The 243793-nt window shown below is 53.3% G+C and overlaps 1 protein-coding gene across 1 annotated transcript; it reads left to right on the forward strand.

Moving 5' to 3' along the window:
• Positions 1 to 120482: 120482 nt before the first annotated feature.
• KLHL29 (kelch like family member 29) lies at positions 120483 to 236138 on the forward strand (the record flags this gene model as incomplete). The annotated part of the gene is made up of 12 exons (XM_084234489.1): positions 120483 to 120842; positions 180071 to 180212; positions 182867 to 183379; positions 217540 to 217678; positions 225971 to 226173; positions 227422 to 227681; positions 228729 to 228927; positions 229055 to 229237; positions 229418 to 229598; positions 234101 to 234294; positions 235252 to 235396; positions 235955 to 236138. Exons 1-12 carry the CDS (start codon positions 120558 to 120560, stop codon positions 236136 to 236138), a joined length of 2628 nt encoding a protein of 875 aa, XP_084090615.1. The 5' UTR covers positions 120483 to 120557.
• Between the last annotated feature and the right edge of the window lie 7655 nt (positions 236139 to 243793).

A 243793-nucleotide genomic window follows, 5' to 3' on the forward strand; every position in this document is an offset into this window, starting at 1 on the left:
GGAGGACTATTAGTGGGTGATTGCCGAAATCAGGGCCAGAGTGGTGGCACCTAGGACTGAGGTGGTGGTGTGGATGGAGAGCAGTGAGTTTGAGGTATCTTAATAGGTTGACTTGACATCTGGATGTGGGGAAGTAAGGAAGAGAGGGTGTCTCAGCATGACACCTAGATCTCAGGTGTGGAACTGCTTAGACTGTTGTGTTTTGGTGACACCAGGAGCACTAGAAGGGGGAGGTATGTTTGGGGAAAGTGATTTATGTTTAGGACCAGCATGAGGGCGTCTGAAACATGGCAGTGGTAGGTAGGCAGTTAGAGGAGACTGAGGTCAGAGACGGACATTTTGAGGAACCACCCAAATTGAATCACCCAAAAAGAATCTCAGAGGTCAGGGACAAACTGTTAGGCCAGCCAGCAGGACCCAGTCCTTTTGGGGCCTCTTGGCTACTCCGGCTACCACCTGGCTTCTAGAGACGGTGCTTTCCCAGGGACAGAGATTTCCTGTATATCCGCCACCATGTGCTGACTGAGTCAGCGCTGGAGGTAACAGAAGAGGCATAAACACAGAAACCACACATCCGCACAGGTTGGTCTGTTAACTATCCCTTGCCTTCAGGCTCATACTTCCCACCCGTCAGAATAGTCTCTGAGCACCATATGGAACCAGAGTCTCTTCTCAGCCCCCCTCCTCTGTCCTGAGCCTTCCCTTCTTCCCCGTCATTTCTGAATGATGCACCTTAAAATGCATTGTCTGATCATTTTGTTATGTAAGTCAAGAAGAACATTAAATTTGTGTCAGCTCAGATCATTTATGTAACCATGCATTCCATAAATATTTATTAGACCCCTTCTCATGTGCCAGGCACAGTAGCATGAATAAAAGTAGTGACAAAAGCAAGATCATATCCCCTCCTAGGAAACTTCCAGTCTAGGGCAGGAGGCAAAATACAGAAGAGCTGGAATTATTGCGTTGATGTGACAAATGCTGAACTAGAAGGATGTCCAGTCTCGCTGGTGGCCAGGTGAGGCCGGGGCCTATTCAGTGGCTGGAGGGAAGGACTGGGTGAGTGGCATGTGTGGCAGGTGCCAAGGGGCGGCACCATGAGGGCAATTGGACAGAAGACACAGATGGGGAAGAGGAGGTGTTTGGGGAGTGTGAAATATAGTAAGTCCTGAATGTCATCCATGGGTCAATGGAAACTGTGACCAAAAGTGAAATGACATATAATGAACCCAGGTCCTCACATAACATCATTCCCTTCAACATCAGCTAGAATGGCTTTTTTTCTCATCAACATGATAACAGAAAAAAAAATCATTTGAGAACTTGCTGTAGTTTCCTTGGTTGGAGTCTACTGTATGTGTGCTGGAAAGGAGAGAGAGAGAGAAAGAGATTGGGGTGTATGGCCCAGGCAGTGGAGTCATGCAGGGAGGGGGGCTGTGGCATCTAAGCTGCCAAGGTGGGCAGCGTTGAGGTAAGCAGGGCCTGGAGAGGAGGTGGTTAGGACAGCCGAATTCCTTCCTGTCATGTGTGCCGGTGTGTTTTCTCAACCTCATCCAGTCCTGCTGTCAGGAGATGAAATGAGACAAAAATATCCTTATTCTCCTTGCACTGGGAGAGGAAAGCCTGGCCTGGAGTCTCAACAGGTAGGGCCGACTCTGCCTCCTCTCCTTCCCAGACGTGGAAACGGCAGCTCTCAAATGTCAGCCACAATGAGTGGTTTGTTCGGAGGGCGTCTGTGGGCTCTTTTGGCAGAACTGAGGTGAGTTTCTATCTGAGACTCAGGTCCTGATCAGGTCCGGAGGGGAAGGCTTGACTCGGGTTGGTGCAGGTGTCCCCCCTCTGCTTCTGACTGACTATCTGCACGCCACCTTTAATGCTGCAAACCACTGCTTGTCACTTTGCCAAATTCCTGTGCTCTTCCTTAAGCATGATTCATGCACTGGATGAATGTGGAGGCCCAGTCCAATAACCAGTAACTTCCTGAAGGAGCCAAAATTTAAATCATGGATGTGTCCCAACTCACTGGAGTGCTTTAGCTCCCTTTGGGCCTGTCTTACTTCCAGGCTCCCTGGAAGAAGTCTTCCTGGAGAAGTCACGGGACTCTGACCTGAGGCTGCTGGGACTGACTCAAGGGATGGGGGCTGTGAAATCAGCCAGTACCCAGAGGGTGCCTGGATCTGCCTGCAGATTGTCGATAGTTGAGGAAATTTCAGAACCTGCTCTGAATTCAGAACCTGCTCTGAATTCAGGTGCCAAGCTGGGCTTCCTCCCGGGTCAGGGCCTCGTCAGCCCCTCATTGAGTACGCAGCCTAGTGGGTTGTAGGTGCTGGGGGCAGAGGTGGGCGAGGAGAGCAGTGGAGAAGCGCGTCAGATAAGGCCAGGGGTGAGCATTGCCGACTTCTAGGCGGCCGTGCTGACGCTTGGCTGGTGTGTATAGATGGTCCCGCGTGGCCCTCCAAGGCTAGGGAGAGGCTGCAGGACCTGACAGTCACCATCCTGAGGGAAAGAGGAGACCCCTTGAGCTGGGGATGGAGCTCTGAGAATCAGAGGGGCTGGAGACCAAAGTATCTGGTCTTCTGAGCACCAGGGCCTGGGTGAGTTTCTTTTGGCGGCTAATCCTCCGGCACATGCCAGGTCGCTTCTGCTCAGGGGTCAAAGGCAGCACTGCACACAGCTCCTCTGTCAGGTCTGATGAGGCTGACTGGGGGGTCCATGTGATGGGACCCTCTCCTCCTGGATGAGACTCTTGGCTCCAGCACTTTCCTAAGTGGGAAGATGGCGGGTGTGGGGTCCAGAGGGGAAGGCTTGACTCGGGTTGGTGCAGGTGTCCCCCCTCTGCTTCTGACTGACTATCTGCACGCCACCTTTAATGCTGCAAACCACTGCTTGTCACTTTGCCAAATTCCTGTGCTCTTCCTTAAGCATGATTCATGCACTGGATGTTTTTGACATTTGAAGATGGTTCCTTGGGCAATTCTCTTGTTTGCCTTCAAGAAAATGCCTGCAGTTCTCTATTTCATTTGGGAAAAGGCGAGACCCAGGATGCTTGTAATGAGCTCGTCAGACTATAAGGTGCTGGGCCTGGTGAACTTGTGGGTGTGGCTGATCTATAAGGCTGTTGCTATTGAACTGACCGGGGCAAGTCCTCTGCCCCCGGGTGATGGATCATTTGTAAGTAAAGATAATTCATCTGCAGGATCACATTGGCACGGAGTTGGACACACGAGGCTATCTCCATATGGAGCCAACCGTGGGGCCAGCTCCTGGATCAGAGAAGGTCGTGGGTGTCACCAGACCTACGGTTTCTGTCCTGGCAATGCCCACAGACTGCGGGATCCTCTTTCTGGGAAAGGAGCGGTCACTCCAGAAGAGGTCATCACAGTGTTGGCCTTTCCACTCTGCTAAGCTAGGACTGCCACTACCTGGGAGCGGTTAGTTCCCATTTCATGTAATTATTCACTCATTAAGACTCACCCCCTTCCACCCACCTGCCACCACCAGATCTACCCTCTCCGATGCCAAACTGAGAAAACACCCCTGGGGGAGGGAGAAGAAAGAACCTGACCCCCCACCTGGAAGGAAGCCATTGTCCAGGCGCGGACAACCACAGGTTCACAGCCATGTACGGCTCTTGTCCCCCAAATATTTCTTGATTTTTCCCCTTGGCTCCCTATTGAGACTGTCCATGCTCCCCAGCAGAACCAGTGCTTCGAACTCAGCATTCAAGACCCTCAGTTTGTCCCTCGACACCCTCCTTCCCCTTGGATGGTTCCTCCCCCTTCCCTGTTGGGTCAAGGCGAGGACCGGGTGCCCTGCTCTGGGGTACGATGACATCAGGCCAAGAGATTGAACCGGGGCCTCCTTCGGTAAACAGCCAGGTAATTTCAGCTCACAAATGGTCTGAGAAGAGGCTGCGGCTCTCCCAGATGTCTGCGAACACCACGCCTGCGCCCCCAGCCTCCCAGTCGTGGTGTTCCTCAGATGGAGGCCTCTCCATTAAAGCCCTGGAAAACAGGACTCTTGAAGATAGGATAAAGGATTAGGGATAATTTCATTTCAGAAGAAAGAGGCTGAGGAGGGACTTAATTGTCTTTGAAGGATGCTCCCGAGGAGCGCGGAGATGAGTTGTTCTCCATCTCACCGAGAGGGAGAAGACAAAGTGGATCTCAAAGGAGCAGGCAAAGTTTCCAGTTAGCCCCCTGCCTGGAGGGGTGGGGGAGGCGGAGCAGGCGGGCAATGGTGCTGGAAGGTTTTGCTGGCACAGGTACTTGTCCAGGGGATGCTGGGGGAGAAGGAGACATCTCAGCCCTCTCTTTGAAAGAAAATGTGAAAAGTAAGGAGTTAACAGAGACTGTAAGGCCTCGCCTCGGGGTGGGGAGATCTCCAAGGGCGGGGGAAGCCAGGATGGAGAACCCTGGAAAGGTGAGATGGTGAGTGGACAGCAATGTGAATAAGGGTGAGAAGTGGGGGGGATATGCTGACTGGGTCCTGCAGACCGGGGAGCTGAAGCAGAGATCCTGGAGCAGAAGCGGGAGGGGCGGTGGGGTGGAGAGGGCGGCTTTCACCTTTACTCATGGGCAGCTGGGGACCCTCTGGTGATGCGCCGGGGAGGGAGGGACCCAGCATGGCTCCTGGATCTGGTTTATACCCCTGAACAGTGGACAGGATCGTGCAGCCCCAAACTGTAGTATGCAGTTCCCTCTGCCTAATGCAGACTTGTCTGCAGCACAGGAGTAAAATATGGACACTGTGTAGTAAGTGTCTTCATTAAACTAAATGCCTTCCATTTCAAGAGCTATCCCTTATTCTCAGATTCTGTTTCATCAGTCAAGATTCTAATTTATAAGCAACAGAAACCCCTTTCTGGCTAATTGAAGCAGAAAAAGAATTTACTGCAAGGATATTAGGCAGTGCAGAGACTCCAGGAGGGCGGAGAACTAGGATCAGAGCCCCCGCGGTCAGGACTGGCTTCAGGTGGTTCCAAGCACAGACCCCCAAGGACCCCCACTGCCACCTGCTGGGGCAGATTCTAGCTTGTGGCACTCACACCTCCAGCACCACAACCGCCCCATCCCCACCCCCACTTCCTGGCACCACTGGCTCCTGATTGAAGTTTGCAAACTCGATAAAGTGTGCAAGCTTATCATTTGCACATGTAGAGCAAGGGAGCTAACCTAAGTGTTTGCCATTTTCAGCTTCTGCAATCAACTGTCAGTTTGGTCTTCTTGGGAAGGACATTCCAGACACAGGGTGGGGGCTCAGAGCAAGGGCCCAACAGAGTGACCAGAGCTCCTTCTGTGTCTCTCTCCTCCTTGGGTGTGTGTACACATCTGGGGGGCCTGTGCCTATTAAAAAATGTTATTTCTTTTGTGAAGTGAAGATGATTTGTTTGTTTGATGCTTAAGATATTCTGTTTAGTTGGAAAAATATGAAGTTGACAACCTACTATTTGTCCCCAAATGTTTTGGAAGTTTACTAGTCCATGAAACCCAAAAGACTGGGAACCACAGGTGGAGATTATGCCTCAGGGCGCCAGACAGCCTGGATCCAAATCCCAGGGCTGCTGCTTACTAGCCGAGAAGGCTGCGAGAGTGACGTAAGCTTCCTAAGGCCCCAGCTTCTTACATGTACAATAAAGATAATCATCCTCACTTCTCAGGGTTATGACGAGCAGGAAAACATGGATGCAGTGCTGTCAGGAGCCATGGGGAGCAGGCAATCCTGTTGGGCTGAGGGATTGATATGACCTGCCCAGCTTTCTTGAGGCAGATCCAGAATAATCCAGGGCACCTGAGAATCTGTTCTGTGCCCGCCAGAAGCTCTCCGTCACTGTAATGGGTACCTGGGGACATGCTGAGCCCCTGGTAGACTCGTTTATTTCTTCTCTGCTAACGCCTGTAGGGTGGAAGGGAGCCATGTGGCCCAACACTGATGGAGCCCAGGTTCAGAGCCGTAATCCCACAGAGCCCCTCTCTGGAAATACTGAGAGCAGGCCAAGCCCCTCCCTGCAGGGGTGAGGTGGAGGAGGGTGCTGGTAACTTGGGGCCGTGATCTGATGGGCATTTTCCTGGCTTTGTCTTTCTTCTCACCCTTGTCGGGATGGACAGGGCAGGAGTGCGGTCCTCTCCAGCTCTGCCCTCCGTTTCCTTATTTGGCAAAAACCAAGAGTCTACAAAGTCACCTGGCCCGTGGTGGTGGCAGAGCCCAGATCAAACCCAAGCTCCGTCCACTCTAGTACAAGAGAGGCTACGTGGAGTGAAATCTGGACGGGGATGCTCTGTCCTCTTCTGCCTGTGAGCCTCACACGCCCTGTCCCTTGCCGTGCTCCCCACTGACCGTCAAGAGCACCCACTTTCTGTGCCTTTATTGAAACTCTTCCTGGAGGAGCTGCCATTTGAGCCCTTGTGGCCTCGTGGGAGTCTCAGGACATTGCCCCAATACACACAGTGACCCTCCTGGCCACGTTCACTTCCCCCCTCCCCAGGGCTCCACCTTTGTTCTTCTCACACTGCATGCCCTCTTGAGTCATGTTCTGTGCTCCCCAAAGCAGTGACTCTCAGATCCACACTTTCAGGCCCCACTGATGACCACAGAGCCATAAAAACAACTCGCTCAGGACCAGATACTCTCGGGTTCCCAGAAGGCACCTCATTTCAGCATTTCCAAATGTGACCCCACCCTCTCTTCCCAACCACCCCGGGTCTCTCCCTCCCTCATCTTCCCGATGTCCACCTGGTACGAGCTGGATGGGAGCAGACCATAGGGACATGTCCCAAGGCTGGCACTCCCCCCACTGAGTCTGGGGGCAGGTTCCTCCCCCTCCTGGCCTTTCCAGGCGGTCTGTGGACTGTAGAGGGACTGAGCAGGAGGCTCCGAGGGCCGGCGGACCGAGGGCTTTGGTTTGGAAATGTTAGACTTCAGCATGATTTAGTGCCCTGGCATTTCTGAGCTGGTTTACAGTAATCAGGCATTTGTTAATGTTCACTCTCTCCTCCATGGACTGTTGCTGACACAGGAACTTTCTCTGTTGATTAGATTTCAGCCTGTGCTAAACGGTAACCAGTGGGGGTCCGTGGAGGCTGGGCCCCAGCCGCTGTGGCCACACAGGGACCGTGGACGCTGCTCTGTCCTCTCCTGCTTTGTTAGCAACTTAACCCAGAGTCTCAGCTGTTTCAGCTGTGAGAGAGGGCTGAGCATCCTCCGCCTTCGGGTTATCATGAGGATTAAGAGAGAGAACGTGAAGCCCTCTGCCTGACTCATAGTATGCACTTATAAATCTTTATTCCCTTGTAATTGTCCCTCAGTGCCCATGTGAAGTCTGGCTGTTCCTGAAGGTGCCGGGTGATGCTCTTTAGTGAAAAGGAACAGGTGTGGAATGAATGGGCTTTCTTTTCTCCTAACAAGGTTGAAAGGCCCCATGCCTCTGCCTCCTGCCTGGTCGCGCTCCCCAGAGGTTTATTTTAGTCTAGAGTTGTAGTCTACAAATCCTCGTCATTGTCCTACTGATGAATTAAATTGGGTGGAGCCAGAAACTAGGCTTCTGCATTCCCAAGCAGCCCGTTTTCTTCACCCAAAAAGAAGAGCTCCATGAAGCCAACGCTGTGACTGGAAATTTGGAACCCAAGATTCTGGCGCCAGCTGGGAGCCACCGTGCATGATCCCTCCTGCCATGTTTGCCACGTCTGCATTCTGTGAGGGCGACGGCAGCTCGCTGGGGTGAGGAGCCCTGTCTTCCAGGGGTATTTCCTGAGCCTGTGGGTGCCGGTGGAGTCGGCTTGGCCACACTTTCCCGGGGGGCCCGGGGGGGCCTGTGGCTGGAAGCTGGGCGCTCGTCTGCCTGTGTGGCAGTGTCCACACGCCCCAGGCCCCGCCCTGCCCTTGTCTCCCTGGCTGGACTCGGGCCAAGGAGCCAGCCTTGGTGACCGTGTCCCTGGACACTCCGTTGCTGGGACTTTTCAGCACAGGGCAATGACTTAGCTCCTTTTAGTCACTCCGGACTGGACATTTTGGGTTATTTTCAAGACGTCTTCTCAAATGCATTCTAAAAATATGGCTGCGTTCTCTTCTGAATAGATTTTTAATTGTCCTTTCCCTGAAAAATGTTGAGCAAAATTACGCTTCAGGATACCGGTGGCTGGCTGGCCGCCCCAGGGACTCAGGGACAGCGGGCAGCCTTGGTGGCCTGACCTCGACCCAGCACTGGGACTGCCCACCGGATGACTCTGCAGAGCCCTCCAGCTCTGCCCCCACCCTCCTGTCCGGTCCTGCCCATGGACCCTCGCAGACCGCCCAGTTTCCCCACTTACCTTGCTGCCCCCAATCTGGTCATGTTACTGCTGCCTCTTGCCCCCTGGCGAGAGGCTCACTTAAGGGAGAGAGAATCCCACAGGAGCGCAACTGGCCGGCTCCAGGGGCCAGGCCGCGCTGTTGGCATCCTCTCCACCCGCAGGGACCCTCGCTCATCTGCAGCTTGAGGTGCTGCCCACAAAGGGCGTGCTGCTCTCGCCCCCTCTCTTTCTGTGTCTTCTTTTTCTTCTTGCTACCAGCTGAGGCAGAATGTGTATTTTCTGGTAAGAATTCCAAAGAGAGAGAGTCCAGTGGCTTAGTCAATTCCCTCTGCCCCCGCAGGGCACTCTGCATCACCAGAGAGGGCCTGCCAGTTGTGCATGGACTGCCTTTGGGGGTAGGTCCCATGCCTACTAGCTGTGCCACCCCCTCTTCCAGGAAGGGCCCTGCTCAGCAGGGACTCTGGGCAGGAGAGTGTCTTGCAGGAGGAGCTTGGGTGGCAGGTATGGAACTCCTCCACCCATCACCCACCTAAATCCTAGCCGCCTTTGCATCCTAAGCAAGAAACTGGGGATTTCCCCCTTCTGGGGTCACTGACAGGGACCAGGCAGAGGCAGGGCCAGCCCCACCCATTAACACGTCTCATTAACACGTCCTCACTCTGTTGAGTCCTCCCAGCAATCTTCTAGGGAGCAGGCGCCGCCGCCGTACTCCCTCGCTACAGACGGGGACCGAGGCTCAGAAGGTCTGACAACTCCTCCATGGAATGGCCGCGCTCCAGCCACCGTCACTCCTAGAGCTCTGTCTGCGCCGTCTGTGTCGGGACCCGCCGCCCTTGTTTTCTGTCACACGCCGCAGTTGTTGGCTCTGCCTGTGGGTCTCTGGGTGGCCTGCACGTGGTGATGCTGTCCACTGCCAAGTGGGCGTCTGCTCCGCCCTATCAGCCAGTCCGGCCAGCGCCGGGAGGGCCAGATAGGCCTGATGGGCGCCCTCAGGGAGGGAAGGCTTTCCCCTACAGGGTACGTCCACCTGTCCTGAAGGTCAGCAAGAAAGTTTTAGAGATGTGTGTCTCTGCGTGTTTGCATCTCTGTGTGTGTTTATATGTGTGTGAGTCTCTGTCTCTGTGCATTTGTGTCTGTGTCTCTCTGTATGTTTGTGTCTCTGTGCATTTGTGTTTGTGTAGGTCTCTGTGTGTGTCTCTGTATCTCTGTTTGTGTCTCTGTGCATTTGTGTGTTGGTGTGTGTCTCTGTATATCTCTGTGTCTCCTCTGTGTCTTTGTGGCTGTGTGTGTGTGTCCTTGTGTGTGCGTGTTTGCAGGCGTGTGTCTCTCAGACGGGCAGGGCCCTGCCTTGAGCTCCTGACAGGTGACGCTGGTCTCCCTCTAGGCGGCCTCTCAACTCCCTTTGGTGCCAAGCCTGTGAGGGAGCCAGTCCCTCGCCCACACCTTTGTCGGTAAAATGCCAACAAGCCATTTATGTCCCTGTTTCTTAGAAAATGAAAAGCTGGAAGCTATTCAACAAAAGCAGCCTATGAATGGATTTTACAGCTTTGGGGGGCGGTGGGGGCTGTCTCCCTGCCAGAACCCAGGCCACTCCCTCACCAGCCCGGGTCCTATGGCAGTGAGCTCAGACCTTGAGGGCCTGTTGCCATGGCTGGTGCCTGGCTGTGCCCACCGGGGGGGGGGGGGGGGGGGGGGGGGGGGGGGGGAGACCGGCTTAGGGAAGGCTGCCCCGGGGATGGTGAGTGCTGCCTTGGCCCTCCCAGGATGTGTGCGCGGCCCAGGCTGAACAGGCTGGAGCAGGCGCAGGTGGGAAGGCGCCCTGGTGGCTTGGCTGGGTCAGGGCTCGGCTCTGGGAGGTGACACTGGCACTCCCTTCTAATGCCGTCACCCTAGTGTGGGCTCCCAAGCTAGTGGCTTCAGCGAGTGCCCCACGGGTCCCTGGAAATGCTGCTTGCATCACGGGGAGCAGTTTTTGCCACCAGCTTGTTACTTCTTTCTTCACTGGAATGTGAAGCCTGTGCGGTTCTCCGCAACTGCCCGCTGGAGCTCAGTGGGCCTTTCGGTTTCCTGCCTCCATCGGTGGTTTTTCTAAGCAAGGAGATGCCCCCACAAGCTCACCTCACCAGACGACCCCTGGGGGCCAGCCTTTCATGCCAGGTCCCTTGTCTCCACATAGGGGCTCCGACCGCAGGCAGGGGCTCCGTGCTCTGTGGGGCTCACAGCTCTGTGAGAACTTCTCAGGTGGCTGCCAAGCTGATGCTTTTTGCTCCGAAGTTCCCAGAGGGTCTCTGTGTTTCCAGGGTGCTTTATTCCCCTGTGGTGCACAGGTCTGTTGCTGGTTGGGGGAGGGGGGGTCAGTCAGGAGAAGCTTAGCCAGGGAGATGGGGGACTCATGGGAACTTCCCCTAGTTCCTCACTAGCCAAGGCCGTTGAGTGTCTTGCCCTCCTGGGCCTCAGCTGTGCTCAGGGACTCCCCCAGTTCCTAGCCAGGAAACCCCTGTGGGGCTGCGTGCCCGCACGACCCAGTCGGCAGCACAATGCATACAAGACAGCAGTACTTATCCTGAAGGCTAACCAGAGCAGGTGTCCTCCAAGGGCACCCCCAAAATGCACCCTCAGATCCTCTTTGGAGCCTCTTACCTCCTGGAAGATTCCAGTCCACACCTCTCCTCTTGCCTTTGCTGAGGCACCCTCCTCCCTCACTCACCTCCCTCCTGGCCCCTCACCCTCCACCCCTACAGGACCCCACATACAGTCCCCTCCACTCACAGCCCCTGCAGGAGAATCCAAGTCACTCCAGCTGCTTTTCTCATAAAGAAAGCCCCGTGACCCCTCCTCCGACAGACAGACAGACAGAGGGCGCTGGGACTTGTCAAAGCGGTAGCGACGTCTGCTTCAAATTGCCTGTTTAAAGACCAGTGAGTGATCCTTTACATAGTTTCTCATAAAATGGCACCGTGGGACCTCGGAGCGTGTGGGGGCATGTGTGTGCACACCCACGTGTGTGCGCTCCTGTGGGTGTGCAGGGCTGATGGCGAGCACACGCCTGCTCGCTCTCATGGCCCTTCGCCAGGGTTCACTTTGACCGACTGCTGTGCACTTTACATAAAGTGGCAAAGACAAACCATAAAGGACATTTAGCGGAGCCATCCCAAGCTGCTGAGGGGCCTGAGGGTGAGAATTCTGCAATTTTGCCTCAAAGTCAATTTTTTCCCCAGATCCATACATCCTGATCACCTGATCCAAGATCTTACAGAGGTCATTTAAATATCTTTAGTACATTAAGTGAGAGGGGGAAGAGAAAGAAATTTGGGAGTAGTGGTGGCATAAAGAAAATATAGAGATGATTCAATTGGCTGGGCTTTTCATTGATTGAGAAAAACAAATTACCAGCAATATGTTATTTTGAAGATCTTACAAATCTCTAAATCCTGCTTTATCTTATCATCTAGATGTAACATTTGAACATTACAAAAATATGCCTTTGATTTTTCTTATGCTTAAAATACAAGAAATCTAAAGATCAGGTTGCAGAACAGTTTTTATCTATTTTTGAAGCTGATGCACATAATTAAGTTTCAATTATGTTTTAAATATATGTTGGGCCCAGAATCAAAATGTCATTTTTTATTTGTCAACAAATCAGTCTTTCCTTGCACAACTAATTTAAAGAAAATGAAATGTTGTGTATAACTTACTAAATGGAAAAATGTCAAAATGTGTCCTTATATGTAATGAATGCTATTAAAAATTGTCTTTTAATGCTCATTTAATATAATCTTTGAATAATATACTCATATAAAATATTTAACTAAAAATCCTTTTTCCCGTTAGCACGCACAAATGATGGAATGATTTTTTTTAATTGTAGGGGGCTTGTGAAATTATAAATTACTGTGAATGGAGTCCATTAGTAACAGGCAGGATTGGAAGTGCTGATCTAGAGACACAAAACCCAGAACTCGCAGTGGAGCAGAAGTGAGGAGAGAAGAAGAGGGGTGGTGAGGACAGGGAAGGACCAGCCACACTTAGGGCACAGTGCCCAGCTTCTTCCTGGGCAGATACCGTATCCATCTCTCACCCCAGAGCCTGTCCCCACAGCAAATGTTAAAAACTAACCCAGAGTTAGGGCCTCCCTGGCAGCGCAGGCGGTTGAGTGCAGCGCTGTGAAGCGGTCCGCACTCTGCAGTGCCGGTTCGATCCCCGCCGGCCTCAGAGAAACCCACATTGCAAGCAGACCTCTCCTGTCTCTCCTGCTGCTCCTCTCAGCAGTGTATTTCATCAGTCTGCCTGTTCTGTTTCCTGCTCTGTCTCTGGTGAATCCTGCCACCCTCCACCTGGCCTGTACCCCGGCTCATGTATAAATAAAATAAATCTTTAAAAAAAAAAAAACTGGGCCTCCCCATTGGTGCAGCAGTTGAGCGCTGGGTTCCGAAGCTGCCCGCAGCCTCTGCACCAGTTTGATCACCGGGCGAGGGTCCCACATGGCGCGCAGACCTCTCCTGCCGCCCGCTGCTCCCCTCAGCAGTGTATTTTGTCAGTCTGCCTGTTCTGTTTTCCACTCTGTTCCCGCGCTTCTGACTGTACCTCGTGCTTGTATAAATAAACAAATAAATCTTTAAAAAAATTTAAAAATAAAATAAAATAAAAAACTAACCAGAGTTAGTTAGTGTTGCCTTTTCCTCTTGCTTCCTCAAAATAAGTCTCAATTAAACATGTATCCTTCAAAGATGGAAACCCCAGGCAATACCCCTTTTCTATAGCCACCAGTGACTTTTGTGTCTCCCCAAAAGGCAGCCCCAAAAAATGCGTCCTTCAGCTAATCCCCAGATAAGCTGCTTTGCTAGCCTGCCTTAGATTAGCCTGGGTGGGTAGGACATAGGCATCGTCATTTCTGAGAACTGGCTGTCATGTGACTTAGCAGGACCACAGCAAAGTGGCAGGACTGTGAGAGCCGGGAGGGCCACAGGGCGCTGTCATGTAGGCCAGTCCTCTCTCTGACTGGAGCACACTTCAAGGCCCCAAAGGGGAAAAGGCCTCCCGCAGCCTGGGAGTGGCCCAAAGGCCCCTGCATTCCTGCAGGGAATCTTCCAGAGTGGTCTAGTCCAAGAGTATGTGCCCTTCAGAAGGATGATGGTGCCCTACCCATGCCCTCGGAGCACACAGTGGCAGCCCTGTCAGGGGAGAGGTTCTCCAGGGAGGGACACCTCGGGCTCTTGGAGACGCCAGACTAGGGAGGAGGCAGCGTTCAGGGCAGAGGATTTGCTTTATCAAGAGCAGAGACCATCTCCCTGCGGTGAGGTGGTAGGTGTTTTGCAACCTATCCTGCGGGAACATTTATTTGTATCTATTCCAGTTGGTTGAGCTGCCACAGCCCATCCTCAGATGTATCAATCCAGAGTACCATTATTTATAGAATCATTGACTCACAAGCTCCCCCAGGGCTCCCCTGTCAAGTGGCTTCCTGGCCACTGCCAGGGCAGAAGCACTGCCCCTCATTCTGAGGTGCCCACAGGCGCAGCCTGACTGCGGGAAGCCCCTTGCTCCTGTTGCCATTTGTCTCCAGTTCCAGTTCTTGCTGCCCCTTGGGGTCCCCAGAGCACACCTGGTCCGCTTGCCACAGACTCGCCTCTCAGACATGTGCAGACGGGACCGTCCCTCCCGTGATGGTGAATAAATGCCCCGACAGCAATAATGTCTCCCCTGCTCTGCACACAGGCGTCTCCCATTCTCTTAGCATCTCATCACGCATCTCTAAATGGGCTGCCGCTTGTCCGCACACCACGGAAGCCTGGTCCGAGCACCAAGGGCAGCATGGAGCCTGGCCAGGACAGCCAGGGCAGGGCTGCCAGTGTGCTGCGCCAAGATCTGACAAGCTGGGCCCAGCACAGCTGCCCACTCTTCCAGAAGCTTCTGTGTTCTGCAAGGATGATATAGACTGGTGTGATGTGTGAGGTGTGCAGAGGGGTGTTGGGCTGCAGCCTCTGAAAGGACCACACAAGTCGCTCAGAAAGAACACTTCTTTCCAAGGCCAGAAAACGTATGGCCAGTGCAGGCTGAGGTGGACACGAGACATCAAGTGAGTTATTTGATGGTCCCTGGGGTTCTCAGTCTGGTGTGTCCACAGCCAGGTATGAGGCACCTCTGAAGGTCCCTGCTCCCTTTCCCAAACTCAAGGACCTACCTGGAGATCGGGGTCCCCTGAAATTTCATAAGAAGGCACCAGCTAATTACACAACAGGGTAATTGTGCAAGAAAAACCTCTTGTAAGAAGTCCTGTTAAGCATCCCTGGTTGGTTGAGTGTTTACACAACGTTCCATCTTTACCCCAAAATGGAGCTGAATGTCACAATATGGCATCCTCACAGGCTGTGGGGAGTCTGCCGACCATCACTCAGTGACTTCTTTTTTAAAAAAAAAAAATTATTTATTTATGCATACAAGAGCTGGGGTACAGGCCAGAGATGCGGGGGGTGAGAGGATTCACCAGAGACAGAGTGGGGAACAGAACAGGCAGATTGACCGAATCTGAGGGGAGCAGCGGGCGAGTCAGGAGAGGTCTGCTGCGCCATGTGGGTAGCTCCCTGGCAGGCTGGGGATTGAACTCATGTGTAGAGGCTGTGGACAGCTTCACAGAGCTGCACTCAACCCCTTGCACTACCAGGGAGGCCCCCAACTGACTTCTTGAACCCGAGTTTCCAGGGAGTCTGTCACAGTGGCGAGCAATGCTCTGAAGAACGTATCCCAACATCACTGAAAACATGATCTTGGTGGAAATTACATTTTTAAAAATTCCAGGCTTTACCAGCAACCCTGCATGTGCGTGAGGCGGGAAGGGGTGGTGTCGTGTGTCCACGCGTGTTTATTCGTTTGTAACCTCCCATGGCGTGTTCCCTCATCCTGATGAAATTGCAACCTTTCAGCACCTACGGACAGTCCTGGCTGACGGCTCCGAGGGAGAGATGGCTCACGCCGTCAGGCATTTTGGTGTCACACTCAATTGGCTAAACATAGTCATTTGGGGCACTATTATTGACTAATTTGGGTAATTCACCTACTGGGGAATATTTAAAGGTAAAAATGTAAAATCCTGTCGGTTCATGAGCAAGGTCCTTGATGTCAGTTTTGTGACATATTTTTAAACACTGGAAGCCGTTCTGAAGGAATATGCTGGCATGTTAAGTAAAGCCAGGCTGGGGGCCCATCAGCTGTCTGTCTGCCCATCTTCCTGTGCTCGCAGAAGTTTCTATCAGGGTAGCTATTTTATACCTGGGCGGCTCCAGCTTAATGGAGAATGCCATTAACAAGTGTGCCAGAGTGTGTCCCCATCTGGAGCCTTGATTAGCCATCAGCATGCTTGCGAGCGCATATCTTGATTGGTGTTGAAATGTGTCACACCCTGACGGCGCGTGCCAGGCTGTCACCGCTGATGGATTAATGACAGAGCACCTGCCGCAGGGCCTCGCCCCACCTCCCCGGAGCAGCCAGCAGAGGGGCGGGGGCTAAGAAGGCCAAGGTGGGCAGCTCCTAGGTGTCTGCATGAGCAGAAGCAGAGGGGAGCAGGGCCCCCCGGGACACGTTGCTGTGTTTCTCTGTCCTGTGAATGTGAGGTTTGGGGGCTTGAGGCCCCCTGCTCCCCTTGAGTGTTTCAAGGTGTTAGGGTCCAGTGTGGGCATGGGATTTTACTACTGTTACCCAACTTCCACCCTCCTCCTGCGCATTCTGTGACCCCGTTAACCGGTCTTATGTGCTGGCGGCGTGCATGCCTCATCTGTGTCCAGCCTGCGTGTGCTAACCCCACCAGGTGCATCTGGGTTAAAATTACCTTGGGGGCAGGAATTGCTGCTTCTCCTCTGCCCACCCCCCACCCCTCACTCATGCTATGGGCTGTTACCTGGGCTGAGTCGTCTAGATGCTCGGTGTTAGTGGGAGAAATGAGTCAGACAGTCGGGACAGCCGCATTGTCAGGAAGACGCGTCTCTGGTGCCCAAACTAGGGCTAACTGGTGCTCAGCACACCTTGAGGATTCCCAAGATGCCAGGCATGGTCTGCGGGCTTTGGCTGCCCCAGCAGAGCCTCCACCACTTCTTTGGTATTTGCTTTTCAAGCCCCAGCCTTTCCTTTTAAGGCTTCTCTCCAGTCAACGCAAGGAAAGTTCTATGCTCCCTCCCCTCAGCCCAGACTCTCTTCCCCATTCTAGTGTTCACTCCATGTCACCTCCGTAGGGCAAGGGTCTCCTCTCTGAGCCTCAGTTTCCCCATGTGCACATCCCCCTGAGCACCAGATCAATTCTTTGAGTTATGGTTGTGAACCCTCTCCACTCCTCCACTCACCAACACAAGCCTGTTCTCAGATACATGCATGTATACAGGCACACACATGTGCACACACACCAGCACATATTAAGCTGGGTTCTGCTCCCACACTGTCAGCCATAACTTGGGGCGTCCTCCTCATGTGAGTCCTTTTGTGCATCCCAGGGGTCCATGGCTGCTGGCATTGGGGCGTAGGTACCACACATTCCTGTGAGAGGCACCCACACGCAGGGGCATGTGCTTCTCACCATGGAAACAGCATCCGGCCCTGGGGGTGGAGGGTGCTCCAGCTGTGGGGTCTCACTTAAACGGAACTTAACTGCCTCACCAGGAGTTTAAAGAATAGAACAAGGGGCCTCCAACACCACTTTCTAACAACTGCCACTCATATTATTCAAGTCCCCCTGATGATTTCCAGTGGCATGTTGTAGTTTTTTTCATCCTGGTACTGTAATGGGCAGCAGTGCTCCTGGGTAGGGATTAATGAACCCCATTTGATAGAAGAGAAAACCGATCCCAGGTCAAGATGGGACTGGCATTCCATCCCTTGCCTTGTGACCCCAAAACCCCCTCCTTCCACCTATTCAGTGGTTCTCAAATGTTACCTGAATGAAGTCACCCAGAAGGCTTGTGAGACCTGGTCTGCTGGGTCCCACCTCCAGTGTTCCTGAATCAGCAGGGCTGGGCAGGGCCTGAGATTCTGCATTTCTAACAAACTGCCTGGTGCTGCCCATCCTGCTGGACGCCACACTTTAAGAACCACTCACTACACTGGTTTCTACAGCTTCCCCGTGTAGACCTGGCTCTGTGTGCTGATTTCCCTGCTCATTCGGAAAGCATTCCCCTGTTTTGACTTCACGGACCACACTTTCTATGACTTCATGGCTCAGTGCATGTTCTCTAAAGCAAATCTATTGAATGTTTGATTCCCTGGAATTCACAAACCGTGCCTTCAGCTCAGAGCCGGGGGCCACAGTGATTGCCCTCCCTGGAAGGGCTCTCTGTGTTCCCCAGCTAGTCCAAAGGTGATGGCACCTCGGATCATCACATCAGTGTCCAGTGCCAGTTATCTAAATACAGCCCATTCTTCATTCAGCTCTCACCTCCCCTAGGAAGCCCACCCTGCCTGCAGTAGCCTCGAGAGATATCTTCCTTGTTGAGTACCAGAGAGCTGGGTTACTGTGGTTGATGGTCTAGGTTAGAACCTGGAAGTAAATTTTGCCTTTTCTAGAGGAAGAGCCTCCCAGCTTGAAGCCACAGGCCTTCAGCCTTGCAAGGTCCCTGGATGGGTACAGCCCTCTCATTTTATAGATGGTGAGGCCCAGAGACAAAGAGTGGCCTCCAGGGGCACACAGACCACTGTCCCTATAAACTCTTATTAAATTAATACATGATAAAAATAGATTTGTTTATAGACCTTGCAGATGATTTATATTTATTGCATAAAATGATGTTCTAGCTAACCCTACACTACAAGCACGCGGACTTGAGAGAGACCAAGAACAGCTGCTGTCCCCACTCCCAGCCACAAAGCTCTGCCAAGTGTCCTCGAGCACCCTTGGGGCTAGTCACTGGAGGAAGTGGATCCTGTCCCAAGCCTTTGCCCAGTGCCCACTGGAGCCAGGCACCCGCGCCTCCTCTGTCCAGGACTGGAGCTGAGTTTCCAGGTCTCTGGCGTTTACAGATGGACCCGGTGTCTAAATGTGTGTGACCTGTGTGCAGGGCTTGGGGTGATTTCAGCCATGGAGTGAATAATGTGGAAGGAAGCCACAGCTGGTCTTTCTCTGTGGGAAGGAAATATGCCTGGAGGCTTCTGTTTTTATTATCTAACAAGTGTATTTTCTCTGAAGCAGGCTTAAAATGGGACGAGAATAATTATTCCCCACAGCCCCATCACTGCATTCTCCTATCAGGGGACTGCGTGGGGCGCTGGTGGCCCTGCTCCCTCAGCCCCTCAACCGCGGTGGCATCTGTGAATGTGCTTGGCAGGCTGTCTTCATTTCAAACGTAGCCTTTTTAAAATCAGAAAATATGAACCAAAAAAATGAATGAAAAGTCCTCATAATGCCATCCACCACGAATATTACCAGAATATAGAAATGTAGGCATCAATTCTAGATCATCTTTTATTTAAGGTCCGTATGCATACATGTGAACATACTCTCTAGTGTTATAGATTGTTATGGGTTTGTTGTGTTTTGTTTTTTACCATAAATGAAATCACACTCACACATATGGTAACCTGCTGTTTTTCACTTAGACTGTCTTGGGCACCCTTCCAGGTCGATGCTTGAAGATCTAACTCATCTTTGTTAAATAGCATTCAATAATTAATAATGCCAAAGCATTGATTTACACAATTCCCTTCATTGGCTGTTTAATGTTTTCCAACTTTGCCCTACGCACCACATACATCTCTGACCACTTCAGTTACCTCCCGTTAGTTCCTGTGTATTTTTTTTTTAATGTTGAAACTTACTCATTCGTTTGCGCACCTGCCATTTGCCAGTCGTTTTGCCCCACGCTGGAGCTGCAACCATGCACGAGACCACAGATCCCTGCTGGAGCTTCTAGAAAGGGGACATGCTTCGCAAACCAGAAACAAGTCAGATTTTAAAATTTTAAATCATTGCAGATTGTGATAAGTGCTATTCAGTAATCCACAGAGTGATGTGTTACCATGGTTAAGGGAGTTGCTAAGGAAGCTTCTGGGACTGGGAGGTCAGGGGAAACCTCTCTGAGCGGGTATGTTTGAGGTGACACTCACCATAGAAGCTAGGGCTGAACCAGGGGACCTGGGCCCGAGTCTGCCAGGGCTGGCGTGGCTGAGGAGTGGGAAGGAGAAACCAGAGGTTTGGGGTTGTGAGCAACTAGTATAAGATGGAGAAGTTGGGGGGACCGGGTCACCTGGGACCCCATAAACAGCAGCCAGTATGTATATTTCATTCTGGGAACCATGTGACATAGCAGAGTAGGTTGGGATGAGACTTATTTTGGAATTGGAACCCACCGGCCATGGTGATGGGCTCTGGGTGGAAGAACCAGGAAAAGGAGGAATCAAAGGAGACTTCTGGGGTCATCCAGGAGGAACCCAGTGCTGTCTCCTTGCTTATTTCCAGAGTGGGTACCCTAAATCATCTACATCATGGCAAGGAAGAGCCTCCAACCTTCTGTCCAGCTTCCTCAGGTCTGCTAGAACTTTCCTGCAAGGTCTCTCCAGCCTCGGGAGGATGGGCCACTATGACCAGCCTGGGTCTCCACCAGCAGAAGATTATTGTGGCAAGAAAATTCTCCAAAACCATGGACTGAAATCCCTTTACAGCTACCAGGGCACCAAATTATAGGAGCCGGAGACCTGTTAGAATGATCTGTTGTTCTTAGACTTTGCTGCACCACTGTCCCCTGGAGGGCGTTTGGTTTGGGTAGGGAGTGGGGTGTTGACTGCATGTCGCCCTGCAGTGCTGTGCGGGTATCCTGGCCTCTGTGGGATATGGGACTGGGAGTAAACTGTACCCCATGCAGTAGCTGCGAAGTGAAGGTCGGATACAGCATAGGTAAGCAGATTGCCAGTCAGATTTTACAAAGCAATAGTGGTGTCTTTTAAAATGGTGAAAAATGCAACTATTACATTTCCTCCCTCTTCAGGGTGTGTGTGTTAGGGGGAGAGTATGAAGAGTCCTTTAAAAAAGCCAGGCCCGCGGGTCATGGCCCAACGCCAAGACTGCTTTGATAAAACACAGAACCATGCTTTTGTTCTCTCAGCGGGAGAGAAAGGGCTCGTCCACCCCACCCGTCCCACTGCAGCCAAGAATGCACCCCTAATTAAAACTTTAGGTAGTCAATAAATTACAGTTCCAGAGGGCACTGAAGTTCTCCTGATTTCATGCTTGGGCCTTTTCAACAGGAAGGAAGAAACAGAGAGATTGAGATTCCTCCCCTCAGGCTATTTCTGGTGAACCAGTTACTGAGGTTTTATACACATTTTCACAAAAGGACAAATATTTGGGTCAGATGAAGTGGCTTTGCAGGGGGCTGGGGTTTGACATGCTGTAAATAGTTGTCCACAATGAGGCTTGGCAGTCTGCACAGGGCCATTACGGTGATTAATTCCTCGTGCCCCCAGGGCCTTGGTGGTGGGTCGCCTGGACCCACACAAACGCCCATCGTCATGTGGTCCGGGAAGCCTGGGCCTGGCCAGGCCTAGGGTGGGGTGGGCAGTGGGAACGCCTGCCTGAGGGGGGACATGGGAAGCGGGAGAGGGTCTGGGCTGGGGCTGACTGAGACCAACGGTGTTGTCAAAGAGAAGACCCAGCCCTGCTGTCACCGAGCTGGTGGATGCATCAGCACTCATGCCATGTCCGGGGGATGGTGTGCGGCAGAAATTGGATTGGTGGAGGGATGGGGGTGTGATTGTCATTGGGGAAAGCACTATAAGTGGCAGCATCTGAGGGCGGCCATCAGCAGGAGGCATGTGAGCAGCCAGGTGGAAAGGTGAGGTGATTCTGGATAGTGTGAGCCTCGTGACCAAAGGCATTGAGACGTGAAAATGGGGGGTGAGCATGGAGGGCGCAACATGGGGTGTTGGGAGATGAGCTGGGGAGGCAGACGGGTCAGATTTTGAATGCTGCAAAGGTGTGTCCTTCAGACTCCAGGAGCCCCTGCAGGGGGCTGTGCTTATGAGCCATGACATCACTTGAGAAAGATGGCGCTGTCAAGTAGAGGTTGAGAAGCCTGGAACCAGGAGAGGTGGAGGCCTTGGGCGCCACAGCATTGAGGTGGGTGTAATAACCCCGAACGGGGCAGTCCTGGTGGCCGTAGCAAAGACCAGCCGGGCTCCGGCATCAGTCTGGGAGACATGGTGAAGGGGATGGCAAACTCAGCGCCCAAGTTTGGGGAATGAGATGCTATTGCACGTAAATCAATTTTCTACTCTACTAAGTTTATTCATTTAAGTGCTCGAACTTAAATGAACTATTTTTGGATAGAAAGCTTTCTAAATAGTGACTACGGAACATCACCCTCTGCCTTGAACGGAACATAAGGCAACCACAGTTTGATGGCTCCATGGCTGTCCTCATTGTCACATGCACCAAGGCCTGTTGGGGGGTTGGGGACCCTGTGCCCCAGCACTGAATGGCCCCAGGCTATTGTACTTTGCTAGTTCTGGGTCTTAAAAGGGGAAAAAGCTATTGCTTCCTTCCCTGCTCTTTCCTTCTTCGCTTCCAGCTGCCATTTCTCAGTGGTAGAGCTTTTAGGACCCTCATTCTGCTATTTCTAATCTGCCCCAAGCTTTTCAAACCTAGTGCAACTCTTCTTAAAATAAAGTATATAGCTATTGTGATGGCTGTTTCCCTCATTAACTGGCAGGTTCCTTCCAGTTACTTCCACTTTTACAGCTTTATTGCAGATGCCTGAGCTCCGGGTACGTGGGGATGTTTTCGTATTCCTCTGGTATAACCGCCCGTGCCTAGCCCTGCGCCGAGCGAGTTGTCCATGCTCAGTAAACACCTGCGATTGAAGAGATCTGTCTTTTTTTTCCATCCACAAAGCAGGCTGCTTTAGTCCCTTAAAGCTAGTGTGACAAAGCCATATTGGAGAGCCAGTTTTTCCTCCCTTAGATGTGGAATTAATGGTTGGGCTGAGAGCAGAATAGCTCTGCCTTGCTCATTGTCTGTGGATTTAGGCGCCAAGGGCCGCTCAGGGAAAAGTGATGAGTCACAGGTGTGCATCTGTGCGGGGTTCTTGTTAACAGTACAAAGCCACAGGTGTGCATTCAGCACCTCAAAGCAGGAAGAGGATCCTTGGTGATTTTGAGGGTGTCAGGTCAAGTTAGTTATGTGTAGACCTGAAAATGCTTTGGAGAGGCAGCCAGACTTCCACGGCTGTGAAGAAAATGAAAATGATTTTTGTTCTCTGCCATTGGGGCACCATTTTAAACCCATGTCTTGCTAGGTCAACATTTTCAGGCCTGGAGCTATACATTAAAAATATGCCTTAGACTGGGGTCTGTTTCTCTGGCTAGAGGCTGGGCCTGTTTATTTCCGTGCAGTTGCTAGGAGCATTGTAGACCAGAATGAAGGGAATGGAGGATGAGCGATTTTAAGCATATTTTCCAAGAATCATGAAATTGCAAACACGGATTCTCACAGACCGCGATGTAACCGGTTTCCACTCGGTGCAGCAATAGCTCATCACAAGATGAAGACTCTGAAGATCAATCCCCCACGCTAATGTGTAGCTGGGTCGCTGGCTTGGTTAAAAGTCGTAGTTCAGCGGAATGTGTGACAAGGTGTAACAAGTAGGCCAAGTCTATGCAAACCAGCCTCTGAATCGGTTATTTGAAACAGCAGACTCGGGTAAAATCAACAGTCATCCTAATCCAGTTCATCCGGGAGCAGCGTTTCTCTCACAGACCCTCACCTAATGCCCTAAGATCGACATTGATTCTTCAGACATCATACTGGCATTGCAGTTGCCAAACAGCCCGTGTCGTCCTGGCCTTCTTTCATTTTAAAATGGTCCTTCATGATGTAGGCCCACTTTTGTATGAGTTGGGGGCAGCCCTCTTGGTAGAGTAGCAGGAAGGGCACCATCTTTTATGTGGATGCCAGGGTTTTACTTTTGCAACTCAGATAGGGAAATTGAAAACCAATCTAGACGCCAGGAATGCTCAGTCTAGGACCACTTAGTGGAAATAAATTTATTTAATAAATTGTGTTCAAGTTGATATTTACGATGCAAATTTAATACTTGAGGGTTTTTTTCTTGACTTCTTAGGTTTTTTTGTGTTTGTATCTCTCCTCTCAAACTGAAACTTTGAACCCTGTCCATGACCATACTTAACCATTTGTACATACTCTACCCATATGCATAACATAGTTTTAAACTTACAACACCAATATTATTACAAACAAAGCTACCAAGCGAAGCTTTCCTTCACATTTCTTTTTGACTTTAGAATATATCCCAACAGAGCACTATTTTGGAAAATCATTTTTTGTTTGTGATTACATTATCAAGTTGATAAATAGTTTTATTTGTTTACTATTTGTTTTGGTGGATTTACCCGTCCTTTCTTAAATTGCGTTTTGGAAAATATAAAACATTTGCATGGTTTACAGTCAATGCTCTGCAGTAAACTCCGAAGTTTTGATTCCATCTGTCTTTTCCACCCTACTCCCCTACGCAGGTAACTGTCTTACTAGTTTTTGATTTATTTTTCCAATGTATCTTTTTGTTAAAATAAGCAGATTTTGCATTCATTTTTATGTCCCCTTCTTTCTCAGATAGGAGCAACACAGTGTCTAAGCTTTTCTTCACCTTGCTTTGCCCACTTTTCAGTGTAGCCTTGAAGTCCCTCTGTACATCAGTATTGCTACCCGCAATACTTCACTCCACCACATGGCTCCACCTGAGTGGACTCAGCTGGTCCTTAACCTTTAGCGATTGGGCTGTTTCTGATCTTTCTTTTACCAAGAATGCATGCAATGAGTAATCTTGGTAACTGTTCACTTTTCTTTTTTGTGTAGAAGGACTGAGGTATAGGCCAGAGGTACAGGGAGTGAGAGGGTTCACCAGAGACAGAGGGAGCAGAAAAGGTGGATTTACTGAAATACACTGCTAAGGGGAAAAGCGTGAGAGGTCTGCTGCACCATGTGTGTCAGTTCCCTGGCTGGGGAGTGAACTCAGGCCATAGTGGTGATAGCACTGAGACTTAACCCCTAGGCCACCAGGAAGGCCCCCTATTCATTTTTCATACATGGGAAGGTGTGTCTTTAAGTGGGTCTAAGCACATGTAATGTCATTCGGTATTGCCAAATTCCCCTTTCTGGGGTTGTACCGTTTTGTAGCCCACAGTGGTATAGCAGCCTGCCTGGTCTCTAAGCTTTAACCACAACATGCTTCTCAAACTTTTGATGGTATTTCCCTTTAGTTTTTATTTATATTTATCTTATTATGAGTAAGGCTGAGCATTCTCTTCTGTGAACTATATGTATCTCTTGTCTTTTTTTTCTGTTGTGCTTGTGGACTTTTTCTTCTTGATCTTAAGAACTTTTTCTAATACTCGAGCGATTAGACCTTTATTGCTGATTTAGTTACAAATGTTTACTCTTAATTTTTTAAATCTGTCTTCACTTTACTTATATTTTGTCATGCATTTATTTTACTACTATATAGACGAATTTATCAATCTGTGTTACCTTGATTTTGAGTCATAATTAATAAGGATTTTCCTCTCCCAGATTATCAAGAAATTCACTCAAATTTTCTTCTAAGATATATATAATATTGTTGTCCACCTAGATAATCTAAATCCATTTGGCATTTATTCTGGTGAATGGTTTGTGATAATAGACTCAATCTTATGTTTTTTCAAAAGACCTGAAATTTTTGAGATTTCACCTTTGTCATTTACTGAATTTCCACATGTACTTGGATGTATTTGCCAGTTTTCTGTTCGCTAATGTGTCAGATCTGAGGTTCATGAAGCTCGCCTTGACCCTACCTCTCGCTGGAGGGACGGTGTGTCTCTATAGTTTCCTTCCCCAGGCGGAGTCAGCCTGACCCCAGAGGGTGGAACGCTTTATCACTTTGTGAACACTTTATCAGAGGGCGAACACTTTATCACTTTGTCACCAAGATCGTTATGATCAGGTCTGTAATGGACGCCACAGCAGACTCTGCAACCCAAATTGCACCAACAACTGCACTAAAGCAACTATGTTTGCAAGGAGGCTCTGGGGGCGGGCAGCCCACCTAACCTTAGGGTTTAGATGCTCCAGAAGCTCTTCCTGGCTCCTGCTGGACAATTAGATACCGTGTACCAATCTGCACTATTTTGGCTCCCTGTGGCATTGCTTTGGAAGAACATTTTAGTGACAGATCATGGTCCTACATCTTGTTCCTAACTTGACTTTGCTTTCCTGCTTTATAATCTCGTTGGAGTGTCCTGTGTGGTCAGTCCTGTGGGGAGGGACGCAGATGACTAGGACATGAACCCTGCCCTAGGGGAAAGCTGGGAAAATCAGCCCAGGCACCAGCACTCATGGGGCAGGCTCTGCAGGGAGCACGGTCATTGGGGAGTCACCATCCTGAGATTGCTCTGTCAGGAGACCGAGAGCTGTATGCAAATACACCTCAGAATTAAACTCCTTTCATCCAATGTTCCTGATCACAGACAGTGGTCCTATGTGTGCAGCTTCCTCCGGGACTCTGCTACGCTCATCATTTTCTTCCCAAAGCGATGAAACTGCCCTCTGCTCTTCCCTTGCTGTCTTGTTCTCCTGTGCTTGTGAGTGTCGGATGATAGAAAGAGCTTTGCTGAAGTCTTGCCGGGAGGTGCCTGCATTTGCTGCATTTGGTTAAGCGTGTCCTTGCAAATATATAATGTTGCCTGTCATGAATCTTCTAAACACTGATGGCCACCTTGACCCTAGGTGGCTGACCATGTTCCCTGAGCCTCACGCAGGCCGTTGTCATGTCATCATGCCTTATGCAAAGACCTGAATCCCTTATGCAAAAATCTGAAATAGAAAAGGCTCTGGAAGAAAGAAATCGTTTGATAGCACAACCTGAGCTGAACTGACATGAGGCCATTTATAATCCTTTTTTATCCCAGGAAATGTGAATATTCATACTTTTTTCTATCAAAATATTAATACGTCTAATTCTGGGATGCTGTTCCAGAGTCTCCTAGGAGCATCATGATATATGACATTTGTATTCTGAATTCCAAATCAGATCTGCTCCCAAGGACTTGGGATAAGGGATTATGGATCTGGATAAAACCAGAGGCTTGAGATGCCAGTAATTTCACTTCATGTGACTGACAAGATAACTTAAGCATAGAAGTGACCCCTACCATGAAGGGCAAAGGTCTATTGCCCAAGGCTTTGAAACTATACAAACCCAATATGTATATTAAAGTCCTCCCCATGCCTAGAAGGTCCACACAACATGCACGAAGCCCAGAAAAGGGGCCACTAAATCAGAATGTAAGTGATGTCCCACACTCCCCAAAGTTGATCAACTTTGGGTGTTCTAACACCAGTGGTTTTCTAGAATTCTAATGATAATGAGATTTTAAATGTTTTTCATATGTCAGAAACTATTCTGATTGCCTAATAGGTGTCATCTAATCAAGTCGTTTGACAATCACGAAGCAAAAAATGTCAATATCCTTTTACAGATGGGAAAATTGAGGGCCATCCAGATTACTATATCTATTACAGTGTAGATGCCAGAAAAACAGCAACACCTCTGACTATTAAACAGAGCGTAATAGAGGAGATTGGGAGTTTCCAGAGTCCTTAACAGGGCAGGATATAGGATCAGCCTCCGGAAATGATTCCCAGCACAACGCAGCAGAACTGGACTGCCAGCCTTGTCTAGACTCCAGCTTCCCCCACTTCTGGGTGGGACAGGACATGGTTCTCCCAGCACGGGCCAGGAGGCACCCTCTGCAGGGGAATCCTGGCACCACCAAGCACCCCGTGGAGATGGCTCCTGCTCCTCCACTCGGGTTGCTTTGCAGTCGCTTAGATTTCGGCAGGCAGATCTTATGTTTTCTTAATTCATATTTAATGACCTGACAGTGCTGTCTGGAGCCTGTGCTGGGAGAAAGTGTGGAGGCCACAGCTCCCCGTGTAGCCCCATCCTGCCTTCTGCTCCTCTGCAGAAAAGGAAAGGTCGTCCCACCCCAGGCCTGGGGCTTCTGTTAGCAGCTCTGATGTTGCAAGGCTCAAAAGAAAAGGGACATTCCTTCCATTTTTTCATTTGGATCCATTTTTCTTTGAAGCAAAGTTAAGTTGTCTCCCAGGCCCTCCTTGAAAGCCGAGATGTGTCTGCTCTGGTTTGCTTCCCAAAAAGCCGGTTCAACTAAATAAAAAACATTCTTCTAACAGCCTTATTGAGACATAATTCACATGTCATGGAATTCACCCATTGAAGGTGAACAGTTCATGGTTTTCATATCTTCACAGATGTGTCTGTAATCGTCACCACGGTCAATACCAGAACAGTTTCGTGGCCTCGAAATGACCCCGCGCCCCTCCAGGACCTCTTCGCTGCTCTCCCTCCCCACCCCTGGCCACACTAATCTTCGTTCTGTCTCTCTAGATTTCCTTATTCTTCAGGTATCAAATGATGGGATTATATAATGTAGGGTCTGTTGTGAATAGATCCTTTCACTTAGCATAAATTAATCACGTTTTTTAGTTTCATCTTTGAAGGCCAGTGACTGAGTTCGAATCCTGGCTCTATCAGCCAAACTGACTGTGTGTTTTTCAGCCAATGACTTAACTTCTCTGTGCCCACGTCTCCCATCTTAACATGCGGAGATTGCCGTGTTCACCCCTGGAGACTTCACTGGATTAACACAGAGAGAAGCTCCGGGTTGTGCTGGGACACTGGGCTCAGCAAACATTTATTGCAGTTTGCATGAATCTCCCCCTGCAAGCTCCCTCCTGAGTCTGGAGACTCCCACTCGCACCCTGGTCCCCAAGGCAGCCTTAGGGCCCCTCTCTGGGTTAAGGTCCTGGGAGGTTGAGGTTTACGGAAGTTAGAAATGCCATTTCCTGACCCCTGATGGAAGTAGTTGGAGGCTGCTCAGGGGGACAACATATTCCCATCAGTGTCCATGCATGTCCCCTGGGTGAGGAGCAGAGGGACTTGGGACCGGGCAGCACTTTAAAACCATTTTTCTCCTTGGGCTCCCTGAAGTCTGTGGGGAGAGCAGAAGGAATTGACATAGACCCAGAAAATCAGCCCACAGTTGGGGAGGACGTTGAGGAAAGCGTCATCTACCCAGAAATGGTTCTGGATGTCAAGAGGTGGGCCTCCACCTGATTCACTCGTGCTCTCGGCCACCCCTTTGTAGCCTCAATACTTTTACCTTCAGGCTGGGTCAGGGTGAGTGTAACCACAGCCCTTGTTGCGAGGACCTCGATCCCTTGGCTCCTACCAGCCATGCCTGCGGTCATCCATCCACGCAGCACTATCACAATGACACAGACGCGCTCAGAAAAGAGGCAGGGCGATATCAAGGAAAGCGCACCCCTCCAGCCCGGCCAGCCCCCCCACCTCCTGTGGAACATGCTTCCCCATCACAGCGGGAGAACTGTGGGAACACCCAGACTGGGCCCCCGCCCCCGGGCCAGGGCTGCCTGCCTGTGCGGCCGCTCACCCTGGAACTGTGGTTGCTTTGTATGTTTTTATGTCTTACCATGTCTGGGTTTGTCTCCCCTGAGAGACCGTAAACTTCCAAAGAACAAGACCTGTGTTGTCTCATTTTATAGGAATGTGCCTTTCGTGCAAACAAAAGACAAGTAAAATTTTTTAAATGTTTCTGACGGTTGTCTGCAGTGCTCTCTTCCTTGCTGATGTGAGGGTCCCGTGTCTCTGGAACTGTCTGGCACGCACTCCTGCCCCGCTATTCTCAGCAGGTTAACATGAGCCAACTGTGGCTTAGTCCTGGTGTCTGCATTCGAGCTGTACCCTTTGCCCCCTGAACTCCTGGCTTCTGGAAGGTGATGGTGATGCCAGCACTGAGCTGAAAGGCGGGGTGTCTCTGAGGCTGGGGATTTTGTTTGCATCGCCCATATTGAGACTTCAGAAATGCTACTGAAAACAGAAGTATGGGCTACAGCGTTTTCCTTCCTGACATATGGGAGTCTGGGAAAAGAACGCATTCTTTATTCTAGAATGCATTCAGACACTAGGAGGAGGAAGGAAGAAATGTTGGGGTAGTAACCGAGGCATTGCCCGGCCTGAGATGGGACTGTGATGAATAATAAAAGTGGCTAGTATGTACTGGACCCTGGCACGTGCCAGGCCCTGTTACACACATGGATGTGTATGCTCTCTCACTTCATCCGTCCAACCTCCCATGAAGAAGAGATGCTCATTTGCCAGTAGGGAACGGAGGACCCAGCAGAGACTTAACCCTAAAGTTCCTAACCTAGTATTGGTAGAGCCACATTCCAGCCCTCCCAGGCCAAGTCTAAAAAGGCAGGATAACAGCCATGTCAAGTCCAGATGTGGAAAATTCCATCTGATCTGAGTAAGTGCTTCAGAGTGGACAAAGCCCCCAGCCCCATTTTCTCAAGTCTCCTAAGCACCTTCGTGAATTAGGAGCATATCACAGGGGCCAAAGCCCCAGGTTGGGGGGAGGGGGTCGGTCAAGGCCTTCGGTCACCGACTGCAATCTCTTGCATTTATTATTTATTTCTTCTTTTTTAAGCATGCAAAACTAAGGCAAGGATATTCTCATTTAATCTTCACAACTGTCCCAGAAAGGTTAAGTGAGGTGCCCTGTGATTCAGTAGGGTTGGGAATAGCATCCTCACCTTCCAACATTTAGGGCATGTCGGGCGGTCTGCTCATTTTTCATGCATGGTCTAGCCCAGGACATCTGCGGATGCAAATGGCAAAAAAAAAAAAAAAAAAAATCTTTATTTTCCAGTTGAAACTTAGAGTTCTTTTTAATGTATGAATGTCAGCAACCACCAGAGTAGTATTAGCAGCACCTGTGACTTTGTCTCCAGTAGGAATCACAGATAATTTTCATCTTTGTTTCACATGTCTCAAAATATCATTTATCCTCACCCCTGCTTGAAATGATGGCAGTTTTAAACATGATGCTGGATTTTTATCGTTTAATGCATTAATAAAGACATTTACTACTAGATCGACATTTTGATTTTTAGTACTTTGATAAATATACTTTAACATAATCGGCTTCTGTTATCATCCTGTGTGTTTTCTTTTATGCATTTGGAAGCATTGTTCCAAAAAGGGGCCCATGGGCATCCTCAGGATTGAGGGGTCCGTGCTCACTGCTCATATGTATCAGCAGTTCCCAAGAAAGCACATAGGAGCATTCGCAGATGGAAAATGCGAGAGGAGGGTCTTGCGTGCACGCACACATACACACACTCACACACACACACACACACACACACACACCCTTGCTGGCAGCGTGCAGGGCCATTCCCCTGCAGCCAGAGCCCCTACCAGGTCCTGCCAGCCACGTGACGCCTTGCTGAACTCTGCTTCTCAGGGCACCCTGAGAGATGGAACCCAGCACCCCGACTCTCGACACAGACACTGCTTCCATTAAGTCAGAGAAACACAATTCATTACCAGCATGTTTTCAGTTCCAGGCAATGCCTTGAAAAGGTCAGCTTATATGAATATTTAGAAAAAGCAAGATCATAAAATAAGAGGGACTTGATATTTGGGTGTTTTGTTTTTTTTTTTCCTTTGACGAAGAAAATTCCTGCTGACTTTGACGCCTGGCAACTTGGCACTTTTTACTTGACCTGCATTTACTCTTTTAAAAGGAAGATGTTTCAGAATGGTTTTTGAGGAGTTTTATGTTGCAGGGCTTTTACAACATTGGAAACCCAGGCAGTGACCCTAAACACTGAAGCAAGGGCCCACTGGCCATCCCATGTCCATTGAGGACAGCAAAAGAGGAGACCTTGTCTGCTTTGAAGCCCCTGCCTAGTGCCTGATTGTTCCAGATTTGTTTTAGCTGAGGGCTACTGTTTTCATTTTCATTAGGGGCTTTTAACCAGTGAGTCATCTTTTTTTTTTTTTTCCTACTCGTTATGTTTTATTTATTTATTTTTTTTTATGGCTTAAACATTTTATTTTATTTTTTTTATTTTTTTTAATTTTTTTAATTAATAAATTTTATTTTTATATTCCCTATACAATTGCAATCCCCCCATTCTGACCCCAATCCCTCCCCTCCCGCCCCCCACCCCCCAAAAAGTGTCTCTGGTTCATAGTTTTTGTTGATTTTGATTTTCACTTTCTTATAGTTACTCATTTTCCTGGTCCCTTATTTAAGTTTTCTAGATTCCTGCTATGAGTGAGACCATCCGGTATTTTTCTTTTTCTTTCTGGCTTATTTCGCTGAGCATGATCCCTTCCAGCTCCATCCATGTTGCTGCAAATTGCATGTGTTTATCTTTTTTGAATGCTGAGTAATATTCCATGGTATATATGTACCACATCTTCTTGATCCAGTCATCTATTTTTGGGCATTTGGGCTGTTTCCAAAGCTTAGCTATTGTAAACAGTGCTGCTATAAACATAGGGGTGCAGGTGCTCTTTGGAATTGATGTTTCTGTGTCCTTTGGGTAAATACCTAGGAGTGGAATTGCTGGATCATATGGAAGCTTTATCTATAGTAGGTTGAGGAATCTCCACACAGCTCTCCATAGTGGTTGGACCAGTTTGCACTCCCACCAACAGTGCAGGAGAGTTCCTTTTTCTCCACAACCTCGCCAACATTTGTTGTTGCTAGTTTTTTGAGTCATCTTTTGAAAAGATTGGATGGAGTGTGTTCTTCCTTAAAGACTTCTATTGGCTCCCCTTGCTGGAGGAGAAAGCACAAAATCCTTAACCTCAAGCCCAGGCCCTTCATGCTCCGTCTGCAGCCTTCCCTATTAGCCTCATAAGTCAGTCTCTGCCCGCCCTGCAGTCCCATCCTCAGAGTGAGGGAGGCTTAGTGGATTCTCTTGTCAGATGAGCTTAGTAAAAGAGTAAGCTCATGTGTTTGTTCTTTATGTCACATAGTAATTGTTTTAAAAATAACTTTACTTTTATGCTTTGTAGGCTGGATTTTATTTAAAGCCCCAGGTTTTAAATTGGTCTATAAAATGTATAGTTGTGATGTTTTGCATAGCTATGATACACACTCTTGACAAAATCTTGGGTTTATTTTCAAAAGATGCAGATCATACAGTTTAAAGCAGTTCTTTATTCTGCTCTTTGTTTCCTTTTATAATCATGTCAAAAAATGGAATAATGATGTTCGTTTTTCATTTGTCCAGTCTCGTGACTATTGAACACCCTGCACACCATTTCACTGGGATTTTGGCTATTTCTTGATTCCTGCATTTTTTCTTCCCCCTAACCCTTTGCCCAAATCTCTTGCACAGTGAGTGAGTGTGTGTGTGTGTGTGTGTGTGTGTGTTTTAATTCCCAACAACAAATATTTCCAGGTGCCTACCCCCCACCAGACTCTGCCAAATGCAGGTATAGAGTGTGGGGTATTTAGGGGACTGTTCCCCTTGGTGCTCAGCATCCCCTGCCCTGGAGTCTTCTGCTTATGGGGCGCTGGGGGTTCGTGCTGAGTTTGACAACTTTTAGAAACCAGAGGTGGGAGCACATTTTTTATTTTGTTTTGTTTTCTCACATCTGCACCCTGTGTTCTATCAGTTTGTAGTCTCTGGAGACTAATTTACTGTGAATTAAATAAGACCACCCTTTGATGCCTCCAGAAGGCTCTCTTTTTAGGTCTGGGTAGAGTTGTTATCTTTAGTCTCTTAAACAATCAGCAAAGTCTTGTTTCACCCATAAAATTCAACCACTGATATAGCTGTGGCCTCTTGTGACTGTTTCACAATGCTCTGTAAAAAGGCTTAACTAAATATATAATTTATAAATGCTCTGTGCTGTAATTCAGAGTTACATTTCAGGTCTGAAACAATGCGTGTCAGCATTAACCTATTTGAAGTTGGAAGTGTGTGTAGCTTTGCTTGTGTGGTTGGTGGTTGGGCTGTTATTATTGTCATTGTTGTCGCTTGGTCTGTTTTTAGTGAAGATCTTTGTTGCAAACAAACAAATAAATGGAAATCCAGTTAGTGGAAGCTATTTTTGGTTATAAATTTTATTCACCTTTCTGCTCCAGAACTTTCTGAGACAGTTTGCCAGTGAGTATGACACTGGATGAAGTGTCAACAGGGGGACAGCCCCTAGATTCTAATTCTGCCTGATGTGGCAAAGCAAGATCTTTGATTTATTTGTTAATCATTCTTATACCCAAATACCCAAAATTGATCTGTTGAAACCCCAACCCACAGCAGCTCAGCATTTAGAGATAGGGCCTTTAAAGGTGTAATTACAGAGGCCATATGGATAGACTCTCGCCCAACCTGACTGGTGTCCTCATAGAAAGGAAGTTGGATGCCCACGGATGTGTGAGGACTCGGGTCCTCTGCAGACCGAGGCTCCAGAACTGTGAGCAAATACACTTCTGATGTTGATGCCCTATCCGTGCAATTTTGTTGTGGCTGCCTCAGCAAACTATTGTAATGCCATCACCAAGTCTTTTTTTTTAATAAGATTTATTTATTTTTATACAAGAACCGGGGTACAGGCCAGATGTACGGGAGGGTGAGAGGATTCACCAGAGACAGAGCAGGGAACAGAACAGACAGAATGACTGAAGTACACTGCTGAGGGGAGCAGTGGGCCAGACAGGAGAGGTCTGCTGCTCCATGTGGGTATCTCACCAGCCGGCCGGGATGGAATCGGCACTGCAGAGGCTGCGGACAGCTTCACAGCGCTGTGCTCAACCCGCTGCACCACCAGGGAGGCCCTCACCAAGCCTATTTTTAAGGATTCCTCTTCCGAGCAGGTTTCTGTGTGACGACAGGAGCCAGCACGACCTCCATTTTTGGAGATCGAGAAGCCATGGCAGAGAGGAGCCCTGGGCTAGCCAGGCACAGGGGGCCATGCAAGGGACTGACCTCAGAGGGCCCCTTCTGAGGAACCCCCTGCGGGGCCATGGGGGGCAAGACTCAGAGCAGCCAGCCCCCAGGAAGCCCAGGTGGAAGAGCACCTTCTAGAGTCCTTGGAGCAGCGACCTGGGCTTTGGTCAGGATGTACCTTCTCTTTTGCAAGGCTCTCCACCAAACATCTGAGCGCTAAAGCTGCAGCTCTAGTAAAGCCACATGACGTGCGTCTAGCACCCCAAGAGCCGGAAACACCCTCCCGCGCCAGGCCCCCGGTTTCTGGCTCTTTGCGCTTTGGTGTAAATGTTCGCGTTGCGTGTTCTGTTCCTGCCACATTTAACGCTTCAGCCTGAGTGCAATTTTAGCGCTGCTTTGGAATTTTCTACAACTTATTTATGGTTATGAAAATCCTGGCGTCTTCTCCTACCCCCCAAAAGCGGTGATTACTTCTTGACTGAAATTTTCCCAGGATGGAAGCTCAGAAGAACCTGCGGGAGTCCAGTCACCCACGGGGCCAGTGGGCGGATGCACCCAGGCTGGTTGGAAATGTGCTGACAGAGCCCAGCTGAGAAGCGCTTTGCAGAGCGGGGGAGGGAGCTGGGTCGCCCCAGGTCAAGCGCAGCATAGAAGAAGCGGGAGCAGAAGGGAGCCGGGGGCAGCCATCTGGGTCTGGGCATGAGGGCCCCCGGCTGCACAGATCCGGTGCACCCCCAGGCCCTGCCTGGCCCCAGGTGTTTGCTGAGACCTTAGGATGTTCCTGCTCTGTGCCTTCCGCATCCCAGGCCTGAGCTGGCAGAGTCCAGAGGAGGATACAGTAGGCCCTGTGCTGAGGGAAGTGCAGGACACAGAGGAAGGGTCCCTCCTGCAAGCAAAGTGACCAGGATAAGATGGCGTTTGACCAGTGGCGGCACTCAAGTTGGGCTCTGGCCCAGGAATGGCCAGGTCTCTGGGGGCCGCAGCCTCTAAGGCAGTCTTTTCTGGTGGGTTCTGGAGGCTTTGCCAGTAGGAGGGACAATCTGAGTTAATCAGTTTCCTCCTTTATCTCCCACATTCTTCTCTCTTGGCTTAGGGGTTTGGGTGTAGTTCTGAGTTCCCTCCCCACCCTGGGCCCCACTGTATAGTTGAGACTTCTTTGCACCCTTGAAACCCCCTGAGGTGGGAATGTGTCTGGAATTCCCTGTTCTCTTTCAGGACCAGCGAGAACTCCCCAGGCTCTGAAGCACCAGGAGCCAGGGCCCTAGAGTCAGACAACAGGCTCCCTCCTGGGGAAGAAAGTGAGGCTGGTGCATTAGTCACTGCCCCTGACCCTGAGTGGTCTGCATGAGGCAGCATTGCCCTTGGGAGGCTTATGTGAGTTGTTCTATCAGCAGATAGCGAAGAATTAATCATTCATTTATTTACCTTGCCCATTTATTCATTCTTTTTACATGTGTTGAATGTCTGCTTTCTGTAAATATTTTAGACTTTGAGAGCCATATTGTTTCTGTTGTAGCCACTCAACTCTTCTAGGGTGAAGCAGCCTTAGATAGTACAGAAATACATGGATGTAGCTTTGTTCCAATAAAACTTGATTGACAAAAACATTGGGCTGAATTTGGCCCATAGGCCAGAGTCTGCTGAGCCCTGGGCTGGAAACAGAGGTAAACAAATGTGGACATAGTCTTTGTCTGTATGACACTTACACTCTAGGCAAAGAAGAGAGAAATTAATCATCTAGTCACAAACATAGATTATAATTATGAACAGTGGTGCTTGAAGGAAAGATTCTCTCATAGCTCCACAGACAAGCATGCGATATGGTCTCAGGTCAAGGGAGGGTTCCCTCAAGAGTTGATGCTTGAGTTGGTTCTGAATCAGAACTAAACTGGGTGAAGAGAGAAAGGAAATAGCAAGTGGAAAGGCCCTGTGGCGTGAGTATGGAACATTCCAGAAAATGAAAGAAGGCCTGTGTGGTAGAGTGTAAAGGAGAACACGGAGAGGGCTAAGCCGAATCAGGCGGGAGGTGGTGCCGGGCCATGCACGGCCTTGGGCCATGACTCCAGTCTACCTGAGTCTCCTGGGAAAGACTTGGGGCGGGAGACACACAAGAACATATTTGCACTGTGAGGAAAGCTCTTGCTGCAACCTGAGAACAGATTGGAAAAGAACAGGTGAGGATTCAGGGGGACTGAGTAAAAGGACTGTTGCAAGACAGAAGTGTGGCCATGTAGGTAGTAGAGAGGCAATGGAGATAAGAGATATTTCGAGAGGGGGATTCAGGGGGAGGGAGAATGCCTGCAGCATGGCTCCTAGGTGCCAGGTTTGTAGGATTAGATGGTCAGTGGCGCTCACGCCACTCTCCTGAGACCAGAAGCACTGGAGAAGTCCCTGTTTCTCTGTCAATTTGGTGTGGGTCAGAGGAAGGGGCATGATGGACGGAGTTACCTCTGAGACATCACAGATGTCCACATGCGGTTGAGGTGTGTGACCCGGACCTCAGAGGAAAGGCAGGCGCTGGGGGGTATGTGGTCATCAGCATGGAGAGGTTAATTGAAGCCTTGAGCACAGATGCCATCACCTAGGGGGAGAGACTAGATTTAAAAAAAAAGAGAAGAGGGCCTAGGGAAAAATCCTCAAGGAACTTTGATATTTCAGAGCCAGAGAGAGGAAGGTGATCGCACAATTGAGAAATAACAGCAGTGGAATAGGGAAAAAGAGCAACAACAACAACAAAAAAAAGCTACCAAAACACCAGGAGGTCATTGCATGGGAGCTAAGGGAAAGAAAGTGTTTCCAGCAAGGCTGTGCTCAGCTTGGACACTGCACAGCAGGTGGCTGTTCATGCCCAGTGACCATTCTGACTGGTCAGGGCACCCACTGTCAGTGTCCTTTATTGAGTATTGTGATTATTGTCCCCTCTTTCAAGGAACAGTCATCAAACAAGTTGAAGAATGGAAACATTCCATCAATTTAGCAACATGGAGGTCATTGGTGACCATCATGGGAGAACCTGAGATGGAGCAATGGGCTGAGAAGGGAGCGGGAAGTGAGCAGGTAGACAGGAGCCCCAGGCAACTCTTGAAGGTGGTTCACTGGGGTGCAAAGGAGCTGAGTGGGAAAGGTGGAGGGGGAGCTGGAAGGAAATAGGGGAATCGAAAAACTTCTTTTAAGATGTTAAATCATGAGAGGGTCTTATTCAACAAACCTACTGTGTTTTTTCTTTACTTACCAAATTCTCTGTATCTCATTCATTTAGTTATCATTTAATCCAACTTACTTATCTCACCCCTGGGGGACATGTTGACCTGAATTCATTTTATTTCCTCCCTTCAGCAGGTGTTTACTGAGCACTTACTACTTGCCAAGTCCTGGACCAGGTTCCAGTGATACAGAAATGAATGACTTCTAGCCCATGTGTTCAAGGGGCTTATAGTTGAGTATGGCACAGTGTCCTCTAGCGGGGTGATAGTGTCCCCTTCCCTACCCTGGGGGACAATGGGCAGCGTTAGAGATTTTTTTGATTGCTACACTTTGAGGAGTGGAGGACAAAAGGACGTTTCTGGAATTTAGTAGGTGGAAGCCAGGAATGCTGCTAAATATCCTACAATGCACAGGACAGCCCACACGGGGAGAATTATTCAGTCCAAAATGCCAATAGAGTGAAAAATGCTGCAATAAATGTACGCATATGGAAACTGCAGGGTCTCAGGGGGGAGAACTTTGGCAAGCACAGTGGAGCTGGCCAAGCGGAAGATGACGGGCAGACAGGACAGGTGGAGGCAACACCTCCGGAAAGGCAGGGAGGTGGGAGCAGCAGGGCGCACACTCCGGGCCCCCTTCTTTTAACAGACAGAGTGGCAGGTGAGGGTGGAAGTTGCTGGAGCTGGGCTGGGGCCATAGATGCCATGCCAAATATTTGGGATTGTCTATTCAAGGGGAAGCCACTAAAGGAAGCCAGATTTGTGCTTTAGAAAGATCGCCTGGTGGCAGACAAGATGAAACAGTAATCACTGACATTTATTGAGAACCCACTATATGTCAGTCCCTGTCCTGAATACTTTTATCGATTGACCTCGCTCATCCCCCAACAACCCTATGGGGGAAGTGCTTTCCTTACCCCCATTATACAGTTGAGGACACTGAGGCAGAGGGTCAAGACGCTTGTAATCGGGGAGCCAGGGCTCACTGTCCAGCCTGAAATCCCCTGTGGTCCTTTCTGCTTCCCCCTTGGGGTCTGGACTCTGGCACTAGACTTGAGCATCCAAAAGGAACATTCGCATGTTTCAGCGCTTCCTGTGGCTTTGAGGAGCGTGGCCTTGAGATGGCCCATTTAATTCCTCTTGATGAGGAATTCTCATATAGCTGTTACTTTTTCACTTGAGGGAAGGGAGCTTCTGGGAAATCAAACTCGCTTTTTTGCTGCCTGAGACCTTTAAAAGGACCCCAGTAACCTCATGAAATGCTATCAGGACACATGCACCACTATCAAATGCACCCTTTCATCTTTATCTTTGCTAGGGGGGAGGTGATTTGCATGACAAATAAAGTTTAAAATAGTCTCAGGACCCAAAGCTACATCCTCAGTGGGGCCAATGCTGCTTTCCAGGGATTCAGTTTCCAGTGGTTCCAGCTCCCATCACCAGGGATGGATCAGCCCCTGGCCCAGGACTGGCAGGAAGGGCAGACAGTGAAGGTGCAGGCGGAGGGCACTCGCCCCACCAGGGAGAAGAGATTTTTGCTGCTCAGGCTGAGGCAGATTCATAGAGGCAGGACAGAGGGTGACTCCCACCTGGCCCATCTCAGCTCTGCTCCTCCCACTGGGGAGAAGCTCAGAGATGCATTTTTATAGTGAGGTAGGCTTTTAAGTAAATGTGTCTTCATTTCTTTAAGCAGTGGCAGACTTCTGGCAGGGCCTAGGAACTGCAAACTGGTCTGTGATCTGGAGGGAAGAAGCAGATGGGGCAGTGCATAGAATAACCCCAGGCGGGTTCTGCCAGGTTGGCGTGTTGCCTCTGAGCTCCCAGCCCAGTGATCTCTGCTGACAGATGCAGGGCCCAGGCCCGTGGCTGTCGCGCACCGTGCCCGTGGGAGACATTTCACTTTTCCTTTAAGGATTCTGTGGTAGGACAGAGAACTCTCTGGGCTTCGTTTTTTTTTTCCCATCTGCAAAAGGAAGGGACTCAACACCCTCTAGTGTCCCTAGTGGCCTTGGCGTGTAGATTAAATTAAGCCTTTGCCAGAACAGCATCAGTGCAGCAAATTTTAGCCTGGGAAATCAAACTTGCTTTTTACTGCCTGAGACCTTTAAAGGGATACCAGAGAAAAGATCTTCAAAAAGAAAACTTTAGCCAACTGCATAATGAAATTTTTGGCATATAGATGAAATAAACCGTTTACTTATGTTTAAATTCATCGACTTTGTTATACATCTCCAACAATATAAAATGTTCACTTTAAAAATACTACTTTTTCCATCTCTACAATCCAAGAGTCATTATTCAAACCTGCCATGTGACATTTCAACACCAGTGTGTGTATTTTTTGCCCAATGTGGCGTTTTATCCCAGAGCAACTTTCCGAGTCCTTTGAGGTTTTTCCATGATTCCGACTTCCATCCAAGTTTTCAAGAGACCGTCCTTTTGAGTCTGCAGACTACCCCTGCCTTTGGGATACCCCAAATCACAGTTCCCAATCCCTTTAAGGTGAAGCAGGTGGTGGCGTTTGCTTTGGTTTTTGTTTCATTTGCCTTATAGGTGGACATTCACCATCTCTCGCGCCAAGTGACCCTGGCTAGGTTCCATTTTAAAGTGAATTTTAGAAGTTATAGTTACAGCAACATCCACACACCAAAATTATGAAGTCATCATTCCCAAAATCATGTCTACACCCATGTTCATTAAATTCAGGGGGAGAGCATAGGGCTGTAAGGTGGGTCTTCTTGACACAGAATCTCTCGGGTAGTTTGCTAGATACGCTGAAGGCAGCACCCTGTTTGCTGAGGGGCCCTGGGAGACATGGGGGAAGATGCCCACCAAGCTGGGCAGAGGCAAGCATGTTCCATTTACCAAATTCTGCTTTAAGACCCTCCGCACGCCCATCGCCTCTCTGGCTGGCGTCCATGAAGATAGGCTGAGCACTCCTGGCCCCAGAGGACAGAGCTGGGCCTGCTGTGCCACCCCCCTACCCTTGCCTGGGGTCTGGCCACCATCTGGCCCCACTTTTCAAACACCAGAATATGCAAGTCTCTTCTGGCCACCTTTCTTCTGACCCGCCGCTGGGCTTTTGTATAGTTTAATGAGCACAGAATCATTTGGAAATATGCACTGTGCTCCACAAAAGGAAATAGTAATATAATCAGAAATGATTCTGTTCCGGCACTTCAGCACTATTGCTACTATTAATGTCCATTATCACTGTATTACCTGAAATGTGTTTAACAGTCATAGCCACTAATCAAGGTGCCCGTCCTGGAAATGTGTATTCTCTCCGTCTGGATCACACTCTGTATTGTGCTGTGACTGTTTTAATTTTTTTTTTTCAAATAATTGGAACCTGCTACTTCATACTTTGAAAAGTAATGTAGCAGGTGAAGCCCTGAGAGGTTCCAAGCCTATGCTTCCATCAGGGAAATAATGCAATTTCCCTGCAAAATGATTATAATATTATTCAGTGATTATATGGGGGTGGGGGAAAGTCTGTTTTTGTTAGACTTTTGAAAGCAGCAAAATGAATTCCATCAAAATGATCAGAGGTTATGAGTCTCCAGCACAGTCTGTTTGCTCATGTTGGGGGTACATTTCCCAAGAGTCCTCCCCAGACCAGCACCCCCAGAGCTTTTTGGGCCCCTGGAGCAGCAGGCCTTGCGTGCAGGAAGGGCATTGCCTGACCTCAGCTCTCAGTGCAGGAGAAATGGGAGTCGGTAGAAAATACTCTACCTCCTCACACTCAAATGGACACCTGAGCCATCCTCGGCCTGTCCCCAGGGGTCCCCAGCAGGATCCCGGGTACCTGGGTGGCGACCTGCTCACTTAGCGGAACCTGTGTTGACTCCTTACTTACCTGTCTCTTTCCCCACTCACCGGCCTGAGCTCTTGGGATCACTCTCCAAATAAAGCCCTTGCTTGAAGCCCTCATCCGAACGAGCCTCACTTGACACGAGAGGCCCCTGCCTCCCAACTCTCCCCTTCTCATCTGAGGGTACCTTAGGGCTCATCTGAGTCCTTCCACCCTATAGCCATTTTTGTGGGCAGTTCTCAACTACAACCAAAAATCTCCGTTTTTATGGCATCACCCCCCTGGAAGTGAAAATTCCAGATTTTTTTTTAGTGAAGAAGGTGATGGGTATAATTTATTTTTCTCACCTCTGGTCTTAATTAATATGACCCCATTCAAGTGAGACAAGATGCTTTAATCCAAGTTGTATTTAAAATACCCACCATCAATGTCCTCATTCAGAACGTGTATGTATGTGCCCTTAGATAATTCATGTATGATTTTAATAGATTTGTCAACAGAAGCCCTCCCTCATCTAAATAGGCTGCTTGCAGACAAATCACTTAATTTGCTCCTCAATGTTATTTTTCATACATGGCTGCTGCACGGCCGACAGACAGCAGATGATCCCATTATAGTCACATTTGACATGGCATGTACTGTGGGAACCAGCAAAGTCAAGGTCTCCTACTGTGTGGCAGGCAGCATGTGTGTCTCCCCTCATGCGGAAGAGTAGGGTACAGGAGGCTGGGGCATCTGAATAGGTGCTGAAACTGCAGCTCCCGGCGGTATTCAGGTGCGATGAGCTTACCTCCATTACCTGCCCCCATGGCTGCCAGGGCCCGCCCGTCCCCCAGCCTGCGAACAGTCCCCATTCCTGCTTCTGTGTGTAGGTGCCCTGTCCACCCACACCCACAGGGACAGCTGGAGTCTTGGGAGGGATTGATCCTTCAAAAGCACCCATCAATCAGTGAAAAGTGGGCGGTGATGAATAAAGACCTCAACTTCTTTACTAGTCTCTGAGCCGGGCAGCTCTAAGATGTGGTCTCTTCTGAGTGTCCCCAGCAAGAATGAGCCAGTTGCCTTCAGGGCCATCACACTGGTTACCGCACCCTTGACTGGCTTCTCCTGTCCCAGTTCACACCTCTACTCCCTCGCAGTACTCACCTGGGTCAATCACCACTGCTCCCTCCCCCACGCCCAAAAGGAAATATTTGCATCCCGTCCAAGTCAGTGTTTCAGGGTCTACTTTGGAGGGGAACCCAGACTAAGAGGCTTGCTGTTCTGGAAGCCTGTCTCCAGGTTGATCTTTCAACTGGCTCCTCCTCCAGGACCTACAGGGAGCACTGACACCAATCTTCCTGCCCTCAAAATGGGAAGGGCCTCCTCTCCTCTCACCTGCAGTCCCACTGGTGTCATTAGCTTTGCCCTCGCCACTCACAGCCTCGTGACTTCCCCTACTTCTGCCTCTGGGTATGTGGTGGGTAATGCCAGCCTCGATGGCTTCCAGCTGACCTACATCTGTCGGAGAGATGAGGTGAGGGTGCCCTGGTCACATCCTCCGTTTGGATCCACCGCCCAGCAGCACAGAGGATGGGGTAACTAGACAGCGCCAAGAATGCACCCTGTGGGGTTGAAAAAAAAAAGCACAAAGCCCCTCTTTCCAAAGACTAACGTGAGTGCTGATGGCTTCTGCGCACCATTTATGTCTGCTGGGTAATTGCAAGGCGCGTGCATTGTGTTCCAGAGGAAAAGCCTCCTGTAGATGCTGCAATCTTTGCCATGCTGGCTGGTGTCAGAAAGAACCACATCAACTTCTAAATTTTCTCAATGGAGTGAGATGTGTGCAATGTGTAATAAAATATAAACAAGCCTTTAAGAAGCATCTATGTGTTTCTCTTTATCAACCTTTAGATGCGTTAAAGCCAACTACAATTTTATATGAATTCTAGATGATATGTAGTATTTTTATTTGCTACTTCATTGCTAAATGTTTCATATAAAACTGAAGAGGAAAAAAATACACAGTCCCACATAGAAAAGAAGAAGCAGATGGCTAAATGTGACCGTGGGAGAGAAGCAGTGAATGGAGTGGGTTCAGAATGGAGCCTGCCGCCCTCCTGGGTGTGGCCCGAGATGGAGTGGGGGGGATTCCCTGAGAGTGGCTACCTGTGTTCCTTAGCCCTTGCTTCCCTGTGTTCTAAGTTGGCCATTAGTATTCAGAAGAATCTACAGGTATCTTTGTTATGGCTTTTTTTTTATCTTTTAAATGTACATATAAATGAGTATGTATTATTTATAGATGTCTTTGGATTTAGAAACATCGAGCTTGAAAAGTAATGCAGCCAGGAATATTTGATTTAATGCTTGCTGGAGAGGAGAGTGAACGGTGGACTTTGTGCAGGGCGGAAGGCTGGGTTGCCATGAGTCCTTTAACCTTTCCGGGGGAATTTCCTGGAATATTCGGTTACAGTTAAACTGTGGAAAGATGACCGGGTGAAAGAAAGGATAGCAGCATGGTTAGAAGAGTCCTCTGGGCTCTCCTGCTGATGGGCCCTGTGACCTTGAACTTGCCAGGCCTCCTCTCTTGCCTTTGGTCCTCTGCCCATATCTGCACTGGAAGCCAGGCCTCGCGGTGCTCCGTGATTTGGGGTGTTTGTATTGACTGCTCTGAGCTCTGGCCCGACTCCCGGGCTGCTGCTTCCGTTTGCAGAAGTGCCATGAGCTTGGTGAGCGATGAATGGTTCGTGTTTTTTCAGATGGTACGAGAAGCCGTGGTGCCATCAAGCCCCCTGCCCGAGCACGTTGGTAGAGATCAGGAAAACAGAATTAGCCTCTAATTCTATTTTCAGTTCCCGGGCTGCTTCTATATTGGCCAAGAAAAGCAGAGAACTTAACAGAAATTCCTGGTAATGACTGCTTTCTGCCTGGGTACAGAGAAACATGCCTGTCTGTGGTTTATTTTTAAATGGATAACTCATCATATCTGTATAAAAAGTACTGTAATCTCCAAAGGCTTTTCTTTCACAATTTTTTTTTCTCTGAGAGTATTGAAACAACCTCAGATCTGTTCAAACAAAACAGCTTTTTACTGGGTGAGGAAGCAAATGCCTCTCAGGCCCATGGGGGGCCAGGAAGGGGTTTTTAGCTGCTGGCCCTCGCAGAGGAGGGGAAGGAGGCAAGAAAAGCCACACAGCATCCACTCTCAGGCCTGGATTTTGCCAGTTGCTAGGGGGTGGATAGTGGGTGGGTGCAGGAGAGGCTATTCTTTCCTGCAGGGGGGAGCTGACCAGAGAGGGTAACTTCTAGTGCTGTTCCCAACCCTCCCCACAACACTGGAGACTTCATTATTAGGCGTGGTCAGGAGAATGGCTGCGTGGGCTGTGCGAAGGGCCTTTCTTATGTACAAACCTGTAACTCAGAACCGCTGTGGAGGCCTCGTGATAGCACCCCTGCCCTACAGATGAGAACTTGAGGTAGGGCTGGGCATGAGGAGAGGCCATGACATGATAGCAGTGACACACCCAGGTCTCCACCACAGATCACGCCCCAACTGAGCCACCCCTGAGGCCAGTGTCAGGGATGAAGATGGAAATACAAAATGAATCTGCCTGGAGTGGGTCTCCAGGATTCAGACCTGGCAAAAGGACTTCCCAGACCCCCTCAGTGTCTGTGTGAAGAGACCCCCAAACCCACTGACTCTAAAAGTCCCTCCTTGCTTTACTCTGTGAAGTGACTTTTCTTGAAGCTGTCGAGAAGGCAAAGCCCACAGGTGCAGAGGACGCAGAGAGACCTGCACTCCAGCTGCGGAGGAGCCAGATCTGCTCCTTCCAGACCCTGGCGGACAGCCCGTGGCCCAGGGAGTGGTAACACACTGGATCCAGCCAACTTGTTTGGTGGCTCCCTCTCTGTCCTCACATCTGTGAAACCACCACACACACGTGCGTGCACACACATACACTTTCAGCATTGGCCCAGATAGAGAACAGGTGTGCTTGGCTCCTGCGTGCTGAGGGTGCAGGTCAGATGGCTCCTGGGTCCATCAGGAAAGACACAGGCCTCCGAGGAGAGACTGGACCTGGGAAGGCAGAAGGAAGAGGGAAGGCCTGTTCTCTCAGGGCTCAGCTGTGGGGTCCAGTCTGTGGGGTCCAGACTTGAGGGGGCTCTTGCCTAGGTGTGACTTCCAATGTGGTCACCTCGGAGCCTGCTTGCCTGCCATATGCTGCCTCTTTCCTCACCACCCTCCCACCCCGGCCTGCCATTCTGTCTTGCTCCCCACAACCCTGGATGAGTCCTGTTTAAATGCTATATCCTGACCGCAGGGGTGTCAGAAAGAGCCAAGAGAGGAGGCAGTTTCAAGCAGGCCGCGCCCCAAGACCCACAGGGTGGCTGGAGGGTGGCCTCCTCCATCAATGCCCCCCGGGAAGACCTGGAAGTTCTGGAATAGAGTCTACAGGTGCAGTGTGCGTCTCCAGGGTGGAGAGGGGCGCCCATAGCCTCCTCGCCACCCTGCGGCATGGGCAGCTGGCCTTCCTGTCCCAGAGTGCACCCTGTGAGCACCAGCCCTGCCTCTCGCAGGCTCGCGCCACCGTCTAATGAGCGAGGGAAGATGCGGCAGCACTCCAGAGAGCCCCCAGCCCAGCGCTGCGGCGTGTCATCACGAAAAGCTTAAATTTATGGGTCTGAAGGAGAAGCAACATCTGGGAAGGAATTATTGCAATTTAAAGGAAGGATGCAGGCCTGTTTATAAGAATGAAATCTGGAAGCAGTGTCTGATCCCCCCCACTACACACACACACACACACACACACAGAGGTTTGTATTCCAGTCATGAAACTGCAGTGTGAATGTCCAGATGTTCCAAGTAAAATGGCAGAAAATGAGTTGATTGTTGTAGGCACATTCCTTCTTAGACAGCGCTATGCTGAGCACCTACTACGTGCCAGGTGCCTTACGTGTCCCCTCAGATCAGGCTGCGGCGTCTGAGGTGTCACCAGTCCCCTTCCCCATAGTCTTCAGAGAGAGAAGGCCCTGTCTGTCTTGTCCTGGTGCCGGCATCTGTTAGCTGACCAGACTGGGGGTCCCGTGGCAGACTGGGAGGTGGCGCTGAGCTAGGCGAGTCCTAGTTGACTTAATTGCTGAGGGATGTGCTGTGTGAAAAGGAGATGGTTGGAAGCAGCCAGCTGGGCCATGGGGTTGGTTCGGGCTCAGGACTGACTGGAATGAGGATTGGGCTAGCTCTTGTGCTTTTCCTCAGCCCAGGGTAGCTGACAGCAGTGTGAACACAAGACAGCTTTCTTCTCATCCATGGAGCCCAGGGCACAGGGAGGCCTGATAATTCGGGACAAAGAAACGGGATGGAGAAACAAAATCTAGAATTCCAGGTCAGAAGCTCAACTGGTTGTATGACTTTGGACTAGTGTAATTTCCATGAGCCTCAGTTTCTTCGACTATAAAATGGGAAGAATAATAATCAACGCAAACTTTTGTCAGAAAAGGTAAATGAGGAAATGTGAATGTGTTAGGCTTTGTGAACTTCGAACATGATGGAAGTTTTGTGAAGGCATCTCATGCGCAAGGAGACGTAGGAGACCTACGTCTCTTTGAAGAACACAGACCCACACGAAAACTTGCCAGGCAGAGCGTCCCAGCATCAAGAACAAGTAATGGATCTCAGCAGCCAATTCTGGCTCCGTAAAGGAAGAGGAGGAAACTTGTGCGTTGTGCTGGGAGGTCTCTCGTTACATTCTCATCTTTGCATCTTCATTCTCTCCCTCTTGAAAGCAGAGCCTTCCGGACCCTCTGCCCATGAACTGTCACTAACCTGATGGATAAACCATCTGAAAGTGTTTATTTTTGTGTTGGCAAGATGCCTGCAGGCTTTGGTGAACCCATGGTTGATATTTTTAATGAACGGTCTATTTTTCTCTCTTCTTAAAAGAATATGAATGAGAGTTCCTTTTGCTGGATCCAGTCAGAGCAAACCTCCAAGCCCATGCCAGGTGCCATGGGGTCCTCAGTCTGGGCCGACAAAAAAGCAGAGAGCTGGTTTTCTCACTAGGGTACAGTCTCTGGTGCCTTTGTTTTTCCCTCCCAAGGAAGAAAGAATCTTTGTTTCCTGGTTGGCTGAGTGTGGTGAGCGTCTCGGTGCTGGAGCCATAATTGGGTGCCCGGTCAAGACCCAGGCAGGTCCGCTCTCTGATCCTGCATCAAGCTAGAGACTCCTTAATTGGTTTCGTCTCTCTTAAGACAGTTTCCTCCCGCCCTCCACACTGTATCTTTTATAGAGAAGTAAAAAAAAAAAAAAAAATCCTAGGGTCCTTGTTTATAATTCTCTTGGCTATCAATTTAGTTCATGCCAGGTACCATGTTATTTATAGACTTAGAGTTAGGAATGACCTCGAAAATGTCTTTAAGCTTAATTTTCAAGATCTCCCAGAATTTAAGCAGCTGTTGAACCCAAGCAGCCCATTGAAGCACCTTGTTTTCGTACTGGTCTTATGCCCTGTCAAACAAGGAAAGGATGTAAGACCTGTTTTATAGGTGTTGGCTTATTTATTTCCTATGGTCTTCCTTTTGCTTTTAAATTTTGTTTTCTTTAAGATTAGAGGGTATCCTTCGAGGCTGAAGTGAATAGAAGAGAACAGGCCCATTTGCCTAGGGATATCAGAAGTCAAGTCCAGAGGCAGCACCTTCTTTTTACCTCGAGATGGAAAACCATACCTATCTCCCTGGGGTTTTTGATTCACTCTTCACTCAGCTTCATTTTCTCAGGCCAGAATCTTTGGAAACTTAAAGTCGTACAATGCGAACTGGGGGACAAAATTATTACTAGAAATTAGTTTCTAGTGATCTATTTAAAAATCAGTTTAAATGCCATGTACCTCATTAGAAGAGTTAATGCACCTCATTAAACTGTTTAGGTGCATGAATGTGGCGTATACAAAGAAAAGACAAGGAAGGGAGAGCCTCATGCACATCATGTGCCGGCTGCTGGGGGCCGTAGAGTCAAACAGTAGGATCATGTCTGTCCTCCAGGATGCTCTGGATTTGACTAGGAGTCAAGACTGGGTGGAAGACAGAAGAGCAAGAAAATAAATAAACTCATGGGGAGACAATAAAACTAATCCCAAATGTGAGCTGAGAATAGTCAGAAACCCCTCCAGGGAAGAGGTCTTGGGTGGGGGTGGGCAAAGATGCCCTGAGGTGCTGCTTGCCCAGGTCTTTGAGGGGCGAGAGCCAGGCTGAGATGGGAGCCAGGCTGCTAGGGAGAGGGTGAGTGATAATTAGGTATCAAATTTCTCTGGTATTAAAAATGGGAAAGGGAGTTTCAAAGGAACTAGGTAACTTACCTGGTGTTGCCAAACTAAGGAATAGTGTTAGAACCCTAATTCTGTCTGATGCCAGTCCTGCAGACCCTCCTGAGAATGTATCCATTAGGGTCTAGACAGGACCCTACCTGTCTACCTTGAAGAACATCTACAGAAAGGGCTATTCACAACAGCACAGGCACAGTGTGAAGACATCACACAAGATACCCCGGGGCTCCTACAGGTGTGGGGTTATTGTCTCTAAACCTAAGGAGCCCAGAGACAGAGCTGTGTGACCACCCCCCACTCCCAACCAGAACCAGACCTTCAGTGGAGGGGCACAGGCAGCACATGAAAGAAAGGAATAAACTCCCGACCCACCCCATCCCCAGTCTCCTGCTGATGTCTATGGAAGTCACAGGGTCTCGGAGCTCAAGCAATACCCTCCAGCCAGGTCAGGTGAACCTCCCAAGGCACAGAACAGGGTGGAAAGCAAGACCCACAGTGGCCACCGGGAGGTCCCCAGCACAGCCTGTGCTGCTAACATATCAGTGCTTGTGGAGATCTTATAGGCACATGCGGGAATGAAGTCCCCAAGACTTGGGTTTGTGTGTGGTTGCTTTTGTTGAGAACTTGTTTCCGTCGTCACCTCTAGAAGTGGTTTCTAGGGGCCACAAAGCTGGAAAGACAAGGCCACTGTGATCAGAGGAAATCAGAACCCGACTGTCCTGGAGGTGAGCCACCTCCCTCCCCAGGCCCCTCGGGGCTCCTGCCTGGCTGTGTCAGCATATTCATGGGGCACAACCCAGAGATCTGAGTGCCTGGGCTGAAGAGAAGGGAAGCAGCCGCCTGACACTGGCTCTGAGAGTCTGGTCCCGAGGGTGAGCGCTCCCTCGGCAGCCCCAGATCTTGGGGCTCTCGATTCGTAGCCTTTACAGCTGCCTCCAAGCCCCTCACCATCTGGATCCTCACATCTCTAGCCTAATCTCCAACTGCTGTCGCCCTTGTCAGCAGCTGGAAGCTCCTTGCTGACCCTGGACTCAACAACCATGCCCACTATGCCCACTATGCTCTTTGCTCAGCCTGGAATGTTCCTGTAACTCGCCACCTTCTTGTGTTTTCCGATGTCATCTCAGGAGGTTTCCCCTCACCACTCTCTTTAAACTGCACGATCCCCAAACTCCTCTGCTTTGTCTCTAATAAGCAGCATGGACTATCTTCTAATACATGGTAGAATTGGTTTTTATCTCTTAAGATTATTTATTCCAGGTTGTCACCCACTACAACAATATGAGCTCCCTGAGGGCAGGATTTATTTTTTTCTGTTTTGTTCAAATTCATGTATTCCCAGTGCCTGACACAGGGAAGGCACTCAATAAGGGTCTCCCTGGTGGCGCAAGAGGTTAAGATGCAACCTATGAAGCTATCCACAGCCACTACAGCACGAGTTCGATCCCCAGCCAGGGAGCTACCCACATGGTGCAGCAGACCGCTGCTGACTCGCCCGCTGCTCCCCTCAGTAGTATGTTTCAGTCAATCTGCCTGTTCCCCACTCTGTCTCTGGTGAATCCTCTCACCACCCCCACACCTCTGGTTCTTGTATGCATAAATAAATAAATAAATCTTTTTTAAAATTAAAAAAGAAGGCACTCAATAAATAGTGGATGGATGGATGGATGAATGGATGGATGGATGGATGGATGAAATTCTCCAGGATCTAAAAATGGTCTCACTGTTGAGAGACCCACATCGCTCTCTTCACCGGCATATATCTGCCAAGGATCTTTCCCAGAAACACTACATCGATCGTTTATTATCACTAGTACTGTCAATACTCAGTGGCCAAGGAGATCGATGTATCTGTGTGCCTCACACAGGCTCAGCAGAGGAAGTGTACTCACGACTTTGGCTCTGTGTCAAAATTAAATGGCGACCTTGGCTTACTTTGCTTCCCCGCAGAGGTTGTTTCTTCATCGTAAAGGGAACACTCTATCCTTGGGAAAAATAATATTTTTGCCACCTTCCGCTTTAAAATGGCTATTTGATATGACTCACGTGTGTCTCTGTCAGTGGCAGCTGAGAAAGGTTGTCTTGAGAGGTTCTGAGAAAGCCCCGTTGCCATGTGGGAGAGGAGCTCGTCTTAAGGTGGAATTCGTTTACCAGAACTTATTTACCTGTCCAAATCCTTCATATCACATTAAAGCTTTCCCCGCTATGCGGGACTCTGGAGTGCTAAGAGGAAAAAGGAAAATCAATTGATAATGATATATTCCGTTTAGAAAAATATATTGATTCTCAGGTAATGACAACCGTGCGTTTTTCAGCGGGGGCTGCCGTGCCCGTCGAGGGGGTGGCGCTCACATAGATTACGTTTGGAAGAGGGAGCGAGGAAGAGCCCTACCTCCCCATGATAGATGGCCTCTTTCCGCTAGGTATTAAATCTATATATTTTTTTAAAATTTTCTCCAGAGAACCATTCCTTGCCTCCTCAAGGTCTTCCTGCCCATTGTCTGAAAGAAGTAATGGTTTGTTTTTGTAATTCTAGAGTTCGTGTCCTTTTTTCTTTTCGACATTAGATTAAAGACTTAAATTTCTTTTTTGTCCCCATCTCTGGACTTCCATGGTCTGGCTGAGCTAGAAGGGGGTGCCACTGTGGTCTCCCTCATCCCCTGCTCGTGGCCACCGTGGGGCCTAGGGCTTTGTGTTTGAAGGGTGGTGGGGAGCTAGTGTCTGCCCCATGGTCTTCTCTGCCGCCTACCTGGCCACCCTTATCTCGGGGCTCCCTGGCACAGTTCGGGCCAGTCGTAATCAGAGATCCAAGGTGGAGACAAGCTTCCGCTCAGAGTGGGTGCCATGATGCTGCAATTTCAGAGATGTTTTTACAAAGGTGATTAACTTTTCCCTACCCCATCCTCTCCCCTCTCTTTCTAGACTGGCTGGCCTCCCGGTGATGCTGTCCCTGCGCTGAGTGTTGGTGGCCATCGAGGGCTTTGCATCCTGGGGACTAATCCTGAGCTGGCCAGAGACGGACGGTGCAAGGTAGGCCTCTGATCAGCTCACCTGGAAATAAGAGCGGCATCAGGCTGGACACAGCCAGCTCTGCTCTGCCACAGTGTTCTTCGGGGAATAAGGAAAATTCAGCTGGCCCTTCTTTGTACCCTTGACCGGTGCCCATAGCCTACCTAAGCCTCACCCTCCTCATGTTCCTATAAGCATTGCTATGACTTCTCCCAGGTTCCCCAGGTTGGACCTGGGAGCCACCAGCAACAGGGTGACCTTTATCCTCAAAAACTCTGAATGTTTTCGGGACTTTAACTTTTTAGTTAGTGGAATACTATGATTAAATGTCATTAAATTATGACTTGTTTATTGTAAAAAAAAATTTTAAATAGCAAATTAAATTATATAACCGTGAGCAGTGAGCATTTTAGTCTCCTTCCAGGTTTTTTCCTGTGCACATAGAGGTACACACACACACATACACACACACACTATGAACACATACACACACACACACACTAGGAACACACATACTGCTTGGTTATGTCTTATTCTGACTTCACAGTGTATCCAGGTATCTTTTTAGGTGAGTGAATGCACATCTGTAGCATTCTTAGAAGCTTTATGTCCTATGGTTACAATAATCTATAAAATTTACTTAACCAGTGACCTAATGAAGGACATTTAGCATATTTTTACTATTTCACTTGCACAAACAACACCAGAACAAACATTTTTGCCTATGTAGCTTTGCATAGTCGTGTGATTTTTCCCTTCAATTAAATCTATAGAGATCTGGCCTACAATTCTGACTCAGGATTCGCCAACCTAAATTATCGAGACAAAACAGCTGGGGTTGGCAGGGGGAGACGTCGCCTACCTTGTGAGAGCAGAAATTTTATGAAAAGAATCTGCAAGATTGCGCTCACGCCCACCCGGCAGGCCAGGAATGTGCCTGCAGAAGCAGGCGGGCCTGGGGCTGAGTTGTCCACCCTCACACCACGCGCTGCTGCTCAAAGGGCAGAGCCAGGCCTGGAATGAAGGTGGGTAGCTGGCATGCAGGCTAGCTGATTGTGCTCACACCCAAAATGGCCAAGCCTCAAATGTCTCTGTGGCACTTGAGCCTAGGGCACGTGGAAACAGAGTGGGGCTGAGTTAAAGATCATGGCAGGAGGGAGTAGGAGTGACAATTCTCAGGTCACTCCCACCTGAACCCCAGACCCTAAACTTTCTGATCTTTGGTCATACCTTGGGCGGGTTGTTTAATCTCTCTGAACTGCAGCGCAGGCCGCAGGAATGGGAACAGCGCAGCGCCCACTTCCACAGGGTTGCGTGGAGGAGCAAGTCACTTAGCAAAGCCCTGGCACTGGGTCCACATCAGATCCATCCTTGTCATTCCAGAGACCAAGCCCCACCTGGGCTCAGCAGGGCGGCCCTGACACAGGGCAAGGAGGGCCCTGCTCAAGGAGGTTGTTCTGCACCTCGCCTGCGCCCAGCCTTGTTCTAAATGGATTATTGTTTATTGGCAGCTTAGCCCATCTCTTGGGTCATGAATTATTTACCAGATAATGACTTCATCATTGTTAATGACAGATGCCCCAAGGACATGCTGACATGCCTTCTGAAGCCACTGTGCTAACTGGTGGGTCCCAGAAGACCCCTTGGGGCACATCACTCCTAGCGACAGGGCCGGGTGGGCCTTGGGGGTCAGCTGTAAATCCAGGCCCCTCGTGATCCAGATGAAGAGGCAGATCCCCTCCAGGACATTCTCTGCTCCCAGAACCAGCCGGTGACAGCCCCAACTGGACGCACCCAGCGTCTCTGATGGCCACTGTCCGCTGACCAGGTTTAGGTTGCTGGGTGGTTGTGAGTGGAGCAGGAGTCCAGGCCCCTTTCAGGGGTGAAGGGGTGCACAGCAAATGACATGGGGCAGGTGCTGGGAGAGTCCCCAGCAGAAGTGAGTAATAAGGGCCCACAGATCCTTGGCCATAGAACATCAGGATGTAGCCTGGCGGCCGTCTGGGACCCCGGGCAGGCAGGGTGGCTGGCCCGTGGGAACAGAAGCCCCCGCTGATGGGATGCGCCCAGCGGCCAGCGCTGTGGAGGACGCGCCTAGCGGAGGGCAGGAGGTGGGTGCAAATCTACACCTGCCTTGAAAGGTACGTGTGGTCCCGAAGGGAGTGGGGATTAAGTGTGTGACCAACTGGGGTTCTGGTCCCTAAGGATAATAATAATGAAGCTAAGTATAGGACGACATCGCCTCCACTATTCTAACAGCTGTGTTACAGTTAACTCAGCTAGGCTTTAGAACTGCCATATGAGGTGGGTGTTATTATAATCACTATTTTGCAGATGAAAAAACTGAGGCATGGGGAGGTCCGATAACGTGCTAGAAATCACATGTTACTGTAACTTCCAATAGGGACTGGGCTGGGATTTGGACCCGGCCGCCTGGCTCTCTGTGCTTTCCAACACTCCCCGCGCTGCTTGTTTCTGAACGCGCGGGTGAACGCATGCTGTGAGTGCCCTTTGAATAGGGAACACCTTTCTGAACATGGTCTGAGTGTGTCCAGCCAGCTGGAGAGTCCTATTGCCCTCATGGACCGTGGGCTGTGCTTAGGACAGGCAGAAAGGAGAGGCCTGGTCTGGGGTGCTCTGTGTCCCTGGGAGCAGAGGTCTGAAGGGTGGGCTCTGTGCCCTCACCATGCGCTGCCCTGACAGGTCTGGCTGGCCCCTGAGCACACAGGTGGTTTGGGTTAAACGAGGTGCTTCTGATTGATGCACCCACACCAGTCACTCACCCCAAAAAACGTTCGAGAGCCTTCTTCCTGCCGGACTTGGGGAGGGCCCCAATGACTGAGACAGCCCCTTGTTTTGGGGGCCCCAGCTATCTCGCAAGGCAGAGCAGACCTCCTGTGGGAGGGCTCAGTGAGAAAAGAGAAGCATAGGGCTGGGAGCACAGGGCTGGGAGCACAGCTGGGCACCGTGTGCCTGATTTCCTGGCATCAGCTCCTTTTTGGGGTTTTAATGTATTCATCTCTGCAGCACTGCTCTCCCGAGCCCAGCAAACTCACAGTGGTTGGGGCACAAGACCCCAGCACTCTGAACAGGGACAGCACCACATGTGACCCAAGAAGAGCCGACAGGTGTAGGGGGCGTGTGCAACAGTGTCCAGAAATCAGAGGAGAGAAAATTCCTATGGGTTGGTGGCCTGGAAGCGCATGGTCAGCGGATGGGTAGGGATAGGAGAGGTTCTTCCAGGAGGGGACTGAGGCTTAGCAGGTTGGGTATCCGGAGGGGGTGGGATGCAAACATACAGGGTAGATTAGGGGGAGCAGATCAGTCTGCGTGGAGCAGAAACCTGCATGTGTGCATGTGTGTGATGCATGTGCAGTACATGTGTGTGTACAACCTGCATGTGCATGTATGTGTGTTCAGGTGGAGGTCCCAGGAGGTGAGTTTGCCTAGCTGGTACGGGATCAGATTCACTTTTCCCAATTCACAAAGTCAGTAGCTGCCTCTTGGTGTGTGCCTAGTAAGATGCCAGAGCACTTTGAATGCATTTTAGAAAGCCTCGAACTGGTGCTAAATAAATAATCGCACTGTTTATTCTGGGATGGAGAGGTAGGATGCCTCCTCTCTGCGCTGATGGGAGGGCGAGGCTCGCGCTGGCTGCGGGGACTGCCACGCACACATCTGCAAGCGCTGAGCTGAGAAGGGACCTGGGCCCACCCTCTCTGTGCCTGGCTGTCATGCCGTCCTCCAGCACCTGCCTGTGTACCTGAAGAAGGGGGGCCAGGTTAATTGTCACTCCTGCGCTGTTACTAGGTTACTTTGTAAAATATGCTTTTAATGATTTTTGTTGTTGGTGCTGCCTTACGAACCAGAGGCTTTTATCTAAATGAGTTGCTACAAATCAAAAGAAGGGCCCGAGAGGGTTGCTAGGCTGCGTCTGTCTTAGCCAGGCGGCTCCAGCTCTGTGAATGAGGTTTAAATCTCCCCCATTCTTTCAGCAGCCAGCTCACTTACAAGTAAGAGTAAAATATGTATCGGCAGCTGTAATTAATGAGCCTCTGAGTGGCTGGACACGAGGACTCGCGGAGTGAGTGGAGAGCTCTCCAGGCTGCCCGGGAGCCTGTCCATTCCCTGTTCCTGCACGAGTCTGAGCGGGTGGGACCGCCTGGCCTGACCCTTGAGGCCTCTTGAGCCATGCTGGGTGGGAGGAAGGGCAACTCACACACCTTCCATTTCCTTCCCAGGTGGGGTCAGAACTCCATGGAGGCCTAGAGCTGGGTGTCTCAGTGCTGGACTTGACACGTAGTAGGTGTTCATCTGACGTTTGTAAAAGACAGAGAGGCACAAGAGTGACACTCGCCAGAGCCTTTGGCCTTCACTAGAGGAAAGGCAGGGACATGGAGGCGGGAGGGGGCTCTGGATTAGGAAGCAGGAGGTGAGGACTCTGGTTCCCGTTGGCTTTGTGGCCTCAGGCAGGACGCACGGCCTCTCTGGGCCTCCGTTTGCTCCTTAGTATCATATAGCGGCAGCAATCTCCCCCGCTGTCTACCTCTTATGGGCCCCCTGGTGACCCAGTAGAGGGATTATGTGAGGACACTTGGAAAACGAAAAGCATGAGGTCGTGAGGAGAGGGACAGTCCATTGCATGACCTTAGCTGGGGGTTCAGACAAAGTGGGGCTGGGGCGCTGGCTGCACATGGCACGAGGCTGCCAGAGTCTCTGTCTGGGGGTCAGAGCGTACATGGGAGCTTGTCCGTAAGAGACTCTTCAAGCCGCCCACGTCTGTCTGAGAGGGTAATTCCAGGAGCTTCCCGTCAGTCAGCGCCCATCACAGCAAGACCTGCCCAGCCTCACAAGCCATCTAGGTCCCCACAGCACTTGTGTTTTGCTCTCTGCTGTCTTGATATCTTCAGGCTTTTCCCAAGCCGTTCCCATGCCCTGGAGTGTTACACACACACACACACACACTCAACACACACACACACACACTGCAAATTCCAGCTTGAAGTCACCTCTTCTTTGAAGTCTGTGCTTTTGACCAAATTATTACATTTGTCTCTTGGTCCTCATTCCCTCTCGTGTGAGCTCTGGGTTGGGAATTTTGTCTCCTGTGGTTGCTACTGCATTCCCTGTGCCTGGCATGTAGTAGGTGCTCAAGAAAAATATTTGAATGAATCAGTGGCTCTGACATAAAGCTTTATATAAGTTCCTGTTGCTGAATTTACCACATGAGAATGCGCTGGTCTCCGCACTGTGCTCCAGCTGCTTGAGGACAGGGCTGTTGTCTCACTTCTGTGGACCCTGACGCTGGAACAATACACAATGGGGCGCCAAAATGTGCTTGATGGAAGGAAGGAATAGGGGAATGAATCAGTGAATGGGGAAATGAGCATTGAAACATCCTTCCCATGGCTCCAATTCTCCTGTCATGTTGAGGAGAGAGAGAGAGGACAATAAATAGGAGACAAAAGCTTAAAACTTCTTTTGAGTGCTCTGGGAATACACCAGATCGTCAAGAAGGGGCAGGGCCCATCTTAGTGTCCTCATGGTTGCTGACACATGCACATGGACGGGGCCTCAATCCCGAAAGCCTAGTTGACATTTTGTGCAAATTAGAATGAGGCGTACCTCTGCGCAGTCGCAGTGCAGAACACAGCTGGGTGTCAGCCCCACTGCCCCCCCCCCCCGGGGCCAGGTACCCTCCTGTAGGGCACATGCTCACAGCTGTTCCCAGCAGCCCCTTCACTGGGGCAGGAGCAAAGTATGGAAGGAGACGGCCACTTGGAAAATTATACTTAGCCTCAAAAATAAACTCTGAGATTTGCAGATAAGCTATTTCTAGCCCAGGTGCCAAAGGAGGTTCTTCGGCTGGAGTGAACTGTTGTGAGGCCCCCACCCGCTCCCCGGGCTAAGTGGAACTGGTGGGGTGTGTGTGTGTGTATGTCTGTGTGTGTGTCTGTGTGTGTGTCTGTGTGTGTGTGTCTCTCTGTGTGTGTGTGTCTGTGTGTGTGTGTGTACGTGCTGTCTCTGAACTCCTTTACTTGCAGAAATGGGGAAAGACCACACCCCAGCCACCTCACCTCTGGGCCGGTGATCCCAGCATATTGTTCAGCGGGGCTGGCAAAGGGGGCAGCAGACTGACCTGGGTAGACTGACCCTCTGGGGGCCACCCCTATCAGTCCCAGCCTCACCCCAGTCCCAACTCAGCACACAAATGCTGAGGACTGACCAGCCTCATTGATGGGCCTGGGAGGTGGAAGCGGGTGCCATTCCCACCTTAGGGTTCTCAGAACCCAGCACACTGACCCTGAGCCTGAGGGCGGGAGGGGTCCACAGCCCTCTGTCCTGGAGACCTGCCGGGGCGGGGCAGGGCAGGGCCCAGTCAGTGACAAGCAGGAGGCTTTCTGTTCTTCTGGTTCCCCTCACCAAGCTCCAGCGAGGACTGAAGGTGACTTAAAAGGACACACGTATAGCACAGAGTAAATCAAAGGCAGGCGAGAGAACAGATGTGGGAGCTGGAAGGGGAGCAGGGGTGCTGCTCCAGGAAGCCACCTGTAGAAAGTGCAGCCAGAGCTCCAGGTGGGGCCCACAGAGCCTGCAGGTGGGCAGTGCTTCCACCTGGGCCTCCCGTTGGAATCACCCGGGGCTCCCACTATGAGACTATTTCTTGCTTACTGCTTAAAGATGGGGGCACACCCCGCTGTTGGCCTCCTGTTCCAGGAGGAACAGGACTTTTTCTCGCTCTGGCACCTCTATCCTGAGACCTCCACTGGCCGCTCCCACTCCCCGGCTGGCCCCACTAGGCCCTAGGACCCGACTTCCATGGCCGCTGGTGGACAGATTGACAGAAAAGGAAACTATGATGGGGGAAGGAGGGGCAGGCATGCTTCACCAGACAATCAAGGGAGTTGGCCAGATGGGCTTTGTCCGAGGCAAGGAGTACAGCATTTCCGGGGGCTGGCCCCAGGGGGCTGCTCTGTTAGGGTGTTCACAGGGCTTTCATCTCAGCACAGAGCTGCGGGGCTGCGGGGTGCTGTGTCCCTGCCTTAGGGCAGGAGGCCCTGAGGAGGGCTGTCTGTCCTGACACCAAAGCCTGCTCCTGATCTCTGGGGAAGGAAATTCCATCAGTTCCCAAGGCCCCATTCCTGTGGCTCCTGCAGGCTTTTCTTTTATCTGACCTAAATCTCCTTGCTGCAATTTAAACCCATTTTCCCTTGTTTTGTTTCGAGTGGAAGAAGAGAACAGCTAGTCCCCAGCTGCCTCCTTAATATTAAGCAGAGGGACTGCAAAGGCCTTGATACCTCCTACAGCACAGAAGCATCACAGAGCCTGCCCTTGAGTCCCTCCCTTGGCTCCAGAGAGTAGCTTCCACCAGAATGCTGAGCCCTGGGCCCATCCCCGGGTCTTGGTAGGGTGGAGCCTCTCCTGTGGGCCCCACACTGGGGTGGCCCTGAGGATGGAGGTGAACAGGGCCAGATGGGGCTGTGACCACATCAGCACCCCACAGCGAAAGGTGCAAGGATGGGGTCTGTCCAGGGAGCAGGGGAGCCAACAGGAGGATTTTGGTCCACACAAAATCTTCTATGTGCCAACAGGAGGATTTTGGTCCACACCAGGTCCTACGCTTGGGTTTGAAAAACTAGTTCTCCAAATTATACTCCTCTTTACTCCAGTGCATAAGTGGGTTTTTCCAGCCTGGCTCAGCTGATGGTGAACCACGAATTCCACATCCTTGCATGCCAGCAGGCACACATGGACACCGGTGTATGTGCGCGCAGTGTACTCGCGGGGGCTTCTGTAGGCCTTTTGATCTCCTGGACAGCTAGGTTTCTGTCTTATGTTTGTGATTTTTTTTTTTACTTCTAGGAACAAATAACCCCACTTGTTTCTGCTAAACATTATCTATATTGTAAACCATTGAAGCTAGTTGCTGGAAGAGTTGGCTTCACAGTTTAAGAAAAAAAAAAAAGTGCTTAATCTGATGGAAAGCAGCAGATCGCAGCTAAGTTCTGATTTTAAAAGCTGTGACACTGAGTGTCCCTGACAGCACTCAGGCAGGGTGCAATGAAGGCAAGAGAAGAATTTTTATTTTTCCTAGGCCGGTGGAATTAAAACCTTCCTCCCCTGTAGGATAAGTGGCGAGAAACAGAATCCCTTTTTCCTAAGCGCTTATCTAAAGGTAATGCTGAGATGTGAGCTGGGTCATTTGACTTTTTTTCCCATGGTTTGGTCAAAAGTCCCGTCTATACTACTTGGCTTCAATACAAAGGAACAACAAAAAATTGCATTGATTGGATTTAAATAATGGAATTGCCATTAATATCTTCCATAAAAGATGATTGATTCTGACGTGGATTTATGGGAAGTTGGGGCTTGTAAAAGTAAACAGAGCAGCACAGGCTCAATATTAATGCTGGCTGGGCACCACCCCCCATCCCCCCCAGGGTTGGTTAAGTAGATGGGCTCCCAGTCTATAGCCCCCAAGTCAGCCGGGGGACATGGGAGACCACAGGAGTGCAGAGTAGGGAACCAGGCCACTTACTGGCTGGGCCAGTCTAGGAAGCCCTGCCCCTGCTTCGTGTTAGACCCAAGTATGGAAATTACTGCCCTTTATGATGTGAGACTGTGGGTGCTCGAGCCCCTGGGGAGACCAGCAGCTTTCACCTCTTCTTATACCTTTCACGTTTTTTCACCTTATGGAACAGAAGACCCCCGAGAGTCCAAAAATCCCCTCCCTCACCCCTTAAGAGCTGCTGCCCTTTTCTTGCTTGCTGCAAGCCCTTCTGCAGGGGGCTGGTGCAGGAGGCAGCCACAGCCTCTGTGCGGCTATTCGCGCAGCTGAGACTCGGGCATCGGGACCTTCAGAGCAGGGCCTGTGGACCCGGTGATGCACAAGTTTCTCCTGCTCGGGAAGAGGCAGAGGTGAGGCAGCGGCCTCTAGAAAAGTTGTAGCAGGGCTCTACGTGGCCTGGGGCTTTTCTTAAGAAGGGCCAGTGATTAAGGGTGCCGGGGTGCCAATCCCATCACTTCCTGATAGCTCCCATGGTGCCATGTCCCACCAGGCCGGTGCTCAACTCCGCTCCTAATCCCTTCGCTCTCAGGTAACTGCCTCTTTCATCCCTTGCCAGGTGGTTTGAAACCCTTATCACTGTCTTCCAGCCCTCTAGGTATTATTGATCTGCTGTCCCTCACTATAAACTGGCAGCGTCAGGATCTCTCCTAGGATCTGCCCGGCAGTCCCCCTGCCCCTCCCAGGAATCCTTTGGGTGCCACAGACCTCATAGCCCTCGTCATCATTCCTCTTCTTCCTAAACTCCCCGCCAGGAATGCGCACACCCCCTACCAGCCGCCTGGTTGGAAATGCGCCGTGCTCCAGCCCCACAGCCTAGACTTCCAGCTCTGTCTCCTAACCTCTCCCCCACCCACCCTTCCCTCCATGCCCACCACTCCACTTGGTTTAGTACATGCTCCCCAGACCTACCCTGAATGCCCCTCCGGCCTCCGTGCCTCATCACTCTTCACCCTCCGCCAGCTTGTCCTGCACAAGCATCCAGAGGGTCTCTCTAAGGTGCAAGTCACATCACCAGTTCCCGGTCCCTTTAGGGTGATGCCCAGACAGCTGTCTCTTGGCCCTCATCTCCTGCACAGCAGGCACCCCCATGCCCACACTCTCCCACTTTTTAGCTTTTCTATATCGTTTCCTCCCCTGGATGCCATTCCATCGCGCTGCCTGGACTTGCCAGCCTGGCCTCCTCCCAAGGCAGGGTGCCTCTTCTGTGCTCCATGCCATGTTGTCCACACACACACTGCAGGGACAGAAATGCACCTTCCAGGGCCTTCTGTATCAGACATGTGGGGCTGCCTGCCTTTCCTACCACACCGTCCAGAAACATCTGCACCCCCCCCCAGTGCCCCTACTCCTGAGGGCCAAGGTGACCCTCCCCCACCCCAGCCTCAGCTCATTGCCTAGAGGTAGGTACCTAACTTCAAGGTGTCCTTCCATCAGCTGCCCACAGCAGAGGACTGATTGCTCCTTGCTTTAAAAAATTAGCTAGTCCAGCAGGATTTCTCTCCTCTGGAAACTAAGCTAAGAAAGTTCCATGCAGGGTCCAGCACCTTAGCCAAGTGGCAATACAGATGCGAGACAAGAGTGGTTACTCTGGGGCTCCTGTGTCAGCAGGTGGCATCGCAAGGGCAGCTGATGGGAAGGAAAGGAAAAGGGCAGTGATGTCCCAAGAGGAGAACATGAGCAGGAGAGACGGAGCTCACCAGGGCTGGTCCCCAAGGCCCTCCTGTGTCCACCCACCCGCACGCTGCCCCGCACCTTGCTACACCATCCCTCCCTTTCTCCTGAGTGGAACCAACGAACACCTTACTAGAACGACCCCTGTGAGTGCCAGGCAGCCATCCCCCCAAAGTAGAGATTGTTACTGCTCTGTCTACAGGTGAGTCAACTGAGGCTCAAAAATATTAGGTAGCAGGCCTCCCTGGTGACGCAGGCGGTTGAACGCTGCACTGGGAAGCTGTCCGCAGCCGGTTCCATCCCGGCTGGCCAGCGAGGGTCCCACATGGCGCAGCAGACCTCTCCTGTCTCGCCCGCTGCTCCCCTCAGCAGTGTGTATCAGTCAAGCTGTCTGTTCTGTTCCCCACTCTGTCTCTGGTGAATCCTCTCACCCACCGCACCTCTGGCCTACATGTACCCCTGTTCTCGTATAATAAATAAAATCTTTAAAATATATATATATATATATATATATATATTAGGTAGCATGCTCAAGGTCACATGGGCAGTCAAGGTCAGCAGGTGCTCAAGGTCACTGGATGCTCAAGGTCAGCAGGCGTGAGAACCATGGAGCTGAGCTAAAGGCCAGGCTTTCTCACTCAAAGCCACCGCTCCCGCCTCGGGGCTTCCCATCTCCACGCCACATCCTGCTCCTGTCCCCTCACCTCCCTCGCGGGGCTCTAAGCTCTTTGGAGTCTGGGGCCATGTCTCATTCGCCCAAGGGCTGACTGCCCATCTTGGACTCTGGCACGACGCAGGCGCCAGGTACTTTCCACGCAGCCTGCAGAGGAAGCCAGAGTCCAAGTCCTGCCTCTCTCGGAGTCGCTTGTGTCTTCTTGGGGAATCACTTGATCTCCACGCCCCTGTGACAATTCCCATAGTCTAAGGTGCTGTGGGCACTTGGACGTGATGGTCTCTGAGGTCTTTCCTGCTCTCCACCCTCATGGCCGCGTCCTCTCTGCCTGGGCTACCTTACAGGCGCAGAGGAGCCCACACGCCCGCCAGCTGCCAGTTGTGTTCGCTGCAGCCTGCTCTCCCCAGCAGCGCTGCCCTTCCCCACTGGCGGGCGGCTGAGCACAGCTCCCCGAGGGCGCCTCGCGGGCCCGTTCATTCACAGCCTGCCGTTTAAGAGGGATTTGTGCCGGGGCCTGATGGACCACGATTTTCATGCACCCCGAACAGCAGCTTTATCTAATGAGGATGAGGGGCTTACACATACTTTCATTCTTTAAGAAAAAATCGGCTATTAATTTGTCAGAATTATTCATATTTTACTGATGATATTTTCCATGTATCTAATCAGGGAGCTCATGAATAGAAATGAAACTATTTAAATACAGGGATGGTGTACATTGTAGAGCTTGTTTTCTCAAGCTGTTTCATGATGCAGTGAATACATTTGTTTCTTATAAAAAGAGGTTTTGCCACCATCAGAAAAGTTTTTTAAATCTTTGATTAAACAGGACCCTCGTGAAATAGGCTCAGTTGATATGAGTGACGTGTGTGTTTGCACACATGTGTGTCTGTGTAGCCACTTGAAATGTGTGTGTTGTTTTCTCGTCTTCCCCTGGGGCACAGGAGGCTGTTTTCAGTGAGAAGAGTGAAAAACACATTTGGAGCACATCTTTAGGATGGATGGATGGCAAAGTGAAAGTACAAATTGAAATTGGACTGAATAATATTTGAGATAATTATTTGTACAATGTAGACTTTTAAACTGCTCAAAATTCCAGAAGCACTTACCTACATTGAAAGAGGCTTAGAATCATTAAACAAAGCCAGATATTAAATATACCACTGCTATCTCTCGAAACATTAGCAAGTAATGTAAAACACATGGCATCTACTCAATGGAAAATCTGAGAATACAAATTATAATAGTTGTCTTATAAGACCTCTGGGAAGCTTGAACTAAATTGCTTAATTCCATTAATAACAAACTATTACTCCAGCTATTAAAGTAACATAAGGTAATAGAGATCATGTCGAGAGATTGTGCTGCGGCTCTTTCTTCACCTAGCACAAATTTATTCAGGGGCATTGATAGATTTTAATTGACTATGGCAACTGAATAGCAACAAAGGAAATTGAATGTCTTTTGAAAAGCTCCACATTTTGTAGAAGCAAATAGCAACAGCAAAATGAGGGTTTGGGGGAGCTGGGAGGGGCGAGGAACGACATTGGGGAACATCTGAACCAGAAATGCTTTCCTCTGACCTCAGCGCAAAGCTCCCTGGGACCAGGCAGGCTGCAGGCCTGGCGTCTTCAGCTCACGGGTCCAAAGCGGGAGGATAGTCCAGGCTCCCATCAGGAATGTACATCCACGGGGCCAGCTTGCAAGATGCAGGACTAGAGGGGCCTTCTGCAAGCCCTGGGGAAGAGAGGGCTGGTTTCAGCCTCACGATAGGCAATGACTTGAGGACCCCCTTAGCCTGGCTCCGAATCTGTGGACCCCAGAGACACCTCCAGCTCCCACATCATCCTCAGTGGATTCGGGTGACCTGTCCCCCACTTTTCTCTTCTGCCCTTTGCTCCTCTGCCCACTACTCATGGTCCACTCGCCTTTCCACACCCTGTTGCTGTCCTGCATCTCACACAGGCCTGACTTTGTGTGAAGTTGGTGTCTGCCCCAGCAGCTTGGGGCTTAAGCAGAAATGTAGTTTCTCACAGTTCTGGAGGTTGAATCCTAGGATCGGGGCGGCAGCATAGTCAGTTTCTGGGAACGGCCTTCTTCCTGGCATGCAGACGGTCGCCTTCTTGCTACATCCTCACATGGCAGAGAGAGAGCGAACAAGAGGGGCAGTGAGAGAGAGTGTTCTCGTGTCTCTTCTGTGTCGACACAAATCCTACTGGATCAGGGCCCCACCCTTACAACCTGAGTTAACCTTAATTACTTGCATGGTTCTATCTCCAAATACCGTCATATTAGGGGGACGGAAGGCTGGGGGAAGGGTTAAGGCTTCAGCCTGAGTTTGGGGGAGACTCAGTTAAGTTCATAGCAGCTTTGAAGACCTCGTTTCGTCTCATTGAACTAATCTCTCCTTCCCCACTCACCCCCTAGCCTGCGTGCCTAAGGCTTTGGTACTGCCTAGCTCCTCTGTTTGAAGAAAATCCCATATTTAAATGAAACGACACCCAAATGGGAGAGGCTGCTGTTCTAAGTGGTGGGAGGGTGCTCCCCGCCAACCCCATAACAGGCTTGCGGGTGGGTCGGGCCCAGGCCATTACACCACCTGTCACTGCAGAGGGGGTTGGAGGCTTGGCTTCTTATGTCTGGGTTTTCCCCAGGGTTTGGGAGATGCCCTGACCATCACCTCACTTCAGCCTGTGGGGTGCACATAATCTCTTGACCCGGTGACAAGTGTAAAGTTCCATTGTGCTGCATTCTGGAATCAGGACAGCCTCTCTTCCCCTGCCTGTTGCTCCCAGCTTCTCTCTGGGACATCACAGAGGAACTTCGGGGGCTGGCCTGGCCTGCACCCCAGCCCCTGAGCCGCAGCCCTAGCTTCTGCCTGGGTGTGGCGCCCAGGAACAGGCCTGGCCGGCAGCCGTGGGCGCCTGCCTCGCTGGCGCTGGGATCGTCTAATCCCGCCGCAACTGCAGCTCACGCATGTGTTTGAAAACCTCCTTGGCAGGCAGGACCTCCTAATTTTTTCCACTTCTTGTGATTAGCGTTGCAGACTAATCCTAGCACCAGACTCAACACCAGCTGTTCTTCCCCCACTGCTTGTTTTTACTTATAAACCAAGTCCTGGAGCTGCTGCCGTATCGGCTGGCCCTGTGCCTCCCTCGGCCCAAGCCGCAGCCCAGCACCTCCGGCCTGACCTCAGGTGAGTTCCCTTTCCCCCAGCCACCTGTGTCCCGGGCGGCACTGCCTGGCCTCGAGGGCCAGTGAGGGCCACCTTGGAGCCAAAGAGGCCTTTGATTTCCCTGCTAAGACGATCTGATAGCAGCGCTTTCCAGGACCAGACTGACCCTAGAAATCTGATCTGAGACATCAGTACCACAGACAGTTTTTGACAGCATCAGATATATTCAAAATAATGCATGCAACATTTAGATATGGTTTATCGCTTGACAATAAATGCACATACATAATCCCATCTCCGAGCTTCAGAACGGGAGTGCTGCCAGGCTTTTGAACTTCCAGTTCTTGCCCGATTCTTTCCGATACCACTTAAATTCAGAAAGAGCTCCTAGGGAGGGCACCCACCTGGGCACTACTCTCCCCCACTCTTGCTGCCATCTGAAAACAAGGACCATCTCCCGTGAGTCCCCAGTTTGCAGCAGCACCACCAGCTCCCCCCCTTCAGTGGAAACCTGGCCAGGAAACCCGGCCCTCAGTGACCTCAGCCCAGCAAGAGTGGCCAGGGCTACCCTGTGGAATCCAGGGAAGGTGACAAGACTGAGCTGTGCCTGCTCTGTGAATTTCGCCGGCATGTCCCCTTCTCCCCATGACTTCCGCGGTGGGGCTCGGGGGAAGGTTATTTACAGAAGGCAGACGTAGTAGCTCAGGCTTTTGCATCCTTAGATGCCATCAATCTGCATTTCTATGAGATTTCTCACATATCTGGAAGGCCCTAGGAACAAATCAGGGAATATGGCATATGGGACATTTGCCCTCCAAACACAACAGCGTCAAGAAGAATTGTGCTTGTCAGAAATGCCATATTCCCGTCGAAAGCACGTGAAATCAGCTCTGCAAATTGGGAAGCATAAGTCACGGTTATATTTGTTCTGCTGCCTTGTAGGAACCGTGGTTCCTCTTAGGGTAGGAAGCCGAACCAAACAAGCAGGAGTCCCTCGTGGCGTGAGGTCTCATATCGTCAGAGCCTCCTCCACCGGCCCTGCTTGTCCACCTGCTATGAAATGACTCTTCTTTACGTGTCTGGAACTGGCTGATGTCATTTTTGCAGCTGCAATTTTCTTGGAAACAGGATTAAAGTAAATCGCGCCTCCTCCCTGTCGATCTCTCTGCAATTTTGCTGTCCGGTGGCCTCTGCCTGTTGGAATCTTTCTCTTTTCTTTTCATTACCGCGTCCCTCAATTGGCTCAAAATCCCGAATCAGAGGACCACATGGGGAGGTGATGGGGGTGGGGGGGTGATGGTTTCCTGGAGCAGGGCAGCCCTCAGTACCGATGTGCATGTGCCCCCCATCACCTATCCCCAAAACCTTCTAGATACACAGGCTGGGTAGGGAGTGGCGGGGGGTGGAGGGAGTAGTAGGACATCCGCTAGCCCAGGAGCAGCAGACTTCTGCATCCTTAGATGCCATCGATTTGCATTTCTGTGAGAGTTTCTCATGGACCCGGAAGGCCCTAAAATCATACCAGGGAATGTGGCATGTGGGACATCTGTCCCTACCCCCACCAAAGGGGGCAGAAATAGACCTGAACTCACTTCTGCCCAGCGGGACAGGCCAGCGGGAAAGTACTATTAGGGACTCAGGGAAGGAAAACTAAAGCTTCAGGAAGCTTTGTTGGCCAGGAAGCACCTTCCACGGGGTCCTGAAGCCATGCAGCCTGGAGAAGAGAGGAGGCTGCTCCGTGGCTGCGCATGACGAGACAGTGGGGAGCCGGGAGCACGGCTGGCCGGGAGTGGGCACCCCAGCCTGTAATCTCAGCACTGGGCTCGAGGGGATCCAGCCCTGTGGGTGCCGTTCTGAAAAAGGAGGCCTTGTTAGGTGAGGACGGATTAGAGTGTGTTCAGCAGGATGGAGACTGTGGGAGTGCAGGGTCGACTCAGGAATTCTGGCCAGAACCTGAGGATCTTGTTTCCACATGGCAGTGAAAGCCAGGCTCTGTGCTCCCAAACTCAAATACTGAGCATGATAGTTTTGTGGGTTTTTTAATATAAAAGTCATCACCTGGTAAGCAGGGAAGGGTTTCCCAGACCATCAGGAGGCCTGGGATTCGACAGCAGTAAAGCTCCTGTCTCTGAAATGCCCTTCGAGACGCCAGTGTCCCGTCTCTGCCTCGATGCCAAATGGGTTGGGGCTAGTGAGGTGTCCTGAGGGCCAGGTGGATGTGGTGAATCAGAGGAAATGCCAGGCAGGCAGGAGATGGCAGCTTAGGGTCTCACCCTGCTGTGCAAAGCAGGAGCACCCCACCTCCGGCAGGGAGGACAGCCAGCCCACTGGAAGCAGGAGGACTTGCTCCTGCTCGTGCCAACTCCCCGCCACATCACTGCACTCGAGGTGTGTCCACTAGGAAATTCAGAAAGATCAGGGACTTCCTTGCCCAGCACTGTCCACAGCCGGAACTTCCTGCAGCTGTGGAGCTATTCTGCCTGCAGTGCAGCACTTATGGCTGGGCACCTGAATTTTTTTATTTAATTGGGATTAAATTTGTTTGAATTAAAATCACCACTTTGTCTAGTAGGTACTGTATTGGGCACTGTCTAGTAGGTACTGTATTGGGTACTGCCTAGTAGGTACTGTATTGTACTGTATTGACCTTAAAAGACTCACGGCGAATCTAGGCAAGGTTGCCTGTGCCTCCAGGAGATCTTTCATTTTGTGCCTCTGCCTCAAAGTATTCACACATAGCTCTCGGAGAGAAGTTACCCCCATAATAGACTGGCTCATCATTTACAGGGGTCCCCACGATGAGCACATTTCTTTCTGAGGTCAGAAGATTTGTGTTTGGGACAGTTCACCGGGTTCCCCAGAGCCCTTTCGCTCTTGCTGCATGAAGCTCTCTCTGCTCCATCTCCCTGGGCAAGTGGTTTTGCGAATCTCGAGTATTTGCAGAAGCTTGGCATGTATACTGACGATGCACCTGGGTTTCCACTTTGATAGCTATCTGCCCAGGAATTACTCTTGCCCAGGCTGATGGGGTTTTCCATAGATGAGGAAGTGGCATGGTTAGAACTGTCCCGCTGCTCCCTTCTTGGGGTGACTGGAATGGGGAGCGAGAGGCTGGCCGCCACTACTAATCAGAAACAGGCAGGTGGGGCCAATGTGATAACATTCCACTGAAAATGCCCAGCTTCTTGGCAGGAAAACTAGCAGTGCCTACATAGATACTTCTCTCCTCGATGCAGAACTGTCAGGCCCAAGCAGTGGCTGCGTTGTGGGTGTTTGGAGACGTGCCATGCCCTGGGGTCCCTGATGAAGTCCTCAACCAGCCATCTTACTTCCCGCAGCTGAGCAAGGATGCTAAGGGGAAAGGGGACAACTGAAGCAAATCAGAACCGGAACCAGGCAGAACAGACCTTTAGCCCCTTGGTAAGAAGGTAGAGGCAGCACCTCCTCTCTCCCTACCCCGACCAGCTCCCAAGAAAGTACATCTTGAGGACCATGGGGTTGTGTGGAATAGGACTTGAGATCCACAGTCTCCCTCGTGTGATCTCTGAGCAATTAACAGAGGGGTGAGGGATCTAGCTCAGCCCTCTCACTGTATTCATGACTGTCTTTTCTGCAAGGACTGCTTAAGTTTCTAAATCTAAATCTTTAAGATTCTCTGTAGAAATAGAACCCTTGTCCACTGCTAAGAAGGGTAGGAACAGGTGAGTTAGGGGCATTTGCTCTTCCTAAGGTGGAAAGCTCAATGGTTTAAGTGCATTTGCTTTGGGGTTAGCATTGTGAAATAATATGTTTACATGAGCTCTCCTTAAACTCACATATCACATATCTAGTGGCACCTACTGTACGTCAGGTCCTGTGCTGTACTGCAGCAAGGGAACAGTAAAAAAGAGACATTTTTCTACCCTAAAAGGAAGTCTCTTCCAAGCATGGCCTGGGAGGAAGGAGCAAGATACTCAGACCTTGTTAAGTACAGGAAGGGCTAAGGTAGGTGTGGTCATATCAGACAGTGGTCTGCAGAAGGAGTCCAGGAGGGCTTCATGCAAGAGCGAGAAACTTGAAGTGGGCCTTGAAATGAGCAGCAGACTCCAAATGTCTAGAACGAGTGTAAGTGATAGGAAGTCATGAGAGGGAATTTTATTATTATAATTCCCCATTGTTTTTGACATATCTATTGGCAACCCACCTGGTATCATTTTACTAGTTCCTGTTTTGTGGTTCCAGCAATCAGGACCAATGTTAGAAATACTCCACCCTCAGGACCTGGAGATATCCCATGACCCTCTTTTGCCTTCCTCCAGGGCAGAAGGTGGAGAAACAGACCAGCCTCTGATCACGGTGACATGATATTTACTGATAGTCAATCGACCGTGATGCTGATGTCACTCAACACATTTTCTCTGATTTAAAAACGTGTTTGAAGTTGGGGAAGTTGATTTCTAGGTTTATTAAAAACTGAACTATTTTGAGTTGGGAAATATAACTATTTCCTAGAAAAGTGTTTTAAAACCTGATTACTTTGCCCAACTCTTCATCTTTTCCAGGCTATTAAAAAAAAAATCAGATTTCAAATCATGCACATGGAGCTTTTTTGAGTTCAGTTGACGAGGTTGCACTTTGACATGCTTTTCAAGATTTGAATATTTTTATAAATCATGATTATGCTACTGTTTAATGAGAACAAAAGTGGAAATAGCATCTGCTTGTCTGCCGCCGAGCGCCTCCCGGCCTGTGTGCTGTCTGGAAAGTTGTGGCCCAGTCTGGAGAGCTGATGAGCGTCTTGATTAGATGAAATTGCTTCCTGCGGTAGTTTGGGGGTGTCAGTGCCGTGATGAACTGGGTCATCTCAGGGACCCGGGACACAGGAGCTGCTGTGAGATTCAAAGTGGCTGGCAGTCAGACTTGAGTCTGAAACCCCTAACTCTTCCCAGCATGGATAAAGGGAGTGGGATAGGGGTGAGGAGTGGCCTCCCTTTCTGTCCAAGTTGGGATCTTGGAGTCCAGTCTTTGCTGCCTGGTGGCCCTCTCCAGGGTTGGAATGGGAGCTGATACAAGTTAAATTGAACCTAATGAAGAGGCACTGAAGTAACTGCTGCTTATGGAATAAGAGGTGGTACAGGCACAGGCAGTTTCACAAAGAGTGGGAAATGGAGACAGACATAAGGCTCGGAGGAAACAGCACCTCAGTGTGGGCATTGAGGGTAGATTCAATGAGACTTGATTCCATTCTCATTCAGCCCAATTGTTGATGTTCAGGTTCAAGAGCCTATGTCAGCAACAAGTTTTTAAAATGTGATGTTCTTCATTTATTTAGTTTTAGAACTCTGCATTGTTTCCTTTTTCTTTGAAAATACGGGAACTAAATGTCTATTAATTTATAAGCAGTTACAATTTTTATCTAGAAAACTCACTGATCCAGGTGTAATTTCTTACACCACCACCCAAAAGCTCTTCCCTCAACATGTATCTCATATAACTTCTACACGCTGAGATGCATAAATGGACAGTTCGAGTATTTCGCCTTGACCAATGCAGATGTCCATGTAACGCACCTTCCTATCAAGAAATGAGTCTTTTGTGCCTCCGTGCAAGGGGTTAAGTCTCAGCACTATGAAGCTATCCACAGCCACTGCAGCACGAGTTTGATTCCTGGCCAGGGAGCTACCCACATGGCACAGCAGACCTCTCCTGACTCACCGGCTGCTCCCTTCAGCAGTGTATTTTGTCAGTCTGCCTGTTCTGTTCCCCACTCTGTCTCTGATGAATCCTCTCACCCCCGCACCCCTGCACCTCTGGCCTACACCCCAGCTCTTGTATGCATAAATAAATAAGAATAAAATCTTTTTTTAAAAGAAATGAGCCTTCCCATCACTCCTGAAAATTCCTCATGTCCCTTCCCACTTCACTTGTGACTCTGGAAGCAGCCACTGAATGGCTTGTTTTTAGCATATATTTTAATTTGTGTATTATTTTAAAACATCACCTATATTTTGAAACTGGAAAGGACCCCTTCCCATAGGAAAGGTCTGCCGAAGTCGAAGCCAGGCCTTACCGGGGACATGCTTCCGAGCTGCAGCCGCCCCGGCTCAGGCAGGGAGGATGTGTGAAGTCTCATCAGCAACGCAACTCCATACCTGGAGTCATAGGCATTTGCAAGACCTGGAGAACAATAGATGCGAGAACATTCATTCTGTGCTTTTTCTGGGATAGCTTGCACGCAATTGTGCCTGCTGAGCAGGAGGACTCCAGATTAGAAGGAGAGAGAGAGAGGCCTACTCATCGGCCTGCATAATCAGCACTGAACATATTTCTGCCCCAACAAAGAACAGTGTGTTCTGAGACGCTGTTGAGCAGCTCGGAGACTTGCTGGTAGGCGGTTCTCCTGGGAAGAAGTCAGATTTTTCAGCCGCTCCCCCCACACCTACCATTTCCTTTTTTTTTTTTCGGCTCCAGACCTCCTGGCTCCTGAGGGGAGGTCACTCACAGGGAGACCTGTCAGAGAATAGAGAGAACCCTGGTTTCTGTGGCCCTTTGTCGCTGTGACCCTCCCAGAATAAAATTCCTACAGACCCGGCTTGCAGGTCTGCTAGGTTGGCTCCCCTCTGAGTTCAGCCCCTCCGGTCACTGGCCTGAGGTGGTCAGTGGGCATCCAACCACCATGCTGGCCACTTTGCTTGTCTCTTTAGATGCGGTGGGTACCTTGTTCCGTGATTCTGGTGGCCTCTTCACTTTCTTACAGAGGCTGTGCTGGGTTTCCAACAACTGCCTGTTCTGTTGCTCTTCCCACGAGTCAGCAGCGGGCTGTGCTGCTGTGGACCGTGGATACTTCCGGATATTACAGTCGGGCTTCGGGCTCGCAAGACAAAAGTGGACAAACAGGGAAACCGAGGTGTGGCCCAAGTGGCTTCCAGGCCAGGCCCCTCACTGGGGCCCTCCGTGGGGTGGGCCACTCCATTGGTCCACTGGTTTGTCACTTAAAATACTGCCAGGACACAGGACTCTTCAGGGTGTCCAAGCTTGGAAAACTGATTTTTTGATTTGTTCTTTTCTTCCCTGTGATGGCATTTTCCTCTTTAATCTTGAGAATTTAAATCGGGGGGGGGGGGCGGGGAGAAATAAATAACCTAAGAATGTGTGTGCTTTGTTTGAATGTCACAGTCATGGCCTTTGCAAAATTACCCCAAGGTGTGGGAATTAAAGATGTAAATAATTAAGGAGGCTGGGTCCACAGCGAGCCAAGGCAGATGGGGGTTGGAGGGCGCTTCCCGGAGAGGAGACAGCAGGGCACAGCCTGGACAGGGATGAGCACGTGGGGCCTGGCCTTGTTCCACCTCTGTTGTCACACTGACCATTGACAGGCCATCCCCTGCCTGGGCCCCAGTCCCTGCATCTGAGTGAGGGTTGGACTAGAAGGTGACCAGAGTCACTTCCAGCACGACCGTCTGTGGCTCATTAATTCCTTTGATACCCCTGCTCGTTTCTGCGTTTGCCGTGATCACTGCAGGTCCAACTGGCGAACATTTGGAGACAGACGAGGCATGGGGGTGAGCACCGCCTCAGCAGTGGCTTGTGGTTCGTGAAGATTCCCCAGATGTGGAAGGCAACACAGAAAGGGGCTCATGGCCCCAAAGCCCCTAACTTTGTTTGTAGGAACTGGCCCATCCACGCTCTGGCTCCAACAGAGCCCCATGAATGAAACCAGCCCCAGTGAGGAGAGAGGGCCCTGGAGGAAGAGGAGGAGGAAGGTGCAGACAGAACATCTCCAAGCACAATGTCACGGGCCTTCAGTCCTCACACACTGCCCTGCGTGTGTTGCTTTATTTGTTTAAACAAAGAGGGGTTGGTGCTGGAGGTCGCATCCATCATAAAGCCCTGCTGTGAGCCCACCTTCTTCCACCCGCCGCCTCCTGCTGCTGGGGGCCTCTCTGCAGCCCGAGTTCAGCGGACTGGGAACATCTCAGAAATGCATGCTGACCCAGCTGGCGAGGTCCCCAAGAACAGGGGTCAAGCTGTGTTCTTCTAGATGCTCCCTTAAGGCCTGGGGTCAGAGAGGGCCTCCAGAGACCCTGGGAGCCTCGCTGGGTGACAGCTCAGGTCAGTCATGGGACTTCTTGAGAACAATCCCAGGCCACGAGGGGAAGAGAATGTCATGTTCCATGTCCTCTCTGTTCAGGGTCAGACAAGTTTATAGTACATTTCAGAGTGGTTTTCATCCAAAAAGAATTTTTTAAATTAGTATTTGTTACTTAAAGTGACAAGTGTCAGTTCCCTGGAAAATTCACTCATTTGGAAAAAGTTCAAAGAGAGAGCAAGTGCTTTGAATGCCACCAGCCTGAGCTTTCCAGAACAGGAGCCTCTGAGCACTGACAGGAGCTGCTGCAGGTATAGGGGTGTCTGCTCTGTGCACCCATTCATTGCTGGGGGGCAGGGGGCCACTTCAGCCTGTGAGCTCAGGGGCAGCTCCTAGGATTTCTATCTATGTAAGCTGGAGAGGGCTGGGGCAGAGGCTTCCCTGAATGTGGACCTTGGCTTCTGTTGCAGCTGTGATGAGAGAAGGGACAGGCACTGGTTGCACCAGGAGGGGCTGGGCCATGGATTTCATCTGGTTCTAGTGCGGGGCTGGACGGGGACTCAGAATCTAGTTCTGGTCTCCCTGGGGGAGACACCCTCCGGGTCCCTCAGGCTCCAGGCCAGGCCTGCGGCCTAAACCCTGGCCAGTGGGTGAGCCCCCGGCCCCTACCCCCACCTCTCCGCCCTCCTGTCTCCCTCTGGCAGCCAACTCAAACCCCAAGGAGGGCAGGGGGTGACTTTGATCTGCTGCTTGGTCACCAAGAGGCCGCTTCAGAAGGGTTTTTGCCTTTAATCTTCCCACAGGGAACTAACGCGTGAATATCCTGCTTCCTTGTGTTAGAATGCCCGGTCTTGTGTTGTGTGGCCTTTTAGGCCACACTCAAAAATGTCTTACCCTCAGAAGTGTATTTCTTACCACCATCTTCACTTTCTGCTGGCAGAGGCCCTTGCAAGCTGAGAAACTGAGGCCCAGGCCTGAGGGAGAGCTTAGGCCAAAGCCCAAGATTCAGAGAGGACACTAGCCTGGTCCCGGCAGGTGGGCCGCTGAGTTCCCAGCACCCCAGTGACTGTTCCCCCAACACACCCCACAGGGTGTGTGCCATGGGCATGGAGACTGGATATACGGGATGAGATGTGAGGGCCACAATGGATGTCGGCTTGGCCGCTCCTTTCAGAACTGCTCTCCAGGCCATTTTCTCTCAACCCTTACGGTGGACACATCAATCTGGGTGACTCTCGAGGTGGCCAACCACCAGCTGTGGCCTTGCTAGTGGGTCAGTGCTGTCCCTCCCCTGCATCCCCAGTGGACCCCAGCCCAGGTCTGCCTTCCCAGGCCCAGGAGTCCTCCCAAAGCACTGCCTAGAACCACCTCTCACGAGACCCAGAGAGCAGACAGAAGCTCCCACAGGGCCAGCTTGGGAAGGAGCACGTTGGAGGAGGTGCAGAACCCCTTAGACGCAGACTTCTGAGTAAGCACAACATGTGGCCTGGAAGAAGGGGGGTTGCTGCAGCATTTGCTTCCCGTGTGAGGCTGCGCCGGCACAGCCAGCTGTTTGGCTCGTGCTCACTCTCCTGTGCTCATGGCCCAGCTTCTTGGTTTGGTGACCCACACCCAGGAGCACCACGCACGTCAGAACCTACAGTAAAGCTGAGAAGAAAGGCCCCAGGAGGGAGGGGCTCCCATGCAGAGCCCTGTCTGTTCTGACCCGAGGGTAACAGGAATACACAGTCCTCGCTCCCCCTGAACTGACCGGTGAGCCCCATCTGGGCAGTGTGTCCTCAACCATGGTCACAACAGCAACAGCTCGATTTGGGAGCTCTGATGTCTTGAGGGACTCATCTTCCTGATTTGGTAGAGCCTCCGGGGAAAGCTTACATATTTTTGGTCTACATTCTTAGCGTCTGGCTTCACCCACCTCTTGACTCAAGACCCAGACTGGGGAGCAGGACGGCAGTGATCGGAAGCCCTGACTCGCTCAGGCCTGGCCTTTGTAAGTCACCCAGGGGCACATTTGCTCCTGCGGTGCTGTCTGTCCATCTGCCAACCAGGACCTCGGGCCCCACTCTATAGAGTTCCCAGCAGGGCCTGGACCGAGGTCCCCATAGCCTCATGCTCACCACAGACTGGGAGGGAATGACCCGGGGGCCTGTGTGACCAGCCATCTGTTCTGGCCCCATGGCCGCATAACCAGCCATCCCAGTGACCATGTTGTTTCTCTTGCAGTGTCTGTGGGTCAGAGCTTCAGACAGGACACAGCAGGGAGCTGGTCCCCACAATGTTTTGGACCTCGGCGGGCATACACATGGGCTGGGCAATTTAATGGCAGATTGTCCATCCACAGGCATCTTCTCCTGTGGCCGGGTGGCGGGGGTGCAGGTTGCCAGTGGAATGCTGGGCGTGCACTGGAACGCCTGTGAGCATGAGCTCCCCAGGGCTTAGCTTCTCGCAGTCCATGGCCTCATCATGGGCAGATTTCGTCCATGGATGCTGGACTGGGAGTGGGTTGGGGTAGTTGAGGGAAGTCCCCAGCTAACAGGTGGAAACCACATCACCTTTGATGGCTTGCCTCAGCAGGGTCACCTGTGACTTGTGCTCCAGGTAGACCCCAAGCCCACCTGGATTCAAAGGAGGGAAATTAGTCTCTACTTCTTGATGCAGGAGGGGTGAGCTTCTAGAAGAGCATGAGATGAAAGTCACTGTCGGGCTCTCCATCTTGCAGATAAAAGCCCCAGGCCTTGACTTGGGACCTCATGAGGCTGCTCTGAGCAGATCGCTCAGACTGACGACATGTGGGACTCTCACCTGGCTTCCCATGACCCATGGACTTGCCACCAGCCAGTCAGTAAGCCTGTTCCCAGGGAGGGTGGCTTTTTGTGGGAACATTTAACATAAAGCCCAGCGAGAGGCAGCTTCTGAGTCACTGTGAAAGCACAGACTCCACCAGACTGCTGGGCTCTCTGCTGACTGTGCCACTTACAGTGTGACCTTGAGCAAGTGACTTAAGCTTTCTGTGCCTCTGTTCCTTCCTGTGTAAAACAGGGATGATAAAAACAGTACCTCCTGCATTCACCCGGGCTGCCATATCAAAACACCACGAACTGGAGGGCTTAAGCGACAGAAATTTAGTTACTCACAGCTCTGGAAGCTGGAAGCCCAAGGCAGGGGTCCCAGTGTGGTCAGGGCTGGGCGGGCTCACTTCCTGGCTTGCAGGCAGAGGCCTCCCCACTGTGTCTTATGAGCAAGAGAGACCAAGCCACGTGACGTTGCTGCTTCTCAGGGCTCCAAATTACCTGCCAGAGGTTCCACCTCCCACTACCATCACATGGGGGTTATACTTCCACCAGAAATGGGGCTGTGGGGAACCAGTTCATTCCCTGGCACTGGCCTACGGGCTTCCAGGAGGGTCTAGTGAGTACCATTTAAGACAGGCCTATACTGGTGCTTGGTAACCCCCATAAAAACAAAAGGAAAAGATCAAGTAGAGCCCAGAGCAGGAGGCGAGCGTTCAGGGGGATGGTGGCTGATGGAGTCAGCCCCCACCCCGGCATCATTTCGGCCCCTGCATTGTGAGTTCTCACGCTCGGATAAGACAGGAGTGCCGTGGGGGCTGAGCTGCCTGTCAGGTGCAGGGACTTGGTCTGGATTGTGTGGAGCTTTCACTCCCCTCGTCTTTGCTTTGTGTGTGTGGCTTTTTTAAGTTCATAACTTATTCTCCTCCATGGAATTGGGAGAGTGGGAGAAAGGAGCCGAAGATGTCTTTAATTAAATATCGTCACTCCCTCCTCCTTAAGGTCATTTACAGTCAATAAGGGGGGGGAGGAGAAATCTCTCTTTAGAAAGCCTTTCAAACGAAAAAAATAAAGAACTACCGAATGCAAAAATGTTCTTATCCAGCCCCCATCCTTCCTCTGGTTGTGATTTAATATGTGCATCGTGCTGTATAGAAATAAAAAGCAGCTTCAGAAGAAGTCTCAGCCCTAAGAATCTTATAGTATTAAAATTGGACTAATCCCACACAGGAGTAAAATACAGCAGAGCCTGAGTTTGGCCCCTGCAAACCCATGTGCTCGCGGCCCTGCGACCCGGGGGCTGCAGGGTGTCCCCCCAGAGAGGCTGCGGAAGACTCTTTTGACAGCTGGATTTTATTAACTGTTTTTTCATTACTCCTGATGGGCCTGGCAATGAACCCTTATCAGTGTATTGTGGCGAGTACAAGTCAATTAATTTCTTTTAAATAACTTCAACTGAAATCCTCTTTGATTTATATTCCAAAAATGATTTCCATTCCTTCCTTCCTTCCTGAGATTATAGTCCCGGCTGAGTTAATCACAGGGGCTGCCGCGTCACCCATACCCCGGGGAGAAAACAGGATCAAGGAGAGAAGGAAATGAGAAGAGGGTGGTGCTGGGGGGGTGCTGAAGACCCTTAATCCAGCATCAGCCCTGTGCTGGGCGGCCGGGGAATGCGGCTCAGTCTGGCCTGCAGAAAGGCTCATTTCTAGCCCTGGTGACGGGGTGAATTGAAGAGACACCCGATGCCCAGAAGATGCAAGGTCCTGACCAGGAAGTGTGGCAGCCCCAGTGGGGGTTCGTAGCCAGGAGTTGGTGTCCCAAGAGCCCTCAAAGCTCAGCCCTGGCCTTGAACCCTGAACTTTATAGGACCTTTGTACTGTCAACCTTGCCAGGCCAGGCAGGTTCACTGTTGATTCAAGAAGATGGGTAAAGGAATTTTAGAGCCCTTGATAGATTTATAGGCCTTTAATGCTGAAGCAGGGGACGAGGTACAGGCACGGCAGGCGGGGAGCCTGGCAGGCGGGGAGGATGGCAGCAACCAAGCCTCCCAGTACCCGGAGATCCTCTCTCTCTCTTCTTTCTCTCTCTGCCCTCCCACCCCAGCCCCGCTGTTCTCTGTCTCCCTCTCCCGTCTCGTTATCGCATCCCTTCTGCACTTACAGGTATCCACGCGCTCCGTGTGCACACCTCTCGGCCCTGGTGTCCGCAGTTACAGGCACGCGTGCCCTGTGCTTGTGCTCCCAGGCCTTTCTGCACCTGCGCATTATCACATGCGGGCAATGAGACCAAGGGGGAAAGCTAGACCCCTGGTGCCGGCCGTAGAGGTCAGGGAGAGGATGGCCACTCCATTTTCCCTACAACCTTCCATGAGGGACACCCCAGTGTGGTGGGGGCCTTGGCAGTGTGCTTCCCCCAGAAGCAAAGCTCCAACAGGCTTTGCTAGGGCCTGTCCATCTCCCTCATGGGGACAGGTACAGGCAGAGGTGCCCCTTCTCAAGGGTGTGCCCCCGGGGCCGTTGTCACCAGCCAGGCCTTCCAGGTGACAATGCTGGGGGGCGGGGAGGGCAGTGACACCCTCTAGCAGAGTTGGTGGCTCCTGCCCTGAGCCACCCAGCCCCGAGCAGAGCTTCATGAGCTGGTGACAGTGCTGAGAGGTTGGAGCCTCGGGGTGGGGTGCGGAGGTGGCTGGTGGCTCCTGCCCACGGGAAAAGCTGTGACTGAGTCCCAAGGCTGGGCAGGCGTGGGCTGGTGAGAGACGCCTTCTCCAGCCATCTTCGGCCCCAGCACCAGGTGGCCACGTTGGACCAGGCAGGTGCCAGGCAGCAGTAGGTCACTGCCTGAGGGAAGGAACAGCTAGTGAAGAATTCAGGGCAGCTTAAAAGTTTGGCCAAGATGAGTTTGGACTAAATTCTATGGCAAACTGTCTGCTGTGGATGCTGTGTTGGTTTGCTAGGCCTGCGGTTACAAAGTTGCACAGACTGGGGCTTAAACAAGGGCAAGTTCCTGTCTCAGTCCTGCAGTCTGGAAGTCCAAGGCGGTGACAGAGACGCGGGGTTGGTTCCTTCTGAGGCCTGGGCGGGAGGCAGTGCTCCAGGCCTCTCTCCTGAGTCTTCAGTGGTCTTTCCTCCATAACTGTGTCCAGATTCCCTCTTCTTACAGGAACACCAGCCACGTTGGGGTGGAGCACCCCAATCACTTCATTTTAACTGAATTACTTGAAAGAGCCTGTCCCCTAATACGGTTACATTTACATGCGGGGGCACTGGGAGTCAGGATTTCTGTATGTCTGGGGGTGTGGGGGGTGCAAAAGGGGTGAGCGGGAGGGGAAGCAGTGGGGGGGAAGCACACAAATTAACCCACGTAGATGCCATCTGGAGGACACGACTGACCAGTGTTTCCCAAAAAATTGATCTCAGACATGGGAACATACAGGGCATTTGAAAAACAGGATCTCCTGACCCACACCCAACCCACCAAATTAAAATCTCTAGCGATGGGGCTCGGGACTTGGCATTCGAATCAACTCCCCAGGTGATTCTGGTCACTGCTGAGGTTCTGAAGTTCTGCTGCGTATGTATTAGATGATGAGGGACGTCAGGGAGCACAGCTCCACTTTCCAGGAACCCTCTGGCCAAGGAAACAGGAGCCAGGAGACAGTGAGAGAAAACGTAATGCAGGAGATAACTGAGTGAGCCATTGGACAGCACCCGGCAAAGTGGCTGGGTGCCTTGGGGAGGAAGCCGCTCCCACCGGGTGCTGTTTCTCATCCTGCCCTGCAGAAAGGACTGAAGGGGAGGGTCAGGAGTCTGTGAGGGGAGCTGGAGATGGGAGGATCTGGTGAAACGTATCTCCCTGTTTCGGTGTCTTTGAGCCCCGAACCTCTGTTGTCTTTATCAAAAAGAAAGTTTTGGTTTTCTCTGGAATTCCTGTTTGCTGTCTAGAGATGTGGCACCACGCCTGACATATCAACACTCAGCAAAGGTCTGCAGACTTCAGGGTTGGTTTGTTCCGTGTGGCTTATCTCTGGGGCGGGAGGGGGCTGTCTGGCAGAAGATCCCACCGAGAACCACAGGACGGGCTTGGGCGCTGTCCGGGACTGCAGCCTCCTGCAGGCTGGTGTAGACGTTGTTTAAGTGACATGCGTCCCACATGTCTGTATCCGTGCATTGATCCTGGCCAGCGGGGACTTGACAGGATACCCACACGAAAGGAAATGTCAGTCCCCTGGGTGGGAATGGCAGAAGCCACTGTGAGTCCTGTGCACTTTGGAACTGTGTTCCTGCTTCCTTGCTGGCTGACCTTGGTCACCTACCCTTCTCTGTGCCTCAGTGTCCTCATCTATGCCACAGGGAGAAGAATACTGGTGGCATCGAATGTAAGCATGAAATAAGTTAATTGTGAAAAGACTTTAGAACAAGGCCTGGAATATAGGTATGCAATAAATGTTAGCAATCAATATATTTTTTCCACCTGGGTGAGTGATGTTCTGAGAATTTATTTCAAAGAAGATATCATGACTGTTCTCTGAGGACTGGGTAGTCGCTAACAAATCCATTTTCCTTATCATGATCTGTGTAGCTCAGTGATTTCTCTGCTCTCTGCTCTAAACTGAGGGAGAGAGCTTCGCCTCCAGACTGCCAGACTGAAATGAAGCGACTGTCGGAGCAGGCACAGGACAGATCTGCGCGGGTGTGTGTGCACGTGTATATGTGCATGTGTGTGCAATGTGTGTTGCATGTGTGTTGTGTGTATTGCATTGTGTGTGTGCATGGGTGTGCAGTGTGTTGCACATGTGTGCACACACGCCCCATCAGTATCTAAGGACTTGCATGTTGGTTAAATCTTCTAGCTCCTGGAGATTCCAGAACCCTCAGGTGACTTTATGGCCTCCACAGCAAGGGCTCTGCTTCCTGTGAGCTCGCATCCCTGACCACACGATTCCCTCTCCCTCTGTCCCCCTTGGCTCCACAGGGAAGTCCACCGCACTGTGGCGGGCTCCGTACTTGAGGGTGCCCAGGAGGGGAGAGGAGCACCCCTCTCAAGGTTCTCGCTATCACACTCTCCTGGAGCAAGTTCCTCCCTGTGCCTGGACTTTTAAAATGATGGTGAAATGTTAAATTCAAGGAGATGGGGGGAAGTTAGCGGCAGAACTGGCTGATTTCTGTTTGAGAATTAATTCTCTAGGCCCCTTTTTTGGCTAACGCGCACAGAAACTCAGGGGAGACGATTAGTGAAAGCAGAGCTCTCTGGCTAAAGAGAGCCCTCCTTCAGGGGCCCCTGAAAATCCCCCGGGGAATCCTGGGGTGTCGCCCAAACCACTTGGAAAGCCCTGCTGCAATCTGGGGCCCCCTCTTTGCCTTCTGTTCCTGAGTGTCCGCAGCGCCGCCCCAGCAGGTGGACAGACAGGGCTCAGGTGAGACGCGACCTCTCCTGCCAGAACTGGGCAGGCGTCCTTCGGGGAATCACCGCAGGCCTATTGGCGCAAATGCGCTGTTTGAACTTAACCTTCTGCTCTTCCCTGGTATCTGAGTCCCAGCGCTAACCGAGGCCTGTGCGGGGATGTTCAACAGCTTGACGTGTTAATCCAGACTGTCGCTCGGCCCACTCTGGTTACTAGCCGCCTCCTCCCTCCCACATCCCTCGGGGGACAGGAGGACAGTGGACAGGCATCAGGAAGTGAGAATGAGCCGCAGCATGCAGGGGCTTTAGCTGGGGAGCCTACAGGCCCCCAAAGGCTCGATCTTTGACTTTCATATCCGCCTGCAGCCACCCCAATTTTTCTATTATAATTATTATTATTTTAACACCCCAATGGCCCTATTTTTAAAATCTGCTGCGCTTGAGCAATTTTTTCTGACGTCAGCTGGCTGCTGGCAATTGCTTGAAAACAAGAATAACCAAATCTTCTAAGGAGTTATGCTGAACCTGCTTCAAACGCAATAAATCACAAAAACCATTGTTTACGATAAGTGGTATCTGATTGCTGTTAGAACCTGTGTTTATTGCTTTTGTGCATTATGGGCTCTTGTAATTTGGACAGCCAGAAATTGTATTCCTTTATGCAGCGCGTAGGAAGGGTTTGTAAGGAGGGAGGCATCTGTAATTATGCTGCCAGGGAGTGGGGTTGCGGAGCCTCTGAAGAGCATGAAATGCAATCCTCGGGTTTTCATCGGGCTTCCCACTTCCCAGTTCTGGGAACCCTCCAGGCGCCTTCAGAGACCTGAACAGTAGAGAACAGCAGGAAGGGCCTTGGAGCCGGGGCACCCCAGATCAGAGAGCCTTTAGGGGTTCTGGGAGTGGGGTGTGGGGTGGGTGGGCGGCTGCAGACCCCCAGGAAGCTGGGCAGATGGTTCTCCCTGGAAATTGCCTCTGATGCTCCTGCAGGCTTTTTCCTTCATCTCTCCCACCCTGACCAGTGCCCACCTGGGCTGACAGCAGTGGTCCGAGGAAGGCCCTGGCTTCATTCCTGGCCCCTCCGTCTGCAAAATTGGAGAAGCAGCTACGTGGCCACGGAGCCTGATCTCGATGCATTTGATGCACAGCCACAGTCGCGCTGTGAATCGCTCATGTCCCTTGATTTTTTTGAGGCACTGTCGGAAGGAGGGGCCGTGTCTGGGAAGTGGTGAGCTCTCATTCTAGAACATCTGGACTCAGGGAAGAGGGTTGAGTTTCTTTTTTTATTGAAATCAAAGGAGCTCCATCTGTCCTCACCACACTTGTGGGCTCCCCCACCTGGAGGGCTCCTTCCTGCCCTTTCACCTGGGAAGAACCCGCCGCCTTCATGTTCCTCTGCTCCCCCCAGACCCCCTCCAGCATCCCACTCTCCGTAGAATTCACCACCATCCCTCCAGTCTGCCAAGTCTAATACCTGGGGCTCTTCCTGGATACTTCTCTTACCCTCCACCCCAGGGCTAGCTCCCACACAGCAGCCACACATGAAGAACTACCAGCTAGTCAAATGCCAAGTCCTACCAAAATCACCCTCTCCCCGGGCTTTCTCCATCCAGCACTCCCCCAGCTGGGAGCAAAGGGCTCGGCTGTTCTCTGCAAGAACGCCTCTGAACTGTCTATTCAGCCCCCTCCTGAACCCCTGGCACTCTGGGACCTGGTGTTAGGGTCATTTCTTTTCTCCCCCACTTTTTTTTTCCTCCATTTGTCCCCCGCCTCCCCAGTTCCTGAGCTCACCACACAGTCTGCTGCCTGGGTTTTCATTGCTCAGACAGTTTTCTCCGCCTAGAAGAGGGGAGGGGTCCGTCTCCCTTTCTCCACCCAACTCACCCTCTTGGGAGGTGGTTCAGGCACCATCTCCTCCCGGACACCCTTTCCAGCCTGGCCTTTGGGTCTGGGGCAAGGAAGGGCCAGCTCCTCGCCCGCACTCCCTGTATTCTTCCTGTGGTGACCCTATCACAACAACGATGAGCTAGAACTGTCTGTCTTTAAAGGCAGCAATGCTGTGTGGTCTATCTCCACATCCACGTGCCCAGTGCAACGCCAGGCCCATAGACAGGACTGCTAAAGAGTGGACCTTCATCAAATTAATGCTAATGCACCAACAGCACATGCAGGCAGGGAGTTCTTTTAAGCCCCATTTTGCACAGTTGCCTGTTGGCAATTACACACAAGTGTGTGATAGAGCCAGGAACTAGACTGTTCCCCAAGAAAATCACACCTCAGCACGGGTCAGGCATCAATCAGCCTGTCTCCCCCGAGGACTGAGCACTCACTGGGGCGAGGACTCACCTGAAGAGCTCCAGCCCGAAATTCATCTGTGCACGGGGTGATCCTCAATGGTGGGGGTCTGTGGGGGAGCGGCACGGAGCCTAGTGATTGACATTGTCCCCACACGGTTGGGGGGGGCGCGGGGCTCGGCGCATGCTTTTTTGAGGAGCTGAGTGATCAATCGCCGCTCTCAGGCTTTGTGTTCTGGTGTGATTGTCCAAATGGACACAGAGCTGGATGACAGGGTGCCTGCGCCCAGCATGCTCAGGAGGGCTCCCCGAGGCTCCTCCTGGACTCAAGCTTTGGGTCACATAGAAGGCCTCCTCCTACCCTGCCCAGCCTGGTCATCAGAATAGTAGAAAAAGTGGGGAGAAAAACAAAGCCCAGGTCCCACTTCCAGAAGACCCTCACTTCTAGGGCTGGGCCCCTCCTGGACAAGGTCTGGGAGGCGCAGCTGGCCAGACACCACCCCGCGCACAGCCCAGCAGTTACGCCTCTCCCTCTCAAGGCCAGCGGTCATAGCTTCCAGATAAGCTGATTTAACAAGCCTCCTCTCAGTTACACACACACACACACGATACACACAATACACACACACGATACACACATAAGACACTGGCCAACCTCACTGCCAGCAACAAGAAGAGTCCATTCCCTTCTCTTCCTCTTCGGCGGAGGCCCCTTTGGGGAATTGCACACATAATTTGGTCTCTCATGCCATGGGGCAACGACCTAGGTTATGAGGGTGCCGTTCTCTGCATCCAGCAGGGCAGCCCATGACCATGGATGGCTTTGCCTCAACAGGGAAGTATGATCTGAGTTACAAATAACTGACATCTTGGCAGACTTTTAGGAATTCGAGCTGCTCATAAGCAAGGGCCTGGGAAGTAGACCCACAGGCCAAATAGCCAATCAGCAAATCTACCGGGACTCTGGTCCAGGCCTGGTCAGGGCCCTGGGGAGGCTGAGAGGAGACTGGTGAGCAGATGCCCTACACCCAGCTCCTGAGGGTCCAGCCTGGGGTGTGCAGCAGTGGGCTGGGGGGGCAGCTCACTTCCACATTGATGGCTCTGAGCACAGGGAGATGTGGGCTCTGGAGAAAGGGAGCAAAATGGGCTGGGGTGAGCAGGGACTGGCCTGCCCAGGCAGGGTCCAGGCTGCAGAGGCTGCCATCACCCAAAGAGGGCCAGCTGGTTCCTTGGTCACCAGCTTCTGGGGCTGAGGCCTGGGGTCTGGCGGGAGGGGCGTGCACAGCCTGGGGCCGTCTTCCCTCTCTTGTGTCCAAGGGCCAGGCCTGTGGTAGTCTTTCTCAGTCACTTCCTTCTGGGCCTGCCATCTGCTGACTTCTTTTTATTCTTTAAGCTTAGAAATATAAGCAATTGGCCAGAAAATTTTAAAAGAGCCCAGCTAATATGAAAGTTTAAATTATCCATCCTTGCAACTGCTCCAGTCTCTTCAGCGTGCAGATAAAAGTTGGGATCTAGCTGGTAGACTCCTGAGACAGTGATGGTCTTCTGGGAAGGGGTGAGCCCAAGGCTACCCCATCGGGGATCAGGGAGACATTTCCTTCCCCCAAGGGATGCTCTATGCACACTCAAGCTCTGGCACCACACTATCTACTGCCCCCCTTTCCTGACTTGAGCTGGTGCTTCTGCTATTTCCTTGGAAAAACCAACCCCAGAAATTCTGCCACAGCCCAGCTAACGCCATGTCCCTGAGAAGTCTCCATGCATTTCCTCCATCTTGGTGTGGGCTCCCCCAGACCTGCACCTCCTGCCACCTTGGTGGTGTGCTGTCTCCCACCTCTACAGGCATGGGGTCCAGGACCTCAGTCCCTCGTCTATGCAGGAAGGATTGGGGGGATTGGCCCCTACAGAATCCTCCCAGGGAGACCTTCTGACGTTCATAGACCACCTAAAACAAAAAGAAAGCCTCGGAGCTGGGTGAGCGGAGAGGGAGGACAGAGCACGCCTTGTTTGCTTGGAATCCAGAGTGGACTCACTGGTATTTCCCACCCCAGATGGAGGTCAAGGCCAGGCCACTTGTCCTGACTCCTGTCCCGCAGGGCCTAAGACCGTGAGACCCCAAAAACCCCCTGGAGGGGTAGATGCAGTGGTTGATTACACAACTATCTATCCCAAAACTTTAGGTGGAAACAAACTCCGGTCTGATAGCAGATCAAAGTTAGCCCGTGCCCTTAAGGTCCTTTTTTCCTGCCTTTCTTCTTAGGACAACACAAATCCTCATTATAGATATTTCTGTATGTTAGCAAAAGGAACTATACTCAGAGTAATGAGATCCCCGAATAAAGTTCAGTTCATTTTCATCTCTTTCCTCCCCGAATATTATTGCTGGAAATGTTACATTATCATAAACCAGAGTTCAGGCTGCATGTAGGGCTTTAACAATTGTCATTTTTCCCTGGATACAAATTCTGATTAGTGCCCACATTTTACAAAGACCCCTTTCCTCACTCTGGTGTTTCCTTTGTAAGTATTTTTCTTGGCTGGATGCACAATCTGGATGACAGGAATAGAGGGAGTTTGTGATAGAATGTTCCAGTGTCCTCTGTCCCTCTTCCCTGCCAGCCCTCCGGGGAGCCTGCATTGGTGGGTCGTGTAGTAGTTAATGTGGGAGGGGGCTGATGCAGGGGGCTCGCCCAGAGGACACTCCTTTTGACAGTTCAGCAGGACCTGGACCTGAGCCTTCCTGGCCAGGTCCTACCTGCACGAGGAAGGGAAGGGGCTTCTACCTGGCACCCTGGAGCAGGGTTTACATATTTAATGGTCCCCTCTACCGAGCCACAAGCCGCTGGCAGGACTGATGCTTAACTTTACAAGGGGCTTGTAGAGTCCAGGGCCTTTCTTGCTTTTTTGCAAGTTTGAATGGTCATCCAAGTGGAGTGGCAGGACTTTCTTCTGGCTGCCCCAAAGGAACCAAGGCCCCAGAGTACAAGAAGAGAAACCCAAGGCCCGGGCCCTAGGGCAGGGTTTGTCCTCCTCCAGCCAAGCCCTAAACCTGACCCGGTAATTCTGCTTCCTGATCCAGGGCTGGCAATCTCTACATGATGCCATCCACCTCCTCCACCCTGCAAAAGCCCAAGTGGCTTATAGATGTGAGGGCTTGTTAGGGCTGGACTCTGTCATTGCCCTGAGCACAGTCCCCAAAGGGCTGAACCCATGGGCAGGTGGCCCCTGTCTCTCTGGAGCCGAGCGTTAGGAAACCTGTGCATCTGCCACCAGAGGGATTATGGGATGGGATGGGGGAAGGGTAAATAGCTTCCAGAGCCTGAGTCCTGAGAGGGAAGGCAGAGGCTTGAAGGGTGCCAGGCATTCTGCTTCCACTGGTTCCTCTCCCAGCCCCAATTTGCAACTTGCATTTTGTTCAGTAAGCTCTGAGCTCAGAAAGCTTGCCTCCTGCATCGGGGCATGCCAGGGGCCGAGGGGCACATTCCCCAGGGAAAGCAAAGGGGTGCATAGGTATCCTCCAGGGTGAGTTTTCCAATCCCTCTTATGATTCTTCCATTTTAAAGCAAAGGACAAAAATGCTAAGCTATGGTTCTTGCCAGTGAGATAAGGAAAACCAGTGAATGCAGGAGTCTCATTAAGAAAATCCTAAAATTTTAGTCTTATCGCCACTGCAACATTATACAGTAACTATGTTAATTCTCACCTCCCTGGGCTCCCCCACCCCCAAAATCCTTTTCAGCTAAGCTGGGAGAATGGCCTTGTCGCCCGGGCTACTGCTGAAGTCCTGTCTGATTTCCCCTTGCCTGGGCGTTATGGAGCGAATCCCCAAGTTGAGTGGACAGGGCTTTGCTCCCTCACACCTCAGCTGCCTTGTGGTTATTCATCTCAACTAGCACTGGCTGAACACCTACTGTGTGCGGGAGGTAGGAACCATGGAATGTCAGCGCCCGCCTGAGCGCCTGAGCGCCTCTCTCTGCCAGAACCAATGGGCTGGGCAGGGAGCGGTGATTTATAGGCCAGGCCTGCCAGCCGACCTTGTCCCCAGCAAAGACTCATTTCAACAGGCTTCTTGTCCAAGTGATTATTTGCTGTTTGTACCACTTGGACTTGGCAATGATTCTGCAATCCCTGTTAGCAGAGTGAGCAGGGAACCTTGAAGAAAGTACTTATCTCCTGAGGAGAGGATTCGTAGAAGCTGCCCCTCTTTCGGGAGTCTGCCTCGCACCTTCAGCCGGGCTCTGATGACAGTGAACTTTCTACTCACGCTTCACTCTTCCAAATTCCTTCCCCATCTGGGCTTTATCTCCCGGCACCTTGGTGAGGCAGGTGCATTGCTCAGCGCCGTGCTGGGAGTGGCAAGCACGCCTCACCCGGTGCCCCGCTGCTCATCTGCATCTCTTTCCACACCGCCAAATCCAGAGCTGGCCGGGAGGGCAGCAGAGAGGTGGCCCAGGGTCCCGCGGGCCTGGCTGGGCTCGGAACACGCGCTTCTGCCCAGGGGTCCCAGGAAAGTCTGGAGATGCTGCTGCCCCCAGACAGGTGGGAGGCGCCGCGGGGAGACGCAGGGCGAGGCTGGCACAGGTGGGCGGCTGGCACGGGTGGGGGGCTGGCATGGGTGGGGGGCTGGCACGTGCTAGCGCTTGGTGCCAGGGTGGCCGCCGGGGCGCTGGCGTCACGTTTCGGCCACATGATCTGGGCGCAGAGCGAGTGAGGGAAACGTGGCTCGTTTGCGGTCTTGGACTCAGGAGGGCCTGTGCGCTGGTGCCCTGGTCAGGAATCCAGTCCTCTCTGTTCTCCGTGTGGCCTTTTCAGCCTTTGCAGCCCTGCTAGCTCGCGTGGCGTGCCCAAGGCCAACAAGAAACCCGTGTTTAAAAGTCAATGTTTTTGAAGGGCTTCGTAGTGGGGAAGCACATTGGTGTGAAAAGTTCCAGAAAAACAAAAGCCTCCGGTTTCCTTGCCTCTTAGCAGAAGACTCGGAAAGGCCCATTTCCAAGGAAGGTGGGAGGTGATTTATATTTGCTGGAGATCTTAATTTGAAAGTAATTTTCCTCCCTGGTATTTTTAGGGCAAACCCTCTCAGACTTTGGTCGTCTGGGTGACTTAATGATAATCTAAAACGTGCTGCCTCTCTGGCCGGTGAGAACACCCGCTACTCATGAGCAGGATCTGTTTTTAGAGCTTTCCCCGGGCCGGCAGAGCGCCCTCGGTGCAGCGGCCGCTTGGCCACGGGAGGGAGGCCCAAGGCGCCGCTTCAAGGTGCTGGCAGCTCATTTCCCGTCTAGACGTGGAGGAGGGAGGAGAAACTGGAGGAGCCGGGCCTCAAAGAGCCGGGGGCCAGGCCAGGCCTAAGAGAAAAGGCCTCCCTTTGTTCCCGTGCCCACTGCTTGTCCCTGAGCCTGGCCCCACAAGAGGGCAGAGGAGACTTCTGGGGCTCAGCCCAGAGAATTCCTTTCTTTTTTTCTCGCTTCCTCCTACGCCATGTGGCTTCAGATCGTGACATTTCTGCTCAATGCTGTCAGTGCCTTGGGGTGAGGAGAATGTCTGTGTACCCGGGTCCCTTGGCCAAGAAGAGGTGGTGCCCGGAGCCTGCTGGCATCTGCCCCTGCCCTGTCTCCCTTCCCCTCCCACATGACTGGTGCACAAGGAGCAGTCCTTTCTGGCCAGGCAGTGGGGCAGAAGCAAGCAGGAGGTGATGGGGGGCAGGCCCGGGACCCCAGTCCTTAGCTGGCATGTCTGGCCAGCCGGCAAGTCTCAGCTTCAGGCCTGCCTGCAACGGGTAGATCTGGAACCAGCTGTGGTTGCCTCATGTCTCTGACACTTAACTGAGCAAATAATCGGGAGCCTCAATCCCTGGCCCTTCCCAGAAGGGAGCCTGCGGAAGCAGGGCCCACCAGCTATTTTTAGAAAGCTATCAGGTGCGCAGGACGCTCAGTTGCCTTTTTCCACCTGTTTGGGGTCATTGTCGGGATCCTGTGTCCCTACGCCGGGCCCTGCCTATTCTGCCCTGAGCCTCCCAGCAGCCGTGGCAGCCACTCAGCTCCCTCCTGACGTCACCCTGCCACCTCGCTGGCCTTGACTGGCCATGGCAAGAGAGGCACTGAGATCCTGGGTGTGTGGTCACTTTGTGCTTGGAAACACGAGCGCTTGCCCTCCTCTGCTTTGTTGAGAGAACTGACAAGTTCAGAATGTAAAGCCCGGTCGGGAAGAATTGTGATTTAGGAGCCCACCGTGGGGGTGTTGGTTCATTGCACAGAAGGTTCCAGAGCCTGTTCTGTCAAGAAGGTACACACGGGGGCAGTCGAGCAGGGGCAGGCCATGCGCCCCTCGGAGACCATGACCAACAGATGCAAGCAGCTGTGGCGACCCAGAGGCAGTGAGCATCATGAGGAGGTGAGCACAGCCTTGGCGAACAGCAGGGCTTGGTCCCGGGTGCAGGAGGGGAGGTGTTGCCAGCAGAGGGAACCTCGTGCCAGTCACCCTGCCTGGAAGTGGGCTAGCCCTTGGCGCTATTAGGAACCTGGAGGAGACGGGGAGACTGGCACAGAGGGCTCTGTAAGGACAGAGGAAAGGAAACTTGAGGTGTCAAATGAGGTGTTTAGATGAGCTCTGATGGCGCAGAGCCACCGAGGGTGGGAGCAGGGAGAGACGGGGGAGCTTGGCAGCGTGGTGGCCTGTTCTGTGCGTGTTTGCACATTCTCCCCAGGCACGTGTGTGTTTCTCCGGGGAACTCCGGGTTCCTCCCACATCCCATAGATGCACGCAAGTGAATGTGTGGGTGGGTGTGTGTGTGTGGAGGGGGTGATGTGCCCATCAGTAGAAGGACGTCTTGTCCAGGGTGGGGTCCCACCTTATGCCGGGACAGGCTCCAATCACCCACACCCCTGTACTGCAATCATCAGGTTGGGAATGAATGAATGAATGCAAATGATGCTTAAATGTTAGACACTTTTGGCTGTCCATTGCCTTCGGAACTTAGCTCTTGTTGTAGCCTTTGCTCTTGATCGCCTCTGGTAAAATTGGTTTGGTTTGACATCCTTTTGCTTAAAGCCGATGACATTAAGTGAGGACTTACTATAACTCCATCAGCCAAGCTTGGCGAGTGCTGACCTTTGGCAGCCCCCTCCGCCACCACATCATGGGGTTTCATTGAGCCCCGGCCCGCCTTGGGCACGGACACCAAGCCCTGGCCTGACAATCTGTGTGTGCTTGGTAAATGCCAGCCCCTGTGTCGCTCTCCCAGTGCTGGCTGGCACAGCATGAGAGCCGGGACGGAAGGGGCTGCCCTTGCCTGGGTGGGCAGAGGAGTTGCTGCCAGGGAAAGCATCTGAGTGGAGCTTTCTTAACAGTGGATCAGGTGCATCTTGACTACCAGGTGAAAGCAGCAGGGTTTGTTCAATGCTTTAGTCACAAGGAGGAGGAGGCTGAAGACAACTGGTAGACCCCAGGCCTCGGCGACTCCTGAGACCTGACATCTGAGCTGGCTCCCTGCACCCAGGGCTGCTGTTCTTTCACCCCAAGTGAGCTCAGACTTTAGGAGCAGCCCAGTCTGTGCCAGTGATCTGGGTGCCCATCACCCGCATCCCTCAAGGACTGGCTTCTTGAGAATGGGCATTGGTGGTGGCGATGAATACACTGTTGCGTTTGTTGCTCTTTTGGGAAAAGAAAAACCTGGCTTCTTAGAGCTGTTGTATTTTATTTTTCTGTAAAGAGGAAATTAATTTTAGTCTTTCTTTTTGGTTTAAAATGTTGTTCTTTGCTTTTCCGCCCTACAATTTAAAAGGAAACATTTGTCTGTTGAGAAAAGAAATGATAATTATAGACTAAAAATTGTTTCTATTCTGATTTGAAAAAGTGACAATAAAAAATTCCATCGCACAGATGGGGCCTTGCTGACGGCGGAGGGTGCTGAACTGAGAGCCAGCCCCCCCCAACCCCCCCCCCCCGGTCGGTCGGGGCTCAGAGGCATTGCATGTGGACTTGGGGTCCAGTATCATTGGTCGAGGGGCTTTTTCCAAAGCTGGTCTCCGTTTCGGATGTTAGTTTGTCCACCAGGTGGGGTCTGGATGTGCTGCCTCCCTGGGGGAGGGGAGACTGCACCATCCCCCATGCTGGGTGCACGGTGTGGATGAGGATCCCTGGCATGCTCCTTGAGTTTGGACAGCCCCTGGCTTTATCCCCTCAGACTAGTTTTCCTTTTCAGCCTCACAAAATTACCATTGCTGCAAGTCCTCCGATCAATAAAGCAGGAAACTGATTAGACTGTAAAATTAAACTAATAATGTCACGCTATTAACCCTCGATCAATGGGAAAAGGGCTCAAACTGAAGGCTGTTTCCTAAATCCCCTCTACCCTCTAGATACATGTATTTACTTTTTTGTAGAACTGGGAGCTCCCTAGTTCCCCAACCCCTTGCTTTCCCACAAAGGTGGTGTGACTGGTGAGGTAGGCTGCCAGCCTGTGAGTCGGGGGAGGCCAGGTTAGGTCAGGAGGAGCCGAGTCTGTAAGGCGGCTGGAGTAGGGCAGCCTCTTGGGCCTGGGAGTAGCTCTGGAGCTGCTGCTGCATACTGGATCCCCCAGCCCTGACGAACCCCCTCAGCAGCCCCTTGTGACTACACTCTCCTTTGGGGTTCATGCCAAGCCACCCCCTAGCCAAATCTGGGATCCCCATGCTGCCTGGAGAATCCCTGTCTACAGCTCACGTGAATGTTGGGTCCACACCACCGTGCGCAGCAACGTGGGGCTTGCTGAGCGCTTTGTGTGCTGGACGCTGTGAGAGAACCATGGCCGTGGGCTTCTCATCCTCCTCCACTCCCCTCAAGCTCAGGTTCTGTGCGCAGACCTGGTGACTGGAGGCAGTGGGCAGACTCGATGCTGAGGAGCAGGCGCCTGGGTTGTTACATCCTGGTCCCTTTCTAGGGACAGTTCTGAGGAATAGAGTCTTATCTGCAAACACAGTCTCCAGCTTGGACAAGGGTCAGTTTGGGGAGTGGAGTTTTATCTACAATGAGTCTCTCCTGGGACCGAGCGTCCACCTGTAAGCTGGACTCTGGGGGTTCACGGATACAAAGCTGAGCCCCCCAACTACTAGCCTGCCAGTCAGGTCAGCCTCTTGAGCCAACCTTGGTGACCAGCAATGTAGAATGGGCCTGGTCACAATAGGCCAAAGGCCTGATGGTCACAATGATGGGACCACATCTCAGGTGTGGCCAATCCTGATCAGCCACAGCTTGTCACTGGCCAAGAGTTAAGGGTCGGTCAAGCTGGGCTCAAACGTAAGCAGCAAAACCAGTTGAACAACAGCATTTAAGTTCTTTTTTTTTTTTTTAAGATTTATTTATTTATTTTAAGATTTATTTATCTATACAAGAACTGGGGTGCAGGCCAGATGCATGGGAGGGTGAGAGGATTCACCAGAGACAGAGCAGGGAACAGAACAGGCAGACTGATGAAATCCACTGCTGAGGGGAGCAGCAGGCGAGACAGGAGAGGTCTGCTTGCCATGTGGGTTGCTCCGCGGCCAGCAGGGATCAAACCGGCACTGCAGAGGCTGCGGACAGATTCACAGTGCAGTGCTCGACCGCTTGTGCCACCAGGGAGGCCCTTCTGACTCTTCCGCATGCTCTTCATTGCAATCTCAGTCTTGCAGGGCAGGGGAAACAGAGTCCCCCAAGAGTTGCAAATGTCCCCCCATTTAAGGGAGTGACAAACTGAGGCTGTGATTGTGGAGGCACTGGTGCAGGCACCGTCACCCAGCTCTACAAACCCTGGTCCAGAGCACTTTGGTTGCCCAGATTCTCTGACGAGATGTTTGGAATCAGAAAATTGTTGTCCTTCCCTGGCCTTGCCCCTGAAGAGGGGCCAGCACGCCCTTCCCTCCGGCCCTCCCACGCCTTGTCGGCCACCGGACCTGTCAGCTCCAGCACTGTGGAACATTGCCAAGGATCAGACCCCCTCTCTAAAAGTGGTGATGGTATTTAATAACTAATTACTCTAATGATCTTGCAGAAATGCTGGAGACCTGTTTTAGGAGAGATGTCAATTAGAGCCATCTGCACGGTGAATAAAGGAGCCCTACCCCAGCTGTACTGTTGAAACATGTTAGCGTTTTCCTACCAGCGGCCATATGGTACTTAGCGAAAGTGAATTGTTCACACTGCACAACCCGCGCCTCCTGATGAATACCAGCATTTTGTTTGGGAAAATAGTTCTTCAATCGTGTGGAATATTTTTCAATGCAGTAAGTAGCAAGCTGGAAGCTGGAAAGCCCTTGAATGCAGAAAGCGTCCCATCACCTCAAGATGCTCTTCCCTCCATCCCAGTTCAGCCCTGTCCCCACCGCCACAGCCCAACCCCCCCAGCCCCCAGCATTCACATCCCACCTGTACCATCTTCAGCATCTGTTCCAGAGTCTGCTCAGGGAAACCCAGGCCACAGAGGGTTCTTGCCCCAGCCCATCTTGGCGTTTCTGTCTGTGTGGAATTGGAAGCAGCAGGGCTGAAGCTATGACTGAGAATACTGAGCTTGTCTCAAGGGCACACAATACTGGGCAGAGTCCCCCAAGAGTTGCAAAGTAGCACAGGATGTTTAATCAGGTGTGTGGCTTCAAGGAAGGGGGAACTTTCGGAGTGCAGTCTGCTCCTGTTATAAAGCTCAGAGCTCAAGTAGACACCTGGTGACTCAGAGAAACCTGCTAGAAGCCCCTCTCCTCCCTGTCACAGATGAGGCCACTAAGCTCCAGTGGCCAAAGTCATAGTCCCCTGTGGTCACTCCCTGACCTGTGCCAGATAGCTGTGGCTAGGGTTCCACTAACTGAACATAGATCTGTTTCTGAAGCAGCCATGTGCCCACATCAAATTGTGTTGTGCTGGAGGTAAGCTGGAAGTAGTAGTCTGTGGCTGCGCCCCCGCTGTCCAGCCCTGCCAGGTCCTGCTGGCCCAGGGGACTCTTCGATCCCCCTTGGGGCTCTGTGGCTATCAGGGCCACTAGGAGGAAACTGTTGATTGCATTCTGCTCAGGGACCAACAGGCTTTTGCTCGCCAGTGCTGTCTATTCTGCAACTTTCCCTAGAACCAAAGTCACTTATTAAAGCTTTAAAAAAAAAAAAAAAAAAAAAGACAAGATTGTCTGTAGTGATACAGAAGATCTACTGCAAGTCCTCACACCCGAGATGTTCTTCACAAAAGTGTGGTCCCATAAATCTCACTTATTTCCAATTCAGCAGCAGCTATGCCAAGTTACAATAATGATCTTAAGTTTGCCGAACGTGTCCTTAAAGGGAATCCTTCTGGGTGAAGATAGCAGAAATGTGCTCGCATCCGTCTCTGACCTGCAGCCAGCACCATTTGTTTTCCACCTCTCTGGCTGGGCCAGGTTCTTTCTCACCCGCCTTGACACCTGGCACCTGAGCACTCATGGACCCGTTATTCTCAGGTAGTCTGCCCAATAAAGTGACCCACGTCTAGGGCAGCCTCCATCACCCTTGACCGTGAAAGGCATCCAGAATACCCCGAATAAGTCACCACTCTTCCCATAAGACCAGCTCCAGAAGGACTTTTGTGGCCTGGAATGGCCGCCCCCCACCCCCATCCCTCTTCCCCCTCCATTTGGGCCAGGCCTGGTGGTTACCCTAAACAGTTAACCTTTCCTCATTTGGGGAGCAGGCAGAGATGGGGGGAGGCTGGGGGCAGCTTGACATATGCTGCCTGGTCTGAACATGAATGCTGTGCTCAGACACTGAATTTGATGAATTGCATTATAAAATTTAAAAACAAATTTAAAACTCTATTAACTCCCTGTAATGGCCTCCTCCTGGAGTACACAGACAGCAACGGCTCACTGGCAAGCAGAAAAAATACCCTCGTTTGCAATGTGCTTTGCCTGCAGCAGAATGGAGACAGGAGGGAGAGGGTGAGGTGGGTGGTGGGTGCCCCCACCCTCTGCACCGTGCCCTGCTGCCTGCTCCCAGCCCAGGCCAAGGGCAAGGCCCCTGCAACCAAATGCAATTTCTCCTGTGTCAAAACTTCAAGACTGCTTCCTTTAGACGTTAAGCCCTTCTTTCTGGACCAAACCATGGGAGTGAAGAGCTCACAGGAGGTGGCCGAGGCCGACAGGACCACTAGAGGCTGTGGTCGGTGGGTCGTGGCTGTCAGGGGAGGAGGTGTGTCCCTGGAGCCACCCACCCACCCTCTGCAGGGAGAGGAGGTCAGGGTGGGCCGGGAGGCTGGACATGTTCGCTACAGCCTCTGCCAACCAAGGAGATCTCGGCGGGGGGAGAGCGTGATGTTGGCCTGGCTCCAGACTACCAACTGGAGAGAGATGAAATTTTGTTGAGAAAGAAGACAGCCCCGCAGCTGTGTGCGCACGTGGGCAGAAAGGAGGCGCTCAGCTGGCAGGGAGAAACCCTGGGGCCGAGGGGAGGGCTTGCGCCACGGCTCTGCTCAAGACCCCAAGGCTGGCCTGGTTTGGAGGTGCTCACTTCGCCTGGGGGGTCCACCTCTGAGAGGAAGCTCTCAGCCCTTCTGAGCACAGAAAGTCATGAAATGTTTGAGGAGGACACGGGTGGTATAGACATGAAGCAGGCCTCGGCGTCCAAAGGCTGTGAGGAAACCATGTGTTTGTATGTGGAGGGCACGAGTGGGTGTGTGTGCGTGTGCAAATTTGTGTGTGTGGAAGTGAGCTGTGCCTGTAGCTCGGCTGCCTTGGCCCCTTGGGGTGGCAGGTTTAATGTGGGCTGTGCATCAGGGCATCTCTGTCTCTCAGGAGCACCCCTCAAATCAGCACTCCGTTCAGCAGGGCTGTGAGGCTCACTTAAAGGGCCTTGAGCTCCCCCCCCACCTTCCCAGGCTACTGTTCCTCCATTTGGGGGAAGAGGCCAGGATAGCTGGGCAGGGCTGGGCTGGGCTGTGGAGGAGACTTGGGCACGCGTGAGCCTCTCCCAAAAGTCAGGCAGCAGCCAAGGTACAAGCAGCACAGGAGGTGGACGAGGCTTCCTGCCTCATAGGGCCTCCACCCTGGGGGAGGGATGAAAGTCGGTAGACCAGGAGCTTCCAACAGCATCTGCCATGGGAGCTCTGGATGGGGTAGAGATTTTGAGGTACAGGGAAGGGAGATGATATTAGTAGAAGTTTGAGAACACCCTCCCCGGCAAGGGGGCTAACCATGTAAACAAGAATGGGGACCCTCCACAGTGGCCAGGACGTTCCTTGTGGGCATTCTGCAGCGTCCACCCCAGGCCGTCCGCCCCCAGGCCACGCCTGTCACAGGCCATGGTCCTGATCGTTGTGAGCCTGCTTTGGGGCACACTGAACAAATAAGATTGCTTTTCGAAGAAACCACTTTTATTAATTATGCCCCATGATTTTTCCCGTGACTTGTTTGAAAGCAGAGATGCACACATGCACAGCGCAGTGTTCACACAGCCACTTTGGCGAGTGTGCTCTTGCTCCTGCCGCTGTCATTAAAATTTGAACCCAGCGAGGCAGCACGAGAGTGGCAGCCCCCTCCCCGCCTTTAGAACGCCGTCCGAGCAGCTGTCCATCCCCCTCCCGCAGCCCCTCTGTGCGGCAGGCCGGCACCGCGGCTCTAGTATATTTCTTGCCACAAACATTGGTCCCCACTGCATAGTGAACAGCAGAACAGCAAGGACTTTGGAAACAGGCTGACGCAGGAGTGAATCCGGTGCGATGCTTGCTGGCACTGGGAAGTCACTTCACTTTGCACCTAATAGGGCTCACCTTGTAAGACACTCACCATCATTAGTATTTTGTTGTTAAATGAAGGCGTGAATGTCAAGCGCCTCGCCCAGTGCTGTCCCCTAATAGGATGCGTTCTGGTTCTTATTAGGGCTCCATGCCGCTGCCGGCTCTTTCTTGCCTTCTGTCGAAATTCTGTGCGTCCTTTAAAGGGTCTGGCTGCTAGCCCCAGCTGGACTGGCAGATGCCTTTGCAGCATCCTGGGATGAGAATTTGTGTTCCGACGTCCTTCCTCTTTCTGTTCTGTTCAATGTTTCCACACCTGCACTCAGCTGCCTGCCTGTGAGGGCCCGGGCAGCACCCAGCCCCAGCCTGGCTCAGAGCAGGTACTCAGTACAGCTGGCAGAATAAGTGAATTGTTGAGGGAAACTGAGGTCCCACAGCCTGTTTTGGGCCCCAGTGGTTCCCTTGCCAGATTCCATAGGTGGCTAATCAAATGCAAAATTAGAAAGAAAAAGAAAAGGGCCTTTTGTGGTAACTCAGAACAGAGGACTTCTTGGGTTTCACAGCTAGAACCCCCAACAGGCTCTTCATAAGTCCCCGGCCCTGTTGGTGTTGCAGCAATATGGACTGGTTCCAAAAGAAGCCGCTAACTTGCAGTCTGGTGGGAAGGAACTTTCTAGACCAATGGAAAGTGGTCTCTATCTTAATAGGAGTAGTGATTACACTGAAACATATTTTCATCAAAACTTCCCAAACTGTACACTTGAGTAGTATATGGAAATTATACCTATATGGAAATTATACCTCCATAAATTATTTTTTTTTAATGCAGCTTGACCAGACAGGCCAGTTGGAGGGGACCATTCTAGTCTTCATGTCTTCTCCCTCCACGTGGGCATGAGGCACTGAGAAGTGTGGCTAAAGCTAGCATGTCACAGGATTGCTCTGGGAGGAAAGGGACAGAACAGCATCTGGGTTTGTAGAATCATTAATCATTTCAACCCTGAGCTCAGCCTCTTGCGCAGGTCCCTTCCCACCTGTCCCCCAGACCTCAGCCTGTTAGCACTCACCTAGCAGTAGCTCTCAGCTTCTCAGCCTCACTCAGCAACAAACTGGAGTCCACAGAGGGGAGAAGGTGATGTTCACATAAACACCAAGGCCCCTCCAATGGATAGTTGCATGTCTGTGGTTGTCCAACAAGTGTCCGTTGTTGGATGACTGGATATCAAAACATGCAGCATACAGTCCTTGCCACATAGTGATATTTTGGTGTTGTATATGCATATGCAATGGTGGTGCTGAGGCTACACCCTCTAGGTGCGTGGCAGGCCATCTAGGTTTGTGAATTACAGTCTGTGAGGTTAGCACAACGGAAGCACCTAACAAGACATTTCACACTTGCCTGTCATTGAGTGATGCATGACTGTACATATAATGGAATATTATTCAGCCTTGAAAAAGGAAAGAATGACTGCATATACTATAATGCAAATGAAACATGAAGGCACTACCCTAAATGAAATAAACTAGACACAAAAAGAGCAATTCTGTAGGATTATATATAGATGAAGTTCCTGGAGGAGTTAAATTCACAGAGACAGAAAGTAGAAGGGGGGATATTAGGGGCTGGGGAGATGATGGAGTGGGGAGTTGGTGTTTAATGGGGACAGAGTTTCCACTGGAGAAGATGAAAAAGTGTTCTTCCTGAATGCCGGAACAGCGCCGGCACAACACCGGTTTCACTTAATTTTCTCAACTTGATTCAGGCAACATGCTCTTTAGCCTAACAGCCAGCGGGGAACTTCCCCCCATTGTTTTAGAAACTCCCAGCATCATCACTGAGGTGACAGCATCCTGGGGACCTACAGGGCCTCAAGCTGCCGAAGTCAGCACATGCTCTGTAGAAGGGGCTTGGCTGTCAAGGTTGGCCCTGGAACTGTAATGCACAGCGACTGTCAAGGCGGGCAGCTGGGGCCTCAGACAGGCACACACAGAGGTGCCAGCAGTAGCTCGCCCACCTCTACCTACCTCGGGGACCAGGTTGGATTTGTCTTTTAATGTCATAACTGCACACACGTGGCCTGGACCTCACAGCTGCACATTCGAAAGAGGAGACTTGGCACCAAGCTCTCTGCTCAGGGCCGCCTTGCTGTTCACAAACAGAACCAGAATGTCAGGTCTTGATGTCTCTCTGCATTCAGGCCTTGAGGGGAACAAACTGGGCTTCTGTGGGGACAGCCTGGGCCCTGCTGCGGGAAGAGACTGTGCTGCTTCCCCTCGGTCTGTCGGTGCACACGGATCCCCGTCGTTAATGAGGACAGTCACCGTCTAAGACAAACTTCTGGTTTCTCCTCCCACCTCATGAATAGTGGGAAACAAAACACCCCACACCCACACACCCACATACACCTACACACACACACACACACACATGCACACACACAGGTGCAGTGGAAAGGGCTGTTCTGGACCTGGCTGACACCCCTTTGTCTGTGACGTTCCTGTTCACTGGGGACACTGTGCGTGCCCAGGCTCTGCCAGCCCAGCCCAGCCCTGCCTGCCCACCGCCATCCCACAGCCTGACTGTCCGTCTCTACCTCTGCGCGTGTTGAGTCCCCTCTCGGTGGCTCCTGCCTCCCTCCCCTTGGGCGCCTGTGCCCCGCTGGATACAGGGACTTGGGGGAGAGGCCTACTGCCCCTCCACTTTGCCTTCACATCATGCCACTGTGAAGGGAAGGGCGCTGAAGAGGGAGAGCAGCTTCTCACTGGGCTGGAGCTGCAGAGCCCCGCAGAAACGTGGACTCCGTGACACTTTATATGCAACACAATGAAACACACACCGGCCCCTCCAGACGAGAGGAGGCATCCCGTTTCACCACGCACCACCAACGTGACGTCAGCTTGGAAAGCAGAGTTGTTTTAACTATAAAATATACCACGATTCATCTGTTGGCAGAATTTAGAGCCCAGAACTATGGGGACTAAAGGAGGCAGGAGGCTCCATCTGGGTGTTTGGGAACGGGTGGTCCATGGGCTCTGTGCTAAGCTTCTGGGCCTTTGGAGCTCGGCCATCTCCATGCAGCCATGTGTGGGGGGAGCTGGAGAGACAGGTCTCAGGCCAGCCCGGCATCTCCATGCCCGTTTGGGGTAGTTGAGCTGGGTTCTAATGACGCTCACTGGCTTGTTGCTTTGACATGTGGGACTTCGGAAGGCTTTGGGCTATGTCTAGCGGATGTTGGGGTTCAGGCCATAGCCTTTGTGACAGTGGGAGACACTTTTGAGACCCCTTAATGATTTCTCCAGGAGAAAGCAGCAGGAGACTCTGGTTTGCAAGGACCAGATGTGTGCTGGCGCTGAGCACACGTCACAGACCTCACCGCAGGTGGGAGCTTGGGTGTGTCATTGAGCCCCGGGAACAGGACCCCAGTTAGCATTTGGGAAAACAGAGGCCAGAAAGGAGACAGGACTGTCCCACTTCAGCACCAGGAATGCCAGGACTAGGACAGGACCCCAGCACAGGAGTCTTTGAACCCCCTAAAAGGGAGTATGATCTGGATAAGGCAGCATTCTCACCCCGCTCACCTAGCATGTGCTGAACTACAGGTTCTGAGTCAGTAGGCTGGGTGGGGCCTCGGAATCTGCATTTCCGGCCAGCTCTGCTGTGATGCCGGAGCTGCTGTCCTAGGACCATACTTTGAGAAACAAGGATGCCTGGAGTCTGTCAGCTTCACCAGCAAGGAGACCAGATGGTCTTAGTGCAAAGCTAGAATTTCTAATCCTCCATCAAATCCACTCGGCTCCATTCTTGCTCTGTTTTGTTTTCAACGAGGTATCTAAAAGCTTTGGCCTGCACACCCATCGCCCCTATCAGCTTCTGCTGCCTGATCCTGGCATGCCAGAAGCAAGAGCCATGCCTGAAATGCGCACTGGATGCTGGGAGAGGCGTGGCTGTGGCTTTGCAGGGCAAGAACCATGGAGAGGGCCACTTGGTGGACTGTGTCCCCCTGTTGGTTGTCCAGGCTGCAGCGTGACTGACTAGTGCACACTGTCTGTCCTCTACACTCATGACAATGTGACAAGGATGTCACTGATCACTTTCAGAGCAAGAGATCCTTAGCGGTGAGACTGCCAGGGCCTCTGCTCTTTCCACCAATTCTCTCTGATCGGGAAACCTCTCCTCCAGAGCCTAGACTGGGAAAAGACCAGAAGGCAACTCTGAGGGCAGCAAGACAAACAGGGATCACCCTATGTGTGCACCCAAGTCCTGTCCTTTCTCCCTCATCAGTCCCACAGACTTTGAATCAGAATTGTCCTTTTTAAAAAAAAAAAAAAAAAAGGCAAATGGATTCTAAGATTGACTACCTGGATTCAAAATTTAAAGCAAGTCTTGCAAACTCCTGTTCTGGGAAGAGTAAGGAAAGGCATTGAGAAGGTGGTGGCAGCAAGAGACGTGGCTGGGAGCGATGCGAGGCGATGCCACCGCAGAGCTCCAGCACCCTGGGCCGCCTGGAGGGGCCGCCCCGGGCCCCACGGCTCCTGTAGCAGCCCATGTCTTCGGGTGCTACTCTCCGTTCAGCACGTTGCAAAATACGTGGAGTATTTCAGGATATTTTCTCGTGCAAATAACCACGCTATTTTGTTCTTGTATAAGCTGGAACATGAAAGAAATTGATTCAGTTACCTGAAAAATAGGTCCGCGTGTAAGAAAAACGAGGCTTTCCCTAATAATCCTGCAGACTTGAATGATGCGATGCTAACCTTATTCTACCTCCTTCTGGAGCCTTCGGACATCTTTCCCCTCCTCTGTCTGTTGCTGCTCTGCCAGGCTGGCCTGACCGCCCTCCTATCAGAATTTATACGGTTTGACTAATGACCTCCTTAGCCTCCATGATGTCAAAAAATCTCCATGACATCAAAATTCGTGTTTCCAGACTCCATCTGCCCAATCCACAACCTTCGTGTCTGGTGCCCTCTCACCTCAGATTCCATGATCTTCTGATCATGTAGAACATCCTAGAACTCATTGATCAAAGCAGACAGAAACCCAACTCAAACTAATTTAAGCAGGAAAAAAAGAAAGTTCACTCTTGTCATTGGAAGTTTCCCCCCTAGCCAGACCGGGAGTGCGGGAGCCTTGAAGCTCTGGCCCTCGCCTCTGCTCTTGTCTGAACTGGCTTCATTCTCTGCTCTGCAGACACGTCCTCCCCCTGGCCAGGGGCGATGCCAGCACACTTCCAGTGTACATCTCCCGTCCTCATCATGTTTTCAAGGAAGGAGAGACCCTGGGATCTGGGTCCCTCTGTCAGATCTAGGGGTTTGGATCTGTTTGGGTCACAGATCCTGCATCAGTCATGCTGGCCAGGAGGCTAGAACACGATGATTTGCCTGCCTGGTCATGAGCTCACCCAAAATAGCTACTGGGCTCCACCTGGGAAAGGACACCCCATTATTAGAGCAAGGGAGGGTCGACAGCAGGCAGGCACCGCAGACTCCACTCCTGCATTCTGCTTGGAACCGTTTTCTCCTCCTTCACTTGACAGTAATCTTCCGCAGACCTGGCCAAGTGTCTGAGCAGATAGGGGGTTACAATAGCAGAGGCATAAATAGGTGGAGAATGGAGCCAGTGTGGGGGGCGGATGCATGGGTGGACAGTGTATGGAGGACCACAGGATGGAGGACACTGAACGAGCTAACGCTGTGGGGTGCTGTGGGGAAGGCAAGAGGAAGGAACCGGTTTCCAGAATTCTGGGGGTTCACACCTCCCCCCAGCAGAAGCGCCCCTGACTGTCAGCTGAGCTAAGACCCCCTTGAGGGTCGGCCCTGGCACACAGGGACTCCTTGAGGGCAGCCTTTTGCCAAACCCACCTCTGCTCCCGGCACGGCGGGTTCGGTGCCGAGCACCAGCGGGTGGCTGCTGGGCCTTGAGCTACCAGCAGCTCTGCTGCTCTTTGCGTCACAGGGACGAGACAGGAGCCGACCAGCCACGCAGGGTTGTCCCAGGGCTCCCAGACCTCAGCTCTCCCTGCGCTCCTGCTCTCGGTCACGGGAGGCGCACCTTCCTCACTCAAGCCCCTCGCAATTGAAAACATGTTTTCCCCAAAAGTCCAAGCCCAAACCCCCACGTAATTGGTGCTCCCGGGAGACGGCAGCTGGGCTGATGCTGCTTATGCAAGAAGACGTGTGGGTGTGGCCCCAAGTCCCGCTCCTGGGGGGCAGGAGATGTGTCTTCTGTCCAGCTCTTGTTGCTGGCAATGGCTGCGGCAGCACGGCGGCTGGAACTGTCTGGTAAACCGAAGAATGAATCCTGGGAAGTAACGAGCACTCCTGGGAGTGGCTGGGTTGGGCCGAGGGTTGTTTGCGCCTCGGTCTCCCCGGTGCCTTGGGAAGCGGCAGGAGTCGAGCCTGAGCCCCCCCCCCACCCACCCACCCACCCCGTGCGGCAGGCAGCCAGGCGGTGCAGCGCTGTTTTGTTTTCATTTCCATGCCTTTAATCTCTCCTTTAAAATCGCCTCCCAGAGTGTGGCACTCATTTTCCTTCCCCGGTACCTGAGTCCTTTCCCTCCATCTCTTCAATCGCGCTTTTTAGATGCACATGTTCACTAAGGGACGAAAATGCCCTGGGCGTCTGGAGGACCTAGTCCAGCCTCAGTGGCAGTGTGGACACCGGGTGCTCCTGCAGAGGAGGGGCCCCCGAGCTGGGATCAGCCAGCCCCTCCCGTCTACCCAACTCTTCTGTCCCCGCATGGCACGTCCCTGCTGGGGCTGCCCATCTCAGGGACTGGTTATTTAGGGGTGTGAACTGCCCTCCCCCTTTCTGGAGGTGACCTTTTCTACAAGCATGTGCTGTCCTCGGGGTGTGTCAGGCACTTAGATGAGGGCAGTCCCCAGGAAGCCAGTGTCCTGCATTTGCTCCCCAGGGTGCAGCAGGGAGGGACCGTCCCACAGGGACATTCTGTCTGGATGTCTAGAGCTTTGGCCTGGGAAGCTGCTGCTGGAAGCAGGCTCAGCACCTCACCCGGGCCATTCATGTGGATACCGAGAGTGGGGCCAGGTCTCACCAAACACACACACACACACACACACACACACAGCTCGCTTGGCCACATCCAGACCATGGGTGACCTCAGACAACTGCCCAGGCTTCTGTTTCTTCACCTATAAAATTAAGATTTCATCAGCCGGGGCAGGAAGCCTGCGGAAGCCAGCTACCCCCAGGTGGTCACGTTTAATCCAATAGAAGCTGATTTCTTCCTCAGGTCCGAGTCCATGGCCCCACCAGGACCCATGGTTCCTTCAGTAGTGTCTGACCTCACGACCTCATCTTCCTCTGGGAGAACAAGGCAATTGAGAGGGGGGCGAGGCAGCCCTGCATAGCCATCTGGGCCTGGAGGGGCCACTTGTACGCATATTTTGCACACTTTCATGAGCCCTGGTCACCCAGCCCCAACCAGAAACCAGCAGAACTGGGGGTTGCAAGCCTACTGTGATCCCCAAGTAAAAGGGGGCACAGATATGGGGAACACCAGAGGTTTCCTCCGTGGGGACAACCAGAAGAGTCCCCCGCCCCAGGCTGCCCAAGAAGGTGAAGTGGAGAATGTGATTCTTCAAGCACAGCCCGGCCGTAGACATGTTATATTGCTATTTTCCTTCTCTCTCCCCTACCCGCTACTCCCTGGAGGCTTATGCAAATGGCAGACCAAAGGAAGAAATTAAATACATGTCCCTCACCTCAGAAGCTACTGATTTCCTTGTTTCCTCACAGTGCAACATTTCATTAGACCTTCCAGATGGGGAGAGAGCGGGCAGATTAAAAGTCAGATAGCGCCTCGATGCCTGCTTCATCGGCTCCGGGAACGGCTGGAGCTCCAAAGCTATTTGGTATTTCCACTGCCGAAAGGGTTCCTCGGGAGCAGTTGTGTTTTAATAAATGGCTGCCTGAGTAATTTTCCTTGGAGGAATTGCATCATAGACGTGTCTGCTCCTGGGGGAGCGCTGGCTGTTCCCTCCCGGTTCGGTGCATTAGAAATAGGCTGCTTGGGGCCACGCGAACCCATCAGGGGTACCCACCCCTGCTCAAAAAGTCACCCCAGACCCACCCCTGCAGATTTCCCCAGGCTCTGCTGGGCTGCCCTGGACAGGGAGGCAGGGGTAGGAGTCTGGCAGTGCCAGGCAGGGGGTCCTGACCACAGTTCTGAGGGAGATGATTTGTCCTGCCAGCCTGAACTGTCCCTCCCCTGTGGCCTTGGCAAGAGGAGCCACTTTAAGACTAGAGGTGGATTCATTCCCTCATCAGGCCTTGACTGACATTGTCCCATCCAGCATGGGCGGTCCGGTGGGTGAGGCAGCATGGAGGAGACAACAGAAGTTCTCCCTCCAGGAGCTCTCTGTCTAGAGGACAGATCAGGCAGGGGACACACTGGCCCGGGATTGCAGTGTCCATTCATTGATCCATTCTTTACTGCATGCCTGCACGAGGCCAGGCTCAGGATGGACAGGTCTGCATCTGAGAACATAGTAGCTGAGAATCCACACTGCATGGGTTTGGATCCTGATTCTATTCCAATCGGGTGACTTTGGGCGAGTTGCTTGACCTCTCTGTGCCATAATGATAAATGATTGTTCTGTGGATTAAGTAAATCAATATTTATAAAGCATGACCTTTATAGAACTTATGTTCCAGTGTGGGAGAGACAGAAAAATAAGAGGAAAATATACAGTCCAGTAGAAGGGAACATGATCCAAAAATAAAGTGGGGGAGGAGGCGCTTGCCACCTTAAAATAAGATGAAATGAGTGCAAAGAGTATGTCTGAGGAGCTAGCACTTAAGTGACGTGATGGGAGTGAGAGCACAGCCATGTGGACAACTTGAGGAAGAGTGGATCAGACAGCGAAAGCAGCACGTGCAAAGGTCCTGAGGTAGGAGAGGCCCGAGGTGCTGGAAGAGCAGGGGGCCAGTGTGCTGGAGCAGAGTTGTTGAGGGGGGGTTAGAACAAGAGAGAGAGAAGGGTCACCAGGCCCTCCTGGATCTTGTGAGAGTTTGAGTAGACGAGTGAAGTGATCTGATTTGCGTTTTATCTGGTTCGCTCTGGCTGCTGCGTTGAGAATACGCTCAATGAGGCCGAGCTTTGAAGGAGGGAGGGAGATAGAAGTCTCCTGCAGAAACCTAAGTGACAGGTGGTAGAGAGGCTCAGCCAGGGTGGCCAGGATGGAGATGGGAAGTGGCTGGATTTGGAGGTAACTTATAGCTGTCAGTCCATAAGAACAGCGGGTCTGGGCCTATGAAGACGTTGTGAGCCTAAGGAATGAACCTCTATGAACTGAGTATAATAAGCAAGGACCCGCAGGGTGAAGCTGTCAGGGAGTGTAAAACCTGGTAGGGATGTGGCTTCCAGGCCAGACCAAGGGCTTTTCTCTTGGCACGGCCACCTGCAGACCTTGAGCAAGCTGCCTAATCTCTGAGCCTGTTTTCCCTTTTTGCTGTGGAGGCAATGTTAGGATGCACAGCGTTTACGTTTCATACTAGGATGCTCCATAAGTGCCCATGCGCCTCCTCCCAGCTGTCTCCTTACATTTGGGAAAGGAAGGCCCCAAACAACAGAGGACGCCCTCCCCCCACCTCCCCACCCCTGCAGTCAGGAGGCCAACCTGAGCAAAGGTTTGGGATATGGAGACTGAGGTAGGCACCACCTGCAAGCAAAAGGGGTGCCTAAGCTCTGCTTCTGACTTCACATTGAGGTTCTCCGGGCACTTCCCATAGGTGGAAGGGCCTGGCGGCGGCTGGGTGACCATGTCCTGGGCAGCCAGGGAGTGGGGCCGGGCCAGTCTTCTTGTCTGGTATGAGTAACACTGAGTTCCTACTGTGCTGGCCCCAGAAGTCCATCCCGATGGTGCCAGCAGGCATCTGACACCAGAAACCCCAGCTTCAGACAGGGACTCCCTGCCCCCCTCCCATTCTTATCACGACTTCTGCAGAATCCTTTGTTGAACCCAGACAGTGGGGGGTCAGCCATGCTCTCTGTAAATGGACTGACTGTGCCTGCAGACAGGGCTGGGCAGAGCCAGAGCAGATGGGTGTCACTCCCTCTCCCGGGGCTGCGCAGCTGAGAGCTGGCCTGCAGACAGCTCCCCAACACCCACTCACTGGCCCTGACCCTGTCATCCCCCAGTTGTCCTCAGAGTGTCCACTTCTTTGCCCTCAGTGGACCCTTGGGGAAGGAGAACTCTGTGCAGCTGGGGTCTGCAAAAATGTGACCGCGGGCGATTGATGTAAATAGAGTTTCCAACCAGACAATCAGTGGGGAGTAGCAAGGGCTGTGTGTTTGCAGAGCTTAGCATATGATCAGGCACCTGGGACCCTGCAGAGAATGGGCTAAAAGGATTGGGACAGAGAGTGACCTGGCGTCCTCAGGAAGCCTTCCTGGAGGAGGGGAGAACTGAGCTGCAAAAGGGTTGAATCCTCTATAGCAGGATATTAAAATAGACTGTTCCTGTTATCTTGGATGAGGTCCAAGAATGAGCATGCCAGTAGCCCCACCTTAGAAAGAGGTGCTAGAGAACCCCAGGCCCCCTCCTAACTTATTCCCCTGGTCTGTGGGTTAGGAACGTCCCCACAGCTCAGACCATCTTGGGGCTTCCACAAAAGCTCCCCATGCCCACAAGCAGAAGAGCCCCAAGTGCCACACAGCCCATCCCCCTTTGCAGGGTTCTAAGCCTGGATCAGGCCAGAGTTGGGGCCTTAAAGGAGAATCTGAGACCACGAATTCCAGGAAAACATTGAATCTGGCTATGGAGAAGCCAAAGTTGAGATGCTCTTAGAGACAACCTGATAGTTACCAGCTATGTGACCACAACAGTTACTACAACTTGTAAGTCGCTTAACTTCAATCTCTCCATGCTTTGGTTTAATAAAAACACCCTCCTCACTGGTCTGTGCTGAGGATGGAAGGTGCTGGTGAGGATGTCAGCCCTTAGACTCTGCCAGGCGTGTAGCAAATGCTCAGTGAATGTCAGTTCCCGGGAGTAGAGGTAGAAGCAGTATCAGTAATAATAATAGAAGTAGTACAAAAAGTGGCCAAAAGAAAAGCTGTTTGAGTCCAACAGATAGGTTTGAAGAGAAGTGTGGGAGAAAAAAGAAATCTGTTTGCTGCTGATATCCCACTGAGTTCAGCCTGTTTAACAAACCCGTTTCCTGGCTATCATTTCATAGGATCTATAATGACAAGAGAGCTGTGCCAGGCCCCAGGGGCGGCCCAGAGTGGCTACCTGCCACCCGGGCGGGCTTGGAAGGCTTCCAGGAAGAGGTGGCACAGAGTAAGGCCTCATACACAGATGCTCCATGGGGGTAAGAAAGTGAGCCGATACCCGCTGTGCTTGGAACCTCACGGGTGCCCTGTAATATGCCAAGCCCAGGGCAGGCCCTGGGACAATGATGTGAGGAGGATACAGACTTTGGCTTCAGGGAGCTGATGCCTTGTGGGATGGAAACCCAAAATCACAGAATGTCAAACAATTATGGTTGATGCTGAGCTGAGGATTACAGGATATTGGGGGTTCAGAAGGAGAGAACTCAGCCTAGACCAGGTACTCTACACACACACACACACCCCACCTCCTTGCTGGCTTCTTTCCAAAACCATTTCTCCTCTGGGCACATGATAGGGTTGCACTTGCCACCGACTCACTGTTCAACATGCCATGTGCCCTGCTTTGGCCAATGGCCTGGGAGCAGAAAGGCTGCCAGTCCCTCAGATGAAACTCTAAGAGCCAGTGTATGGCCCCCAACCCCAAGCCCTCCTCCTGCGCTGCAGTAGCCTGTGGGATCTGGGTGAGGTTCCCTCTCCCGGGCTGGGTCCTGGGGAAGGATGATCTGGAGTGGGGACCCCAGCTGACCAGCACTGAGCATGCAGCATGAATAAGACACGGTGTGTGGAAGCTGCAGAGATCTGGGGACAGTTAATCATTGTAGCATAACCTACCTGTGCAGGATAAAATGACCGTAGTTTCTTAAAAGTGACTCAGATGGGAAACTGGCCCTGATTGAATGTTCTCTGAGCCACATGGCTCTTCTTCCCAAGGATGGCAGATTGGGCACCAGCCACCTCCACCCTAGTGCTCTGTGCCTCAGTTTACCACTGTGATCACCAGGCATGCTGTGATGTGGCGGGTATGGGGCAGTCCTCAGGACCTAGGAGTTAGGGCGCATCCAGCATTGAGCAGCCTCCCTCCCTGGGAACCTGGTGGGGAGGGCCTCAGTGAAGGTCAACCCAGAGTCAGATGCAGGCCAAACCCAGGACGGGGGACCCCAGAGGGAACATGGGGATACTTGCTGCTAGTGGCCAAGGGCCCAGCAGTCCCAGGCTGCCCAACGGGGGTGGAAGTGGCAGCCTGGGAGCCAAGTATCCCTGCTCAGTTAATCTAAAAATAAACAGAAAGGCAACAAAAATCTATGTTTCAATTACTGCACACAAGCTGTTCAAACAGCCAGCCCTGCGCTGGAGATGTGAACTTGTCAACAGAGGCTGCCTCGTTTGCATGCTTGGGTGGTGATAAAACACACAACCTCGCAACAGGCTGCCCTCTGGTCTGGGAGGTTTTTTGGTTTTTTTTTGGTTTTTTTTTTAATTTAATTTAATTAAAAACATGGACACAGGATAAAGACAGAAAATGAGAAGCAAGTACATCGAGCTCCAGTGGCAGCTCCCAAAATGAAGGGGGGAGCGTGCGGGATTGCTCCAGGGTCTGAGACAAGCCTGGCCCTCGGTGGAAAGGTCAGCAGGACAGTGGCCAAAACAAGGGGTCAGTGGCCTGGACCAGGGGGCGAAAGTCTCTTCCAAGTGACCCTAAACTTCCCACCCCTCCTCTCCTGATCCAGGAAGAAGCCCCAGGGGACACTGTGGGCCTTGGGCTCCCAAAACCAAAGCAAAGGCCTTTCTAGGGTCTCACTCAGTGAAGGAGAGGTGTGGTCCAGCCTCTGGGTGAGTCCGGGCAACCTAGCATGGTAGGGACATGGGGGGCAACATGAGGGCCCCCCTTCCTTGGCCGTCACACCACCCTGGCTCAAGTGTAGTCTGTCTTCAGAAATGAATGTCACCTCAGGAAGCTGGGCTGGCCTGGGATCCAGGGTCACCCTGCCCTGCCCTGCCCATCCAGCCCGGCTGGCCTGTCCCTCCCCTACGTCCCAGCATCCTGTGGCTTCTGATTTTCTGACTGTGTGCTCGCCTCCCTCCTTCCCTGCAGGCAGCCGTGCCCTATCCTTGCCTGCTTTTGGGATCTTGCCCAAAGCCGAGCCTCCCGGGCAAGAAATGATCAGTGAATTTGATGTGATTTGACCAGGGAGGGGCAGAACAGGTATTAACCCCAAGGTCTGCCTGGGGTTGCTTGGGAGGGGAAGAGGGGTACAGAGTCCTGACTGTGGGAGCAGAGCCCCAAAAGAGCAAGTCAGCAGCTTTGTGGTTTCCCTGGGAGGGACTCCCCGGGAGGGATTCCCTGGGATAAGCAGAAGCCCCTCGGGCCGCATCACTGATGGGGAGAGCGAGCCGGCTGCTCACGCCAGTGCCGTGAAGGTCCCACAGCTCCTGCTTTGCCGACATGGCTGCTGGTTCCGCCTTCGCTCTGGATGGGGAGTTTAATGTCCCCAACCCCGGAGCAATTCTGCAGCCATCAGCCCAGATACTTCTTACTCGATGAAATAAAAGAGTACGGGAGTCTTTCCCTGGAAGATAATATCCTGTCACAAACAGTGTGATCTGCTGGCCATGTGACGGCCGTTCCCTAATGTTTCCAAATAGACTTTTGAATAGACTCTTGTCTAGAAGAAAGCAAATTGCAAGAGCATTTTTGGCAGCCAAATAGAGAGAGCACATCCATCTTTCTTCTTTGCAAGTCTGGCTGCTGGGTCTGGCTCCAGGCACCAAGTAGGATTCATTCATCAGCTTGGGTCACTGATGAACACATTTCATGCTGTGAAGGGAGAGCTGGTTGAGTTAGTCAATTCTGCAAGATTTGGAATAAGCAGGAGCACCCGCGAGAAAGGGGGGCCGCTGGGTGAGGGGAGGTACCCCAGCTCCCCATCCCTCAGTTCATGTTTGCAGGTCTGACCGTGGGGAAGGAGGCTCCAGCTTTGAGCCATTGCGTTCTCTGCAGAGCCACCAGGAGCAAGGAGTCGGCCAAGAAAAGATGGTTACTCGTAATGATAACTCGTTAATCCTCCTCTAAGCGATCGCCCCGTCCCTGCCACCGCTGCCTCATCGATCCTGATGTTTACGAGCGCCTAATTTATACACGCCTCTCTTCTCGCCTCCGTTTATGCTGATATTATGTTGCCAACTGTCATTTCCAATATCTTTTTTATTTTTCATTATCACCATCATAATGATTTACACCAATAGAAATAGCACAAATGCCTAGTCAATTAGTCCCAGGAGAAAAGTCTCTGAATCATGTGTGCCTTTCGGAAAAAAAATCACTATATCAAAACCCACAGCCAGAATGTCTCAAAGCAGAGTTGCACCTGAGAAGGGGGGAAGTGGGAGGCCTATTCTCTTAATATTGTTCATCTGAAATGGGCACTGGATACCACCTTTCTGAGGCAGGGAGATTGCTTTTTGCTCAAGAAATGGTGCCCAGAAAAGGAATCAGTGGCATTTTTCCTGAAACCTATCATCAGAAAAGCATTTTGAAACATTTGTCTTTTTAGGTCATGTATTAAGCCCTGTAATTATGGAATATGGCTTTTCCCCAAAATACTTCTGTCCCCCACGGCCATCCGAGGGCCAGGGAGCAGGGCAGGTGCGGGGTACCTGGGTCCTAGGGCCTCCTCCTGTCCAGCTGACGGCTGGGTCTCAGGCTGCGTGTCTCGGCTCCAGCCTGCACTGGCACAGCAACGCCTCCGTCTAATGAAAAATGCAGATTCTGGCTCAGTAGAGTTGGGGCTGCCCTGGGTTTCTGCATTCTAAACAAGGACCCAAGAGGTGTCAGTGGTACCAGGACCACATTTTGGGTAAGAGGACCCTCAGGCCACCCTCTTGTCCCCATACTCTCCTCTTTATTTCCCTCACTCATAAAAGCAAATGTCATCAAGTGCCTGCCTACTCCACTGGGATGTTGTGAGAGGCAAATGGTGTGTCAGCTCTCAGAGAACCCATGACGGGTCAGCCTGGGGCCCTATAAGGCCAGTGCTGTGTCACAATGACCACCTGGGGGCCTTGAGTGCAGCCCCTCACCCCAGGCCAGTCTACCTGTCACTGAGTAGGGTCTTGCATCTGCTGGGTTGTGCATCCCCCAAAGCCCTGGATGAAGTGAGATGTGGAACATATGTGCAGGTTTACCTGGCATTGGAGAATGCAGGTTCCCTGTCTTCCATTATTTTTCTGTGTCTTCTTTTTCTTTCAATTTTTTTTATTGCAGTAGCTTTTTGTTTATAACATGTTTCCAGTGTACAGCATTGTAATTCGACATCCATAAACCCTGCATCACATAGTCTAGTTTCCTTCACTCCCACACACTACACCCCCTTTATCTGGTTCACCAAACTCCCAACCTTCTCCGCTGGTGACCAGCCATTTGTTTTGTATATCCAAGAGGGTTTTTTTGTTTTGTATGTTCATTTACTTTGTTTCTTTAACTTCTACAGATGTGTGAAGTCATATGTATTTGTCTTTCTCCATCTGACTGACTTTACCTAGCATAATCCCCTCAAGACACATCCAACTGGCTGTAAATGGCAAGATTTTTGTCCTTTTTATGGCTGAGTAGTACTCCACTGGTGTGTACTTGTGTGTGTGCATGTATCATATTTTCTTTATTCATCCATTAATGGGCACTTGGGCTATTTTCGTATCTTGGCTATTGTAAATAATGCTGCAGTGCATGGGGGGCTACATATATGTTTTCATATTAGTGTTTTCATGATCTCCAGGTAAATCCTCAGAAGTGGACTAGCCGGGTGACATGGAATTTCTATTCTTAATCTGGGGGGAGGTCTCCATCCTGCTCTGTGTGGTGGTTGTAACACTTTACATCCCACCAACAGTGCACAAGGGTTCCCTTTTGGCCATATCCTCACCAACATTTGTTATTTTTTGTCTTTTTGATAACAGCCATTCTAACAGGTGGGAGGTGATACCTTGTTGTGGTTTTGATTTGCATTTCCCTCATAATAAGTGATGATGAACAGCTTTTTACGTGCCTGTTGGCCATCTGTGTGTCTTCTTTGGAAAAATGTCTATTCGGGTCTTCTGCCCATGTTTAATCTGTTGTTTGTTTTGTCGTTGAGTTGGACAAGTAAATAAGGATACCCTAAAGCCCTTTGTTATAGATACTGAGGGTGCCTGCTAGGTGACATAGAGGTCAGAGATCTCTACTCTGGGTTCAAATGTGAGTTGTTGTACCCCTGACTCCCTCCCCACACCCCACCCCCGTCCCAGCCTGGTCAGCCTGCTGGAGACTGCTTGGCTGGGTCAACCCTGGAACCTGCCAGCAGCTAAGCAACAGGGCAGGCTGAGCCTCTCCAGCTTGCCATGGGACTGGGCTCTGCTGCTGAGTGGAGCCTGAAGGTGAGAAGGCAGAGATGGCTGGCATGGGGGGGGGGGCTGGGGTGAGGGATGGGGAGCTGAGGGGGTGATATGAAAGGGTAACAGTCCCTCACGGCTGGGCAAGTTGAGATAAGAAGGGAAGGTCCTTTCAGAACAGAGGTGAAACGTGACAACCAAGACCGGGTCTTGGTATTTTAAGGAAAAAAACCAACAATGAAACCATGCTGCTGGTCACTCGGCCTACATGGGGAACGGGTAGAGCCTGGCATTAGCCTATGGACATTCCCAAGCTTCCTCGGTTTTCTGAGCTGGCCCAGAGGGTTTGAAATGGGGCCTTGGGCCCAGGCTGGCACCTCCACGTGGACCCCACTACCTGCACACCTTAGGTCCACTTGAATACCTGTGCCCTGAGGGATGCCTCACCCTGGGGGGCGGCTGTGCAGGGCCAGGACTGGGGGACACAAACTGTCAGGAGGTCTCACTTCCAGGGCTAAGCATGTGCGGGATGGACACTGGGGGGAGAAGCCTCCTTGCATTTTCACCATTGGCACCCTCTGACCTCAGCCTTTCCCTGAGCTAGAAAGCACTACTGCTTTAGTGAGTGCGTTTCCTGAGTGTGCGTGCACGCGCGCGCGCACACACACACACACACACACCCCAGGTGCCCAGCCCCTGCTCACTCAGCTACATGGAGGAAAGAGAAGGAGCAAATGCCCTGCCTTTAGAGAGCTCACCCTGGTGGGATCAGCTTTCACCTGGGGGCAGGACATGTCAGTCCACCGTGGGTCATGGATCTACCTCTTTGGGTGGCCAGAAGAAAGGGCTGGTGAGATAAAGCCTCCTGCAGGAGGGGCTGAAACACCACTCCCCCCAAAGGCAGTCAGTGCAAGTCTGAGTTAGCTGGTGCTCAGCAGAGAGGGGTCAGTGGGAGCTGACAGAGAGGCGTTTCCAAAGGGCATCCCAGCTCCTCCTAACTTCCACTCTGAGGCCCAGCAAAGCCTGCATCTCCAGAAACAGTGGAAGAATTTCCTTGTGTTGCATTTGCCAAGATAGTGTTCTGGCTGCTGTTTATTATTTTGCTACAAAAGAAAGGCTAAAAGATGCAGAGGGGGAAACAAAAAAATAAAAAAGAAAGATGGGCACAGACTGTTCCAGCCGACTTGGCAGCACATCTCCCCCCAGTGAGGCAAGCGCGCATTCTCCGGCCGGGGCTGGACTGGCCACGGCTCATTCCTCAGCTCCCTGTCTGGAGGCAGCGCGGGCTCCCCTACCTTCCCGTGAATTAATCACACCTCCGGGGCCCTCACCACCAGTGCCTGGTCTTCCGTGTGTCTTCATGGTAAGAGGGAGGGAAAGTCATCAGCTACATGCAGGCCTGGACCTCCACAGGCCTCCAGGGGCCCCCACGGGCCTCCAGGGGCATCTACGGGCCTCCAAGCACAAGCACATCCATCCTGCCATCTGTCTAAAGCGTGCATAGCATGCAGGTCCAGGAGCAAAAGGACTGTCAGCGGCCACTGCCATGGGCTCCTGGCCATGGGCTACTGGACCTCAGTCCTGCCTGGTCAATACACAAGACTATGACATGCACAGCTCATAATTCTTTACTCATAAATTATTGTGATGAAGGAACTGTGCAGCTGGGAACCCGACTGATCTGGTCTCCAGGGTTCTGGAGACCAAGTTGCAGATGCAGGTCCAGCACCAGGCTGAGCCTCGTGTCAGTGATTCCTCTTGGCAGGGCGATCATGAGCCCGGGCCTGCGCCTGTCATGGCACTCATGAGCCACAGGGAGCAGCCCACTGTCAAGCAGGCCCTAGTGTGCGTGACACAAGAGGCCTCAGGTTGTGGCTGTTCGGATGAGGATCACCTTCCTCCCACTTCAGGGAGGGCAGTGACAGGGCATCCCTATGAGGTCCCAGACCTGGGGGTGCAGGGGGTCTCAGGGAGTCCAAGGCTGTGTGTTTCAGGCTGTAGACCACCTACCCCCTCTGTCCTCATCCCAACACCTGCCCTATTCTTGTTGGCCTCGGTTTTGCAGGCCTATCCTGTGATTCTAGGATCTGATCATTACCTAGCGATGAGACTCTCCCCCCTTATGCAGAAGAATCACAGAATTTATGTTGGGGCTGCAGGGTGACCCTGGGATGGTAGGACTGTCCATCCTGTTTTCTGAGCCTGGAACCCGGCACTTGGTGGGGTGGAGCCCAGATTTCCCAGCTGAGAAGGACGCACAGGGTAGGCTTATAGCGCCAGATTATTTCTTAAATGACTCCAAAGTAGAGAAAATAAACATTTTCTTTTCACATTAACATTTCCAGCATTATAGAGGTAGCCCAGCCACATCACAGAAAATGTAAAAACAAAATAAACAACACCTACAGCTCTGGATTCCAGACAGGTTCTGCTAAGCTGAGAGCTACTCCTTTTCAGAGGCTGCAGCAAAACTGAGAAAAGGGAGGCTGGGCGCCGAGAGGATCCCCCCGTTTCTCTCTGGGCATCAGGGGCGGAGAGACAGGCGAGCAGCAGGGAGGAGAGGGCTCCAGGGACAGGCAGTGGGGGAGTTTAGGGACAGGAGCTAAAGTCAGACGCCGAAGCCTAGTTAGCATGAGCTTCTGTCCTTGTTAGCAGCCCTGCTATCTGTGCCAAGGTAACCAGAAGAGCCTCGCGGGCAGGGCGGCCCCTCACTCAGATGCCAGGGTAAGATCTAAGCCAGGACCTGCACCGAAACGCCTGTACCCTGGATGAGCCGTGACCTGCCTCCTTGAGTACAAGACATTCTAACCCCAGAGCTTTCTCTTCACACACGTGCATCTAATTTAAACAGCTCCCGGCCGTGCAACCCACCCGGTACTGACCCTGGCTTCTTTATAAACTGTCCCCTCCAGACCCACTGCTGCCGACCGCCTCCCTCTTCCAGTGAAGGCCTGTGCCAGGCTCTGCCAGCTCACAGGCAGCCTGCCAGGGGAAGGTGGCCCCCTGGACGAGGAAGCATTTGTATGTGTATATCTGACCAGTCCTGTCTGAGGCACCTCATGTAGTTGGGGCCTCCCAGTGGTCGCTGCCTCCCCCACGACCATCCTGGGTACGAGTGTGAGCTCCGGGGCCTCCTGGACCCCGCCTCCTGGCCATCTCTGGAGCGGGCATCTCACAAGGATAAACCACAACATGTTTCTTTCATTTTGCATGAAAGGGGAAGTTAAATTGAGGCACAAAGTCCAACTAAAGCCATCGTGCAAATGGTCGACCTGTGCTTTGAATACACTCAGTGAGCCTGGAACCTGCGTGTGGCCCCCAGTGCCTGCCCCTCCATCTCTGCTCTAGCGCGGGATGGGGAAGCCACAGCGTGGTCCAGCGGGTGGTCCTGAGGCAGCCGAGGTTTTATTGTGACCTGGCCCAGGTGTGCTGCCACGTCTGGCAGGTCTAGAGCCTGCCTCCCTGTCTCCCTCCTCTCGGCTGGCAGGAGACAGCCTTCTTGAAATGTGTGAGGCTGTGTTGTTCCATGGACTATAGGGGCACAGCTACGTCCTCTGCTCACATGACAGATAAATGCCAATCCCAGGCCTTAACACAATGAAGGTTTATGTCCCAATGGTGCCAAGTCCAGTGAGGTTGGGGACAACCTCTTCTGCACCTCCATCAGCTGGAGGTGTGGCCCCCAAGGCCGCCTTGGTGGGTGAGAGGAACCGAGGGTCATATGAGATGTTTTCTAAAGACCATGTCTGGAAGGGATCTCTCTGCTCATTCTCTCCGCCTGATCCCAGCCCAGTTGCAGGGGAGACGGGGATCAGAGCAAGGAGGCATATCTGACATCACGTCTGCCGCACTTGGGGCCCCACCTAGGGAATGGCAGGTGCACCTTGTGAAATGAGATCTAGGCCATGAGCTGACGACCTCTGACCAGCATCTCCTTTCAGAGCCACCTTGGAGACTCCCGCCTGGCCTTCTAGGAAGTGAGTCTTACTCCAGTGCCTCCGTGGAGTTGCCAGTCGGAAGACGCGAAGGTTTTGTGTCTCAGGGTTTCCCTTCTGGAAATAATCAGCAAACGTGTTCTGAGCACTTCTATGTCAAATGCTGTGCTCGTTGCTGGGGTTTCAAAGATAATTAGCCCCCAGTTTGTTCTCCAAGCAGCAGATATACCCCAGCCACCATTGCTGGGGTCGGGAGCACTAGTGTTCAGGGGGTGGGGAGGCCTCTAGCCCAACCTGCAGGATTCTCCTGGGAGAATCCGTGGATGAACTGAAACATAAAAGACACAACAGAGGCAATTATCTAAGGGAAATAAGTCAGCCAGAGAAAGAAAGATTCTGTTTCCTCTCACCTATATGTGGAATCTAAAAAGAAAAAAAAAGAAAAAAGATCAGACTTGTGGTTACCAGAGGCAGGAGGTGAGGGGAGGGGCATTGAAAGAAGTTGGTAAAAAGGTATCAATTTCCAGTTATAAGATAAAAAAGGAATAAGGAGGTGGAGGTGGTTATAGTAGCTGCTGGGTGAGATAGAGAAAAGCTGTTTAAAAAGCAGATCCTAAGTGTTCTCATCACAAAAAGGAAAAAAATTCTTTTATTTTTGTATCTGAATGAGAGTTTGGGTGTTAACTAAACTTATTGTGGTGACTATTTCACAAGATACAGAAGTTGAATCATTATGCAGAACGCTTAGATAGTGCTATCTCTCTTGGGGGGGCTGTTGAAGGAAACAAGAGAACTCCCAAAAATTCTCCATGTTAAAGAAAGGCAGGATTGTTTCAATGTGGCGGGGAAAAAAGACATGCAGGACTGAGCCAGGGACAGGGTGGGAAGCCATTCCTGGCAAAGGACTGGCGTGGCCCAACTGGGAGAGCTGGGAGAGCATGCAGGGCCTTCCGGAACCGCAGGCTTTGGGGATAGACAGGCATCACCTCTGCGGTGGCAGGAGTGAAAGTGCTGGAAAGTGAGCCAGCCCAGACCATTCAAGTTGGGCCACAGGCAGAGGCCAGGCCGTCTCCTAAAGGATGGGACTTAAAGCAGGACAGAGAAACACCCTGATCAGACCTGTACTCTGAAAAGTCCTAAAGACAGCTGGCAAGAATGGACAAGCAGGCAAGGCTGGCAGGAAGACGGGCTGACAGCGTCCGTATGGGAGGTGGAGGTGCAGGTGGGAGGGAGCAGAATTGGGGAGCCACTGGAGCAAGAGAATCAACAACTTTGCTTATTAAGCACAGAGATGGAGATGGGCGATGGGGGTGGCTTTCTCTGAGGGAGGGAGTTCCTGAGAGTGGATATTTGGGCAAAAGAATGATGGTGCGCCATGTTGGCCAGGTAAAGGTGTGCTCCAGGTAAAGGTATGCTCCAGGCTGTGTCTGCCCTGGAACTCCTCTTGGCCCTGCCTCGCTCTGGCCTCTCTGAGATGGCCTCTCCTGTGTCTTCTCACCCTTCCTGGCTGAGGGTGACGTTGATGATGCAAAAGGTCCTTGGGGGTAACCTGGTGTGTCAGGGTCTCCATGACAACCCCATGGGACCTCAGGTTTGGATATCAGAGAAGATGGGGGCTGGGAGGAGATGTCCATTAACAGAGGGCGGGAGCGCAGAGGTCTGCAGTGCTGGTGATTTAATCGTAGGGGTCTGAAGAACTAGCGTCCTTTTCAGACTTGAGTCTTACCTTGAGCTACTGTCCAAAGACCCAGGTCCCACCACTTTCCCACTCACTACTTCTCTGACCTGGAGAAGTAGTCAGCTCCCTGGCCCAGTAACTGGAGCTGACCCAGGCCACCTCGCCGGCTGCTGCTAGAAGGATCAGACGTGAATTGTGCCGAGGGCCTTATTCTCTCCAAAGTGAGTGTCTCTCCCCATCACAGGGCAGAGGAAGTCGTGGCCACAGAATCCTGCTTCCGTAGAGTAAAGCGATGAAATCCCAGGTCTCATTAGAGCACGTGTGCCGTGTGGTCCCGGGCAGTGGGGCTGCAGAACAAAAAGCCACAGAACACTGTGGCTGGGCCCAAATCCGTCCCACTACACCTTTGCCATCTTGGACAATCCTTGACCCTTGTCTGTGAGGTGAACTAGCAGCCCCTGCTTTGCGGGCTGGCCGTAAATATGAGATGAGCTAACATCTCAAAGTCCTTTATTGCACCCCAAGGAGGTGCTTAGCAGGCGCCGAGGGACGTGCTGCCCCCACCGCCCATTCGGGCAGGGCTGCCGTTTGTCTAAATTGCCCTCCTCTCTGCTCTGTGCCAGCAGGTCCGGCCTCTGTTTCCCTGTGAGGAGCCGCCGCGGCCCACCGAGATGTCCCGGCACCACAGCCGTTTCGAAAGAGAGTACCGGGTGGGCTGGGACCGCCGCGAGTGGAGTGCCAACGGGACGCATGGGACCACCAGCATCTGCAGCGCCACTGCCGGGGCCGGTGGCGGCACCGTCAGCAGCCTCAGCACCCGGCCCGGCCTCCTGCCTCTGCCCGTGGTGCCCTCCCGGCTGCCCACGCCCGCCACGGCCCCCGCCCCCTGCACCACCGGCAGCGGCGAGGCCATCACCAGCCTCGTGGCCAGCTCGGCCTCCGCCGTCACCACCAAGGTAAGACATGGGGCCTCTCTGCCCTGGAGCCGGTCAGCCCCACGGGCTCTGAGCCTGGATGCTGCCTACTCCAAAGAACTGGCCTCCTGGAGCTGGGCCAGGCAACTGTTGACGGTTAACATGGTTTTAGTTTTTTCCAGAAGGTCTATCTCTGTGACTAATTTGTAGGAAGATGAGCAGGTGCTGAGGCCAACCGTTGTCTCAGCCAAGTTGATGAAAATGTTATTTAATGGGTGAAATAAGAATAGAGCTCCACATTGGCAATCCAGGCAATATAGGCTCTCTAAGTGAGTTAAATTAGGTTATGCAGGACCCCCGGGAGCACTAGAGACTTGGGCTTGAAAGAAGGTACTGACCAGAAGCTCTTGTCATAAATGGCCATAAATCTACACGTAGCGACCGCTGTGCTGAGAGGCCTCACACCCTCTCTCGCCTCCAGGCCCCAGACAGGCCTGGAGATCAGCGCATCTGACAGTCCAGGATGCTGAGGCACACCCAGTCTTGACAGCTGACCTAAGGCTGGACCTTCTGAGAGGACCCAGGCCTCTGGTCCTGGCCATCAGCCTCAGCCTTGGAGGCAGTGGCTGCCCCTCGGGATGACAGCAGAAGCCAGGCCGCTGGCTTACAGGACAGCAACGGGAATGTTGCCAGGACCCTGCCTGGCTCCGGGCTGGGCTGGTCCCGCTCACAGGCATCCAGAGGGCTCTGGGGTGGAGCCCTGGCCCCTGAAGGCCCCCACCCGGCTTAGCCTGGGCCGGCTATTCAGGGCCCGCTCGGGGATAGGCTTTCATGGGCGTCTCCTCTTTTCTTTCCTGCTTTCACAAAAGTTGCCAGAGAAGTTAAAGGCAGGGTAGCCGGGGCCCAGCCATTGTGAGGTGACTGTGGTGTTGGAAAGCTGCACTCCAGGTGTCTGCGCCTTTGTCTCTATGATTTTCAAAACCTGCTTTCAGCCCTGCTTCCTAGTAATGACCATGAGGGCCGCACAGAGCCCAGGGAGGCCCCAGACAATGGCGTGCTGGAGGCCTGCTCAGAGCTGACATCTTGCTGCAGTGCCTTATTGATTTTATTTTCCTGTTATGAAAACACCACCCCACAGAGGTGGGGAGGGAAGGAATTTGGACGGGGGAAGGAGGTGGAGGATTACTTGGGCAGGACGCCCTCAGACCAGCCCCATATATTCCTCCCCTGGGCGCCGGCCCCTGGCACTGCTCCGATTCGGTGACCTCTGCCCAGTGGAGCCAGCCAGCTGCCCTACCGGCCACATCAGGCAGCAGCATGGCAAGTCCAGCTGTTGACCATCTGGAGAATGGCAGCTTCTGGAGCCAACTGCCGGGGCTGGACCTGGTCTCAGAGATGAGGGCTTTTGGGGGACCACTTCAGGCAGTACCTGGGCACAGGTGTGGGCTCTGCCAGGCAAGGAAAGGTGACGGCCCCTCCTGCAGGGCTGCCCTGCCCAGAAGCGCCTGCTTTGTTCCCAAGCAGCTCCGTGTTCACCTTCCCTGACTGACTGGGCCCCAAACCACAGCACATGGGAGGAAAGGAACCCAACCTCAGACAGAAAACAACAGCTGGCAAGGACCGAGCTGGGTGACTAAGGGGGGCGGGGGGGCAGTGGGGAAGAGGGAGGAGGGCAGAAGTTCATGCCTGAAGGACAGTCAGCTCCTTGACATGTGACCACAGAGGAACTAAATTCCATTTCTCCCGTGTAACCATCTCCAGCCCAGTTTCATACCTGCAGGGGCTTGTCTGGTCAAACAAAGATGCCTAGTATGGTCTAGATTCTTTGGGGTGCTCAGGAGAACTGGGTGTGCAGCGGGGAGGGAGGACAGCGCCAGCAGTGGCTTCTGCCCAGGGTGCCATTATTAAATTGGAGCCATGGTGCCACTCTGGCCAAGCTGCTGTCCTCTTCCCCCAGCCTGTATCTCCCCCCAGATGCCTGTCCCCGTGCCAGCACCACATCAAGAGACAAGGCAGGCCCCAAATGAGGTATCTGTGGTTTTCCCGGTCAACAAACTGAGTCCTTACTGAGCGGCCATGGACTGGCTCTTGCCTCAGGGAGTTCACAGGCCAGTGTTTAACAAATCTGTGGCCTGGACAGTGCAACCAAATTACCCAAGAATGTCTCTCCCGTGGAGGTTATTGGCAGAGACGACTCAGTGGAGTGGATGAAGCCAGACTTTGAAGCCAGACCTCCTGGGTTTGAGTTCTGCTCCATCATTCACTAGCTGAGCAAGTTTCCTGAGCTCTTGGTCTCACGCCTATAAAATGGGAGCCGGTGGTGGTCCTGGCCTGTTGGAGTCGCCATGAGGGCTACATGAAGGGCCGGAAGACAGCCGAGCCCCTCCCGATCCTATAGGGGGGCTGCGGTCCTCGCAGTCACGTTCACCCAGGTGAGACGTGTGGGACTAGGCCGTGCCCCTGTAACAAAGTTATCACTTCTACCTCACCAAGAAAATAAGGGAGACCAGATAGGGGGCAGGAGCTGGCCCCAAGCAGCGAGGGAAAGTAGGCTATTTCTGAGTGACGACCTCGTGACCGGCCTGTAGGCCTGGCGGCCGGGGGCTGGAGGGAAGAGGGCACCCTCAGGAAGCTAGTCATTGAGTGAAGGGGTTCTAAAGCCCTTCTCACCATGGGGCCCTGTCCTCAAAGGCAAGCCCAGGGTGTGCGCAGGGCCAAGCCCCCCATGCTGGTGGTGCTGGGGAGCAGCACAGCTGCCAAGAGCAGAGGCGTGCCCCTCTGTATGGGTGCCTGTGGCCCGAGTGTGGGGGAGGCTGTTTGAGTATATTGGCCTTGGCTCCTTGGTGCATTCCAGTGCTGTGTGGGGGCCAGAGCCACCCCTGAGGACTCAGGGAAACATCCCCGGAAGGTGACAAATGTCAGAACTGACAGGCCTGTGTCCTGTTGGGTTGAGCATGGAGCAGGGGGTGTGTCGCATGCTTGAGGTCACCCAGGCCATCCCACGAAGGTAGGATGGTTGCCACTTCACCTCCCCCCAGCCCTGGTCACCAGCTCCCCCTGGCCCGGTCAGTTTCTGCTTAGCCATAGTGGGTGGTGCCGGCTCTCCGGGGCAGGGGACAGGCATGCAGGTTATACTCCAGTGAGGTGATGGCGATTCTTTTTGTCACTGCTGCCCTCAGACCTGAGTTGATTTTTTTCCTGTCTTTACTTTTCTGTGGCCTGAAGATTTCTTAGGTGTTTTGGATGAAAGGCCAATTAGATTGCACAGATCTGGCTGGAACACTGAGGTACCTGGAGGGCCTGGCCAGACAGACCACACACACACACACACACACACACACACACACACACTCATCAATCAGGCCAGCAAACTGCTTCCTAGAGCTTCAGTCAACCTTTGAATATCCGAGTCCTAAGTCCCCAGAGCCAGGATGGACAGGCCGTGCAGCCCCTCTGTTTTGTGGACCAGAAAAGTAAGAGTCAGAAAAATCATCTTTCTGCATGACTCTGGTGCATCTCCTGCATCGCTTACTGAGTGAGAAACAGAACCAGCCTGGCTGCCTCCACCGCCGCCCCCTGCCCTTGGTACATTCTCCATGGTAACCATTGTCGCCAAGATGCTGTGGTGACTCTCCCATCCTCTCAGCCACTTCACTAACACACACACCACATTTCAGCCAGAAAGTGCACTCACTCACCTGCTGTGCTCCAGGTGGGAAAAGACAGGTTAAAGATGAAGTGACCCCTCACAGCACAACCCGGGGGTCAGAACTGACTGTGACTCCTGCCTCTGCCACTTGGAAGCTGAGTGTAGCTCTCTGAGCCTCCGCTTCTTTGCCCATAAAATAAGGATGATGATATCTTCCTCACCAAGATGTTGCAAGGGATGGCTGAGTTAATGTGTGAGGAAGCTTAGCAAGTGCCTGTCACTCGTTGACCATGCAATAAGTTACTTTTGAAAAGCCAGATCAGAGACTGGGTTCACTTCGTAACCACACATTTGAGGGAGTCAGTCCTACTGGCAATGGGTGCTGGTTGGCTGAAGGAGGCGCCCTGGACTGTCCCTCCCCAACTGGGGGGCAAGCTGCTCCCCCCACATCCCCCCACCAGGAGGGCTCCAGGCAGCCCAGCCAGGGCTGCTCAGCAGACTTGACCCCTCAGCCAGGCCTGAGTGCGGCCAGCTCTGTCTGGGGATGAAAGGCAGTCCCGCTGCCCACGCTCTGCAGTCGCTGCTGCATGAAATTTAAATTATTCTCAGCAAACCTGCTTGACAGATGAAACACAAAAAGGACGGCTTCATAAATGCAATTTCGTTCCTGAAAGAATGGAGTTTCCAGCATCCTCGCTGATGTCTAGGAAACGTATCGGGGGCTTTTTCTCCTGTGGTCAGGAGCACTCGAGCTGAAACATTCCCATCGCTCCTCGGAGCTAAGCCCTCGAAAATGAATCTGGGCGGAGAAGACAGAAACTCTGCCGGTGTCAGGGAGAAAAACCGACAGGGACCTGAAATCTGCAGGCTCCCTCCTCAGAGTGCCAAACACCCGAATTTCTGACATTTATGAGCTCTGGGGTTTTCATCATCAGTGATGATGCTGGGGTTGATGTCTTCTTCATGCACCCCAAATTCTCTGCAGAAATGCCCCCCTTTGGGAACATGGTCTGGATGTCTATAGGGACGTGGTGAATCACCCAGCTGTGAAAAACCGGGAGGCCCCGTGGCAGACGTCTGCTCTCATGTGCCTCTGGGGTCCCGGGGTGGATGAAGCGTCTTTTGCACAGTTCCAGAATGAAAAGGCCCCGTCCCTTCCTCTTGTCCTCACATTGAAAAGCACAGCCGGCTGAGTAAGCTCGGCCAGGAGAATCACTCCAGCCACTTTTGTGGTGAATTTCCAGACTGTGAGTGATTTTATCCAAAAGACTGTTTCCTCCTCTTGAATGAGAAGTTGTGATTTCCCTTGTGATGAATTAGCAGGCCCTGGTAATGCGTTGTGAGAACGGCGTGTGCGTGTTTGTAGTGAGCTAATGCATCTCGCCTGCACTCTGTTACGACCGCAGCTGGGATTCCATCTTCCTTGACTTAAACCCCCATTGTCAGTCACAACCTGTATATAAAATTGAAAAAAATAGTCTACAGTCTGGGGAGGGTCAACTGAGTGTCTTGAACACAAACATTTGATTAAGGGAGACAAAGGGGGGCAATTATGTGCTCCCCACCTGGAAGAGATGCGCCTCTGTCGGAAAAAAGGCAGCTACAGATTCTCCAGGAAAAAGATGTTGTTGGCTCGAGCCGGTTGTGGGTTTAACGTAACTTTTGCTGAGTAATTGCAGCCCAAAACTTTAGTAGCTTGAAAGCATCCCAGTTCTGTGGTTGGGGCTGAGTTCTGCGCAGGCTGGCTTGGCTGACCTCTGCGGGCCTCTCTCGTTGGTCTGAGGTCAGCTGTGGGGAGGCTGCAGGCTGGTGGCTGATTTAGGATGGCTTCACACGTAGGTGCTTAGCTGACCGTCCGCCAAGCCACCACAAGTCCCTGCTGAGAGACCTCTCACCCGCCACCTGACTGGCTCGGGTTCATTCAGATGGTTCAGGCTTCCAGAGCGGTGAGAAGACAAGCTTCGCTGTGTAAGCACTTTTCTAACCTCAGCTTCAGGCGTATTGGCTTAAATCCCATTGGTCAAAGCAAATCTCAAGACCAAACCACCAAATTCAAGGCGGGGCGTACAGCCTGCCTCTGTAGGAGGCACCTCTTGCTAAGGTGGGTAGGTAAGGTTGGGAGAATTTGTGGCCCTGTTTGCAGTACACCCCCAGTGTTTCAGCCCATTTGCTTAAGCCCAATAATTTTTCCTCTAGCTTTAGGCCCAGCCCGCATGCCTCACACAGAAAGGACAGTCTATGACTCTCCTAGACATGGTCCCATACAGGGAATCAACACAGGACATGCGTGACTTCCAGACGCCCAGGTTGCACACGTCCCACCCTCCCCAAGAGCTTCCCAGTGAGTCTGAAACAGGACGCTCACAAGGCTTGTCTTGCCAGCGAGAAGCCAATGACACTGGCCTTTGGGAACTGCTCAGGCCACTCTGACCATGAGAATCCAGCACTGACCAGAACTGGGCCTTTAGTTCTGAGCCTCCAGCACTTGACCCTGTCACCACCACCACCCCCCGCACATCGGTGGCACTGGGACCTGCTGCTCCCAGACATCATAACAGCGGATGCTAAGCTATTGATTCAGAATAAAAAGTCCATCCCGAGGAGACCACCCTTGTGGACTCTGACCGGTGAGTTTGTCCTGTGACTATCCACATAGGAAAACAAATTCTGACTTTCTAAGCCTGAAATCAGGAAAGGGAGCTGGTTGCATGATGCAGATACTACTCGGCACCCACCCGCCTGACAGCCTGTGACTCTCAAATAGCACCAGTCCCGCCACTTCCCCAAAAGCCCTTGGAAAGGCCTCTTCTTGAATTATATTAGGTTTTCTGCAAACAATGTCATTCAAGATGAACATAAATCTACTTCTTATTCAGTTGTAATGGTTTTCCCTGTTTCATTTAATTACTCATGTTGCAATTAAACAATTTTTTATCATTGCAAAAGGACAGTATTGTAGCTACATTATAGGTTAAATGGGCTTTGGAGAACGAGCCTGGGAATCTCATCACTATTTATAACATTTTTTATAGGGAAAGTATAGTTCCAAAATCTAAACAGCCAAATTACAAATGAACTTTCAGAGCCCAATCTATTGTCAACCAGAATTGTCCACAATGCTAAAAATAACTTGGTAGAATCAACATAAAAAGGAGCACTTAATACCCCTCCTCTTAGTTCACCATCGGCATCTACAGATTCAGTTTAATTTCAGTAAGAATTTCCTCCAAACCCAACCTGTCCCTACTCACTTTCTTCAGACAAGCAGCCAAACTGTCTTGAGTCCTCCGAAGGCCTGACACCACCAAGGAGACTTGTGGTGACTCGTGGTGGGTCCCTGCACAGCTGAGCTGATGTAAGATAGCAGATGACCACTTAGTTTCAACATTCCACTAAGCCCGAAGGCTTGGCCATGTATTCATCTGTCTCCTTACTGGGCAGTGAACACCACAGGAATAAGGTCCATGGGATGTCCAGCCATGGAACAGTTCTCAACAAGTGAGGAGGGATGAATGAACTTGTGCACATGAATATATTTGGCCCTGGTTGTTGGGTAGGGGAAGAAATGCCTTGACATCATCTCTACCTACACGATGGGTCAGCCTTCAAAAACTGAGGAATCACTATGGAATGCCCATGGTGAGGATGGTGGAAAAATCCAGTGTGTGAGTAGGGGATGCCATCACGGGCTAGCTGAAGCCACCTGGGTCCAGATCATGAAGCTGAACAGAGTTCACACATAAAGACCTTTGCCTGAGATCCTGCACCCCCTCCCATCTCTCCCAAAGCACTGGATTCACGGAATCATAATTTTTTTATTTGCTTGGGGGTTTTCTCCTGCCTGCCTGTAATTCTCTGCAGCCTTTTGCATTTGCCTCTTGCATGTAGTAATGACTATTGCAGGCACTGTTCTAAGCTCTGTCCCCACATTAGCTTTTTAAATCCTCAGCCGAGCTTTCTGAGGTCACTTTATTACCACCACTTAGGATGTGAAAAACCAAGTGACTTGTTCAAGACCTCAAAACAGGGCTAAGAGTCCTCCCTGGGCAGCCTGGCTCGAGTTCAGCTCCCAGCACTGTATGTGCCAACCCAGAAGCATCCTCAGGAAACTTTGTTGAATGAGCAACCGGCTGAACATCTTTCCACTTTCCGTAGTGATAGCGCCATCACCTAAAGAGGCTGCCCTCGTCAGCAGTTTGGAACAACCACCAAGGTCAGGACCAAAGGGCATGATCCAGGCCACTCTCCCCCGTGCCCAGCCTCAGTCCTGTCCTTTTCTCTGTGATCAGACAAACTTTTTTCCTCAACAGTCAAGCCGTGTGGGTAGAGGAGAGTACCCAGATATGGGATCCTCAGGACCTTTGACTGTTGAGGTCACAGCCTTTCCCTCTTTCTTAGGGTTTCTGATTTTGGCCCAAGACTCAGTGCAGGACTGGCATCCCCCTAGCATCTGCTTTCAGTTCGCTTTGACTTTGTTCTCTCCAGCAAGGCCATAGGCTTATCCAGCCACCCACCAAGATTAGGTTTGGAGCAATCCCCAGACTCGTGAGGGTGGCTCCCTCTTGGTTGTCCCTTGTTTATTCCAGTGGATTTACACCTGGGCTGGGCAGCGGGTGCCGCCAATCATCAGCCCTTTATATGGGTTGGAGCAGCAGTGATTGCCGCTGTCTTCCTGGCCGCAGTCTTCCTGGCAAGCAGAGAGAACGAGAGGGTTACTGTTTATTACAGGCTTTGCCTCCAGCATGCCCCACTAGGGGACAGTCCCCCCCACCCGGAATGGGGGGAAGCCCATATTTGAGGAGTCTGCCTGAGGAGGGGGGAAAACAACTCAGACTGGGGTCAGAAAACAGATTTCAGGTCGTGTCCAGTCTTCACTGGCTGAGCAGCTCAAGACAGGACACCGAAGGTCCCCGTGACTTGGTTTCCCGGCCTGTAGGCTCAATGCAGCTGTGCCCACTCCCCTGCAGTGTTGAGAGGTCTGCAAGAAATAACAAGGCAAAGTGCTTTATAAGAAATCAATGCCCTGATTCACAGAGACAATGTAGACTAGAGGTTACCCAGCGCCGAGTCGGGGGCTGGGAGACGTGGTTCTTACCCAGTGGGTATAGTTTCTGTTCAGGGTGATGGAAAAGTTCTGGAATTGTGGTGATCCCGCACACCGTCATGAATGCAACAAATGTTATCGAGTTGTAAACTTTAAAATGGTGAAAAAAGCAAATTTTATGGCACATATATTCTACCAAAAAGAAAAAAAGAAATAGAAGCAGATGTCTCACTGTTTAGAGAGAGGGGAAGCGTCTGTAAATTCAGGGCGCATCGACGCACCACATAACCTCCTTCCTGAGGAGAAACAGGAGTGCGAGTTGCTGTGGCTGGAGCGAGGCCCAGGCCTGGGGGCCCTTGGGGCAGATCAGCACAGTGGAAGCAGATGGGGACGGTCCCCAAGGAAGAAGCAGGAGGGGGCCCAGCCCAGGGAGGGCCACCTGGGAACTGTGTCACTGAGGAGTCCCCAGTGTGACTCAGGGGAGACCTGACTGCCTGGGGCACCCCCACTCACTCCCTTGACTGCAGGCACCCTGCAAGGCAGCAAAGTGACTGCCAAGTTCAACACGAAGGCCTTTGAGAAGGGGGTCGGGGAGTCTGGGGCACCGGGAAGCATAGTGGTGGTCCAGTTCTCTAGCACTCACAACGCGGGTGAAGGCGCCTGCTGTGTTCAGCGGTGGTTATGGATCTTTCTGGCAGTGAGGGTTCTCCAGGCCAGAGGCGAGGACCCCTGCATAAGTGTGCACTTGAACTCCAAGTACCCAGAAGCCATCCAAAGAAGCCACACAGGACTGCCGGCCAGCCAGGGCCTTCCACGTGTCCTGGGGCCTGCTGCCCTTCGCTCATGTTGATCGATGCCCGGCTTGAGCTGGTGGGTTCTTAGACATGTTGACCCAGGCACCCCACTATCGCAGGAGGCAGGAGCTGTGGCCATCCTCAGATAGGAATCTCAGGGACAGTCTCGCCGGCCAGCTAGCTCACTACCTCCTCGTGACGCCGCTGCTATGTGGAGACACAGGCCTGCGTGTGGGGACAGCCCACGCTGGAAGAGTGTGAGTCTGAGAAGAAAATCCCCGGGAAGGAAAGACTCGTGATACTCCAGCACAGAGCCCCCGGCCAAGCCCCAGGCCTTGCCTGCCCTAGCCAGGAGCAGTCGGACTCCAGCTGCGTCGCCTGGTACGTCGGGAGCATGCTGAGGGTGTTTTTCTTATTTCCCCACAATATTAGTCTGAGAAGAGGATATTGGGCCTAATATATTGTGCCCATAACTCACAATAACGGGAATTCGGTAGTGGCGACCCGTCATCCGCTGCGATTAGAAGGGAATATTGTGAATATTGTATTATAAAGGCATTAAAAAGGCATTATGAATTGGATTCCACTGCCCCACATCGTGTTCCTTGTAAATAATTGAGGAAGATGTGGTGCTTGGAATTTGGGATTATCCATTGTTGAGATTCCAGCAGTCTCCTTGCCAGGCTGGTGGGGCTCCATCGATTTGACAGTTCACGCAGCTGTGAGGGAGTCTGCCCCTGGCAGGTCCAAAGGCGCTGTAAAACAAGCATATGCTTCCAAAAAGGCTCTCCCTCCCAGCAGAAATTAGTAACTGCCACAGCCAACAGTAGACAACGGGTTTTTTTTGGTTTTTTTTTTTTTGCAAAATCTTCCCAAGTTCAAATATTCTATGTCCCTTGCCTTCAGTCCCTGGAACTCTGTCTTCACAGCCAGGGCCCGGGTGGGCTCTGGTGGCAGCCCTGAGTCAGCAACAGCCAACCCATCGCCCCTCATGCCACCTCAGCTCCCCAGGTGACAAAGATGTGAGGCCCAGAACACCAAGGTCAGGCTGCCGACTGAACATCAGGACCTTGTGGATCAAGTCCTGGCGGGCAGACACCATCTCTGGTGGCTTCTTGGTCCTGCTCTGCCTCTGGAAAGTTCCTTCACCTGCTGGCTGTGCTCCCTGTAGTGCAGACCCCTGGACGCCCCACGTGGTCCTGTGAAAGAGAAGGGACCCCAGCCAGGAGGCCAAGAACTTGACTCCAGCAGAGGAATGGCTGCCCCCAAGGAAATCTTAAAGAAGAGTAGGACAGGAAACACCGACGCAGTCCCCAGGACACATCTGGCAGGAGCGGGTGAGAGCACATCAGTGTCTCTGGCCTTGCCTGCTCAGACGCCCCTCCACAGTGGGCCCCGTCTGGAGACTGCCAGCCTGAAGACATTCTCCTATAATCACTGCTGACTTGGTGGGCAGTTCCAAAGCAGCTGGTCCTGGGTAACTGAGTGAACCCCCTTGTCGTTAGAGGTGTTGTTTTAGGATTTCAAGCTCGACTTCTGTTGATGGCACATCCAGCCCCCAGAGAGCAGGAGGAGGGCTGTGCAGGAGGCTTCAGGGCAGGAGGGTTTTACGTGGAGGGCAAAGCACAACCACATTAAGTAGTCTGAGCTGGGATGCCCGTTACATACCAGGCATGTAAATGCTTAACGCCTCGGAGATGAGATTAGGAACCCAGACAGATTTAAATCCTGCCTCTTTCACTTGCTAGCTGTGTGACCTCAGGCAAGTTACTTACCTTCTCAGAGCTTGGTTTCGTCTTCTATAAAGTGGAATAATGACTCCTATGGATTGTCAGGGAAATTAAATGACTTAATCATGCGAAGCACCTGTGATAGTGTCTGTTGTCCAGCACACACTCTGTAGGCAGGAGCTGTTACTGTCATTGCCGTGACCTTCACGGCATGCCCTGCTCCTCTCTGTAGGTCTCCCTCTTCCTCTAGAATGTGGGTCCTTGAGACAAAGAGCCTGCGCTTTGGGTTTTGCAATGCCAGTACCTCATACCCGCCTGCCCTGTGCTTAGTAAATAGGTGTTGAATTACCAAATTGAATTGTGGGTAGAGGAGGGTGTCGTCATGGAAATGCACTTGCTTTTACCAAAAAAATAAGTGTGTGCTGTTGATGATTGCATGGCACTGCCCCAGGGTCTAATGCACTCAGAGCAGCCCCCTGACTGCCTCCGGCTCTTGGGGCAGCGTCTCAGCAACAGTCGTCAACACCTACATCTTGAGATGCTCATAGCTGCCCTCTGATTCAAGGGACCCCAAAGTCAGGCATCTTGCAAAGTGCTTTCTGAGCTTGCATGAAATGAAAGGCATCTACCACCTTTGATGATATCCATCCAGAGCCCATTCCTCAACGGCCCTGGGCTCCAGGCCACATTTGGTGTATTGGTGGTGAGACTTGTGTTTTTGTTGTTGTTCTTTTATTTGTTTTTGTTTTTTCAACCATTTATGGAGGTCCAGGCACTGTGCCAAAAGTTTTACATGTTACATCTCAGTTCGTACAGCAGCCCTGTGGGCTAAAGCTGTAATTATCCCATTTTACATGTGAAGAAACTGAGTTTCAGAGCCTGGGGAGCCACTCTGCACCCCAGCTCACGGGATTGGAACTCAGGTCTTTCTTACTTCAAAGCCTCAGCCTCTAATTCCCAATTCTTTCCCTTGGATGTCTCCCCTTAAATGTCTGCCAGCAGCCTCAAATACAAAATGCCCAGAGCTAAAATCTGTTTCCTCAGCCTCAAACCTGCTTCTTCCCTGCACACCTGTTTCGGGGGCAGCCCCACCACCCAGCCAGCTGTGCAAGCCAGCTGGCTCTCCACCCCTCCCCATCCTGCCCCAGCTCATCTCCAGACGTTCTCGAACTCATGCATTTCCCTCCAATCCCCTTGCACAGCCATCGTCCGGGGCACCATCAAACCTCACCTAAGGCATAGAGTCAGCCTCCTGCCCACCTTCCTACCTCCAGGCTGCCCATTTGTCCGGTGGGGACCCCACCTGCCCTCAACCTCACCAACTCTCATTTCCCACCTCTGCACCCCACCCCTACACTCCACATTTCAGCCAAACATCAACTGCAAGCCCCATGTCTGATCCAAGAGTGTGTATGTGTGTGTGTGTGCGTGCATGTGTGTGTGTGTGTGCACGAGCTACATGCTGTGGCAGAGCATGGACAGGAAGGACAGGCAGCCTTGGACTCACATCACTGGTTGCTTGGTTATTCCGTGGCCTCATCTCCCTCATCTATGAAATGGGAATAACAACGTTTCCTTCCAGGGGTTGGTTATGAATCAGGGAAATTCCAGTTTAAAAAAAAAATCTGGCTCATCACCAGGTAAACAGTAAGTGCTCAGTCAAGGCTGAAGATGGTGGTGACACTATGTGAAATACACTTTTTATTTTAAAGATAAATTCCTGGGGGCCAATTCTGTAAAGACATGTCTCTCATCTGAGCACGGGCAAAGCTGGGCGTTTTACTGTGCCGTCTTGCAGGTTCTCCGGTGTTGTCTGAGGGAGTCAGGCCCCTCTTTTCTTGTGGCACAGCTGGCGTCAAACCCTGACCTGCAAGTATAGGTAGTTGGTCCCCTCGGGGACCCCAACACCCCACCTGCCCTCCTTCCCACGATTTTGTGCATCAGTCAGATGCACTTTATTCATTCAACAAACGTGCATGATTGTTTACTGAGAAGGTGCTTGTGACCCAGCCGGTTCAGGACCTGCCCTTCTAGGCACCCCACCTATGATGAAGGGCACCCCAAGCCACAGTCAGTGACAGCTCACAGGCCTTCCGTGGCAGCCATGTGTGCCCTGCTCAGCAGTATGGGGCCTGCAGAATCAGTGTGTTTAAACACTGCAATTCACCTCTGAATAGCTCTCCCAAGATGCAGCCACTCCTTACTGGGTTGAGTCCTGAGGATCTGAAGGGCAGCATACCCTCCAGCCTCACCCACGCCAGTCCAGCCCTCCGGTGCTGCCCCAGCCTTGCTTCCCTGGGATGCACACTAGAGTCAGGAGCCAGAGGCCACGCTCCAGGGTAACCCCGCTGCCTCCAGGCTCCCACCTCCCATGCCCCCCGACAGCAGGTGCTTGCTCATCAGGGCAGGCCACAAAACAAGGAAGAAAAATCTTTTTAGACTGGAAAAATAGGGCTGCTGCTGTTTTATGGTGGTGTGGTTTATGGTTTTCAAACATTTTAATTAGTTTCATTTTTTAATATAAATGCACCCTGATGTTTTGTGCAGGAAGGGCACAGTTCTTAAAATCTCAGAAATAAAGTCAGAAAATGACAGATAGGCTATTAAAGCGTCACACTCAGATGTGTTATTATTATTATTGTTATTTAACATTTCTAAGCGCCTGTGCTGGGCCAGGAGTGGTGGTGGAGACACAGAGGTGACTACAAGTCAGGGTGGCAGTGTTGGGGAGTCCCTGGGAACTGTGGTTGCTTCCTCAGCTGCCCGAGATTGGCCAGCCCTGCAAGGATCTTCTCAGGGCACCAGTCAGCCATCTGCTCTGGGGCTGGTCTAAGCCTGGGGGCCCAGCCCTGTCCTGCGCTCACTCACTGAGAACATGTTGGGATTTCCCAGCACCCGGCCCGCCCCACAGGGATGTAGCCTCTAGCTAGTTTGCCCCTCCTCCAGACAAACCCATCTCTTCCGTAAACGTTTGGCTCAGTGAGAAAGCAGGGTTAGGTAGACAGGGTTTTACTTTCAGGAGTCTCACATGTAGTGGTTTGAGTAGTGACCCCTAAATGTATGTCCCCCCAGAAACTCCAAAGGCAATCAGCTTGGAAATAGGGTCTTTGCAGATGGAATTAAGGGAGGGTCCTAAAAATGAGGTCATCCTTGATCAGGCAGGCCCTAACTCCAGTGAAAGGGGTCCTTTGAAGAGAAAGAAGGGGCTCTCACATGCCTGAGCACATATGCACTTATGCACACACGTACACATGCAGAGGCTGGAGTGTACACATGCACTTATGCACACACATACACATGCAGAGGCTGCCTCAAATCTAGGAATGCCTGAAGCCATCAGACACCAGAAGAGATAAAGATTCTCCCTTGAGAATCAGAAAGGAGAGGGAGAATGTCCTGCCAACACTTTGGTTTTGGACTCTGGCCTCCAGAACTGGGAGAGTAAGTGTCTGTCATTTGAGTCCCTACTTGGTGCCATTTGTGGTGTCCACCCTAGGAAACTGCCCACTCTTCCTGGTATCTCCATCAGGAAGGCCCGCCTGAATGGGCTGGCTGACAGGGAGGAAGCTTCTGCTGCTCTGGGCTAGTCAGGGGGTTAGTCGGGGTTGAGACAACCCACTGATCACTCTATGAGCATGGAAACGAAGACTGTCATATCTTCTTCCTCCAAGGATTTTAGCGAAAGACACCACCCATGCTTCAAGACACCCCCCCACACACACAGGAGGAGATGCCGTCAGAGTGGGTACAGGAGTGTCCACTAGGGGCCCCTGGGAAAGTCAGAGGGAAGGATAAACTGCCTCTGTGGGCCTCGTCTGCAAGAGGTGGCTCCCGAGAAACGGTGCCTTTAAAGGCCGGGGCAGTTCTCCCCAGTGCTCAGCAACATGGCAGCTGAAATCGGTATAAGAAAGGAGATAGATTACAGAGGGTGGAATCCAGTACTGAAAGATTCTTGGAGTCTGGCGATAGCTGCAGCTCACTGCTAACCGGGAGATTTATGTGACAAGATTATCGATGGTATTAAACACATTTAGAAGGAAGGATTATACCTACTTCTGGGTCAGTACTGTGCCACCAGGCCCCGGTCTGGCCAGCGTGTTAACAGATGGATTGCCGGCCGCGCAGAGGTGAAGCTAAACATTTGCACAATCTCGGGAAGGGGGGAGACTCAGATGAGGAGTTCAAGACGGGGTGGCCAAGTTGAGTCCAAGGAAAGGCTCCAACTCGGGGTCTCTAGTCCCCCCTCCTCCCAACCTTCTCCCCTCCTGGCCTCTGTTTCCCCCACCCCTCCTTGGGGCCTCCCCAGATTTTTGGCTTAGTGAACTCCCTCACCAAGAGGAGGAGACCTAGATATAGCAGGAAATAGGAGGTGGCATTGAGGAGTGGTGAGAAGAAGATCCTGGTGAGCCCACCAGCCCCTTCCCAGGAATGAACTTCGAGGGCCTCCCCGGTGGCACAAGCGGTTGAGCTCAGCGCTGTGAATCTATCTGCAGCCTCTGCAGCACCGGTTTGATTCCTGGCCAGCCAGGGAGAGTCCCACATGGTGAGCAGACCTCTCCTGCCTCTCCCGCTGCTCCCCTCAGCAGTGTATTTCATCAGTCTGCCTGTTCTGTTCCCCGCTCTGTCTCTGGTGAATCCTCTCACCCTCCCGCGCCTCTGGCCTGTACCCTGGTTCTTGTATAAATAAAATAAATCTCAAAAAAAAAAAAAAGAAATGAACTTCGAGGTAACAGTGGACTCCTTCTCAGAAGGAGGAACAGCACTTTAGCAGCTCTGCCACGGGAGAGGATTTAAAATTAGATCAGGCATAGCACGGAGAATATGCTGTTGGGGGCAGTTCCCAGTGGCCTTCAGAGGGCCAGGGCGGCTGTGATGCAATCCTTCCTTCCCTGCCTTTCAGCCCAACCAGGAGCAGAAGGGGGGGGGCGCGGGGGGGTGACCCCCAGCCAGGCCAGTGCTCCTCCCACACGGCCTCTCAGCTGGTGGGTAACCCCTGAGATTGTAAGCAGAGCTGAAATTGTTGTTCAGAAAATGTTGCTTTTGTAGTTTTTTTAATTTTTAGAATTTAAAGTATACATGGACATAAAACTCACCATTTTCAAATGCACCGTTCAGCGGCCTTGAGGACCTTCACAAGGCTTTGCCACCATCATCATTCTCTAGTTCCAGAATATTCTCAAAGCCCCCCCAAGCAGCCCAGAGCACAAAGCAGTCACTCGCCACCCTAGTCCTTCCTGAAAGCATTGCCTTTTTTTTTTTTTTAATAGAGGCATGTTTTATTTATTTATTTGTTTGTTTGTTTGTTTTGTTTATACAAGCACTGGGTACAGTCAGAAGCGCGGGAGGGTGAGAGAATTCACCAGAGCCAGAGCGGGGAGCAGAGCAGGCAGAAGGACCGAAGTACACTGCTGAGGGGAGCAGCGGGCAGCAGGAGAGGTCTGCGCGCCATGTGGGACCCTCCTCCGGTGGCCGGGGAGCAGCTGGGGATCGAACCGGCGCCGCAGAGGCTGCGGGCAGCTTCGCAACCCAGCACTCAACCGCTGCGCCACTGGGGAGGCCCAACATTGCCTTTTTATTTTTTTTTTTTTTTTTTTTTTTTTTTTTTTTTTTTAAGATTTATTTTATTTTATTTTTTATTTATTTATACAAGCACTGGGTACAGTCAGAAGTGTGGGAGGGTGAGAGAATTCACCAGAGCCAGAGGGGGGAGCAGAGCAGGCAGAGGGACCGAAGCACACTGCTGAGGGGAGCAGCGGGTGGCAGGAGAGGTCTGTGCGCCATGTGGGACCCTCCTCTGGTGGCCGGGGAGCAGCTGGGGATGGAACCGGCGCCGCAGAGGCTGCGGGCAGCTTCGCAACCCAGCGCTCAACCGCTGCGCCACCGGGGAGGCCCGCAACATTGCCTTTTTAAAGGAAGGGTAATAGGACGGTCTCGTGGGACATCCGCTTGGCTGAGTGGCAGGAGGGAGAAAGGCCGGGTGCAGGGGTGGCCCCCTCCCCAGAGGCCTCGCCCACACCTCACCATATTTCAGTTGTCTAGACGCTCTTCCCACGCGGGCACTGCCAGGCCCGACTCCCCTTGTGACCTCAGCGTCTGCATCACAGCCGGCCCCTACCAAGCCCTGGCAGCATTCGCTGGACAGACGGCTGTGAAACCAGCCACACCACTGCTGATGTGCTGCCTCATATTGTTTGGGGACATAAGGCTTTGTCCTCGAGTTGTCATACTTTTGAACCTTGCACAGAAAGAAGCAAAGCCCAGAGTGGGAAGAAAAGGCCCTTTATGTCTCTCCTTTTAATTAGACGCCCTGTGAAATTGCTGCAGTTTTGCGTTGTGGCTCCCTCTCAGCGTGTCTGGAAGCTCTGAAGAAGCCCTTAACCAAGGAAGCCAGGAGTTCATTTTCTTCTTTCCCTCCTTATTTTCTTCCGAAGGCCAATTTACTTTTTTTAAACATTTTGCTTTTTGCCTGTGCTGTTGGTTGGGATTTGTGTATATAACAATGCTCCTCTCACAAAAGAGGTTAGTATGGTCTGGGGGAATCCCCAGAGCCCCCCACTAATCACTTTTGATGGAGTAAGACTTGGAGAATCAATTATTTTGCCTTATAGTCTGAAGAAATTCACTGTTCTTGCTCCCTCTTACATGGAAACATAAGCCACCGGGAGGCCTCCGCGCGTGCCCCTCCTCGGCAGCCTTCCTGGCCCTCGAGTCCCCCTCGCTCCCTGGCGGGACCGGGAGATCAAAGGGACAGATGACGGTGCTTGGCGTCCATTTGTCACTCCATTGGAGGGAACCGGTGCAGTGTTAACAGTCAGGCCTGGTCCCGTGCTCATGAATATTTTAGAATGTTTGCTGGCTGAATTCTAACTGTGCTGTGTCCTCCTGTCGACGCGTCACCCATATTCCACAGTTTAATCGGAGCTTTGGGGGACGGAAGAACCACTTCTCCATTAGTCTCCTTTATTATCCTAAAACATGCCGGCTAAGCTGTTCCGTGTCCAGGGTCTTAAGTCTGTGTGGTCTTTCTCATTCTCGCCTCATGCTGAATCCTGATACAGGGCCGAGGAGAGCAGTTTCGTTTTCCATGACTGTAGACTCAGGGGCTAGAGAAGGAACAGCCTCGTCTGGCCCCGTGCAGATATTTTTCTCCCGTGTCTTTGGCCAATTCTTCTGGGGTGGTTTATTGCTGAAAAGCCCACTCACCGGTCTCTCCCTCATCACAGCCCTCCTGTCCTCCACGCTTCTCCCACCCTGTTCTGTCAGTCTCCACAGAAACCTCCGCCTGTCAGTCTCCACAGAAACCTCCTCCATGTTCTCACCCCCACCGGGGACTCTGGGCTTGGCCTGTCCCCTCTGTGGGGACACAGTGGCTGGCCTTGCTCCCCCTTCTGACCCTCCACCGCCCAGCCTGGAACAAGCCAGACACCAGGTGGGGCTTGTGGGGAGGCTGAGTGGACAAGAGGCCACGAAGGAGGCGCCTCAGCTCTCCCCCATGGGAAAGCCCCGGGTCATGTGGGAGCAGGCCCAGGAGGCAGCGTCAGGGGCCTCAGCAGCTTCGTCACAGGGGTCTCTCCCCGCAGCCAAAGCTTCTTGATTCTGAATCCTTAGGGCTGCAGCCGCCATTTACATTGTTAATGAGCTTCCCCATGTTTTTTGCTTGGGGACTTGGTTGTTCCAGGCTGCCCAGCAGGTGGACTGGAGGACACAGAAAAGGCAGAGATTGTGCTGGGTGGGGCCTGGAGCCCCGACAGCCCCCACCCGCAGGAGAAGCCGTCTCACCCACAGCTCTCTGGTTAGGCCTGATGAGCATGAGTGGGGCTCCCCCAACACCACCCCCAACCATCTCCACACCTCCAGGTCAGGCACTGACTGTGCCCCAAGATGGTGACTTCACACACTCCTCCTGCCTGTTCCCATCTGCCCCTTGCATGGGGCACCATAGCTCTTCCTACATGTCCCCCGCAACACGGTGCTCCTTGAAGTCCAGGACATGACTTCCCATCCTTCTCTGCCTCTGCCCTGTGGGGCTCACACTTTGAAGGTGCACAGGAAATGGCTGTCGACTTAATGTAATCAAATCACTGAATTGAGGCAGAAGAGCCAGGGCAGTCTCTGTGCCCCATGCCTTGGTCCCAGCCAGCAGGAATGGAGCGAGGGCCTGCCTGCCATCTGAGGACCCTACACCTCCCCCAGTGAAGGAAATATTGATTCTGTTGTTTGTTTTGTAAAGAGGCTTTCCCCACGGGGACCGGGAGATCTAGTGCAAGTGAAATGGAAACTCCAAAGGAGGCAGCGCCTGGCAGCTGGTCTATTAATAGGGCGGCCGGGCGTGTCCTGGAGGTGGAAAGGCCCCTCGCACGCCCATGGGGCCGCCCTGGAGGTCTTGGGCCTTGGCCCAGTGACTCTGGGCCACCCGCCCACCCGCCCACCTCGCTGGGCTCTTCTCCACACTGCCGCAGACAGAGGTGGGGATGTGGAAAGGTCAATCCAGGTCACCTTTTAAGCGGGAGCCAAATTGAGCAGGCTTGGCCCAGGACTGCAGCACAGAGCTCCGAAAATCCCTGCTGGACGTAGCACAGGGGTCAGTAGACAGAAGGCACATTTGGGACCTGCAGGAAAACAAGCTTTTCCTTTCTGCTTCAGAGGAAAATTTGAGTTGAGCAAAGCAGAGCCAACCCAGCCATCATCTGGATACTACACAGTCAGATTCTAAATCTAGCACCCCAGGTACCCAGAACAGTTCTTGAGGGAACCTCCCAAATATTGAGGCTTAATGGTGTTTAAGGGGATGTAAGAGTGTGTGATGCAGGGCAGATGAGGCTGCTATGTTCAGACGTTCGGGTTGTGCACTGAACAACTGTGGCCTTCCATTCTGGGTTCCACCACCTTGTGATGCCTTGCAGGGGAAGGCAGCTGGCATTATGGGAGAGTCCAGCTGTCCAGTCTGAAGGGGGTTGCCTAAATATCAAGAAATCAAGCTGCTAGTGGAACTGGAAGTCCCAGTGTTCAAACCCCTCACTTTACTAACGAAAACAGAGGCCTAGAAAGGAAGGGATATGCCCAAGGTCACACAGCATCTGTGGCCTTGTTAATTGTGTGGCTGGTCCTCCTGGTCCCCAGGACCCTCTTAACCGCTTTCCTATTCTCTGCCTTTTGTATTTCATCTGCCCTGATAAACCAGTGAGGAAGGTCCTTTTCTTCACAAAGCCTTGAAGGCAGATCACATTCTCAAGTTTTCTACCTCTTCCTAAGCGGCATTCTAAATTGTGATATTTCTCCAAAGCTCTAGGCTGGGCTGGACCTTCTGCTTGCTCTGTTTATTCAGACTCTGGCCCGGATGTTTTATCCATTTCATTCTCTCCCTCCAGCTCTCCCCAAATTGTTTCCTACAAATCTTGGTTTTTATTTTTTGCATCTGCCCCCACCAAAGTATGTGGGTTGATGTTCAAAACCTTAAAACTCAGGGAGCCTTCAGAGCAATAAATTCCATTCAAATCCAGGCGTCCTGCCCAGACCCTGGTTTTTTCCCCTGCCCCCCTCAAGACCAACATGAGGCCGAGGGTGACTGAGCACGTACTGAGATCACCACCCACAGGGAGACTCAGTTCAGCCCATAGACTTCAGGGGCAGCTCCTGGAGTCCAGACCACCTAGAACCCTGGTTGCTGAGTAGCCCTAATACCGCTGATGGGCAGGTGCAACCCTGAGTTGGTAACCAAGGTGCCCTTACTCAGTGGAGGTGGGGCTGGGGCCAGCCAGAGGACACTAATTTATTCTTCCACTCACCAAATAAGTAAATGTTTATTTAGCACCTACTATGTGTCTAATGAAAACAAACCCCCTGCCTTGGTGGAGCTTATGTGCTAAAGGATGGAGATAATTAATAAATAAATGTCAGAGGCTGGAAATAAATAAATATCAGAAAAGTGCTCCAGAGAATGAAGCCGGGAAGGAAGGCAGAGAACACCAAGGGAGAGGTGGGGTGTGTGCAATTTTAAAAGCCAGTTCAAGTGACAGTCGAACAAAAACCTGAAGTAGGTGGGCGGAGCCATGTGGTTGCGGAGCAGGAGCTTTCTAGACAGAGGGATGAAAAAGCAGAAGGCCTGAAGGGAGGACTGTGCCGGGCAAAGCAGGTGTTTGGCTGCCACATGGGGAGTGGACTGAGAGGGGCAGGAGCAGAGCCAGGACACAGGAGGCCCCCACACGTCCTCCTGTCCACCCCATAACTAAGCTCAGTCCATGTGAACTGCTTCCTGGGCAGACACCTCAGACTCACCTTCAAATCCCAGCCTCCTGTTGGGGTTCCTGACTAGGACCCCCACATTCCTGTAGTTCCTGGCTCATTTCCTCCCTCAGCCCCTTAGCCATAGCTCCGCCCCCACCCCCAATTCTGCTTGTTGCATCTCTGTCCAGGCAGTCACGGTCCACACCTGGGCCTGCCACATCCTGGCCCTGGCCCCAGCCTGTGCTCCCACCCTCCAGGGGCCCCTCCTCACTCTCATCAGATAGAACCGCCCTCTTCATTTCACCTCTGCCCAGACTCCTTCCTCTTCCTGGGGTGCCCCATGGCCCCTCTCACCTGGGTCTCCCTCAAAACCTGGCCCTGTCATCTCCTCAATAAAGTCTTGTCTGCCGACACTTCCCACCTCCACAGCTGGCCCTCACCCACACCCTCTCCTGAGCCTGTCCGACTTCAGTCACTGGTGACAGGATAATGTGGATGCTTGCCTTCCCCAAACTTCCTTCAGCACCTGTCCACCTTGACCTCCAGGTGGCCCTTGGGTGTCCGCTGGGCGGGGGGTCTTGGTGAATGGTTGCAGGGAGGGCTGGGTGCTTCATGGCAGCTCCTTGAACCCCCTGTGCTCACTCTCTGCTATGGGAAGAGAAGCAAGAGAAGGCCCCTGGGTCAGAGAGCCTCCCTGGAAGCTGAGCCTGCCCTCGGGAAGATCAGCCTCCTGAGCCATCCTCACCCTCCTAAGGCAGCTGCACAGACACTCAGACCTGGGGCAGCACAAGGCTGGCAAGCAAGTGACCTAGATAGGACCAGGCCCCTCAGGGCCCTGCTTGGGTTTGCCCCAATGTCAGCCCCTGCTTTGGGGTCACATAGGCATTTTAGCAGGAGGAATCGATCCCCATTCCAGAGTGGACATTCTAGGGGTGTGGTTTATCTGCCCAAAAGAGGGGGAAGAACGGACCTTGAACTGACCTTGCTCCCTTCGCAGGGACAGTCAAAAGGAGAAAATTCTTCATGAATCTGTCAGAGGAATGGGAGGCGGTGGTAAGGGGGTAGGAGGACGAACCCCTCTGGGGATATGGGTCAGGACCAGAGTGGTCCAGTGATGCTGACCCTTTGGCACTAAAACCCAGCCTCAGAAACACTTAGGCAGAAACACTTAGGCACTTAGCACCTAGGAGAGGGCACCCTTGAGCCCTGTCGCTTAGTTTGGCCTGCAGCAGCTTGGAAACAGCAAATGCTAAGGGGGACCCTCGCTGTAAACATAAGAGGCAAGAGGAACCCCAAGCACACGTGGGTCTTCATTGTCCCTAACCTCTCCCTTCTGCCCCCTCGTGGCCCACTGCACCCCTTAGAGGTCCCCACTACAGACACTCACCAGCCTGGGTGCAGGACGCTGCTCCCAACCGTGAGCAATTGTGCCTCAGTTTCCCTGCTGTGAAAGTGAAATGAGCATCCCTGCCTCTCCCGCCTCCCAAGGTAGTTATGTGCCTGCAGTGAGAGGGCAGTGGGTCAGGCCCCGGAGGAGGGAGCCCACAAAATGGTGTCACTACGTGTAGTGCCCTGCAGGTGGCAAGTGTCTGACATTTCTGCCGGGCAGGTAGCCCTGGAGCTCCCTGGCTGGCCTCGCTTGGGGAGTCTCCGGCTCCGTGCAACATGCAGCGATTCCACGGTGAAGCTGGGGCTGCCGGGGGTGTGGCGGGGCGCCCATCTGGAACCGGCCGCCGGTTCCCAAGATCACAGTGTCTGCAGACTTCCCGCCCAGTTCTCCAGGCCCTGGAACGGCTCCTACCTGGACCCGAGACCAGGGACATTCCCTTCCCCTGGATGATTCTGTCCCAAACCCTCAAACACCCACCCCAGCCAGCGCCAGTGCCAACTTCTTTCCATCGTCTTCCTGTAAACACGTTAAAAATTGCCTTCCAGAGTTTCAGCTCCCCACCTCTCGTGCAATTTTCTGGCCTCCCCTGATTTCAGCCTCCAGGATTGAAATTCTTTCTCGTGGTCTCCAGGAGGAATTGGTGAAACAGAAAAAGCAGGAAATTAATGTCCCAGCCTCAAGGCTCCACACAGCATTAGATGGAATTAAAGCAGAATAATGAGTCGATACACACACAACTCTGTTGTTCTTTGATTTTCCTTTCAAAATTCATGTAGTGAACGCTTCCTCCATCCCATACCGTCTTGGGCTGGGAGACTCGCTGGCGTCCTGAATGAATTTACATACCAAATGGGTTTTAATTTTATATTTTCGCTTAAGGTCAGGACATTTATTTATTATCATTATTTATTACTGAGGCACGAGTGGTTTTAATTATTTTAGTGTTCCTCCTACAAAGCAGGATCGCTGCTAGCTACGAAACATTTTCCGTTTCCGCTCACATAAATAATATAGTTTTTAATTTCATGAAGATTTAGTGTTCGTCTGCTTTGTAAATTAAAGTCATCGTTTACCACACAGAGACAGAGGGTTTGGGATGTCCTGGTGGGCTCGCGGGCCCCTTCGCAGGTCGCCTGTCCCAACTTGGGTCATGGTAGGAGAGAGAGACCCACCGAGGGGCCTGGAGGGGAGCGGCGTGGGGTGAATGAAAGGAGGACCTCGGGGAAGGGACGTGAACCCCTTCTCTCATGCAGTGCCACTCGCTGTGACATCTGTTCCCCACAACCCCTGCAAAGTCGATGTTTTTATCTCGACTGAGCAGGTAAGGAATCGCCGTATGGGAGCTTTCGTACCCGAGACCACTCAAATCCAGATGACAGGGGCAGATTCAACCATGTCTGACCCCAAGGCCCAGCTCCTTTCTCTCTCTTGCAAGCCCTCTCCATGCCATGGCTTGCGAGGTGAGCAGGTGTCGGTCCCCAGGCCTGGGTGGAAGCCCGGGAGACGCCAGAGGGTATGTGTGGGAGCGGAACCAGAGAAGGAAGGAGCAGGCAAGAGGGGTGGAGGGCAGCGACTGGCCAGGCCGCGGGTGTGACTGTGTGTGCACCTGGTGGATGGGGAAGAAGCTGCCTGAGGACTTGGGGGGCCGAGGGCCTGGAGACAGAGACCCCCAACTCACAGCTGCCCTGGAGTCACTGATCTTGTGGGATCCCAGTCCCCAATGCCTCCCATTTCTCTTTGCACCTGGATCCTCCTCTCTTTCAGGGAGGCTGCTAGGTACGTAAAGGAGCTCCCCGGTGCAGGGATCGCCCCCACCCACAGCCCATGGGGAGTCACTCTCCCCTGCCGTCTCTGAGCTGGCTTCACCCTCGGAAGCATTCCCGGAAGGCAGCCACCGGTCCATCGGGATCTGTTTCACACTCCCCACCGCCTGTCACGAGGACACCATTCCATGGCACCATGTCCACTTTTGCTGCCAGCATAGCCTCTGGAATGAGCAGGCTATTTGGGGTTGCCATGGAGAAGCTGGGCCCTTGGGTGGTTTCAGTTGTGCTGGCGCTATGAGAAGGCATTTGCCACCTAGCCAGAACAGGGCAAGGGCAGAGCCTCACAGCCTGGTGCCCTCTGCTCTGACCCAGCCCACCAGCTGCAGCCCCAGCCCCTGGGGCCATTAGCAGGTCAAAAGCATATCCCATTTAAAGGACGCCAGCTTCATCTGCAGAGGTTTTCTTGGGTTCTCGTTCAGTCTCCAGCTACAAATCAGCCCCCGGGAGACGAGGTCTCCAGACAGAAGCCTTCCGTCCTGGCAGCAAGTCCCGGGGGAGAGGAAGAAGCCCGCTGAGTAACCACCCTCGTGGCAGAGCTGAACGGAGCCGCTCGGACACACGCCGCGATTAAGCAGGGGCTGAGCCACCGTCCTGGCGCTCAGCGCCGCTCAGATTTCAGCAGAAAATAGACCTCACACTGAGTCATCCCTCTCCATAAGGGAAGATGAGCTTGTGTTGGTGGGAAAGCCTCGTGTTAGGGGAAGTCCCCTGCCAAAGCGAGAATGTATCTCTTTAGTGCGTCTTTAATCCCTCTCCCGTGAGCCTCTCCTTCTAAACGAGGGAGCTGGAAAGACTAGGATGCTGGGGAAAGCCGGCCTTACCTAGAACCGTGAAATTCTTTTCTCCATCTCGGAAACAGTCTCCCCCAGGAGGACATAAATAAATAGGAGAGTCCTGGTGTATACTTTACCCATTTTTCAGATTTTCTTCCTTCTTACTCATGGCACTGACTTAAGTGGTGCTTCTGGACTGGTACCAGCTAGATAGGTGCCTGGGGACAGGATGGTCTCAGGGCTGCGTTTAGAAGCAAATCGAGCTAATAGCGAAGTCTCTTCCCATTGAAAAGGGAAATAAAACAGCTTTCAGAGCCAGCTCTCTCGCTCCATTTTACAGGGGCCCTGCTTCTGCTACGTGGGCCCCCCTGGAATCCAGATCTGCACATTAAAAAGACATTTTCAAGGGAGGCTTCTTTCTGGAAAGATGCAATTAGGCATTTGTTTATGATTTCCCCTATTTTCTGGAGGAGGAGATTGAAGCCTGGAGATCAAGGCAGCTGCCTGAGGTCCCCGAACCAGGAGGAGGTGGCACCTCATCCTCTGAAATCTGAAAGCCGGTTCTGTGCACCCAGGCGGATCTGGCTGAGTGTCCACATAGGTCCATGCCTCTGACGGGGCTATTGTCTTCTCTGGCAGCCCAGCACCTGCCCCCAGGGACCTGCCCGCAGGGACTCACACTCCACTGCAGAGGCGGGCAAGAATTGTGCAAGAGGAGCGTGGACACGAGAAATGACCACTTGGAATTTGCTTTCTGACCGCAGCAGACATGGTGGCTGTGCCGGGGAGGCTGGGGTCGGGCGGGTGCTGGTGGGCAGAGACTGGGAAGGACCAGCCGGCTGAGGAGCAGCAGGATGCTTCAGAAGACACAAGCCTGGCAGGAGCGGATAGATGGCTCATCAACAAAGGAACAATCCTGGAATCCAATCCCAAAGCCCGGGGCCTCCTCCAGGCTCTGCCACGAGCTTGCTTTACGTTTCTTCACCCATCTCCAAAAGGAGCTTCTGAAGGGTCCTTGCTGGCCCTGACATGCTGCCAAGCCAGGACAGGACATGGGGAGACCTGTGGGTTCTTCTAGAAAGCAGAGACAAGAGGCTTCCCAGAGGAGCCTTTTCCAGATCATTCTTCCACCCTACTGGGGAGCCCAGGGCCCTGACACTGGGCAGGATCTCCAGTGACTCCAGTGTCCTCCTCTAGGCCCAGTGCTAGGAGCCAGGCTTCTTTCCAGTGCAGGGAGCACTTGGTTCTGCAGGACACGGAGGCGTCAGAAAGTCAGCTCTGCAGAGCGTGGGGGCAATAATCACCAGACTGAGTGCACTCGAGACCGGAAATAGGAGCAGCGGTGGTGATGGTTGGCCTTAATTGAATCTCTGCTGCCTGCCAGGCTTAAGGAGGTGCCTTGCACACATTTTGCATCAAATCCTGTAGGGCAAACTTTATCAGCCCCATTTTAAGATGAAAAAACTAAGGTTTCGGAAGTCTGCCACCAAGACCTTGTGCAAAGGTTCTGAACTCAGATTCGCGAGTCCAGGCACATCAGTGTGTAGGAGGAGAGCGACCTTGTGTTCACTTCAAGTAAAAATGAAAATTCACTGCACGGTGAATCCACTGCACGGCTGCATCCACACGTGCACGTTCACACACATGCTGTGCACGAGCACGCACAGCCTTGGTTGCACCCACGTTCCCTGATGCAGAGCTCCCCCTGCAGCCACTGATGGAACAGAAGGAGCTGCTTCCCCCTCCAAGGGCAGATCACGCACACACGCAGGAGCACAGCAGGGTCTGCAGCGCAGGGGACTCCCGGAGTGCACCCCAGCAGCCCAGGGGTAGGCTTCCACAGAGGCCTGGGCTGCAGTGTACTTGGCTGCTAGTTGGGGAGTCTCCATGCTGGATCCCCAAGCCGTCCCCCCTTCCAATTTTGGCACGGGGAGCCTGATAACTCAAAATGCCAGTACTGGAATTAAGCTTGAGGACAGAGAGTTGTAACACCTGTGCCTGCCAGGTCAAAGGGTTGACCTCCTTCGGACCCAGAAGGCTGAGAGGCAGGGGTGAGCCTGGGAAAACCAGGTCTGGCATGGAACCCCTTGGGAGCTGCCTCTGTTCAGCCAGCTTGCTTGGGGAAGGATCACAGGAAACCCCCAGATTCCTCTCCCAGGCATTCTTTCCTATTTAAGGCATGTGCATGCCTGCGACTTAGGCAGCCACATTGGGGCGGGCAGGGGCAGGGGAAGTAGGGAATGTTAGGTTTCTCAATGTCAGAGAACAGGGAAGAGAAAGGAGCGTCACGCAGAATAGGGGGAGGCTGGTGCAGAGTCGGGGGGTGCAAAGCCCAAGTGTGCGTCGTTCTCTTAGTGCATCAAGGCCCTTATTTCCTCGTCTGTTGAGTGGAGACAATATGACACCCCTGAATACCTCACAGGTAGTTGTAGAAAATGTCAAGGGACTCTCCAAATAAGGCCCGTGACCCCCATCAGTGATGGGGAAAGAGATGTGGGAACAGTGGATCCTTTAACCATGTTTTCAATTATCATGATTCCTAAAGTGCCATATCTTTAAATTCTTTTAAATAGATTATCTATTTATAACAAATATACATCCTCTTGTGTGACTATTTCTATGTACGTGCAGGGACCTGTGCATCCACACAGACACCCGTGCCTCTTGGAAAACTGAGAGCGAGTGGAATTCTCAGGGAGGGTCCTGGTACTCTGAGTGGGTGTTTTTTTCCCCTCTAGTATTTTCTCTTATCTGGATAGGAATTGCATGTGTAACTGTTGGTAATTTTAAAACAGCGTCTTTGCAGGGTGCCACTGGGGCATGTCACCTCAGTGCTTCCTGCCTCAGGTGGGGGGCCTCAGCCACGGCTCAGGTGTCCTCATCCCACGACCTCCTTAGGGTGTACCCCAAAGGTCCCGGCATCCTTCCTGTTCTGCAGCGAGCGCCCTGTACGTGCCACTTGAGGGGTCTGCCACATTAGCCAGACGGCTCCTTCATATTTTAAATGTGGGGTCAGGAGTGACGAGGGAATTTGTCCCCGCATATTAGCTAGAACGCAGCCCGAGCTGGAGGTTGGTGACATCGAAATAATTGGAGGTAAGAGCTGTGAGGCCATTAAGATAAATTTTTGACATAAAAATGTAGGCTGGTTCATAAAAGGTTGCAGTGACAATAGGTTATAGTGACAGCTTTTCAACAACTGTATAAGCCGCAGATGGAGGGGAATTCAGCACATGAATCACAAGCGGTCCAGACAACACAGCGTCCTTTTATAGGCACAGATCTAAGGGAGGAATAAAGTTATTCAGATTGGCCCATATTAAATAACATGATTGTTAAGACAGTGGTGAGAGAGGGGCAGGGCTAGAGGCTTACAGACGCCCTCAAGGGAAGCCTTGGTCTTCCGCTTGGGCGCTGGGTTCGCAGCTCCTGTCTCTGGTCTAACGAGCGCCCACTGGCCGCACAGCTCCTGGCCCTCCCCGCGAGCCGGACCTTGTTCTCGCATCTGCCCTCCTGTGGTGGGTGCAGTTTTGTGCCTTCGATGGAATTACCTGTGTTCACCCCTGGGTGTGACCCTTTGGGATGGGAGAATCCTGCCGGAGAGACGGCTGCTCAGGGAAGGAGCGGGTCCCATCAGGCCAGGAGTGGGGGAGGGACCTGGCTCGCACCTGACCTTCTCTGCCCGAGTTTGCCCTCAGCTCTGACCAAGCTCTGGCTGGCGAGTCCGAGAGCAGAGAGGTCACCGTGGAGCCTGCGTGTCTCTGCTGAGGAGAGACACAGGACAGCGTCGTGTCCAGGGTGCCCTTTGTGTCATCGCCTTTAAGCCGCACCACCACCCGGTGACCTGCTGGTATCCCCATTTTACAGATGAGACAACTAAGGCCAGAGGAAGTTGATCTACAGCAAGCTAATGTTCTCGTTTTCAAGCTGCTTGGGGTTTAAATTTGCATCTGTCTGACCCCCAAGTCTGATCCCCAAGTCCTCCCAACTCTACTTCTCAACCCGTGAGCGCTCACACTCCAGAAAACAGAACAGAAAGCATCCCTGCAGGGAGAGAGGCTGGGAGCCTCTCTGGGACCGTGGGGGCTCGGCACTGGGAGGCAAGATTTTCTCGGCTAATAAAATTCACACACATTTTGCGGAGGCTTTGGTTGGGATGAAAGTGTCCTTGTAGTGAAATGTCTAAGTTCAGCGATTTCACTCTGGGTATGTGAATTTATATTCACAATTTGCTAATGGCAGTTAAACACGATAAAGTAATTTATGTGGCTGTAAGGGAACAAAACTCCACACTGGCACAGGCGTCTGCATTTAAGTCCCCCTCTCCGTGGTCTGGCGGGGACAGCACTGGCAGGTGGGGTCTGTACCTGTGAAAGACGCCCTCTGGGGTCTCTGTCTCCAGACAAGGGCACCTCCGTCCCAGGCTGGGAAATCAGGGCCCAGAGGATCTATGGGAGCGAGGTTTCGTCAATTTCCTCAATGCTTCTGGAACAAGAACAGGTTCCTGTAGGCAAGACCGCTGCCGTGCATATGTGTGTGTGCGCCCATGTGTACATGCATGCGTGCCTGTGCATGCACACGTGTGTATTTGAGGGGGGTGAACGCTGAGCTCTGAGATGCCCAGTGAAAAATGTGAGTGCATCTCCATCTGCGTCAGCGCAGGCTGCGGTGACAAACACACCGTGCACTGGGTGATGTAGAAACATCAGGAATTTATTCCTCGCCATTCTGGGGGCTGAAGTCCGAGATGAGAGCGCCAGCGCGCCCGGGTTCTGGGAGACCCCCCCTCCGGCCCGCAGGCTCTACCCACGGCTGGATCTGCATGCGGGAACGAGCACTAGGCAGCAAGCTGGGTCCGGCCTGTGAAGGGCACTCATCCTCTGCTTGCGGGCTCCACCCCCATGACTTAACCATCCCCCATTCCCTCCTCCTAATACCATCATAGACCAGAATTTCTACATAGGGATTTGGGAGGCTCAAAAGTATTCGGTCCAGAACAGCGCATCGAGCTCTCAGGTCTGCCTCCCACCCCTCCGGCTCACATGGTCTTGCCTGGTGACTTTTCTCTGCTGTGTCCAGAGATTCCCACCCACATCCTAGGACATCATTGGTCCACGCGCCACCCCTCGCAGGCCGCACCAGATGCACATGCAAACCCCCCCGGCGTCAGCCACACACAGCTTAGATGTCATGCAGTGAAGGGTACCCTCGGGCCCCGGCCAGCGGGGGTGAACGGCTGGACTGAGGCAGGGTGCAAGGAGTAGTGTCCGGTGATTGTGACAGTCACAGCCTGGAAAATGTCACTCACACAGGGGCCGGGGACAACGGCACAGGTCCCCAGTGTGTCCCTGGTCCTTGCACCTACGACAAGCGCAGATGTCCAGTGCTCCAGAGCCCAGACGCCTGCCAGGCCAGGCCTGATCTCTGCAGAATTCAGAGGTAACCAGAGTGCAGGCCCTCTTCACCCTAACAAACCAGAGGACAGCGTGCTGGACGGTCAGAGACTGTCCCCGTGTCCCTCAGAGCGTCTCCTGAGTCATCTCCGCGGAGCCTGTTCAAGGCAGGCGTGTCATGTTTCGCTTTCTCCCTAGGCTTTTCTTAGTAACAGCACTGGCTGCGGCGCTGCTTTTTGGTCTCCGGGAGACATTCTGTCCTGGCCGTTCCCACGGCTGACCCTGAGTCAGCAGGTCCAGTCCACTCGGGGAACCTCCTCCTCACCCTGCCCCGGTCCTGGGTCAGGTCAGTGGGGTTCCTCCGGGAGCCGCCAGGGGTCGGGAGAGCTGTGGCCGTGTCAGATAAGCAGGGGGATGTCCGTCTGAGCAAGGGACACCCCCCGGCAGCTGTTCTAAGTGAAATGCTCCCTCCTCCCTTGGTCCTGTCTCCTGAGGCCGGAGGAGGATGTGCATGTAGGTGAGGCTGCCTCTCAGGCTCCACCAGGCCTGGCTCCAGGAGCCACACTCTGTGGGCTCAGAGAGCTCAGGAAGCCGGGGGCCCTACCCAGCCAGGCCCAGCTGGGAATTGCCAGCACCCTCTGTTGTCTCGGGCTCTTGCCAGCTGGCAAATGAGACACTGACCATGGAGCGAGCAGACCTGCCTGGTGACAATCTAGGGTGAAGTCAGGGGTCAAAACAGTGGCTCGCCTCAGGGTAGGTCAAGGTCAGGGCAAGCAAGGGCTTGAGAAGGCAGGCCCAAGTCAGAGTTAAAGCTGGGGGATGCTCAGGGCCATGGAACAGTGGGGATGCCCAGACCCTGGGCTCGGCCTACTGCTCTGCTCTACACACCTGGGCGTGATTTGGGCCACAAAAGGCAGCCAGAGGTGGAGCCTCAACCCACAGCCTCTATTTGCCCCTGAGGACTGGCCAGACACCAGTAGTAATCAAGGAGTTTCCTAGGCCTGGCGCTGGGGCTCAGGCAGAGAGGGTCAGGACAGGGGTCAGCCTGGCCCGGCTGTTGCCATCTCAGGAGACCCAGCTGGCCCTGAGTGCTGTGTCTCAGGACAAAAATCTGGGACTCCAGTGCTGAAGGAGCCTCTGGGTCTCCCACCAGCCTCTCATTTCACAGGTGGGCCTCAGGCCCTGCCCTTTTGTAAGAAGGCAGACGGATCTCAGGGCCTCAGGCCCTGCCCTTTTGTAAGAAGGCAGACGGATCTCAGCTGGGTTTCCAAATGGCGGAAACGGAAGAGGGGCATGGGGGTAAGAGTGTCCCTTCTCCTGTGCTCCGTGGTGGACCACTGAGTCCAGTCCCTCCCGGGCCTGTCTGGCACTGCGCCCCTCGGGAGCCTTGATGGACTCGCCAGCAGAGGCCCCGCTGCTCGCAGGGTCCGGGAGGCGGTGCCGGGGGGAGGGAGCTCAGGGGTCGGTCCTGCGGGCACCTCAGCTCGTTCCTTCTCCCCTGGTGCGGAGAGCAGGTGCCTGCACTGGTGAGGTGAAGTCACCTCCGCCGGCTCAGGGTGCCCGGTGGACAGTTCTCTGCGTCCCTGGTCCTTGGCGCCCAGGGCTAGGGCACCAGCGGGCTCCTGTTGCCATCCAGCAGGGGCCCGCTGGACCGTCTGAACCGTGGCCAGCGGGAGGAGCATTTCCCCTCCACAGAGCTGAGGCGGCTGCTGCAGGTTACAAGGCCGCCTGATAAGTGGTCCCTTTGGGACACAGGTGTCACCCAAGGAAAGAATCAACAGTGATCAAAGTGCCAGATTTCCTGGGAGACAGTGTCCCTTCCGGGCAGCAGCAGGAGCCCTGGAGGTGGACACCAGAGCCTTTCCTTCTGGTTCTGACACTGAATGTGCCCGGAGGACGCGGGTCCCTGGAGCACCGGGTGCAGAATGGAAAGGCCAAGTCACTCTGGGTCATCTGAGTCCATCCTATATGTAAAGAGAACAAAATAGGCTGAGAACAGAAAGGAAAACAAACATGTGTGCAGCTTCCACCCCATCCCTCTGAAGGCAGAGAGCACCCCGTCCTTGAAGCCTCTCCACCCACTCCCCTCCACACCTCCTCCCCAAAGCTCCCTGGCGGGCTGCAAGCATCGGCAGCCCTGTCCTGACTTGCACACCTGCCTTCACCCAGGGCTACAGCCAAGCCCTGGAAAGGTCATCCTCTCCGTCTTCCGCAGAACCAGGGCCCAGACCCCTTGATGGTGAAGCAGGAAGGTCCTGCTGCCTGCTAGAGTCAGCCTGAGCCACCTGACCTGATCTCACTCCATCAGACCCTGGAGTAGATCCTCAGGCACTTGGGGCACAAGGTGGTTGGGTAACTTCTACGCTGCTGAAGATTCCCAGGTGTCTCATCAGGCCCTCCGCAGAACGTGGCCCCTGACCCCCAGGGGTCATAGGTCCCTATCCCACCCCATGGGGAAATATGGAGGAAACCCTTTTCATTGTCTCTCAGGTTTTGTTGAGACAAAAACTAAATTTTGGCCTTGCTTTTAGAAAAAGTAAATCCTTACTGATTAAACTGCCAATGCAAATTGACACATAGCCTACCCTCTGGGCCTGAAAGAAAGAGGAACTGTAATAAAAGCAGAAAAGTTATCCAGAACCACGGTGAAATCTATCAAATCTTCAGGACCTGGGAAAATTTTCTTTGAAGGACAAGTTATTGAATATGGGGATGAGGCACCACCTGTAACTGTGTGTCTGTGTGTGTGTGTGTGTGTGTGTGTGTGTGTGTGTAGATAAGGAGGGAGAAATTGATTCTGGAACATTCTTTAGACACTCAGAAAAATGGCATAGACAAAGGCCCTGCTTCAGCTACAAAACCAGGCCTTGCACACAGTAGGTGCTCAGGAAGGCTGAGGCCTTTCCCATGCAGGCTCTGCTGAGAAGTTTGGGGTCCCTGTGATGTTGCACGAGTGTGTGCCCTGGATTGTCCTTCCCATGTTGGCTCTGTCAGTGCTTCTTCATCGGCTGACTGTCAGCTCCACTTAGCCGTGAGATCTAAGGCACCAGGTTGGGCACTACATGGAAGCATCTGAGATCTGCCCGAAATTCTGTGTTGTCTGAGCAATTTAACAATAAAACATTCGCTTTATGAAATCCCTTCTCTTATGAAATGCAATTAGCAGTTTTAACCTCCTGAGGGAACAAGTCATTCACTGCTTGGTGTGAGTTGGTTTTAGCAGAGTGTTTCGTCCTAAAGCTAAACTGAAGTCGGAGCAGTAGGGAAGAGAGAGTCACTCATGGGGACCTGGGCACGTGGGAGGGGGCACTTCTGGGCACGCGAGGGGGAACCGGAGACTTGCCAAGGCTGCATGAAAGGACAGTCAATGCCCATTACCTTTGACTTCAAGGAGCAGGTGAGGCAATGCAGACAGGGAGACAAGGTGACTCAGAGACGGCCGGCCAGCAGCCCAGAGCACACGCAGTGCACGGGGAGGGTCCTTGAGGTTTTTCTGACCCCAGAGAGAAGACCCTCTTCCCTTTGTCCTGTGCTGGGGACTCCCAGGGAGTGCAGTGCAATGGAGAAATGAATGCAAAATGCAGAAGGGATACCAAAAGGAGGTGGGGGTCCACCTCCAGTGTTCAGGTTGGATTTTTAGTCTTGGGCCAAATGGGAAAGTTACTTTTCATTGAGTATCTGAAACTGAATCATATCAGATTATAGCGAGACTTGGTTCCTCGTTCTTTAAAGGGCCCTGAAATTGTTTCTCTTGTGAGCAAGACACTCTGTCGTAACATGAACTGCCAGGCCCCAGTTGATCTGTTTGGTCAGTTTAGATGCTCACACACCCCTTTCTTTCTAGGAACCCTGGAAATGACTCCGGATGGGGGCAGGGGGCGCAGCGGTGAGGCTGCAGCCTAGAGGTTTCCAGTAGTTGCCAGATGTGTCCCCTTTTGATTGTCGCATAAAGACAGTGATATCCGCCTCGTTCCTGACAGGGTGGGGAGAAAAGCCCACGCACAGATGCAACCACACAGAGATGGAGTAAGACAGTAAGCATCAAAACAGCAGTATCTGCTTGTGGCCTTTCAGTCTCTCATTTCCTCCTGAACGGAGCCAGTTCACTGTGTGCAGTGGGAGCTCCCACACGCCCAGAGGTCTCTCAGCTGCTGGCCCAAATTGCCGCCAAGCCTCTGGGTCCGTGTGTGTCCTTCCCGCCCGAGGACGGCCGTCCTAGAGGGAGGACCGGGTCTTCTTCCTCTTTGTCTTATCATCAACGCCCGGAATATGACAGGAGCTCAGAAAATGTTTGTTGTTTTGTGTTTATTCAAAGTTACGTATTTTGTGTATTCACAAAATACACACCTCGCATTTACTCTGGTAAATTCTTCCTTTAATTGAAATGCATTCATTTGGAGAAAGCAATGCTGATAGGAGCCAGATAACTGGAGAACGGATGGTTTTCTAAGCGCCGTGGGCCCCTCAGGATGGAAATCACAATATGGACCATTTAGATACCAAACCCATTAGGGGAGGCTTGCGGGATTATCCATCCTTACACATAGCACTGAATGTGAGCCCCAACTCATATTAATTAAAAATTCTAAATCACACAATTGTTTTCTTCCTGGAAATACTTTTATGCTCTGTTTTATTGATCACCATTAATAATAGCAATAATGATGGCAATAATAATAAAACTACTATGTGATTAAGGTGCAGATAAGCAATTAGGAAACAAAATATTTATGGATTTTTAATAAGCCTTATGCTAGGGACAGGAATAGAATACTTAACAAGGATATTTGTATGAAAGTTCGTTCTAGAAGGTTCTTGGCCTGGGAGTTGAGGTTGGACACACAATTCTATTTCCTTTGTTGTTCTGTTAACCTGTTAAGCTGATATCAATTATTTAGTCACTCAATTGTTTGACAAATATGTACTATGTATCTCATCTATGCCAGCAGTGTGCAGGGTGCTGGGGGTGGGGCAGGGGGGTGTCTCGTGATTGGAAGTAGGTGCAGGAGGTGTGATGTGGCTGGTGATGGTAGGTTCTGCGGACTATGGGGAAGCCTGCTCTGTGAGTATTTTGTTTAAGCTCAGACCTATAGGAGACAGCAGGTGAAATGGGCCAGTGGGGAAAAGAGAGCCGTCTGGAGAGGCATAGGGCTGAAAAAGAGCATGGCACTTTGGGGGACTAAAAGTAGTTCAGTCTCATTACTGAGGGGGCAGCGCACCAACCTGAGCTGAAGAGGCCCGTTTGAACCACATCCTGAGGACAGCAGGAAAACGCCAAAGGCTGTATCAGAATAGTGGTCAGGTGTGCACTTCAGAAAGTTCTCTCTGGCTGCCTTGTGGGGTGAGACGCAGGAAGCAGGAACATGAGTGTGGATCTAGATGCAGAAATGCATGACAATGGTGGCCTCGATGCTGATAATAACTGGGGGAAAGAGAAACAGGCAGATTTGGGAAATTCAGACAGGTGATGAAAACAAGAACACGTCTTTGCTGAGCTCTTACTATGTGGCAGGACCTGTAAGGAGCACCTTACAGATTTATTTGGTGTAATCTTTCAACAAAACCTATAAGGTAGATCTCCCCACCCCCATTTTATGGATGAAGAAACTGAGGCAAAAAAAGGTTAAAGAACTGGCCCAAGAAGACACGCATCTAAGTGGCAAATGTGAACCAGACTCTTCTGAGTTTGAACTCTGACCCCTCTTCCATTTCAGAGTCCCTAGTCCCAACTACATCCAGTGACTGTCACTCACGTAGGAGGGCGGGCTGAGCAGATGAGTGACAGTCGCCCGGAACAGCCCCTCAGGGCTCTGTGACAGGCCTTACCCGCTGCTGGCCTCTCCCTCCCACAGCCCCTTCTCCTGAAGCTTGGAATTACAAATCCTTCAGTTTTGTGAGAGCCTGGGGGAGGGAATCTCCCACTCTGCTCTCCCCCGGCCTGCTAGGCCCCTGCCCTCACCTCCAGCCCTGGCCACCACTGCCTCCCAGTGCCCAGTGCAGCCTTGGCATTTGTTCTGGAATGGCTCAGAACCACAATTGATTTCTTAGCTCCCCATTCCAGCACCATCTCAGTGAGCTTTTGTGGTGAATGCACTACTCTCTGAGCAGTTTTAGGAACGTTGCCTTCATGTTTTGCCTGGAATAAAGTTCACCAATCAGTGCTTTAGAAGGTGTGGCACAGAATGAGCTGTGAGGGAGGATGAGGTGAAAAACACTGGCATCTCGATTTCTGGCTCCCCAGCTCTCTCGCTCCCCCAGCTGTGTTTGCATGTCCTGTGGCTGCAGAACCTGAAATTCTCAGCTGCATCACTTACCTGATGAGTAGGTTGCTCCCTGCCCCCACCCCAGCAATGTCCTGGGCCCTATGGCAGGAAAGTAGCTCTGCGCGGTGGGACAAAGGCCACTCAGAAGCCTTGGGTCCTGTCTCAGCTATCACAGAAACTTGGCCGAGTCACCTCACTTTCTGGACCTCATCTGCCTCTACAGAAATAGAAACGCACTCACCTGCCTGTGGGGCTGCAGGGTCAGGACGTGGATTCATGCGCCCACTCACCAACTGCGCACCTGACACCCACTCTGTGCCAAGTACATTTTCAAGGTTTGGAATAAGACAAAAAGCAAACAGACAAAAATGACTGCCCTCATGGAGCTTACCTTCTAGCAAATGAGAAGACAAGAAGAAAATAAGAGACAGAAATGTATACCGCAGGTGTAGTAAGTGCCCATGGGGTCCATGTTGGAAATGATCAAGTAGGAAACTGACCAATTGTGCCACACCAGACTAGAAGAACAGGGGACGCAGTAACCATGGACTTGAGGATGCAGGGCCAGGGGAGGACAGTGGCTCCTGGCAGGGAGTTAGTGTTGTGGTCGGTTTTTCCCTCAAGACTCTAAAGGAGCAGCTCTCGGCTGAGAGAGATTTCTGACAGCCTGGGAGGAGCTAGAGACCCAGGATCAGAGTCCTGGTTCTGCAAGGGGACCGCAGTGACCCTCGAGTGCCTCGGGCTGGGGCCCTGCGCTCTACCTCCACACCATCTCAGTCCATCCAGTTGAATTAGGACAATCTCAATGACCAGGGCACCAGGTGCTCAGGAGAAGCAAACAAATAATTTTGGAAGGATTAAACCTCAAATTATTTTTTTAAATAATATGCAAAGACAGAATCTGGTGCACGATAAAAAACTGAGCAGACACCGGGAGACAACGTGAACAAAAGTGAGTAGAAACAATAAAATACATAAGAGCGACCCACAGGGGTTCAGGTAGAGGGGAGGGGTCAGCACAGACTTTAAAACAGCTGTGACTGCTGTGATCCAAGTGTGAGAAGACACACCTGGGGTTTTCAACAGAGAACTAGAAATTATACATATCTTATTTTTAAGAATCAAATATAAGTAATCACGTAACCCAAAATTAAGAACTCAATAATGAATTTAACAGGTGCAACCAGAGGGGGAATTAGGAACTAAAATATTGGTTAGAAAAAATATGTACACTATTAAGTACAGAGAAGAAGAGAGAAAAAAATACAAGAGGAGGATGGTGGGGGTAGGGCAGGGCAGAGAGGGGGAGGCGGAGGAGAGAGGTGGTAAGAGACCTTGAGGTTAGAATGCATGTAACATGGTGTTTGCTCCCTACAAGCACATCTAACATACATATGTTTGGAAGAGAAAGGGGGGAGAAAAAGTAAGTCAGAAGCAATATTTCAAGAGTTAGTGGCTAAGAACGTTCCTACCTGTTCAAACACACCAAGTCACAGATTTAAGAATCATACTACGAAGGCCAAGCAGGACACAGTTTTATAAAAGTCCACACTGAGGCGCTCAGAGTAAAACTGCTGAAAACGAAAGCAAAGAAAAATCTGAAAGGCAAGGGAAGAAAGATTACTTTTAAAGTTACAATAATTGAACATAGAACTGACCTCTCCACAGAAACACTGAAAACCACAAGGTAATGAAATATTTTTAAAGTTCTGAAAGAAGGAAATAGCTTAGAATTTAATACCCAGTGATAACACCCTTCAAGAACAAAGGTGAGATTTTTATTTTTAATGTTCAGACAAACAAAAGCTGAGATAATTTGTCACCAGAAAATTCACACTAAAGGAAATCCTAAAGTAGGTTCATCAGACAGAAAGAAATTAATTCAACAGAAAAGGTTAGAGTGTCAGTGGGGGAATGAAAAGCAACAAAAAGTATTTTTAACGTATATCTAAATGGGTATTGGCTTATAAAAACAATAAAAAATATTCTCATATCAAGCTGGGCACAGCCTCAGAATTCACAAGTGTGCAAAAATAGCATAAAAGTAGAGTGGGGAGGGAGTAAATGGAGTTAGATTATTTTCAAGTTCTTGAAATGAAGACAAGGAAGAGAGCATAAATATTAAGATTAAGCCTCCGTAAGTCAAGCGTACGGTGGTAACAGCTATGGATTTTACAGTGAACTAATACAAACATTTAATCCAAACGTTAAGGGGAAAATGAGAACAGGAAAAGCAGAACAAGTGAGACCCATAGAAAGCATTTAGTAAATGATCAGTTCCAACATAATACATCAGTAATTACATCAATGTCTAAGTCCCAAAGCCTTCCCAACCGAACTTGAAAATGCTGAATATATGCTGTTTGTTATAAAAACACCTTAAAGGAGGGCCTCCCCGGTGGCGCAGTGGGTTGACCGCAGTGCTGTGAAGCTGTCCGCAGCCATTGCAGGCCGGTTGGATCCCCAGCCGGCCAGGGAGATTCCCACCTGGCGCGGCGGACCTCTCCTGTCTCGCCCGCTGCTCCCCTCAGCAGTGTGCTTCAGTCAGTCTGCCTGTTCTGTTTCCCGCTCTGTCTTTGGTGAGTCCTCTCACCCTCCCACGCCTCTAGCCTGTACCCCAGCTCTTGCATAAAAACAAATAAATCTTTTCAAAAAAAAAAAAAACACTTTAAAGGATAGAAGATGCAGAAAGAGTAAAGGTAAAAAGATGGGGAGCGGGGTACACCATGGAAACAGCAGGACAGTGCACCAGTGCAGACTATATGCACTTTAAGACAAAAGCAACCTGAGTGAGGGGACAGCTCAGAACTACTTTTTAAAACTCCATTCATCAGGAAGAAACGACAGTGAGGATCTCCTCGGAACATAGCCTCAAAACACATAAAACAAATACTGGTAGAGCTACCGGGGGAAAGTAGACAAATCTCTAGCCGCAGTGGAAGATCTTTGACAGTCTCTAAATAATGAACTAAGCAGATGAAGACAGAGAGAAAGGGAGGGAGGGAGCAGGGAAGACTTGAACATGTACTTAGCAACTGTGAGCTCACGGACAGGTGTATTGTGCACGAAAACTAGAGAATGCTTGTGTTCCAAGCCACAGACAGAAGTGCAATGGAGAAGACTGAGTAAGAGCTACGAGGTCAGGAAACACTGGGGTCAGGAAAGACGTCCCAGGGGTAAAGTTTGAGACCAGCCTGAAGTTGGTGAGAGTGAGCCTCACGATTCTTGAGGGGGACAGTGCAGGTCTGCTCAGAAACAGGAGGAGGCTCCAGGTGGAAGCAGAGCACCCTGGGACTGGCAGTTCCCGCAGGTGAGGGGTGCCTGGTCCCTCGACGACGGCACTGACAGGAAGCAGGACCGGCTGCTCCTTGAAGACCCAGGCCGGTTCTGCTCCTTCGAAACGTGGTTCCTCAAAAATGCTACTCAAACGTCAGGTCACTTTTCCGCTCAGCCCTGAGGGCTCCTAGCACCTCACAGTTTAGCCCCCCCTCCCCACCCACCTCCCTCCACCCTCAGCACCGCCATCTCTTCCTGGCCTCGTCTTCCCAGGGGAGAAGGGGCCCCCAGGAACACACACTGCGCACCTGTCGGGCGCCAGCCCCCTCGGGTGCTGCATCTCATCCTCACACGCCCGAAGGTCGGCTTCGTGACATTTGACAGATGAGAAGATTGTTGCTGGACTTCTCTGTCAACTCGGCCACCTCGTAAGCGCTCACTTTACCTTCCAGTTGAACTGAAAGCAAGTTCCACGGGGTGACCCAGCTCTGTGCACAGGTGGCCGCGGGAGCATCACCTTCCCTCCTCCATGTCTGTGGGGTTTTCACCACACCTCCTAGCGCCGTGGGGTTTCAGTCAAAGGCAAGCATGACCTGAAATCTTGCCGCGCCTTGACAAAATTAGCAGAAAAGTCACAGCATCTCTCTCGCTCCTTCGAGTTGGCAGCTATGCCTTCAGCATCTTGGTGACCCGTCCTTGGGGAAGATCCTGCCCCCTCCGCTGGCCGCCCCGCTTTGAGGGTGAAGCCATTAGGAGCTTGCATTGCTCACTGAGGTCAGCACACCCTCAGAAGTCCAAGTTCATGGCCCAAGGCCGAGAGCCTCACTACTGGAGGCTGCTCTGAGAATTACCTTGTTGACAGGGCGTCGTGCCAGGGAGGAGGTTGGGGCTCTGTGAACCAGGCTGCCTCTCACGGGCGGGGGTCCGCGTGGGCACCGGGCAGCGGCCGAGCATCCATCTGAGGAAGGGAGGAAGGAAAGTTGCTGATGCTGCATTTAGCCTGGGCCGCCCACCCCGCTCCCCCGGCATCTCCAAGAAAACCCGTCATTCCAGCCAAGGCGGCTTCACACCCACAGGCTCTACACTGGCAGTCGCCTCTTGGGGTCACTGTATCGATGCCGCTGGCACTGAGGTTTGGGATTAAAATGAAGCGGGTCCACTTGGTCCACCTGGCCTATTTCTGATTCCTTCGGAGACTGGGTTCCTGGGGGCCCCTCGTCTTCTGGGCCTCGGGGCCCCAAATCCTCTTTGTGAGGGTTCCCAGGATAGAGAGCTCTCAAGGGCTTCTTGGGGTTCACGAGAATGACCTTGCAGTTCTGGATCCCGGCTGGGAGTGTGGACCCCTCTGCTCCTGCCGTGAGCCCCTGGGCAGCAGCACGTCCACAAGGTCTCACCCCATGGAGAACCCCCGCTGATCCCCCTTCAAGTCCCATCTTTGACAGGCAGCTCCGTCTTACCCTGTGATCCTGGCAGGCCGGCACCAAGCTTGCGGGAGCCTCGTGGCTCCCATTTTACCCAAACTCCACTTTCTCACACGGGGAGGAGGGACGGAGGAAAGGAGGCAGTGGAGAGCCAGAGAGTCACCAAGCGCAGAAACACTGTCCTCACTTTGCCCCCCTCTGCTGAACAAAGGAGAACCATGTGCCCTCCGGCCTTTTTAAATCAAGATTTTATTAAAAAGAAACACAGTTTCAGTCTCCAAGCAAACAATTCACAAAGATGTTTCTGGAATAATGAGGATAATAAACGCTGTCACTTTGGAAGGGCCTCACGGCTGCAGGCCCCGCTGTGGGCTTGGCATCCATCACTCTTGCCCACCCCGTGAACTGTGTGGCTGATACGCCCAGAGCAGCCGCCGCCCGTCCAGGATGCGGAGGGCACGCCTGTGTGCAAGTGTGGGGACCCCAGTGCAGTCTCCAGGGCCCTTCACGACGGAGCCTCCTGGGCCCCAGCTACGGCCAGAAGCTGTCCTGACTTCCAGGGCTCAGGGAGCCCACAGGGGACCCCTCCATTTTGTTTCTGTTTCCCATCCCTGAGCTTCCCCTCTGGATGAGAGCTGTGACATATCATAGCGTGTTTGCCCAACCCCATTTGAATCAAGCTGGTGAAATAGAAATATCCTTGTGAAAATACGAACACACTTTTATTTACCGAAGGTAAACGAAACCTTTCACTGGCCTGAAGCGTTTCCATTTTTCTGCCTTTCCTCTCCTCCTCTTGGCCGGCTTTGATTGCCCATAACATTAACCTTCAGAAAGAATGGAGGGTAAACAACCAGCAGATCCGAGCATCTGATTGGCCGGCTGCGTGGTCCCCACCGGCCAGCAGTGGCACCTGCCACAGGCCCTGGGGTGCCAGCCGTAGGGGAGGCCTGGGTGGGTGCCTCACCTGTCCTGTTCTTTGGGGGAGGGAATTCCTTGCCTGCCACCGTCACTGGGAAGCTCACACATTCCTTTAGCTCTCCCTCCCTGCAGCTGGCCTGGGAGGCTCTCCTAGCTCGAGGCTCTGTGCTGGGGAAAAGGGAAGGAAAATGCATTGCAGGCAGGGCTTGTGATGGCCGTAGAAACGGTCGGTATTATTTTCAGAGATGTTGTGCTAATAGAGGAAGGCTGTTTCTTGGGAAATATTGCCTTCAAGTACTGCGACTCTCTTTCAGGTTATATAAAAGGGCATTAGGCAAACACTTGGAAATTCAGCAGCTTCCTTCCTGGGGCGCATGCACGGTGGTGGACAGGCTATGATGCACCTCCAGTGGCAGCCACACGGAATAAGAATTGGCTGCAGTTACCTTCCTAATCAGCTCTCAGGCTGGATAATATCAGCCATACTAAAGGTTACAGCTTTTTCTGTGATATATTGCTTCTTCGGAGAGTATTAAAGATGTTTTGAATCTATTTTTTTGGAATCTTGAAACCGCCGGCAGAACATTTTTGATGTTGTGGGTAACGCAGAAAGCAGCAGCTTGGGAAGGCTGGGCGGGAGGGGGGCCCACGGGTGCCGGCTGTGCAGAGACACTGCCCTTGTTTCTGGAACAGAGAGGAAGCAGGCAAGGTGGGGCCATGCTGAGGTGTGGGAGCAGATGTGGAGGAAGCGGCCGGGATTTCTTTTATTTGCTGGGGTGCAGAGAAGAGGTGGAGCCTGCCTCCCGTGGGAGTGGGCTGTATTTTCTGGGGAGGGAGGCCCAGAGCTATCATCGTGGAAGGAATTCTCCAGCCCTATTAGTATTCTGACTGCTTTATTTTTGTCCTGCCTGGACACTCTCTATCCAGAACACAAATCACTATCTAGCCACGTGTCACTTAGTGAAGGTTACAGGCTATGTTGACGTTCGCACAGTGACGAAATCACCTGAGGATGCATTTCTCAGCACGTTTCCCTGTCGTTAAGGGATACATGACTGTAAATAGAAGGTTTACTCTAAGGACTGGCTCTTGGGATTATGAACACTGGCAAGTCCAAAATCTGCAGGTAGACCTTCAAGCCGGAGGCCCAGGGGAAAGTTGATGCTGTACTTCCACTCCAAAGGCTGCTGGCAAAGCTCCCTCTTAGTCGGGGATACCATTCTTATGTTCTTTCTAGGCCATCAACTGATGCAACGAGGCCCACCCACATTAAGAGGGTGGTCTGCTTTCTCACAGCCATGGTTAATCTCATCAAAAAACACCCTCACGGAAATATCCAGAATAATGTAGAACCACACATCTGGGCACTGTGGCCCAGCCTGGTTGACACAGAAATTTAATCAAGTTGGCACCCTCCAGGTGACTGATTCTTCCCCAGGGCACACAGCTTAGGCAGCAAAGAAGGGCACTGCCACACATAGGTGCTGCAGCTCCGCCACCCCGGTGCTGGTGGGCCCCTGGCTGTCCTTGGGCCTAACCTGTGGGTGCTGGGAGACGGGGCAGCCAGACACACATCCAGCCTCTGCTGCTCTTTGCCAGGGAAAGGATGTCTCTCTGTTGCAGGGGGCAGTTGCCTCCCAGAGGCCTGTTCTGGCTTCCCATGCTCAGGGACTGCCCTTCTGCCACCCTGCTAGAAAGGAAAGGAAAATGTGAGAGGGATGTTTTAAAATAATAGACCCATGATGTCTCCTGAAGCCGACAAGGCTCTGAGCCTAATATGGCCCCTGGGGGCATCTCCAGAGTGAGCTGAAAGCTGAGGCTCTCAGTTAAGTGGAACAAGGGGTGTTTTGAGGATGGTGGGTGCTCTCAGAAGGGCCTGGGCCTCAAGGGGACTGAGGGAAATGGGTCTCCTCCTGCAGGCCATGGCTATGGCTCCTCTGAAAACCTGGATTTCCCAGCGACAGGCACCCTGTCGCTGATTTTAGGAAATCAGGTCCTAGTGGCCTGAAAACGGCCATAGTCTGTGGTGACAGAGATTACGCTCTAAAAATATGAACCGACTGCCAGGACACTGAACGCAGAGGAGAAGCCACCTCCCCTTTGACGAAAAATCAATGCCCTGTGTCAGGACTCCCTATTGACAGCTTGATTAGAAAAGACGACAGTCACGTCCCCCTGGAATCCTACCAGGAAGTAGATGGAACCATATCTGGGGCTCGGGGAAGCCAGCAACTGCATGAAATCCAGACTGCCCGCACCACCTCTTTCTCACCCCGTAGAAGCACCCTTGTAAGGCTCAATTTACTCCCAGAATCCTTGCCAAGCACCTTCATGTGCTGGGTCCTGTCCTGGAGATTAGGGCACAGTCTCTGCTTCAGGGAATTCCTGGCCTCTTGGGGCACAGACGAGCAAATAGGAATTACAATTCAGTGATAACATGCAGAAGGCTCCATCCCCACGCATCAGGCTGGGGGCTGATCAGGGAGGGCTTCTCTGAGGAGGTGACACACCAGCTGAGTCTTCAAGGATAAGATCTGCTGAAGAGAGAGGGAGGCTTAGGACAAGTCGTGGAGATAAGTGATAAGCTGTGAGTGGGCCTCGGGTGAGAGTGAAATGTGCGATAGGGGTGTTATAGCGCATGAAAGCGGCTACAACACAAAGAACAGATTAGGGTGGACCTCACAGGGAGGCCCTGTGGGAAGCAGATTAAATGGGAGAGCAGAGGCAATGTGGCCAGGGCTGCTAGAGAAATATTGAGGGGAGCGCAGGCTTGTGGAGAGGGGGACAGTGACATTGGGTAACAGCTGTTGTGGGGGCAGCTCCAGGGCAGAGCAGACAGACGGGGAGCAGACCTGGGCTGGGGAGCACAGTCATGGGAATCCAGTGGAGGACACAGGGAGCCTGAGCTGCAGACAGAGCATGGCAGGGCAAATACCAAGCCGGCACTTGAATGTGCAGGGTCTGGAATTTGAGGTGGCAAAGATTCAGCAACTGGAGATAACATCATCCAGACAGGGCCCCATCCAAGTGCGGGGGAAGGAGGCAGGAGAACATTTTAGAACCTTGAAAAACCCCCATTCTCAGAGAGAGAAGGCGGAGGCCACAGAGAGGGACATGTAAATAAGCCCAGTTAGGCCATGTCTGGTGAGAACTGCCCCGCAGCAAGCCCGCCTGGGAAGCCAGGACCGGGTGCTTGGCTCGAGGTACAAGCGCGCACTGCAGGGAATGGAGGGGGAGCAGAGTGCGCCCAGACCAGTTCCCTGGCGGGACAGGACCTGCATTTGCCTGTGAAAGGGCTGGTCTTGCAAGGCATGCAGTGCAGAGCTCTCAGTGCCCACCCAGCTGGGCACAGCTGAGGCACCAGGAGCCCCAGGCCCTGCCTTAGGCCACTGGAATAGACTCTGCAGGGGAGAGGATGTTTTCCAACTGCCCAGTTTCCAAATGAGGCCAGAGAAGGCCTTGTCTAAGTGAGCCAGAACCAGGCCTCCCCCTGCCATTCTGCTGGCCTCCCGAGACCCTTAGCCATGTCTGGAACGTGTGGGAGAAGAGACACACATGGCCCTAGAGCTAATGGGACAGACTCCTCCAGGCCAGGAAGTGCACAGACTGAACAGAACTTAAAAATGCTGACACCCCCCCCCCCAGAAGAACCCCTGGGGTTGTCGGTTTGATTTAAGGTAGAAGGAGCTGCCCAAATAACATGTAGCAGGAAGTTGCCCCTTGGCAGCGCGGGAGTGCCCAGCAGCCTGGCTGTGATGTGCAAGTGTGAGAAACAGGCCTGGGAGGGGTGAGGAGGAAGCACCCTGGAGTTTCTGAAGCCTGCTCCTGCCTGACATGCAAAAGGAGCCCAGAATGACATCACTCTACAGAGGAGGAAACTGAGGCTTAGGAACACAGGATCCTGACCTGGGGCATTCCAGCCACGCAGGAACAGGAACGCAAACCCCTGACTCTGACGCGGAAGGCATCGTACTACCTGAGCCCAGAACGGAGTGTCACTCCCTCCTTTCACTCCCACGCTCCTCCCCCGCCCTGCCGGCACTGCTTACCCAGACGCCTGAGTCTGGGGCAGATGCCCCCCCTGCCACCCCTGTCACTGCACTCCACCTCTCTGGATGGCACCTGTTTCCTTGCCTGTCTCTCTGCAGATCTGAGCAGAGAGGGCAGAGCCCTTGTCCTGCTCAGACCACAAAGGATGAGCCAGAGGAGCCCCAGGAGATGGGCCTGGGACTCCAGCTCAGCGCCCGGCCATCTGCTCAGAGGCCCTTCGGCAGCCCAGCCAGCAGGGGCTTAGCCTCTCTGCCCTAACCACAGCACATGGCTCCCCTGCCTGGAACACCCGCCCCCAGTCCTGTCCTTCAGCACCAGCAGAAGGCCCGCCTCCTCATCCCTCCACGCAGACCTTGCTGATGCCACCGGGTGCCAGCCAGAAGCTGGCTGTCTGCATGGTAACGACAGGACCGCTGCCACGTACTGTACCGCGTGTGCCAGCCCTTCGCACCTGTTGACTGCTAATCCTATGTTGTAGGTTCTAGAATTATCCCTTAGGGGTAAGAAAAAAGAGGGCATAGAGAGAGCCACTAGCTTCCCTCAGCTCTCCATATTTGTCAATGGCAAGACTTACACTTGAACCTGGCAACTGGCTCTAATCGCCACCCACTGGGAGAGACCCTGTCCTGGCCTCGGGAGATCGGCTCCTTGGCAGTGAGGTCAGGAGATGGTGAGGTCCACGGGCCTATCACTGTGGACACAGCCTCCAGGGGAGGAAGCCATGCCACACAGGTCCCAGGTCTCATGCAGGGCAGCCGAGGCAGTGAGGTAGCCTGACATGTGCTTCCTTCTCTCCTGGAGAACTGGGTTTGCCAGGGTCCAGTGGGCCCGCCCAGTGGTGCTTGAGGCCTCGCACCCCCACCCTGCACCAGTGCTGGTCTGTCCCTGTGGCGGGGACACGGTGGTGGCCGGGGGCCCATACACAGTCTGGGGACAATATGTTTGTCTGCCCCTTGTAGCAAGAACGGGCTCTGTTTTCTCCCTCCTGTAATTGTTACCATCTGTTTCCCTGCATCATGTTTGTTGATGTTTTCTTGTTTTAAAACTGAAATGAGTCAGATTGGAAGCTGATCTAGGAAAAAGTGTCTGGGAGGAAAGCTCAAAGTAGCCATGCGGGACTCTGTGTTTCAGAGCCATTGGAGAAAACAGATTCCAGGGCCAAGCAGGGGTGTCCACCAGCTCCTCCTGGCCGGAGGGGGCTGGAGTCCCGCCCACAGCCCTAGCTGACTGGGGCCATGTGGGTCTATGCAGAACGTAGAAGTCTGTGTGTGCAGGCTTGGTGTGTAAGTAGGCAAATGCATGTGTGTGCACACCGGTGCCCCTATGTGAATGTGTGTGCAAAGTTGAACATGTGTGTGTAGTTCAGGGGGACAGGACTACAGACAGTGTGGGTGGTTGGGGTCTTGCATTCAGAAGGAAACAGATGCAGAGAGGGAGCAGCACACTGGCCCATGACCAACGTCTAGGCTCGTGGGGGCAGGGTGACCCCATCTCTTCTCTTGTGTTCGGGTGACCTCGAGTGACTCTAACAACTAACCCTGTCTGAGCAATATAAGCTGTGATGTTAATGCTGAACTAGCTGAGTTTTGCGGGGGGTGTCAGGGGTTATTGTAGACGTCATTCCAGAGAGAATAGTCCCTGCAGGTGACTCTGGGAGGTTGTGTTGGGGTCAAGGGTGAGCTGTACCTGGCTTTCATCTCATGGCTGAACACCTGGGTTTCCCGTGGATGTGATTATGAATCAAGAGCAAGCCCACTTTCTGTTCCTTTGTCTTTTCTTAATAATCCACAACATCTGGGGCATCTCTGGCCCCCTGCAACCCAGGGAAAATGAATGTGGAAGACTGTGCCCTCGACACAGCATTCCTCTTGCTTCCTTGGGTCCCTGAATAGTAGTAAAAGCTTATATCACTGCTTTGTCCCAGCTTCTGTTCTGGACCCTGGACATTGGGTGTCCATCCCTCATTGGAAGGAAGATTGTCATACCAATTTGTAGATGAGAAGCAGGGCTCCGAGAGGTGAATTGGCTTGTGTAGAGTCACAGGGCAAGTTTGAGGCAGAGCAGACCTCCCCACAGCCTGCATCTTCAGGGAGAGGGGAGGTACTGCAGACACCGAGCGCGGGAGGCCCCGCACCACAGTGTAGCTGCCCTGGCTGACTGGGCTTCCCCCAGGAGCTCTTGGACCCTGCACCCCGGCTTCTGAGCTGCTCCTTCCTGGAAGCCACCTGGCGTGAGCTCAGCCTCACTGCATGAGCCTCACCCCACTTACTGCAATGTTTAGGAGCAAGCAAAGGAAACTTCACGTGCCTGCATATTTAAGCACGTATATTAAGTGGAACAAGCTATTTCTGAACACGAGAGTGGCCAACAGCCTTAGAGGAAATTAAAATGAACCATGACAATGGAAAATTGCACAGGGGCACGGCAGATTCTCCGGAGATAAATACAACAAGCCTTTCAACAGCATTCAGGAAAGACTAGAGATCATGGAGATTATGTTGTAAGAGAAAAAAAGGAAACTTGGAAAATTAGAGCTCAGGCTCTCTACCAAGGAAGACCAGCCGCGCTCCGGTCAGGCCTGTGGGCGTCCCCCCCAGTAAACATCCGGGGTCTGGAGGAGCAGAGGCGATGGCAGATGGATCTTTTGATCCGGTATTTTCCCAACACCTCTTGTGTGCATGCTCTGTGGACGCCGTGGGCTGCACTGTATCCTCCCCCCCAAATCAAATGCTGAGTCCCTAACCCCCATTTTTTTTTTTAAAGAAACCAATCTTTTTTTTTTTTAATTATTATTATTTTTTTAATAGAGGCATGCTTATTTATTTATTTATTTGTTTGTTTGTTTGTTTTTGTTTATACATGCACTGGGTACAGTCAGAAGCACGGGAGGGTGAGAGAATTCACCAGAGCCAGAGCGGGGAGCAGAGCAGGCAGAAGGACCGAAGTACACTGCTGAGGGGAGCAGCGGGCGGCAGGAGAGGTCTGCGCACCATGTGGGACCCTCCTCCGGTGGCCGGGGAGCAGCCGGGGGATCGAACCGGCGCCACAGACGCTGCGGGCAGCTTCGCAACCCAGCACTCAACCGCTGCGCCACCGGGGAGGCCCCCTAACCCCCATTTGATGGGATTTGGAGATGGGATCTTTGGGAGGTAATTAGGCTTAGATGAATCATGAGCACAGGGACCACCATCATGGAACTGGTATCTTTCTAAGAAGATGGGAATAGCCATGTGAAGACGCAGCAGGAAAACAATGGTCTGCAGGCCAGGAAGGAGCTCTCACCAGAATGTGGCCACGCTGGCCCCCTGATCTCGGGCTGCCGGCCTCCAGACCTATGAGGAGTAAATTTCTGATGTTAAGTCGCCCAGACTGTGGTATTTGGTCATGGCAGCCTTAGCTGACCCAGACAGGGGGAGCAGAGATGGACACCCACGTGGGCTTCAAAGAACTCTTAGGCCTTAAGCGTTCAATAGATTTTAGCTGAAATAGTTATGACTATGACACCCCCATTAGCCTGTATGAGCCCCTGAACCACAGGCTGCCTGTCATAGTGTCTCCAGCCAGCAGAGCATCTTAATAGGGTGGAGTGAATGAATGAATGAATGAATGAATCAGTGACCCAGACCCTGAAGGATGTGGGCGCTGGCACAGAGCAGGCAGAGATGTGGCAGGTGCAGGCAAGGAAGCCAGGCCTGGCCATCTGGGGGTGTTTGTCTGGGATCCTTCCTGACCTAGGCATCCACGGCAAGCAGCCACAGGCAGAAACCCCGCGTGCTGACTCATGGTGGGCCAGACCAGCCACCCAGGAGATGGTAGAAAGGCTGCCCATCCACTGCAGACCAGGCCAGAGTCTCACACCGATCTGGTCACCCTGAACCCCCATCTCCTCTGGTGTCACTCCCAAGGAGGAGGTTCTACCTGTCTGTGTACCCCAAGAGGGTCTGCTTCCCAGCCTCCCTCACCCCCATCCACCCCTCTTAAGGATTTTCCCTCTTTCCCTCATGCACCTGCACCTCCAGTGAGTATGACTAGACTCTTTCTGCCCAGCAGACTTTCTAAGCCCGGAGAGAGGAGCTGGTGCCAAATGATGCGATTTCCTTTAAAAAAAAAAAAAAATCACTTAAACCACCTCAACTCTGAACAGAGGGAGCTGGACTGGACTGCAGCCAGAGGGCACTGCTCTCCCTCGGGACCTTGCTGGCCCCACGCTGATCTCATTACAAGGAGCCTGCGCCAGCAGAAGGCAAGGAAAGAGCTCCAGGGAGCTGGATGATGTAAACTGAGTCCAGTGGAATGCCTCTGGAATATTCCACTGTCTGGCCGGTCAGCCCGCCCTGCTCCCAGCCCCACACAGTGGGGGATTTTAGCTCCGGGTGCTAAGACACACTGGGGCACTAACTTGCTTCAGAGTCTTGAAGTCCCTGCAGTGAAGCCGGTTCAGCTCCTTCCCCACGCAGGCATCCCGGCTAAGGCGCCATCTCACTGGGACATGTGTGCTGCCTTCTTGTTTCTTTGTCCTGCCTGACCTTGGGGCAAGCCCACCACAATGCCCTCTCTTGTTAGGCCTGTAATGTGGTCGCTGAAGTTGTCTGTGTCGGCGCCTTGTGGGACGGGAGTCGAGCTCAGTTGACTTCTGGCTTGGAGTGTCAGCTACTCGAGTCCCGAGTCCCCGACAGAACTTAGGACTGTTCCCTCCGGCAGGGGAGCCTTTGTGTGTTTGAAAAATAAGGACTGCTCTGTGGAGGGTCCAGACTCAAAAAGGTGGCTAGCAGGGGTTTAAAGGGAGTGTCAGGTGTGTGTTAAAGAAGAGGTCCATGGGAATGGCAGACAGCCGGGACTCAGTCCTGGTTCTTTCTGCCTCCAATAGGCCCTGAATACAAAGGAGACCACAATTAATCCCAGAGTGACCTCTGGGGAGAGTCTGGGGCAGAAAGGCCAGGTCAGACCTTGGCTAAGCCTTTCTAAAGACCTGCTGCTTCGCCTGGGGTAGGCAGGGGCCGTCTTCAGGAAGCCGTAGGCATCCTGCTTCAGAATTAATCTTGGAGGCTCTGTGGCCAGGCCCGATCAGCACATGGTCAGTCACACACCACAGGCATCCCCACAGCCCCTCTCAGCTTAGCCACCAGGACAGAAGGCTTTTCTTGCCAGATTCACTGAGGATTCCAACTGTGAGCACAACCAAGGCTCCCAGGTGTGTGTCTGCATCTGGAGCTGACCCAGGGAGGACGGCGTGTCACCGGCTCTGAGGCTGGAGGCCCGGGGGTGGGCCCACTGCCTGCCGGGCTGGCCTGTGAAATGTCCCTTCAAAGTTCAGAATGCGTTCTTCTTGCCCTGCCCACCTTCCCGCCCACTCTGGAGACAAGAATGGAGAGGGTCATGGTGCTGCAAAGGCCGAGGTGAGCAGGAACAGGCAGGGCGGCGGGGCCGCCAAGCAGGCCAGGCAGGTGACAAGGGACAGGGCTGCCAGGGAGCCAGGCGGGCTGATTGAAGGGGGGATGATGAAAGCCCGTCCCAGCCCCGCGAGCAGGTGCCCCTCACGCTGCTCCTCTCCCCTGTCTGTCCGTCTGGCCACTCACTCACGCACATCACAGGCGTCCGCTGAGGGCCAGGCCTGCCCTGCCCCTTTCAGCGGAATGAAAGGGAAACCGGTATCAGAGGGGAGCTGCTGCCAGGGAAAGGGCCTCTTTCTTTTCAAAGACTTTCATTTGCGATGGGCTTTTTTTCTAGGTGATCTTATTTCAAAGCTCCTTTGAAAATTTTGTGGGTTTTGTAATGGATGAAAAGTTACTTGGAAATGGGACTAAGAAGTTTTCACTTGAAATTTGTTAGAGGAAAGTTAAAAGCTTTGAGTTGTAAGGTTCTGCCAGATTTATCATTTCTTTTGTCCACAAGGCCCGTCCACCGGGAGGGGTGTGGAGGAAGGGGCTGGGGGCCTGGAGGGGGCACACGACCGAGCAGGGCGCGAAAACCAGCCAGGCCACGGCTGCCTCGCGTCTGCAAGGAAGGCCGGCTGTGCCGAGCTCCGCACAAATATCTCTGGCGCATCCAGGTTTTGATGTCAGAAGAGGGAAAAGCAAACATATTTCCAGAAGGCCATGGTTCCAGCAAAGACAATAGCTACCACAAGATGTTTCATAATAATTTTGAAAGAAGTGGCCCAAATTTACTGGAGCGAGGGAGAGAGAAGGCCACAGTGGAGGACGGGCAAGGGAAGAAGGAGAGCGGCTCAGAGGAGTCAGGACAAGGTTGGAGGGACCAGGAGAGGCGCTGCCAAGGAGAGGGAAGGGAAGGGAGTGTCAGGAGGAAGGAGGAAGGCGTGTTGGGGGTCACAGAAAGGACGGGGAGGTGCTCCTGGGTTGGCTTTAAAATAGAGATGACTTTGTTTAAAGACAGTTGAGGAGTGAGACCTGAGGGGGCATGGAGTAGCAGATGCCCCGAATCCCATGGAGGGGGTGACCACAAAAGAAGCGGGGAGCCAGGTGGATGCTGAACTGGCAGGTGAAGTGGTCAGTCTCCGTGCTGGGAAGTCAGGGGAAGGTGCTGAAGGGAAGGTGCTGGGGAGAGGGCACAGCTGCCATCGGTGGTGTCCATCTCTGCTGCCCTGGTCAGGACTGAAGAACCCATGCAGGGGGCCAGGACCTCAGGCCTGGATTGGGGAGACCCATCAGTGCGGTTTTAGGCCCTACATGGTTTGAGGGGTGGGATGGAAGCCCAGAGGACCTTGTTACCCACCTTGCCAGTTGGAGTCTGAGTAGGATGCCCAGTTGGGGCTGAGTAGTAGGGGGAAGGTGGAGGCACAGCTGGTTTTCCCATGGGCACTGGGGCAGGTGTTCTGAGTGTTACCCAGATAGGGTAATGTGGGTGTGGCCTTGATGTGGCTAAGCCCATATGGGGCTGTCAGCCGCGGCAGTAATAAGGCAGAGAAAGGTGGCCTGGGAATCTTCTGGGCCCCACAGAGCACTTTGGAGGACTTAGGACAGAACAGACCTGGCAGAGTCCCAAGCCTGGCACTCTCTAGCTGTCATTGACGTTCTCAGGGCCTCTGACTCTTGTCTGTAAGAATGAAGGTGCGAACGCAGAACTCCAGGAGGAAGGAAATCTCATCACGTCTGTGCCTGGATGCTTGGCATCCACTTATGGCCAGAGCTTGTTGGGTCCTTAGTGTGATCCATTGAGAGGACAGAGGATGCGGTTGGTGGTTTCACCTTACAGTACTTGCAGGTGACCTCGGGCTGGGCACGAAGCCTGAATCACAGGGCCAGGAGGCAGGCTGACCTCAGGTCCACCCCTCCTGCGGCTGCCCTGGCCAGGCTGTCCCCCAGGGTTGCTTGCTCCTTCCTCAGCTCCCTCCCTGCCTCCATCACCTCCTCGGCCCCACCTCAGCCCCAGCAGGAACACTTGCCCTCCGGAGACATCATCATATTCCGTAATATGATTGGAATCTGAATATATATTTAAAATGACAAGATTGAAATTAAAATTTAAATAAAGAATTACTTTTCTGTAAGTTGCTCCGAAAGCAGTAATTTAGCAGCAAATTGATAGAGAAAGGTAAGCACTGGTCCTTTAAACCATCGTGCAGTTTCCGGCATGCGAGTCAGAAGTGTCTCAATTTAACACATCATTGGTTAGTATTATTAGAAATTTCGCTGGGCTCCGAGCACATTATGGTGCTGCTCCAAAGTGGAGGCCAAGGGCGCCGGGCTGGGGCCGGGGGCCGAGAGGGCAGCCTCATTAAAGAGGGCGAGAGAGCCTCAAGCCAGCCTCCCCCGGCCAAGTAGGGTTTTAGCCGCCATTAGTTTCTTGTTTGAAGTTCAGCAGCAATCATGAAACGGGGACTGAAAGGCCCATAAATGCCATGTGCTCTTCCCAGAGGCCACAGATTTATCGTTGTAGTGTCTGTCCACACTTCTTTCTGGCCCCTTGAAATCCAGGCTGGGAACAGGGGTCCATGAAGTCCCATGAACCACATGAGCAAAACCCAAAAACCTGTCCTGGGGGCTACTTACCACCCCTGCTCCGTGCGGAGACCTCATTGCATCACATGTCCCTAGCACACCAAGCTCCTTCCCATTTCTGCTCCCTGACGTTGCTCGCTCTCCCCAAGTCCATGCCATGCACCGGTACATTCGTCCAGCCAACAGTGATGGATGCTCCCGCTGCCAGTCTGCACCTGCAGGACCAGACACCATGCCAGGTCCCTGCCCCATGGACCTCACCCACCAGAACAGGCTCAGAAGTGGTCCTGGAAGGCAGGGTGCCAGGACTGATGTGTGGCAGGCACAGGGTTGAGAATAAGCAAAGGGTGTGCTGGCCCCAGGGGGGTCTCGTCCTGCATCTTTCAGACTACCCTGACCACCAGGGTGCCCCTGGCCTCCATGGCACCTTGCAAAGTAGAATAAGGTGTTCCCTCCTGGTGCACAGGTTAGCCCCACCCATAGGTTCACAGCCATGAGCCAAAGGTGCTCTGTGGGAGGAAAAGTGACGCCCAGTGGTGCCAGCCCAGTGGCCCCTCTGCCGGGCATATTTCCACTCTCTATCCCCTGAAGCCCCGGCACCTTCCCTCAGAAGGACCGGGCCCGGTAGTCTGTGACTGGCTCTCCGCAGGCCCACAGAGCAAGCCCATCTGCACTGTGAGGACTGCTGCACGGAGGGCACGGAGGGTCCCCAGCCCCCCGACAAGCATGCGCTGCAGCCCAGGCCACCGCCGCACAGAGAGTTTCAGCCATAAAGAACCAGGGCCTTTAGTGCTCTTCAGTGGCTGAAAGAAGCAGGATGCTGTCAGCCACCATAAAAATGTGACCTTTGAAAATTTACAAGAGCTCAGGATTTAAAAGCTGCTGCCTTAATGATGCATCCCATTAGCATCTCATTAAAGGGAAGCAGAGAGAAGCCTGCTCAGGCCCAGTGATGGGCAGATAGGGCCACTCCACGGCGCTGGGCAGGAGGGGGCTCTTCTGTCTGCCTCTGCCGAGCAGCATCATGTCAGAAGCAGAAGCCTGGCCAGGGACGCGGGGAAAGGCCAAATGTCTGAGTGGCTTCGCTGAGGTCCTGGACAATGGCAGGGGACAGGGCTCCCACAGCCGGCCTGTTCCAGTTGGTGTCTGTGGCTGCTCTGGTGTGTCCTTGTCAGGGCACAGGAGGAGAGGGACTCGGGGAGGCCTGGCCTTCTTCCTGCGAAGGCCTGGGGAGCTTTTGGCAGAGAGGTGGACTTCTGGGGACACTGGACCATGGGGAGAAGGCTAGTAGGCACTGAGCTTAGAGCTGGAGCACCACATACAGCCCCCTAGAAGCTTCCAGAACTGGGGACCTTGGGTTTACTTTAGACCTGGAGCACTTTGCGGCGTGGCAGAGGAGGGGGGGTTGGGGGCTCTGGGTGGGGGACTCCGTAGCTGACTCCCATCCCCAGGCAGCCCCACCCTTGCGCTCCTTGACAGTTTATGTCCATGTTTTTCTGAAAGGTGTGGAGGAAGAAATGTTCATTATTTTAATAAAATCAATAACAAATCCTGAACTGCAAGCTGCTGGTAGTTTTAGAAGATGCTAGGGCCAAGTAGAATAAGAGGGGCTTGATTTACGTCTCCTAAAGGAAAATAAAAAAGACCAGTTTCCTTCTCACTGCAGACATAAGAGCTTGCTTGTCATCTCCATGAAAGACACAGGCCTGTGGCAGCCCAGCAAGCCCCCCCACCAAGAGCCCCCAGTTTCTTCCTGGAGTCCGCCGTGGCCTCTGTGCTCCCCTCCGTGGAGAGCAACCTCCTGAGGGCACGCTGAGTCTTGTCCCCCCACCCCGGGCCTTGGCTGAGCCTGTCTCGGAGCAAGGCTGTTCTTATTTACTGAAAGTACCAACTTGCAAGCCAGCAAGCCGGCCAGAGTGCTGTGGAACCGAGGGCCTGAGCCCTTGAAAAAGTGCAGTTTTTCAATTCAGAAACTCCACAGTTTTAGGGTAAAAATTAGAACTCCTGAAGTTTTAGGGTTTAGAATCCGGTCATCCACTCTCCAGGTGGAGACCCCAAACACCTCTCCTGGTGGCACTGGCAGCTATGAGGTCCAGGCCAGTGGCCTCCAAGCTTCAGGCCCCTTCCCCACGCTGTGGTGCTAGCAGGCGGGGCATGCAGGCTGGTTTAGCAGGAGAGAAATGGTAGCTGTACAAACACCCTGAAAACCCAGCCTGCCTCTGGCTTGGGAAGCCGGGGAAACCCTGTAGCAGAGAGGGGTTGCAGCGCCCCCTACTGGCAGAGGCGTTTCTGTCCTGTCAGTGTAAGTGGGTGCGGGTGAGAAGAAAGGGGTCTCTGCATTTCACCCCAAACAGCGTCCTGAATGGGACACCGCACAGCTTCTTTGCCCCTGAGATGTCTCTGATTTGGGGTGGAGTAATCTCTGCCTCCAAGTCCGCCAGCCCCGGGAGAGCCTGGAAACAGGCTGCAGACAGGGCAGCTGGGAAGCTGTTTAGAGAAAGTGGCCAAAAGGGGTGCTGTTCCCACACATTCCATGTGACTGTTGGTGAGTGTGGCTGAATCCCAAGCCCCTCGCCCACCCCAGACTCCCGTCAGTCCCAGAGCCAGAAATGGGACAGGGGCCTCTGATAAGGAAGCTTGGCCACTGAATTTTTCTTTCCTCAGGAGATTCATCCTGTTCCCTTGTTTCCTGCTCTGTTCACAGAGGCAAATCGTCTGAAATGCAGGCCAGAGACAAAGTGCAGCCTAATGCAATTAGCTCCGTGCAGCCTGCAGGTCCTAATGGGATGCGGCTTCTGCTCCTCCCAGCAGGCCCTAATGCAGGCACTGTTTGTCATCTGCCTTGTGCCCCAAAGTCCCAGTAAGAGCAGCCCTCCCTCCATGGTCGCTTGTCCAGGACCAGGAGTTCGGCTGATCAGAGGCCCAGCACTAGGGGGCACTGCCCTCCACCAGCAGGGCCACTGGGTGGGCTTCTATTCAAAGTCAAGAGCACCATGGCTCTCCCCTGAGAGGCCTACAGATGCCCTGTAAGACTGCTTGGCCTTCTGTGACTGTCCCTTGTGGGCAGCCAGCTCTGCCCACACCCCATCTCACCCTTCAGCTGAAACCTGGTTGAGCTCTGGCTACACCCCTGGGAACTGTGGTTGTTCTTCCTGAAACCACCTCTGCGGAGACCCCTACCCCCATCTTACCCCAGTTATCCCAGTCCCAACACATTTATTGGATTTATTTTTGTGTGTGTGTATTATAGATAATGGCAATGGCCATAGTGAGAGATTTGGCAAATACAGAAAAGTGCAGACAAGAGACTAAAAGTTGCCCATAATCCCCTCAGACAAAAATAACATCCCCACTAACATTTGGGATTTTTCCCTTACCACACATACTGTTTTACATTGTGAATTTTTTATATTTATGTCATTTCATGTCCTGCTTTTCTCATTTAACATTATAGTGAAAACATTTTACCACCTCATTAAGAATTGGTACACATGATTTTTTTTTTTAAAGAATTAGAAATTTTTTTTAAGATTTATTTATTTATTTATATAAGCACTGGGTACAGTCAGAAGCGCGGGAGGGTGAGAGAATTCACCAGAGCCAGAGCGGGGAGCAGAGCAGGCAGAAGGACCCAAGTACACTGCTGAGGGGAGCAGCGGGCGGCAGGAGAGGTCTGCGCGCCATGTGGGACCCTCCTCCGGTGGCCGGGGAGCAGCCAGGGATCAGCTGGGGATCAAAGCGGCGCTGCAGAGGCTGTGGGCAGCTTCACAACCCAGCACTCAACCGCTGCGCCACCGGGGAGGCCTGGTACACATGATTTTTAATGACTATATAATATTCCATCATGAGCTGTAGCTCAAGGATACCAGCCTGTCTATATGTTTGTTTTCACCCTGAGATTCATTTTCTCATTAGTCTAGACTAGAGAGTGAGATCCTGGGACAGAAATCTGCCTCCTTCCTGCAACAAGGAGCACGGAGTCCCGTGACGGTGTGCCCTGCCATGTGACCTGGTGGCGGGAGCTGAGCTGTCCTTCCTCAGGCTTCACTTCCCTCCGTCCCCATGTTGTGCAGGAGAATGTTGGGGGCCTCAGAAGCTGGTGCGGTGGAGGGATACCCCTGATGGTGGAGCTTTGGAGAGCTGCCCTCTTAATGTCAAAGAGCCAACCACACGGTGGCCCTGCGCCTGGGCCGAGCGCACAGTCGGCACTCAACACACGCGCGGGAATGTTGCTGCAGTGTGTTATTGATCTCAGGGCTGGGGGACCGTCACTTCTCCCAGCATGGACTGCTCTGTCCTTTGTGATAGGTCAGGTGGAGTGAGTGGCCATGGAGGGTGGCCGATAAGTCACTAGGCTGGGTGTTCCTGGAAAAAGGAGCTTAACAGCAGCCACAGCTGCTACCACTGCCCCAATTGCCCTGTGTTGCCCCTCAGGGAATCAGTAGGGCTGGGTCTCTGCCTCTGGCCCCCGGGTTCAGGGGGGAGTACTGTTCAGGGAGGGGCCCCAGGAATTGACCTTGCCAAGCTGTACTCACCCTCCTGCTCTGCTTCTCCCCAGGCCCCCGGCATCTCCAAGGCGGACAGTCAGTCCCAGGGACTCACAACCAGCATCCGGTGGGGGCAGACGCCCATCAATCAGTCCACACCCTGGGACACGGATGAGCCACCCTCCAAACAGATGAGGGAGAGCGACAATCCAGGTGAGTACATGTTGGGGTCAGAGAACAAACACCAGAGCTTCGGGGGGCGGGGGGTGTTAAAGGCCTTGGGAACCCCAGCTCCTCAGAAGGTCTTGACCCACGACTGCTCTGGAGTCTGTGGAATTCCCTGTGTCTCTGCTACTTAAGGAAGCATGTGGGAGAGCAAGAGTGTGCAAGTGACATTATAGGAGTGACTTTGTATCTGCTTCAGGCAATTTTGAATAGTCATTCCCAAATCTCAGTACTCTGATTCATAACAAATTTCTCTCGTCACATCTTCCTGTGAGGTTTTGAGAACTGTAATGTCCTACACCCCTGAGACTGGGGGTTCACCACCTCCTACAGCACCCCTTGCTTCTCTGGACAGCTTTGACCAAACAGCAGCCCTCTCTGTGACCGCCCATGGCCCAGACCTCCCCTTAGGATATGCAGAACAGGTCTGCATGGCCCTGCACATCATAGCCCTGCACCCCTCCGTGTCTCCTGCAGGAAATCCCCCCAAGTCCTTCAGTCATGTCCCAGGGCCCATGGTTTCTGGACTCTCTGCCTCCAGGGAATGGCCCCTCTCTCTGCCCGCCTCAGGAGCTAGAACCCAACACAAAGACCCCACATGTGGTCTGACCAACTTCCCTTTCTCAACCCATCTCCTCTCCTCGTGCAGCCTTGGGTCACTTCTCGCCTGCCAGTAGGCCCAGCACAGGCTGACTCGACAGTCAGACCCCAGGACTGTCACGGCGACTACTCTGACCCCTGTCCCTCTCCTCCCAAGCTGGCTTGGGCAGCTGGGTGTGGGACCCCCAAGGGCAAAGCCTCACTGGCAGCTTCCCATGTGACTCCTGGGACCTCAGATTCCTGCTTTTACTGCTCAGCCGCACCTAACCCTCCCCAAAGAAGGTCAGCTGCACGCTGGTCAGGCTGTCCTCCGCGTGGTCATCCAGACCATGATAAAGTGGTGCACGGGGCTTGGTACACGTCCTTCAGGCCTCCAGCATCCTCGGGGCCATTCCCTGGTCTGTAAATCCAGCACCTCCATGCACCTCTGTGCCTCCTCCAGTTAGCTGAGTTCTCGCCTGCTGGGCTCTCAGCTTCTGAGGCCTTTTTCCAGGCTCCCTGGAGAATCCTGGAGGGAAGGGAACCTAGGACGATGTGCCTGTCCTTGGCTCACCAGGATCCTCCTCCAACTCCTCCTCCTCTTAGGCTGGAGGGACATCCCCTTAGCTGCCAAAAGGGGGTCAACCCCCCTTACCGACTTTTGTTGGCTTCTGGTTTTCTCCAGCCTCTCGTTGCACATTCGTTATGTCCCCAGTCTGTGTGTCAACTGCATGCTCGCTGCAGCCCTGTGAGGCGGTATCCCTGGATCCCATTGCAGTAAGGGCACTGACTCGGGGGAAGCTTGCGCCCAAGACCGCTCAGCTAGTGGAGGCAGGGCAGAGACAGAAGTGCTGTCTGTCCGACTCCGAGCCAGGCTGTCCACCACCACACCCCGTGGGCCTTCCTCTGGCTGACTCCTCAGGAAGCGCCATCAGCACCTAGCCATCTTGGCTCCTGCCCTGCCCCTCAGCCTTACTGCTGGGAGGGAGCCCCCAGCCCCTCCTCTAGCCTCTGTGGCTGGTGTTCCTCAGTGGGCCCCAGACCCCTGTTCTCTCTCCTCGGTTCCCCTCCCCAGAGACATGGTGAAAACCAAGATGGCATCTAGGAACGGGAGACTTAGACTCAGACTCATTGAGAGGTCCTGGCCTGGCAGTCGCTGCCGCAGGATCTGCCTGCCTCACTCACAAGTCCGCTGTGTCCTCACAATGTCAGCACAGCTCAGGGGGCCTGGGCATAGCTGGACTTTCATCTTATATTATCAGAGTCTCAGGAGGTATCATACCCCCTTGTTCAGCCAAAATCTCCACAAAGATCACAACAGACTTATCTTGTTTCCCCCAGGGCTGGCCATGGAGGTTGCTTAGTACAAAGCCTGCCCCCACCCCCAGCAAGCCCTGGACAGCAGCCCCCGCTGGCCTCTGCCACGGCCACCACACCAGCCCCCCACCTGCCGAACCACAGGGCCTTTGCACAGCTGGAGGCCCTGGTGCTCTCCCTTGCCTAGCAAACACCTGCATCTACACAACCCCATTTTCTACCCTGGAGATGACGATTCTCCAGAAGGGAAGGAAAAACACATTTATAGAACATTTCACACATCCACACACTCTGCTGGTTTGCTGTGTTTTTGTTTTTTCAAATATATTTTCCTCATCCAGGTCTTCCCAGGAGACCTATGAGCAGAAGTTGCTAGCTCCATTTAACAGACAGGATGACTGAGGCTCAGAGAAGACAAGCAACTTGCCCCGGGCCCTTCATTAGTGAGTGGTCGTACTGGGATTTCAACTCGGGTCTACTTAAAGGTCTCTGCTGTGTTCTGTTGGTTGCCTCTCAGCCCCTCCCAGGCAGGTGGTGCTTCCTCCTCTGAGCCCATGTCATCTGCTCATCCACCCCAAATACACGTATCCGGTGCTGCTGAAGCGCATACTAAATCTGTGAGTCCCTGGAGGCTGGCTCCTTGTGCACCTCTGGGAGCCCAGCACCCAGTCCAGGGCCTGGGACAGTCGGTGTTTGTTGAGTGAGTGTGCAACCGGCAGATGACATGTCTTCCATCTCCCTTTCAGGCACAGGGCCGTGGGTGACCACGGTGGCCGCCGGGAGCCAGCCCGCCCTGATCGCACACTCCTATGGAGTGGCCCAGCCTCCCACCTTCAGCCCGGCTGTGAACGTCCAGGCCCCGGTCATTGGGGTGACCCCCTCACTGCCTCCCCATGTGGGGCCCCAGCTCCCGCTGATGCCAGGCCACTACTCGCTCCCACAGCCGCCCTCTCAGCCACTGAGCAGCGTGGTGGTCAACATGCCCGCCCAGGCCCTGTATGCCAGCCCACAACCCCTGGCCGTGTCCACCCTGCCCGGTGTGGGGCAGGTGGCCCGCCCGGGACCCACCGCCGTGGGCAACGGGCACATGGCAGGGCCCCTGATGCCGCCACCACCACCGGCCCAGCCGTCTACCACTCTCCCCAGCGGTGCCCCCGCCACCAATGGGCCCCCCACGACCGACTCGGCCCACGGGCTGCAGATGCTGAGGACCATTGGCGTGGGGAAGTATGAGTTCACAGACCCCGGGCACCCCAAAGGTAAGTCCTGCTGCCCACGAGCCCCCTGTGTCCCCGCGTCTGTACCTCACCGTGTGGTCACTAAGACATAGCATGGCCAGCAGTGTGGGTCCCGCTGCCCTGCGCTCTCCAGCTACCCCTTCACTGCCCCCAAGCCCAGGGCTGCAGGAGGACCTCCCCCTGCCCAAGACCATCTGAACCCGGGCTCAGACATGAGGCAGAAGGAAGGTGGAGGACAGGACGAGGAAAGCGGGAATTGTGAGTGGGCAAGAAGAGGAGGGGAGGGGAGAGCCTGCACCGCCCAGGGTCCTTCCACCCCAGCCCAAGCCCGGCCACCCTCACTTCTGACCCCAAAGCCAGGCCAAGTGCAGGATGAGCAAGAGGCGTCTGCTCTTCTTAGGGCTCCAGGAGACACGTGTTTGCAGGGGGGGCCTCCATTTTCCACTCCTGGGCACAGTGAGAACATGAACTGTCTGTGTCCCTCCCCAGAAAGGCGCCCCTGCTGTGCTGTCAGATGACAGCGGCCCCGGGGCATTGGCTGAGGCACAGGAGAAGCTCGGACCATCCTGAGCCAGTTGTGTTTTGAGTTTAATGACCAAGGAAGACTCCATGCCGGATAGCTGGGCTGAGGAGACCGGGGCGGGGGGCAGGGCAGTGGATGGAATAGGACACTTGGCCTCAGACTCCAGTTAACCCCCCTCTTCAGCCCCCTGGCAGTTTCCATTCCCCTGAATTCCAAGGCAGATCCTCAAGAACAGAGCCCCCAGCCTGAGGGTTTGGTCAAAGTGTTTAGGCCTAGGCCCTGGCATCTCTCTGAGGGGGTCTGTCCAGCAGGAATGCAGAGGGGCCAGGAGGACCAGGGACACAGACAAGAGGCTGGTGCAGGGAGCAGGGGTCTTCTGCTCCAGACTTGCTGTCCCTTTGAGCTCCAGAAGATGGAGACCCCTCTGGGCTCTCCCGGCCTCCCTGGAGAGGGGACAGCAGGTGGTCCTGGGCAGTGTGCAGGCCTCTAAGCACAGCTTCTCAGCCTCCCTGCTGCAGCCGGGAGACAGTCCGGGCCCCCGCTCAGCAGAGCACGCCGCCCACTAGCCATCCTTGATCCGCCTGCGCTCAGGAATCTCTGTCTTTATCCTTTCGAGCAATTGTCAGGCCTTGTCAAGCAACCCAGCCACAAAGCCGAGTCTAGATCTCCGTTGGGTTTCGTTCCCAGTCTGATTGAGCCCTGACTGCCTTTGTTTTGGAAATCAGCCCTAGTTTTAAATGACAAATTATAGAAAATTACTTCTAAATTCTGGTAAACTCTTGCTTTGTTTAAGATCTTTTTTTAAAAAAACATTGACTAAATTGATTCTACGTTTGCATTGTTTTGGTTACACTCTTTCCCGTAAAAAAATCTGTGTGGGGCCAGAGGATGTGAACCATCCTCTGTGGTGGGCCGGCGCCCACAGACAGCAGGGGGATGGGGTCCCCTCTTCCAGCCCCAATGGGGTAGAGTCCAGTGCTAGGTGAGGGCCTGGAATGGGTGGGTCTGGGGAGAGTCCACCAGGCAGGGAGATCCCATGGGCTCAGCCACTGACAGCTGGTGACCCTCCCCCGTGCTGGCTGGGAAAGCCTGCATGCCGGCTGCTCCCCAGAAATTACATGTAACTCTTGTCAGCTGACGGCCCTCGTCCGCTGATTTATCCCCTTATGTTTGCAGTGAAGAAAGACGAAGCAGGCACACACAAATGCCTCCAAACTCAAGCCTGGGTGGTTCTTTATTTTTTTTTTTTTAATAATTTCTCCTTTCATTTCTAATCTTAAAAGCCTTTATTGCTAAAGCTATAATTTGTCTGTCATAGCTAATGTCAAACAACTTCATATTCTTTAAAATAAGAAATCCGAATTTTGAAACCAAATCTTTGAAACTTGCCATGTGAGGATCAGATTCCTGACAAAACCACGTGGACCTGGATTTGGGTCACTTTTAATTTTGCCCCTAGGGATTTTACGTCTTAGAAGCTCAATTGATTTCACACTCGGAGATGACAGACAGCGGGCGCGGAGGCCTGCGGGACCCACCGACACTAGTCAGAACTCCACTCAGAAAAAAAAGAATTTTCCTTTTCTCCTGTTCTCTCTTTGAAACCTCATCCAGCATTATAATAATAAGATCCACCATAGGACTCCTTGCGATCTAGCTCATTAAAGTCCCTCCATTTTCCCTACTATTGTTTGACGTGACAACCTGGCCTCTCACAGGGTTGAGTAATTACGGAGAGATCCTCTCCACCAAGAGCAGGTCTCACCAGCCAGAGGGATGGGCCACCGGTATTTTTAGACTTCATTAGTGCCGTGATTTAAAATTTCACATTTTGTGTCTTGTAATTATCTTCCAATCGACTGAGCTGAAATTTCTGTTGGGGCTATGTTGGTGAGTCTGCCTTCCAAAAAAAAAAAAAAAAAGGCGTTAGAACTTTAATTTAAAACTTAACCAATTGAAAAATAAAGGTGGTGTGAAAATGCTTTTTGATTTGCAATAGGTCAAGCGATTGTCTCTCATCTGTGACTAGAGATGCCGCTGCATGCAGTTCCCTTTAATGAGTGTTATTTAAATGCATTGAGCACGTATAGGTTTTCTCAAGAAACTTACAAGATAAATCTTGGTGGGGAGCAATCAGTGGGATTTTTTTATTATTATATATTGAAAGCCAATTAAAATAGATTTCATGTGTGCAAAGTGATAAGGGAGGAAAAAAGAATTTGTTCCATTTGAATCCTATTGTGAAGTACTGAAGTCGTGTGTCTTGTTGGATGGAGACCCCTGAACTAATTCGTGGGCAGAGGTGGTGCCCACCTCAGGCCCCAGGAGATGACCCCGCCGCTGCCGCGCACTAGCTGAGGGTGTTCCACAGAGCTGCAGGCTCCGGATGACAGTCTTCCTCCTGTCTTCTTTCACCGGGATTTTCGGTGGCAAAGAGGGTGGCTGGAGATGTCTGAAAGCCGCAGGTGCTAGACCTAGCAGTGGGTTGCAGAAAAGCTGTTGTGTTTTCACCTTCCTGTCCAAGGAGAGAGAAGCCAGGTTGCACCTGCTCCCAGTGGCTTCTGGACCAAAAGCAGAGTCCAGGTTGACCTGAGAAGGGGAGACTTGTCCCTTCTGACTTCAGATTGTGTAAGACTCAGGCGAGGGGCCCTGAGGATCTGTCTGCTGGACTTGGCCTCCTGCCCCAGGGTCAGGAGTTATGTGTTAGGGTTGCATAGCCCCTTCTTGGGGTCCTGCAGCTCCTTCCTTCCCATCCTTGCCCCTGAACCTCCACTCCATGGAGCGCTATCTGTCCTCATGCCAACATCTGCTTGACAGCAGCCTCCCCAGCCTCCGTGAGTCACACCGGCAGGATCCGGTGAGGGTACAGAGACAAGCGAATGTCCGTGTGACGGCAGGGAGTCTCCCAGCCTCTCTGCGCCTCTCTGTCCTCATCTTTAAAATGCGGTGACAGTAGCACCGCCGGGGTTAGGGGAGGCATGACTGAGATCGTGTGCATGAATGTGTGTTGCACTGTGCCCACTTACCCCGAAACAATTATGCCTGTCGACGCTGTTCGCAGGCTGGAGGGCTCAGCAGAGACAGGCTGGTAAATGGGTGGAGCGCCAAGGCCCCTCCTCAGGGCAGAGGAGCGGGGGCAGCCCAAGCTTGTTCACAGGACTGGCAGTCCCTGGCTAAGCCTCTTAAAGAGACCTCCATGCCCCGATCCTTAAAAGGAAGTGGCCGCGTCACCTTCTGGGCCAGACAGTTCTGTCCCCAACCCCAGATCTTGTCTCCACCCCACCGCTGACATACCGAGACCTCCGATCCCTCTGCAACCTCAAATTTATGGAAGAAGCTGGGACACATGATAAAGCTATTTGCCCACACGGTTAACCCAGAGGCACAAAATGTCACCCAAGCTGAAATCCTTCTCCCACAGACCTGCTCATGTCATGTCTGTCTCAGAGATGACATCACAAATCCACCCTGGAGTTCAGAGCCAAACCCGTGGTCACCCTTGACACCCCTCCTGACTTCTTTAAGCACTGAGTCAGAAAACTCCCTTGATTCTGCCTCCCTCTCCTCTCGGCCCCTCCCCTTTCAGGCCACCATCACCTGTGGTCAGCATGGAGGGCCTCTAGGCCCCAGTGCATCCCTTGCAGTCCAGGGTCCCCGGTGCAGCCTGAGGGGTCTTGGCATTCAGATGTGACCACACCCTGGGAGTGTCTGCAGGGACCTTGCCTCGAGCTTCACCTCCTGCCCTTCACAACGCTGGCCTCTCCCCCGCCCCACTGGCTCTCTGCCTTGGCCAAGCCCCTCCATACAGTCAGCCTGCTCTTTGGTCCCCTCCCTGCTAGACTGCAAGCCTCAGGGTAGGAGTAGGCACCTGCCCCAGCCCATTCCACCCCCAGTGGCCTCTCCTGGGAAGTGTTAAATGAAGACGCAAAGCACAGGATTATCCACCAACATTCTGGGCCGTCTCTCCAGCTGCCTCCTCCCTTTCCATGGTGAAAGCAGGCTGGTGCTCGCAGGCCCCGACCACTCTGCCCCATCACCCCCACACCTGTCTCATGCTCCAGGAAATGGAGATCCATCCCTTTCAAAGTCCCTCCTGTGCCCAAACACCTCCACCAAAGTATAAAGGGGTAATAATAGAACCTGCCTCTTATTGTGTTGAGGACTACATTATTTGACATAAAGCCCCTGGAATGTTCCTCGCACGTTCTAATCACTATAAAGGAGTTTGCAATTACTGTTATTTTTACTACCAGCGCGAGGGCCTTCTTCAGTGTGCACGGCCTTTTAGGGGCCCAAGGAAGTGTGACAAAGACTGATTTGCCCGCTAGAGTTGAGGAGACTATGATGTTAGTCTAACATCATGATGTTCAAAACACCTCGTTCCCAGGGGTCCACTTAGAACAGAATAAAATCGCCTTCTTCCACCATCGCCCTCACAACCCAAAGGAAGCAGCCATGGCTGAGGCCTTTCCCCTAATTCCAGGAGTTTTTGTCTTAGGGGGTGTTCTCCTATCTACCCTCATGTCTAAAGAGTAACCTGCCCCCATAAAAGCAAGAATACAAACCTCTAATTCCTTTTTTTTAATAAATTTTATTTTTATATTCCCCATACAATTGCAACCCCTTTATTTTGACCCCAATCCCTCCCCTCCCCGCCCCCCACCCCCTATAGAGTGTCTCTGGTTCATAGTTGTTGATTTTGATTTGCACTTTCTTACAGTTATTCATTTTCCTGGTCCCTTATTTAAGTTTTCTAGATTCCTGCTGTGAGTGAGACCATCCGGTATTTTTCTTTCTCTTTCTGGTTTATTTCACTGAGCATGATCCCTTCCAGCGCCATCCATGTTGCTGCAAATTGCATGTGTTTATCTTTTTTGAATGCTGAGTAATATTCCATGCTGTATATGTACCACATCTTCTTGATCCAGTCATCTATTTTTGGGCATTTGGGTTGTTTCCAAAGCTTAGCGATTGTAAACAGTGCTGCTATAAACATAGGGGTGCATGGGGCCTCCCCGGTGGCGCAGTGGTTGAGCGCTGGGTTGCGAAGCTGCCCGCGGCCTCTGCAGCGCCGGTTCGATCCCCGGCTGCTCCCCGGCCACCAGAGGAGAGGTCCCCCAGACCTCTCCTGCCGCCCACTGCTCCCCTCAGCAGTGTGCTTCGGTCCTTCTGCCTGCTCTGCTCCCCGCTCTGGCTCTGGTGAATTCTCTCACCCTCCCGTGCTTCTGACTGTACCCAGTGCATGTACAAACAAATAAACAAATAAATAAATAAAAATACATGCCTCTTTAAAAAAAAAAAAAACATAGGGGTGCAGGTGCTCTTTGGAACTGATGTTTCTGTGTCCTTTGGGTAAATACCTAGGAGTGGAATTGCTGGATCCTATGGAAGCTCTATGTTTAGTAGGTCCAGAAATCTCCACACAGCTCTCCATAGTCAAACCTCTAATTACTTTTAACATCTTATATTACTCTGGTGGTCAAGGACGCACCCGCATATCTCCCAGGCATGCTTGAGAGATCAGTTGTGATGCAGGTTTGCAAGGCAAGACTCTGCTACTGAGTGAGCAGAACTCTTGCTGTTGGTTTAGTAACAGTGAACAAGCGTGATGGACTCTGTGGCAATGGTAGGAGAAGCAAGGTCGGGGGAAACACAGGGTATTCATCTCTACGGGAGCAGGGTCCAGGGGAGACAAGGGTAATCAACTTCATGGGGAGCAGAAAGGGACACGTTGGCCACGTTTACAGGGAGAACTTCTCGTGCAGGTGCTTGGTACAATTTCCGAGCTACTCCCAGACCGTCTTGGACCCTGACCACACAGTCAGTCAACAGTTACTCAGGCGTCCCAGCCACCTCGTGAAGTGGGCCCTCGTCTCAAGGTGGTCATGTGGGGGTGCCTTATCCAAATCTGCCACACACATAGGTGCACAGAGAGGCCATGCGCACACGGGTGCAGACGTCTTAGGAAGAAAAAAGGCCACACTCAGGGCGCTCAGCATCTGTGATATTTAGCACGATATCAGGGTGCCAAGGACCCTGCAGGGGTCCCCCTCCAGAGTGTCCCCCACCCAAGACCACATCCACAGATGGAATAAAGAGAATTTTGTACTCTCTAGACCAATGAACCAAAGCTGCTGGCGGAGGCAGTGGTTAGGAACACGAGGTCAGCTGCATGGATGCAGCCAGGAGCCCAGCTTCTGCCCTAGACTGCTTGCATAAAACTTAAATTCCTCTCCCCACCATCTCAACAAACTTGTGCTAGAAAGCTGGAATGGAAGCCTCAGTTTCCTGATCTGTGACATGGAGATAACGATAGTGCCATCCTCCTAGACAAGCTTGAAGGACTAAGTTATGTCTGTAAAGACTTAACACGGTGCCCAGCACATGTTCACAACACTGCTGCCTGTTATTACCACCTCCTACTAGAATTCTGGGGAATTATGGAGGAGACGTATTGTCTAGAGCAACTTTGGCTCAAGACCTCCATTTTTTTAAGGCAAATTTGCCCAACATGATCTCCCAGATCTGACCGACATAACCCTCAGCACAGATTTGGAATCAAACCCACAGACCCATTGTGACCCTAGCTTTCCCTTTCCTGATCCCCACCCCCAACACACACTTCCTCCCCCAAGAAATATGAGTCTCAGTGCAAATAGAACTTGAAAGTCTGTCTACACGAGGTCCTCCCTACTCACCTATCCTCTCAGAACCGAGGGCCACACACACACCACAGGGGTGGCCACTAGTTCTAGACCACTGATACGGCAGAGATCACTGAGGGCTGAGTCATGTCAGCTCCCTCCCTGCTGCACCACCAGCCACTTAAGGAGCAACTAGCATGTGTAGTATGAGGCACCTACTGTGTGCAGAGCCCATACTAGGCTTCTCCCGGGCAGAAGACACCAGGCAGTAGACAGCTGTGTTCCCCTTACAGTTCTCGTGAAGCCCTATGAAGATACCTGCGAGTTCCAGAAACCAAACCAGGCTCTGGGAGGGTGGGAATCTCCCTGGAGGAACCTACACTCTACTTGGGAAGACAGGAGCTACAGGAGCTAGAAAAGTCAGCGTGAAATGGGCCTTCAAAGGCAGTCAAATGATGGGGGTGAGGCCGGGGAAGGCAGGGGGCTCCACAAATGCCAGGTCTTAGGAAATAATGTTTGAGGTAAGTGCCAGTGATGCAGAATTAATATTTCTCAGAAAATTCATCTGTCATAGGGTTATACACACTTTTGGATTCGCCAGGCCTGTCATTGTCTGAGACAGGCTCGCCTACTACTTTACACCTCAGGGCCCAAGAAGTCTGTTCTCTGAAACCTTGGCAGCCAAAGCCCATTCCTGGGCTTCCTCGGGCTGCCCAGCTGCCTTCTTAACTCCCCAGAGATGGTTCCATCAAGACCCACGGTCTTGGGCTACAGTCCATTTTTTTAGTTCCTGAGGTCATTCTGGACTTGCAAAGTAAAGACTCCCTTGGCCTTCAGGGGCTTTGATCTGGGTGAGAAACACCAGGGAATACTGACCCTGACCAGAAATTCCCTGCACCCGGGGCCCAGAAACTCTTTGTTAACCTCTCTCCTATTGTGGCAGAGCCTAACTGTGAGTTTCCTGTTGCCAGCACTACCTCTGCTAGGAAAGGCAGGCTTGTCAGGCTGACCCTAGCGGTTTCTCCCTTTTGAGCCTGGCAATAAGTTTCAAGAGGAGAGCTGAGTAATAATGGCACCAAGAAACAAAACTGGAGAAAAAGAGGCACAAACCTGGCTTAATGAGAAACGATGTGGCTGGAACCACATTCCATTCAGAGCACACTCAATATTCTTGAAACGTAGCAGGTAAAAATAATACACGCATAGTATGTCAGGAACACAAAACATTGTGTAAATTGCTTGAAGAGAAAAGTGAACAAAAGGTTGCTATTCTATGAAATAGTTGTCAATGCCTGTTTTCTTAATGTAACTCTTTTTCAAAAAAAAAAAATGTATCTTAGAGGGAAGCCCAGGTGTTTTTTTTTTTTTAAAGATTTTTTTTTTAATAGAGGCATGTTTTTATTTATTTGTTTGTTTGTTTGTTTGTTTTTTGTTTATACATGCACTGGGTACAGTCAGAAGCACGGGAGGGTGAGAGAATTCACCAGAGCCAGAGCGGGGAGCAGAGCAGGCAGAAGGACCGAAGTACACTGTTGAGGGGAGCAGCGGGCGGCAGGAGAGGTCTGCACGCCATGTGGGACCCTCCTCCAGTGGCCGGGGAGCAGCCGTGTTTTTAGTGTGTAACAAGAAACACTCTTTCCTCACCAGTCCTCCCAGCGCCTTGGGGAACCACACTCCGTGCCCCGAACTGTCTGGCTCTGCCCACTTGCCTCCCAGGGCCTTGTCTCCCCTCTTCCCAGCAACCACCCAGGGTGGCCATTGCTGCGTCTCAAGTCCTGGTCTACACACCCCAGACAAAGATTCTGGGTGTTTCCAGGGGTTGATGTTTATTGGAATATTCTCAGAAATTTTGCCACCGTTTACCTCAAGCCCCTCTGCTCCCTGTTAACTGAGCACTGGCTATGTTTTCCATTCATCCATATTGGGGGTTAATTTTTTGTTGCTGTAGAAGCTTCATGCTGAGAGGATCTCAGATGATATCTGGTAGAAGCAGAAATCTGCCCTCCACCCCTGGGGATAAGCAGGGGCCACCGAGGCCGACACGGTTTGTCCTGTTAAGTGGTCAAAAGCTGTCTTCCTGTAACTTCCACGGTCCTGCCCTCTGCTCGAGGGCACCCGGAGCAAAGCTGGTCCCTGTTCTACATGACAAGCCTTCAGATTTTTGAGGATGGCAGAATTTCCTTTCCTATAGACTAAATATCCCCAGAGACCTTGGCTGCTCATCCTGTGAAGGGTCCCTTTACCATGCTGGTGTCCTCTCTGGTCATGCTCCTGCTTGTCAAAATGCCTCTTAAAGGGATACCAGGTGACAGGCTGGATGGCCCAGGAGAGCAGGGATGTCAGCTCCTTGGCCCTGGACATCACATGGCAGATATTCTAACTTTTCTATAAGATACATAAAGTATGCACACGCACACATGCATACACACACACACATGCATACCCGCACACACACAGATTTCCAAATTAAAAGAAAAGGAAAAAAATCTTACCCACTACACTGGTTTCTTTGGGTCTCCTCCCCACTTCCTCATCAGGACCAATTTTGCTGATCATTCCATTTTATAGAGGCCCTCTCCCTTTATTCCTGTGACTTTTGTCCCTATAGCCTTGGCCCTGGGAGAAAATTATCATTTCCACTGAGTTTGTTAGAGAATTTCCCTTTGAGACAAGAAGGTCAGTGTCTCTCAGCCCAGCCTACCAGCTCCAGCTGTGATCTCCTAACCAACTCATCAGCTGCCTCTCTGCTCAGGAGACTTTACCCCTAAAAAATCATCTCTCCACCTGCCCACCCACGCCACTGTAGTGAATGCCAGAATAGGATGTTATCTTAAAGGTTGTCTAGAAATCCCCCTTCATTTAGCAGGTAAGGAAACTGAGGCTCAGCCGTTTCATCAAGCTATAACATTACCCCCAAGAAATTGCCTCTAGAAAATTCCCTGTGAAACCACCCTCAAGCCCTAGATGCCCTGTGTGGCTATTTCATCTGCTACTGGAAGCTCTTCATGCTAGAAGCCATCACTGTCCTCACAGACTGAAACCACAGAGGGACAGGGCCCAGCCTCTGCCTGGCATCTGTCGAGCCTGCACAGGGCCTGGTCATGCCACTCTCCATGGCCTGCCCTGGGGCGGCACTGCCAGACCGCTGGGTCAGAGCAGTTCCCACTGGCATGCTCTGTGTGCCTGCATCTCCCAAGGGGTGAGTGGGACGAAGAGCAGGGACAAGACCCACACCACTTCAGGGGCCAAGTCTCCCATGTACCGCAGGGCAAGGTCCAGGGCAGCCTGGGATGAGACAGAAAAGAGATGACCAGGGTATGGGGGTCCTCACCCCGTCACCCCTGGGTTGGGCTCTCCTGAGCAGCGTCCCACCCTCCGGGCCTCTACAAATATTGGATTTTGGGGGATTTTGGTTTTTAATTTGTGGTGTTCAAAAACTGCACTTCTGCTATGGTTATTTCAGTAAGTTGAGGTTTATTTAAAGAGCCCGGACCCTTCCGGGGAGCATGAATACTGTTAGTGGTCAGCAACACTTGTCCACTAGTGTCCAGAGCACCTTTGTGAACCAAAGCAATGACTCTCCATTGAAAGGCTAAACAGAGCCTGCTGCCAAGGACCTTGAGGCCCCTAAGGCTAGGAGCCACCGCGCAGCAATTCTGAAGGTGCCTGGTCCATCTGGTCATTTGCACAGACAGGGCTAGAGATTCTGATTGATCTGAAAAGAACTCCTATTTTCCATCTTTCTTCCATATGGGGACATTCATTTCCTTCTCGGGGCAAACAACAGTTTCATGAGGCAAGGTGTTTTTAGTGTGGGCACTGGCTGCAGGACTCCTAATTTATCTGTCCCAAAGAGTAGAAGAATAGATCCAACCTCGCCTGGGTCTCTGTAATAATGTCATCGACCGACCTGACAATCAGGTTGGTCCTGCTGAGTGGTCTCAGGCCCTGGAGCAGGGACACCACTCCAGTGGAGTTGGTGGCAATGCTGGCAGGTGCAGCCTTGTCTTCTGGAAGGACGCAGAATGGATGTTTTATGTTCATTATATATTCGCTCTGTATTTCTATAGCCCGTGCAGTCGCCGGGTAAGGCCAATTCAGAATGTAGATGGGAAGCCAAGGCTTGACAGGTGAAAGTGCTAGAGCTGGGGGAGGGATCAGTGCCAAAACCGCCTGCCTCTGATGCCCAAGCCCTTTTGGCTGCACCACACCCTAAGGCTTCTGATTGCAACCTGTGTTGTCACAGGCACATTGGGGTTAAAGTCCCTTAATGGATGTCCGGCGTCTTCTAGACCGATGTGTCACGAACTAGTAATTCCTGGCCTCCAAAAGTGTTATGTGATGGATGGGACAGCAGGCCCTTTGAGGACACTGCAGACAGGGTGCTGGGACCTCGGGGGCCCGGGAGCTCAGAAGTCAGGGTCTCCCACACCTTAACCGAGTACAGCCAGTGCAGTAAAGTTAATGGAGCCAGTCATCCTGCGAAGAAGCCAATTCTGTGCAAAGATGATACATCTTTGAAGTTAATGAGGTCTATTACTTGAGCGTATGCCCTTTCAAATGAACAAAATTCTTGAAATCTACCCAACAGCAGCACGTCCATTTAGAAGTAGTTATTGACGCCCCGCATCTCTGTCCCTGAGGGATGAGGAGCCACCGCAACAGAGCTCTGGGCTGCAGCTTCCCGCAGACACGCCACACAGCCTTCGGCTCCTTGTCCCGTCTGGCCGGCCATTCTTGTTGCTTGCTTTGCAAAGGGGACTGTGCCCCCAAACGGCCTTGTGTCATCATAGTAAATAAATGACCCCATGTGAAGCGGTTCAAAGGAGAATGTGATAAACCCAGCCATGGATCTCTAACGGAGAATCCACTCCAGCCCCAGACTTTGGGCCCGGCCTCATGGTTGTTGGGAGAGGCACAAAAACAAAGCCAGGGCCAGCCCTTCAGAACTGGCCTCTGCACAGCTGGAGCCAGTGCCGGATGGTTCCCGGGCTCAAGCAAGGTGAGCAGACACGGCTTTCTGGAACCTACTGAGCAGAAAGACACAGTCCTGGCTGCAGACTGAACAGGGACCACCAGGCCTCGGCCCCCGGGTCCCCGTATACGTGCTGGTGCCCAGCCCAGTCTCGGTCTCCTCCCCACTGAACACTACTCACGGTTGCTGAAGAGCACAAAGTGGTACTTGTTGTGCCCACAGAACATCTGCTGAAGGCAAAACTTGTGTTTATAGCTCTTCACTTCAAAAGACTGGCCGTGTTATAAAAAGAAAAGGACCATCTGTCCCTCTTCTGGACCCCAACGCCTCCTGGAAAAAATGTCTGCAAGAAGCCAGTGAGAAGTCAGCACTGACTTCAGGAAACTATTTTGAGGCCAGAAAAGCATGGTGTCTCCCCACAAAGGGGATGCTGAGGCGCGGGTGAAAGCCAGCTTTGCGGGGCCAGAGACAGCGGACACTGGCGGGTAGGCAGCGGGCTGCAGCCTGATGGGCTGCCCACATGCCCGCTGGGTGGAGGACAGGCAGGGAGGGCAGGCAAAGGAAGGGCCAGGAGGCTTGGGGACCACGGAGAAGGCATGGAAGCTTCATGGCCACGCTGCTGTTGAACAAAGTCCCATTTCATCCATTTGCCATCCTCTCCCGAGTCCATCTGGCCTTCCGTATCCACACTGCCCCTCAGGACACTTCTGTGTCTTGGGCAGTTCCTTGGGCTGAGCAACATCCTTCCCAGGGCTGGTAACTGAGGCCTCCTGCAGCGTGCACAGCAGGTGAGCTCTCTGTGAGGCCTGCGAGGGACTTGCCTACTGAAGCCCTTTGGTACCAACATAGAAAAGCCCCATGAGAGGCCAAAGCTGGGCAGGCTGAGGTGGAGCTAAGGTGAGTCCCAGGTCAACCTTTCCTGAGAGAAGAATCCCACCCTCACCCGGCTGGGCACCCACTGATGAGGGTCCTTCTGCCCTGTCTTCACACTGGCTGTGTCAGCTCAGGGCCCCTGAAACAGGTCTGCTTCCTTCCCCTGAGTCCCCCCTCTTTCCCAGGAAAAGGTAGGGTTTCCCCCAGAATCCAGGAAGCATTGGTCTGTGAGGCTGTAAGCTTGAGGCTTATTTTGTTTCAGATCAAAACCTGCTCTTCTGAGCTCCTGTTCTGGGCTGGAAGTAAGGGAGAGAAGCTAGAGGTCAGAAGTGGGGTTTCTGAGGACACGACACCCCTTGTTCCGTCTTTTCTGCTTGCCTTTGACCACCCCTGCCGACTCATCCTGGGGTGAATGAACTGAGAGATTTGCCTCCATCCTTGCAAGTTTTCATCCACATTCTTAAACATGGTGAATTCCCCCCACTTAGGTGTGTGCATTTAGATTCTGAGAAAGCAGTGCCTGGTGTAGCGTATTCAAGGCTCCCAGAAACCTAAAAGGTCACACTCCTTTTATTCTTGCCTCTTTCCACTTTTCTGTTCTTATCGATTTCTTTGGGCACATAAGAAAACACAGTAGGCAAAGCCTGCTACTTCCATTGAAATAAAATATTCTGCAGTCAAACCACACACCATAAAGAAATAATTGCAGTCTGTATATATTGCTAATGGACATCTCTCAGCAATTCCCTGTCTCATAAGGTTTAAACACAGACATTAGTATAAATATGCAGAAATCCCCATTCGGGCAAATTACTCTGCATTTCTGAACAGAAGGAAGATTAACCATGCGCTGATATCTTTGAAGGAGCTCAGCAGAGCAGGAGAAATCCGCTGGCCCTGTCTGGCAGAGAACGCCATGTTGCCCGGAGGACAGAGCTGGAGGCCTGCTGGCCCCTCCTCCTTCTCTGGGCCTGGGCACCCCTGCAACGCCAAGGTTTTGGCCTCAGGAAGAGGCACTGGCCCCCACCTGGCTGGATCAGCCTCACCTGAGCTGTTTGCTCACCTGGATATTCTGCTTCTGGAGCCTTGCAGGCTCCCAAGATCCTGGCAGGGGCAGGAGCCGGGAGGTTGAGGAGGCCTCTTGGGTAAAAGGCCCATGAAAAGCCCTGGGGAGGTTTGTAGAGGCAGCAGCGCCGCCAGAACCCTGGGGCCTACCATCACCCTTCCTCTGGCCCTTCTCCACACTAAGACCCTGCTCCCCCATCCTCCTCCCTCCACTCTATTTACTCCCATTGAGGGTCCCACACCCCCTCAGCAGGCCGGCACAGAGAGGAAAGTCTCTGTCTTCAAGACTCACAGCATGTGCCTCCAGAGCCTAACACCTCAATGGCAAGAGTCTAAGGAAAGCCCCTTCCTTTCAGAAATCACCCCAAACCCTGGTGACCAGGGTGGGGCTTACATATCAGCCTAGGTTGCTGGCCTGGGGTGACAGAGTCTGACCTCCCCGGTTGCTGATCAGAGGAGAGGCAGCAAAAGCAAGGGAGGGCAACCTGACTCTGGGACGCTCCGTGACGCTCACAAAAGTCCCCCCACGGGCTCAGCACAGGCCACTGTCTCCCCTTTACAGACACTACTCGGCTCCTCTCCTCGCGGGCTCGGGGCCCAGCTTTCCCTACACAGAGGCAGGACGGAGGAGCAGGGAGATGGGCCAGTCCTGTTGTGGGATGTGGGAGGAGATTTATGAGCTAGTCGGGAGTCACCATAGACCCAGAGGTCTCTGGCTATTTATTTTGTTTGCCAGCCCTTCCCACAGCGGAACTGAATGTGAGGGAGAGGAACTCACCATTGACACTCTGAGGTGGAGGAGGCGGGCTCGGGGCTGCCAGCTGGGACTGCGGCCTCATGGCCCTGTCCGTCAGGAAGGACAGGAAGCCTGGGAGCTGGGCTTTTCTCGGCCCCCGACCAGCAGGCCAGGGCTTCCGACGCCCCTCAGTCTCCAGTCAGAGCTCCGAGGCACCAGCCTCACCAGAAACAGGAGCAGGAAGATGAGCTCCTCTCCTCAGCTAACCCCGCTTACCCGCGCAGACTTCACTCACCCGTCTCACCAGCGAGCATCTTGATGGTCTATTTTCATGTCTGTCTCCCCCACTCCACTGTGGATGACTTTAGAACACCCCCGCCACAGGCCAATTTAGCAACGTTATGTGTAATTTTTAAAGATACCCTTTTCCCAAGACCCTTGCCTGCCACCTACCAGAGAATTGTCACCATCACTGAGAAACCTGTGCCGACTGTGGGGTGAAGGGTGTCCCCGGGGTGTGCAAGGTACAAGCTGTGAGCAGCGGCCCTAAGGGGACAGGCTGAGGTCTCAGCCTCCAGATGCTCTTCTAAGGACGGACCCATTCAATTCTCACAGCAGCTCTATGAAGTGGGGACTGTTAGGATCCCCGTTTAACAGATGGGGAAATGTGGGCTCAGCAACAGGAAGTTTCCCCAAATGGTCAGGGGCAGAATCTTGATGGAAACCCAGACTGTCTGGCCCCAAAGCCTTGCTTTTTTTTTTAAGATTTCTTTATTCATGCATACAGGAGCTGGGGTAGAGGCCAGAGGTGCAGAGGGCGAGAGGATTCACCACAGACAGAGTGGGGAACAGAACAGGCAGACTGACTGAAATACGCTGCTGAGGGGAGCAGCGGGGAGACAGGAGAGGTCTGCTGCGCCATGTGGGTTGCTCCCTGGCTGGCATGGGATCGAACTCATGCTGCAGAAGCTGTGGACAGCTTCATAGTGCAGTGCTTAACCCCTGCGCCACCAGGGAGGCCCCCAGCGCCTTGCTCTTAGCCCCTCATGCACTGCTGTATCCTAGTTCTGGGTCTGTCCATGAGGACACCCAGCAAGAGGATTTGCTGTAAGACTTGGGACTGGACTAGCTTTCTGCCCAGTTTCGCTCCCCCGGCCCCTGCCAAGCCCTGCTGAATCCCTCCTGCCTCCCCATTTGTAAAATGAAAAGCTAAATGCAGAGTCTCAGGGGTTCAGGGCCACTGAACCCCTGCATAGGCTGCTGCCAGCGTCCATACAGCCAGACCTGAGGAGGGCCTGTCCGTGGGCCCAAGCCATGCCCGGGTTCTTGAGGACAAAGACCCTGTCAGCTCTTCTCCACCAAGGGCTTTCAGACTCAGCCCACCTGACCAGCCTCCCAGGCTCCCATGCCCCTGCCCCACCCGGGCCCTCCTTCCCACCTTGGCAGCTTCTCTGAAGTCTCAGTTCTACCTCCTGCCCTCTGCTCTGCTGCCTGTCCCTCTTCACCACCACCTGCTTCCAGGCCTGCCCCTTCAAGGCCACTGTCCATTGTCCACTCTGAAAGCAGTGTCTAAAGTACCTTCTAACTAGCCGCCCCCACCCACCCCCCCAGTCAAAATCCATCCATGCTTCATTTCACACTAAGCTCCCTCACCTGTCACTCAAGGCTGCTCACCTCCACCTCAGCCCCACAGTTCTGGCCCCTCAGGGCTTCTGCCTGACAACACTCAGTCCAGCTTCTGCACTGTGCTCACAGCTCCCCAGCCCTATCAGACCTATCAGGGTGTTGTTCTTCCTCCCACCCCCAGACCACATGGAACCCCCAGGCCACACACCAGCCTAGGGCTGACCGGACTGTTCTCCCCTGTGACTCAGTCTTGTCCCCTGGGACAGGGCCTGGGCCAGCGCCTGGCTGGGTGGGAGCCCAGCAGTGACTGGGCTCCTGACTGCAGAAATGTGCCCCCGTCACATCACCTGAGAGCTGGCTCTGAGCAGGCCCAACTCCTGCCGCCTCCTCCCTCAGTGGATACCGGCCCCGGCTCTTCCAATTCCCACAGGCACTCCCACCTGAGCTCAGGCAGTTTGTCCTCCTTGGTCGAAGTCAGGTGTGGCCTCAACAGAGTTCCCCAGCCACCATCCCCTGACCCCCTGCAGCTTGGAAACCAGGGACCCCGAGGAGCTACAGGATACAGAATTATGTGTGTGCCTGTCAGAATGGCCTGGGCAGGGCGGAGAATCACAGAAACGTGGAACTTTCCACCCCAACAAACAAGAGCTGGTTCTCACAGTCTTAAAGGGAAGAGCGGCTCAGGTAATCTCCCCCCAACCCCCATGAGGTTCCAGCCCCAACACACCATACCTGCACACCTGCATCCACCTGCATTCTTCAGGGACCCAGTTCCCCGCCCTGTGAAGCTCTAGCTGGGACTTGACTGGCAGTCCAATTGGCACTGGGGCGGGGGGGGGGCACGGGGACGGGGGAACCTTGAGTGTAGAATCCTCCTCTCAGGACTAAGTCATTTATGTGGAAAGATATGGACTTACCCCTCCCTGACCTTTGTCAGTGGGAGAGCTCTCCAAAAATCGTGAGCCACCCGCGGGCCCCTTGAGAAGAAAAGAGAGGGCAGTTGAGTCATGCGGCTCAAAGCTCTGAAAAGCCATTTGCTGGGAGCTCTGGGACCAGATGCAGCCAAGTGCATGAGTGAGGATGCTTCTCTGCATGACGGTGCTGCCAGCTCTCATGAGCCAGCTGAACATACCTGCCCTTGAGGGGGACACCAAGAGGTCACCACACACCCAGTTCCACAGGGGCAGGGCTTTTGGTCTGTTCTGTATCCCCAGTGCCCTGCGCGTGGTAGGTGCTCAGTAATTATCTGCTAAGTGGATGAGTGTGTGCAAGATGACTGAATGACGGCAGCCAAAAGTGCAGACCCCACAGTGCCTGGGGCACAGAGCAGGAAAGCCCGGTTCTGGGCAGATGGGACAGCCAGCGCCAGGGTGGATGGGACTCCAGAGTCAGGGAATCTTTGGGCAAAAAGCCCCTGAAAGAAAACTGTCTTCTTTTGTCATCAGCTTCATTGATTTTGTGTCATTTAATTCAATTCTGCCTTCTCTCTTATCCAGACTTTTGCAGAAATTAACTTTATTTTATTATTGTCCACTGACCACAGAGGACTTGGTTTTTCTGATGGTCTCTATTCAGGGCCACATCCTGCTCCTGGCCAGTGGGCAGCTTCCTCTTTTTCCTGAAGGGGTTACTGTGATCTCAAGGGATTGGCCGTCTAAGTCCTTGGTCATTTGAGGTCTTGGCAATTTCTAGGGTTACCCAGGGAAGTGCAGCTTCTGATCTCTGGTGATTGACTTTACCGGCCCCACTGGGGTTTCCAGCCCATCCCAATGGGTTCATCTTGCCTTCCCTCCCCTCCTGAAGACGTGGGGTCTCCTCACCAGACCCAATCCCCAGGCTCTCCTCAGCCAGTCCCAGCTCACCTCCCCAGTCAGTTCTACCCCGCAGAATCGCATGCCCTTGCTTTGTCTACTGTGCTCTTGGACACCTTCCCAAGTGCCCCCAAATCTTCCTGGGCCCCTGGGGCTCCCCTCCCTGGCCTGAGGAAGGCTGCTGCTGGGCTAAGCAGGGGACAGTGCAATACAAGAGTTTAATGCATAAAGGTAGGGCGTTACAAGAAGCAGCACTTGATTCAAAACTGGCTTCTGCCTTTCCTTAGCCAGGGGCCAGTTCCTTCTCTGAACCGCCTTTTTCCCGCTCTGTGAAACGGGCCCCATCCGGGGGGATTCAGGAGCGAGGAGTCAGCAGATCTCACGGGGGAGGAAGGGCGCCTGCACCCTCGTTGCTTTTCAAAGTGCGGAGGCCGCCTTCCTCCCCACCCGAGGCGCTGCCCAGGCAGGTGGCGAAGCCGGGGCGGGTCCAAGCTGAGGACGATGGGGTGCCCCAGCCTCACGATGGGGTGCCCCAGCCTCGCTCTAGGTTTCTGGGACTGAGTCTGGGAGACGAGAGTTTGCGGCGTAACGGGGTGCGCGTGGGCCCCCCCTAACGCGTGGTGAGCGGCCAGAAAGGCGCTGGTCTGTTCTGTTGTTGAGCTTCGGTGTTGGGTTCCCGCTCACGGCCGGCCGAAAGCCCAGGTCGCGCCCCTGACGTACCGATGCCCGCGACGGCGCGCGGGGCGCCGGCGCGGGGGCGGGGCGAGGCGGGGCGAGGCGGGGCGGGGCGGGGCGTGCGAGGCCCCGCCCTTGACGCTCGAGGCTCTGCCCCTGGCGCACGAGGCCCCGCCCCTGAGGCGTGAGGCCCCGCCCCTGACACGCGAGGCTCCGCCCCTGGCGCACGAGGTCCCGCCCCTTAGCGCGAGGCCCCGCCCCGAGGCATGAGGCCCCGCCCCTTGGTGCGCGAGGCCCCGCCCCCTGCGCGGTGCTGCACGTGCGGCCTGGAGGGATCATCGTGGGGGGTTCCCGCGAGCTGCGGGGTGCGTCTGCGAACGCCTATTTGCATATGCGCAGGCTGGATATTTATAACTTGTCTTTAGCCAGTTCCAAGTTATTGATGTCTTAAAGTGACTTTAATCTGAGCCTTCTTTTCTTCAAATGGGCTTTTGATTTCCGGAGTGATATTACACATGGCTGGGAGCTATTGACTGAGCGATCGCCGTTGTGTTCTCAATGTGCTGATGCTGAAAATCTGCGATATAAATAAACTTCCTCTGGTAGAATCATTATAAAGCACAAGCAGCAGAAATTTATGGAAAGAACAGATTAAATGCTTAGGCTTAAATTCTTCAGTGTGTTGCTTGCCCCGAACTGCTGTGTCTGGAGTTTGGGCTGCTGATTCAGGTGGAAAAATCAAACGGACACATCGCTTGTCGGTGCATTTTTACTATGATCTATTGTGTTGCCAAAAGAGAAAGCTCAAAAGCTGCCATTGATAATCCTGGTTAAAACTTGAAGCATAAATTATTAAGACGTGTAGTTTCTTTTCCAAGTGGTTGGGGACCGGGGCGTGCAGCGCAGTAAAGAAATATAACATCAATATGTGCTTATGCATTGTAATGTGGGACATTTTTATGCCCGTAATAAAACATTCCGCCTACAACTATGTTTATGAAAGCAACAGATAGGAAGATCCATAATGCCACTTAATAGTTAATCACCTCCCATCGGAGCAGTTTAAAAGGCTTTTTATTGCATGTTGAAAAGCTCTGACCATAATTAATACTCTGCTCACTGTCAGGTGCCAGTCAGAGGACTGGAGGCAGCAAAGGGAAAGTTCCAGCACTCTGGGGCTGGGAGGGTTCTCAGGATTCCCGCCAGATATCTGAGCTCCAAGTTGTTAATCAGGAAATCGAGCCTCTGTGTCAAGCACTGGATTGTGGCTGGTTCGGTCAGCTCTACATTGTAAGCTCTGGGCTCTAGATGTTAGCTCTGAGTTTGTTCTGGGTTCTGAGCTCTGCGCTGGCTCAGGGTACTCACAGTCAGCTCTGGATGGCCTGGGTCCCTAGTACTGAGTGACATGGTCACACAGTACTTCTCCACCCAGAGCAGAGAGAAGGAATAGATATTTCCTAAAGTTTTGGTGGGGTTGGCTGTCAGACTGTTGGATTTGGTTACCCCACAAGTTTACCCCATGTGCCTTCACGTCACCTCTCAGCAACCCGGGAAGTTCTCAGCAAGGGAGAAGGAAGCACTTGGAACACCCATGCTGGCCTGCCCAGCAGCATATGGGGAAAGGCTGGTCCCTCAAATGAATGTTTGCCACATCACAGACTGCAGACCTGGCACACCACCAGATCACCTAGCAGCTGTCACCAGGGACCCAGAGATGTCTGTGCTCGAGGGAGAAGTTGCTGTCACAGGTCTTTGCTGGAAAAGCCACACCTACTTAAACTGACTTCCAGTCCCCAACTAGAGCACTGGTCCCTGGGTTTCCATCGCAGCCCTGGGGACTGACACCCCGCCACCACCTGCCCCCCACCAGCGCCACCCACAGTGAGAGCTGTGCCTGTTGGCTTTTTAACTAGGGAGGCTTTTCCCAGCACAGGCTGGGCATTGGATCCGTAAGGGCCCCTGGATATAGCTGCCCTGCTGGAAGGGAGCCCCCTCATGGGGACAGGCCACACTTTCCCTACCCCAAGTTACCCCTGAGGTCACAGGGCAGCTGGGGAGGACAGTGAAGGGGGGGTGTTGAACAAGAATCACTTGTTGCTTCCATCAGCTAACAAAACTGCTAACAGAGCTGTCCACACTCACAGCGCTCAGGTTCTGGCTCCCCCAAGCCTCCTATGGCCACTATCTCCTGCATGTGGCGACTAGAGAAAATAAGAAATTGAGTGTAAACTTCACAGGGCCATCTATGACAGGACCCCAGAATGCTAGGGCCTGGTTTTCAGGTGGATTTTTGGAGACTTATCCCAGCTCCACCTCTCCCCGCCCCACCTTAGGGAGTTCCCTCCACCCCAGGCAGAAACTGAAGGAGTGTGCCAGTCTGAGGAGTGTGTGCCCAGCCTGGGGCATGTCCCAGCTCAGGGGAACACCACCTGGAAGACCCCTTGGTCAGCAAGGGCAGGAAGGGAGCAGTGGGCCATCAGGTGCTGTCAGTCCACAGGGGCCAGAGCCAGGGACCAGCAGGTTGCAGAACTAGCCCATCCAAGAGATAACAAAGCAGGTAACAAAGTCCCAGAGGCCTTGACTCTGGGGATAGGGCTGCAAATTAAGGCCAGAGCCATAATTAGCATCCACTGAGGAAAAGTGTGTGGAGGGAGCTCTGTCAGAATGGGGTGATGCTCCCAGCCACCTGTCAGCCTACCCAGCCAGGCACCGAGTTGAAGGCAGCCTAGCCTTTGGCCACCAAAGCTGGCCTCCCGCAGATTTCAGGCCCCCACTGTCTCTGCCCGCAGCCCTGGTGGCCTTGGATCCATGCCCACCACCCCATCTTTCTACCAAGCCCCCCAGCTACTCCTGACTCCTCCCTGGTCTGCCTTGAGTGAGCCCTATGGCCACAGCAAGAAGAAGAGGGGTTTGACACACAGTCCCGCAGAGACTTCTGGGACGAGTTTGCTAATAGAGACGTCTGTTCTGGGAGGTCATGGTACCACCTGTCATTAACCTGGGCACACTGCCCTGGGTTCTCACCAAGAAATCATGGGCAGCTGCTTGCAGGCAGGTGAGTGATTTGCAAGGGCCACAAGAATATTTGCATAAACATATGTATGAAACTGTGTGTGTTTATTTGCATTCATTTGCATAAATTGCTGGCTCTTTGAGCTGTCATTCCTTAATTTTATCTTTTTTTTTTTTTTCCGGTAAATTTCTTTGAGCTCTGAGTGTAAATGTGGACACTCTGGGAATGTGAACAAAAAGGCAAAAAATAGCAGTGCTGGGCCATGAAACCAGAGGGCCTCCAATTTGCTGCACATTAAAATTTCCAGAGGAGTTTTTAGAAATCTGAGTGCCTAGATCACCCTCCCAATACTATAGAATCAGGAAACTTTGGGGATGGGACCTGAAAGCATTTTTCAAAGCCTCTCTCGGTGAGTCTGAATGGGTGCCTAGGGCAGGCCCATAAGATCAAACCAGCCTTGGCATCCTGCTGGTGGCACTGAGCACCCCACCTCACCTCTCGGAGCCCTCAAATGCTCAAGACACTCAGGTTTAAATGAATGCGGTGTGAGAGGCAGGTCACGCCAGCGCACAGCAGGCTCTGGGCCAAAGCTCGCCATGCCCCCTCCGTCACTGTCACTCTCAGAGCCACTTCATGCAGGACCCGTGGCCCCTGCTTTCCCGGACTCCAGACAGCCCCAGGAGTAGTGAGTGAGCAGGGCAGCCCCCCAGGTCTGTTCTGTCCAGTGAGGTTCACAGCCCCTTCTCCTTCAAGAGGACTTTCGAGCTGTTGATTCCATCACTGCCCCGAAACCTGGAAGCTGCGTGCTTGCTTCGGGGAGCCGGCACGTTCTGGAGCGAGCCCAGCCCTGCCTGCCACTCCTCTCTCAGGGCTGGGAGAGAGCCAAGCACTAGGGATTGCAGGTTTTTCCTTCCCCAGTGGGTGCTGCCTGGAGGGAGAATGCTGGCAACCTGGAAACGCCTGACAGCCCTCAGCGCAGAGGCTGTGCCCCCCTGGGCCTCTGGGCCTTTGCTCAAGCCGTGCGATCTGGAAGCAGCGCTTCCCCCAAAGGCCATCAGCTCCATCCTGCCCACTCAAGGCCACGCCTCCTGTTCCATGACACCTTCTCCGTCCCAACTGTCCGCTTCCTTCAGCACTTATTCAAACCTCACCTGAAACCTGTTCTAAGCCAGCAGCTTGGCCAGGCCCTGGGTAGAGAGACCATTCCAATCCAAGCTCTGCTTTTGGCAGTTTTAATGAACAGTCAGGGACTAAGAAAGTCAAGTAATTCCTCCTCTCCGGCACCTACTGGAGAAATAGGAGGCTCCCCTCGCCTGCTGGGGCACACCACCAGGTCGTGCTAACAGGACCACACCCGGGCCTGCAGAGGTGGAAGGAGGGCAAGTGTTGGCTTCAGAACCTCAAGGGAGCAGCGGGGAGAGCCGATCTGGCGGTAGCCGGGGTGGCCGGTCCACTCCTTTCCTGGATCCACCTTTGCTGGGACACTGAGGTCATCCCCAGAGCTACAGGGAGCCCCCCGTTGGCTTGCAGGGAGCCCCAGGTCAGCTGGGCTGGGAAACCTCCTGAGCCAGGTTATGGGGCCCTGGGGACAGGGCTATAGCCGCCCACCCGGACCCTCCCATCCTACGGGGCTCCCCGTCACCTGCACCCACCGGAGGCCACACTCACCCAGGACAGAGTCAGCCTGGCCCACCTCAGCGGGATTATAGAAACTCCAGGAAGCCCGTGATACCCGAGGGACAGTGTTGCTCACTGCCAAGGCAGAGCTGGGCAGGATGACGCCAATCCTCGGGTGGCAGGGGCGGCTCCTGTGTGATCCCAGCCCTGCCTCCCCCACCCTGGGCCAGGGCTGGGGGGCTGCAACTGGAGCCCCGGAGGACCCTCCAAGTCAGATTCCGTCATCACAGGGGACTTCGGTCTAGCTGGCAAGAACCACACACACACACACACACACACACACACTCCCCCCCACCCCGTGTGGCCCAGCCTGACTATGTCAGTGCCCTCAAACCCCAGAGGGACTCTCTGCTTCCACCTTTTAGTCAAAGTTGGCAAACACCCTGTCGCTCCTCCTGGTGCTCAGCCAGGGGTTCCTGCCCCTGAGGAATTTCAGCCCAAGGCCTGCCAGATGGTGAGCGGAGTACAGTGGACGGAGGGTCTTATAGGATGAGGAAGGCGAGGTTATTCAGACAAAGGCAATAGCCTGTGCAAAAAGCAGCCCAGTACGGTCCTCTCCACGAGCGCACCAGGCCCTGCCCTGCCCCGCCTGCCCTCACCCCCTCCCTTCCTGTCGCCGCAGTCCATCTCAGCCCCGCGTGTGCAATTGCGCATCGCACCAAGAAAGCTCTAGGGCAGAAGGCAGGACAGGGGGTTGACCCTCCCCACTGCACACCACCATAGGGGGCCCCGCCCTCCCGGTCAGTGCAGGGCACTTGCTGGCACAGCCTGCCAGGGAGGCCTGACTCGCTCATCCTCTCAGCTTTTGTGTCTGTGCAGATGGAGCCGCCTCCAGGCCCACCCTGCCCACCTCAGTCAGCCTCTGAGCACAGAGGAGGGTGCCCAGGGGAGCCAGCCCCCAGCATCCAGACCCCACCCAGAGCAGAGGGACCCCAGAACCCAGGGCTACAGGGGAGACAAGGCCTGGGCCAGCCCTGGTCAGACAGCTCCTCTTGAGTAATTCCTTCCAATGAGAGTTTGTAAAATCAGAGCTCTCGCTTGATAGAGGCTGATCAGCGCAACTTCTCAAGAAAAAGCAGCGGGCTAAACGCCTGGGTGGAAGTGCCTGGGGGGACGAAGCTGCAGTATTGGGAGGGAACTGAGAAAAGTCCTGTGTTGGGAAATCCAGAAGGTCAAGCACAGGCCCAAGGCCCAAGTAGGCCTGTCCTTCTGCCTGAGGGTCTCAGACCTGTAAGTGGCCACTTGGAGCCCAGCATCTGGGGGCCACCCTGGGACCCACTCCCGTAGGTGCCGGAGGATGCTGCTGGAGGCTCTGGGGTGCAGGGGATGAAGGGCAGCATCTGTACCCACCAGCGTGCACGGTCTAAGTGGAGATGGAATTCAGCAGTGGATGTCAATGCCAAGAGGGCCAGAGCCGGGAGAGGAGGGGAGTCTTGGGGACATTAGAAGAGCCCACCTGTCAGCCCTTCTGGGGACCTCCTGGGACCAGGCCTGGTGGCTTCTCCGCAGAGTGGTGGGCAGGTGGGCAGGGCACTGTGGCTGGTGACCGGGTGCGGAGAGCAGACCCACCCATGGCAGGACGGTGGCCCCTCCCTCGCAGCTGTGGTTTCTCCCAGGTGTGATGCCAGCCGGCCCCTAACAGAACTGACCCTCTGACTGTGCCAGCCCCTGTCACCTGGAGGACACAAACCCACTTTCTTCTCTGTTCACTTGAATGTTCCAATTTTCCTAGAATGCTGGAGGTTACGTACACAATGGGGAGCGACCATCACTTGCAATACAAAAACCGAATTGACTGAAAGGTCGGGAGGCCATGTCTGTTGCTCCAGACCTGACCTTGCCAGGCCCCTAGTGGGGTGGGCACAAGTGACCCGGGGTAGAAGGCCACACAGAGGCACCCCTCCCAGGAGACTGGAGAGGGCGCATGTGAGCCACGCTTCCCACACACACACACACACACACACACACACACACACACACACACACACACGCTATAGCTCCTCCCCTGCCTCATAACCCCCCCCCCCCCCCAGGCTGCCAATCCCTTCTACCATGTGATTCCAAATTCCAAGTGTTCTGAGCTGCCATTAGCCCCTGGCTTCCTGGGTTTCCGGTTCATTTCCCTTTCACTCGGGTAACTGAGCTGATTGTACTCCCAGCTCCAGTTCGCTCATCCTTGCAGTCCCTTCAAACTCTTGATTTCTTTTTGGGACGGTGGCTTCCAGAATTCTTGGGGGACACTGGATTTAGCTAAGGCAGATCACGGAGGGCCATGTGTCCCCTTTCATGCATCCTACCTGTCTCTCCCACCTTCCCCCCAACATTTCTTCCTGCCCCTGCCCTGACTCTTCCCGGGATCTGGCTTTTCCAGAGATCCTTGAGAGGCCAAGTCTCTAGGAAGGAGGTTTACAAGGCGGGGTCTGTGGACATGCACGTGAGAAGTTGGGTTTTGAGGCCGCGTCTGTGGTTGTCGCGCTTGTCGTCCCTCGTCGGCTATCTCGTGTCTTCGTCGTGTCCATGTTGCTCTTCTGTCCTCTGGGGTCTCCAGTGCTGGGGGCAAAGGCCCTGGGCCCCCTCATTCCACTTCGTCCCCAGCCGGCCCCTTCCCGTCCCACACACACAGCTGTCTCGCCCGGGCCTCCCAGGCCCCTAGGTGGACGGCAGGCGAGCCGGGTCGCTGAAGGGAAAAGGACGGTCGTGGAGGCCAGTCAGAGGACCCCAGGCCCCTCCCAGCGTGCTGGGAGTCCAGGGCAGTGAAGGAGGGCTGCAGAGCTCCCAGGAGCCTCCTCTGCCTGGCCTGGAGGCTGGGGAGCGCCCTCCGCCTTCGCCCCAGATGAGAACCCCAGACCTACGTGATGGCTCGTTCTCAAACTCAGCCCCGCAGCCCCTTCTCCGGGCGGGCTGTGTTGGGGGGCGAGGTCCACCCGCACCGCGCCTCGGCTGAGCTGTCTCCCCGCGGACAGCTAGAGCTCTGCCTGCCTGGGGTCCCGCTCAGTTCGCACAACGTCTTTGCTCACACGCTCCCGCGGGCGCCCACCGCGGATCCTCGTTGCGTTTGGAAAGCTGACCTCTTGCCCTCAAGTAATGAATGGTAAAGTCAAAACCGTAGAATGGACCAAGCCCAGGAGAGGAAGCCAATGGCCCGGGTCACGGGACGGCCCTCTGGAGGCGCAGCCTGGGAGGCCAGGCCTGGGGGCGCATCAGTTTGAGGGGCGCATCCGAAGATGCTACAGGAAGGGAGGCAGCAAGCGGCACTTGGCTCCGGAATGCCCGGCCCCCAGCCCCAGCCCTGTGCGGTCTCTGGAAGTCCTGTACCTCTCCTCCCCCTCAGAGCTCAGACCCCCGACTGCCGTCGCTCTGGCCTGGGCTCCCTGCTGTCACCAGACATTGCTCTCCATCTTTCCTTCCCACCTGGGCCCCAAGTAACCTGGCAGCTTCTCTAAATTTCCCTCCCAGGCCTTTAATTTATAGATTCCTAAACCCAGCTTATCACAGGGGCCTCGCCTGGCCTGGCAGGCCTGGCCTGCCCCACTCGCTCCAGCCGTACTCAACTGCCTTCTGCCCCTAGAATGTGCTGGTGCGTGTCTCGGGCAGAACACTACACACACACCCTCTGCCTACTTTAAACTAATCCAACACCGTCCCAAGACCAAGCCCAGTCCCCACCCCCCAGGAGCCGCCCTCCTGCCCCCTGCTCCTGCCCGCTCACACCCTGTGCGCCCCCAGCACTCGGGGGCAGGCTCCGCTTCTAGGATCATCACATGGAGAATGATGGGGTTCCTCAAATGCAGTCACGCTTGGCCCTGGTGTGCCAAGCACAGACTCCGGCTCCGGCAGAGTTCAGCAGAAAAGAGATTTATTTGGGCTGAGGAACAGGACTGGGAACTGGGCCAGGACAGGGGTGGTCTGCCTGGGACCCTGCATTGGCACCGTCACCTCGGGGTGTTCCAGCACCACTGGGCCATCAGCTCCGCCAGTTCAGCTCCGCGCCGCCGCCACTGTAGCTGCCTCTGCTCTGCTCCCTGGAGCTGCAAAGTCTAGGGCTTGAGCTCCAGACCGGCCCAGCCCAGGTCTCATGCTACATGCCAGCTGCCAGGGAGCTGCCTCCCCTTTGCTCCTACGGTGCAAAGACCCCAATATAAAAGGGGCTCCAATACTGAGCTCCTCCAATGACCTGTGTCCAATACAGCATCTATCTGCTCCATCAGACAGCGAGCTCCTTAGGGATGGAAACTGATGTCATCTTCATAGTCCAGAGCCTGGCACATAGTAGGTGCTCAGTAAATGTGGAGCAGACGATGACCTAGAATGAAGGATAACAGCCTTCCTTACATGCTCCGCTTCTTTTCCAGTGTCTGAGCTGGGCCCCTACCTCCCCTGAATTTCTGCCTCCCCAGGCTGCCATGTCTCCCTCCTTCCCTAAGGAAGATCATTAGCCATCGCTATTTATGTCGCTTCTCCCCATGGGGGCCTGGTGTCCCCCCTGAGCTGTGCTCCCTTGGCTCAGGGACCACCTCGCCCTCTATCCCGCCCCCTACGCCTTGCAGGCGCCAACCAGTGAGCTTCAGCCGGTGGACTGTGCTCCTGGTACTCAGAGAATAGGCGTCAGGATGGGCTGGCACAGCCGGGGTGGGGCTATGGGGAGCGCATGATGGTGCTGGAAAGGTTATGCCAAAGTGAACTGGACATACTGGGCACAGCTGAGGAGGAGGATCGCAGCGTGTGGGGATGCGAACAGAAGATGGAGCCATAAGCGAGGATAAGAACAGGTCGCAGAAGGCAGCTTACTCAGGCCTGGGAGAGTCGGGGGATTCGGGGACTAGAGCTGGATCACCCAGTCTTGCTACCCCCAAGTGTGGGCCTCAGTGAGAGACTTCCAGGGAGGTCAACCCTGCAATTCAGGCTGGGTGCCTGGACCACAGGTGACTTGATTCCTCTCACCTGGAACCTGGAGCCCAGCTGGCCGTCCCGGGCTGGCTCCTCCCTGGCCAGTGGACTTAGAGTTGACGGGCTGTGACCGGCTGAGCAGCAGCTGCAGGAAGCCCCGTGCGTGTAAAGTCACCACCTGTCCCCACGCGTCTGTACGCGCCGGGCTTCTCTGCTCCGGATGAATTATCCCTGGGCGTGCATGCCACAGTCTTCGCTGGGCTTTCTCAGTATATTTCACAACTGCTCTGAGTTTATAATTTTTTCAGGTCCTTTATCAAACATGTGTCATAAACACCAACGGAATCGGAAGCATTTATCATTGAGCCGGGTTCTTACTCGCGCGCTGGAAAAAAATATTATTTGACCACGCAACCTTTCTCAGGGCTCCGATTTAATGGACTGCTCTGCTGCAAAGCCATTGAAACTCGTTGCCTTTTAATATTTGACATGTCTTCCTCTTTATTACCACCTCAGACAGCCCTCCCAGTCCAGCTGGAATGAGCCCATTCATCTCTGACAAATCACTTGTGTCATCTGGTGAAAAATATGCAGACGTTTGCCTGCAGATTCATCTCCAGCCTTGGTTCTGTTCGTGGTCTCACTGTCCCCTGACCAAAGCAGCCAGCACCAGGAGGACACTCCCCAGCGTCCTCTTTCCTTCTGATACCACTGGCCGCTGGGTCCAAAGAGCCCGTTTATCCTCCTCGTTAAACGTGGGGTTCGGGACGGGGCAGTTAGAGATACCCACAACTGGGTGTGCTAAGAATTGGCCTCACAGCAGCACTTACTATTCACAGTAGTCAACATGCCGCAGCCATACAAGTGTCCCTTGATGAATAAATGGATTAACCACACGTGGTACGTCCATACGATGGAGCTGTATTCAGCCTCAGAAAGGAAGGAACTTCCTAAACATGCTACATGGATGAACCTTGAGGATACTATGCTAGTGAAATAAGTCACGCACCAAAAAAGACCAGTGCTGGTTGATTCCATTTATTTGCAGTGCCTCGAGTAGTCAAATTCATGGAGACAGAAAACAAAGGTGGTGCCAGGGGCTGATGGAGAAGGGGAATAGGAAGATGAAACTTATTCTAGAAATAGATTGCATGACCGTGTAAATGGACTTACCACTATTTACTAAACTATACACCTAAAAAGTGGCTTACGTGGTAAATTTTACCACAATTGAAAAACATATGCACACATCACAGTTAACTTCAAACTGAACCAGCAAAGGAAAACGTGATACAAAGTTCTCTGCACACTTGAACCCATCGTGTATCCATGCCCTCTGTATCGGCTGGCTCTTGGTGTATAACAAACAGTTCTAAGACTCGGTGGTTTTTTGTTGTTTTTTTTTTTAATTAATAAATTTTATTTTTATATTCCCCATACAATTGCAATCCCCCCATTCTGACCCCAATCCCTCCCCTCCCGCCCCCCACCCCCCAAAAAGTAAGACTCAGTGGTTTAAAATAACAACTACTTATTTAGATTTTGACTCTGGTTTGCAATTTGGACTGGGTTCGGCTGACTTGAGTCAGACTCAGCTGACATTGGTGGGAGTTGGCAAGTGTAAATGGCTCCTCTGGGACAGCTCTTTTCTGCTCCACCTGCTCCCTCATTCTCCAACAGACTAGCTCAGTCCTGTCCATGTGGTGGTGGCAGCAGAGGGCTTAAGAGAATGAACAAAATTAAGCAAAACATGTTGAGTCCGTGGCTCACACTCATACAATGTCCTTTCAACCACCTTCTGAGGTTCGAGGCATGTCACAGGGCCAGTCAGGATTCAAGGGGTGGGGAAATGCACTCCACCCCTTCGTGTTTGCAATCTGCCACTCCAGCTGCATATTCGCCAGGCCCTGAGCTGAGTGTTGAAGTTAAAAAAAGAAATAAAGCATAATCTAGCGCAGGAGACGTACATGCAAATACTTACAACACATAGAATGCTCTAAAGAAGCAAGCCTGGAGGCCATGGGGGCGTGACAAGGTGGAGGGTAGGAGAGGTGAGAGGAGGAGACAGAGGCAGGCGGCCAGGACAGCATAACACCTTAATCATATGGAAGGATTGATGGCAATTAGCCAGATGGAGAAAGGAGGAAGACCCAGGCCGAGGCGCAGAGATGAGTGAAGCCTCGGAGGGAGGCTTGTTTGGTTACGACAGGCTTCGGATTAGGTGAGGAGTGAAGGGGTCCCCAGGAGTGGAAGAACTGAGGTGGGGGTGGCACCTGGAGGGTCTTGCTGGCTCCTGCATCCACCTTAAGCCTGGCTGGTGACCAAGTGGCTTTTGGAGGTGGCTTGGAGGGGACAGGAGTGAAGCAGGGAGGCATCCTCGCAGCTGCTTCAGTGATGGGGTGAGAGAAAGTGGCGGGGGAGGGATGGGCCAAGAAAAGAATAATGAAGAGGTTTCTTGGTGGTGAAAGAGATGGGGTTTGGCATGGGGAGGAGTCTAGAAAGCGCGCTCTGAACAGATATGCGCTTTCCTCCAGGTGGCCCAGGCAGAGGCGAGGGTCAGTTCCCCAAGGAGGGAAAAGGTAACGCAGCAGAGCAGGCCCAGCTGGGGCCTCTCACTAAAGCCAGGGAGACCCTGAGCTCAAGGCTTCACTCCCACCAAGGTGCCTCAGGTGGGGCTGGGTGACTGAGGGTCTCTGGGCCTTCCCCTCCTCTACAAACCTGGGGCAGCCAAACTCTTAGGGCTTTGGGGGGCTAGGGAAGTCCACTCTGAAGACCCAACCCGGGTCAAGCTTTGCTTCAGGCCTGCAGGCCGCCCGACCCCAGCACCAGTCCCCCTGGTGGAAAGCTTTCTCCAGGAAGCCACAGTCCTTCGAGCCCCTCAGACACTGTGAGGCTGTCGTTTGTCAAGATGCGGGGTAGGCAGAGGGCAGCTGGCTTCCTCCCATGGACCTGGGTTGTAAGTTCCCAAAACGCCGCCTCTCCAGCTGGCCCTGTGCAGGCCTGATGGATACTTGGTGTGCAACTGGGGTCCTGCTGTGAAAAGAAATCCCCTGGTGAGCACTTTCATAAGTTGAAAAGTTCTTCTGAAACAGAGTAATCCTGCCCAGCTATTACATCCAGGTCTCCTCAAGGTGAGAGCAGAAAGCAGCACCTTTTGTAACAATGCCAGGGACCTCCAAGCACCTCCCAGAGCCAGCCTGAATTCCCCAGAGATGGGGCTGGGCTTGGGGCTGCTGATGTAATTGTGGAGGGACTGAATTTGAAGGAAAATCTTCAAAAACAATCAGAATGTGTGGCACCCACAGGGCCTGGCATTTTTTATTTTTCTGCCCCCCCACCCTGCCCCCCACCGCAACATGATTAACTTGGCAGGCATGTGGGCCGCCTCCTTCCCCCGCTGCAGTGTGGTGACCGGGAGCCGCAGAGCAGGTGCCCTGAGTGCCGGAGGAAATGGCAGCCCCGAAGGCGAGGGCAGTCTGCCCAGGACCACTCAGCCCATATTAGCAGCAGTGCTGGAAAGAGCCGGCAGCCGGGTCTGCAGAATGCCAGCCCAGAGCTCCCGCCACCCACACCTGCTTCACTCATGAAGATGACGTCACCCAGCGGCTCAGAGATGGGCATGAACTCATTCCCAAAAAGAGCTGGTGGATCTTTCTGGAGCCCATGTGTCTGAGCAGAGTTTACCCCTGACCCACCCCTCGCGGGCTCTCTGTGTCTCTTCATGCCCAAGGCATAGTCTCCCACTGCCCGGCCTCCGGCACAGGCCCCCATCCCGCATCTCCTCTGGGGGTCCCACGGGCCCACTTCAAACCACACTCAGACCCCTTCCCCATCCCACCACCGTCCCCTCAGGTTCTAGAGACGAGCCCCGCCTGCCCACCCATCCCACCCCTGTGCCTCCCCCAGCCCTTTGGTCTCCTGCATCCACCCCACGGGTGCCCGCCCCGCGGCTGGTCTCCCTTGCTGCAGGTGAGAGCACACCCCTGGGGGCCTTCCTGGAGGGCCAGGAGCACCCGCACCTGACACACGCCCTCTGTGCCTTGCTACCACTCCAGCTGAGCCAGTCACGGGCTTAGTGGGGTCAGTGATTCAGCATTGCCCACAGCCCACAGAGGGATGGGCAGCCCTAAATGTGGGGTGTTCTCCCGGATCCCCCTCTTACCATCTCCCTTGGTCTTCAGCAGAGCCCAGGCCCTGTGTATCCTCCAAGGAAAGCCCTGCCTGACCTCCAAACCCACACATTTGCCCATCCATGAACCAGAGCACTTAATCTTGACCAGCCCCGGAAATAGGACCAGAGCCTCCACCCCCGTCTTATAGACGTAGAAACAGAGGCTTGTCCTCGGCCTTGTAGGTGTCAGAGGCAGAGCTGGACTCAGGAGGGCATCTTGGCAGGTGGCTGGTGCTGGCTCACGTGACAGAGATGACTGGTCAGGCTGGAGCAGGGCACACAGGAGGGTAATTCTAGAACACCAGCCAAGCTTCGGAAGAGCCGGGGGGCTGGGGTGCTGAAAAGGGACTTGGAAGACTGGGCTCAGTCCTGCGGGCCCCCCTTCCTCCCTGGACAGCAGGCTGGGTCAAGCTGGCCTGAGAATCTGGGCTCCTTGTCCAGCTCCCAGCAAGGCTATGTGTAGGCTCCATCCAGGGGTCACGGGGGCAGGCAGGTGAGGGGGAGGCAGGGTGGGCAGTGCGGGCCGGCCACCTCAAGGCCCGGACTTTCTGCAAGTGAAGGAATACACATCAGCCAAGCAGGGCAGCTGGCAGGCTCACCCCCTGCCCCTTCTGAGCCTTGAGGTGGGTTGGGGAGAAACTTCTGATACCCCCAGGTTTGGAGCCCACGAGCCTGGGGCACTCTCTGTGCCAGCCCCAGGAGGTCCAGACACCAGGCAAAGGTAGGTGCGCATAGAGCGGGAAGGCCCCAGAGGCCACTTCCTGGGACGTGCTGGGGCTGCGAGGCAGACCCTTGCTGAAGACCCGGGCAAGGGTGAGGGTCCTGCAAGAATGACCCCGAAAGGGGTGGAGGTGCAGAAATCCCTGCTCCTTGCTTGCTTCCCCCCAGCATCCCGGAAGGGTGAAATAAAGGAGGTGCTCGCCAGGACCCCCTCCACCCCTCCTTTCTCGGGCCCCACCCCCAGAAGCTGGCCCCGGCCATGGCTGTAGTGTCTAACGCAGGGACGCTGGTTTTGCAGGTTTTGTGGTTTTTATTCCTTTGAACCATATCCAGCCCATCTTACATCACAATGCCACGCTTCCTTGGCACCCAATGCATCGGCACCTTTGGCATCCGGAGAGCTTGCTCCCTAGCTAGTTAGCAGGTTTTCGGTTGTCCGTGGTAACGTATTCTTCATGTTTCCGACCGTCAGTATGGGACGCGGCCCCCTCCCCCACGTTCAATTTCTGGGTTTGATTTTTTTATGATCGTATTTGGCTTTTTTTCTGTTTTTGTTTTCGTTTTCTTTTTGCTTTCAAAAAGTCGTTATCCCCTTGGTTCTGTGCCCCCCACCCCCCGTGGCTGCTTGTGACGCACTGTTGTGACTTCTTTTAACTGTGGATGTTGAGCCAAGAAACAGTATCAAGTATTTTCCTATTTCTCTACTTCTTGAAAAATAAATTTTTTTAATGAAAAAAAAAACTCTTAATGGGAACGTGGCCCTGTCTGTCTTCTCTGTTCTGCAGAAATGTTGAAGGAATTGAACCAGCAGCGCAGAGCGAAAGCGTTTACAGACCTGAAAATTGTTGTTGAAGGCAGAGAGTTTGAAGTCCACCAAAATGTTCTAGCTTCCTGCAGCTTGTATTTCAAGGACCTGATTCAAAGGTTTGCCTTCCTTCCAGCTGTGGTCGGGTCTGTTCCTTTGTAGGACGCTTTTGTGTCGCTTTTCTCCGCCCCTCTCTTGCAGGTTCCTGAAGCGTGACTCCCTGTCACAGAGCCAGTAGCCATCTCTCCTCCCCCTCCTGCTCCCGAGCGCCCTGGCACACACCCTGGCACACACCGCCTCAGAGCAGCCACTGCCCCGGCCCGCCCCACACAGCCATGCTGGTCCCCAGGGCCCCCCCCCCCAGCGCTAGGCGCCACCCCTGCCTGGCCCTGAGGCGCCCGCGTCCTCAGGGGCTCCCAGGGCCTCCCTGAGATTCAGAGGACTGTAGACTCGACTCTGAAGGGCCAGCGCCCATGGCCCCCACCCCGGCCAGCCCCGGCCCTGCCACCCTCAGCGCTGCTGTCGACGGTGAACTTAATGCCAGGAAAGCACCTCGAGCAGGCACCCCCCACCCCGAGAGCAGGAGGCGACCAGGGGGCCACGTTTCCCCAGCCCGAGTCTGGGAGAAGGGACTGTGGCCCTTGCCTCGCCCTGGCTGCATGTCTGGAGTCCTGCCCCCGGGGCCCGCCCCCGGGGCCCACACCCGGGGCCCACACCCGGGGCCCACGCCCGAGCACAGACCAGGCGTGTCCTGACGCGGTCGCTCTCAGCCTTTCTGCTCCCTGCCCTCCGCCCTCCGCCCTCCGCCCTCCGCCCTCCGCCCCAGCTCCTTCTACTGAAATGAGTCTTAATGGTGCATGAGCATCTTTTTTTTTTTTTCCATTATGTTGATTTTTTAATTTGTCTGCTTCATACCCTTGCAAAGAAGTCAGGGTCGCCTTCTAGCTCCTTAGAGAGGGAGAGCGGCTGAGGGGCCGGCCCAGGGAACGCTCCTGTCTCTCCCCCCACCAGCAGATTAATGCCGCTGCTCATTTTGCCTTGCAGCCTCTCCGGGGCGGACCTGAGCCGCGACTGGCTCAGAGTGGGAGGACGGGACCTCTGCTTGCTTCCCAATGCTGTGTTTGGACTTGCCAACTAACCCCAGAGTGACTGTGTTTTGTTTCAGGATGGCACACTGGCTGGCATCTCCTTTCCAATCTGTTGTGTCCTTTCACTTAGAGCTGAGCTGCCTGGCGTGCGAGCCCCTCCCAGCCGTGCTGGCCCCGCCATGCAGGAAGGGGAAGGGGCAGGCTCTTTGTGACTTCCAGTTTCATGGACAGCTCGCGTCTCCCATCCCCGGTGCTTGGGTTCTCCTGTCCGAGCACAGGGGTTGGGGCATGAGCTCTGGGGTGAAGGGGCACATCCAGTGGCTTCTTCCGGCCAAGGGAGGTCTTTGTGCTGCCACTCTTGGCAAATTCTGGAACTAGCAGTGCCCAGCACCCGGCCGCTGGATTGCAGCTGTGGCATCCAAGGGCCTTGGTCTCTGCTCCAGACCAGCTAGAGAGCACAGAGCGGGCAGAACACAGGATGAGGTCGCTCTTGAGTGGTGGCCCGGTCCTGGGCTAGAAAGAGATGAGCAAGAGGACCACAGAGCCTTTTGACCATCTTCAGAGACCTCACATGTAAAGCCAAACTCTTGCACACAACAGAGGACGCCACTAGCTGAGAACCCAAAGTAGTGAAGGCTTCTTGGACAGGCCAAAAAGAGGAGGAAGAACTCATCCTTTGCCTGGACTATTCTGAAATATAGGGAACGTTCTAGAATGTTCCAGCAAGGGGTGAGTTGACTGGAATGCAAGGTTAGGGACAGAGACATGAGCAGTGGGAATGGGGAGATAGTGTTCCCAGAGATGGATGTGAGCTGGGGTGGGAAGGGTAGGCAGGCCCTGACCCCTGGGCTTGGTCTGAGGGTCTGGGGGTCACTGGGTTCAGTGAGGAGGGGCTGTCCACTGAAGGTAGCAGAACTGTAGGATGTATCTCAGTGGCCCTAATAAAAAGAATGGGTGCTGGGACTAAAACCGTCACTGGGGGAGAGAAAGGACACTCCCCGGGAAGCTAGGAGATCTGGGTTCTCCTTCTAACTCGCCACGTGCCCTGTGACCCCAGACAGGTCCTGTCCTCTCTTAGGTCTCGAGTTTTCTCATCTGTAAAACAAGAGATTGGCTCAAATGATGTCCAGGTTTCCTTCCAGTTCTGACATGCCTGGGAGACGGCCAGGGACAGGCAGGGACAGCCCTGGGCAGGCTTGACCCTCCAGCACCCGAGGAGGGTGAGGTCACGGGAAGGCGGGTCCACAGACCAGGTGGGCGGGAGCTCAGGGCAGGCGATGGCGTTAGCAGTGACGTGTTGAGGTTTAGCAGCCTGAAGGACACCCTGGTGGGAGCCCGCTGGATGGACCTGAACCCAGAGAGGTCTGAGACGAGGGCGACCGGCTGGTCCTCAGTCAGAGGAAGGCCAGTCAGAGACAGAGCCGAGGGCTCCTGCAGTTGAAGATCAACTTAATCCACAGTCCTTGTAAATTTTACTTCCCTCGTCCTAACCGTGGGCACACGTCACCATTTCTGCCAGTGGCTGCAAATTCTTTCTGCAGAGAGCAAAGCAGGGTCTCTGCAGAAAGATGGTTTCCTTTCTGGCCATAGAAAATCCTCGCAAATCCACATGCTCCTGGCCAGGGAGCAGCCGATGTTGTCACCATGTCATTTTCGTCCCCTGGGGTCTGGGGCCCTGGAGGATTTATGTGCAGCCGTCCAAGCAGCCCAAGTGGCCCCGCAGGACAGACATGGCCCTGCCCCTGGTCCCAGGGCAGAGCTGCACCCCCAGCGGCCGCAGCAGAGGGAGCAGGTGGCCACGGGACCGTGTGCTCGTCCTTCGTGGCCCCTGAGGGCACTGTCAGGGCACCTGGCCGACCCTTCTGCCCCAGAGCTTCTTCCCGCCTCCAGCCTGCGGTGGGTGACGTGTCCACGACTCAACCCGTGAGGTCACTGTCCCCGCATCCAGGCCCACCCCAGCACAGCACCCTCACCTGGAGCCTCAGGACAGACAGAGGGACACCAGCCATTCACACACCGTCACCCCAGACAAGCAGGAGCCCCTCCAGTGCCAGGCCTCCCATGAAATGCTGACGAGACAGGTCTGGGTCCTCAGAGCACCCACAGTCTGGTGGGGGAGCGGGCTAGGCAGTGTGGACGGCAGAGCAGGCCACTGTAGCAGTTGGGGTGCAGAGGGCGCCTCGCCCCATTGGCTGGCTGCAGGCGCCCAGGAAGAGCTGGCGTCCGGCGTGTTTCCAACCAAGAACGCGAAGCAGCCAGACCGACGAGGGGGACGGGCTCAGCAGGCGGAGAGAGCAGCGCCGGCCTGGGCAGCCGGGGTTCCAGGCACCAGGAGGCGCTCCCCTGGGGTGCTATGATGTCAAGTTGGAGGCTGAAGTGGGGGATGAGGCTGGCAGGGGAGCCGAGGAGAGGGCGGAGCCTGGGGGTGTCGTGATGTGTGTTCCCTGAGGTGACAGACGTGAGGGAAGGTCTCACACGGTCTGTTCCCCTCCGCTCAGCTGCCCCTCCTGCCCGAGCGCGGGCCCCTCAGATGCCCGTTATTTCACTTCAGACTCATTTTCTTCCTCTGCCGAGGACAAGACCCAGCCCCCTGGGCACGAGTAGAAGTGTCTGAGGTCATCCTGGAAACCCTCTATGAACCCCAGAAGCAGATACCATCAGTTTCACAGAGTAGGAAACTGAGGCTCAGGTGACCATGTCGGGCAGTGAGGTCTAAGCGACCCATGGATCTGGGGCTCGAACGGAGGCCCGGCCCCAAAGCTCATGCTAGACTGCAGCAAAAAGGCCCTTTTCACATGTGCACAAAGCAAAGAAGGAAAGTCAGATCTCAGGCTGACGGTGTGGACAGGCGTGCAAGGAAAAGGGATGCAGAACGCGTGTGTGTGCGCATGTGTGCACACATGTGTGCGTGTGTATGCGCGTGAGTATCTACTAAACACACAGGGACACAGGCCGACAGGCTCCCAGCCCACACAGCCACCTAAGCCCCCATCCTTGGAGAAAGAGAGGCCTTGGAGGAGAGTCATGGCGGCGTCAGGAGGCTCAGGGCAGAGCCTGTGCAGAGGACACCCCGGGGCGCATCACCCCGCTGGAGCCCGGTCAGCCCCTGTGGCAGTCAGTGGAAGCCCTGCAGGAAGGGGAGCTAAAGCTTTGCGCCTGGCTGGTGGCTGGAGGCACAACCGCAGCTCCCTGCACGCCCTCCAGCGCGGATGGGGAGACCCTGCAGGCCCGAGTAGAGGGGAGGGCAGTGGATGGAGCCCCAGGCTTTGGGACAGAAGCAGAAGGATGTTTAGCATCCCCAGAGGGGCCCCAGGGCTGCAGCCTCCCAAGTTCAGAATCTCTTCTCAACCCCGAGCCCAGGACCTACATCTGCCGACCCCCCTTCATTTTGGGTCCATGCAGAAGCCCCTCTCCCTCCTCCCCTGGGGGCCAGATGCTCTGGGGTGACTGGTGCCGCAGGGGGCGTGGCCTGCACTCACTGGCAGGGCAAGGTGGAGGCCCCACCAGGAAGGCTTCTGCCCTCCCAGCCCTCCCCATACCGGTCTCACGCCAACCCGAGGAGAGCGGCCCTCTCCTGGCACCACATGGGACAGAAACCTGACCTTCTACTTCCAGTGGAAACCCTCATCTCACCAAGCCTGTTGGGGCCAAGGACATATTTGACATATTCTTTTCGTATTGAAGGAAATGAATGGACCAGCTCGTTTGTGTCCAGGTCAATTGTCACAGTCCCCAGGGCAGGTTCTGGGCTTCTCACTTGTCATGTCCCCGTCCAGGAGAAGTCAGAAGGGCCTGCCTGACGGGGGCCAGATCCTGGACATGGCGCACCCTGATGGACTTTATAAATAGTCAGGCCACGGGCCCCTCCTCCCTGTGAAGTTGGCCTTTGTGCTGGTAGCTGCCCCTGTCCTGGGGGCATCGACAGGTGCTGCTATAAGACCAACTAACAAAGGGACAGGTTGACATGTTCGGATGCTGGCAAAATGGCACACGCCAGACCCAGGGCCGGGTTGCCATGGGTGGACCAGGTCCGCCAGCACCTGTGAAGTCCCCAGGCCCGGGGAGACTCGTGCTTGTCCTGAAACCACAGCAAGCCTGAGCGCCTCTGCCTGGAGCAGGGAGCAGTCATGCCCCCTGGAAGGGCAGGTCACCCACTCAGGCAGAATGGGGCACCAGCCGCACACATCGCCTTCTCCCTGAGTGTCCGCACCCACGGGTCCACAACTCACAGAATGAGAACAAGAGGTCACGGAAGTGGGCAGAGAGAGAAGAGACTCCAGCCTGAAGTCTGGAGAAGGCAGTTCTTATGCCAGGGGAGGGAATTACTGATGGGGAATCTCCAACGTTCTAATTTGGGGCACTGAGCATCCTTGGCACATCCACAAACGCAGCCTGCGAGGTGGAGGCTGTGGCCCACACCTGGGGCTCTTCCCAGCCACACCCCTTTTAGGAGAAGGTGACTCTGGAGAGTTCTAGTCTCTAGACCCTTGGGCCTATGTGGGCAGGTTGGTGCTCCCGGGTTCCCACCCCAAGTGTCAGGTTCATGGCCCTACTTGACAAGGTGTCGCTGCCCAGTCCTGCCATGCTCCACCCCTGCCCACAGGTGCTGTCGTGACCACCTTGCAGCCAGCAACCAACCAGGCAGCTCCCCAGATACTCAGGGGCTGAGTAGAACCAGAGGCAGCCCCCAAGAGGCAGTTAGGAAAGGACAGAAGGTTTACCATAGCTCCCTAAGGGTGACCTGGGGAGCCTCTCAAGGGTTTCTTACTCAAAGGGAAGAGACCCAAGGGGCATTGAGGTCCCTCCCAAGACAATCTGATGGTCTTGGTGGAGAGTGTCTACTGGCCTCCCTCGGCCCCATAGCTGGCCAGGCCACACACCAACACCTGTGTGGACAATCAGTGCGAGGGTGCAGGTGGGCCAAGCCAGGCCTCACTACCTGGAGCCTCTCTTCCTCCAGGTCTTGAACATGGCCACCTGACAAAGCTTCCCTGGGGTTTCCAGTTGTTCAGCAGTGGCCAAAGAGAATGTTCTTTCTGCTCACAGCATTCGGATATGATCCCAGGGCTCTCCAGCCACTCTCTGCAGACCCTTTGCCCCTGGCCGCCCTCTTCTCCACAAGTGCCTCCACGGGGGCCTGGGGAAGCGGAGCCACAGCCGTGCATCCTAGGACAGCCTCGGTGCATCCCCATGATCCCGAGCCCCTCGGCCATCCCAGCACCTCTCCCTGGCTCAGACACGGCACCACGAGCATTCGCCACACATGCAGCCACGCTGGCCCTGCCAGGCTGCGGCTCACTGGCCTTCCATCTGCCCACACCCGTGCTCACTGGCTTACAAGTCCCATGAATTTCAGTGTGTGTGTGCACACGTGTGTGTGTGTGGATGCATGCACACAAGTCCTGAAGTCCCACCTCAGCTCTTCATTGAGATTGAGTCCTCAGCCCGGGGCTCATGGGTGGACAGGAGGGCTGGCCAGTGGCCGGGGCCTGGGAGGGGTGAGCGGTGCTCCTTTACTTCACCAGCCCTGCCCTGGGCGGACATGAGGAGTGTGAGCAGAAAGGTGGAGTCACAGGGTCGGCAGCAGAGGCAGCAAACACTTAGAATTAGAGGTTGACCAGGTGGCCCTGAGGTCTGTTCAGAATTTCTGTGATTTCAAGTGCTCACACAATGAGCTATTTTTATACTTAACAAATCTGCCCAAGCATGGAAAATCCATCCCAACAGCAGAGGACTAGGTGTGTTAGTCACTTTACATGTCACACACCATGTATGTCTGTGGTTTGTGGGGTGAGAGGGGCCCTGCTTAGCCAGTTCCTTTCCCTCGCCTCAATTTTCTGGGCTCTTCTGCGGAGAGAGCAGAACATACCTATTCTGCCAGGTCATACCTGTGCTTCACAGGTCCCGGGGGGCATCCTGATCTGAGAGAATGTGGCATTGCTTGTACTGTCAGGGGTAGGTGAGCCAAGCAGGAGGGTATTTCCGTGGACTTTAGACCTCACCCAGTTCTCTTGTTTTGCAGAAGAGGAGGTGGAAGGCCTGAGAGGCCGAGGCAACCCGCCTGTTGTGGCAGTCAGCGCACCCAGGTCCCCTAGCTCCTCGCCCACCCAAGAGTTACCCCTCTCTGGGGCCTGCCCATTGCCAGACATCCCCCCCACCACAGCCAGACTCAGGCACAGTCAGAGTCTCAGTCCCCAGCCTCCCTCCTCAGGAGCAGGGCTGGGGGGCGCCGAGGTCACTTCCCAGCCACGCGGCTGCACCCAGCCCCGGGCAGGCCCAGGCTCAGTGCAGGGAGCAGGGCTGGTCAGAGCGGCCGCGATGGGTGCCGAGCCAGCCGCCTCTGAGAAGCCTGCCTCCTGACTCTTAACGCTCTGGGTGTTTTTCCTCCTGGTCACTTCTGTATCGGTGTTACTTTTGCTTCACCTGATCTGTTTCCTTCCAGGTCCAGCTTTAGGGCGCGGCTGCCAGGCCTTAGGGGCCTTTGCAATGGTTTTGTATTTCTGTAGACACCAGATAAAAACATACTTATATATTTGTGTCCCTCCCCTGCTCCCCCCAGTTCACAATCCCGACGCACACTCTACACGCAGGCCGCTCTGGCCTCTGACCCCGTGTTCCATGTGGCAGGAGGCCCCGCCCCGGGCCTCGTCCAGGTCATGGCTGCTGGCTGTCTGTGGCGGGAGTCCTTGGTTGTTCCCCCCCCTCCCGGCTCTGACCATTCTGTCCGTCTATCTCGTCTCGTCCTCAGTTTCAAGCAATGTCATGAAGGGCTTCCTTCCCATGCCTAAAAGGAAACAATATGTTTTTGGAAAGAGGTGGGGTTGGAGTCGGGGTTCCGGGAAGCCTGGGGCCCTCAGTCTTCGGGGTGACCCAGGGAAGTCTCCAGAGGGGCTGTGATCACAGCCAGTTGGGAGCCTCGGTCAGGCTGGACCATGTCCCGGGGAGGCAGAGGACCGCGGCCCGGGACCTGCTGGCCTCACTCGGCAGAGCCGGGGAGCGGCAGGGCCGAAGCGTATTGTTTCCCTTTGAGGCCAGTCCTGGTCCTCGTCCCCATGCACAGCTCATGCTTTTTGATTTGCATCTTTTTTTGCATGGACATGCCGAGTAGTGATAAGCAGGGTTCTCTGTTCTCTGGGGCGTCTCTGGTCAGACTTCTCTTTCAGCTCCCGTGTAAGGTCATTAGGCTCAGGTGTGTCATTGCCGTGTCCCTTGAGTCCAAAAGTGAAGGGCGTGGCCGAGGCGTGCAGGGAGACTAGCCCTGTGAGGAGGCGGCACCGTGGCCGCGGGAGTGGCGGGTAAGGACACCCTGGTCTCTGTGCCTAGGTCCGTGCAAGACGGCAGCCAGGGCGGCCGGGAGAAGCTGGAGCTCGTCCTGTCCAACCTGCAGGCCGACGTCCTCGAGCTGCTGCTGGAGTTTGTCTACACCGGCTCTCTGGTCATCGACTCGGCCAACGCCAAGACCCTGCTGGAGGCGGCCAGCAAGTTCCAGTTCCACACCTTCTGCAAAGTCTGTGTGTCTTTTTTGGGTGAGTCCGGCGAACACGTGTGTTCTGGGGAGAGAAACCTGAAAGCAGCCAGGGCTCAGGGGTGTACGCTGGGTGTGCCCACCCTGACCACCGGGGGTGGGAAGCTGGGTTCCAAATGCACTCTTAGGGTGATAGTTGGATGACTATGCAAAGGCCTTTGTGCTCGCCAGACATAGGGGTCCTCTAGGCCACTGAGGGTGGGGGAGGCTGTACCATGACCCTGGCCCTGGCCCGGCAGCTTTGTAAGTACAAATGGGGCCACATGATTGGCCTGGTCATGGTGACCCCGTGCCCTGGCCTCATGCCCACTGGACATGGCGTCGGAGACCTCTACACAGTGGACAAAGGCGCCAGAGGCCTCTTTTCCTTTTAATGTATATGATGCCTGGGCCACACGCATTGCGTAGGCCTAGACGTGTGATCTGCTCCTGGACACGCAGACCTGCTGCCCAGGGTGGGGGCGTGAGTGTCCGGGCTTCCAGTAGACCCCAACCCAGAGGACACACTTCACAGTTCGGACTTGCCCAGCTTGGGTGAGCAAGGGGAGTGAGAGGCAAAGATAGGGTCGCAGGAGCCCGTGGGCTGCGTGTGGAATGAAAGAGAACTGGGCTGAGCCTGGAGATGGCGAGGCGGGTGGCGGGCGGCCAGCGGCCTGGGATGGCACCCAGGAGAACCCAGCAATTGAGAAGCGTCAGGAGGCACGGCTGCAGGGTCAGGCTCACGAAGGTGACGGGCTTCCTGGGACCGGGCTAGAATGAGCATCAGGTGTCGGGAGAGCTGGCCCAGGGAGCCCAGGGCTAGCAGCCAGGACGGGTAAGGCTGACCCCCAGGGGAGCCGGCAGCCTTACCAACATTCCAACAAAGTCAGAGTCTGTGAGCCCAGATGTGCTGTCACCATTCTGGAAGGCCCCTCAGCCTCACTGTGACCCCTGTCGCAGCCCAGGCCAGGCCCGAGGCCCGAGCCTCCTCCCCCGGCGGGCAGTGCGGAAGGCCCGAGCCTGGCGCTGACCCACCCTACTTCACAGCCCGGGCGTGGGCCTGCGGGAGCAGAGGGAGGCCCTGGGGGAGTCTGCCGGGGACGGGGCAGATGAAAGGAAAGATGGGACCGAGGATGTACACGGCGGGGACTTGGGCCTGGAGGCAGCACAAGAAACAGGCTGGAGAGGGACCCGGAGCGACAGGGAGGGGATGGGTGGCAGCCCCGCCAGCCCCGCCCTGCCGTCAGTGGCCCTGTGCTCTCATCCCCAGAGAAGCAGCTGACGGCCAGCAACTGCCTGGGGGTGCTGGCCATGGCCGAGGCCATGCAGTGCAGCGAGCTCTACCACATGGCCAAGGCCTTTGCGCTGCAGCTCTTCCCCGAGGTGGCGGCCCAGGAGGAGATCCTCAGCATCTCCAAGGACGACTTCATCACCTACATCTCCAACGACAGCCTCAACACCAAGGCCGAGGAGCTGGTGTACGAGACCGTCATCAAGTGGATCAAGAAGGACCCCGCGACCCGTGCTCAGGTGCGTCTGCCCCGCTCCCTGCTGCAGTCCTGTGTGGGGACAGTGAGAGGATGGGGCCTGGGGTAGGAGGAAGAAGGCGGAAGGGGATGGGCCGAAGGGCGGCCTGGTCTGGCCAGCGAAGGGCGGGTCAGGGAGCCCGTAGGCCTGGGCAGAGGGACGCCGGCATGTGCCCCCTGGGAGGCACGAGAGATGAGGAACGGTCACCAGAGGCTTCAGGGCAGGTGTGCCACCTGAGGGAGACCAGTGTGGACCCCGAGGTCGCCGGCCCTGGGTGGGCAGTGTCTGGACCCTACAGGAAGAAGTGCAGGCCTGAGCCCGTGCTCTGGGGCTCCCATGAGCAGGGACCCAGCAGGGGGACCCCGCCCAAGCCCCTGTTATTGAGGTGGACAGCACCTGGGCCAATCGGAAACCATGCTGGAGATGGGAGCCATCACACACCTGACAGGAGGGTTGGCTCATCCCTCTGAGGGGCAAGCAGAGCCAGGGTCCAGGGAAGAGGGAAGGCAGGCACCTCCCCAGGGTGGTCGCCCAAGTCAGTCTAAGAACAGCCCTCATGCAGGTGAGGGGCCCAAGTGCCAGGTGAGGCAGTGAGGCACTGCTGGGGGGCTTGTCGGTGTCGGGGAGACTCAGGCTCTGGCATGGTGACCCCCAGGTTGGATGATCACATCAGCTTTCCTGGGTCCTCCTGAGGGTCCTGACTTCCTAGGGCCCACACACCTCCGCAGGGGGCGCCCGGCTTCCTCCCCAGGCACCTGGCATGAGGCCCATCCCCTGGGGGGAGCCTGAATGAGGAGCTGAGGAGGCGAATGGACAGTCACCCCAGGGTGAGCGGCAGCAGGCCAGACCCCTGCCTTCCCTCCTGGCCTCTCGTTGAGGGGTGTCCCTGGATCTCTCTCTAGGCCTGGGGGAGCAACATCTACACTCCAGCCCAAATACAGACTGGAATTATCCACTTCGTGCAGCTCCAGATCTCCTTTCTCTCTCAGTGCTGCTCAGGGGAAGTGGGCGGCACCTGTGACCTGAGAGCTGCGTCTCTTTGCCCCACAGCACGCGGCGGAGCTCCTGGCCGTGGTCCGCCTCCCCTTCATCCACCCCAGCTACCTGCTCAACGTGGTGGACAACGAGGAGCTAATCAAGTCGTCGGAAGCGTGTCGGGACCTGGTCAACGAGGCCAAGCGCTACCACATGCTGCCCCACGCCCGCCAGGAGATGCAGACGCCCCGCACCCGGCCCCGCCTCTCAGCAGGTAGTGAGGGTCACGCCTCGACCCCCCAAGTGCAGGTGCTGTGGGGTCAGCCTGGGGGTCTCTGGGCGGCCTCCCAGATGGCGACAGCATCCTGGCGTGTCCCATGGTGCCCATGCGTGTCCCGCAGGTGTGGCTGAGGTCATCGTGCTGGTCGGGGGCCGTCAGATGGTGGGGATGACCCAGCGCTCGCTGGTGGCCGTCACCTGCTGGAACCCGCAGAACAACAAGTGGTACCCCCTGGCCTCGCTGCCTTTCTATGACCGCGAGTTCTTCAGTGTAGTGAGTGCCGGGGACAACATCTACCTCTCAGGTGAGGCCCCTGGACGCTGGGTTAGGGGCGGGTGCGGGCTCCCCCGGGGCCCCTCTCCACACACATCGGGACCCCGCAGTGTCTCTTGGCTGGTGAGCCTCGTCCTGACCCGGGAGTGGGTGGCTGCTCCTGCCCCTCCTCACTCCCTCCTGCTCTCTGGACCGCCCCTGCTGCCTCCAGGTGGGATGGAATCAGGGGTGACGCTGGCGGACGTCTGGTGCTACATGTCCCTGCTCGACAACTGGAATCTGGTCTCCAGAATGACGGTCCCCCGCTGTCGGCACAACAGCCTCGTCTACGACGGGAAGATCTACACACTCGGGGGACTTGGCGTGGCGGGCAACGTGGACCACGTGGAAAGGTAATGCGGCCACCCTCAGCTGTCCCTCCCCGCAGCGGAGGCCACTAGGGGACCGGGCCCTTACATGGCGTTGGGCCGCGGCTCTTCAACACAACAGAGGGAGAGGGCGGGGGACCGTGAGGCAGGGCAGGAAGGAGGCGGGCTGCCCAAGCACTGAGGGGAGCCCCGACATCCCTTTTGGGTGTCACGAGCTGGAAGCACGACATCCGACCACGGAAGGACACAGGCTGGCTTGACTGGCCCTCGGGCACTTGGGGAATCTCTGGGGCTGCAGGGATGTAGGGCAAAGCTGGAACCCGTGGCCTCCATGTCCCTCCCAAGAGAGAACACGCACCAGGGAGCACTTCCAGCCTCCACCCCACGCATCCCAGGAAATCTGCTGGCCACGCAGGGAGGGTCGCGGCAACTGCTGGAATGCTCCAGAAGACACTGCAGGCCGAGCACTGAGTGTGTCAGCCTGCCCTCTACTGGAAGCCCCAGGCTGGCCTCCGCGTGGAAAGGTCATTTAAATCTGGCCAAGCTTATAATGTAGGGTCGGGTGGTAGGCAGGAGGCGCTTGGGCTGGAGGTGGGTGCTTCCCCGGGGAAATAGTCCATCCTTTCCTCGAGCCCCGCGGAGAGAGCCGTGCAGAGGACTGACCCCTCGGGGAAGCCGCAGAGAGAGCGCAGGAAACCCTGCGAGTCAGCAGCTGACGAGAGGCTCCAAAGAGCAGGCAGCCCAGCTCTTTGGAGAAACCAGTGGCCCAAAGTGGGACACATGAGGCCATGCACCAAGCCAGAGGGTCACGCTAAGATGGCTGGGCCCTCCCCGGCCCGCGCCCGCCCCCAGCCCCCGTCGTCAGCTACACGGCAAGCTCGTCTTCCCGTGTGACAGCTTTTGCCTGTGGAGCCACACAGACCCCTCAATTTGTATTTTTCCCTTGGTGGCTAATTGGACACTTGACAAATGTTGCAGCAGAAAACGGTGCAGGAGACAGGCTCTGGGTGTTCGCTGTGGGCCTTCAACTCCCCCAAGCGGAGCCCGGAGATGCTCAGTAACAGCATTTAATTGTCATATTGATTTGGAGATAATGGGGAATCCCGTGTGATGATGAGGATATTAACGCAGCTGCTGACCGGGTCAGCCCCGAAGCTGACAGCCTTTGGTGGGCGCCTCCTCTTGGCCATCACGCCCCAAGTCATCCGGAGCCCCAGCTCCCAGCCGTTTGTCATTCGGTAATAAACACATGAAGAAGGAGACATTTTCTACGTAGGAGTAAACTGAGCTAGATCTGTCATCCTGTCTTGCTTTTGTCAGCTATTTTTAATCTCCTAAGATGCTGATCACTCATTTTGCAACCATATACTTGTTGATAAATAAGGGGGTTTGTTCGAGGATCAAATTCTTCAAGGGGGGGGACAAGCTCAGCCCCCCTTGGGCCCTAGAGCAGTTCGAGGCCTGGACCAGCCTGTATGGCTTTCCTTCCAGCAGTGAAACGTCAGTATATGGTGAGCACGACCAGCCTGGGCCGCCTGGGAGACAGAGGAGCAGGCCAGGACCCCGGGGTGCCCAGAAGGGCCCTGAGCCCTTCCTCAGCCCACTGGGACCTGTCAGTCATCCGTGTAGGGACAAGACAGAGACTCCCTGGGTGGTGTTCATGCAAGCTGGGCAGAGGGTGCTGGGCAGAGGGTGCCGGCACGAGGGATGCCCACCGCTCCCCCCGGAGCATCCCCGGAGCCCCTGTGGGCAAGCCCATTTCTGTGTCCTGTGGTGACGATGACAAGAATTCAGGGTGACAGGAAGGTCAGGGGAATGGGGGCAGACACCAGGGTGCTTTGTTCCCCAGGAAGCACTCATGCTACAAATTGCTATTATATTGATAATGAATGAGATAGACGGTACATTATAATTATATTACATTACTGTATTACAGGAATAGAGCAAGATTATATAATTATAGATTAAAACAACAGTGCCATAGACAAACCTGTATTATATCATCATATAAATAACCAGGCCTAATATTTTATAGCAATAGATGGCAGTAGCTGTGGTTACCAGGTAAATGATAGCGGAGCTCCGCTCGGCGGGGTCATTTGCATGTGATTAGCATATCCTTCTCAGGCTGGAAGCTGCCAGATTGAGCTGAGGAGGGCTGGTGGCTTGGCAATCAGCCACCTGGAATAACAAGCTCTGGGGAAGTTCGTTCGGTGCAATATGCCATTACACGAAAGCCCGAAGGCTAACAGCCACATGATCTTCCACCGGCTCCCAGCCCCTTCCGCAGACGCCCTCTGGCGCGCTGCCATACCGGCCTGGAGAGCAGCTGTCTGAACTTCCGACACTGTCCAGAAAGACACTCACCTCGTTCGTTGCCATTAGCCACATGCTCGTCCGCGGCTTAATTCATCGGCCCCTGCTGCCCTTTAAGGCATTTCGGCCTCTTCTCAAAGCCTGGGCCTTCACAAGCACGGAGCTGACGTCTCCGGTCGGCCCGTCACTCCCTTCAGGCTCAGACAGGTCGTCCTCGCGGGCCCCTGAGCAGTGACCAGGATGGCTCACGCCCCAGCCAGGCTCTTGGGGACAAGCGGGCCCAGTGCGCTTCCCAGGAAAGGTGTGCTGAAAGTCCCGACTGGGGGGGTGCTGTGAGCCCACAAAGGAGAACGCGCCACAGGCCAGAACACACTCAAGGCATGTGCCTCGTGGGGAGCCGTGGGTGGGCCGCCCCATGGGAGGGCGGGAGCCGGCACCTGCGAGGCGGTCCTCCAGGAACACCCCTCAGGGACACTGGGAACCCAGACCCAAAGGCACCCCGGGAGAGAGTCCGAGGGCCCTGGCTCCTCGGTCCGTCTGCTCCCGACCCCTCAACTGTTTCTACTTTTCACTTTGCTCCGTGGCTTGTGGGAAACTCGTGTTCCCTCTCTACTCCGCCCTCTCGCTGTCTCTAGTTCTCCCCACCACCTGCCCGGCGGGTCTGCTCCACCCTGCCCCTCCCCACCCTTCAACTCCTGCACGCCTGGCCCTGGGGCCTGAATCCAGGTAGAGGAAATCCCACAAGATGGTGGCGTGGCCCCACTGTGCACAGACGCCCTCCCACCGCCACTGGGTCCTGGGCACTACCAGTGCATTTCTGGGTTCCCCGTCAGCAGGTTCCCTGCCCCCAAGCATGAGTTTCTCCCCTTTGCATCTCTCCAAGAGGCTTTGACCCCAGAGACAGCACCCCACCTCTGCAACTCTCTTCCCACCTCTGTCCCCGGCCTCTCTTACGTATTTCATCTTTCCGGCCCGGTCGGGCCCCTTCCCAGCAGCATGTCGGCCCTGTCAACCCTGCCCCGGCAACTGAAGCGAGCCCGGGTGTGCGCGGCCTCCACTCGCGCCCGAGAGCCCTTGGTTACATTTTCTGGAAGCCTGCGAGCCCGTCGCTGACCACTGGTATTACGAAAACTTTAATCACGTCGACTCCCATTGACATACTAAACCGAAGGGAACCCGCACTCAGAAGTCACCGCTCCCGAATTGTCGCGCTGTTTACCATTGTCTGTGTCCTGGAAGCTGGAGCTAGCCACGCTGTCTGCCGGCGGCGGAGACCCTTCCATGAGGCGCTGCTCGCCCTCCTTGTCCCAGCGTGTGTCCAGGGATGCCCCACGCGCGGCTGTGAGATTGACACCAGAGGCTTCAGCAAACGCTGCAGAGCAGGACGCTCGTCCCTGGGGAGCCTAAGCATTGATCGGATCCCGCTGACAAAACCCTTCTCCCCCTTGGTGCTCCCCACCCCCCATGGCTTCTCTGCCCTCTTCCCTGAGCTTCCTCTCAGAGGAGTCTCCACTGCCCGGCTGCCCACTCGCCGGCACAGCTGCAGCCCCCACTCGGCGGGAAGTGCTGGTCAGCACCTGCAGGCGCGCACTGCGTCCTCACGTCCAGCCCAGAGCTCGGCTTATGGGGAGGCCCAGGAGCAAGGTGGAGAGGGCTGGGGTGGGCCAGATGTTAGGCGACCCTGAGTGACTGCGCCCCAGGGCCCCGCTGTGTGATCACAGCGGTGATGCCTGGGGGTGGGAAGCAGAGGGTGGTGCTCCCGGCGTGCCCCCACCCCTTGGTTTGTAACTTTTTTTCAATTTAACTTAATTTTTAATTGTTTACAACCCTGTAAACAAGGAGGCTCACACCTCTTTTTTTTTTTTAAGGCCCTTTGTTTTTTAAGATTTATGTATTTATGCAAGAGCTGGGGTACAGGCCAGAGGCGCGGGAGGGTGAGAGGATTCACCAGAGACAGAGCGGGGAGCAGAACAGGCAGATGGACTGAAACGCACTGCTGAGGGGAGCAGCGGGGGAGCCGGGAGAGGTCTGCCGCGCCATGTGGGTATCTCCGCGGCGGCGGGACTCGAACCGGCGCTGCAGAGGCTGCGGACAGCTTCACAGCGCGGCGCTCAGCCGCCCGCGCCAGCCCAGCGGGGAGGCCCCCCACCGCCCCGGGCGCCGCCTTGCCCCCGCCTCCGCCGGCCCCTCTGACGGCGCCTCTCTCGCAGGTACGACACCATCACCAACCAGTGGGAGGCCGTGGCGCCGCTGCCCAAGGCCGTGCACTCCGCCGCGGCCACCGTGTGCGGCGGCAAGATCTACGTGTTCGGCGGCGTGAACGAGGCGGGCCGGGCGGCGGGCGTCCTGCAGTCCTACGCGCCGCAGACCAACTCCTGGAGCTTCATCGAGTCCCCCATGATCGGTGAGGGCGCGGCCCGCGCAGCCGGGCCCTGCGGCGCCCCCTGGTGGTTTTACTCGAGTCAAACACCCCAGCCCCGCGGCGCCGCGCGGACCCGGGTGCAGGGCCCGGGTGGACCCAGGTGCAGGGCCCCGAAGGACCCGGGTGCAGGGCCCGGGTGGACCCAGGTGCAGGGCCCCGGCGGGCCCGGGTGCAGGGCCCGGGTGGACCCAGGTGCAGGGCCCCGGCGGGCCCGGGTGCAGGGCCCGGGTGGACCCAGGTGCAGGGCCCCGAAGGACCCACGTGCAGGGCCCCGAAGGACCCGGGTGCAGGGCCCGGGTGGACCCAGGTGCAGGGCCCCGGCGGGCCCGGGTGCAGGGCCCGGGTGGACCCAGGTGCAGGGCCCCGAAGGACCCACGTGCAGGGCCCCGAAGGACCCGGGTGCAGGGCCCGGATGGACCCAGGTGCAGGGCCCCGGCGGGCCCGGGTGCAGGGCCCGGGTGGACCCAGGTGCAGGGCCCCGGCGGGCCCGGGTGCAGGGCCCGGGTGGACCCAGGTGCAGGGCCCCGGCGGGCCCGGGTGCAGGGCCCGGGTGGACCCAGGTGCAGGGCCCCGGCGGGCCCGGGTGCAGGGCCCGGGTGGACCCAGGTGCAGGGCCCCGGCGGGCCCGGGTGCAGGGCCCGGGTGGACCCAGGTGCAGGGCCCCGAAGGACCCACGTGCAGGGCCCCGGAGGACCCGGGTGCAGAGCCCCGGAGGACCCGGGTGCAGGGCGGTGGACCCGGGTGCAGAGCCCGGGCGACCCGGGCGCGCCGCGTGGACCCCCCGCCGGGACAAGGGCTGCCCCGTCGTCCCCGCGCCCCTGCCCGACCGTGTCCCCAGGCCGCGCAGTGACTCCCCGCCGGCGCCCGGCTCCCTCCCCCGGGGCCCCCCGGGAAGGAGAAGGAGTGGCCGGGGCCTCCTGACCCCCCTCTCCCGCGCAGACAACAAGTACGCGCCCGCCGTCACCCTCAACGGCTTCGTCTTCATCCTGGGGGGCGCTTATGCCCGGGCCACCACCATCTACGACCCCGAGAAGGGCAACATCAAGGCGGGCCCGAACATGAACCACTCCCGCCAGTTCTGCAGGTGAGGGGCCCGCGGGGCGCGGGGGGGGGGGCCAGAACTGCGGGGTCGGGGCCTAGTCGCCCCCCAGCACGCCCCGCCCGACGGCGGCCCCCCAGCCGCGGGGGCGAGGCCGGCCAGGGCAGGACGGTCCGTGCACAGCCGTGGCCGGGGCGGGCCCCTCGCAGCCTCGGCCCGGGAGCCCGAGCCGGAGGCTCCAGGTGACGCCACCGCAGAGCTGAGGTGCGGGGTTTCCCGCGGGGTCCCGCCCCTCGAGGCCCCCCTTTCTCCGAGGGGCGCCGGTGCGCTGCGGGCGCGGGGCCGGGCCCAGCCGGGGGTGGGACGCGCGGGCGAGCCGAGCGCTGGACCGGGCAGGGGCTGTCGGGCGCCCTCGAGAGGAGCCGCCCCCCAGGTCCTGGCACGCCCGGCGCGAAAGTCACCCCAGCCCGGGGCCTGGAGGACGGGTGTCTCCAGTCAGAGGACGGCGCGGGGAGCCCGCGTTTGCAGGGAGGGCAGGCGGCCTGGGGGCCGCGGGTGGCCACGCGCTGCCCGGCCCGACGGCTCCTTCTCTCCCGCCCGCAGCGCCGTGGTGCTCGACGGCAAGATCTACGCGACGGGCGGCATCGTGAGCAGCGAGGGGCCCGCCCTGGGCAACATGGAAGCCTACGAGCCGGCCACCAACACGTGGGCGCTGCTGCCCCACATGCCCTGCCCCGTGTTCAGACACGGCTGCGTGGTGATCAAGAAGTACATCCAGAGCGGCTGAGGCGCCCGGGCGGGGCTTGGACGAGCCCGGCGAGGCGAGCGCTCCTCGCGGCCGTCAGTTTCCAGCAGCACCAACGGAGGCCGACGACGCACCCAGGAACCCACTGCGCTGACATTTCGAATGCTCTGCATTGAATGTAGAAAATCATCCTCGCCTTTAGGGGCCCCCGGGGCTCGGCGCTCCGGGGCCCTCCCAGCCAGGGACGCCCGGCCTCCTGCGAGGCACTTGCTCTGAGTGGAGGCGCTCGCTCTGCCCGGTCCAATAGAGTTTCACATATTTTTCCACTGGGAGAGAGAAGCTGTTTTTTCCTTCCTGCAGAGCAAGCTCGGCCCCTGAGCACGCAGCTCAGCTACCCTGTGACAATACTAGGCGTCAGGCTCTCTTGGAATAAGATCAAAGTGTCCTTATCACTTTGATTCCTGCTTTTGTTTTTAATCAATCTACACTTGCAAGTGGGCGAGGGAAAACGAGGACAACCTGTGCGGCAGGGGCTTAGGGAGCCTGGACCAGGCCAGCCCCGGGGAGCAGGATGTGGCCAGAGGCTGGGGGTGCTGGGGACGGGACGGCCAACGAGCCCGCTGCCATTGCCAGGGTTCACCGCCGTGTTTCTGCTGGGGAAGGGCGAGGTGACTGTGCTAGCTTTCTCTTATCCAATACCAGTTATTTAGATTTCCAAGGCATTTTCTTGATAAACAAAAGGCTATTTTTAAGTACTGAGAGGAGGAGGAGGCCACAGGAGACGTGGGGACCCCCAAAGCTCTTCGTAGGTGGTGGCAGAGCGGGGCATTTGCTCTAATTTTTCTATGTGCAGAATAGAGGACCTCTCCTGGGGTGGGGGCGAGTGCCCCCCCGTTTTATTTTTTAGAAGAAGTGACTCCCAGACAGCCCCCCATAGAAGCAGTGCCTCCTGGAGGTGCTGCCAAGGAAGATTCTGTTCTGGAAGGAAACCAGTCCGGCTCCCTCCGTGAGGTACAGCTGAGGACCCAGGCCGGGTGGGGAGGGGTGGAGGGAAGCGGGAGAATAAATGTCTACAAAGCACAGGAGACTATTTTTGATATTTATAGCTATATATTCAGGCACCTGCCTCCATAGCTCTCAGGATGGGGACAGCCTCTTAGACGAGCCATGGCCGCCACGGCCCGAGGGCACGAGCAGGAGCTCGCTTCTTGTAGCATCTTCACCCGAGAAAGGAAGCCAGGAAGGAGGGGTCGTGGCTCCAAAGAGAAGCCCCTGCCCGTCCGCAGCCCCGCGCCCCCCGCACGGTGATCAGCTTCCATCCCGGGCCAGTAGGACGCCGACGCCGCCACCGCGCTGTTGAGTTGAAGTTGGTACCAAATATACATTTGCCATTTTCCTATTTCGGAAGTCAACTTGCTGTCATTTCACAGGAAGAACCATCTCGAAGGAGAAGGACAGCACACACTCTCCACTTCCAGTCTCTGAGGACACCAGGTTCCGGTCACCACGTCGGCATCGATTTCTAGCACTCCAGCTGTGGCTCCCCCTTGGACAGGACACCGAGCTTCGTTATGCAGTTTTTAATATTATTTATTCTTTTAAAAAGTAATAAGCACAAAACTACATACATTGTATGTCATTTAAAGTATTTATGTCAAACAGGGTGCAAGTGTGAACCCCAGGACTGGAGCACAAATTTCTAACTGCCCGGGGCAGGGCTCATGTTAGCGTCGGTGTGTAACGTCTGCCTCCAAAGGAGGTGTTAGTGGTCAGCAAGACTCAACACAGATGACCTTGCAAATTCCGTTCCTCTCATCTATCACACTGGAGCAAAACTGGCTATTTCTGTGAATGATAGAAAACAGGGTTCTCTGTAATGGTATTGTACATAGTATATGTTTATTGTTAAGTTCTTGTTATATTATAATAAATATATTTATAGATCTAGACCTGGAAGCCAATGTCATGTGTTTGTGTGCCAAGGCCCAGGCCGCAGTGAGGACCCCCAGGACAGACCTTCTTCCTCTCTGCCATCAGCTGTCTGGGCCCCCTCTAGACTCAAATGCAGATGGGCATGATTAGATGGGACAGGACGGCTTAGCAAGGGGATGTGGCATTGAAGAGGAAGCCAAGGATTAAGGGCAAGTAAAGGCCAAAGTTGAAGGGATTTGCAAATACCGAGGAGCTTCAGTTGCGAGTGCTCTTCTCTTGATTGAAGCCTGTGCAACCGAAGGCCTCTGTTAGCTTCCTGCTGGCCCAGGTCCTGGGCCTGGGACTCTGGGGAGGGGAGGGAGGGAGGGGTCCAAGTCACATGACAACTCCAACTCATCAGCTGGAAAAGAAACACACTCGTTTTCTCCAGGAAGAACAAGGTGTGCTTTCTACCCTAAAATCCAGGCAGGGTAGACACTCTCCTTTTGCAGTCTCACCTGAGGCTGGTCTCTAACCTGTCACGTAGACTGGCTTCACTCTGCTAAGAAGCCCCAGGCCAGGCTTCCCAAGGTGGAAATGCAAGCCAGCTGATTGCTCACCCTCTTGCAGGGAGTGTAGGAGAGGGTGCATTTGCGGGCATTTCATCTATGTGAAAAGCCCCACATTTTTCATCTCAGTCTCACCAAGACCTAGTGTCTCCTTGCAAGAAAATAGTCTGAAGAAAATGGGTCGGGTAGGTGGGAGCACTTCAGAGAACCTGACTGAGGGTTTCTGATGAGTAGATCAAATACTTGCCAGAAAAGTATCTGGAATGACATCTTCAGAAGCACCAGCTCTCAAGGAAAGGATGGAGGATGTCTAGAAGCCTGCCATCGTGAAGAGCTAAACTTATCATCTGTTCTAAAAACCAAGCAGTAATTTATTAGCTCCTTGTCAGAGAAACATGTTCTCTATGTCTAAGAAGAGTCTGTGTACTTTGTACTTAACTCTGGTGCAGTAAACAAATTACATTTTACCATAAAATGTGCTAGGTTCCAAATAGCCATGGGGTGGGGAGAGGGGTCCTCCCCTGTTGGCCTCAAGTTGGTGCTATTGGACCATCAGGCCCCCGGATGGTGGGAAAGTTTATCAGGACAACCATAAACAGGGCATGGACCACCGTATGTATGAAATTTTTAAAACCCATAGCCAAAATAAGAAAGCAATCAGGAATATTATCTGCAGTCCATATGACAAAGGATTATGATTTTTTATTAGAGGTTTCATAATTCAGTAATAAAATGTTAAGTGATTCCAGCTGTTACAGGATCATACCCAACAAAGAGGAAATGCTGCTAGTAAACATCGAAACGTTCAACATTGGTAGTTACTAAACCTAAAATAAAAACCTAAAATAAAGGGGGATGCGGGGCAGGTGCTGATGAGTGGTCAGACCCTTGAGTTGTGCAAAAGGTTCTGTGAACTGAAATGGCCCCTGTAGAAAGCCATGTGGCAGGTACCATGTATCAAGAACCTCAAGAGCACCTGATTTAAAAAATCCACTTCTTGGGCCTCCCCGGTAGTGCCGCGGGTTGAACGCCGTAATGTGAAGCTGTCCGCAGCCTCCGCAGTGCGGGTTCGATCCCAGCCGGCTGGCGAGAATCCCACATGGCACAGCAGACCTCTCCTGTCTCGCCCGCTGCTCCCCTCAGCAGTGTGTTTCAGTCAGTCTGCCTGTTCTGCTCCCTGCTGTGTCTTTAGTGAATCCCCTCATCCTCCCACACCTCTGGCCTGTACCCCAGTTCTTGTATAAAAATAAATAAATCTTTAAAAAAAAAATTGGCATCCATAAGGAAATAGTACAGCCCATGGGAAGAGTTGTAACAATTAACTCCCTTTTCCTGACACTAAATGGCAGGCACCACTCTAAGCACTTACACTGCTGATTCCTCACGTTGTACAAAGTAGGTTCTGAACACACGCAATAATATGAAAGACATTTCAAGAGAAGGAAAACAAGCAAGTTTTATATTTGTATGTGATTGTGATTAAGACATATATATATAAAGATCCATACACTATAGATACAGATATAGAAAATATGTATATAAAAATGGCCAAACAAGCAGTTATAAAACTGCTATTAACTGTACTCATGAATTGTGGACATTTTTTCTCTCTTCACTAAAATGTTTGTAACATGATGACATTATTTTCATAGTAAAGACATTTTTCCAATGGAGAATGAGGTGCAGAGAGCAATCTTTCCCTTATATTTTAGTCTAAGAAATTCTCAAATATCATTTCCTACTTGGGGCACCATAAGCAATGGAGAAGTTGAAAGGATTTAGAATAAGTAACAAAGAATGACAAATAATAGGTTGCCAGCAATAGTCAAATTGGTTTTTTTTTTTTTTTTAAATTTAAGGCTAAGGGGTGAATGGATTACATCTTTCAGTGCATGAAGATTTTCATAAAAAAAAAAAAATCAACACTTCTCTGTGTTCTTGAAAGGTCAAGCAAGACGAAAAGGACAATAATGAAGAAGGGACGTTCTCATTTGACAAAGATACAGGCATCAAGGCTAAAACTCTGGGCCGGGTTCCCAGGAGCCTTGTGAATGTCTTCTCTAATGAAACCTCAGTAAGGTATTTAGACAACACAACTGCACACGTATCTCACTTTATCCCCTCAGCTGCCCTCAGGGGCGCCGGGAAACCACCTCGGGGAAGCTGAGCCACTTGTCTAGGAACAGTGGTGACTAGACTGCCCCCACTGCTCCCCGCGCAGCGTCACGCCAGTCCTCCCAACCACCCTCAGAGGACAGCTGCTCCCACTGCACAGGGAGTCCCGGGTCCGCAGGAGCAGAGATTAGAGTCTGAGGTACACGAGTATTCAAAGCAGCCACTGACTCGCCCAGCCGAGCCACACGGCCGGCCTCTGCACAGAGCTGGCGTTGCCAGCCCACGGGGCTCAAGACTAAGGCTCCTTCCTCCTCCCCCAGCTACCTCGGGAATCCGTGAAGAGAAGTTAGCAGTCTGTGAACCTGCTGGACACTCAGCTCTGTGCTACCACACTGCTCTGTAGAAGCAATTTTCAAAATGCCCAGGAAGAGTCTCAGCAGGACACGGGCTTCCTTCAGCGGAAGGCTTTGCCTTTGCATGGGGAAGTTGGGTCAGGGGGATTCGAAAAGCTCCACTGCTGGAGGGTGTCAGCAGCCACGGCTGCCCCACTGCGAGGCTTCACTCACTTCACTCGCAGCCACAACCCAGGAGAGGAAGGGGAAGAACAGTATTAGCCCCGCCTACACTATCCTTAGCCCCCAAGGGGTTATCGCAGCCTTGCACTGAGGTAGGTGTTTTCCCACCTGACTAAAATGAGGACCCAACTCTAAGAAGTCTACCTCTTGATGGCAACATACAAAAACCCATGTGCTCTGTTGCCCACTATGCAGCCCCTGGCAGTCCCCGGGCTGTCCTCACAAAGGGCGAGCACAGCCTTGAATGGCTCACACTGGGTCAGTAGGGCTATTATGTTCTTACGGGTCAGGACCACATCCTTTCATCTCCCCCCACGGGGCACCTTGCCCTAATTGTGCCAGTCCGACTGCCCATACTCTATTGGCAGTCTGAAAAAATGGTTGAGTTATGAAAATACAAAGGCAAGGTCACAATATTGCACACTGCTTTCGTCATCCCTGGTGCCCACAGGTGACTGCAGATGCAGCAGTGGTGTTAAGAGTTCTCACTGACTGCACAGAATTCCTTCATTCTCAGAGAAGCTCAGGCCTGGGCGTCCCAGGGGTTTCAGTCCTGGGACGTCGCATCCCTGACAGTAAAAATCAGTCGTGGAGGCTCTTCAGTTACACCCTCCGTCCTCCAGCACCTTCCTGTCATCACTGTCTTATTCTAAACCCTCATCACTTTCTGCTTTAGCTGTTAGTACAGCTTTTCTTTTCATGGTTATTTTTTAAATAACAGCTTTACTGGCGTATAATTCAGATATGATGAAATCCACCCCTTTTTAAAGCACAATTAAATGGTTTTTCATATGCTCATGGAATTGAGCACCCATCACCACTACCTGATTGAAGAGCATTTTAATCTTCTCCAAAAGAAACTTGTGCCCACTAGTGTCACTCTGCATTTCCTGCATATTATATGTGGTCTTTTCCTTCTGGCCTCATTCTCTTAGCAAAGTGTTCTCAAGATTCATCCATGTTGTAGTGTGTATTTGCAGTTTATTCCTTTTTATGGCCAAATAATATTCCACTGAGTGGATCTATTGAATGGATATATAGACAGTTGTTTATGCATTCATCAGCAGATGGACATTTGGGTCACTTCCACATTTTAACTATTATGAATATTTGCTGCTATAAACATTTGTATACAATGTTTTGAGATTAAATAAATTTGAGAAATGTTGGGCTCAACAAAGTTAAACAGGCTTCTTTACTAACATTCATTCACATTTTACTAAAGTAGACACACGAGGCCATGTTTTCCAAACTCACTTGGCCCCCAACTGCCCTCCCCAACCCTCGCCAGCCCCATCTAGAAAACTTCTAAATTATGCAACAAGGTCAAATAGTGCCATGGGATTCTAGGGTCAGTACATTCTCTTCTCTCTGAAGGAAAGTAAAGGAAATGATATTGTGAAGGGTTCAGAAGCAAGTTCTAATTTAGAATTCTCAAGCTATTACCTTAGAAAGATTGATACATTTTTAGATGGTGACAGAAGAAATAAGATCAGTATTCTTCAAAGTCAATAAAATCCTTTTCCTGAATACAGTGAAATATATTTCATGGTCATTTCTAAGTTCCAAAAACCCTTTAGCATCTCTTACATGGTAATATTAAAAAACTGAAACCACTGCACACAAGCACTACACACAGCAACCGAAATACCAACCTGCATGCCCCTGACAGTAGAAGCAGCATGATTCGACAATTTCTGGAAAAGACTTTTCAGTGTTTTGTATTTGATTAATTTTGAATGACATGACCATCCATATTCGCAGCTAGTCAGAGATCAGAGAATTCAATCACTTGTGCCCTAGCAGTATTTAAAATTCAAAACTTTTCACATTAATTCCAGTAGTCTCTTCAAAACGTATTAAAACATAAAAGCATCTTATTAACATTTGTGCTTGGATCAACATTTGTGGTAGTTGCAAGACAGAGTTTTATGCAATCCCAGCTATAAATCTTGATGACGGAGAAAGAAGGGAAGGAGCTTGTTGATAATTTTTTGGGATTTTTTTTTATTTCTGTGGATATATATTTAAGTTCAAATATATTTAAGGATAAAGAAATATGTCAACAATATGAAACATTTTTTAGCATGTGATAGGCAATACTCCTTTTGCTGCAAGTTTCATCTTAATCTTATTAAAGGAAAATCGCTATTACACTATGATAAATGACAAAACTGAAAGCTTACTGGTGTGAAGTAATTTGAGACTTCCCACCACAAATAACCTGTATGTCAGTAATATATTAAGTATAGCATTACTAGTAGATTGTCACATTTCTTTTTAAAAGGACATTCTATTTGAAAAGCCTTGTTAAATACTTTCTATTCATTAAAATGCTAAAATAGAAATTTATAATTTTCAGTATTTCTCAAGTGTTGCTATAAGCAAAGTAACTACATGCAGTGTTTAGAAATAATATTATCTCATGTTAAAATTTAACTTTACTTTGTTGCCACAATGAGAAAAAGCTCTATGCTGTATTGCAGACAGTCATGGACATGTGTCTTGGGCTACTCCTGCTTTTTAT

The sequence above is a fragment of the Talpa europaea genome (assembly GCF_964194135.1).
Source record: "Talpa europaea genome assembly, chromosome: 6".
NCBI classification, from domain to species: Eukaryota; Metazoa; Chordata; class Mammalia; order Eulipotyphla; family Talpidae; genus Talpa; species Talpa europaea.